The sequence below is a fragment of the Dasypus novemcinctus genome, chromosome 3 (assembly GCF_030445035.2).
Source record: "Dasypus novemcinctus isolate mDasNov1 chromosome 3, mDasNov1.1.hap2, whole genome shotgun sequence".
Taxonomy (NCBI): domain Eukaryota; kingdom Metazoa; phylum Chordata; class Mammalia; order Cingulata; family Dasypodidae; genus Dasypus; species Dasypus novemcinctus.
In genome coordinates this window covers 31,187,384-31,472,600 of record NC_080675.1, presented here as the reverse complement: position 1 = coordinate 31,472,600, position 285,217 = coordinate 31,187,384, and the positions used below count along the sequence as shown (strand labels likewise).

At 46.7% G+C, this 285,217-nt stretch overlaps 8 protein-coding genes and 1 pseudogene across 46 annotated transcripts in view; 4 read left to right on the top strand and 5 right to left on the bottom strand.

Annotated features, from left to right (window-relative positions):
- Positions 1-6,107, bottom strand: part of ZDHHC22 (zinc finger DHHC-type palmitoyltransferase 22) — a 14,526-nt gene extending 8,419 nt beyond the window's left edge. Inside the window, exons 1-3 of one of the 2 annotated variants that reach the window (XM_004453562.4) lie at positions 5,544-6,107; positions 3,887-3,970; positions 3,141-3,680 (exon numbers count right to left, since the gene is read on the bottom strand). In XM_004453562.4, coding sequence (XP_004453619.3) covers positions 3,141-3,666 — 526 coding nt within the window. In that variant the 5' untranslated portion in view covers positions 3,667-3,680; positions 3,887-3,970; positions 5,544-6,107. The remainder of the gene's footprint in view (positions 1-3,140; positions 3,681-3,886; positions 3,971-5,543) is intronic. The other variant, XM_023587416.2, reaches the window with a different exon arrangement.
- A 37,166-nt stretch (positions 6,108-43,273) lies between these two features.
- Positions 43,274-122,309, top strand: TMEM63C (transmembrane protein 63C). 30 transcript variants are annotated; one of them, XM_071213763.1, is made up of 25 exons: positions 43,453-43,647; positions 70,999-71,085; positions 72,094-72,156; positions 76,819-76,980; positions 77,513-77,592; positions 78,054-78,135; positions 82,972-83,009; positions 96,926-97,068; positions 98,517-98,569; positions 100,374-100,485; positions 103,713-103,786; positions 104,396-104,476; positions 104,573-104,696; positions 105,404-105,537; positions 106,860-106,982; positions 107,426-107,579; positions 109,176-109,282; positions 110,267-110,353; positions 110,897-110,962; positions 112,610-112,772; positions 113,015-113,120; positions 113,543-113,710; positions 115,462-115,571; positions 116,929-116,997; positions 119,586-122,309. In XM_071213763.1, exons 8-25 carry the CDS (start codon positions 97,051-97,053, stop codon positions 119,784-119,786), a joined length of 1,950 nt encoding a protein of 649 aa, XP_071069864.1. In that variant the 5' UTR covers positions 43,453-43,647; positions 70,999-71,085; positions 72,094-72,156; positions 76,819-76,980; positions 77,513-77,592; positions 78,054-78,135; positions 82,972-83,009; positions 96,926-97,050; the 3' UTR covers positions 119,787-122,309. The 30 variants fall into 30 exon arrangements, 29 of the variants coding, with proteins under 29 accessions (XP_071069862.1, XP_071069864.1, XP_071069869.1 ...); XR_011648299.1 differs by lacking the exon at positions 70,999-71,085 and adding an exon at positions 117,168-117,393 and having other exon boundaries at positions 43,465-43,647; positions 76,800-76,980; positions 98,517-98,565; positions 119,586-120,439; XM_071213758.1 differs by having other exon boundaries at positions 43,467-43,647; positions 77,547-77,592; positions 98,517-98,565.
- Positions 122,310-127,700: 5,391 nt separating this feature from the next.
- NGB (neuroglobin) lies at positions 127,701-132,409 on the bottom strand. Its single transcript, XM_058294922.1, has 4 exons — positions 132,208-132,409; positions 130,757-130,868; positions 130,054-130,173; positions 127,701-128,671 (listed from the first exon to the last, which is right to left on the bottom strand). Exons 1-4 carry the CDS (start codon positions 132,294-132,296, stop codon positions 128,537-128,539), a joined length of 456 nt encoding a protein of 151 aa, XP_058150905.1. The 5' UTR covers positions 132,297-132,409; the 3' UTR covers positions 127,701-128,536.
- A 3,377-nt stretch (positions 132,410-135,786) lies between these two features.
- POMT2 (protein O-mannosyltransferase 2) lies at positions 135,787-186,945 on the bottom strand. 2 transcript variants are annotated; one of them, XM_058292973.1, is made up of 21 exons: positions 186,358-186,882; positions 178,832-178,916; positions 173,653-173,757; positions 171,729-171,837; positions 169,886-169,994; positions 168,965-169,124; positions 167,563-167,669; positions 166,771-166,853; positions 164,139-164,248; positions 155,653-155,719; positions 151,073-151,142; positions 148,361-148,439; positions 147,068-147,219; positions 146,529-146,620; positions 145,003-145,079; positions 141,214-141,285; positions 140,886-140,945; positions 140,684-140,789; positions 139,628-139,768; positions 139,323-139,437; positions 135,787-138,429 (listed from the first exon to the last, which is right to left on the bottom strand). In XM_058292973.1, the coding sequence occupies exons 1-21, from the start codon at positions 186,813-186,815 to the stop codon at positions 138,324-138,326; spliced, it is 2,463 nt and encodes an 820-aa protein (XP_058148956.1). In that variant the 5' UTR covers positions 186,816-186,882; the 3' UTR covers positions 135,787-138,323. The 2 variants fall into 2 exon arrangements, with proteins under 2 accessions (XP_058148956.1, XP_058148957.1); XM_058292974.2 differs by lacking the exon at positions 173,653-173,757 and having other exon boundaries at positions 186,358-186,945.
- LOC111762974 (U6 spliceosomal RNA) lies at positions 184,746-184,846 on the top strand (annotated as a pseudogene).
- A 25-nt stretch (positions 186,946-186,970) lies between the features above and the next one.
- GSTZ1 (glutathione S-transferase zeta 1) lies at positions 186,971-199,160 on the top strand. Of its 3 annotated transcripts, XM_023587409.3 has the most exons (11): positions 187,007-187,104; positions 187,659-187,702; positions 190,827-190,893; positions 191,176-191,227; positions 193,314-193,381; positions 193,921-194,001; positions 194,331-194,456; positions 195,881-195,959; positions 196,457-196,509; positions 197,213-197,262; positions 197,987-199,160. In XM_023587409.3, the coding sequence occupies exons 1-11, from the start codon at positions 187,090-187,092 to the stop codon at positions 198,111-198,113; spliced, it is 762 nt and encodes a 253-aa protein (XP_023443177.1). In that variant the 5' UTR covers positions 187,007-187,089; the 3' UTR covers positions 198,114-199,160. The 3 variants fall into 3 exon arrangements, with proteins under 3 accessions (XP_004453610.1, XP_023443178.1, XP_023443177.1); XM_023587410.3 differs by lacking the exon at positions 187,659-187,702 and having other exon boundaries at positions 186,987-187,104; XM_004453553.5 differs by lacking the exons at positions 187,659-187,702; positions 190,827-190,893 and having other exon boundaries at positions 186,971-187,104.
- Positions 199,161-204,628: 5,468 nt separating this feature from the next.
- TMED8 (transmembrane p24 trafficking protein family member 8) lies at positions 204,629-257,336 on the bottom strand. Of its 2 annotated transcripts, none has more exons than XM_004453551.4 (6): positions 256,932-257,336; positions 242,132-242,210; positions 215,564-215,693; positions 213,637-213,763; positions 213,115-213,420; positions 204,629-212,017 (listed from the first exon to the last, which is right to left on the bottom strand). In XM_004453551.4, the coding sequence occupies exons 1-6, from the start codon at positions 257,047-257,049 to the stop codon at positions 211,800-211,802; spliced, it is 978 nt and encodes a 325-aa protein (XP_004453608.1). In that variant the 5' UTR covers positions 257,050-257,336; the 3' UTR covers positions 204,629-211,799. The 2 variants fall into 2 exon arrangements, with proteins under 2 accessions (XP_004453608.1, XP_058148963.1); XM_058292980.1 differs by having other exon boundaries at positions 213,637-213,778; positions 256,932-257,096.
- Positions 257,318-272,075, top strand: SAMD15 (sterile alpha motif domain containing 15). 5 transcript variants are annotated; one of them, XR_001118311.3, is made up of 4 exons: positions 257,318-259,400; positions 260,987-261,085; positions 267,827-268,021; positions 268,180-268,673. XR_001118311.3 is itself a non-coding variant. In XM_058292975.1 (4 exons), exons 1-4 carry the CDS (start codon positions 257,421-257,423, stop codon positions 270,770-270,772), a joined length of 2,184 nt encoding a protein of 727 aa, XP_058148958.1. In that variant the 5' UTR covers positions 257,318-257,420; the 3' UTR covers positions 270,773-270,849. The 5 variants fall into 5 exon arrangements, 4 of the variants coding, with proteins under 4 accessions (XP_058148958.1, XP_004453605.1, XP_004453607.1 ...); XM_058292975.1 differs by lacking the exons at positions 267,827-268,021; positions 268,180-268,673 and adding exons at positions 270,455-270,521; positions 270,735-270,849; XM_004453548.3 differs by lacking the exons at positions 267,827-268,021; positions 268,180-268,673 and adding an exon at positions 270,735-272,075.
- On the bottom strand, positions 271,666-283,615 carry NOXRED1 (NADP dependent oxidoreductase domain containing 1). The gene is made up of 7 exons (XM_058292978.1): positions 283,538-283,615; positions 282,846-283,017; positions 280,945-281,144; positions 276,982-277,162; positions 276,218-276,369; positions 275,336-275,558; positions 271,666-272,044 (listed from the first exon to the last, which is right to left on the bottom strand). Exons 2-7 carry the CDS (start codon positions 282,998-283,000, stop codon positions 271,819-271,821), a joined length of 1,137 nt encoding a protein of 378 aa, XP_058148961.1. The 5' UTR covers positions 283,001-283,017; positions 283,538-283,615; the 3' UTR covers positions 271,666-271,818.
- Positions 283,616-285,217: the final 1,602 nt, after the last annotated feature.

The following is a 285,217-nucleotide window of genomic DNA, read 5'->3' as shown; positions in this document are numbered from 1 at the left end:
AGTCATAGAATCTTCCTAAGGGCATGGAAGGTCTCTCCATCCAGTCTCCCCTGACTTCCAGCAGGCATCTAGAGCACCTTATTTTAAAAAAAATACAAGAATATGCATAGCTGTTTCTAGAGCACTTTTGAAAGATCATCTCCTGGCATCTTCTTCTTTAATATATCCAGGGACAGGAAGCTCCCTCCCTCCCAAGGTGGGTCATTCATCAAGAAGCATTCCTAGGGAGTGAGTGTGCATAGCAGAAAGAGTGTGAGCTTTGGAGACTAGCAACCTGAGTCCAAATTATTGGTCGAGTCATACTGGCTGTTTGTTTTTGAAGCAACTTAACCTTGCTGAACCTCTGATTCCTCATCTTTAAAAAGGGTATGATAAGACCTACCTCATAGACATGTAAGGATTGGATGAAATGAGACATACAAAATGGGTGGCATATAATAGGTGCTCAATAAACATTAGTACCCTTCCCTCCTACCAAGCTCTCCAATGGCACCCACCATGCTACTCAGGCTAACTTAGCCCACTGCCAAGATACAGGTAAGTTGGTGTCACCACCATTTTCCAAACAAAAAGTGTGAGGTTCGGAGAGGTGATACAACCTGTACTGGTCACAAAAGCCAAAAGAGGGGAAGCAGATTTGGCTCAATTGATAGAGCATCCATCTACCATATGGGAGGTCCAGGATTCAAACCCAGGGCCTCCTGTCCCATGTGGTGAGCTGGCCCACACGCAGTTCTGATACACGCAAGGAGTGCCATGCCATGCAGGGGTGTCTCCCACATAGGGGAGCCCCATGCACCAGGAGTGCACCCTGCAGGGAGAGCTGCCCCACACGAAAAAAGCGCAGCCTGCCCAGGGGTGGCACCGTACACACAGAGAGCTGACGCAGCAAGATGACGCAACAGAAAGAGAGACAGATTCCTGGTGCCGCTGATAAGAATGCAAGCGGACACAGACTAACACACAGCGAATGGACACAGAAAGCAGACAACTCGGGGTGAAGATGTAAGGGGTGAGAAATAAATAAATAATAAATCTTTAAAAAAAGAAAAAGCCGAAAGAGAAGACAACTTCTAAAACGTAACTGGCCAGCCCCCTGCTTCTTTGGCATAAGCTGAGCGCCTGTGGCAAGGAGCTATCTTCATTAGAAGACCCTTTCCCACTTCTAGCTCACAGGGTCTTCACCTGTGCTGGTGGCAAAGCTGACTCAGGGATAGGGACCTGGGTTGGAGACAGATCAATTTCTATTTTTAAAAACTTGTGCCTTCTTTCTCCCTTCTGTCTCTCTGTCCTCCTGGGCAGATGAGAGAGTGTAAGCTCTCCTCCACTGGGATTGAGAATCAGGGAAGAATAGATGGGAAGGGAGAGGTTGAACCCATGGGGTGTATGGGTGGGGGAGGAGAGAGATGAAGGGTTGGCAAGGGAGGAAGATGAGATGGGAGAGCTGAGGATTTGAAATCTTGGCCTCCTTTTCCTCGTGGATATAGTAGGGAAGTAAAAGATGGACTTCTTCATCCTTCTGCTGGGACAGAGGTCTAGCTCCCAGGTAGGCACTGATTGCCTTTGTTGTCCCATTAGATCAAAGCAAGAAGCACTTCTTCCTTTTGCTGTACCCCAAACCTAGCACATATGGACAGGCCTCAAGCCCAGGCTTACAACAAATCAAACCATTGCAAGATCCTCCCCTCGCAACCATCCATTTTTTATGTGAAGAAACTACTTGGAACGGGAATTCTCACCAGACTCTCTGGCTCTCCTCGTGCCTCCACCTGCCTGTGCTCACACCCCACCCCCCAGCCCGCCCACCTACCCTCCCCCGTCCTGGTTATTTTGGTCCCAGCAGCCTCTTATGCCAGTGCTGGGATCCAGAAGGCCCGAGAGCTCCGAGTTCTGGGCCCAGCTTAGCCATCAGGCCTCAAGGCAACCCCCAGAGCTGGGTCCTCCCTGGGCCTCTGAGTTCTCATTGCCAAACAGCTCAGCCGTTCATGGCCGGGAAGAACTGGGCTGCAGAAAGTCATGCCAGTCCCAACAAAGACCAAAGCAGTGGTTTCCCCTAGAGTGGAGCAGAGTTTTCGTGAATGTCCAGTCCAGAACATCAAGATGATCCTGGGCTCGCAGTGCAATTGGCCACACCCTGTTTGCTTTGACCCTGAAAGGTCAATGGATGAGGGAACAAGCCCTATGCCATGCACATTGAGGGAGAGCATTAGACTGTGGTCTAAAGGTCGGGTGGGGGGGGGGGGGCTGGACAGATGCTGCTATTCAGTATCAGAATAATACTGGGCAAGCCATTTAATTCCATCCAGGTCTCAGGTTCCACATCCAAGAAATGGTGTGTGCACACACATACACACATGCTACCTATTGTGAAAACCAAGTCAGTCAGAGTCAAAGGCCAGAGGGGTTGGGAGTGGCAAGAAATGAGGTAGGGGCAAATTTCAAGGCCAGGTAAAGTGGCAAGAACTGTCACCAGCAGTTATCAGGAAGTGCTTGGAGCACTCTAGAAAGTGAGGTCCTCAGCAGGGCACCCAGCTGAACTCATGCAAGCATGAGAACCTCCTGGAGGGTCAGATCCCACTCTAATCCCACAGCTCTCCAGTGTGGAAATGGAGCCATTAAATGTGGCTGCAGCTCCAACCAGCATGTGCCCTGCTCTGAACCATCTGCAGCCTGGTGGGGTCGTCATAGTGTGTGTTTGGGGGGGTGAACCTCCTTCTTGGGCTGACCTGGTGCTAGGTTTACCCTTCCTGGGGTTGCTTGTCAAGAATATGGGGGCAGGATGGGGGTCCAGGCAGAGGAGGGTGCATGGAGAGATGGCCAGCACACAGCCCCACTTGGCACAGAGTCATCACAATTCTACGGGCAAATAGACACTGGAGAGCAAGGAGGAGATGATGGAAGGGGAGGTGCTAGATAAACAGCACTCCTGGTTAAATCTGAATGTCAGAGAGGCAACAAATATTTGTTTTTAGTGTAAGTATGTCCCAACTATTGCACGGGGCATCCTTAGGCTAAAGTTATGCATGATCTGGAAGTCGGCTTTCATTGGGCATCATGTATTTTGATATGCTAAATCTGGCAACCCTTCGGGTGGGGAGGGCTTTGAGCGGGACCCAACCTGCCTGCGGAGGCCCACTCACCGGAGAAGAACTGGCTGATGGAGGTGGGCAGGAGCGTGAGGAAGGCCAGGGGGTGGGCGAAGGAGATGGAGAGGACAGCCGAGATGTAGGCCACGCCCGCCACCATGGAGTAGAGGCAGGCCAGGGAGGTGTAGAGGCAGAACAGCACGAAGTTGCGCATGTTCCTGCTGCCGATGCAGTTGCCGGTGAAGAAACAGTGGTGGTCATGCCTCAGTGTCACCCTGGCGCACACTCGGCAGAAGTGGGTGCTGGGCGGGGGGCACGGGGCCCTCCGCGTCGAGGTCCCCTGGCAGGCGCCCAGGTCGTCCGGGGAGTTCTGGATGACCAGGACGTAATTTCCCAGGGCGTTGGCAGAGAGGAAGAGGAAGAGCGCGCCGTGGAGCAGGGCGGGCGAGAAGAGCGGGGCGGCCGCGGGGTCCTCGCGCATGCTGGGCAGGAAGAGGAAGAGCTGCAGCGCCAAGGTCACCAGGGAGATGCACAAGAAGTAGGCGGGGGCCACCACGTTGAGGAGCCGCAGGGCCAGCATCCTCGATTACATTCCTGCAGGGCCCGGGGCGACAGGGAGACGCACGGCCGCGTCCGGGGCGTGCCCTCGCGCGCTCCTCCGCCGCGGCCTGTCTGTCCCGCGGGGCGCAAATTCACGACCCGCCACCCCCGCCCCAATCATCCCCTCTCCCCACTTCCCTAACCCAGGAGCCAGGCGTGGAAGCCCAAGACCACAGCGGCCTCCAGGGACCAGAGCCTACCTTGGGGTGGCGGCTCCCTCGGTTTGGGGGCGGGCTGGGCGCCCTGGCACCCGGGAGCCAGGCACAAAGCTGCTTGTTCGCGTTCTGCGGGGTTTGAGGAACCAGGGGTTAGTGCTCGGCTCCTCTATGGCACCGGAAGCGAGCTTGGGTTTGGGATTTCTCTTTAGGTACTCCAAGGAGAAGGTTGGGAGTTGGGATTTGGTTGGGATTTGGGATTTGGGGTGTGAGAGGCAGACAGAAATGCACCACTTGACCTACTCGAAGTCCTGATCCACGCCCCCCCCCCCCCCCACACACACACACATCTTCGGCAAAGCACAGAGACCTCACCGGTAACGTCTTTGGAGATATGTGTGTGTGTACCGGTGTGATGTGTGTGTGTGTGTCCTTACACATGACTCTCTGTGTAATCTGTGTGTGCTTGGGTACCTGTCTGTGTTGTGTGTGTTTGTATCTTCATGTGTAAACTCATGCACACATGCAGCCAATGCCACTTGGCCTTTTTTTTTTTTAAATCCAATTAAAACAATCCATTCATTCACACACTCGCTCAGGCACCGGGTGGGGTAGGGGACATAGTCCTGATACCTGTGTCAGCCGGTGCTTCTCAACCCATTCCTCCGACGCACGTTGCTCTCTTTTTTGGCAAAGAGCGTTTTCATTTGAAGAAATGATATTAAAATCCCCCCTTCGCACCCGCCTCCCACCATCCTGGCTCAAGAACCCCAAACAACCCTCATGGCGCTGAAATCCTTTCGGTGCCACCAGCCTGCCTTAGGCGCACGAATGCATGCCCCGCCAGCCTCTCCGGGGCTAGAGCCGACGCCTCTTCGCATTCTCCAGCTCCCCCACCCCTGCCGAGAGCGGCCCCTTCGCATCCTCATCCCTTCTCGCCCTACACCTGGCTTCAGAAGCCAGCAGGTATAGGATTCCCGGCGCCTAGGATAAGTTTTCCGGGGGCTAAGGAGTCAGCCAGCCGGAGGTGCGAGAAAAGTTCTAGAGAGGTGGCTGCGCCCAGGGTGGGTGAATGCCACGGGGCCGCCGTCTGAACTGTCCCGTCTGGACCGGGCGGCTTATCACCTTGGAGTCCCCTTTGCAGGAGCCAGTGCCCCCGGGCGCCCGCGGCCGCCGTGGGAAGCGCAGGCCCCACTCCGCTGCGGGGGCGCAGTGCAGGGCAGGCCGGGGGGTGTCGCTGGGGCTCGGCCCCGCCCTTAGCCGTGCGCCCCCGAGGGCAGCGGGGCGGCGCTGCACCCCGGGGAGCCCTCGGCCACCGGCTCTAGCACAGCAAGTGTCTTCTCCGCGCTGGTCGCCAGGGGGGCGCGGGAGCTGCCTCCAGATGCGCCGGGGCGCCGGGAAGGCGAAGGACGAGCGGTTGGGGGAGTGAGGGGCGCTCAGCCGGCGCCTGCTGCCGGGGCCCTGCGCGGGGGCTGGGGCGGGGAAGGCCGCGGGGGCGGCGGGGGGCGCGGGGAGCTGTTCGTTCAGCACCAGCGCCCGCCCAGCCCGCGGCGCAGGGCGGCACAGCGAGAGCCCCAGCGAGGCCGGCGGCGCGGGCGGCCGCGGCTCCCCGACCACCGCCTCCCGGACGCCCGGGCAGCTGCCCCCGCGCCGCCGCCGCCGCCGCCACTGCCGCTGCAGAGGGGTGGGGACGTGAACTCACCCAGCTCTGGTCCCCGACACTGGGAGCCCTGGACGCCGGCGCTCGCCCTCTCCGAGGCTGCAAAGTTGTGGGCTCGGCCCGGCTGGCTCGCGGCTTCCTCACGCCTCGCCTCGGGAACTGGGCAGGTAGCGGGGGTGTGGGGAGGAGGGCGCGGGCAGCCGCCGTCCTCCCATCGGGCGCCAGCGAGCGGGGGCCAGCAGGCGGCGGGGATGGCAGCTGGGCACCCCCCAGCCCCTCCGCCCCTCCTCTCCTGCTGGGGGCGGCGCTCTGGCCACCCCTCTCAGCACCGTGGACTTGCGAGCCCCCACCGCCCCGCCCCTTCCCGTTCGGTCTGGGGGATCCGGATTCAGCCGTTAAGGGGAGTCTCCAGCCATCCTTCTCTCCTTCCCTCCACGCCACTGCCCGACAAGCCTTCCTGTTCTTGACTCTGAGGGAGGGAAACCTGGGGGCTTGAGAGCGCAGCTCGCCAGGGGCAGCACCCGTAAAAATGTTCTCCATCTCCTCAGAGACGTGCACAGAGGGGCTGAGGAGGGGGCTCCCGAGCCGGTTTGCCTGGGCTTGACTATTTAACCCCTCACTGCTGGTGGTCTTGGTGCACCGTCCTCACCTGTAAAATAAGAGATAGGAGGATTAAATGACAGTATATGTCAAGCCCCTACCAAGACCTGCGGGGGTAAGCAGATGCAGGTCCTGATGTGAGGCTTTGTGTGTTAGTTTACAATTACTGGCACTACGTATTGGGCCCTTACTATGTACCAGGCACTGTTCTAAGCTTTTAGAATAAATTCGCTTTGTTAATCCTCCCGAAATGATCTGGGAAGCTCGATGGTTTCCATTCTACAGATGAGGAAGTTGAGGCTCAGAGAAGCTAAGTCACCTGTCCAAGGTCATGGAGTGGGTCAATGTCCCGGTCTGGATTTGAAACTGGTCATAGCTCTAAGGGTCCTGCTCTCAGCCTCCAGACATCCGAGCATCACTGTGGGACCTGGGGGGGCGGGGGAGGAGTGTGGGGGGGAGAGCTCTGATTTGGGAGAAGGGAGGATCACAGAGGGGTTTGTCTAGACCCAGAGCTTCTGTCTTGAGCCCCCATCCCTGCTCCTAGTTCCTTCCCCTTCCCCCTCCCCAGCACGCCACCAGTCTGAGGGAGGGGCCAAGAGACACCAAGAAGGTGGTGACACCCAACCAGTGTCAAATGGGGGGGCCGTGGCAGCTTTAGCAGCACTGCCGGAATATTGTTGCCATCACTCTCCTCAGTTTCTTGGGCTGGCATGGTCACCCACCTGCCCCATTCCACCGCTCTTGATAAAGGCAAATATAACAACTAAATAATTGTTTGTTGCTTTCTCAACTAGTTGATTAAAACAAGAGCCCCATGCATATCAGTTCCGCCTCTATTTTTGACTCACCAGACATTGTTTTCTTTGTTTTTGTTTTTTATTAGCATATATCAAAAAAAAAAGGGGGGGCCAGGAAACCTTCTCATGTTCTGAAAGGGTCTCACAACTAAGCAAAAGAACGGGGTGCTAGGTGTTCACCCCTGAGAATCTGGCAGCCCTGTGAGTTCTGCGCAGGTACAGGGAAGCACGAATGGCATTTTCCCCTCCAAAGCAGCTTTGTGTGAAGATCACGGCTGTCCGGGCCCTTTTTGGCAAGCCCTGCCTGCCCCTGGCCTTGGCTTGGGAAGGAGTGCTTGGTCTGGGCTATATTGATTGGAGATCTCCACTCCCTCAGTGCGTTGGGAGCTGGGTGCTATTTCTAATTTTACTTTGCATATGGGTGTATGGTGGGAAGGTGTGTGTCTGATTTGTGTGTGTGAGGGGAGGGAAGGAGAGAAAGAAGCTGCGTGAACGTGGGAAGATGTCGGTGGGGGAAGGGCGTGTTCAGGCAGGAAGGAGATCTGGCCAGGGAAACTAAAATGGACAAGAGCAATTATTTATTTAGAAATATAGTTTAATGGCAGAAAAGGACATTAAAACTTCGGATCTAGAGCAAGTTCCTTACCCCACAACCCTTAAGTGAATTGAGTGAAAAGAAGTACAGTCAAACATTGTTTTTCTAAGATTTGTGTTTATCACTGACAAAATCAATAGGGAGGCCAATTAGAATCTAAGTCCACTTACATTCTGGCCCTACAGAGTTAAGCAGACTAATAACTAATACGTTATTACCACGTACCAGCTGAGTGACCTTGAGCAGGTCATTTATCCTCTCTGCTCCCAGTGTTCTCATCCATAAAATGGAAATAATGATAATACCTTATGGTGATACTGATCAAACAGGATGATGGAATCTAAGAGCCTGGCAGGAGCCAGGACAGATTTAGCTTCTCCCACCTCCTGACTCTCTTCTGGACCCTAGTCTTTATCCACAAGAGTGTCTCATCTTTCCACCTAACATGAGAGGACGTAGCCCAGGTCAGAGCTATTTTGGGGTCCCCTCCATAGCACCTAACAGGATGATTTGCCCAGAGTGGACACTGAGTAAAAGTGCATTGACTGATAAGTTGATACTGGTGTCTCTCTCAGAGGAAAAGCTGTTTCAGGTCTGAAATGTCTGGTGAGGACACATTTGCCATTGATCTTGTATCCTGCCGCCACCTAACCCAATTCTATTCTCATCCTCCATGAGTAGCATCAGAAAAATAACTTATAAACCACACTCTGCATTGCCCCGGTCATATATTCTTACAGTTAAGCGATGACTGTACTTGCAGGCGGTCCCACGGGAGCAGGAACACAGCACATACTCGATTGCCGCCGCGCACTTTCCCAGAGACACGTGCTATAAATCTTGCTATTTGGTGGTGTCATTTGAGTAGAATGAATTTCCTTCCAAGTAGCAATCATTCCACTAAATGCTGTGTACAAAGAGAGGAACTCTCCGAAGTAGACATCTTCTCTCTTGGGTGGGGAACCCACGTACATGTCCGCCTGGCTCTACAAGTCTCCAGGTGTTTGGGATGGAGAACATTCCAAGATGCAAGGAGCCACACCTGAGGAGGTTGGCGGGACTTTCTTATGCTCCTATGTTAGATTAATCAGGTGAACTTAGTCTGGAGTCTCAAGTTTATCCAGTGTCCTGAAATTAAGATTTTAATGGCCATGATCAGACATTATACTCCTCACTGCCAACAGCAAGTCATAGCCAGGGGCAGCCACAGAGTGTTCCCCAAGCCTAGAAGGCTGAGGGAGATGACAGCCCTGCCCGCCAGATTCAGAAAACATCTAAGCGTAATCTTCATTTTAGCCAACTAATATATGAAAATTCGGATGATCACAGAATTTCCATTTAGAGGTGGCAATTTACTTTGTCAGCCATTTCTTCATTTTAGCAACAACATTACTTTGAGGTAGTAAAGTGCTTTATAGATTGCAAAGTACATTCACAAAATTCCAATTGCATTCCGCAAGTCTCTCTCTCACAACCCTGTAAGCTTTCCGAAGCAAGAATTATTAAACCCATTTTTTCTTAGAAGGAAAGTGAGGTTCAGGGATTTGCTGCAGGCTAACTTGCAAGACTTGCCCTTGTTTGATTTACAATGTGGCTTAATATGCAAACATACCATTGATGCTTAACTTTTCTGAAACTTGTCGCTTGCATAAAGGAAGCAGGTGTGTCACTAGATTCCCTCTGAGTTAAACAATCTGCATGATCTCACTTTGAATAAAACTGACCCCCCACACCTGTATCTCATCTACTCTGCCTTGTTTGTCCTCACCGTCACTCATTGCCACTGGACACAGTGTATATTTACCTGTTTACTTCCTGTCTCTCCCTTCTTGAATGTTGACGCCGCACGAGCAGGATTTGGCCTGTCTTGTTTATTGCTGTTGACACCAGGGCCTATTACAGTGCCCAACAAACATTTCTTGAATGAACAAATATGTTAGGTTTAGATGTAAATAAGCATGGACGCTCACGGCATGTTCATCAGATGCTCTCGAAGCTTCTGTCGGCGGCGCTGGGGCTGGGGGCAGCGATGCCCACCTCTCAAGCGCACGCGTCCAGGTAGAAGCAGCAGGTCTGAATGTCGCCCTCTGGGCGACAGGTAACCCCAGCCGCCCCCCGGGAGGTTGATGCATCAGTGTGGAAACCCTGGCTCATCCTGGAAGAGCCCCCTGGGGGAGTGTTCAGGCCGAGAAGGAATGAGCGCGATCTTTTCCCAATCAGCTACGGTTTCCAGGGGCCAGGCAGCCCTGGGAGGATGCCCCTGCCGAGGTGGCAGAGGTAATTGGCACTTTCAGTCTTCAGCGCCTGCGGGAGGCAGAGTGAGGGAGAAAGAGGGGGAGTAAGGAGGGAAATGGGGAGTGGAGGAGAGGGCGGAGGGGAAAAGAAGGAGATGGCAGAGGGGAGGGCGGGGAAAGGAAAGGGGAGCAGAGGGAGCGCTTCCACAAGCTCTCCTCCGGCAGATACAAGCTCGGTTGTGTCTGCCTATGGAGGTGAGGCTTCGGTTGGAGGAGGTTCGGGCCATGGCAGTGAAGCCACCTCGGAGCCCGTGGCTGTTTGGAGGCCTCTTGGATATGCTGCTGTGGTCCCAGAAGAGCCAGCATTCCAGACCTCACAGACCCTGACACTCCCGCCTCCTTCCCTCCCTCTCCCAGAGGCCCAGAGCCCAGAGAGAGGCAGTGTGATGTGATGAAAAGAGCACGAGCTTTTGGTGTCTGCTAGCCTGGGCTTGAATTCCTGCTTTCCCTGTCACTAGCTGTGTGACCTGGAGTAAGTGCCTTAACCTCTCTGAGCCTCAACTTAATTCTCAAAAGATGGGCATTTTTAGCTAATTTGAAGAGTTTGTCATGAATTTTAAATAACAAAGAGGTCAGCTAGACAGCTCCTGTCCCTTCCACCTGAAATAGCTCCCCAGCTACCAGCTACCAAATAACCCTGCTTACTATTTAACACTTACTGCCTCTATGATTAGTTTGTTTATTGACTTACTTGTTTATTGCCTCTTTCCATCTGATAGTCTATAAACCCCATGAGGGTGGGGACTTACCTGTCCGCTTTGTTTCCTTAGCCCAGCACCCCAGCACAGGTGAGTGCCCAAAAAGTATTTGAATAAATAAAAAATAATTCTGGGTGGGGGTGGACAAAGGAACCAGAGGCAAATTTTTAGGATGATGAAAATCTATACCTGGATTGTAGTGGTAGTTAAGTGATTGCATACATTTATCAAAACCTATAGAACTATATACTTCAAAAAGATGACTGGGCAGCGGACTTGGCCCAGTGGTTAGGGCGTCCGTCTACCACATGGGAGGTCCGCGGTTCAAACCCCGGGCCTCCTTGACCCACGTGGAGCTGGCCCATGCGCAGTGCTGATGCGCGCAAGGAGTGCCCTGCCACGCAGGGGTGTCCCCCGCATAGGGGAGCCCCACGAGCAAGGAGTGCGCCCCAGAAGGAGAGTCTGCCCAGCACGAAAGAAAGTGCAGCCTGCCCAGGAATGGCGCGCACACATGGAGAGCTGACACAGCAAGATAATGCAGCAAAAGAAACACATATTCCTGTGCCACTGACAACAACAGAAGCCGACAAAGAAGATGCAGCAAATAGACACAGAGAACACACAACTGGGGTGGGGGGGGAAGGGGAGAGAAATAAATAAATAAATCTTAAAAAAAAAAATAAAAGCAAATTGTTAAAAAATAAAATGTGTGTTTTTTTTTTAAAGACGACTATTGCTGTATGCAAATACCTCAGAACCTGATCTTTAAAAAAATAGTGTGGGGGAGTAATGGATATGAGTGGGCGTCAACTAGACCCAACAGTATGTCTGTGCCCGGCTGACGGAGGGGCAGCTGCCCGCACTCCGGCTGTTCTGTTTAATCCTTACAGCACTGCCTAATGAAGGTCTGATTCTACGTATTTTAACCAGGGGGACATGGAGGTTCAGCCTGGTTGAGAGATTTGCCAAAGCATCACAGAGTGTGGCTCCGTATCTCTCACCCAGCATTCCTCACAATGACAGAAACAGCCTTTTCTCCTCACGGAGAAGTGACGTGTTATGCTACTGTTGCTCTCTTATACTTTAGTATGAATTATCCACTCAGAAAATTTTCCCTTTGAAACAGGCTATAGAGAAATAATGGGCCTTTTGTCAGATAAGGGAGAGGGCAGGAGTAGAGTTGTCATAAAGGGGTCTGCGGTGGCGGATGGAGGTCTCAGATGGGCCAGAGGATGAAAGAGAGGGCCCAGCAGAACAGTCCGAGGACAGGCTCTGGGGCAGATTTCAGCTCCACCAGTCACTGTGACTTCAAGCAAGTCATTCAATCTCTCTGTCTCAATTTTCTAAAATAAAACAGGGTTAATTGTAGTTCCCATATCATAGGGTTATAAAATTGGTTAAACAAGATAACACTTCTAAAGCACTTAGAATAGCGGGTGGCATAGTAAGCACGAAATAAATGTTAGCGACTATAATGAACTGAGATTCAATTCCATGGCATATGACAGAAACCCCAAGAAAACACAGTTTAAACCAAGGTGGAAGTTAATTTCGCTCTCCCATAAATGAAGTTCCGAGGAGCCAACCCAGGGCTAGTATGGAGGCGCCATGATTATCTGGGACTCCCACTCTACCTGATTGCTCCCTCATCCTGAGCATGTTTCCTCACGGTCCCAAATGGTTCCTCTCGTCCCAGGCATCATGTTCATATTCCAGCCAGCAAGAAAGAGAAGAGGAGAAAGAACATGATTCGCTCTTTAAGAACATTTTCTGGACATTGCATGCCACACATTCACTCACTTTTCATTAGCCAGAACTTAGCCACTTGGCTGCATGTACCTGCAAGGGAGGCTGGGAAATGTGGTCCTAATCCCAGGTATCTAGTAATCAGCTAAAATGTGTGAGTCATATGGGTAGAGAGGAAATGGGAAATAGATTAGAGGAATAACCCTGCAGCTCTTTCTCTTCTCCTCTGGAAGAGCTTAGACACATTCAATGCCTCAGGACGGAAGCAGGATTTTACTGGCACTTCCAGCCTCTCTGAGATTCTGTTTCCTCTTTGAGCGAATGAAGCTGCTACCCTCTGCCCTTTTCCACCCTCCTACTGATTTTTGCCTTCCTCTTGGCACTTTTCCCCTCAGAAACAGGCTCAGGAACGGCAGCCCCAGCTCCCCAAAGACTTGACCATCAAATGAGCCCGAGCAGTGAAGACTGGAGGCAGCTCTGCTCCGAGAATCCCACACCATCTGGGCAGCTCAGAGTGCTTGAAATCTAGTAGAAAGGGGACACATAAAGGGCCCCCTTATTTTTGTTTTTAATTTTAAAAACCATAGGAGTAATTAATATGTTTTGTAAGAAAATACAAAATTTTTTTAAAATTAAAAACCAACCAGAAACCCTTTAATCCCATACACAGAGATAATCGTTAACATTTTCTACACGTCTTTCAATGTTGTATCTGTTCAGATTTCTCCCCTTCTTATTTGGGCTCATACTTTCAGCCTCTTTTATAACCAGGTTTTAAAATTCAGCAATAGGAAGACAATGCTTCCATGCTGTCAAATGAATTTCCCCAACATCCATCTGAATGGACACGAGTAAGACCTCCTCACAGAAGTGACGCAGTTTAGTAGGGAGGTGCCCAAAGTTGGCTCTGACATTGTTCACCAGCCAAAATATGGTGTTCAGCCCCATTTCCACCCTCAGCCTTCAAAGGCTGATTAGCCACGTTCCGACTTCAGCGTCATTTCTGGCTTCCCTGAGCTCGTGCTTGACCCCTCATCCTCCAAACATGCTTCATCCCCTCCACATCCGATCAGAACAGCAGCCTCAGTAATAATCACTTCCAGAAAAGGTAACCTACTCCATGAAACTTGGAGTAGAAATCTCCTCTCATGCTCTATCTGTTGAAATTCTATTAATCAAAGTATAAATGTATATTTATTACTGAAAGATAAAATGGTGTAGATCATTCATGATGACTTAAACACTGTCCCTTTTCTGTATAGAAATAATTATTAACAACTCAAGTTTTTAAATAGAGAAAAAACATATTGACAGCTCATAGAAATACTGGGAAAGTATGTCAGCTAGGTATTTTAGAAGACACCTTTGAGGCAACAATAAAACATTAAAATAATATAAAGGAGAATAGTAGAAATTAGTCTACAGGATAGTTCTAATCTTTGTAGATTTATTGGGGGTACTAACATTTGTAACACTAAAAAAATTTCTTTAAAATCTATATTCAATATTGAGTTAATTTATTCCATTGTGACCACAAGTTCTTTTTGTTGTTGTTTTGTTTTGTTTTTCCACTCGAATTCATATTTTGGTCCTCCATCCTGTGGACCCTGGCAATGTCCACTCCACCTCTAAATCGAAAGGGGGCTTAGATCCCACATGGTTGATGGATGGGATTCTCCTGCTTGCAGTTGTAGACCCTCAGTTCCCTGGTGTGGTGGTTGACCGTCCTCACCTCCCTGTTAGCTGACCTGGGTAAGTACAACTAACCAGAGAGTAGGTGTTGCAACTCTGCTGAGGCTCAGGGTCCAGCTGGCACATGGACAGTCCACAGATTCAAGCCTCCTTAGCATACATCATCCCCAGCATCAACCACAGGTTCAGTAAAAGTGACAGAAGAGGCATGTGTAGAGAGGTCATATCTGAGTCCAACTCCATCACTCTCAGGAGCACAAATTCCAAAGGAGTGCTCACTGGCAAGGCACCGAACTCCAGAGCCATCTGCCATGACCACAGAACCTGTGTGTCTCCATAGTCCTCAGGAGCACCACTACCTGGGGTTGTATCTACTTTGGCGGTCTCTGAGATCCTGCTGAGATGTGCATAAGTGCCACCCCTGTAATGACTTCCCAACTCATTTTGAAGTCTCTCAGCCATATAAATTCATTTGTCTTTACCATTTCCCCCTTTTATTCAAGTTTTTTTTCTAGTTGCATCACCATCTGGTGATTGGCAGTAATCCCTCGGCACCAGGGAGGCTCATCCCTGCAAGTCATGTCCCATGCTGGGGGGAAGGTAATGCATTTACATGCTGAGTTTGGCTTAGAGATTGGCTACATTTGAGCAATATGGAGGCTCTCAGGGGGTAACTCTTGGGCACCCTGCAGTTCTGGACCTAGCAAGATGACACAACAAAAAAGAGATGCAACACAAAAGAGACCTCCAGATAACGTAAGCAGATGCAGAAAAAACACACAGTGAATGGACACAGAGAGCAGACAACAGGGGGGAAGAGGAAAGAAAGAAATAAAATAAATTGTAAAAAAAAAAAGGATCCTTATTGCCAAACTACCTTCCAAAGAGTTTGCACCAGCTGCCCTCCCATGAGCAGAGTGGGGTAGGCTGTGGTGGGGTTGGAGCTTGTATCCTGCCTCTGCACTAGCTCTAGGGCCTGCGTCTTCAATGCCCCCATGGTAGTTGGCAGTTGGCCGGTCAAGAGTGACATCCTCTAGGCAGCTCCAGACCACCCCTGGGTCCCCTCATTGTGAATGTTAGTTACACCTAATTTTGTGTTTACCTTGTTCCTAGCACTGTGATAGACCCTTTAGATGACTCAGTGCCTTTTTATCCTCACAATGATGGTGCGAAGTAGATATTACAGAGGACACAGAAACTCAAAGTGTCAGTGGCCCCGCTCCTAGCCCTAACGGAAGCCTGCAGAAGCCTGGCCAAACAACTGTCTGCAAACCTTTTCCCTTAGGCAAATGAAACCGGTAAGGTCCAGTCCCCCCGACCTCCCTCCCTGTTCAGCCCCCTTTTGTCCCTGTGGATTAAAGAGGTCCCTGAGTCCTCCTGGCCTGCGTGGGTTTCCAGAAAGGGCTTGAAGGCAAAAGCCTCAGCTCTGGGCATGGCACTTATGTACTGGCCTGTCCATAGCTTCCTGGTTGTTTCTGAAGGAAAATATGCCAGGGACCCTGTCTTCCCCAAATGAACTGCCCTCCACTTGGTGAGTGTGTGTATTAGTCAGCCAAAGGGATGCTGATGAAAAGTACCAGAAAGCTGTTGCCTTTTATAAAGGGTATTTATTTGGGGTAGAAGCTTATAGTCACAAGGACTTAAAGAGTCAAACTCAAGGCACCATAAGAGGTGTTTCCTCACCCAAAGTCTGTTGCCATGTGTTGAAGCAAGATGGCGGGTGATGTCTTCGAGGGTTCAGCCTTCCTCTTTCCTCTTAAGACTCCGTGGTCCCAGCTTCTTCCAGTCTCAGCTGTAGGCTAGCACAGGGCTTGTTTCTTTCCAGGCTCAGCTGCTCTGGTCAATTCACAAAGTCAACTGTAAACCGTCAGGCTCATCTCTCATCCTGAAGCTGCAGGATCCTCTGTGTGTCTACTTCCATAGGAGTTGGTTTTATCAGCCCACCAAGGGGGTGGGGACTCAATCCTGGATCCCCTAATCAAAGCCCTAATCTTAACCTAATTTAATCAACGACATCTCAACTGAATCTAATATAATTGAAGGGTATCACACCCAGAGAAACAGACCCGTTTACAATATAGTATCTCTTTTGGAATTCATAAATAATATCAACCTGCCACACTGTGTGTGACAGACTCTATTGGCAATGCCAAAGGCAGGTCAAGGTTGAGTCCCCGCCACAGCAAGTCAACGGTTCACCAGCTGTTTTGGGGGGGGGGGGTGAGGTAGTACTGGCCATGTGTCAGGGGCTTTTTAGACTTCACCCATGTGTACCCCAAACTGCCAGGTGCCATATTCTCCCCCATCCTACAGCGGAGGAGCCAGAGGCTTGGGAAAGTGCCCAAGAGCTCACCTAGGGGATGGCGGAAGACCGAAACAGTCCAGGATAGATGCACTGGCTCTCCAGGTCTGGGCAGGGCATGTGCCTTACTGCAGTTCTACAACACTGGTGAGAGACTTAAGGCCTGAGAGGGGAACGAGAGCCTTCAGAAGCCCGGGGGAATGGAAGGCTGAGGTTCTGAGGCCTTGCAGAGGAAGAACGTCCCCTGAGCAGAGGGGACATACCAGGGTGGGTGCCGGGGGAGGGTGCTGCACCCTGACCGTCCAGCCTGAGACAGAGCTACCTGGATGGGGGGGTAGCTGTGGGGGCATCGTCCTCCCACGTGGGGACCTGCTCCCTTCCTTCCCTTTTCCAGGTTTGGGCCTCAGCAGCTTACTTAACCTCCCTGAGCCTCAATTTAAACCATAAAATGTGGGCACAGTAATAGTTCCTCTTCATCAGTGGCTGTGAGGATTAGGTGGGATGATGCTCCAACCCACTACTGCCGCTGTCAGGAAGCCAGCCCTCCTGACTCACTGGGCCTGGGGTTTGCCCTGGGCGGAGGCCTGGGACCTCTGGGGCCCCAAGGACTCATCCGGGACCCTCCAGAGCCCTACCCAAACCACGCTGGTTGTCAAGCTCTTGCTGTACCCACAGTGCCCAGCACGGACCTGGTCCAGACTAGATGCTCAGGACACGTGCATAGAGTAGATGGAAGGATGAGTGACCCCTGCAGGGCCCAGGGTGAAGGAACTTCAGGAGACAGACCCTGCCTGAGCCACAGACTCCCGGGCAGGAAAGAAGAGGTCAGGCCCCGTGCTACCACAGAGGCAGTTACCTTGTCTTCTTTCATTCTGTCAGGCAAGAGAAGGGGCATCTAGATCTGCACTGTACAATTCCAGGGGGCTTCATTTTCTTATGTCATCACAGATTTGTACAGTTAGTATGACAATTTTCCAGCAGATGGCAGTAAAGCATCTTGAGGGAGAGGCACCTTTTCCCTGTTGGAAGCAAAAGCATTTGGGCGGTCTGAAGAGCTGCGTATATCTGTCTACAAATCCTTCAAGTTTCTGGGAAGTTGTCTGACATCCCTTCCTTCCCTTGTCCCACTTTACCCTCAAGGCTACAAGATCTCAGTGTTGGGCTGGGCGGCTCAGGGGGAGACTGCCCTTAGAGCCAGAAATTCCCTACTGCATCGCTTGTTCCAAAGAAGGCGAGGTTTGCCATCAGAAGCCTTGGGTTCAAGTGTCAGCTCCTGTATTTTCTAGTGAGCAGTCTTGGGCAAATGACTTCGCAGCTCTGGGCCTTGGATTTCTCTTCGGAAAAAGAGTCCAGTACTAATCCCTGGCCCTTGGAGTTGTGAGCAATAAAGAGCCCAGCACATAGTAGGCGCTCAATAAATACTTGTTGACTGGCAGCTGACTGCTGTACTTTCTTGAGGATTTTGGACCAGAGGCCAAAAGGGGCTGCAGCAACCCTTGGGAAGAGAGTGGTGATGATGGTGGTGGGTGAGACTGGGAGAAAGCTCCCCGAGGAGAAGAGGGCACTTGCGAGGACAAGGCTGGACCCCCGTGGTCTGCAGCACAGCCCTGGCAGCGTATCTTCCCCGGGCCCAGTGGGAAGAGGCGCTCTACAGCTAATGATGCACGGTCATGGTCAGGGCCATATTGGTTTCTCACAACTGCAAGGGCCAGGATTAGTACTGGACTCTTTTCCAAGGCTTCTCTAGACATTACTTTTAACACGTCCATCTGCCCACGCATTGATTAGCATTTAGCCGCATGACCATATCTAAATGCAAAAAAGGTTGGAAGATAAGTCTTTGTTCTAGGAGGCCCTGTGGTGATTGAAAAATTGTGGCTAGTGAAAAACCCACAATTTTTTCTTTCCTAGGGAAGAAGAGAATGGTTATTAAGGGACCATGAGAATTCCCTGCCACATCTTGCCTGTGAGGTACCATCCCCGGCCTACAGAGAATGTCTTTACCTGGCAGGCTCCTTGGCATAGATTAATCAGAACAATAACCCTAACAACCCAGCACAAGAATTATATAGAGAGAGCAACAGGATCATTTCCTCTCTGCAGAAATGTGTTCTACTGCAATCATTGTCACCGCCAACACTCAGTACTGTAAAGCCTGTCCCCCTGCACACCCCCAGCTGCCTACAATCCTGTTTCTACACATCCAGCTACAGCCTCCCCTTCTCCACCCCAGAGACAAACCCCGCTATGCACCCAGCACTGCCCCTGCCCACTCTGGAGTGGAATCTGGCTGAAGCGAAGGCGAGGGAAGGAAGGAGGGGGCGGCCAGCAGCAGGGGCTGCTGCGCAGCAGGCACCAGGCAGCGGTTGCCTTGGTGAGTTGGGCAAAGAGATTTCTTTCTACGATGCTGCTAAATGTCTTTTCCTGACCTGCCACCCACTTTCTCTTTCTTGCTTAGGAGACACCCTTGGGGGCTGAGACCCCTTGGTCCCATCATGTTCTCTCCTCCTTCCCACTCTTTTAAATCACTCATTTCCCTGCTCATCCCCTCTTCCTGTGAGAAGGGATGGGGCCCTTGTCGATATCAGCCTGAGACTGGAACCAGTGACCCAAAGGCCCACGCGCCACCTGCGGGAGTGACCCATCGCAGGTAGGGGCCTGGTGGCAGAACTTTGAGTGGGCGCAGGTTGCAGGGGAGACATTTGAGGGAGAGAGCATTTCCCCAGCACTGACTGTCCCTGCCAGCTTTCCAGGAATACGTTTACAGCAGGGAGAGAAGATGAGCCTGCGGGAGACGTTAGCAACACCTCAGACCTTGGTCCATGGTTTGGACAGTCGTGTGAGACAAGGGGTTCCACCTGCCGGTGCTCCCCTCCCCCTCCCCCCTGCTCTGACCCCATCCTCCCACCCCTGTTCCTCAGGCCCAGGGCTGCGAGCCCAGGCAGGTGCCAGGAGCCTCCTAGAAGCCCCTAAGGCAGGCCTCCCCTCCCCTCAGGCCGGGCTGGCTCCGGGGAAGAGAGAGGGCCTGCGCCTGGAGGGATGTCGAGGCAGCTGCTCACATTCCCCCAGGAGCTGCTCCCCCAGCTCCACTGGACACTCCAGCAAGGAGAGAGGGGAAGCAGGCCGGGAAGACAGGGTCCAGGCACCACAGCCCACCTCCTGGAGAAGGGACCTGGGAGTCAAGAGCTGGAGGCTTTGAAAGTTTATATGTGTACACCCACGCATCCACATACACGCTCACACAAACATGCTCAGACTCAAACACCTAACCCCCGTGCATCCACGGATACGCAGACACACACACAAACACACGCACACACTCATCTACACACCGTAGCCCAAACTCTTCTAGAACAGTATCATCTTGGGGCTGAGTCTGAGCTCTGAAGACGGAGGAATTTTCTTTTACACACAGCGTGGCAGTTTTTGAACAACGCTTTTCTGTTTCCAGAGGGCAGTATGTGACATCGGAACCAGGCCCAGTGCATTAGTCAGAGAAGGTCTCTTCCTGACCCCTGCTCCCCAGCCGCTTGTCCTCTCCCCAGGGACAGCCGCTGTCACCACTTCCTTGGGTCCTTCCAGAGCCTGTCTGCAGGTGAGCGCCTCTAGGGGGACATCCGCAGAGGCTTTGCTGATGGGTGTGCCTTGAAGATGGCGCCACATCCAGACTTTCCCAGGGGGGGTCTGGTGTGACCCGGGACGGGGGTTTCCATCTCGTTTCGCTCTGCTTGCGCCTGTCCTTTCAGTTTCCTGAGCCTCGGGGCCGCCCGCTTGGCTCTGGCAGGACCAGGGGTGAATGAGTGGCCGGGCGGACAGCGGTGAGACTCCGCCCTCGTGGCCCCTGGAACCTCCAGCGAGCCCCGAGAGGGCAGGAGGGAGGAGTGGGGGGGGGGCGCCTGCCTCCTGAGAGGAGGCTGACACGCCCCCAGCTTGAGGCCACCGAGGCTAGATGGCAGGGACTTCAGCCGCAAAGTCCCCCGCCCTCCTGACCCGGGTCAGAGGGATGCGCACCTCTGGCCAGCGTGGGGGCCCCAGGGAGCAGGACCAGGGGCAGGGAGTGGGGACAGGGGCGCCTGGCTGCAGCACCCCAGCCGGAGCAGGGAGCAGGCCCGGCTTTCCCGCTGAGTCATTCCCAGTGGAGCTGGGGTGGGCGGGAGGGGAGGGAACAGGCCCGCGGAGGGAGGGAGAGGGAGGAGGGGAAGCCCGAGCGCCGGGGCGAGCTCCCGCACCCGCGCGCTCCCGCACCCGCGCGCTCCCGCACCCGCGCGCTCCCGCACCCGCGCGCTCCCGCACGCGCACCTCCCCGCCTAGGGAGGAGCCCCTCCCGGCAGAGAGAGGCTCCGTTCCCGCGGTAGAAGGGCGTGAGAAAGCAGGGGGACAAAGGAAGGGCAGCGCCCAGTGCCCCTCCCCTCAGCTGCCGTCCCCGCTTCCCTGTCCCCGGCCCATTTTCACCAGCTTTTGCCTCCATCCAGCCCCAATTCCAGCCGCCTGCCTGGGGGGCGGGGGACCGAGGGGGTTTCTGAGAGGAGGGACTTTTCAGCGTTAAAACAGACAGTCTCAGGCAAGCAGGACAAACCAGAACAAGCCGGTCACCCTCCTGCCTCTCTTCAGTCTCTTTCTCAGCCTGCCCCCACCCCGCGGCCCCTGTCCCCGCTAAGGGGGTGTAGATGTTTGCCTGGCTATGAGGGGGTGGCAGTGTCTAAGGGGGTGTAGATATTTGCCTGGCTATGAGGGGGTGGCGGTGTTTTCGCTGTAACAGACTTTTCCGAGTCTCCTCCCTGGTGCGGTGGAGGCTGGGTCCCTGTGCCCAGAGGGCCTCGCATATATGTGGGGGTGGGGGCTGCGGGTGGAGGTCATTCACCCGGGAGGGCAGGTGCGGGGCCACGGTGGAAGAGCTGCTTGCAGACAGCAGCGGTCTTCAAAGGCCAGAGGCTCGGGGGCTGGGTAGAGCCTTTGAAAACTTGTTCTTTACATTAAAAAATCACTTGTTTAGTGAGTACAAAATCTCAGCACTCACCCGTTGTCTGCCACCCTGCTCTGTACCCTTCCAAACCTGCGTCTCTCCATACGCAACTGGTTGATAGAACAATCCAGATTGGTGAGGATTCAAACAGGAAGCGTTGTTGCTTTGTCTCTAATTGCAGCCTAAACCATGTCTAGTCAATCTCCCCTCTTCTGGCCCTAATAATATTACTGGCAGATTCTGTTATTAGAAATCCAGTCTAGTCTGGTCCAATAGAAAAGTTAAATCTCATATGCAAATAGAGGGTGATTGCCCCTCCTCCCCAGTGCCGGCCAGGTTAGGAATGGGGGTGGGGGGGGAGGGGTGGGGTGCAATTGGGATGAGAGGGGGAGGAGAGCAGCCACAGGTCTGTGCTCTTGGCCAACGCTGCCTGGGGTCATAGCCTTCTGGGAGGTAGGCCTCTAAGCGGGGTGTGTGGGTGGGTTCTCTGGAGAGCCGGCTACTCAGACAGATTTTTTTTTCCCAACACCCTCTCAGCTCTAGCCCCAGGCAACCCACTGATGGAATTCCCCAGCTACTCCCCAGGGCTTACTTGACCCTCAAGAAACTCCTGCACCCTTGCCCTGCCCTCCCACCCCACCCCTACTACCCATTGCCTCTGTCCTGTTCTCCCTCCCGCCCCCCTCCTATAGGAAGTCCAGCTGAGGAGCGGGATGCCAGACTCCCCCCCACTTCCAGAGAGGGGAGGGGGGAAGCCAGAGCACTCCTGCCCAAGCCTGGGACCAGGGCTGGCTTCGCGGGGGTGGGACCTGCAGTCACACAGGGACCCGTGCCCAGAAGGGCCCACTCTTGGTCTGCTGCTCTGCTGCACCGTATTGAAATTCTTAATAATTTTTTTAACAAAGGCCCATTCCCCGCCCGCCCCCCCCCCCCCCACCTTTTCATTTTGTACTGGGTCCTGCAGATTTTGTAGCTGGTCCTGCCTGGGACTGACCACTCTACTCATTCTCATATGCTCACAGAAAGGAGGGGAGGGGTTGTTGGGGATGGGTGGATGGAGGATTCCAGAGCCGGTCAATGTCCCGGGAGGTGCCGCACTCCTCAGTGGTTTTCACCTCTCTTTAGAGGGCTGAAGCTCAACACTGCACGGTTTTCACTTTGGGTTCCAATCATCAACTTCCAGGCAATAGGATCTGAACTATTCAGCCTCTTGTTATAACTCCAAGCATCCCTCAATATCTAAACACTCAATATCTAAACTGAGAATCAGATAGATCCAGATCATGTGTTTTCTTAAAACGGTGAAATCATGTTGCACATACTGTTTTGCAACCGGCTTTTTCACTTAATACATCATACACTTATTTTCATGTCAAAGGATTCATCTGTAACCTAATTTCCAGCATCCATTTCAGTAATATATTGCTGTGTAACAAAACCACCCTAAACCCCAGTGGCTTAAATCAGCCATGATTTCTTACGCTGCTCACTGTTCTGTGGGTTGACCAGGCAGTTCTTCTGACCATCCACAAGAAACACAGGGCCTTGAGGGAGAAAGGCTGGGTTCCTGTCTTAGCTGGGCCAACTTCCTGCTTATGTAACTGCAACCGCATTATTGAATCTCAGTTTCCTCACCTGTAAAGTGTTACTTACAGATGATGACAGTGATGCCGCCCTCACGTGAGCTACTTTGAAATTAAACAATGACTATGATAATAGTATCTTACCTTATAGGATAGTCATAAGATCAAATGAGTTATTACAGGCGGAGTATAACAAATGTTAGCTATTATTATTTTCAGTGTTGTTGTTATTGGAAATGTCTTGGCAAGGGGCTAGGCTAGTGAGGGAATTGCAGGGAGGGAGCTGACTCTCCAGATCAGCACACTTCAATAATATGCTGATAGTAAAGTCAGGGGTAAAATATGCTAGAAAGCAGGTAGTGTCAGCTGAGAGCCACCAGACTTAACAAATGGCCCATGGGCATCTGTAGCCTCCTTCCCTGCTCGTCCCACCACAGAAGGCCCTTTGGCTGTTCTAGGAAATGGAGGAAGGAGGTAGGGAATCAAGGAAGCCCCTCTGAGGGACAGGAGAAACAGTACTGGGGAGCCAAAATCTAGACCCTGATGGAGCTCTGTGCCCCGAATATTCTCATTTCAATTCTTTTGTTACACTTGCAGAGATTCTAACATGTAGAGATTTGTCTTTGTGTTTTATTAAGTAACATAATAGTTAAAACAGATAATATGCCACCATGATGGAAGAGGTTGTTGATGTGGGAGGAGTGGGGTGAGGGGGGTGGGGGGTATATGGGGACCTCATATTTTTTTAATGTAACATTTAAAAGAAAATAAAGAAGAAGAAAAATAAAAAATAAAGTAAGGAAGTCAGAGTCCTCCAAACTTGTTCTTCTTTTTAAAGACATTTTTGGCTATTCAGAGCCTCTTACCTTTCCAAATAAATTTGGTTATTGGCTTTTCAATTTCTGCAAAAAAATAAATAAAATAAAACAGATATAAAGAAGAACTCAACAAAACCCATATTCTTGCCACTGGCTTAGGATATAAAACGTTGCCAAAAATTTTACATTCACCCTGGTGTCCTTCCTGAAGTCACCTCTTCCTGCCTTCCCATCAGAGGTGACCCATCTCCTGAACCCAGGAGTTGGTTATGCTCATGCATACTTTTTCATTTTTCAAATGCATAAATAAACTAATTAGAAAAGGTGGGCTGCTTTATAGAGATTTGAGTTCTCAGTGAAGGGCTTTGGAATTCTCCTGAAAATTTTAGATGCCTTCTAAAGAGGTCACAGGGGAACCCAAGGCAGAATACTTGGCAGCAGCTCCACGTCAGAGCCCCCTCCGCTTAGGAGGTAGTTGGTTGCACCGAGTTAAAGATTGGACACTCTGTTAAGGTGGTGCAACCAGCATAAAGGCATGTCCAGCCAGCTCTCTGCACCTGCCTGAGATGTCCAGGATGTTAGGACTGTGGGCTGGATAGTGGCCAGGGAAGTGGAAGGGTTAAGGACGAGCAGAGCCAGGAGGCCCAAGGGAAGTCAGAGATCAGGTGGTCAAGAGGAGAGGCCACGCTAAGAGCACTTTAGAAAGATCAAAGGGAGATTCAGCCAAAAAACATCTTGCTTCTCTGGAGTCCGAAAACAGAAAATGCACCTAATCCAGGATTGGGAATTGAATGAATTAACACAGAAGGATGAAAGGATGGTAACAACTTCTGCAGCTGTCCTAAGCTGTTGGGCTCACCCTCTTTTTGATCTCCCAAAGACTTTGTCTATACTTATTATGCTGTGTTGTCAATACCTATTTTCCCATTGGACTGTGAACTCTTTTTTTTTTTGAAGATTTATTTTTTATTTATTTCTCTCCCCTTCCCCGCCCTCCCCCCCAGTTGTCTGCTCTCTCTGTCCATTCACTGTGTATTCTTCTGTGTCCACTTATGTTCTTGTCAGTGGCACTGGGAATCTGTGTATCTTTTTGTTGCATCATCCTGCTGTGTCAGCTCTCCATGTGTGCAGCACCACTCCTGGGCAGGTTGCACTTTTATTGCGCTGAGCGACTCTCCTTACGGAGTGGACTCCTTGCACGTGAGGCTCCCCTACGTGGGGGACACCCCTGACTGGCAGGGCACTCCTTGCGCACATCAGCACTTTGTGTGGGCCATCTCATCACATGGGTCACGAGGCCCTGGGTTTGAACCCTGGACCTCCCACGTGGTAGGCAGATGCTCTATCTGTTGAGCCAAATCTGCTTCCCGAGGACTGTGAACTCTTGAAGTCAGGGATCACATTGTACATCGTAGCCCCAGAACTTGGGACAGTGTTGATCATATAGTTGGTGTTCACTAAATTTTGTTCATTGAATACATGGATGCAGACTCAGGCTGAGCTGACTGAAAGCCACGAGACTGAGTAGCTGGTAGTGTTTGAGTGTGGCACTTGAAGCAACCAGTCTGAGTGTTTGGATTACAGCTGGATTACAGATGATCCTGGTGACCAGTTAACCGTGCAGATGTTTTGTCAGCAGGCAGGGTGGAGAAGTTCTTGGCCATAGGGTGGGGTAGATAGTCTCCAAAGATGGCCATCCAGGTCCTCCCGTCTAACAGAGCAGCATAGTACTATGTCAGGAAGTATCTGTTGTCAGTAAGCTCAAGGGGCTTTTCCTAGTCCCCAGATCTTGAGATTTTATCGCCATCAAAGACCTTGCCAAGGGAAGCGGATTTGACTCAACTGATAGAGTGTCCATCTACCATATGGGAGGTCCAGGGTTCAAAGCCAGGGCCTCCAGACCCGTGTGGAGCTGGCCCACTTGCAGTGCTGCTGCATGCAAAGAGTGCCGTGCCACACGGGGTGTCCCCCGCGTAGAGGAGCACCACACGGAAAGAGCGCACCCCACATGAAAAAAGTGCAGCCTGCCCAGGAGTGGTGCCGCACACACAGAAAGCTGATGTAGCAAGATGATGCAACAAAAAGAGACAGAGATTCCCAGTGCCACCTGAGAAGAATGCAAGTGGACACAGAAGTACTCACAGCAAATGGACACAGAGAGCAGACAACGGGGGGAATGGGGGTGGGAAGGAGAGAGAAATAAATAAAAATAAATCTTTAAAAAAAAAAAAGACCTTGCCAATATCAACAACTGCCACAAACAGGCTAGGTTAGTTTCCACAAGGCAAGCAGACCCATCCAATACTGCCCTCACCTCGAAAGGAGTTTTATGTCTGGACTAGTCTGGATCACCCTCTGAGATGTGGTTTGGAGGGAAGTAAAGTAGAGGTGGGTGGAAGAACAGTGTTAGGCAACAGGACCAAGTTTCTAAATGCTAGCTTTTGTTATTCTAATTCCCAAAGAGGAGAGGGGGGAAGTTGGAGGGATGAGGGGGTAAACTCTCTGCAAGAGCAAGTTGACCAACCTCCTCCTCCTGTAACAGAAGATTAGATAATTAGGAGTAACCACTCACTGGACAATGAAAAAAAAAGCTGGGTGAGAAAACCTTATTTCAAAAAGCATTAAATAGGACTTCTATATTTAGCCATGGAAGAGTAATCAGTATTAGAATAGTCCTTTCATAGTTATAGAACTATAAAACTGGATATATTATATAAAATAAGTGCTTTCAGATATTGGACAACAAGCAGTATAGAAAGGCGATTCTTAAAAGAAGGGAAACAAATGAGATGAGCCCCAAAATCACCCCCCAGATATCTGCTTAAAGGTACTTTCAAACTATGATACTGGGAGGGGGTCTCAAACAGAGACGGTGGTCTCACTGAGTGGAGGAGACAAAGATAGGAGTTCAGGACTATTGAGGAAGCTGGAATTTGCAAGGCAGCATCCAGAAAGAAGGGAGGTTTGCTAAGTTCCATGAATTTACATAAGAATCCCCTTGAGTCTAGTGACAAAAATAAGCTATGCCTGCCCACAAGGGCAGGCAAAGTACAACTACTAGGGAAAGAAAAACAACCAAGGAGCAGTGAACTGATGTTCAGTTCTGACCAGTCTGAATGGGAAAACCTCCTTAATGTCCTCATTAACACCCAATGCATTCTGAGTGGCCCTAGAAAGTTCATACCTAGGAATAAGGTTAATACTGTAGACCCATCCTAACTAAGCTGATAGCAAGTCTCAAAGAATGAAGCTTATTCATAAGTAACTTATCTAGTTTCTAGGGAAAAAATCAACACTCCAAGAAGGAAAACAACAAAATCCAGAGATTCAACAACATAGCATCTATAAAGTATAGCAGTCAATAAAAAGTTACTAAACATTCAAAGAAGCAGAAAAATGTGATCAGTAACCAATTGAGGGAAGTGAATGTGGCTCAACCAGTTTGGTGCCTGCCTACCACATGGGAGGTCCTGGGTTCGGGTCCCAGTGTTACTTAAAAGAAGATGAGCAGATGCTGCTTCCTGCTGCAATGAGCTAGATACTGCCTCCTACCACAATGAGGTAGATGCTGCCTCCTGCCACAACAAGCAGATACCACAAGCCAGCAGACACTGCAGCCTGCAGGGAGTGGATATGTGTGGCCCAGGCTGTTGGGTACTTGCCTGTCATATGGAAGGTCCCAGGTTCAGGTCCTGGTGCCTCCTGGAGAAGGTGAGCAAATAATGAGCACACAGATGAGAGAATCATCTTGGGAAAGGGGGGATGAATAAAGAAAATAAAGTAAATAAATAAATCTTGTAAGGAAATAAACAATAGAAAGTCAGTCAGTAGAAACTGACCCAGAAATTACAAAGATAAAATATTTAAAAAACAAGGCCTTTAAAATAAACATAACACAATGAGGGAACAAATAAAGACTCTCTATAGAGGAATGGAAGCTATGGAGAAATACAGAATTGCAAAACCTATGCCTAAAACAACAAGTTTACTGGGTGTGATAAAAATAATTTAGACACCATCCAAACTTAAGTCATAGAGGAAAACATCTAAAAAAAAAAAAAAAAAGAAACAGAGCCTCATTAACTTGTGGGACAATATCAATATCAATTTGAATAATATAGCTGCGGAGTCATGGGGAAGATCAGAAAAATATTTGAAAACATTGTCTGAATATCTTCCAAATACGATGAAAAAATAAGCTCACAAATTCTGCTGTTGTTGGGTGGAGTGTTCTATATACTTCTGCTATGTCTAGTTATATGTTCAAGTCTTCTATTTCCTTGGTGATCTTCTGTATAATTGTTCTATCCATTACAGTCTATTTCTCCTTTAATTCTGCCAAGTTCTGCTTCATATATTTTGGGAATTTGTTGTTAGGTGCCTAAATGTCTATAATAGTTAGATCTTCTTGATGGGTGATCCTTTCCTTGTTATATAATGTCCTTCTTTCTCTCTTTTAACAATTTTTGTCTTAAAGTCTATTTTGTCCGATATTGGTACAGTCTCTCCAGCTCACTTTTGGTTACTGTTTGCCTGGAATATCTTTTTTTTTAAAATATCAATGTTAAAAGGTACTCTGTTAACACAAGATAACTACGATAACAATAAACCTTCTTTATTCAGTGGTTACATTCACCACTTATTATTGTTTATTCCTCAGATCTGGGATGATGTCCACTCTGCTTCAGTCTGAGAGGGGTCACATTTATTATGGGGTACAGGAATGGAATTTTTTTGCTCACAGTTGAAGACAGTCCTCAGTTTGGGGATGGGGCTGTCCAAAGACCTGAAGAGTAGAAGTTGACCATGTATCTGCTGGGTTTCAGGGCCCAACCAGCACTGGATGAATATGAGGCCTTTAAGTCCCTGTGACATAGACTTAACAAGTACATTGAAAATTAAAGGTTCAAATAAAAGAAGTAAAAGAATCATGATTAGGTGACCTACAAATGAGCGCAACTATGTTTTATTAGGTAAATAGCTTTTCATATATTCCCAGATATGGCACTCCAAGGGGGTGTTCGTTTCATGTGGCTCTGTGCCTTGCTATGGTGTCCAGACATCCCTAAGGCCCTCAAGAGCATTTTTGTTTGTGTCTTTGTTTTCTGTGGCATTTTGTGAAATCTGGCAGAGTCCTGCATAAGTGTTACCTCTGAAATGACCTCCTGATTCACTTTGAAATATTTTAGCCATAAAAAGTCTATTATTTAAATATTTCCCCCTTTTGATCAAGGTCTTTCTTCAAATGCATCATTGATTAATGCTTGGTAATAATCCATCAGTGCCAGGGATGCTCATCCTTGGGAGCCATGTCCCACATCAGGGGGAAGATAATAAGTTTATTTGCAGTTTGGCTTAGAGAGAGGCTGCATTTGGGTAACAATTAGGTTTTCAGGAGGCAACTCTTTTAGGCATTAATTATAGTTAGGCTTAGTTTCATTATTACAGGAATAAGGTTTTTAAGTACATTCATTAAGATTGAGAGCTTGGCTTTATTAGGCAAGGCTTATATATTCCAAAGTTTTGGCCATCTTATTTAATAAAGTAGCAGGAATTTCACAGGAGGGAAGTTTAATATTTTGTTAGCTACCATGAAGACATCTATCTATCCAGAGAACATATCTATGGCTACAAGGATATATTTATATCACATAGAAGTATGTAGCTATATAATGGTCTGTCTAGACACCTGACCTGTAACTATAACTTACAGGGAAATTTGGTTGCTTCTGTGACATAAAATATTTTTCTAAGAATTGAATATGCAACATTCCTATAATCCCCCTAGTGGTGATACTTAACATTGATATGGGGAATACCTTTTTCAGTTCTTTCACTTTAAACCTGTTTGTGTCTTTGAAGCTGATAGATAGCATACAGTTGGACCACATCTTTTTTTAATCCATTCTGCCAATCTCTGCCATTAAATAGGAGAGTTTAGTCCACTTACATTTAATGTACTTATAAGGACAGACTTGGTGCTGTCATATTCCTATTTGTTGTCTATATGCCTTATATCTCTTTTTTGTTTGTTTGTTTCACAATCCCTCTATTACTGCCTTCTTTTGTGTTAGATATTTTCTAGTGAGTCATTTTAATTTCCTTTTCATTTCCTTTACTATCTATTTTTAGTTATTTTCTTAGTGACTGTCCTGGAGGTTACAATTAACATCTTAGTTTATAGCAATCTAGTTCTGATTACTACCAACTTAATTTCAGTAGTATACCAAAACTTTGTCCCTATACAGTTCTTCCCCTTTATGTTGTTATCAGAAATTAAATCTTTATACATTTTGTGCCCATCAACATAGATTTATAATTATTGTTTTATGCAATTGTCTTTTGAATCATACTTGGAAAAGAGGAATTACAAACCAAAAATACATTAATATTGACTTTTGTATTTTTCCAGGCTACCATTACTGATATTCTTTATTTCTTCATGTGGATTCAATTTACTGTCTAGAGTCCTTTTATTTTAGCCTTTAATATTTCTTATAGGCCAGGTCTACTAGCAATGAACTATCTCAGTTTTTGTTTTTCTGGGAAATCTTAATTTGTCCTTCATTTTTGAAGGATTGTTTTTTTCAGATATAGAATATTTGGTAGACAGTTATTTTATTTCCACACTTTGTTTTTTTTTTAAAGATTTATTTTATTTTATTTAATTCCTCCCCCCCCCCCCCCCCCCGTCTGTTCTCTGTGTCTATTTGCTGCGTCTTGTTTCTTTGTCCGCTTCTGTTGTCGTCAGCGGCATGGGAAGTGTGGGCGGCGCCATTCCTGGGCAGGCTGCACTTTCTTTCGCGCTGGGCGGCTCTCCTTATGGGGCGCACTCCTTGCATGCGGGGCTCCCCTACGCGGGGGACACCCCTGCGTGGCGCGGCACTCCTTGCGCGCATCAGCACTGTGCATGGGCCAGCTCCACATGGGTCAAGGAGGCCCGGGGTTTGAACGGCGGACCTCCCATGTGGTAGACGGACGCCCTAACCACTGGGCCAACTCCGTTTCCCTATTTCAGCACTTTGAATTGTAACTCATTGCCTTCTGACTTCTATGATTTCTGAGGAGAAATCAAGTGTAAATCTTATTGAGGGCCCTTTATACATGATGAGTTACTTCTTTGTGCTTTGAAAATTCTCTCTTTAACAGTTTTATTATAATATGCCTTGGGGTGGTTTTCTTTGAATTCAACCTACCTGGAGTTCTTTTTTTTTTTTTTTGTATTGTTTAAGTTTATTTTTACACACAGTCTAGATATTTTTCTCTGTAAATATAGGCATACTTTATGTCTCAGTGTGTACATTTGCAATAAAACATGAATTAATTCCATATTGGATTACTTCTTTTTTTTTTTTTTAGCATTTTAAAAATATTTTTTCTTCTTTATTTTCTTTTAAATGTTACATTCAAAAAATATGAGGTCCCCGTATACTCCCCACCCCACCCACACCACCCCTCCCACATCAACAACCTCTTCCATCATTGTGGCATATCCACTGCACTCAGTGAATACATTCTGGAGAACCACTGTAGCACATGGACAGTGGTCCACATTGTAGTTCACACTGTCTCCCAGTCTACCCAGTGGGCCATGACAGGACACAACATCCAGCATCCATCCCTGCAGCACCACCTAGGACAACTCCAAATCCTGAAAATGCCCCCACCCCATACCTCTTCTTCCCTCCCCGACCATCAGCAGCCACCGTGGCCACCTGTCCACATCACTACTACAATTTCTTCCCTTACTAATCACAATAATTCCCCAGCAGAACACCAGTAAGTCCACTCTAATCCATACTCTATTCCTCCATCTTGTGGACCTGGGATGGCTATGTCCAGTCCCTGAGGGAATTTAGATTCTACATGGATGATGGATGCAATTCTACCTGGAGTTCTTAAGGATCTTGAATATGTAGTTGATGTTTTTCAAAAAATTTGGGGAGTTTTGGGCCTCTGTTTTTTCAAATACTTTTTTCCATTTTCTCTCTCTCCTCTCCTTTGGGGACTCCCATTATGCATATGTTAGTAGGCTTGATGGTGACCCACAGGTCTCTTAGGCTCTGTTCATTTTTATTAATTCTTTTTCTTCCTATTCCTCAAACTGGATCATCTCAATTGGCCTACTTTCAAGATTGCTGATTCTTTCTGCTATCTGCTCAAATGTGCTGTTGAGCTCTTCTGGAGAATTTTTCATTTCAGTTATTGTACCTTTCAATCCCAGAATTTCTACTTGGTTCTTTTAAAATAATATCTATATCTTTATTTTTTATTTGGTGAGACATTGTTCTCATGGTTTCCTTTAGTTCTTTGTATGTGGTTTCCTTTAGCATATTTAAAATAGTTGATTTAAATTCTTTGTGAAGTAACTCCAATGCCTGGGCTTCCTTAGGGGTAATTTCTATTGTTTGTTTTTTCCCTATGTATGGACTATGCCTTCTTGTTTCTTTGCATGTTACATAATTATTTACTGAAAACTGGATGTTTTGAATATTATAATAGGGGAACTCTAGAAATCAGGTTCTCTCCCATCCCCAGGGCTTGTCGTTGTTGCTGCTTGTCATAGTTGTTGTTGTTTGCTTATTGCCTTTTCTGAACTAATTTTTCCAAATCTGTATTCTTGATTGAGGGTGGCTACTGAAGTCCCTGTTCCATTAGCTTAGTGGTCACTTAATGATTGGTCAGAGATTTCCTTAAACACTTGGAATGTGCACCCACTCCCAACACAAAAAAAAATCTCCCAGTATTTGCAGAGAGGCTCTGTGTATGTGTCTGGGTATGCTTTTAAGACTCAGTCAGAGAATTTACAACTCTGACTTGGCCTTTATTTCCTGCTTGCACAGAGCCTGAAGATCAACCGGAGGTGAGAGCTTAGGGCGTTCTCAGGTCTTTCCTAAGCATGTGCCCATCCCTGGACATGCACTTAACCCCAGGTATATGAAAAGTCCAAGCTTTTCAAAGCCCTTATTCTTCAAAGCATTTCATTCCCCAGCCTTTCCTCCATGCTTTTTTTGTTAGACTAATGTTTGCCCCAATTGTTATACATTGCCCCAGGAAGCAGGGATGAATACATTTGTCTTTAAAAGTTTGTGATCAGTGTCTCCTGAGTCAGCACTGGGAGAGTTCTGAGTTAGGTAAGATAAAGGCAAGTCTTTCAGCCAGTCCTCCATGATCAAAACGGTAAATATAGTTATTTAAGAATGAGGTCCATTGTGCTCTTTCCCGGTTCTGGTGCCTGTACAGGAATTTCAGGCTTTGTCTTCAAGGCCACCCCAAGCTAGGGAGCACGGAATGGCACCAGGGTAAGTTAAAATGTCACAAATCTTTCTTACCAAGATTCAGCTGTGGTTTTTTTTGTTAATCTTTCCCCTAGTTGCTGCATGATTTCCATTAGTTTCCAAAGTTCCAAAAAGTTGTTTCTGACCATTTTTTTCTAGGTTATTCATTGCTTTTGTGGAGGGACATATGTTTGGAGTTCCCTATTCTGTCATTTTCACTGAATCCCTTCCAGGTGAATTTTAGGCTTAAATGTAAAATGCAAAATCCATATAACTTTTTAAAGTAAAAATTTGAAGTATATCATTCATATATATCCATACATAATAAATGTGCAGTAAAATTTGTGAATTTACAAAACAAATGTGTATCATCATACAAGGTTCCCATACATCTCCCCATGTACCTTGCATTGTTGTGAAACATTTGTTATGAACTATGAGAGAGCATTGTCAAAATACTTATAGTAATATTTAGCCCATATCTTACATTTGATGTATTTTCCCACAACCCACCCAATTAGTAGCACCCAGAAATAGTATTATATATTTGATATCATTCAGGAGAAAAGGTTCTCATATTTGTTCTGTTAACCACAGTCCATCATCTACCACTGGATTCCCTGTTTATACAGTCCCATGATTTGTACAATCCATTCAAAATGTACACTGAGTGGCTCTCACTTTCATCACAGAGTTGTGCTGTCATCACCTCAGTCAATTTTAAAACGTTTTTATTACTCCAAAAGGAAAACTACCATATCCATTATACTCCCTTATTATTGTCCCTTAATATTGAAAAAATATCTTCTTGTCATTTTTGCAAAATATTACAGTATTTCCATTAACTCTCATCCTTAAGTTACATTAGTTGTAATTTTCCCTTGTAGCACCATATTTTTAGCACTTTGTAAAAGGAGACTGTTCTTATATCTATACTATTAACCACAATCTTCGTCTACCACTGAAATTACTTCTTATACATACCCTAGATGATTCTCTAGTTTCCTTTCAATTGACATTTACCTCCTTGGACTACCCCCTTTCAGCCAGAATCATATTTATAAATCAGTAGTTTTAGTTATATTCATTATAATGTGTTATTCTTAGCTCTATTCATTTCCACACTTGTACAGTTAACCTTGTTAATATTGCTACATACACTAAGCATCATCTCCCATTCTCAACTCACCTTCTATTTCCTAGAAACATATACTCTAGAGTTTACTTCCGTGGGTTTACTCATCGTATTTAGTTCATTTTAATGAGACCATACAATATTTGTCCTTTTGTGTCTGGCTTATTTCCCTCAACAGAACATCCTCTAGGTTCGTCCATGTTTTCATACACATCCTTATTTCATTTTTTCTTACAGCTGGATAGTATTCTATTGTGTGTATATACCACATTTTGTTTATCCATTCATCTGTTAATGGACACTTGGGCTGTCTCCATATTTTAGCAATTGTGAATAATGCTGTTATAAACATGGGTGTGCAAATGTCAGTTCACATCCTTGCTGTCAGTCCTTCTGGATATATCCCTAGTAACAGGATTGCTGGATCATATGGCAGGTCTGTATTTAGCTTCCCAGGGAACTGCCAAACTGTCTTCCACAGAGGCTGCATCATTCTACATGCCCACCAACAGTGAAGGAATGTTCTTGTTTCTCCACACGCTTTACAGCAAACTTTCCAGAAAACTCATAGTTTTCTGTTTCTGTTTTTTGTTTTTAGTAATGGCCATTCTATAAAGTGTGAAATGGTATCTCGTTGTAGGTATGATCTGCATTTCCCTAATAGCTAGTGATATTGAGCACTTTCTTGTGTGCTTTTTTGGCCATTTGTTTTCCTCTTCTGAGAAATGTCTATTCAAGGGTTTTGCCCATTTTTTAATTGGGTTTCTTGTCTTTTTATTGTTGAGTTGTATGACTTCTTTATATAACAAGGATATCAAACCCTTATTGGACATGTGGTTTCCAAATATTTTCTCCCGTTGAGTAGGCTGCCTTTTTACTTTCTTGACAAAGTCTTTCAAAGAACAGAGTGTTTTGAGGAGGTCCCATTTATCTATATTTTTCTTTTGTTGCTCATGCTTTGGGTCTAAAGTTTAAGAAATTACCACCTACCACAAGATTTTGAAGATCTTTTCCTACATTTTCTTTTAGGAGTTTTATGGTTTTAGTTCTTATATTTAAGTCCTTGATCCATTTTGAGTTAACTTTTGTATAAAGTATGAGATAGGGGTCCTCTTTCTTTCTTTTGGATATGGATATCCAGTTCTCCCAGCACCATTGGTTGAACAGATTTTTCTGGCCCAGCTGGGCAGATTTAACAGCCTTCTCAAAAATCACTAGACCATAGATGTGAGGGTCTATTTCTGAGTTCTGGATTTAGTTCCATTGGTCAATCTATCTTTATGCCACTATCATGCTGGGTTTTTTGTTTGTTTTATCACTGTAGCTAAGTGATATGCTTTAAAGTCAGGAGTGAGAGTCTTCCAACTTTGTTCTTCTATTTAAAAACATTTTTGGCTTTTCAGGCCCCTTACCCTTCCAAATAAATTTGATAATTGGCTTTTCCATTTCCACAAAAAAGAAGGCTGCTGGGATTTTTATTGGGATTGCATTGAATCTGTAAATCAGTTTGAATAGAATCAATCTTAAGGATATTTAGTCTTTCAGTCCATGAACATGGAATGATTTATTTCCACTTATTTAAGTCTTCTTCAGTTTCTTTTAGCAATGTTTTATAGTTTTCTGAATACAGGTTCTTTATGTCCTTCGTTAAGTTTATTCCTAAATATTTGACTCTTAATCACTTTTATAAATGGAATTTTTTTTTTCTGGTTTCCTCTTCAGATAGATCATCAGTAGAGTACAGAAACACTACTGATTTTTTGTGTATTTATCTTGTACATGCCTCTTTGCTGAACTGGTCTGTTAGTTCTAGTTGCTCTGTTGTGTATTTTTTCAGGACAAAATCCATATAACATTTAGAAGATAATGCAGGAGAATATCTTCAAAACCTCAGGATAGGGAAGGTTTGCTTAAACATGACACAAAGAATGCTAAATTTCAACAATGATATAGATAATTTTTACTAGGTTAAAATTAAGAATTCTTGTTCATCCAGAAACACCATAAAGAAACAGAAAAAGTAAGCCACAAAATAGGGGTAGGTAGTTACAACAACTAACAAAAATTTTATTCCTAATATTCTTCAGATAATTAGAAAAAGACAGATAGTCCAACAGAAAAATGGGTAAAATAATTGAACGGGGGAAGCGGACTTGGCCCAGTGGTTAGGGCGTCTGTCTACCACATGGGAGGTCCGCGGTTCAAACCCCAGGCCTCCTTTACCTGTGTGGAGCTGGCCCATTCACAGTGCTGATGCACGCAAGGAGTGCCCTGCCACGCAGGAGTGTCCCCCGCGTAGGGGAGCCTCACGTGCAAGGCGTGTGCCCTGGAAGGAGAGCCATACAGTGCGAAAGAAAGTGCAGCCTGCCCAAGAATGGTGCACACACGGAGAGCTGACACAACAAGATGATGCAGCAAAAAGAAACACAGATTCCCATGCCACTGATAGCAGAAGTGGACAAAGAAGATGCAGCAAATAGACACAGAGAACAGGGGAGGGGGAAGGGGAGAGAAATAAATAAATAAATAAATCTTTAAAAAAAAAATCGAACAGGCACATTTGAAAAAAAGAACTCTAAATTGTTGGTAAACATAAGGCATGTGTCTCATCTCATTAGTTATCCAGGACGTGCATATACTACCACAACAAGACATCACTACCAACTCACCTGAATGGTAACAATTAAAGTCCACCAAGGCCAAAAATTGAAAAGGAAAATCTGGAACTGTCATCCACTGCTGGTGGGGGTGTATACTGATACAACCCTACTTTAGAAAACATCATAGCATTATCTAGTAGAGCTGAAGATACTCTTAACCGTTGACCTCACAATTTCACCCCTGGTCTACAGAAACTGGAGTTCATATGTATTAAACATAGCCTCGTTGTTTGGGAAAACATGCACACACACACAACACTGGAAATAATCCAAATGCCCACCAACGAGGATAAATTAATTATGGCATAGTCAATCAGTGGAGCACCATACAACAATGACAATGAATAGATTACAACTGTATGCCACAACATGGATGACTCTTTAAAATGGAATATTGAATAAAAGAAGCCAGACACAAGAGTGTACATGCACTCTGTTTCCACTTATGTACACTTAAAAACAGAACAAGCCACTCTATATTGTTTAGGGATGCATAATCAGGTGTTAAAAGTATAAAGAAAAGCAATGCAGGGTGGCCATTAAAGTCAAGTATGTTCACCTCTGGGGGCTGTGGTGTGATGGGGAAGAGACACTGAGGAACCTTCTGGTGAGCTCAAAATGCTCTACTTTTTGTGTAGTGATCACACAAGTGTTTGCTTTATGATTATTCATTATAGTGTTCATTTATGTTTTATATACTTTTCTACATTTGTATTATATTTCACAAATAAAAGTTTTAAAATAAATAATGGGCTCGTTTCTGAAAACACATACCAACAGCCAGTGGAATGAGTAAAATGGAACTTGATTTCAAGAGCCTAGGCCATGGAGAAGGGATCTTGCTTTGTAGCCCAGAAGAAACCTAATAGGAAAACTGTATTTCTGCCCCACGAGTGTCTGCTTGGAGGGTCTTTAGCTGAGTAACCTCAATAAAATATCAACACAAGGACCTCTGTCTTCTTTGGTGGCCTAATCCTGCAGGGCATCAGCCAGACTCAAGACAGTGGGGGGAAGGCTATGCAGGCTTCAAACCCCCGGATCTGTCTAAAGATGCCCAGTTTAGCTTAACTGAGGGTGGGCAGACCCTCCCTCTTAGGTGTCTCCAGAGTTCCAGCAAAACAGAAATGCTTCCTTTGTGATGTCATCAGCACCTGCGTTCTGATCTGGCCCCAGTAGTTTCCAATATTGATAATTAGCAGTGACTGTTGATGGTGGAGGACAGGGACCTCCCACCAACTGTGACTTTCTTCTCTTCCGGGAGAGAAGTACCAGTAAAGAGGCTGCTTCTGGCTGAGAGGACCAGGGGGAGCCTGGTGAGTGGGGACCTGGCCTGAGGCCATGGACAAGGCGGGCAGGATGCAAAGGGAGGATAGGGCTGCCCCAGGAGAAGGGAAGCCTGGACTGTGCTTGTGGGACAGCCAGGAGATCACAGGGCCCTGCCTTCCCCCCCTGAGGCCCCACCAGCTAGGGAATGCCAGCCTCCAGGGAGGGGGCACTGCTGCATTTCTGGACCTAAGCCTGAGGTCTTCTCTAGAAATCCACAACTCCGTATCTGGTTAGGCCGAGGACACTGGAAAAATGTTTCTCCATCCAAATACGTGGTACTCATACCCTCTGCATAGGAAATTAAATTCCTTTCTGTCCAGAAAGGTAAATCAGAGGGTGCAACAGAAGTCTGAGCTCCCCAAATGGACCTCCTTTCCAAGAGAGTCTTGATTTGGCTCTTGGAGATAGGGAATGCCCTGGAATGGCTGGATTGTCATTTAAAATGTGAATAGTATCTTGGTTTTGCCTTGAAAATATTGTCCCTGTCAGTGACATACGTTTACATTCTGGATCCTGTAGCAAAATCTGCAGAATCTGACTCCCAGCACCTCTGAGCCCACTGCCCCCCACTTACCCCCTACCTAGTAGTCTCACCCAGAAGCAGGCCGTGGGGTGACAGAGACGCAGGTGTGTGGCTCCCCTGCCTCATGACCTAAAATAGTCAAACTGATGAGAAATAGGCAGGGAGCTCAACTAGCTCTTTCCTGGGTCTCCCACCTTTGCCCTAGACATCTCATCTGGGCAGCAGAGAAAGGCCATGTACAATTGCACAGGTTGCATACTGTTGTGTTTGTTTCGGACAATTACAAGCAATTCTGCAATGAATATCCTTGTGCATGTAGATCTTTGTGAAATTGGTATTTCTGATAAAATGACTTTTTTTTAAGATTTTTTATTTATTTCTCTCCCCTTCTCCACCCCTCCCCCCCAGTTGTCTGCTCTCTGTGTCCATTCGCTGTGTGTTCTTTTGTGTCCGCTTGTATTCTTGTCAGTGGCACCTGGAATCTGTGTCTCATTTTGTTGCATCATCTTCCGTCAGCTCTCCGTGTGTGCAGCACCACTCCTGGGCAGGCTGCACTTTCTTTCACGCTGGGTGGCTCTGCTTATGGGGTGCACTCCTTGCGTGTGGGGCTCCCCTACACGGGGACACCCCTGCTTGGCACTGCACTCCTTGCGTGCAGCAGCACACGGGCCAGCTCATCACATGGGTCAGGAGGCCCTGGGTTTGAACCTTGGACCTCCCATGTAGTAGGCGGACACCCTATCCGTTGGGCCAGATCCGCTTTTCAATGGATTTGGGCTCAAGAACACCCTTGACTATGAGAACTGTGCCCCTGTAGCTCTTCACTGGGCTGGTCTACAGCCTCAGGCAAGTTCACCGATCAATATGCCAAGAGCTAATGGAACCCTGCTAAGCTCTGGCATCTAAGGTAACACAGACTTCACACTCAAAACCAGTAATAAGTATTTATTGAGTCAGGGGCACTGTGCTAGATACCAGGAATTAAAAGAAAAAGGAGACACAATCAAACAAAAAAAGGTTTTATAATCTGGTGGAGGAGAAGGTACATATCAATGAATCAAAATTTTAGCTCTCTGACCCTTGAGGAAAGACATCATTCTGAATGGTTAATTTTTCTGGAGGCTGAAGGTTTCTCTCTTAAGCGTACAGTTTTATTTTATTGTGTCCATTTTGATTGGAATGCTTTCTAAATGTATTATATAATTGTTTTGCTTTTAAAATAAAATACTTGGTCAAAAACTCCACCTTTTCTTAAAGATCCAGGATCACTGTTCTGAGCATATTTCCAATACCCCTTCCCCTCCCAATGATACCCAGATGCCCCCGAGGCTCTGGCAATGACTTCTGAGTTTGATTCACGTTTTTTCTGTCTCCTCTCTTGCTCTTGGCTCTTGCTGATTTCACGGTGCTTGCTTTTTAGAAATCCTTTCTCTTTCCAATATGCTCCTGCACATCTGCTGTGGGCTTGAAAATCAGGACACTGGGCTTATCTGTCAGGCTGTCAGTTCAGTTGCTGTACAGAAACCACATCATCGTGGCTTTACCAGGTTTGTTGTCCCACATAAAAGTCCCAGGCAGTCAAGAGCCCAGGGCTCTTCTCCTCCGGGTCATCAAGGCACCCCGGTTTTTTCTGCCTTGTTGCTTGGCCAATCCCAGCGTGTCGTCCTTGTTGGCATCACCAAAGCTGCCTCCCCACCCCCCACACCCACATCCCAGTCGGCACAAAGGGGGAAAGAGGAAGTGAAGAGCCGGCAGCTTCCTCTGTAGGAAGAGACCCGGAAGTTAAAGCTGCTACTTCCACTCACATCCTGTTAGCTGTGAGGGAGTCTGGGCTGTGTAGTCTCCAGGAGGGTAACTGCAATCCAGGTTTCAACCTGGGGAGTTCCACTGCTGAGGTCGAGGGAAAGCCATCGCGGGGTCCGCCGCACCCTGTCCATTGAAATTGAGCGTGGAGTGGACGAAGGGTGCTGTCGTGGAGGGAACAAGGTGCTCTTCTGCAGAGAGAGCTCCCGAGTTGTGGACAGTCCCACCTGCTGTGTTTTGGTGACTCAGAGGTCTTCTGTTCCTTTTTTTTTTTTTAAAGATTTATTTTATTATTTTATTTCTTTCCCCTCCCCCTCCCCAGTTGTCTGCTCTCTTTGTCCATCGCTGTGTCTTCTTCTGTGTCCACTTGCATTCTTGTCAACGGCACTGAGAATCTGTGTCTCTTTTAGTTGCACCATCTTGCTGCGTCAGCTCTCCGTGCGTGCGGCGCCACTTGTGGGCAGGCTGCGCTTTTTTCGCACAGGGCGACTCTCCTTATGGGGCGCACTCCTTGCACGTGGGACTCCACTACGCAGGGGATACCCTTGCGTGGCACGGCACTCCTTGAGCGCATCAGCACTGTGCGTGGGCCAGCTCACCACATGGGTCAGGAGGCCCTGGGTTTGAACCCTGGACCTCCCATGTGGTAGGTGGACACTCTATCAGTTGAGACAAGTCCACTTCCCATGTTCCTTTTTCATTGTTATGGATTATGCTCCTAGACAAGACACCAAAGTTTAACAAAGTCACCGTGGAGACAGAGATGATAAGCCAGCCCAGGGCACTTCCACCCCAATCTACACAGATGAAGAGCATGAAAAATATTCCCAGCTCCCACAGTCCAGAAGGCTAGTTTCCTTCGAGTTCTCCGAAGGCCACAAAGCTTCCATTATTCATCCCACGCACCTTTACTGAGCGCCGTCTACAAGGGTGAGGCAGACCTAGGTGGTGGGTGCTCAGCTGGCTGCGACCCTGGGGTCCTCCCTTTCGCCACCGGCCAGCCCACCTGGGGTCGCCGTGGGTTCTCCTTCCTCCTTTCCTGTGCTGCCCTCTGTTGCATGCCCCTGGCGCCTCTCAGGTTGCTCCTCCGGGAGCTAGAGTGGGCTGGGTGTCGCCTCACCCATCTTGTCGCTGGCTCCCATTGGCCTACTGAGTAAAGCTCAGACTCCTGAGCCTGGCATCGGAGGCCTTTCAAGACCTGCTTCCGGCCTCCTTCTCTGGCCTCGGCTCCCACCACAGGGGGTTCTCGGGATCAGGGGTCGCCCGGGGAGGCTGGGCCACAGGCTCTGTGGGCGTGGCACCTTGGCCAAGGGGGTTGGAGAGCTGCTGAAGCCAGCTCAGGGTCTAAGCAAAAACATGCACAACCTTCTCCTCATGGAACACTCCGTCATGCCTGGGAATGTCAGTCCTAGGGTCTCCCATCCCTTCTGCCTGGGTCCTCCCAGGAAGGGAGAAGGGAACATAGGCCCGGCGTCCTCTGCGTGTGAAGAACCAACCTGAGCACTTTGCGTTTCATCTCATAGGTAATGAAACCCTATGAGATGGGTACTATTACTAGACTTGTTTTATCTGTACCAGGATACCTGTTTTCAAGATGTTGACCTCAGAGAGGTTAAGTAACTGTCCAAGGTCACACAGCTAGTAAAACCCTTAGTCTGTGCTTAGTCTTTCAGCCCTGGGGTCTTAGAGTAGTTCTGTCATAAGAAATACAGAAAGAGGGGATAAGCTGCCTTTGTCCCTGATTTGATCTCTCCCACCAGACCATGAATGCCATAGCAACAGAAACAACTAAGATTTAAAGAGTATTTACCTTGTAGATGATATCTTATTTAATCCTCACGACCACCCTTTAATTATTATTTTCCCCATTTTACATATGTAAAAATGAAGCCCAGAGAGGTTAAGTGCCATATTTAGGTGGCCCAGCTGGGATTTTAATCTCTTAAGTGCTCCTCTTGTATTTATCTGCTTTATCTTTGTATCCACCAGGCCAGGAAGGGGCATTAGAGTACTAGGGCTAGAGGGACCTTGGACCCCCAACTAGCCCAGCCCTCACCTATTACAGAAGCCAGAGAGATCAGGTAAACTACCCAATATTGCACAGCATGTTAATAGCCAAGCCAGGGCAAGAACCCAGGCGTCTGATGCCCTCTTGCCACTGAGCAGCAGATGTTCAAAGGACTTGGACCATGAATGAATGAATGAACGAATGGGTGAGTGAATGAATGAATGGAACTTGGCAGAATCTGCTGAGTGGCTCACAATGGTTTTCGTGGGGCCACCGGGTCAGAAGAGCCAGGCTGGGGGAGGTGGGGTAGAGCGCCGCAGGGGAGACCTAACTGGGGTGCACCAGCCTGGGGGAGGCTGTGATGTCAGTTCTGGATCTAACCCATGAAGATGTAACTACCCTTTGCCCCTCCTCCAGCATCTCAGGATAGAGTTCACACTGCTTCCTCTATCACCTTATACGGCTAATTCTAACAATATCTTTTCATTATAAAATTGTTAAGGGAGACACTTTCAGTGTTCAGTCTCCACCAGCTACAGCTGCAAGGGCAGGATAATGTCTACTGAATAAACACACCATGCCCAGGCCCCGCGGCCTATAAGAGAGGGCAGCTGTTGCCCACTGTCCCTTACTTTGCAAACCAATCTTTGGGGGTGCAAAACATCCCCAGGGCCACAACCAGTTACCTAGCAAGGTAGTCTGGACTCTGACAAAACTCCAGGCCCACAGGAGGAGTGCGGACCCCTGGCAAACTGGAAACAGCCAGCCCACTCCCTCTGGCCTCCAGGGCGGGTCTGCGGCCAGTCTGTAGCTCTGTCCTTTGCAGGGGAAACAGGAGCCCTAACAGGGGATCTATCAGCCACAGGGATGGTGTCTGGAGCTGGTCCCTGGATAAGCTCAGCAGTACCGTTGTGGGGTCGTGTGGCTCCTCTGCTTCTGGCTAGCGTGGGCGGGGTGGGGTGGGGGCTGGGGGTGGAGGGGCGGGAGTAGCGGGAAAGCTGCGGAGGCCTCCCTGAGGCCCAGGTGCTGGAACTTCGAAGCAAGGGACCCACAGCCCTGCGCTTTTGCGATGATAATTTGCAGATGGTTCCTGGTAGCTACAGGATCTCGAAGGCGGAGCCTGGACCTTCGCCTCTGATAATCCAGTCTGGGTTTCCGGTCGGGTGGGAGCAGCCTCGGGGCGGGCCCAAGGTGGCTCCTGCCGGGGAGGGGCCGGCAGCCGCTCCCCCCAGAGAAGCGGAGGGGAATTTGCTGCCAGCCCCTCGCCAGGTGGTGCTGGCTTCACCAGGCCACCGAAGGAGGAGGACCCGCTGGCCGTCTCCCAGGTAGGGGCGTGTGGCCCGTCCCCCGCACCCCGGCGGCCCGAGCATCTTTCCCGGGGCGAGGACCGTGGCGCGGAGGGTGAGAGCCGGCACTGATGCGGCGCGGAGAAGGGGCGTAGGGGGGGGAGGCGCTGGGGGGACGCTGGACGGGCTCGCCGGCTCCTGGGCTTTCCGGGACCTCGGGCCGCGGGGCTGGGGGCGGCGGAGACTGCGCCACAGCACTCTGCCACGCCGGCTGCCCCCCAGCCGCTGCCGCCCGGCGGAGGCAGAGCCCACCCATCTGGGGGGCGGCGGGCGGAGGCCGAGGAGGGGGCGGTCCCTGGCTGGCCGAGGGGTCCGCGGCTGCCCGTCTGAAAGCCGGGTGGGAGTTACCTCCCGGGACTGCCCCCACCCAGGGAATCCCCGCGCGGGGTCGGGAGGGGAATGCTCTCTCTCCGCAGTCTGACGACGACACCGCCGCGCTGCTGCCGGGCGGGGGTCCCTTTTTGTGCTTTTAGGTGGGCTGCGCTCCTGGGACCTCAGGGGGCAAAGAATGACACCCTTCCCCCATGTGCTTCCAAAAAAAAAAAGGCTTTTGCCTCCCTCCTCACCTTGGCTTTGGGAAGGGGACTTAGGGTTCCAGGGATGCCCCCGGGTGCTGTGGCTTGGCCCCAGGCTCTCTGGAGGGGCAGCGGCCGTGCTTGCTCTCCAGCCCGCTGGATCCCCACCGCAGGCCCCAGTGTCCTCATCCCTGACGCTCAAGGGAGCTACAGCTTCCGCGGGGGCTCCAGAGTGTCATGGGGGGGAGCACTGTAGGGACCCGAGTGGTCTGGTGACAGGAGAAAAGCACTCATGAGGCATGAGGGTCGAAGCAGAGGGGCCCAGGGGCGCCTGCTCCAGCCGGGAGCCGGGAGAGGAGAGGCAAGGCGAGGCGGCGCCCGCCCCGGAAGCCGGGTTTCCTTCTCAAGTCCTGTGCACCAGCCTCAGCGCAGCCTGGGTGCTGGTTCCCAGACTGCTGGGGGAAGGATGGTGCTGAGGGGGACACAGGCGTGGGCTTTCGCCTTTAATGGCCTGTGAAACTCCAGAAAGGCCGGGATTCGCTGAGGAAGGGGCCACGGACCCGGGACGAGGTGTTGGCCCTTCAGCCGCCTCTGTGGTATCATCGTATCCTTGTTCTCACGTCGACTCCTGTCCCCAGGACAAATGGATGACATCAGAAGCAGCCTGGAACTGCTGCCCCTGGGGCTGAGCTTTTCCTCAGCGCACCTTGTCCTCCTCTCTGAGGCAGAGGCCTTTCTCTGGAGGGAAACTGAGGCAGGGAGTGAGCTGTAGTATTTTAGAGCTAGGGCCAGCCATCCTCATTGTGCAGATGAGGAAACTGAGGTGCAGAGGGGGCAGTGGATTGCTCCTGGTGAGTTGCTACCTCACGTGGTAGCAGGGGTCGGCGCTTCAGACAGGGCTTCTGGCCGGGCCCCCCAGCGCCGTCTAGGTGTGGCCTTCTCTTTCCTCTCTCTTCCTCTTCTCTCCCCGCAGCCCCCAGCCTTGGCTAGGCGAGGCAGTCAGTGCCTCCTGATGGGTGGAGGGTCAGTCACAGGAGGCAGCCCCAGCATTTTCTCCCCCTTGAAGAGAAATTTTCTAGTTGCTTGGGAAGGAGGCAGCTTGAAGAGGGGCGCCAAACTCCCTTGGTTACCTCCCCATCACGCCGCCCCGTACACCGACTTCCGTGGTCCTGTCAGGGCCAAAGGTCGGATCTACCTCCTGCTGTGGTGACAGCAGCTGTGAACACAGCTGGGAAGAAGGGACCCATGGGCAGAGGGACTTGAGTGACTTCTCTGGCAGCATCACAGGATGGGAGGCTCTGGCCACCCGTCATCCTGAATGAAAGGGAGGTACCATGTGCCCGGCTTTTCAGGGACACCCTCTGGAGCACAGAGCCCCTAAAGCTGGCCCCTGGGTGTTCCGCAGCAAGCGCAGTGTGGCATGACGAGCGCCAGTTATCACTGGTCTAACCTGTGGAAGGGGATGCAGTGTCCAGTAAGCCGGATGGGAACCAGTTGGCTGTGGGGTGCCAGAGAGAGGAGGGGACCCACTCTACTAGAGGAGACTGTGGCAGCTCCTCCTCTGGGACCGCCTCCTAGCCCCTCTCTAGGAGGAAGGCTGGTGTCCCCCCATCCTAGGTGTGCCCCACCCTGGCCTGCAGAGGCAGGCTCGGGTCTTGGAGAGATGCCCCAGCACTTGGAAGGAGAACCAGACTTGTAGAGCAGAGAGCTGGTTCTGAACCAAGAGCCCCTATTGGCTGGCACTCTGCCCTCAGTTTCCCTACCTGACAGCTGGGGATGAAAACGCCTTCCCCAGATGGGTAGGAGGGCTTTGGAAACGTGTCAAGTGTTTATTTCAGATGGGAAGTGTTATTCCTGGAGACACGGGTCTAGATTGAAGCCATCTGTTTCCTGCCACGAGGGGGGCAACGTGGTTGTGCCCTCTGCAGAGGAGGCGCTTGGCCTCTGGCCAGTCCAGGGCACCCTCTGGGCTCGGAAGGCAGGCTGTCGCTCCTCGACCCACGACAAGTTGCACGTTGATCCGTGAGGACTTTCCTCAGCTGCCTGCGTTCATTATGCTGATGGGGTTGCCACCTCCTACAGTGTGGGGTATCTAGTGGCACAGTGGACTTCACTGCAGGCCTGTATCTTCTCTACCAGCACAGGAATTCCATGGCCTCTGTCCTCTGCTTTTTCCTGGGAAGCAGCAGGTGGAAGGAGTGTAGAGATAATGGACATAAAACGCCGGGTGCTCTTTGCACAGTGCCGGGAGTGGGGGGACGCCGGGCCCTGGGCAGATGACACTGGGAAGGGCTGTAATGAAAGTGCTTGGGGGAAGTGCCCAGCCTCAGTGAGCTCAGCAGCTTTGAGTGCACTGTTCTTCCTGAGGCAGGGCCCTGCGCTCTCTCCACTCCCCTCTCCTGGGAGAGCGCACAGCTGGACAATTAGTTCTTGAGTTGGTTGGCACAGTTCATGTGAGGTGGGGTTAAAGGGCGAGCTGGGATGAGAACATGGGCTGCTCATGAAGTATGATGCATCCTTTTTCTAAATCGGTCAGGATTGCTCAGGCCAACCAAGGGCAGCTCTTTAGAAGAGCACCCTGTGGCCAGAACTCTGTGTCCTGTGTTTCTAGGGCAGGGTGTGCACCCAAGCTGCCATGTTCCTTCCCTACACCCCTGAGGCTGGTACCAAGGCTTGCAGGGGCCAGGTGGGTCGGGCGGGGGCATTGTCATCTCCTCATAAGGGCCTCTCTAGTCATTAGCAACATTCTTCAAAGGGAAGCTGAGGCCTAGACCCACTTAGAAAACCAGGACTAGGATGCAAGTGTCCTGGACTCCCACCTTCCGAGGCTCCCACCCTCCGCTCTGCTCGTCTACAGGAATCCCCTCCGGATGAGATTGGAGGGGCGGGGCTGGACTTGCTGCAGCACAGCTGCGTGCCTGCTGGCTCTTGCTCCCAGCGAGGCAGGGCCTCTGGAGCCCTGAATTAATCAGAGGGGCCAGGCCAGCTTCCAGCGGGAGGCCAAGCACCCCTCCTCCCCATCACCGAGCAGCCTCGCCAAGGAAGGTGGCCCTGGAGACGGGAGACTTCTCCTCGCCCAGGCTGCATCTTCAGAGGATCAGGCCAAGCCAGAGGGACACTGGCCTCAGGCCATGTGGTTCTGGCCAAAGAGCAAGGGCTCCTGAGGTCTTTGGAATGACTGGTGGGCAAGATGGACCTGTGGTCAACCGGCTGGGGATGGCAGGGCTGTTTGTTGGCGTTTTGATGTTGAGGCCTCATCACCTTGGGGTGTCTGAGCAGCTGCAATTGGGCCTGAGGCTAGAAATGCTGGGGAGAGCGACTGGACATTCACCCCAGGCCCTATGAGGCAGCCCTCTGTGCCTTGCCCAGGGGCCTGGAGGCCTGGAGGACCCGGAACGCCTGGGCCCTCTGCCTGGAGGGCATTAGCCTTGGAATCTGGGTTCCCAACCTGCTTCCTTAGCTGCTCGTGCCACCCCCGGGCGTCCTCCGGGTGTACCCTGGTAAGATAGGGCCCCCTGCGTAGGGCCGCTGGGGGGTGACTGGGAGGACGCAGAAAGGTGCCCAGCCCGCCTCTTCAGGACCGCAGGTCCCTTCTTTGCCCTCCCCTGCCCTTCCCTGCTGAGTGGCCACCTGTCTGGAGATCCCTGGGATGGCCCGACACGCTCGAGTGGCGCTGGCTGACCAGCCGTGTTGACTTGCTGGAGGCACGGGTAGAACGTTCAGTTCTCTCCAGAAGAGCTTCCAGCCGCTGAGGGCCGGGCGGAGGGGGAGGTCGTCTCAGAAAGGGCAGCCCTGTGTGTCTGTGTCAGGTGTGGGGGTTCGGCCAAAGAGCAAGGACCCCTTCTGGAGTGGGGCCTCATGTGAGCCGGCGCCAGAGGAACGAGAGCCTGAGCCGGGCCCTTCAGTCCTCTCCACCCCCAAGAGAGAGGTGGGAGAGGTGGGAGAGGCGGGAGCACGCGTGCACGCACACGCACACACACACGTGCGCGCGCACGCACACGCACGCACACGCTGCTGGTTCCCCAGCGCCGGACACACCCTCTGCTGCTGCTGGTTTTGCTGAAGCTGCTTGAGACAGACCTCCTGGGATTTGAAGGTCGTGTCTGCCCGGCAGGGCGCCCAGAGCTGGCTGGGTCCTGCTCAAGGACAGCACCTGCCCCAGAGCAGGGAAACGGAGGGTAGGATTCCCGCCCCGGCCCACCTGCAGCTGGTGAACGCAGACAGAGGGGCTGCGGGAGATGGGAACGGAGGGGCTGGGAAGCAGGGCGCAGGCCCCTGGCCCGCTGCAGAGTGGAGGAGCTGGGGGAGCCCAAGTCCCAGCGTGCTCCTGTGAGTCTGGGGAGGAAAAAGCCCTGCCCCTCCCCACTCCCTGCCCCAGCCAGAGCAGAGAAGGGAAGGAGGCCGAGAGCAGGCCCTCTGGCTGGTATCCTAGCTATCCTGCCTACCTGTCAGGTGACTCGTCCTTGTCACTCCTTACCTCAAAGACCTTCACTGGCTCCCCAGAACCTGCCTTTGGTTTAAGCCCAAACCTGTTCCAGTTTGCCCCCCTACTCCCCATTTTCTGCACACTGCTCTCTCAGAGGTTCTCCAAGTGTGGGGAGCAGTCATGATCCCCTGGATGCTTTTACAAAATTCACACATCCGACTTTTCTACCACTCTCTTACCCTAGCTCAGCCAAGTACTGTTACTCTGGCAATTGAAACGTGCTCTGGACTGGCCAGCCTCCTCTTCCCCTCCCATCCCAGTCCTTGTCCTCATCCCCACCCTCAACTGTTCAAGGTCTCCCTGTCCTTCCAAGTTCAACCCAAAAGCCACTGCCTCCATGCAGCCTTCCTGGGATTGCACCAGAAGAGGCCTCTAAGGCCTTCATGCGCTTATCACCTTGAGTCTGTCTCTGTGGCTAGATGATGAGCTCATCCTTTCATTTATCAAACATCCATTGAGTGCCAGTCACACACGTGGCTTCCAGTAACCATGTGGGAGGGGGCAGGTAGGCAGATAAGGGGAGAATTACAGTGGCCCTGGAGATGCTGTTGCAGGGACAAGTACAAATTGCCAGGAGATGTTTTGGCAATGGCTAGCTTAAAGCTGAGATGTGCATACTTTATGACCAACAGTTTGATGTCTGGGTGTATAGTTACCTAGAGAAACTCCTACACGTGCACAAGGAGACACTTCCAAGGTTACCTAGGCGATACGCACAGCAGTGAAAAATAGGTGTAACTGGGAGCTTTTATGTTAATTATGCCTCAGTAAAGCTGATGTAGATATAATATATTCTGTATTGTTAACATGGATAAATTCAGGCACAATGTGGCAGAAAAGAAAAAAATTGCATAATAATACCGTTAGTGAAATCTTAATTGTTATAAAAATCTATGATTTTTGTCTGTGATTTACGGATACAAACATGTTGCTATACCTTTCAAGTTTTCTTTGGAGAGGGAGGGGAGATGGGACTGAAAGGAGGAAAAGGAAGGCCTTCTAATTTTCCAGTAACACTTCTTTTATTTAACAACAAAAAACAAGAATGGCATAATATTAACTTCCATTAATTCAGTTGGTTTTATTCTTTTAACATTTTTATGTTTAAAATTTAACAGAAATTTAAAAAAATAATAATGTAGGATGACAGGCTCTGTCCTCTCCCTGGGGGGGCTGGGGAGGGTTCTGGGAGGAGGGGGTGTTGAAGGAAGGGTGAAAGTGGGGTGGGCTGGTCCAGCTGGGGAAGGGGCTTAGGAAAAGGAGGGGACAGGTGTTCAAAGCCAGAGATTAGGGGCAGGCCCTTTACAAGTCCCAGATGCCTAGCACTTTTTAAATGCTTGTTGAATGACTTGTATTAATCAGGCTGCTCCTCCCCTGCCAACTTCCCCATCCTGCACCCCAATTTCAGCTCCCTTATTCCTGGACTGTGTACACAGTAACTAGGAACCTAAAAAAAAAAGAGTGTATGCAAATCGATTATTTTTTAGGAGTCTGCATCACCAATGGGCAGTGGGGGGGAATGAAAATTAAAATGGGGAAAATAGCTACCAATGCAGAGAAAATAGACTTCTGGAGGATACTGTGCTTAACCAGATGCACGTTCATTTGAAAAGTGGCTGAGATTGGTAGTTCTCTGGAAAAATATAAATCATCAGTTTGACCCCAGAAGAAATGGAAAATCCCAACAGACCAATGATGGTTGAAACTGAATTTTTGTGAATGTATAACCCTCCCCTCCAAAAAATCTCTGTTTGCACAACTTCTAATTTCTATCAAACCTTCAAGAAACAGATAATTCCAATGTTATTTAATTCCTACTGTCTATATCCTATCATAGAGAAGGAAAGAGTCCAAATTATTCTCTGAAACCATCATGATACTGATACCAGCTTGACTAACATAGAACAAAAAGAAAAACTATTGAAAAACCTTATATCTGAATATTGATGCAAAAATGGTAAATTGAGGGGAGCAGATGTGCCTCAAGAGGTTGAGCACCTGCTTCCCATATTATGAGGTCCTGGGTTCATTCCCTGGTACCTCCTGAAAAAAAATAAAAATTGAATGAAATAAGTAGATTCATGAAGGATTATGTTAAAAATTAAGGGAAGCGAACTTGGCCCAGTGGTTAGGGCGTCCGTCTACCACATGGGAGGTCCGCAGTTCAAACCCCGGGCCTCCTTGACCCATGTGGAGCTGGCCCATGCGCAGTGCTGATGCGCGCAAGGAGCCCCATGTGCAAGGAGTGAGCCCCATAAGGAGAGCCGCCCAGTGCGAAAGAAAGTGCAGCCTGCCCAGGAATGGCACCGCCCACACGGAGAGCTGACACAATAAGATGACGCAATAAAAAGAAACACAGATTCCCGTGCTGCTGACAACAGAAGTGGACAAAGAAGAACACACAGCGAATAGACACAGAGAACAGACAACCAGGACGGGGAGCTGGGGAGAGAGATAAATAAATAAATAAATCTTTAAAAAATAAAATTAATGTAACACCAGTAAGTGGAGTGATATTCCAGAAATAATATTAGGAAAACTGTTAAGATAATTGAACAAACTAATAGTTTAAAATAGACCAAAAAAAATCATATGAACAACTCCATAAATACTAGAAATGCCTCAAAGGCTTTTTGATAAACTTCAACATATATCCCTGATTTTTAACTCTTATTTTTATCTTTTTTAAAGAATTTTAAATTGTGGGACCATATATATAACATGAGCTCTCCCATCTCAACACTCTAAGCATAACATTCAGTGGGATTAATCACATTCACCATGCCGTGCCCTCACCACCATCCATTACTAAAACTTTCCCATGTCTCCAAACAGAAACTCTATACCTAACATGCATTAACTCCCCATTGCCCCTGCCCCCTACCCCTGGCAACCTGTGCTCTAATATCTGTCTCTATGAGCTTGGGTATTCTCTGATATTTTCTTTGTAGTTACCATGGGGCTTAAAACTAAACTAAACATAAAACTAAAATGGAAACCACCATCCCCCATCTTTCTGTAGTTTTTTCACAAATTACATGTTTATACATAGTGGGTCCCAAACCACTGATTTATAATTACTTTTTTGTGCATTTGTCTTTTACATCCTGTGGGAAATAAACAGTGGAGTAACAAACCAAAAATACAATAGTACTGGTATTTATATTTACCCGTGTCGTTACTCTCACAGGAGGTCAGCAATCTTTATTTCTTCATGTGGCTTCCATCTATTGTCTACTGTCTTTTGCTTTCAACCCGCAGAACTCTCTAGCATTTCTTGTAGGGCCGGTCTAGTGGTCACAAACTCCCTCAGCTTTTGTCTAAGAATTCTCGGTAGGCAATTTTTTCCTTTTAACTCTTCAAATATGTCTTCCTGCTGCCTTCTTGCCTCCTTGGTATCTAGTGAGAAATCGGTACTTAATCTTATTGAGGCTTCCTTATACGTGACATGTTGCTTCTCTTACAGCTTTCAGAATTCTGTCTGATTCTAATATGCTGAGGCATGGGCCTCTGTGTGTTTATTTATCCTGTTTGGAGTTTTTGAGGATCTTGGATGTGTGTATTCATGCCTTTCATTAAATTTGGGAAGTTGTCAGCCCTTATTATTTGAATATTGCTTCTGCCTCTTTCTCTCTCTCCTCCATCTGGGACCCTCACTGTGCATGTGTTGGTATGTCTGATGGTGCCCCACAGGTTCCTCAGGCTCGGATCTCTTTTCTTCATTCTTTCTTCCCCTTGCTCCTCGGAATGGATGATTTCACTTGCTTTATCATCAAGTTCTGTGCTGCTTTTTCTTGCCAGCGCCAGTCTGCTGTCGAACCACTTGTTCAACCCAACTCCTGAAGGGCACAGGTTGAGACCAAAGAACACTCCTTGCACTGAGTCAGACATAAGCTTTATTTGGACTTAGGGACAGGAGAGAGTCTCCGGTGGCAGCAGTCCAGAGAATGAAAGTAGCACTCTGCAGAGGGGTGGGAAATGAGGGGTGATATAAGGGTGTCAGAACAGACGTTCCCTAGGGTATGAGAACAGCGTTGCTGCTGGGTCCCGTGATGTAGGCCATGGGGTCTGGTGATGTCATCACTGTGTGTGCGGAAATGAAGTTTCACTCCTCTGAGGAGATTATGGTCTACGAGACTGTCTGTATATCTTTCCCCTCCGGGGAGGGTTGTTAACCTTTCACTTATGTCCTGGTCATGTAGGCGGCTCCATGCTGTGGGCTTGGGGTCCCCTGGGCCCTGGATCCCCACACCCCTCTAGGGAATCTTAATAGTCTGCAGCTCTGTTTGGTTCCTTTTCATAATTTCCATCTCTCTATTGATATTCTCCTGATTCCTTTAATTCTCTGTCCATGTTTTTCTTCAGCTTTTTGAGCATATTTAGGACCATTTTCTAAGACTTTGGTATGCTGCAGGTCTGGTCCTCCTCACTAATGGTTTAATCTTCTCCTTTAATCTTCTCCTTTCGGCTTTCTATTTCTTTGCATGTTTTGTAACCTTTGTTGAAACCTGGATAATTTGATATTTTGATGTGTTATTGCTGGAATTTAGATTCTGAGGCATCTCTTCATAAGCCTATTTCCAGCTAGTGTTTGATAGAGCTTTCCTTGAATGCCAGGAACAAGGAAAAAAAAAAAAAAACGAAGAAAAGAAAACACTTTCCCAGTCTTTGCAGATTGTTCTGTGCCAGCACTTTCCTTCAAGGTCTATCCATACAACGAGTTTAGAGAAGAGCTCTAAGCCAAAGCATGTGGGGCCCCCTGATCCTTTCTGCTCATGCATCTTGTCTTGGGCATGTGTGTGGCCCTAGGAATTTTCCGTTGATGTTGACGTGAGCATTCTCTCTTCCTTAGGAAATGTTTCCTCTCTTTCCCATGTGTGTACTACAACCATCCAGCCCCTTGCAATGCAGCACAACTTGATTGCTCCCCCACGGCGCTCTATATAAGCGCTTGGTGAACTGCGTTCTACACACAGGGCAGATTCTGGGACAGTGAGTCCCTCAGGCCACCGCCAGACAGATTGGGCCAGACACCCATGTTCCCAGTATGGACATGATAGTTACTCTGCTCCTTCTGGAAACGGGACCAGGCAGCCATACTGGGAGGGTGAGCTGACTCCACGCTGAGGGCTGGGGTGCCATAAAAACCTGCTCTTTTACGGGGTCTTTTTCTTGATTTTCTTGGTTTGCACTATCCCTCTTGCTACAGCTTTTTCACTATTTTCTGCAGATTTGAGGAAGCTCTTTCTGCCAGTTCTTGCTGGCTGTTTAAGATTTCTGTGGGGGAGGGAGCCCTGCAGCATCTCACGCCACCATTTTGATTGGGCTTTAATTCCTGTTTAATAGGAATAGATGGGTGCTGCCTTGTATGATTTTATGTGTTTATGTGTACACACGGGCACACATATGCAAGAAAGGAATGGCCAGCATTACCAGAATTCTTTAACACCATTCCATAAGTATAAGCTGAAACAAGTTTTCAAAGATTGAAAAGAGACAAATTTATCACTAATTGTAAATGATAAGATTGAAAGCCTGGAGGAAAAAAGAACAAGATAGTTCACTAGGAAAAAAAACAGCTATTGGAAATAACAAAAGTGTAAACTGATGACTGGTTATAAATATTAAAAGCAAAATGTATAGCTTTTTTCTATATAAACATTAACCCCTCTTAAAATGTAATGGAAGAAAACACAATATCAGCAAAAATGCCCAAAATGACTAGAAATAAATCTAGCCAGAAATGGCAGGAACAGCTCTTATTCTTGTTCTACACGCCTGGATCCCCAGCACTTAGAACTTAGGGTCTACACATAGTTACTTGATAGTTGTCAAATGTTGGAACTGCTTACAGATCAATGGAACAGAAAAGTACGTCTAGACAAAGACGTGAGCACATTTAATTCACTGAAATGGTAATCTTGATCACCAACATGAAGTAGCTCCCATGTGCCAGGCACTGTTCAATACCCTTTACCTATAAGAACTCATCATCCTCACAATAAACCTATGCAGAAGGTGATATTATTACGCCCCTTTTTAGATGAAGAAACTGAGGCACTGGAAAGTTAGGTGATTTATCTAGCTCGCCTGGCCAGTAACATGGAGCTGAAATGTGAACAAGGCACTTAACTTAGAGTATGAACTATGTAGCGAAGTTAAAAGTTTAAATCTAGAGGGATTGTGGTGGTTGGGGGTGGGGGAAGAAGTGGATTATTCCAAAATGATCTGGGGACAACTAGCTAGCTACTTGAGGGAAGGAAAAAAGCTGGACCCTACCATGCTCCTTACCAAGATAAATTCTAGATGCAGCGAAGATTGAAAAGGAAAGAAGGGAGAGAGGGAGGGAGAGAAGGAGAAAGAAAGAGGGAGGAAGGAAGGGAGGGAGAGAGGGAAAGAGGGAGGGAGGGAGGGGAAGAAAAGAGAGAAAGAAAACACTAACAATTCTAGTAGAAAACATGGGCAAATATTTTTATGCTCCTAGAGTAGGGAAGCCTTTTTAAGCAAGTACAAAAGTCCAAAAACCATATAGAAGACTGATACTTTGACTACAGAAAAATCTGAAACCTCTGTGAGCAAAAAATACCATTAAAAAGTAAAAAAAAAAAGAGAGAAATGACAATTTGCAATACATAAGATAAAAAGTTAATTGCTGGGAAGTGGCTGTGGCTCAATCAGTTGGGCTCCCGTCTACCATACGGGAGGCCCTGGGTTCGCATTCCGGGGCCTCCTTGTGAAGGCAGGCTCGCCCGCACGTGGAGGACTGCTGACTGGCCCGTGTGCCGCCAAGAGCCGATGGCCAGTGTGCCACGGAAAGCTGACGCAGCAAGATGATGCAACAAAGGGAGACGAGCAGACACAGAAAAAATGCACAGCTAATGGACACAGAGAACAGACAGCAAAAAACAAGCCGAAGGAGGGGGAGAAATCAATCAATCTTTTTTAAAAAGTTAATTGCTTTACTTTAGAAAACTTCTTAAAATCATCGGATCAATTAGAAAGACCATGTATCAGGGTACTTTTGGGAAACAGAATCAACAGAGATATCTGTAAATAGTGTGAGGTTTATAAGAGTCTCTCATGTGACCGTGGGGATCCACAAGTCCAAGTTCTGCAGGCAGGCTGCAAACCAGGGGCTCTCATGCAAGTCCAATGAAGGTCCTTGATGAGTTACCAGGAGACACTGGCTGTCCAGAGATGAGCTGGGAAATTCTCCCTGAATGCTGAAATTACTTCCCCTTTTAGGCATTCAACAGGATAAAGTGTCATTCATTGCTGACAGCAATCTCCCTGGTCCATGTAGATGTAATCAGCCATCTGTGCAGTAAACTGACTGATGACTAAAGCCCATAATTTGTCCTTGTATTACAGTTAGCCCAGTATATGCTTGACCAAACAACTGGGCATGATTACCTGGCCGAATTGACACATTAGCCTAACCATCACAGGCCATACATAGTCAGTTCACAGAAAAGTAAATAGCAAAGCCAATCAATCAATAAACATGAAAAAAAAATGCCTGTCTTTTTTGATACTCATTGGCATGAGATACCATTTTCAAATCTCATATTGGCAGAGTTTACAAATTTGGTAACGCACAGTGTCGTGAAGAGTGGAGGGAAATAGGCATCCAGGTATGGCTTGGAGAGGGGAGGGGAAGAGTGAACTGCTCACCCTCTTTGGAGGACAATTTGGCAATAAATGTCAGCATTTTAAGTCCACGTACCCTTGGACCCATCACTCCTAGGGATTTATCCTATAGCTAATCTCAGACATGTGCATGAAGATATGTAATCAATGGTCATCACAGTTCCGTCCATCAACAAGGATAGAGCCACATAATTGACAGTCCATCTATGCAATAAAAAATTCCAGGTTATTAAAAGAATGGGGGGATCGGCCTGTGTTGGTATGCTTACACTAGTGGTGGAGACTTTAACAAAACAAAGATGCTATACCCAGAATATGTTCCTAGTTGGGTTTAGAGCAAAGATCCTGGCCTAGATATTCGTATTTGTCCATATTTACAGAAAAATTCTTGAAAAAAAACTTAAACAGGAAACTATCGGCACTGTTGATGTTTGGGTGGTGGGATGGCAATCTGAGATGGCCACTGTCTTTTCATAGGTATTATTTTAGATTTGATTTTTTTCCCTAAGCAGATTGTTTTCAGAATTTAAGAAGAATATTTAAGAAAAAAAAGGCAAGTGAAAAAGGGACAATGCTATTTGAATTCCTCACCCTGAGCTTTCTTTTTCAATTCATTTCTCAGTGGGTTCACTTCTCACATTCACAATTTCAATCTGGGAAGACTCACACCTCTAATCTCTTCATTTTGTTCACAAGAAAAATGAGATCTAAAGAGGTTTCTGCAGGCTGCCTGGGGGCCTCTGGCTAGTCTGTTTGCAGAGGCCAAGCTCCAAGACGCTGCTTTCGGGAAAAGGCCCAATGAGCCCTCTATACCTACTACAAAAGCACCCATCGTTGGGCTTGTCTCCCTTTTCCCTGCACAAATACCAGTGAGTCCTACTTCGTGCGTGAGGAACTTGTTAAAATGCAGATTCCCAGGCACAGCCCTGGAGATTTGGATTCGGCGAACTAGGATTGCGCCCTTAAACTTGCAGTTTGCCCCAGATGATTCTTAAGCAAGTGATGACCTCTTCTCACCTCTGCTCAGCTCAGCCCCTCTAGCACTGACTGTGTGTCTAGGCTGAGGCCCCCCCACCCCAACGAGGGTAGGTGGGGTACCCCCGCTCACCAGGGGGAGAGTGATGGAACTGGACCTAGGTGCTTGGATCCTCAGGGCAGGGTCCGAGAACCCCTCCTCCCCAGCACCTCTCTCAGCTGGGATGAAGAGCAGCTCGCCTGCTCACCCACATCTGGGGTGGGCGGCTGGCTGGCCTGGATTTGGAGGGGGAAGCCTCAGGGGTTCCCCTCACCCCAGCAGAGCTCCGTGCTGAAGCAGACCTGGCTGAAAGAGGTGGACTGGCAGCTAGGTCCTGGGCAGGACAGTCCTGGCCTGCCTGGGCTGGGGGAGGAGCCACGAGGAGGCCGGGAGCACCAGGATCCTGCCCGCCTGAACTGAGAGTGCCCCATCGTCCCTGTGCCGCAGAGCCTCTGAGGAGCCGCCTTCGTGGCCGGGATGCGGCTGGGCCCCCCACCTTCTCCTGAGTCCTGGTCGAGAGGAGGAAGCCAGGGACAGCCCGTCTGCCTGGGCCCCAAACCTAGGCACTAACCGCCGCTCTCGGTAGGCGCGCCCACCCCACGCCACCCCCTGGGACCAAGCCCCAGCGCCCCGCTCCTCTGCCACACCTGGGAAGAGCGGCCGTCCCTGCCCCTCTGGCCTGGGCTCTCTGCTTGGTGCTGGGGTGAAGGGCCTCCCTCTTGAACCCACAGCCTGACTGAGGGGGCCGGCTGGGCTTGGGGACCTCGGCTCCTGGGACCTGGGAAGGGGGCTAGGGACTCTCTGGCTTTGGTCAGGAGGCTCTTCTGCCCTTTAGAAACGCCCCAGGCTGGGGTTTGAGGGAAGTCCCCTGAGAGATGCTGGCCCAGCTGGCCTTGGTTTGGGACAGGCCCAGAACCCGGCCAGATGGGCTCTTCTGAGGGCGCGCAGCCCCTTGACACTTCCTGCTAGGCAAATGGTGAGGACAGGTGGTATCTCCGTAGAAGGTGGAGCCGAAGGGGTCTTAGTGACGTAATCCAACCTCAACCCTCTCTCCTTACTTCTCAAGCATTACTAAACCAACGGTGCAGCTGAAAATGCTGCATTCGAGCACACCAGAGGACTAGGTGTAACCTCGTCGAGGTCGGCAGGTAGCCCCTGGGCTCCGGGTCGCCCTTCTTGGGTGCCTCCCCCCTGCCCTGTCCCAGGTGCCCCTTCCTCCCATCTGCCTTGTAACTCCCAGCACCCAACCTCCTCCGTGAAAGGGCCGTTGGCAGTGACCAAACATCAAAGCCAGAAGGCGTAAAAGCCAGGTTAGCCCCTCAGAGAGGCTTCCTTCCCTATCTAAGTGAGACCGAGCAAGGGTAGGAAAGGGGGACCGCTTTCGAGAGATGACTATTGTATTAATCAGCCGAAGGGGTGCTGATGCAAAATACCAGAAATCGGTTGGTTTTTATAAAGGGTATTGATTTGGGGTAGGAGCTTACAGATACCAGGCCATAAAGCCTAAGTTACTTCCCTCACCAAAATCTAATTTCACGTGTTGGAGCAAGATGGCTGCCGACGTCTGCGAGGGCTCAGGCTTCCTGGGTTCCTCTGGGCTCAGCGCCTCTCTTTTCTCCACAAGGTCAGCTGTAGACTATCAGGTGAACAGCTCTGTCTCCCTCCCTGGGGTTTCTGCGGTGTCTACGGAGCCGTCTGCTTTCTTCTCCTGGCTCAGGTCCTCTCTTCCCGGGGCTTCTTTCCTCTGTGTACTTACTTCCCAGGGCCCCAGCTTAAGGCTTCAGCATCAAACGCCAGCAACAGAAACCCTCAACTCTGTTCTTTGCCATGCCTGTTATCCTTGAGTCCCCACCCATGCCCTAATGACGTGGCCCAGTCGGAGCCCTAATCATAACTCAGTCATGCCCAGGTACAGATCAGATTACAAACATAATCCAATATCCATTTTTGGAATTTATAACCGTATCAAACTGCTATAACTGTGATAGCATTTCTCTATTTCTGAGTGCCTCTAAAATCTCCTTTTCCTAAAAGAAAAAGTTATTCTGTATGGGCTATTGGCCAAGAATACTTTGGTGATTGTTCTGACCAATGAAAGTGCCCTTAGAGCTAGTTCTTTTCTGTGCAAAGTGCTCAGTGGTCACACCTCAGGTATATCCACCTGGTCCATTCTTGGGAGAGCCCTCCAGGGCAAGGAGACTTGGCGGCAGGTATCGGCATCGCTGAGCTCTTGCCCCTGGCCGGGCCGCTGCCCCAGCCCCTCCCTCCTCCAGGCCTTGCTGTAGTGAGGCTACATCGGGCATGGGTAAGAGCCCAGTTCTGAGCTGATGGGTTCGAATCCCAGCTTGTACTCTCTAGGTACCTCAGTCTTTTCATCTGTAAAAAGGGGGTAACAATAGTACCCCAGGGCTACTATGAAGATTAAATGAGTTAATGCATGTAAAGTGCTCAGAACAGTATCTAGCAGTGTCTCATATCAGCTCTGATCATGCTGAAAGCCTGTTCTCTCTCAGCCACACTCTGCTGCCCGATTCGCCTTCCTAAAGCACAGAGCAGCCATCTCACTACCCTGCTCTGAAATCATCCGTGGCTCCCCATGGCCTGTTTAAAGACTATGCTCTAACCTGCCCTTTAAAGGCCCTGAAGCAGAAATAATGTCTCCTTGACCTTACATAGAATTAGGTGTCAGTAATATTCCTTAAGGTGGGTGAGCTTAGGTGCCAGTACCTGAAGAACGGCAGTGCAGCCATCTCCAGCCCCAGGTGGTTTTTTTGTTTTTTGTGTTTTTTTTACAGATGTATTTTTTATTTATTTCTCTCCCCTTCCCTGCCCCCCCTGCCCCCAGTTGTCTGCTCTCTGTGTCCATTCGCTGTGTGTTCTTCTGTGTCCGCCTCTATCCTTATCAGCGGCTCCGGGAATCTGTGTTTCTTTTTGTTGCATTATCTTGCTGCGTCAGCTCTCCGTGTGTGCGGCGCCATTCTTGGGCAGGCTGCGCTTTTTTTGCACTGGGCGACTCTCTTTACGGGCCGCACTCCTTGCGCATGGGGCTCCCCTACACGGGGGACACCCCGTATGGCACGGCACTTGTTGCGCACAGCAGCACTGCTCGGGGCCAGCTCCACACGGGTCAGGAGGCCCTGGGTTTGAACCCTGGACCTCCCATGTGGTAGGCGGATGCCCTGTCTGTTGGGCTAAATCCGCTTCCACCAGTTGGGGGTTTGATCCAAGCTCTTCTGCCTCCCGGGCTGCAGCTCAGCCATGAGCTGACCTGGATATGGGGTGCTGGATCTGCACCCCGGAGAAGGGTAGGCTTCCCTCTGACCTGCTGGGGCGCACACACGGCGAGCCCTCCTTTGGGCCCCAGCCCTGGCCCACGTCAGGTCAAGAGGGGACTCTCAGCCAGCGCCCAGGACCGGGCAGTGACTGCAGATAGGATGCGCACCCTCCTCGGAGCTCTGGCCAGGAGACAGATGCGACGTCGTCGTCCTCCTCCTCCATCACCGTTCCCAGGAGGCGGTCAGCACCGCGGCTCCCCTAGCTCAGGCGGGAGGCCTGAGGCCAGCAGAGGCCTCCAGGACCCAGCACCTTGAACAGCACCCACAGCAAGAAGAAAGGCTGTGTCCAGGGAGGAGCGAGCACGGGCTGGAGAAGGCAGCCGCGTGTTCAAAACCAGGCGCCTTGGCTGGTGCAGGGGCCGTGGGCTCGCCCGCTGATGCTCCATCTGTAGCATGGGGAGGGTCAGATTCGTTTCACAGGATTGGTGTGAGGCCAGTGGGGCCTGCAGGGGGTGGGCGCCCATCTGTCACCTCTGCCTGTCCCCACGGGTTTCTGCCAGCACTGAAATCTCACCTTCTCTCCAAATGCCACCTCCCCTGGTCTCCCCGACAGCCGCCGTCTCGGAGCCCCAGCCTTGGCTTGTCCCTTTGTCACGCCTGGACCTTGCTCTTCCTTGAGCTTGGGCATTGGCTGAACCCCCTGGCCCCTCCCCGGGGTTGGGGGTGTCCTGAGGCATGCTCTCAGGCTCCTTCACCTCCGGGGTTGAGTGTGTCCAAGCCTGAAGGCCCCTGGGGATACTGGGACAAGCCAGGAGGAGCCTTTGGCCTGCTTGGGGAATGCAGATGTGGGGGTAGGCAGGAAGGAGGAGAAAACAAAAATGAAGGTGAGATACAATGGAAGAGCTAGTGAAGGAAGGGGAGAGAGAACACGCCTCCATGTTTTTTCCGAGACTAACACAGAGGGTCTCTTCTTCCCCGGAACTGTCTACCCCCTCCAGCATCCCAGGCCAGTGCTTCCTTGTATCTAACTGGCACACCTCTTGCTGCAGCTCATTTGGGTTGCTCTTCTCATTCAGCCTGGATCAGAGTGCCTTTAGACCCCCACCGCAGGTGCTCGTTCAAGGTCAGAATGAGGCTAGCCCTCGGTCTCCCTGGCCTCACGGATACTATAGGGGGGGCCGAGATGTGGGGCCAGCCCCTCGGCTCGGCCTCCACTGCTCCCCGTCATCGCAAGCAGATCCATAAATAGACAGCCCACCCTGGGGCACTCTGGCCCTCAGCCCCTTGCCTTCTGGCTCCACAAGGCCACGTGAAACGGACGCCCGCCTCTGCCATCTGACTCCCACGTGCTGCCGAGCAGCTGCGCCCCGAGAGCCCCCTGCCTCGGCCTTGCTCTCCAGACCCTGGCCAAGGCGGCCAGCATGGCTTTGCTTTGTTTAACAGAAGGGACGAGAGCCCAGGGCTCCCTCCCAGCTCTGCTTCTGGGGGGAGGTGCGTTTCCATCCTGGAGACTCAGGATCCCCCAGGGCCCCCCATCCTCTCCCCACCTCCCTCTCCACCTTTGTGCCTGTGTGGTCCCGCCTGGAGCCCCCGCCCCCGCCCCAGGCCTCCACCTGGCGACTCCCCTTCCTCTCTCGAAAGGGGCTGTGGCTGGGAACCTGCTGCTCAAGTCTGGGCTCCGATCCACTTCAAGGGGGGTAGTTCCTGCCTGGAGGTTGTCGTGAGGATTCAGTGGGCTGGAGCTGGCGTCTTAGCTCTGTGCCCGGCAGGTGGTAAGCCCCCGGGTGAGTGAGCAGCTTCGCTCTCCATGTGGCAGGGTCTGCCCTGGCTGGCACCTCTTCTGTGCAGCTTTGCTGGAGTCCCCAAAGCTGGGGCAGGAACTCCTCCCCTGTGCTCCCGGCACCCTGGAACCGGCCTTAGGTGCACTCGTCTGTGGTCCTGTGGGTACACGCCTGGGTACCCGCTAGAATCGCGGGCCCAGCCCGTGAGCTCCCTGAGCGCAGGGAACAGAGCCTGGAACATAATTTGCTGAATGAATGACTTTGGGAGTGAGAGATGGGGGCTGGAGCGGGGGCACAGGGGGACCGAGGGACGAGGATTGAGCCGCCCAGGCCTGGCTTTTCCAGGGCCTGTCCTAAAAGACCAGGCAGCCCACACTGAGGTCTGTGGTGGGGTGAGATGGCTGGAAAGGACCCTCAGCCCCCACCACGTGGTCCAGGGCGGTGATTCTCCACCTGTGGTCCTGTTGTGGAAGTCAAGAGAGCTTCAGTTATTTGCACAGGAATAATTTTGGGAAGGAAAAAAAGATTTATTTATGACCAGTCAGGCTCGGAGCTTCTCATCCCAAAACCCAAGCCCTGAACAAGATTTTCGAGTTCTCTTTATACGGAGGAAGGGCCAAATGGCTCTTTGTTTCAGTGTTCAATAAGCTTGAATTAATATATATCTTCCACATCCTAGGTAAGCTTTTAGCATGGACTTCATACGTTCTAGATAAGCTTTTAGCACATTTGGTTTGCTTTTTCCCTGAATATTTAAAGTTCATAGAGTTTGCATTGCTAAGCTGTTTCTCCGGAACTGGAGTTGTTGCCATGGTTACCAGGGGCAGGGCTGCAGTTCTCACTGTCCCACACGCACAGCTCAGGACACATACAGCTCAGGTTACCTACGAAGAGATGAACAGCCCCCACCCATAGCCTACATCAGTCCCTGCACCCACACCATGGGAGGAGTGGTTCAAAGGAGCTCGGATGATTCATGTTCCCCTCAACTAACCTCAAAGAGTAGCAGCAACAGAACCTCTCTTGGAGGGCTCTGCTCTGCCGAGAGCTTCCTAGAAGTCCAGTGGGCTGGGCGCCCGGGGTACTCCTGGCTGGACCTGCGGTCCTGAACCTGAGACCCTTTTACTGACAGGGCAGGTATAGGGACAACACCCCTGCAGGACTGTCATCTCCCCTTTCCCAAGTGGACCTGGACCAGGAGGGGTGCTGCTCCGAGCTTGGTCCAAGCCCTTCTGCGCAGCCATTGGCCGGCAGCCCCTCAAGGACACCCCTGCAGCAGGGGGTCCCGGGGCAGACTCCAGGAATGTTAGGAAGATCTTTGGCTATGTAAATATACACACACACACCAGCACATACAAAGACATGCACACGTACAAATGCATGGACAGACACAGCCCGACCTGCACAGGTATGAACACCTAAACACACGTGTACCCCCAAACACATGCATGCACCCCAAACCCAAATTATAGGCACACATTCCTAAGCCCACCCAGATACCCGCCAAAGCATTCGTAGGCACCCACACATACAGGAGACATGTGGACACACACACACTCCAAAGCCCACAAATGCATAGATCCACCTGTCTGCAAACACACTGGTACCCGCAAGGCAGAAGTACACACACACACTCACACCTTGCAAACGAGACCCTCGAGGTCCTGAGAGCAGTGGTGAGCTTTCAGCGTCAAAGCTCTCCACCCCTCTCCTCTGGGTCCCCCGAGCTGCGTTCACACCCTCATTGTAGCCTTTGTCACATGGCATTTATTGCTCTTTGCCTTCGTTTTGTTTTGCTTAGATTGGATCTGTTAGGTATGTGTAGCAGCTCAAAATTTTTAAAGTACGAAAGACTATAATGAAAAGTAAGCCTTCCTCACCCTGTGTCAGCCTCCACCTTGTGCTCTTTCCAGAAAGCAACCACTGTCAGCTTTTGTTGGGGTCTTTTTCCAGAGAGCACCTCGCCACGGGCAGGCACACACAGGAACGGGCTTTCTCCACGCGCGGCCTGGGGTTTGCTTTGTCCTCTTCGCAGTGCTCACGAGGGCGGCCCTGGCTTGTCTTTGCCCCCCAGTTCCCAGCCCAGCGCCCGGTCAGTCAAGGCTGTTCTGACTGTCGGTGAGTGAGTCATCAGCAGCTGGCAGAGCCTGAGCAGAAGAGGGCTCAGCCCCTGGCGTCAGAGCTTGGGCCTCTGTCTCCTCCCCCGTGGGCCCTTTCTGTGCGGCACGTCGATGAAGAGCCATCCCGGTGGCAGGGGCTGAGAGAGGGCGGCACCCAGCAGCACCCTGTGTCTGCACCCCTGCGGCTGGCTGCCTGCTGCCCGCCGCCCGCCTCGAGTGGCCTGGCCCTGGGGTGGGGGGCTCTGCCGCTGCTGCCTTCTGCCCCTCCTCGCCTCTCCTCGCCTCTCCTCCCCTCTCATCTCTGCCCACTCGGGACTCCCACGGAGAAGTCACGCAGAGGGGAGCCTGGGGAGCTGGCAACACTGTCGGCATCTTAGCCATGGGGCTCTCTAACGACGAGCCCCTTGCCCAGTCTCTGCTGGTGGGAGGCTGACCCGGGACCTGTTACCGTGGAGACGGGAATTACAGAGTAACCCAGGGTGGCCCTGAAGCCTGCAGCTGCACCCCAGCTATTGCGGGAATACATCTGCCCCACAACACTGAGCTGCATGGCGTGCCGTCATTTTTTTCTAAATCGAGACAGAATTGCATGCCTCTGCCCGAGATTTCCCCGTGCCCTCGATGGGCAGGCTGTGAGCAGAGGCGGGCAGGGGCTGCCCAGTCCTTGAGGCTCGGAAGCCCAGGGCAAGGCCAGCCAGCAGCTCCCTTTGCTCAGCTGTGGGAGAAGCCACCCTGGACCCTCCAGATGGGTGGGGCGCCCTGTGCTGCCATGACCCCTCAGCCAAGGCCTGCTCACTCCCCTGCAGAATGAGCCTGGTGAAGGCAGGGCACCCTCATGCCCTTTAGCACCCCCCCACCCAATCGAGAATTCAGAAAAGAGTAAGTGAGGGCCACAGGAGCTGAGGGGCGCATGCGCTCGCTGAGGCTGGGGAAGCTCCAGAAAGGCTGCCTGGAAGAAGCAGAGCTGGGCCCGGCCTTGGCAGTGGCAGCTCTCATTCGGGGAACTCGGGAGGCCCTTCCACAGGAGCAGGAGAGAGAGCCGAGCCCTGTGAGAGTGCCGAGGCTTCGGGTAGGGAGATCGCGGGCAGGGTGAGTGTGGCTCGGGCACGCTGCCCAACCCCTCCCGGGCCCCTGCCCCTGGTCTGGATGCTGAGGTCAGCACCCCGGCTGGTGGCCGGGAGGAGTCATTGATCTGGGGAGAGGCGGAGGCTTCCGGTCAGACCTACAGGGACCTGGTGGCCACCCTGGCCTGGCTGGTGCAAGGTCAAGCCTTGATCTTCTTGCCTGTGGCCCAGCCAGGCCCTCCTGGGGAGGGAGAGGAGGCAGCCTCAGATTTGGGCCTGGCCTCTGAGCATCTTTCCCGGCAGCCCCTGTGGGCAACTGTTGGGACCCAGAACCCCACCCCTCCACCCCATGGACAAGTGTGTGTGGGTGGGAGCTGGTCAGAATGAGGGCACTTGAGGACAGGAGAGGACTGGGTAGAGAAAGAAGGGAAGCTGATTGTCTGTAGGCCTGAAATTACCAAGCCTTCCCGTTTCAGTAGGAGTTTACTAATTATAAAAAATAATGCATGCTCATATTAAATAGTTTCTTAAGGTCAGAAAAAAATTTTTTTTAAAAAGAACATGGTCCCACCATCCAGAAATAACTGTAGCTGGTCTTTTTTCTACAGGTATAGTTTTCTTTTCTTCTTCTTTCTTTCCTGATTTTCTTTTTTAGAATTGAGATCATCTGGTTTAACAGCTTTATAGCCTGCTGACGTTCACGTACCATTTTGTCTTTTTAGCACAAACAGGGAGTCGCCCTTCCTCCTCCCTGTGTCTTCCTGAGTTGCTGCCCGGCTCCCAGGGGCTGGGCCATCTGTGACAGCCCCCACTTGCCTCCGCCTCCTGCCCCTGGCCCAGTCTGGGCACTCTCAGGGCTGCTCGCTGACTCAAGGCCATGGCCGAAAGGCATGGTGGGGTGGGGTGCAGGGGAAGGAAACTTTCCAGTAAGGAGAGGGGTCCCAGGAGAGGCCCCAGAGCTGAGACAGGGGACAGGGAAGCCGATACATGGCCACCTTCTCCCTCCCTGCACTCTAGCTCCCGCTGCCACCTGCAGGCTGTCCTCTCCTCTAGTTGAACGTCCCTTAAATGTGGTGTAGATCTGAGAGCCCCATCGCTCTGCATCCTACAGCCCTCCTAGGGTGGGCAAAGCGGCTCTCGTCCTGGTTGGCCCTTCCAAGGCCACACGATGTAGGGGAGCCACATACTTCAATTCCAATCTTGTCTGTCTCTCTCCAGCTGTGTGACTTCAGACCAGTTACTTAACCTCTTTGAGCCTCAGTTATTACACTTGTGAAATGGGATACAGGCACCTTCCTCTTGGGTTGCTACCTCTTAGGTTACTTGTGAGCAATCAATGGCGTTCAGTGGGGTAGCTAATCAGAAGGTGCCGGAACAATGCCTGGCATTTCACGAGCCAGTGTCCCTCCCCTTCCCCTTCCTTCCGAAGCTTGCTCAGGGGTTGCACCCCCTGGAGTTGTAAATGTGCTCCCAGGATTCTCTGGGATCCCCTGCATTGAATTTTCTCCATCTGGCTTCTGCCTCCAGCCTCGGGGCCTTATTCCTTGTCTGAATCAGTGTTCTCCTCTTGGGGTTGGCACAAGGAGTAGGAGTGGGGCTGGGGTGCCAGGCGTCCTGGGTTCAAGTCTCAGCTCTACTGGTTACCAGCTGCCCCGTGTGGGGCAAGTCACTTGACCTCTCTGTGCCTCAGCTTCCTCCTGTGTAAATTGGCATTGGGAATAGAACCTACCTGCTCTGTGTACAGGATACAAAAACCACCCTAAGAATTCTAAGAAAGTGGTATTTAATACCCAGGAATTAGATGCTTACAAAGTCATTGGAAGGCTTAGAATCTGGGCTGCCGTACAGCAGAACTGACCCGCTGGAGAAACCACTCCTTTGCCACTGCCAGGGATGCCACTGCTAGAGCCACTGAGCTCAAACCACACCCCTTCTTCCTTGAAGTCACACAGTCAAAATGCCATTGCTGCCTATGCCACAACTGCCTCTCTCCACCACCTCCTAGCTGGCAGCCCGAGACTGGGCGCTCAAATCTGCTTCAGAGAACTCCTTCCTCTCTGCAACGCTGCTTATCAGCAGAACATAGTGAAAGCACGGGAAGATGGTCTCCTCCTCCTCTTTCCTCCCACCTTATAAATCCATCTCAAGTGCATCTAATAGGCGAAGCCTATTTTGCATCCAGAACCCCAGCTGCAAAATACACTTGGAAATGTATTTTTTAGCATTCTAGCTTCTGCAACTATATCCAACATGCAACCTAATAGATTTGTTAACCCAGGTGATACATTAACAGAATCAACCATTGTCTCATTATTGAGCCAGAGGCAGCAGTACGCATTGCCCTACTCTACCTTGTCCGCAGAGACACAGCAGAAATTCTCTTCTCTGCATGCCGCTATCCATGGTGCTGAGAGCCCTTGGTTGCCTTATTCTCAATACCCAACTTGAATAGGGGACCGGTTACAAGGGTGGATCCCAATCCACTCACGTCATGCTGGGGCTTCAGGGTGACTGAGGGGAGGCCAGCAAAACTTTGGGGCTTCGGAGGGAAGGCTGGCCTTATCCCCAGGAAAGGGATAGCTAAGGCAGCAACCAGCATCTGTGGCACTCGATAGTTGACCAAAAAGTCTCCATGCACTATCTGCATTAACATCCCTGGGGCAGGTAAGACACACGTGATCATATCCATTCTGTAGAAGAGAAAAGAAAGCACCAAGAGATACGTAACAGCTAATAAATAATAGAACCAGATTCATGCTCTGTCTCCTGACACAAAATCCCTCCACCCCACCATGCTGAGACCTGGGGAAGGAGACTTGGTGTGGCCAAGGATGTGCTATGGGGAGGCAAAAATGATGGACTTGGGTGCCCTCTTCACACTATGCAAATATGTGCAAAACGCCCACATTTTGTTCTTTTCCTACTCTGAGTGTGACCCTGGGTAAAGGATCATCTAACCTTCACTGAAGCTGTCTGTATGCTGGTCATTGTGGGGAAACGATGGAAAATAGAAGAAAAAGACATAGTTCCCCCACCAGGAAGCCCACAGAACTTGTTGGGAAAATGAGAGGATAGTGCTGGCCATGGTAACAAAGGCGGCTGTGATCCGAACGCTTCCCTCCCCTTCCCACCCCACCCTGGCTGAAAAGGCACTGATCCAAGAACACTGAACTGGGAGCTGGAAAACCCAAGTTCTGATTCCAAATCCACTACTTTCCCCAGCCTTAGGTAAATCTCTTAGCCTGTAGGTGACCCGGGCTTCTCGTATGTAAGGTTGGGCAAGTCATCCTTTGTTGTGATGATATGAGGAGACCAAGGACAAGAGAGCAGTTAGGACAAGAGAGCAGTTTAGGACAAGAGAGCAGTTTAGGACTAGGAGGGGCTTACTGGTACTTAGGGGAAGATTTATGGTCAGTTGACATGGGGCAGAGGGCTTAACCAGGACCCCTCATTCTAGTAGCAGTACTCCTTCCAAAATGTACCTACCCCAGGCAGCCACTTAGTGCCCAAGTGGCTACTTGGTATTTACTTAGGCCCAAGTAAGCCACTTAACTAACAGCCTGGAAAGCAGGGGAGATCTGAGGACTTAGAGCATGGGAGGGACGTGTGACTAGAGACCCAGAGAGGAAGGGAGGGGGCCATGCCCGTGGTTGGTCTGTTTAAGGTCTGGAACCATGGAAGATAATTTTTCCTGTTGTTGACAAAATGGTGATGAATTATTGAAGAAACTGCAAAGACCAGATGGCAGAAGGGGGGCGGGGCAGGAGCTGTAGCTTTCTATACACTGTGGGAAAGGAGGCTGAGGGGAGGAGGCAGGGGTGGCTCCCCATCCAAAGCCTCTTTTCCTAGGATGTGGCCCATTCCTCTGCCCACTGTCCAGCATTACCAGCCCACCTGGCTCAAAGGACCCAGGAGGCAGCAGAGCAGATGCTTCTGAACTGTCTGTGTTAAAAGCCAGTTCTGAAAAAAAAAAAAAAAACAACAACACTTCTGGTTCTTATTAGCACTGTGGCCTTGGGCAAGTTATTAAACTTCTCTGGGCCTTAGTTTTCTCTTATTAAAATGGGGACTTTTCTAGTACCCACCTCTTAGCCGAGTGAGGATTAATCCTGGGAGAATTAAATGAGCTAGTACTTAAATGGTAAGTACTTAGCCTATAGTAAGTGCTCAGTAAATGTTAACTATAGATAAGATAGACTCCGCTCCAGCACCTCCTGGCCAGTCTTAGCTATGGCATTATTCCTAAGATTTGGGATCTCCCCACAAAGGCCTTGGCCTGTATGTGTTCAGCTCAGCTGCAAGGAAAAGTGGAGAACAAAGTGCTGGCCCGGGTGGTAAGGGCAGCAATAGATGAAACCAGGCCAGGTCTGAAAGCCTGGGGGGTGGGGAGGCCTGGGGAGGATGGAGAAGTAGAAAAGATGAAAACAGTCCTTTCTGAAGCCTTTGCCCAGTTGTTGAGGAATGTTTTGCCCAGTCCTAGTGCTGAGCCTCTGGCTTTTGCCCCAGGAAGCCAGGATGGGAGAGAAATGGGAGGAGAGGAAGACCATATACAGTCCCATTAGAGAAGATGAGCAGGACCCAGGCATCTCCCCAGCCAGCATTAGCAGCATCTCCCACTGCCCCTTCTTGGCCATCAAAGCACAGCTATTTGCTTTTTCCGCACAGGAAGAAGCAGAGGCAGCAGCTACCTACAAGCTGCAGGTTGAGGGGCACTGGGCAGTCCTTCACATCCCCCAAATCTTCCTCTTGCCTGTCCCAGGACAGAATGGGTAGAAGGAGCAGGTCCAGGCTTCTCACCATGATTTCTCAAATAAGTTGATGATAAACAATGGCAATCTTGGCTAATAATGAGCAGTAACTGCTTACTTAGCACTGTGTGGTGCTATACGCGAATTATCTTTTCATCATCACAATACCCTGGAAGGCAGGGCTATAATTATCCCCATTTCGCAGATCTGGTAACTGAGGTTCAGAGAGTGAAGTCACTGTCCATGGTCAGTAGGAAGGGTAGACACGGGATTCAAGCCCAGGTCTGGCTCCAGAGTGCCCGCTCTTCACCACTGCCCTGAACAATATCTCTTTGCTCTCCTGTGAAAATTGGTGCCCAAAGAGATGAATTCCCTGATGCCCTCTGCTCCAGGCCAGGCGGTGCCTCTGTCGGGTGTGCCTTTCATATCCCTGTGTTATTCTTTCCAGGGCTTATGCTTTGGTCTCCCAAAAGTCTCTCTCCTTCACAACCAAGAGCTAGCTTTCCAGAAAGAAGGGAGGGCTAGGCATGGTTACGGTTAAGGAGGGAAAGCATGGCGTTGTTCTCAGTTTCCACAGCAACAGCCTCCCTTATTTCTGCTGGTTGAAAAACCTGAGGTGGGTACAAAGGTGGGAGGGGGTAAGGACATCTCTTCTTTTCCTTCCTCACCTCTGCAGGTGGGTCAGCCCCATGGACGCACAGGGCTTGGCAAGAGTAGATACTCAGTGAATTCTTGCTGAGAGAATGAATGAATGAACAAAACAGTAAGCCACCTTGCATTCTAGCCATGCCTATTCATTCTCACTTCCCCAGAAAGCTCTGCTTGTCTCCCCTCTGGGTCTTTGCCAATAGGGATCCCTCTGCCCAAGTACACTTCCCCACTGCATGTGCTAAGCCCTCCACCTCCTTCAAGTGTCAGCCTGGAGCTCACTTCTTCACAGAAGACTTTCCTGACTGCTCAGGTCTGCACACAGGCCTTCCCATGGCTCCCTTATTCCAGGCTACTGTGGTGTGCGGCATGTGCCTTGTGCACTTGCATATCTCCCCAACAAGGCTGGGAGCTTCGTGCAGGTGGAAAAAGAGTGAAAAGGAACGGTGGAAAAGAACAGGATCCAGGACCCAAGCTAGATAGCAGCCCAGAGGCCTGCACACCCAGGAGTGCCCTTTCCCTCATCGTGTATAGTATTAACTCAACAATAACAACAATCACAAGTTCTTATGGTTGTGTAACATTTTACCAAACCCTTTGACATCCTTGGTCTGGTCTGAGTCCCCACACAGCCTTGAGAGGGGTCTCGAAATGTTCTCCTCCTTTTAAAGATGAGAATTCAACAAATGTTGCTGGGACAACTCAGTATCCACAAGCAGAGATGAACTGAGATCCTTACCTCACACCGTACACAAAACAACTCAAAATGGATCATAGATTTAAATTTAAGAGCTAAAACTATAATTTTAAAGAAGAAAACACAGGAGAAATATTGAAGACTTTGAGTTAGGCAAAGATTTTGTAGATACAACACCAACAGCAAAATTCATTTAGAAAAAATCAGTTGGAACTTTATAAAAATTCAAACTTCTGGGCTGCAAAAGACACCATTAGGAAAATGAAAAGACAAACAACAGGCCGGGAAAAACTGTTTGAAAACCACATGGCTGATAAAGAAAGTGCATCCTGAATATATGAGAAAGAAAATGAGCCCTGATATATTAGTGAAGAGGGTCTTTTGTCCCTAAGTCTTGTGGTCCTTACTGCGTTTGATCTTTTTTAGCAGCCGCAGAGCTGAGAGGAGCCTCCAAGCCTGACTTGGACACTCGTTGGAAGACTGGCTCAGGTAGGGAACCTCCCTAAGGCCTGCAGTCCCTGGGGATTCACCTTCCCACTGTTCCCTCCCCCACCTGCTTCCTTAGCACTCACTGTCTCCCCCAGTGGCCATCAGCAGAACTGCAGCTTCCTGCCATAGCTGACCTGGAGAGCAAAGTGGCTATCCACTAAGAGACAGAAATGCCATCGCTACTCTGATCCTCGAGCAGAAGGCCTACTGTTAAAATACACCATGTGAAGTTAAACTATTGCATGTTAGTGTAAATGAGTTAACTAGCAACTTGGGGTAGATGGACTAAAACCTTGGGTGTCTAGGCGTACAGGTGAACAGAAAATAAGGAAATGGTAGGCAAGAGGCTCCCTGCTCAGGTTAGAAGCCAGTCCAGAGGGCTGGAGTGTGAGAAGTGTTTGTGTCCTTTCTATTGCACGACTAATCTCACTATGCCCTTTAGTCCTATTTTCATCAAGTGAGCACAAGATGCCCCAGATTCCCAGGTCACCTGCCACCCGCATTCCAACCCCTTTACCTTTATTCCCTTCTCCATCCCTATCTCCCAACTCTCCCCAACTCCTGAGATTCCACTGTGCCTCTGGACTCCTGGTCCATTTTTCATTATACAAACTACTCTGTGATACTTCTGTGTTCCAGGTCTTGTTCTATGTGTTTAACACGTATTAACTCACTCACCCCTCTTAGCAGCCTTAGGAAGTGAATACTAAATATCATTTACCATTCTTCTCTTGGAGAAACTGAAACCTCAGACTCAGAGGACCCGGCTTCCCTTACTACGCTCTCAGGGAGTGACTTCTGATTTTCTTCCTACTCCATTGGCCTGGCGGTGGGAGAGAGGTCTTTCTTGCTCCTCTTTGCAACTTCCAGACTCTTCTTCCTCCCTCCCTGCTAAAGCCCTTGACTTTGGTTCATGGGTATCAGCAGACACCCTGCTACTTGTTTTGGTTACAATCACTTACTACCCCCACCCCACTCTCTCCCCCTCCTTCCTAGAAGATTTTGGTTCTTGGCTCCCTGTCACTCCAGCACTATTCCTCTCTTCATTCTTGTTAATTTCAATAGCCACATATCTACAAAGGTGATCCTTGCAACATTCTGGCCTCTTAGTTCCTTGACATCCTCTACTGTACCTACTCAGCTGCTCACTCCCTTGGCCATGCCCTACGCCTTGTCACTACCAATGACTGCAGCCCTTCCTTAATCCCAAAGTCAAACATCTCACTGCCTGACCACCACCTCATATCCATCCAGCTCATATGTTTATTATTCCTAATTTTAAAACTTTGTTGATACATATTAATGAAGCATAAGTCCATCTAGAGTGTACAATCAATGGTGTTTGGTACAATCACATAGTTATACTCCGCTGTGCTCATCACTTCAGTCAGTTTTAGGAGCTCACTTCTAGGCTCAGCAAGTCTTCCCCCCCACTTGGAGCTCCAGCACCTTTCCACTGGTCCTCACCCACCTTATGTCTCATTTTTCTCCATGCCTATTTCAGATTTCTTGACCAGTCTTTAAAATGATTCCCTTGCATACACCCCTAACACTCTTGCCTCATTCTTACACTTGGGAAAACCTCTACCCTAAATAAATCTAGCTCCCTGCGTCCTCCACATCTGCAGCCGTATAGGTGAATCTAGCTGGGGGAAGATAGGCAATGGGTCTGACTACTCCTGTAGTAAATTCAAGACCATGAAACCTCAAAAGAACCTTAACATTTCCCAGCAATCCTACTAAATCCCTTAATCCATTCACTTTTTCACTCCCTAGACTTTTTTCCCTGTCCTCAAACTTGCAACATCTCTCTACAACCACCAGTATCCTCCTACTCAGCTGAGATCTTGTTCCCTCTTTTATGAGAAAACAGAAGCAATGAGATGAGAACATTCCCAAACTCCCACCACGTCTAGTAACCTGCTGGCACATGTACATGTATACTGCCTTCTCTCCTCTGACCATGGAGCAGCTATCCAGCTTTCATCTACATCTCCATTTGTGCACTAGTCCCAACCCCTCTCACAGTCTTAAAAACACTGCTTAGCAGTTCCCTCCTTTCTCCTATATCACCACATTTTTTTTCCTACTGGATCATTCCCATCTGCACACAATGTGCCATTAGTTCTTCCATCTTAGCCACTTTCACTTCTAATTACTCTTTGAAAGAGTCATTTTTTCCCCGCTATCTCCAATTCCTCTCCTCTCATTCTCTCTCTCTTTTTTAATCTAATATTTATTTATTTATTTGTCTTTATTTTTTTAATGTTACATTCAAAAAACATGAGGTCCCAATATACCCCCTACCCACCTCACCCCACTCCTCCCCCCATAACAACAACCTCCTCCATCATCATGAGACAGTCATTGCACTTGGTGAATACATCTCTGAGCACCACTGCACCTCATGGTCAATGGTCCACATCACAGCCCACACTCTCCCACAGTCCACCCAGTGGGCCATGGGAGGACATACAATGTCCGGTAACTGTCCCTGCAACACCACCCAGGACAACTCCAACCCCCGAAAATGCCCCCACATCACATCTCTTCCTCCCACTCCCTACCCCCAGCAGCCACCATGGCCACTTTCTCCACACCAACGCCACATTTTCTTTGATTACTAATCACAATAGTTCATGAATAGAATATCAGTAAGTCCACTTACTGATCCATACTCTATTCCTCCATCCTGTGGACCCTAGAATGGTTGTGTCCCTCTCATTCTCTCTTGAGCCTGTTCTTTGCAGGACACCAGTGGCCTCCACATTGCTTAAACCTTGGCCAATTCTTGGTTGTCATCTTACTTGACCACATTAACACAAGGGATCCTTCCCTTCCCCTCAAAACATTTTCTGTATTTGGCCCCCAGGGCACTACACTATCCTTATTTTTCTCCTTCTTCACTGATTGCTCCTACTCAGCTCCTCTATTTCCTCTTCGTCTGTTCAATCTATCTATCAGAGTGCTCTAAGGCTCAGACCTTGAACTCTCTATTCATTCCCTTGGCGATCCAGATATATGCTGGTGATTTCCCCCCTTTATGTCTCCAGTGTCTCTTCTGAACTGCAATGCACATGTTCAACATCTCCACTTTGATGTCCTAATTCGCATATCTAAAACTGAACTCCTGACCTTACCCTCCTCCACAACCTGCACTTCCCATCCAATTAACAGCAACTCCATTTTTCCAGTTGCTCATGCCAGAAATCTTAGAGTCATCCTTGACACCTTTCTTCTCTCACTCTCTTCAAAATATTTCTAAAATCCAATGAATTCTCACCACCTCCATTCCTTCCACCCTGGTTCAGGCTATCATTACCTCTTGCCTAGACTACTGCAGTTTCCTCCTAACTGACCTCTCTGCTTCTATTCTCTGCTTCTCTGCTTACCCACCCCCCATCTATTCTCAGTACAAGAGCCAAAGTGATCCCTTAAAGCATAAGTCATTTCATGTCACTCTTTAGTTCAACTTTCCACACCACCACCCCCATCTTGCCCTTGACTCTCCGCTTCAGACTCACTGACCTTTATGCTGTGCCTCAAATGGCTCTAGGCAGGCTTCCACCTCAGGGCCTTTTTCTCTGCTCGATGTGCTCTATATGGTTTGTTTCTTCTCTTCAAGCCTTTGTGCAAACGTCACCTTCTTGGGGAGGTCTTCCCTAATGGCTTATTTACAGTTCTAACCTGACCTTCATCTCAGCATTTTTTCTTCCCACAAGGATGGAAGCTTCATGAGGGAGAGATTTTTTAAATTGGCCTTGTTTATTGATATATCACCAGCATCTGTCTGGCACAAAGTAGTTGCTCACCAAATATTTGTTGAATGAATGAATGAGCCTACTTTGTAAAAGTGGGACTGAAGAGTTTCTAGGGTGAGGTGATGTTTAGGGACAAAAACAAATGATCTTTTGGCACCAGGGCAACTTTGCAGAGAAGAGTAAAGCAGCTACCAATTCCCTGCAGTTTTCACCCACACTTTCCACTCTTACCCATACCTGAAGAATACTGATAGCAGTGACCATGAGTTCTGCTTTTGAGTCTCACCAAGATGCTCTGTCTCAGTGGATTGGTAATTGGCTCAGACCCCTGGGCAGGTGCTGATCTCCCTGGTTCCCATGTGCGGTAAGACAGGAATGCTTACTGAGTCACTGCTGTGTGCTAGGCTCTCTACATCCTTTCCTAATTTAATCTTAGGAGCTATTGCCTTTGTTGGGAACTGGGTCAGAGAACTGAGCCCTGTCTGCATGGGCATGAATACATTGGTTCTGTCTTCCGACAGGAATATTTCCACTCCATGGTCTGACCTCCCTTTATGAGGTTTATAAATTTATAAGAAAAGCTTCACAAAGGTAGAAATAGGAAGACCCATCTAGATGTGCATTTTTTAAATCTTTTTTTTTTTTTAAGGGATCACACAGTACAAAATAAGAACTGTCCCAGGGAATCAGCTGTACTGTCATCACGCCCTTGGGCTGTGGGGTAGGGCTGCATGCCATCTCATGAGCTACCGCCTCCCTGCATGGACCAAGCCCATCATGGTGACCCAGACCCAGCCTGGTTGTGACATTTAAGTGCCCTTTCCCCCAATTCCCTGACTTCTGTGTTTTGCAAAGTGAGATGAGCCTTCATATCTAACCCAGAGACCCATCTGTTCACAAGGAGCCTCCCAGGGTGCCTGCCTCACCAGATAACCTGATTGGGATAGAAAAGATGCCGAACTTGACGGCAAGTGATTGTTTCCCTAATCGGAACACCGTCCTCCAGGGGCAGCCTTTTGGGGGTATCCCCACTGTGCTGGTCATCAACGTCGTCTTGTGGGTGGTGAGTCCTTGACACTGCGGGGGGCAGACAATAAGGTCTCAGCCAGGGTGGGGGGTTGGATTTCACAAATGACACAACAGGGTCCCCAAGGTCCAAATGGACTCCAGCCATAGTGCTGCAGCGAGCTGAATGTCAGTCCTGCTCAACGTTACCTGGCTGGTGAGCCCCAGGGGGCGCTGTTCTGTCGGTATTGTCCAAATGTCCATCTGGCGAATGCCCCTGGCCTTCCCTTCTCTCTCCCTTTGCTGATACCTTCAAGGGGATTTCTTGTCCAAGAGCTCTAAACATACCACTGGCTCCTTCATTCGCCACACTGTGAGCATCCTCTCTGTGCCAGGCAGCTGCTGGGCTGAGAATCTGGAGTGGAAAACAGCATGGCCCCTTCCCTGACAGAGCTCACCATCTAGTGGGGGAGCCCCAGAGAGTCCCAAGGAGCTTCGGAGATAGGTCTTCCCATCGGGGGTGCAGGGACCTGGCTGAGGGAAAGGGAGCCATACACTCTCCAGCCTGCATCCCTTTTCCTGGCCCGTAGATCGTCATTTTGCTCTACTCCTTCCTCCGGAAAGCTGCGTGGAACTATGGGCGCTTGGCTCTGCTGATGCACAATGACAGGTGAGGAGGGGCTGGGAGGCCAGGATAGGTGAGCTGCTCCCTGGATGGGTGTGCTGCTGTGGCCATACCCAGGACATGGCCCTGACACCAGTTGGGCCCTAACTGGTGCCCAAACTGCAGCAGGCATCTCACCGGCAGGTGCCGTCCATCTATCATCCAGCTCCTGCCCTTGCTCTGGCCCTCCCTGCAGGAAGGGGACTTGGAGGGCTGTCGTCTCTGGGCTCAAGGCCACTTTCTGCTCAAGTCTCAGACTTTCTGGATCCCAGGACCTGACTCCCAAGATGCCTTATGCACCTAACAACAGGAGGGATTGCCATCTGTACCCAGAGCTATGTGCTTAGCTACTGGGCAGGAGGCCACTGCAGCCCTTAGCTTGGGGAGCCAAAGCTAGGGAGCAAGCAGGCATCTGAGACCTCCTCTCTCCTTTTCCACCTCCCACCACCGCCTTTCCTGGCTGGCAGCCTGACCTCGTTGGTCTTTGGGGAGCAGAGCGAGAAGACATCTCCCTCGGAGATTTCTCTGGAGATGGATCACGTGGACAAGGTGAGTGCTGGGAGTAAGCCTGGGTCAGGTGGGAGTCCTGGCTGTGGGCAGGCAATACTGGTGTGTGCTGGAGAGAACATCGCCCATAAGCAGGGTCTTGGCAGGAAGACTCAACCATTTCCAGCAAGGCCACCTTGCCCAGTTTACTCAGCCTCGCAAGCCTCAGTTCCACCATCTAAAAGATGGAGATATTATTGGTACTTACCTTACCACTCAGCATGCCAAGGAAGTGTTAGCTAATTATAACACCTTAGAGGGATTTTTAAATTAATTTTTCTGTTCTTCTCAAATCTCCATCCTTCCTCCCAGTCCTACCTCCCCCTCACTTTGAGCCAAAGACTCACCCCCCATCTCACAAGGGAGCCTCAAGTCACTGGAAGCAGATTCCTTCACTCTCCTGCTACCCAGATCTGCCCGACGGAGCCCAGTCTTTTCCACTTTCTTCTCTTTCCTCTTAAAGACCAATCCCTCCCACCCCAGCTTGTTCATCTACTCACCCGTTTACCATGAAGCACCTGCTCACTGGTCTGCAGATTGGGCAGTGACCAAAAAGGACCACATCCTGCCTCATGTCGCCTTCCTCCAGAGAGGGGAGACAGACAGATGCAAGGAGAATGGTGATAAGTGCAAGAAGGAAAAGGGGGCAAGGAAGGTACTCAGTCCCAATGGCAGCGAGCGCTTGATAGGTGGGGGTCAGGGGTGGTCTTGGGCACACGGGGATGTTTGAGTGGGGAGGTGGGGACCTGCACGCAGTGAGAGAGGGGACTGTGGGAAACTCCCTTCCCCCACCGCATCCCCGGCAACTGCCTGTCTCCCTCTGCCCCGTCACAGCCAAGCTCCTGAAGAAGTTGTCTGTGCTTGCCGTTTCCATTTTCTCCCCTCAGCCCATCCCAGTGTGGCTTCTACCCCATCACTCCACCCAGATAGTCCCCCCAAGGTCATCGTTAGTTCCATGCCACTAAAACCAATGGGAAATTAAATAAATTAAATAAATAATAAATACATAAATCCAATGGACATTCTTCAGTTCTCATCGTACTTGATCTCTCAGAAATGTGTGACTGTAGCTCATCTCTCCTTGAACAGGCCTTCTCAATTGCTTCTGGGACATCACACTCTCTGGGTTTTCCTTTACCTCTCTGTCTGCCCCTCCTCGGTCTCCCTTGCAGGCTTCTCCATACCTGGAGTTTCCCACAGCTCAGTTCCAAACCCTCCTCCCCTCCCTTTCTGTACTCTTTCTCCTTGGCAATGTCATCCACACTCATGGCTTCAGTTACCATCCCTACACGGATACCTCCTAATTTATATCTCTAACTAAGCCTTCCTCTGGGCTCCAGCCCTATTTATCCAATTATTCAAAATGTCTCTACATAGATATTGTAAAGGCATTTCAGACTTAATATGTCCAAAACACGCCATGATGCTCCTTCACCCCAATCTGTTCCTAGATCCCTGGTCTCCGAATTTCCCCACCATCCACCCAGATGTACCTCCCTTGCTCTTGATCAGGCCCTGAGCATGGCCAGTCCATGACCAAGATCTGCTGCATTTACCATCCCAGTTTTGTGTCTCTCCATCTCTCACAACATCCCCCACTCCAGATCTCCATCAGCCTCTTGCTTGAATGACTGTAATATCCTCTAGATGATCTCTATGTCCACACCTACCCCCTTCCTACTTGCATGCACAGTAATCCTTGTGAATGGAAACACCTCATTCCATTAGACCCTCTAATGCTCTTGGAATAGATCTCAGATCCCTTGGCAAGGCTACTGGTTTCTTACCCACCTGGCCAGCCTCACCTCTCTCCTCCCAACCCCGACCAGCCAAATACCGGCCATTTTTAGATCCTCAAAAGTGCCACCTCCTTCACTCAATGGGACCTTTCACATGCTTCTCCATCTTTTTCTCCAAGGACCCTTCCCCCAGTTAGTACATCCATCTTTTCTTAGTATTTCACTTCAAACACTCCTTCCCAGGAAGCCCTGACCACCTCACCTGGGTCTAGATCTTTTATTATATGTCCATGGAAAACTCATTCCTTCTCTTCAAAGAGATTTATTTTATTTATTTCTCTTCCCCCCCGCCCCCCATTGTCTGCTCTCTGTGCCCATTCACTGTGTGTTCTTCTGAGTCCGTTTGCATTCTTGTCATGCGGCACCAGGAAACTGTGTCACTTTTTTGTTGCGCCATCTTGCTGCATCAGCTGTCCGTGTGTGCAGCGCCACTCCTGGGCAGGCTGCGCTTTTTTCACATGAGGCAGCTCTCCTTGCAGGGCGCGCTCCTTGTGCATGGGGCACCCCTACGTGGGGGACACTCCTGCGTGGCACGGCACTCCATGGGCACAGTAGCACTGCACGTGGGCCAGCTCACCACATGGGTCAGGAAGCCCAGAGTATCGAACCCTGGACCCCCCATATGATAGGCAGACACTCTATCAGTTGAGCCACACCGCTTCCCCTTAACTCAGTCTTTAATGATCTCTCATCTGCATAGTTGGTCTACTAATGTCTGCTTCTCCCAGTGAGAGCAGGAACTGACCTTGGTTTTGTTCATCACTGTATTCCAACACCTAGTTTAGCCTGGTACACATTTAGCATTTGATAAATATTCATTGGGTGCATTGAGTGAGTAGAGCCAATCCTTCCCTCACCATCCCTCCAAGAGGCTGGGTCTCTTTACTTACTGTCCCTTACAAAGTATGGAGCCTCAGATAAGTCGCTGAGTCTCTTAGAGGCTTCATTAGAAGAATGAGGGCAGTAACACCTACCTTGCAAGGTTGTTCTCAGCTTTAGTTTTAGAAACATCACCTTGTTGGGTTTTTGGTTTTGTTTTTTGTTTTTTTTTTTACAATGACTAAAAGATCATTTTATTTTTAAAATGTTTAAGAAGAAAAATTACTCTGGCAACAGTATGGAGGCCAAACTGACGAGGGTAAAGAATACTGTGATGTAGACCCTGCACTGGTGCTGCCAGGGTGGTGAGGCCTCAACCAGGGCTAGGTATTGCTCACCCCAAGAGCAAGTCAGGGCATGTACCATGACCCCCATTTGGTGGGGATGAGGGAGATGGGGAGAGAGAGGCAGGTTCATTGAATTGGCCTCCATCCCACAGCTCCTGGGAACTTGTGGCCATTTCCTGCATGTGCAGGGAGAAGAGAGAAGAAATGGTACATGTCTCTTGGGCATGTTGGTCAGCTGCTTAGTTTTTTGAATGGCCCCTTCAGAGCTATGATATCTGTGCAGGGAATAGTGTGTGCAAGAGAGAGACGGATGGATCCAAGCAAGTTTGCTTGCACATCTCTGCTATGCAGTTTTCATGGGTACATAGGCCACAATTCTACTTTGTCCTTTCATGGATTCAACCTATATTCAAAGAGATGTGCCCTTGGAATCCTGTGTGGTGTATGTTCCAGTGTGTGGATGTGCATATGTGTTGTAGACACCTGTGCACCTACCGGTGGAAGGGGGCAGAAGTGCATTCCCATGAAGCTGTGTCCTCCACAAGGGGCCATCAAGAAACCTACTTGCTCCCTTAAGAAATGGCACCCCTGTTTGTTCAAAGGTGGGCAGTGGAGAAGGACTCTCCTCGCAGGGAGGGCTGGCTGGACTGCTCAGCCTACCTCTCATATAGAGACTTGCCCCCTTCCTAGGCACTTCCGTGGTGGCACAGGATGCTGCCACCACCATACCCTTCCCCTTCATTGCTCTGGCTCCCACCTGGGTGCCTATCCTTCTTTTAGCTCCCTGAAGGGAGTGGACATTCCCACAGTCGGTCAACCCAGCCCAAGGAAGGGGACTTAGAAAGTGGCCCTTGAGCTGAAGGGAGTAAGGGAATTCCTGCTGTTCCTTTTCACCTGCTCCCCATTGCTTCTTTTTGGGAAATCCTCTTGCTCTAATCCTTGCATTTCTGGGAGACTCAGTCAAGAGGCCTGTCTCTGGTTCACTGATGTGCACGGGACCCAGATGGAGCCAATCAAGAGCTGCAAGGTTTTGCTGAACTCTCTGGGGTCCCACAAGGAAGCAAGTGCCAGATCTGGCAGCTTTAGAGCCCACCATGCCCAAGCCAACTCTCGCAGAGGCCACCTTTCCTCTCTACCCAGAGACTCCAGACAGCAAGACCCCAAGAGAAAGGCCTGCTCGAAAGGGCTCTCAGATGGAAGAGCAGAAATCCAGCTCAAAATAGCTCAAACTAGTTTTGCAACAAAAGAGCAATTTGCAGCTCAGTAGTACAGAATGCAAGAAAAGGGGTTGCTTCGGGCGTAGCTAGATCTAGGAAATCCAGCAGTGCCATCAGGAGCCCCTCTCTCTTGTTCTTGCTCAGCTGGCTTTTTTCTCAGACAAGCTCTCTACACGTGGGACACGGATGGCTCCTCTCCACTCCAGGCCTTACTGACCCCATACCAGTTGTCCGGTTGAACACACAGGGTCATGGTTAAACATTGGCCGGAGGCAGATCCCACGTGAGGCACAGCCCACCAGTGCATCGGGGGAGAGGCATCTCCCAAAAGCAAGGAGTGAGGGGCAAACTGAAAAGCAACAAGCACCCACCTTAGAAGGAGTCCCACCTCTTCCTCCAGTCCCAGGCCCACCCTCTGACCACCATTTCCTGTAGCAGGATGGGCTATTTGTGGGAATGTCTTCAGGAGAGACACTTCCTCAACAACTGCTGCTGGTACCAGACTGAGCAGGCCAGCCCGAGACCGGCTTCCGGGACCCACACTCTTTCCCACCGTCTCTCCCCTGGAAAGGAGGCGCCTGCTTCATGCTACCTGAGATGACCCGTGGGCAGCCTGAGGCCTGGCTCTTCTCACCATCTCTCTTCTTTTCTTCCCAGGGCTTTCATTCCTGGTTTTTCAACAGCCTCTCCATGAGGTAAGTACCTGAGCTTGGTGAGCTTGTGATGCGCTGCCCTTGAGGTGACAGTGGGGGATCTCCTGCCAGAATTGGCAGCTCCCAGCCCTGGATGACCGGGCTGTGTCTGAGCTCGGACACCTGCCCCTTGGGCCTGACCCGGGCAGAGGATGCTTTCCTGGGTGGTAGGGAGATCTCAGATCGGCCCCAGCTGGTGAAGTGGGAACTCGACATAGATACGGTCTGCAGCCCGTCTTGTCTCTGCCACAGCCCCCAGGAAAGGACCACTCTTAACAACTGAATCATTATGTGATTCTAAAAACACATTCGTGAACTCCACGCCAGGAAAGAAAGTTCCTCCTGCAGTGCTCTTTGCTTTATTAATGCGAGCATCATTAATCCCGTTTGTTGATATGGAACAACAGGGGAGCGGATGTAGCTCAGTGGTTGGGCACCTGCTCCGCATATACGAGGTCCTGGGTTCAGTCCCTGGAGCCACCTGAAAAAAAAAAAAATGGAACAATAACACCAGACAGAAGGGCGGGCTTTCCCTCTCGGCTTCAGTCTCTGGATTAGAGAGGGCCAGGCCCCTTGCCCCCCGCACCTGCAGGATCTCTTTAGTGCCCAGACCCTGCCTGGAGTGGAAAGTGACCCCTGGTCATCTGTTTTCCTGACCCCCCCCCCCACACACACACACACTAGCCAGACACTTCAGCCAAACAGGCACTTGCCAGCTCTATTCCCTCACTATGTGTGCAGTCTCACATGCACACGTGCACACACATGCACACGCAGGCATGCACACGTGGCCCTGCCTCCACGTCCGAGCTCGTGGGCGCTCCTGAATCCCCCCAGTCATCCTGCCTTTCCAACCACTCCTCCAGGGTCCTTGCCTCTCTTGGGGGCTTCCTCATTGCTCCTCTGAGGCCGAATGCCTGGGGGCCTAGTTGGCCTGCTAATCTGCTTGTTTGAAAGGCTCACAGGACTCCTTCCTTCCCATGCCTCCATGCGCGCCATGCCAGGGTTAGCATTCATGGCAAGACCCCAGCCCTTTCCTGTGAGTCCTCTTCGGGAACCTCTGGTCCTCTAGGCCTGGTGAAGGGCCCTGGGACACATGGGGACCCATGGGGCCTTGGGAATTATGAGCTGAGCTTAGGACAGATGGCCTCTGGTGTTTAGCTGCATGGCAAGAGGGTGGTGAAAGATTGGGCTGGAAGCAGCAGCTGAGATCTTGGCTGTTAGACTGATGATTTGGGGCTTTGATACAGAAGCAGTAGAAAGCCAATGACTGTTTTTGAGCAGGAAACTCAGAATGCCTGTAAGTAGGGGTATGAGGGTGAAAGAATGTTGAGAAAGACCAGGGTCAAGCTGAACAGTTCAAGTGAGGCAGAGGTTACCTGAACCAACCGGGGGCAGCGACCAGGGAAACAATGGGGAGGGGACACACAAGAGGTGAGTCATGAGGCTACAGTCAATGGGTTGTGGGTTCTACCTGGCTTCCTCCTAAACTAAGAAGGAGGAAGAAAATTGGTAGATCTGGGTATCTGGGAATGTAGAGGTATGTTGGAGTTCTCTATGTGAGGCTTATGTTATTTTTGCAGCTGTCCTGCAAGTTTGAAAGTATTTCAAAATAAGGTTAAAAAAGAAGATCAGGAAGCAGATTTGGCTCAACGGTTAGAGCGTCCACCTACCACATGGGAGGTCCAGGATTCAAACCCAGGGCCTCCTGACCCGTGTGGTGAGCTGGCTCCCAAGCAGCACTGCTGCGTGTAAGGAGTGCTGTGCCACGCAGGGGTGTCCTCCACTTCGGGGAGCCCCACGTGCAAAGAGTATGCCCCACACGAGAAAAGTGCAGCCCACCCAGGAATGGCACCACACCCACGGAGAGCTGATGCAGCAAGATGACGCAACAAAAAGAGACACAGGGAAGTGGGTTTGGCTAAATGGGTAGAGCATCCACCTACCACATGAGAGGTCTAGAGTTCAAACCCAGGGCCTCCTGACCCATGTGGCGAGCTAGGAGTGCTGTGCCATGCGGAGGTGTCCCCCGCATACGGGAGCCCCACTCGCAAGGAGTGCACCCCTCAGGGAGAGCCACCCCATGCGAAAAAAGTGCAACCTGCCCAGGAGTGGCACCGCACACACAGAGAGCTGGCACAGCAAGGTGACGCAACGAAAAGAGACACAGATTCCCAGTGCCGCTAACAAGAATACAAGTGGACACAGAAGAACACACAGTGAATGGACACAGAGCACAGACGACTGGGGGAGGGGGGAAGGGGAGACAAATAAATAAAAAATAAATCTTAAAAAAAAGACACAGATTCCCAGTGCCACCAAGAATGCAAGTGGACACGGAAGAACATACAGCAAATGGACACAGAGAGCAGACAACTGGTGGGCGGGGAGAAATAAATAAAAAATAAATCTTAAAAAAATAAAAACAATTAAGTCAAAGGTGGCCTGGGGCAAAGGATTATCAGCTTTAAGACACACAAGAGAGCATCTGGGTGGGCTATTCACAAGAGTCTTTCATAGGAAGTAGAGGGAACATTCAGATTCCTATAAATGGGGGAATTCCTAAGACCATTGCCAGCAGAAGTCCTTGACAAAATACAGGCTCAGAAAAGATGAAGAGAAACCTGCACTTTACTTTAGCCTCAGGCTGATCTTCCTGATAGGAGGGTTAAATTCTGAAGGAAATCACCAGCCAACACTGAGCCAATTTGTTTTAGGTGTTTTTTTGCCTTAGGTTGTTTTTTTTTGTTTTTGTTGTTTTAAATGCACTTTTTTTTTTAGATTTGTTTTTTTTAAATTTTTATTTCTCTCCCCTTCCCCCCCACCCCGTTGTCTGCTCTCTGTGTCCATTTGCTATGGGTGTTCTTCTGTGTCCGCTTGGATTCTTGTCAGTGGTACCAGGAATCTGTGTCTCTTTTTGTTGCGTCATCTTGCTGCGTCAGCTCTCTGTGTGTGCGGCACCACTCCTGGGCAGGCTGCACTTTTTTTGCACAGGGCGGCTCTCCTTAAGGGATGCACTCCTTGTGAGTGGGGCTTCCCTACAGGGGGGACACCCCTGCGTGGCAGGGCACTCCTTGTGCCCATCAGCACTGCGTGTGGGCCAGCTCACCACATGGGTCAGGAGACCCTGGGTTTAAACCCTGGACCTCCCACATGGTAGGCAGACCCTCTATCAGTTGAGCCAAATCCACTTCCCAGGTTGTTTGTTTTTATTAGCTCTTAGCACTCAAGGAAATCTCTGTCATATCCCTATCTGGATACAAACTTAAGGAACAGACAACTCAGGGACCAAATTCCAGTTTTAAAACAGTAAAATATTAAAATGTACAGTGTGCAGTAATAGATTACAAGACAAACTGGAAATGATGACCCATCCAAAGGAATGAAGTAAAAATTCAGACAAAAATCAATGAAGACTATCCTTTGGGCATACTGGACAAGATTTAATGCTCAAAGGATTCAATATGCTCAAAGAGGTAAAGCAAAATATGGAAAAAGAACTGAAGAGTACCAGGAAAAGGTGACTGAACAATATGAGAATCTCAATAATGGGAAAATTTTTAAAAGAAACAGAGAGGGAAATGATTGTGACTCAACCAATTGGACTCCCATCTACCATATAGGAGGTCCAGGGTTCGATGCCCAGGGCTTCCTGGTGAGAGCAAGAGGACCACATGGCAAGCTGGCCCAGGCAGAGTGCCAGCCCATGCAGGGATGTGGCCCCGTGCAGGAGTGCTGCACTGCATGGGAATGCTGCCTCATGCAGGAAAGCTGCCTTGCACAGGAGTGCTGGCTGACAGAGAGCTGGCACAGCAAGATGACGCCACAAGAGATGCAGAGGAGAGAAAATAAGAAAACATAGCAAAACAAGGGACCTGAGGAGGCGCAAGAGAGTAATCACCTCTCTCCCACTCTGGAAAGTCCCAGGATCTGTTCATGGAGTCACCTAATGAGAATACAAGCAGACACAGAAGAACACACAGCAAATGGACACAGAGAGCAGACAATGGGGGAATGGGGGGGGGCAATAAATAAAATAAATCTTTGGAAAAAAAGAAAAAGAAAGAAAAACCAAAGAGAAATACTGGAGTTGAAGACCACAATAATGGAAATAAAAAATTCCCTGGAGAGTTTCAATAGCAGATTGGAGCTGGCAGAAGCCAGCAGATTTAAGCTAAACTTGATGATAAGACAATAAATGATTCAGGCTGAGAAGCAGAAAGAAAAAAGAATGAAAAAAATATAAACAAAGACTAAGAGACCTGTGGGACACCATCAAGTATGATTAAATATGCAGGGAGTCCCAGAAGGAGTAGAAACAGAAAGGGGTAGAAGGAAGAGTAAAAGAAATAATGGCCAAAAACTTCCCAAAGTTAATGAAAGACATGAATATGCACATCCAACAAGCCCAAGTTGCATACAACCTATAAGATAAACTCTAAGAGAACCACACCCAGACACAGAGTTATCTGTCAAATGCCAATGACAAGGACAGTTCTGAAAGCTGAAACAGTAAAACAGTGTACCACATGGATGAGAGTCCCAATAAGATTAAGTACTGATTTCTCATCAGAAACTATGGAAAAGAGAAGGCAGTGGGACAAAATATTTAAAGTGCTGAAAAAAACAATTGTCAACCAAGAATTTAATATCTGACAAGACTGTCTTTTAAAAATGAGGATGTGATTAAAACATTCCTAGACAAACAAAAGCTGAGGGAGTTCATCACCACTAGACCTGCCCTACAAGCAATGCTTAAAAGGAGTTCTTCAGAGTAAAAGGAGAGGAAACCAGACAGTGGGGCAAAGTGGCATAAAGAAATACAAGATCTCTGGCAAGATCTCTGGTAAAGGTAATCATATGGGTAATTATAAATGCAAATACTATTTGTATTGTATGTTTTGGTATGTAGTTCCACATTCTTACAGGTCCTAAAACGCAACTGCCTAAAAAGTAATGATAGGAAAGTGAATGTGGCTCAAGCAATTGGGCTGCCACCTACCATATGGGAAGCCCCAGGTCCAGTTCCCAGTAGGCACAACAGACATACATAGAACACTTCTCCCAAGAGCAGTGGAATACACATTCTTCTCTGGTGCACATGGGTCATTCTCCAGGATAAAGCATATAATGGTTACAAAACAAATCCCTACAAATTAAAAAATATTTAAGTTGTACTATATATCTTTGCTGACCACAATTAATGAAGCTAAAAATCATTAAGTGGGAGAACTGGAAAGTTCATAAATGTTTAGAAATTAAACAACACACTCTTAAACAACTAAACAGTCAAAGACGAAATTAGGAAGTACTTTGAGACATATGAAAATGAAATGGGATGCAGCAAAGGCAGTGCTGAGAGGGAAATTGGTAGCTGTAACTGCTTACATTACAAAAGAAGAAAGATCTTGAATCACAGAACTAACTTTATAAGATGGCTTAGAAAAATAAAAGCAAACTAAGCCCAAAGTGAGGAGAAAGAAGGAAATAACAAAGATTAGAGTGGAGATAAATGAAACAGAATAAAAAAACAATAGAGAGGAAAGTGGATTTGGCCCAATGGATAAGGTGTCTGCCTACCACATGGGAGGTCCAAGATTCAAACCCAGGGCCTCCTGACCTGTGTGATGAGCTGGCCCATGCGCAGTGCTGATGCACACAAGGAGTGCTGTGCCACACAGGGATATCCCCCACATAGGGGAGCCCCACGCACAAGGAGTGCACCCCGTAAGGAAAGCCACCCAGCACGAGAAAAGTGAAGCCTGCCCAGGAGTGGTGCTGCACACATGGAGAGCTGATGCAGCAAGATGACACAACAAAAATGAGACAGATTCCAGGTGCCACTGACAAGAATACAAGCAGACACAGAAGAACATACAGTGAATGGACACAGAGAGCAGAAAACTGGGGTGGGGGGGTGAAGAAGGGGAGAGAAATAAATAAATAAATCTTAAAAAAACAATAGAATCAACAAAACCAAGTTTGCTTTGTGAAGATATCAATAAAATTGACCAACCTTTAGCTAGACTGACCAAAATAAAGAGAGAGGGGGCATAAATAACTAAAATCAGAAAATGAAAGGGGTGAGGCATTACTACCAACCCCACAGAAATAAAAAGGATTACAAGAGGACACCATGAACAACTGTACACCAACAAATTAGGTAACTTAGATAAAATGGTCAAATTCTTAGAAACACACAAACTACCTACATTGACTCAAGAAGAAATTGAAGATCTCAACAGACTAATAACAATGAGATTAAATCAACAATGAAAACTTCACAACAAAGAAAAGAGTTTTGGGCCAGAAGGCCACTGTGCTCCACTGCTTGCACAACCAATAAAACTCTCTCTGAAAAAAAAGAAAAGAACAGAAAAGAAAAGCCCAGGACCAGATGGTTTCACTAGTGAATTTTACCAAACATTCCAAGATTTAACACCAATCATGCTCAAACTCTCCCAAAATAATTGAAGAGGGAATACTGCCTAATTCATTCTATAAGGTCAACATTACCCTCATACTAAAGCCAGATAAAGATACTACTAGAAAGGACATTACAGACCAATATACCTAATGAGTATAGATGCAAAACCCCTCAACAAAATACTAGTAAATCAAATCCAACAGCATGTTAAAATAATTATACATCATTATCAAGTGGGATTTGTCTCACTTGATATCTTCATGGTTCTTATATGAGATAAGATTCACCTTCATTCTTTTGCATCTGAATATCCTGTATACCCAGCACCATTTTTGAAGAGACTGTTCTTTACCCATTGAGTGGACTTAGAATGCTTGTCAAAAAAAATTGCAAGAAGCAGATGTAGCTCAAGCAATTGAGCTCCTGCCCACCACATGGGAGGTCCCTGATTTGGTTCCCAGTGCCTCTTGAAGAAGAGAACGAGCTGGCATGATGGGCAGGCATGGCAAGTTGACACAAGATGACCCAAGAAGAGACATAAGAAAAAAACATGATGAGAGTTATAACAAAGCAGGGAGCAGAGGTTCCCAGTACCACCTAAAGAAGACAGCAAGCTGATGTGATGGGCAGGCATGGTGAGCTGATGCAACAAGATGACGCAATAAGAGATATGGGGAGGAAAAGCATGAGAGACACAATAAAGCAGGGAGTAGAGGTGGCTTAAGCTATTAGGAGCCTTCCTCTCTTATCAGAGGTCCCAGGTTCAGCCTCCGGTGCCTCCTGAAGAAACAAGGAAGACAACAGACACACCAAGTGCTAACAAGGGAGTAGGGAGAATTAAATAATTAAAATAAATATGTATTTTTAAAAATTGCTACAAGAATAGAAAATTACAGACGAATTTATCTTAAGGATATAGATGCAAAAACCCTCATCAACTACTTGCAAATTGAATCCAACAGCAGTTAAAGAATTATACACCATGTATATATAAGAATTATACATCTTACATATGGTATACTTTCCCCAACCCACCCAATCATTAATATATATTTGCTATCATTCAGGAGAAAACATTCTCATATTTGTCCTATTAACCACAGTGGGTTTTACCTAAGGTATGCAAAGCTGGTTCAAAATAAGAAAATCAACTAATGTAATATACCACAATAAAATACCAAATGGTATTTTATTGGTGATAAGTCATTTGACAAAATCTGGCACTCCTTCTTGATAAAAATACTTAGAAAATTAGGTATAGGAAAATATTCCTTAACATGATAAGGGCATATATAAATACCCATAGCTTATGTCTATGGTGAAAGACTGAAAACTTACTAAGATCAGAAACAAGACAAGGATGCCCACTGTTGCCACTGTAATTCAACATTTTACTGGGATTTCTAGCCAGAGCAATTAGGCAAGAAAAAAAAAAGCGAAAGACATCTAAATTGGAAAGGAAGAAGTAAAACTTTCCTGTTTGTAGGTGACATGATTCTATATATAGAAAGACCCCAAAAATCCACAATAAAGCTTCTAATAAATGAATTCAGCAAAGTGGCAGGAGTTTTAGTTTGCTAGGCTGCCAATATGCAATATACCAGAAATGCGCTGGTTTTTACAATGTTGATTTATTAGGTTGTAAGCTTACAGTTTTGAGGCTGAGAAAAAATGTCTGAGTCAAAGCCTCACAGGTGATGCTTTTCCCTGGAGACTGGCTGCTGGTGATCCTAGACTTCTGTCTCATATGGCAAGGCACACGGCGGTGACTGCTGGCTTTCCCTTCTCATCCAAATTTTGTTGATTTCAGCTTCTGGCTTCCTGTGGCTTTTCTTTCTGTCTCTCTCTGTACTCATCCCATTTATAAAGGACTCCAGATAAAGAATTAAGACCTACCCTGGCTATGCCTTAATTAAAGTAACCTAATCAAAAGTTCCCACCGAGTTGCTAAGGGCAGGGAGAGGGAGGAAGAGGTGTGATATGGGGCATTTTCGGGACTTGGAGTTGTCCTGAATGATTGTGCAGGGACACATGCCAGGACATTGGATATCCTGCCATAACCCACTGGATGGACTGGGGGAGAGTGTGAACTACAGTGTAAACTATGGTCCATGTGGTGTGGCAGTGCTCCAGGGTGCATTCACAAAATGCAATGAATGTGCCTTACTGGTGAAAGAGAATGTTGATGTGGGAGGAGCAGGGGTGAGGTGGGGGTGGGGTATATGGGATCCTCTTATGTTTTTTAATGTAAAGTTTTATGTGATCTATTTATCTTTAAAAAAAAAATAATAACATTGGGGAAAAAAAATTTCCCACCTACAATAGGTTTACAGCCACAGGAATGGATCACCTCTAAGGACATGATTTTCTAGGGTCCATAAAAGTCTCAAACTACCACAGCAGAGGACAAGGTCAACATGCAAAAGCCAGCAGTGTTTCCATACACAAGTAATGAGCAATCTGAGGATGAAATCAAGAAAAAAATTCATTTACAATAGCAACTAAATCAAATACCTAGGAATATATTTAACCAAGGCTGTAAAAGACTTGTATACAGAAAACTACAAACCATTGCTTAAAAAAATCAAAGAAGACCTAAATAAAGGGAAGGACATTCCATGTTCACAGATTTGAAGACTAAATATTGCTAAGATGTCAATTCTACCAAAAGCAAATTATAGATTCAGTACAAACCCAATCAAAATTCCAAACAGCCAACTTTGCAGAAATGGAAAAGCCAATGATCAACTTTATATGGATGGATAAGTGGCCCCAAATAGCCAAAGCCATCTTGAAAAAGAACAAAGTTGGAATTCTTCTATGTAAATTCCTGACAATTTATATTAAAAACGGTGAAAAACCATCACCACCAACTACTACTTATGACCCTTGATGGAATACTGAATGCCCCCACGAAATCTATAAATAATATTTTGGGAAAATTATAGAGATATAAATATAGACTGTATAATGGGTAATAATATTGTATCAATGTTAAATTTCTGACATATGACAATGGTATGAATAATGCTCTTTTTCTTAGGAACACATGTTAAAGTATTCAGGAGTGAAGTGCCATGATGTCTGCAACTATTTTCAAATGGCACAGTAAAAACAAAACAGAAAAACAGTGATATAAATATGTACAGATAAAGCATATGTTACAAAAGATTAACCATTAGGAGTCTAAGTATGGGAAATACAGGTGTTCACCCTTCTATTCACTCAACTTGTAAGTTTGAAAGTTTTCAAAATAAAAAGTTGGGGGAAAAAAAGACAGAAGGCAATGACCAAAAATAACAATAATAATGTGTAATTAATGAATTCACAACAAAATGACTTAATGTGGTATTTAAATTATACTTAATTCTTAATGTATCATTTGAGGTGTAGAATGTTTTCCATTGGAAAACTCGGTCTCTTCAGTCTCTTTTGTTCTAATTGACTTTCTTTTTTTTTTTTTGTCTTTATTTATTTTTTTAATGTTACATTAAAAAAATATGAGGTCCCCATATACTCCCCACCCCCCTTACCCCACTCCTCCCCCCATAACAACATCCTCCTCCATCATCACGAGATAGTCATTGCACTTGGTGAATACATCTCTGAGCACCTGCACCTCATGGTCAATGGTCCACACCAAAGCCCACACTCTCCCACAGTCCACCCAGTGGGCCATGGGAGGACATACAATGTCCGGTAACTGTCCCTGCAGCACCACCCAGGACAACTCCAACCCCCCAAAATGCCCCCACATCACATCTCATCCTCCCACTCCCTACCCCCAGCAGCCACCATGGCCACTTTCTCCACAGCAATGCCACATTTTCTTCAATTACTAATCACAATAGTTCATGTATAGAATATCAGTAAGTCCACTCTAATCCATTCTCTATTCCTCCATCCTGTGAACCTTAGAATGGTTGTGTCCACTCCACTTTCTAACTAACTTATAAATAGAATCAACTTGATCTAAGGCTTTATCAACATCTGCCATAGGATGAAGCTCCTCTATCCTGTAAGATCTAATCCAAACATCTTCAGATCATAATGCCTCTTAAGAAAGGTTTTCAAAATTACTCATTTTTATGTTAAATCGTCAACTAGAAATTGCAATTAAAATAACCACTGCTCAAATATGTGGTTCCCTTTCCAGAAAGAACTAATCCACATGTACAATTCAGAGAGCCAGGCCCAAAGATAGATATACAGAACAATGGAAATGCATCGAGAATTCAGAAATAGACTCTCACATTTATAGCCAATTGATATTTGACAAGAATGCCAAGCCCACTCAATGAGAAAGAATAGTCTCTTCAACAAATGGTGCTGGGAGAACTGGATATTCATATGCAAAAGAATGAAGGACCACTATCTCACACTATATTAAAAAATTAACTCCAAAGGGATCAAAGATCTAAGTATAAGAACCAGGATTCTAAAGCTCCTAGAAGAAAATGTCGGCCAGCATATTCAGGATCTTGTGTTAAGCAATGGTTCCTTAGACTTTACACCCAAAGCACAAGTGACAAAAGAAAAAATAGATAAATTAAAAGTTTTTGTGCATCAAAGGACCTTATCATGAAAAGACAACCTACTCAATGGGAGAAAATATTTGGAAACCATATCTCTAATAAGGTTTTAATATCCAGAATATATAAAGAAATCCTACAACTCAACAATAAAAAGACAACCCAATTTAAAAATGGGCAAAAGAACATACACATCTCCAAAGAAAATATACAAATGGCTAAAAAGTGCATGAAAAGATGTTCAGCATCACCAGCTATTAGGGAAATGCCAGCAAACCCACTATGAGATATCAATTCACACCCACTAGAATGACTATTATTGAAAAATAGAATAGAAATGTTAATAGAAAAAAATAATAGAAATGGATGTGTCTCAGCAGTTGGGCTCCCATCTACCATATAGGAGGTCCAGGTTCCATGCCGAGGGCCTCCTGGTGAGGGCAAGCTGGCCCATGAGGCAGGCTGGCCCACGTGGAGTGCTGGCTCCTGCTGGAATGCCATCTGAGCAGGAGTGCCCCCCTACATGGGAATGCTGCCCAGCGCAGGAAAGCCACCCCATGCAGGAAGTGCCGGCTGATGCTGAGAGCTGGCACATCAAGGTGATGCAACAAGAGACACAGAGGAGAGAAAATAAGAAGGTGTAGCAGAGCAGGGAGTTGAGGTGGCACAAGAGAGTAATCACCTCTCTCCTACTCCAGAAGGTCCTAGGATCGGTTCCCAGAGCCGCCTAATGAGAATACAGGCAGACACAGAAGAACACACAGCAAATGGACACAGAGAGCAGACAATGGGGGGAACAGGGGAAATGGAGGAGGGGGAGGAGTAATTAAAAAAAAAAATTTTTTTTAACCCAGAAAATTACAAGTGTTGGAGAAGATGTGGAGAAATAGGAACCCTAGTGTATTGTTGGTAGGTTGTAAAATAGTGCAGCCACTGTGGAAAACAATTTAGTGGTTCCTCAGAAAGTTAAGTATAGAATTACCATTAGACCCTTTTTCTAGGTATATACCCAAAAGAATTGAAAGCGGGACTCCAACAGAGATTTGCACACCAATGTTCATAGCAGCATAATCACAGTTGCCAAAAGACAGAAGCAATCCACATGTGTATCAACCAATGAATTGATAAGCAAAATGTAGCAGATACATACTGTGGAACTTATTCAGCTGTAAACAGGAATGATATTCTGATACTTGCAACAAAATGGTGAACGTTGAAGTCATCATGTTGAATGAAATAATTCAGATATGAAAGGACAAACACTGTATGATCTCACTGATATGAAATAATTAGAATGAGCAAATTCGTAAAGTCAGAAACTAGAATATAGGTTGCCAGGGGCTGGGGTAAATGTGGAGAATGGGAAGCTAATGCTTAATGAGTGCAGAGTACTTGTTTGGGATGATGGAAAAGTTTTGGTAAGAGATGGTGGTTATCGTAGCACAACATTGTGAATGTAATTAACTATCAATGTATTGTCTCATCAATTATAAAGTGCTAATAATAGGAGGGGTATATGGAAATGCATTTCTTGCATGATTTTTCTGTAAAGCTACAACTTCTCTAATAAAAAATAAATTAGATAATAAAAGGAAAGAACTGTACATTTGCTGTCACTAAGTAAAATCAGAAAGAAAATTAACCAAAACATACAATACTCATTGCCTTAGGTTTGATGAGAATTGTAGGTGAATTGTTTTCTATTCTATTGTATTTTCCAATGTAGCTATAACAAGCATGTGTTGATTTTGAGCTTCATATTTATTTCTTATCAGATTGTCTGTATGTATACTTTCCTTCGATAAAATATTTTAAATCAACACATGCTTATCACAAAGAAAACTCTTGCAGCCACCATTCATATCAAGAAATAGAACATTGTCAATACCCTGTAAGTCCTCCTCTGGCTCCTTCCAAATCCCTATCCCTTCTTCTGTCCCCAAAGGTAACCAGTATTCTGACTTATAACTCTATAGTTTGGTATTGCGTATTTTTGGATTTTATATATGGAATCATGCAATATGTATTGTTTTTCACCTGGCATCTTTCATTCAACATTGTGTTTGTACCATTCATCTATGGGTCATTCGTTATTATCACTGTATAATATTCTATCGTCTATGTCTATATCCATCTACATAGAGCATGAGAGAGATGAATGATAGATATGTAGATGATTGATAGATAGATGATAGATACATAGATAGATGATAGATAATCTAGATACCAATTTATTTGTCCATTCTACTGTGGCTAGATATTTAGTTTCTAGTTTGAAGTTGTCAAATAATGCATCTATGTACATATCTCTTGATGCACATGTGCATGTACTACTATTGAGTAAAGCCCAGGAGTAGAATTGCTAGGTCACAGGCTGTACATATATCCAACTTCAGTAGATAAAGCCAGTTGTTACCTGAAGTGCTGTGCAGTTGTACTCACGAAGGAGTATAGGAGAACTCCCAATGCCCCATACCCTCGCCAGCACTTGGTATGGAACAACTTTTTCACTTTAGCCGATCTGGCATTGTGGCGTGATAGTTCATTGTGGTTTTCAGATATTCTTTTTTATTTTAAGGACTTTAAAGAAAAATTTTGGGGGGGACTAGGATGAATCTTGATATCACTAGTGCTTTGTCTATGCCTGCACCATCGCAAGTACTCAAAATGTTTGAAGAAGTAATAAAAGAAAGAAGGCATGCTTGACTGCAAGAGGGTGAAGCCTTGCTAAGTGTTTACTTTGTAACATGGCCTCTGCCACTGATATGCCTTTGAAAGTTTAATTGGAATATGTTTCAGAAGAAGAGTGGTAATCCTAAACTCTAAAAATTAATCCTAATTAAAAAACTAAAAACTTGGGGAACAAAGGTGATCTTCCTTCTCTTTCTTGTACCTCCCTCCAACTCACCGTGTAGCCACACTGCCTGCAGAGACGTGGCTTCCTTATGTGTCTCTTCCAGGAATGAGGAGCTGATAGACAAGTGTGGAGACGATGCCCGCATCTACATGACGTTCCAGTACCACCTCATGGTCTTCATACTCATCCTCTGCATCCCCTCCTTGGGCATCATCTTGCCCATCAACTATGCAGGAACTGTTCTGGGTAAGTAGAGCTCAGCGGGACACTGGGGCCTAGACCACTCCACCTGAGAGGCAGCGTGGTAGGCCAGGCAGAGCTTGAATCTTGAGAATCTAGAAACCTGGATTTTAATCCATCTTTGTCAGTTCTCAGTCGTGTGTCCTTAGGCCAGCCAGGCTTCATTTCTCTCGCTCAAGATGACACCTATCTGAATCACAGTTGAAGGTGCTTGAACCAGGGCCTGGCGCGTGGCAGGCATATGGTATTCATTCAGTGTGAGGCTGAATGATTACTCAGGCCCACACCTGTACCTGGCCAGGTGTTCATGGAAGCCCTTTTATGACATGTGACCCCCAGCACAAATCTCTGCCCCTCAGTTCTCTCCATACACGCTGATGGACACAGTGCAGACATCATCTCATAGGACTTCTACCCGCACTCAGTACATGGGATAAATTCTTTTGACAAAATAACATCCTGGGTGAGGGCTTGGGCTTCGAAGACAGAAAAACTAGGCTTTAAATCTTGGTTCCACAACTTTTTTCCATGTCTGCTCCCCAGTAAACACTTTTGCCCCATCTTGCAAGTGATTTAATCTTATCCTCTGCAAGTCGATCTCACAAAGCCTCGGTTTCCTCGGCTGTCATGGGGATTGGGAGATGATGAGTGTGAAGTGCCTAGCACAGTGCCTGACATTGCAAGTGCCCCATGAATTGCACCCAGCATTTCAAATGGAATTATGAAGACAGACAGAGCTGTATGAAGCCTGGGCAATACGTCTGTGTAGGCGAGCACCTGAATCGCCCAGGTGGCAACCCGCTTTACCAAGATACCTGTTTCCTTACTGTTCCTGCTAGGCCAGAAGGAGACCTTACTTAATTCAGCATAGCATATTGAATGTCTGTGCCACCAAATTCCACTACCAGAGTCAATAACTTCTGAGACCTGTCTTTCCAGAGTCTCATCCCAAGAGCTAGAGTATTGGCAATGAAAATATAGTGCAAGAGTTTTAGACGCATTTCTGAAAACCTGGAGAGGTTGAACCAACAAACTGAAATGCTCAGCCAGAAGGATTTACAGGGCACGAGTGAACCAGCATCACTTATCTGGAGTTTTTGAGTTCTTGTGATCTTTGCCAGTGGTAACAGCATTGCTGATTTCATCATTTCCCTGCTGGTGAGACAGCCGAGTTCCTCACGAGCTTTCCCTGGGGGTCTCCTCTGTGCCAGGCACACACTGAGGGTGCCCGTGAAGTCTTGCTTACAGCCAAGGACCCCAAGCAGCAGTAGCAGGGAGAAGAAGAGGCCTCTGCTCTTTGGTTGTAAATTGGGGATAAGTCCTGAGGAACTAGAAGGAAGAGCAGGATGTAGGCAAGCATCTCTAGACCCCAAGAATTCATTCTGTAACCTGGAATTCTGGTGCCCCACCAGAACTGAGCCAGGGTCAAGGTCATCAACTCTCTTCTCTTTCAGACCGGAACAGTCACTTTGGTCGGACCACCATTGCCAATGTCTCCACAGAGTAGGTACCTGATCCTCTTACCTCCCTCTGTATGGCTGGGGGTGTGGGTGTGGGGAGAAGGACCAATGTGCCTGTCCCTAACGTGTCAGTCCATAGTTCTTTCCTGATAAGAAAGGCCTGGTGTTCCCAGGAACCCAAGCCCTGAGCGGGACGCCAGGAGTCACATCTTCCTGGTGGGACAGGACTCCTGGTGCCTCGGTGTGCCCAGCTCTGTAATGGGCAGAGCTACCCAAACTGGCCAGTCCTGAAGACTTGGAGAGATGGTCCTAGTTGCTTAGTATATCCAGCTCCTAGGAGACCAAGAGCCTGGACCTAGTAGTAATACCTAGTGCAAGGTATTGTTTCTCTACACATTAATAGGTCAAGTCACCCCTCATTAAGAATTTAGGGAAACATGGACCTCACCGTTCACCCCTTCTGATTCCCACAGCAGAAGGAATGAGGAATCACAGGACTTGGTTCATGTCCCACCCCTGCCATTAACTGGCCTTGGATCGGGGGCAATATACTGTCCCTCTCTGAGCTTCAATCCCTATCCATTTCAGAGGATGGGGGGAGGAATTGCTGGACATGATCCCTAAGCCCCTTCCTGCCCTCCTGTCCAGGTGCATCAATCAACCAACTTGATTGGTGGCCAAATCAATTTGTACTGAGCAAAATGTGGTCCTACTGTGAGAAATAGACCCACTAAGTGTCTTGGCTAGGGTTGGCCAATTTCCTGAAAAAGCAGAGGTGGTTCCAGTAGGTGGGGGCTCACACACTCCTGCTCCACCTCTCCTCTCCCCACCCCCAGCCCTTCTGCACCCTGCCTTGCTTGGGGCATGCCGGCCTTAGCCCAAACTCTAGAATCAGCAGAATGGGTCCATGGCATCCTCTTGGCCCCCCGCCCTCTCTCAGCCATCCTCCCCCTCTCCTGCCAGTACCAGAGCAGAGCTCCCAAACTTCTCCCCAGGCTGGTCTCGAGTTTAAGGTGCCAACGAGAAGCAAATTCTAATACAGCAGCAAACAAGCCTTCAAGATCCATAAATCCAAACTAGCAGAAGCTGGAAAGTTCTTTAGGGACTACCATGAAATCTTGCGCCCTCTAAGGAAACTGAGGATCAAAGCATCTTGCTAGATGGGAAATGTATGTGAAATGTCAGGCACTGGGACAAGGGGTGGAAGAGACATTTTGAAGCAAGGTAGCCTTTCTCCCCTCAAACCACACCAGGTAATGTGGAAGCTCTATTTCTGAACCAAAATCCTAGCCGGATTCCTTCCGGCCGCATCATGTGAGTCAAAAGCAGGGATAGTTTGAGTGCAACCACACTTCCCACCCCAGTAGAGGCAGAGCCCATCAGCCGGGCTCCCCTTCCTTCTGGGACTGCATGTGACCCCAGACCCTGTCCACAGTCTGGCTCCTCCCAGCAGCTGTGGGGGTCCCGAGCTGCAGCAGCTGGGGGTGAGACCCAGCGAAGAATCTAAGTGCTTTGGCAGCCCTGCCTTCACCTCCCAGCCCTGCCACTGCTACGAGTGACCTTGGACAGGTCACTTTCCCACTCTGGCCCTCAGTTTCCTTGTGGGTAAAAAGAAGATAATCACAGTACCACCCCTACACAGTTCTGAAAATGCATGTAAAGCACTTAGTTCCATGCTGGGTGTCTGGCACGGAGTAAGCATTCGATCAGTGTTAGCCTTTTTGAGCCAGAGCTGGACACCCCTTCCCACCACTGCCACCTCCTTCCAAGGTGCCTGAGTGGCTGGGCTCCCAGAGGGTGGCCTGTCGCCCACAGCAGAGGCCGACTCAGCCCCCTGCTTTTCTTCCCCAGGAGGAGCAAGATCCTGTGGCTGCACAGCTTCCTGTCTTTCCTCTACTTCATCACCAACTTCCTCTTCATGGCTCATCACTGCCTGGGGTTTGTGCCCAGGCCAAGCAAAAAGGTGAGTGAGTGAGAAGAGCTATCAGAGCTGCTTCTCCCAGCGGGAGCCCCCTCCCTGGACTCCATCCTTCAGGGACATCCAGATGGGCACGTCCTGTACACCTGAGCCGGGGAGGTCTCACCTGAGCAGGTGCCAGCCTCCTTCCCTCAGCCCTGGTGAGTCCCCACCTGGCACACCCTGGCACAGCTCTCCCAGTTGCTTCACTGTCAAAACACTTCCAAACTGGTAGGTAAGTGGTTGCTGCTGCCGAGGACCCCTGGATCTCCCCACTGTCCAGAAACTAAAGAGTTAACCAAGACCTGGCCCCGCAGAGTCCTCCAGGCTTTGGCCCCAGCCGGCCAGCGCCCCTGCTCAACTGCTGAGTAGAGATCTGTTTTTTCTTTCTTTTAATTTAGAGAAAGCCTGAGTTTATAAAACAATCATGTATACCCGACAGAATTCCCATATTGCCCCAGCACCAACCCCTAGCATTGTTGTGGAATATTTGTTACAAACTGTGAAAGAACGTCATCAAAATACTACTGCCAGCTCTACTCCATATCTTACATTTGGTGTATTTTTCCTACAAACCACCTTGTTAACACCATGTACTAGTCTTGTATATTTGTGATAGTTCACGAGAGCATCCTCATATTTACCGTTCACCGCGGTCCGGCTTCCGCCACAGGGCTCCCTGTGTTATGCAGTCCCGTGCTTTCACCGTCCATCCCAAGTGTGTGCTCAGCGGCGCTCACTGGCATCAGAGTTGGGCTGCCATCGCCTCAATCAATTTTAGAACATTTTCATTACTCCAAAAGGAAAATTCCCATGTCCCCTTATATGCCCCTTTTGTTGACCCTTAGAACTGATAAATTATCTTCTTTGCCAGTGCTGCCAAAGTATTACAATATTACTGTTAACTAAAGTCCATAAGTTACATTAGTTGCATTTTCCCTTATTTCACCATATTCTTAACACCTTGTAATAGAAGAACGTTCTTGTACTTGTACCACTAACCACAATCCTCATCCACCACTGAAACCACTATGTTGTACCGTCCCTACATTATCCTCTAGCTTCCTTTCAATTGACGTTTACCTCCTTGGGCTACCCCCTTTCAGCCACAATCACAATCGTAAACCAGCAGTGTTAGTTATACTCACTACAATGTATTACTGTCATCTCTGTCCATTTTCACACATTTATAATCAAGCTTATTAAAAATTCTACATGCATTAAACATCAACTCCCCCTTCTCAACCCACATTCTGTCTCCTAATCACCTATACTCTAAAGTTTGTCTCCATGAGTTTATTCATCATGTTTGGTTCCTATTAGTGATGCCATACGATAACTGTCCCTTTGTGTCTGGCTTATTTCACTCAACATCATGTCCTCAAGTTTTATCCATGTTGTCATATGCAATCCGACTTCTTACAGCTGAATAGTGTTCCATTGTGTATACATACCACATTTTATTTATCCACTCATCAGATGATGGACACTTGCTTGTTTCCATCTTTTAGCAATTGTGAATAATGCCATTTTGTACATGGGTGTGCAAATGTCTGTTCTCTCCTTGCTTTCAGTTCTTCTGAATATATTCCTAGTTGCAAGATTGCCAGACCATACGGCAGATCCATGTTTAGTTTCCTGAGAACCACCAAACTGTCTTCCCCAGAGGCTGTGCCATTCTGCCTTCTGGGTAGAGATCTTAGCTGGCCTGTGTCTTAGTCCTGCCCACCCCACTGTGCCCGTGTCCCCTGCCCTTTGTAGCACCCAAGCCACTCTCCCACAGTCTTTCTAGGGCAGAGACCCCTTGTCTTGTCCCTCACATATCCTACTGTCTTAATTTGGGTTCCCCCCAAAACAGACACTGAGTCAAGACTTTGAGTAGAATTCAGTTTATTAGGGAGCTGATCCCAGAAAAGGCCTTTAGAGAAGTGAGATGGGGAAGAGAAAACATCCAATAGAGGGGAGATTTAACGAGCTGCTTTCTGCAGTGGACGTCTGGAGCTGCATCCCCCAGGGAACTCTCCGAGTTGGTGTAGAATATGCACCTAGAGTTTTGGGAGATATTCTCCCACAACCTCCCTATCCCCTATTGATGAAGGCTGGTTTTAGGGGCATTAACTCTTTGCCACTTATGGCTTGCTCTGCCCAGGGGCTGAGTTTGCTCCCAAGGCCAAGAAAAAGTGCTCAGGAAGAGTCCCAGAGGCCGGAAGTGAGCAGCAGCCCTGGTGTGGGGAGGCGGGGCCAGGGGACCATGGGTGGGCACCCGTAGCCTGCCACCTGCCCCGGACCATGCAGGGCATAGGGGAAGGGGCTCGCAGGCTGCCTGTGCTCTGGGGGGAGCAGGGGAAAGAGTGAAGAGTGTCTTTGGCCCAGTCCTCTGCTTCTCAAAGTGTCCATGAGTTGTGCCCAGCTTCCTCGGAGGCTGTCCTTCCTAAAGGACAGACTCATTTTAACCCACCCCAGGATGCAAATCCACACACCCTGAAAAGTTACCCCAAATGCTTCGGGCTTCCTGACATGGTAGCTTGGGTCCTTCTAGTCAGTCTGGGCTCGACTACTTCAGCCTTCCTTATTGTCACCGAAGCTTCTGCCAGGGTCTCCTGCAGCAGTTTACCCACCTGTCACCCTGAGCGTGATGGCTCGGGCAGGCATTTCCCACTTGCAGAATAAAATATGACATTTGGGGGAGACTTCCCTGTCCCCTCCCCAGAGTTCCAATCACCTTTGAAACCGCCCCCCCCCTTCAAATCTGAGGGATTTCTACTGGAACGGGGCTTTACCCTGGAACAGAGGAAGCAGCTCTTAAAAGTTGCAGGGAGACCTGGAATGATTTGTGGAGCTGAGTGGGCAGCAAGGGAGCAGCTTCTTGCAGCCACGGAGCTCTGATGCCCCAGCCTGGCCCTGTCTGCAGCCTTCTGGCTCTTTCTCCCTTGCCCAGAGCCACCCATGGCAGTGGGCCCACGGCTGGAGAGAATGCACAGGCCAGCTTGCCCGCCTGTAGCTCCCCACAGCCTGCCAGCCTCAGGGCTGCCCGGCTCAGCCAAGACACCACAGTCCAGAAAAGCGTGCGCTCAGGGGACCCAGCAAGGAGACACCGGGCGCCAGGCGGCCTGGTGTGTGCAGAAGGCCTGCTGCCGGGGGGCTCTGGGCCACAGCCGCCTCCGCCCCAGCCATCCTGCTCAATCGACCCAACCTGGCCCAGCCTTCTTTCTCCGTTTGCCCACCCCACCTAGGTTACGCGGACGCTAATGGTCACCTATGTCCCCAAGGATATCCAAGATCCAGAGATCATCAGTAAACATTTCCAGTAAGTGGGGGCCAGGTGGACTATGGCATGTATCATTATTCCTTGGTTTCTTGGGTCATGAGTTGGCCCAAGATGGTGGGACTAGAGAGACCCCAAGGGGTGGGTCTCCCTGGACTTGCCTCAGGAGCGGCAGCCTTCCAGAGCGGGGAAGAACGCTGGGAGTGGGCAGGGCTTCGAAGTCGGGGGCTTTCTGGATGGCATGGGTGTGATGTGGGTGACGCTAGCTCTCCTCTCATTGCTCCAGCTACTCATCGGGGAGCCCCTGGACCACAGCTATCCCTAGAGCAGGTCGTCTCCGGGTGTCTGTTCTGACCCCAGGTTCCTAGCTCCAGGGGCCCCCTGCACTGAGCAAGTTGTCTCTCCGCGAGCAGCTCTTAGCTCAGTCCCCAGTGGTTTGCACGCTCTTCCCCGGGTCCTGGGCCATCTGGGAAGGATGTGACAACTCTCTGACCGTCAGGAACCAAACCCTGAAATTAAGCCTTGGAATATGGGGTGGATCCTCCCATCCCAAGACCCGAGAACTACCAGCAGCTGAGCCGCCTAGCTGGGGGGGTGCTGCAGGGCTCTGCGGCCTGCAGGCCGGCTCAGCATCCGTGTTTGTGGCTGCAGCGAGGCCTACCCAGGGTGCGTGGTGACCAGAGTCCACTTCTGCTACGACGTCAGGACGCTGATCGAATTGGACGACCAGAGGTGAGGCTGTGGCGGGGCCCGGGGTCGGGGGAGAGGGGAGGGGAGGTCTCTGCCGGCCCCTGACCAGAAGGAAGGCCCTTCACTCCGCCCCGACAGGCGCCACGCGATGCGGGGCCGACTCTACTACACCGCCAAGGCCAAGAAGAGCGGGAAGGTGATGATCAAGGTTCACCCCTGCTCGCGCCTGTGCTTCTGCAAGTGCTGGACCTGCTTCAAGCAGGTAACTGGCCCTGGCGTGGGGGGAGGCGGCAAAGCAGGGGCAGGGTCCCGGGTCTCCAGGCTGTCCAGGGCTCTGGGGGGTGCCCCAGGCCTGTCCAGCTCTGCTGTGGCACCCAGCTCCTCTTTTCCACTCCACCGTGTCCTGCCTCCAGGTGGGGGGCATAGAGGAGCTCCAGCCTTGCTTGGGCGCCCCTCCAGATCAGTGCAGGGAAGCACTTGCTCTTGCCCCCTCCTGGTCCTGAATGAGAGGACCAGAGAGAGCACAACTGTCTGCACCAGTCCGCCAGGTTTCAGGCTTTCAACGACATGAGTTCTGAAGCAACGGCTCCATCTTGTCACCCGACCAGCCACCATGGCTAGAAGGGCCTCCAGGCCTGAGCTCCTTCCAGAGCAGAATAAGCATCATCTCCCTTCACTGAAAATGCTGCAAACCCATTCGCTCATCTCTCCGGGGTCTCCCCCAAGTCTGAAAGCGCCCTCTTCCCCCAGGCCCAACAGCGGGGAGTTAGTTGCAGAGCCACAGCCTTTTCCTGCTTCAGAGTTGGGAGCCGGGCGCCCCCCTGGGACCGTCAGCTCTCTGCCAGGGGTTCGAGGGGCCTGGGGCCGGACAAGAGGCCGCCTGGCTGCTGAGTGGGAGGGGCCTCGTGTCCAGGCGAGGCCTTCGGAGGGTCTGTTCTCTGCAGCTCCGAGGGCCTTGTCTCGCCCCAGGTAGACGCAGAGCAGTATTACAGCGAGCTGGAGGAGCAGCTCACGGACGAGTTCAACGCCGAGCTCAACCGCGTGCGGCTGAAGCGTCTTGACCTGATGTTTGTCACCTTCCAGGACGTCAGGATGGCAAAGCAGTGAGTGCCGAGGCCGGCAGGGAGGGGGCCTCTGCTTCTCTGCCCCCGTGCTCTTTCACCCCCGATCCAGCCAAGGGAGGAGGACACAGAGGCTCCTCCACTCAGACCCCTCCGTGCCAGTCCCCGGCGGCCGTCCTCGCTTTCTACGGCGTCAGCCGTTTCTGTTACCCCCAACGGTTGGGACTCAGCTCAGCTCCAGCAGCGCCCAGGCCTGGGCTCCTCGGTCCCCTCTGCCCTTGCCTCAGCACAGGGGTGGTCAGTGGAGCCTTCGGCCTCTTGGCTGCTCCCCGGGAACTCGACGAGAACAATATCCGTCTCCTCCCTCGGTGCACACCCACGCTCGCGCTCCTCACCACCAGTGACACGGGGAGAAGCCCTGTTGGCCCTTTCTTCTCTCCCACCGCAGGTCTCCCCGAATTCATAGCCTTGCAGCCTCCTCTCCCTTCGGGCAGTGCCACCTTGGGAGGCAGTCAGGTCCACTCTGGAATGTTCTGGAAGTTCTTTAGGATTGGATCAAAGAGAGGGGAGCACCAGCCTCAGTCCCTTGGGGATGGCGAGGGTCCTGTCCCTCTGGGACCCTGACCCTTTGTGGCATTCCATCCTTGCTCACCCCACTTCTGCAGAGGAAGAGGGGGCGGCCTAGATTTTAGTCACAGTTGTGTGCAGTTCTGCAAGTCACTCAAACTCTCAGACTTCTTATTTGTCCTGTGGTTACCGACATCTGCCCTGTCCACCTCCCGGAGGATTAAAAAGTGCCGTGCGATCTCTTTAGTGGGTTACCTCCAGCCACACGCCCGCATGAAACAGTGTTCATTTTCCGAGACACTGTCATTTGGTAAAGAGAAACTGAGCCTGGACTCTAGCAGAAGGATGAGTTAGAAGGCACGGATGGGGCTCCAGTGCCAGCACCTTGGCCCTCTTTGGTTGTGTCATCTGTGCCATTGGGATTTTCTTAATCACCAATTAGCACAGTGTCAGGCTCTCAGAAAGAATGCAATAATTGGAAGCTATTGATATCAAGAAGAAGCTAAAATGAGGTCCTCCCTCAAAGGGTCATTACAGGGCACGTCCACTTGTTATCACTGCTGGTTAAGGGAAAAGGCGCTGGCTGGGAGCCTTGTGGGACCCCTTCCCCTTCCCGGGCCTTCTGGGCACCCTCCAATGCCGCCTTTCCTCAAGCTGCGCCCCGTCAGGTCCTGGGAGACATGCCCAAGCTTTCAGGAGTCCCCGGGAAGCTGACGAGCGCTGACCTGTGGGATGGCCATCGTCGCCCTCACGGTCCTCACCCCAGGCCGCTGAGTCCTCCTGTCCCGTTCCTGCAGCATCCTGGAGGACTACAAGTACATCCGGTGTGGCATCCATCCCCATCAGTCCTCGGTGACCACCATCGTCAAATCCTACCGCTGGAGGGTCACCCGGGCCCCACATCCCAAAGACATTATTTGGTAAGTCCCCTCTGTCCCTCTGCTCTCTTTTGAGCACCTCTGAGCCTGAAGAAGGGGCAGGAGTGGGGGCCTTCACTGCTCACGTCATCGCCCCGCGCAGGCTCCGCGGGCACCAAGCCCAGTGCCACCCCAATGCCACCCCCTCTGGGCCCCACGAGGGCTGTGTGCCCAAGCGCCACGCCGCTGCCTACCTCCAGCCCTTGTCTTTCCTGCAGAAGGAACTGAGACCCGCTCGTTCCTGCCTATGGAGTATACTCACACCCTTGCACAGGTTGTCCCTTGGGAAAGGCCCAGGGCCCTTTGCCCCTGTGCCGGGGCCCAGAATCAGACCAGGGTAGCCTGGGGTGGCGGCTGGCATGCAAGAGATGGGCATGCCCATGGGCCCTCTCTAAGGGCTGGGGGCAAGGCTACTAAGTGTGCCTCCCTCTTCCATCCCTCCCCAGGCAACACCTGTCTGTCCGCCGCGTCTTTTGGTGGGCCCGCTTTATCTCAATCAACACCTTCCTCTTCATCCTCTTCTTCTTCCTCACCACGCCTGCCATCATCATCAACACCATCGACATGTACAACGTCACCCGCCCCATCGAGAAGCTGCAGGTGACGCTTCTGCTCAGGACGGGAGGGGAGCCCCTCAGGATGAGGCTGCAGAGGCCCCTGCACGCTAACAGTTCGGCCCTGCTGTGCTGTCAACTGTGGAGTAGCAGTTCCTGTGCTCTGGAGGGGACCGAGCTGGGTCATTCCCCATCTTGGGGACTTGAGCTGGAGAGGAAAGGGAAAGTGGGGAGCTGTCGCTGGTTCTAGGGAGAGGGGGAAGTGTAGGTGGGTCTAGAGTGAATGGGGAGCTATTGATGGGTCTAGGGAGAGGGGGAGCTGTCGGTGGTTCTAGAATGAGTGGGAAGCTGTAGGTGGTTCTAAGGTGAGTGGGGAGCTATAGGTGGTTCTATGGAGAGTGGGGAGCTATAGATGGTTCTAGGGAGAGGGGGAGCTGTCGGTGGTTCTAGGGAGAGGGGAAGCTATAGATGGTTCTAGGGAGAGGGGGAGCTGTCGATGGTTCTAGGGAGAGGGGGAGCTATAGGTGGTTCTAGGGAGAGAGGGGGGCTGTGGGTGGTTCTAGGGAGGGGGGGAGCTGTGGGTGGTTCTAGGGAGAGTGTGGGGGCATGGGGTCTAGGATCACCGTAGCCCACAGAGGCAGGGGTCCCAGGCTGGGCAGAGGGTGCAGGAGTGAGGCCAGCGTGAATTGCTTCCTCCCCACGTCCTCTGGGCAGCGTCTCTGTCTGCATGGTAGGTGGAGGGTGGGAGGAGGAGGTCAGCCATCCGAGGGAGGCGGGGCCCCTTCCCTCATCACCCAGTGCCTCCACTCCTGCTTGGGGGCCCTCGGCCCCGTTGAAACACCTCTGAGTTTAAAGGGCATCTTCGACCATTTCCAAATACTGTAGCCTCCAGGGCTTCTTTTGGGGATGATGAGAGGGTGGGGGCAATGGATGGTGGTGACGGCAGCAGAACGAGGTAAGTGTAATTAATATCACCAAACTGCACATTCAAGATGGTTAAAATGGCGAATTTTATGCTCTATATGTTACCACAGTATTTTTTTCAAAAATATCCCCATCCCTATTCCCAACGCAACACACTCACGACATATGCACATGCCATGCACACGCCGCACATATACAACACACACGACACAGACACACAAGCACAATACACATCACCTGCCGCACAGTCATCCCACACCCCACGCATATGCACCCAGCCTCACCCACACACCACACACGTTACACAGCACTCCTACACCACGCATCACACACACACACACACACACACACACACCCAGCTCGAGCCACACCCCTTCCCTCTTTACTTTGCTCCCCTCTGTCCGCTTCCCCATGGCCGCGGGCAGCGGGCCTACCGGGAACCCACTGCCCCCGCCCTGGCCTTCTTCGCCTCCCTGAGGATGACGTCCCGTAGGGTCTGAGGTGGGAGCCCCGGGGCGCAGCAGGTGGCTCTGGACTGTGCCCGGAGTCCTGTGCCCTCCCGGAAGGACTCGATCAGGAAGGCCCCCGAGAAAGGCCAGGCCTGCTCTGGGCTTGGCTGGAGGAGCAGAGGCCTGGGGAAGGGGCCGCAGGGCCCCTGGAAGGGGAGGGTCTCTTCTTGCACTGATGTCTCTCCTGTCTCCCCCCTTCTCCCCTACAGAGCCCGATTGTGACCCAGTTCTTCCCCTCCCTGTTGCTGTGGTTCTTTACAGTGATCCTGCCCCTGATCGTCTACTTCTCTGCCTTCCTCGAGGCCCACTGGACCAGGTGAGCTGGGGCCTCCACTCCCAGCCTGCCCTTTTCCCCAGCCCAGCCCAGGGCTTGGTCCTCCCCCCTGGCCGTAGGAATAGCACTGATGCTTTTATTACCTGCAGTCATCCCCAGAGACCCTTGGAGTGTTTTCTCTTTGGAAGGAGGAGCTGGGCTGGCTCCAAGCCTCTTGGCCTCAGATAGGTGCTGAGATAGGACCTGGACCATATATGGGGCAAGGGGCCAAAAGCAAGAGCTCTGGGGGCGACACCGCAGCCTGAGCCTCTGCCCTCACAGCCCCCACCATACACTGAGGGGTGAAGCTGGAAGGACGAGCTGTGGGTGACGGAAGTCCAGGCGGGGGCACAGGAGGAGGAAGCTCAACGTGTTTGGGAATGTAGGCTGGGATGGCCGTGGCAGAGGGGCCATGAGTTCGCCCTGACTGCAGATGCATTCAGCCCCCACAGAGCCCAACATTTTAAACAGTCAGATTTCCTTTTCGTTAGCCCTAATAGTCTTATGGTGCTAGCTAATTGGGTAGGAAGTGTCTGCCATGTCTTGGCAGCAGGCGGGGTTCCTTTGGCCTGAAAGCCACATGGGTCTCAAAGTTATCTCCTGCGCCAAAAGTTCCTCCCATCTTACCAGGCAGTGAGCCTGAAGGTTTGTCCCTAACAAATCTCTACTGGTCTTTCCTCTAAGAACAAGGCGTATGTTGATTATTGAAAAAGATTCTGCATCATGTACATAATAATGAATCAACCTCATAATGATTGATCCCACTGGTAATTTGTGTGCCCTCCTTCCTCTTCCTGTGTCCAGAGCAGACATCACTAGTCGAGCATACTCTATTTCCCTATGCTCCAACAACGTCAAGTTGGCCTGCATAGTGAAACCAATTTTCTAGCACAAGATAGCTCACTTGCTCTCTTCATTATGTGTTTGGGCCTTTGGATCTTGTCATACCTCTCTCGCTGATCAGCATCTCTCTTTGTTGCCTTCTAGATCGGCTCAGAATCTGGTCATAGTGCACAAGTGTTACATCTTTCTGGTGTTTATGGTGGTCATTCTGCCCTCTATGGGACTGACCAGGTACTGCACCTCCAACTCTCCTCTCTCAGCCAGGGGAACTCACCCTTGAGTTGGAACCTCCTCTTTCATAAGCTATAGGCCTCTAGTGTCTGTGGTTGCTGCAAATCCATTGCGGTAATGACAATGCAGGGCCTGTCGTAGGCCTAGCATGAGCCACGTGTAACTAATGTGTCAGCCATGAGCTCTCCCCTCAAAGAGCTTATTATCCAGCCGGGGAGGTGAGGCATGCCTGCCAGCTAGCTGACAGCCCCAAGTGAGAAGAACGCAGCAATTCACAAGAGGCAGAGCACTGTGGGGAAACGGCTGGTGAAGGTTTGCTGTGGGAGATGGCCTTGAGCTGAAAGTTCTACGTGTTAGGAACATGGCTCAGCACTGACAGGGGTGTGGGGTAATGTGGACTGGCCAGCTGGAAGATGAGGACATCAGCATCTTTGGAGATTGGGTGGGAGAAGAGGGAGGAAGGGAAGCCGCCAAAGAGGAATAGAAATTCCAGGCCTTTCTCTCTGCGCCAATTTAACTAAAGAACCTTGTTCTTGCTTCCAGCTTGGATGTATTTTTGCGTTGGCTGTTTGATATCTACTACCTGGACGTGGGGTCCATCAGGTTCCAGTGAGTCTGGGGGCCCTGTTTGGGTATGCCCCCACACGTGTCCCTGTGCTCTGTGGGCTCATGCCGGGGTGGACAGGCAAACCCTTCCTGCAGCCCAACACTTGTAATTTGCTCACAGATATATAGATGAATGGGGCGAACACCCACCTTAGGCAGTCCTCTTAGCTTTCCTGTGCTATGGACCCCTTTTGGCAATCTGGTAAAGCCAAGAAACACCCTTCTCTGAATAAATGTTTTAGAAATAATTGTAGATTCACAGGAAGTTGCCAAAAAGTGAACAAGAGGGCCTGAGTACCTTTCTCCCAGTTTCTCCCAGTGCTGACATCTTTCATAGCTGTAGCACGATATCACAGCCAGAAATGGACATTGGAACGATCCACACACCCTGTTCAGGTTTTACGTGCACTCCAGTGTCTTTAAATGCTCACAGTATGTGGCTTACCAAGAGAGCCAGTTACACTGAAACATAGTTATCAAAATGTTTGACAAAGCAAATTTGTGACGTAACCTTCACACATTTAATTACAACACAGATCATTTTAAATATAGGTAAATTCATTACCTGTTATTATCTTTAAAGCTACGGTTTGAGCACTGGTGTTCCTTAGCTTGAACAAGAACATTCCGTCGGGGGGGTGGGGGCACGTCTTTGAGAAGGCATCGTGTGGAGCTGGCTCTGGGAAGGCAAGACCAGCATTCCGCAAGGTAACTTGATTACAGTTACACTGCCCTTGTAGTAAGTTCTTTTCTGCTCTCAGATCGACAAGTTCATCTTTGGGTTAGGCCAGTATCTTTAATATAGTTTCTATCAGAAAGGAAAGAATTATGAATTCCTGACTCAACCTTGATACCATCAAAGAAGGACTAATTTTCGCTGGCGTTCTGAAATATGGCCAGGTGCTCACAGAACTCTCTTGTATAGCCGGGGACATTGGGACACAACGGAGAGGCCTGTGTCACCAGGGCAAGAGCAGGCAGCTAGGCCAGTTGGTGGCTGAGTGAACGACTCCTAGTTGAGGCCGCCTTGCGCCGTCAAAGAGGCAGCTGAGAAAACCAATCGAAGTTGAAAACTTTAATCATGTTTAATCTAGCAGCAAGTCTCCTAACTACCCATAATTTTGAAGTAGTGATGGGCACAAGTGGTATTGTAAGATACTGGCAACAATGGGAACGTGGATTAATATCTGATTTCTACGGGTGATGTAGGGACAGCTATGGCTAGACTTACTGTGGTTTTTACCCACGTTCTTAGTCAAAGGAAATGCAAAATTTTGGTTAGAAATTGGGGGAAATAAAGGTGTAATATTTTTTCCCATCTAAAGGCATGGTCCCCCAGAATTCTACCAATGGACATTCCAGGGTCTGTGGACCCAGGTCAACCACCCGTTCCTTAGATACAGCCTGGGCATGGATTTTCTGACACACTGACACCTTAGGGAGACTTGTGCTCAAAAGAGATGCTGGTTCACTTAAACTGGGTTGAGGGCACATAAAATGATCCTCCTCATCCCGGCCTCCCTCCACTTCCATGCCTGCTCCCACCTGTCCTTTCCTCTTTTCCTCTCCTCTCCCTTCCAACATTGCTCTCTTTCCCCATCCCTTCCTTCTGTCGCCGCCTTCCACTCTCCCCCCGGCCCCACCGCCCAGGTGCGTGTTCCTGCCAGACAACGGCGCCTTCTTCGTCAACTACGTGATCACGGCGGCTCTGCTGGGCACAAGCATGGAGCTGATGCGAACAGGGTCTCTCTTCGTGTACTGCACCCGCCTATTCTTCTCCAGGTCGGAGCCAGAGCGAGTCCACATCAGAAAGGTGAGGACTGGGCCCTTCCCTGGTTACAGCATTTGGGATTCCTCTTGGGAGGGCATTGGACCTGGGGCAGAGCTTGCTGGAAGCACCAAGGCATCTGAGATTGGCAGCATGGTGGGGCTAGACGGGTGCCTCTCAGGCTCCAGGCTTGGGAGGGAGGCTGCCTCCAGCTCCCAGGGGCCTACAGGGAGCCACAGAAGCAGTCAGGTAACCGCAGGATGATGACTTCCTGCCTTCTGCCCCAGAGGCAGGCCATAGACTTCCAGTACGGGCGAGAGTACGCTTGGATGATGAATGTCTTCAGCGTGGTGATGGCGTACAGCATCACGTGCCCTATCATTGTCCCTTTTGGTGAGTCATCCCCAAGACATACCCAGTTAGGTTGCTCAACCTCGGATTGGGAGGGAGAATCGAGCCCCGACTCATGAGGCCCCCTCCTGGAGCACAAGGAGACTGGGAACAACCTACATGGCCGGGCGGGGAGGTGTCAAGTCCAAGGCCAGGTGGGAGGGGGGTGCTGGGGTTGGGTGGCTGCTTGCATAAAATGTTTGTTGAAGGAATGCGTGAGTGAATGACTCTTCACCCAGGTAGCAGAATAGGTTCTGGGGCCTCCAAGGCAGCTGCCGGGCCCAGAGGTCACCTCCACAGGGTTCCCACAGCCTGCCCTTGGCTCTTGTTATTCTGGCAGCCTTGAATCTTGTTGACCTTGGGGTAGCACCCATCCCAACTGCTGAAGCAGCCGTTAAGTGTGCCTCTGTCTTCCGGCTTCCCAGGGCTGCTCTACCTGTGCATGAAGCACTTGACAGACCGTTATAACATGTACTACTCCTACGCACCCACCAAGCTCAACGAGCAGATCCACATGGCCGCCATCTACCAGGCCATCTTTGCACCTCTCTTGGGGCTGTTCTGGATGCTCTTTTTCTCCATCCTACGACTAGGTAGGTCCCAAGCTGCCCCGTGGACCCACTGCCACCTCCCCCCCACTACTTTGTGAATCTCTCAACACCAACTCCATTAGGGTAGATAAAGCCCAGAAAAAAGATGATGTTGCCCATCGGAGCTTCTCCAGGCCCAGGGACCTCTCTAGACCTCAAGGACAAATATTTGAGTCCCTGCAGGGCATCGAGGCTAGGGGAGAGCAGGGACCAACGTGGTCCAAATGGTATGGACTTTGGCTTCTAATATCCCAGCCATGAGCAATCATCTTCCTTCATTCTAACTCAAGGCTGACAGGAAATAAAATATTAGCCATGTGGGGGCTCAGTTCCCATGACATTCTCTCTGGGAGCCTATAAGATTCCTGGTCATATGGGTTGCCAATCACCTGGAGGAGGAGTCTTGAGTCTGCCTTGGCAACCAGCTCTGCCCTCACTCTCGGGCTACAGGAAGCTGCTGTCCCTGCCATCGTTTGCTCAGCCCAGGCCAACTCAGACACCTCACAGAGGTGGTTCCCACTGGCCACAGACCGGGCGCCCCTCAGCTCCCTCCTCTCGGAGGCACCCATGTGCGCCATGCCAGCCCCTCCCCAGTCTCAGAAACTCATGCTTCCGAAGCCCCCCCACCTTCCCCTCCCCCACTGCCCTTCCCTCAGTGACTTAACCTTGAACTTCGTAGGGGAGCAGAGAAGGGAAAGTTGGTGTTTTTTTTTTCCTTGGCAACTCTCCCTCTCACATTGGTATCTGTAAACAGCTCTGGTTTTTGTGTGAATTATCCACTTACAATTTCTTACCCCACTAGCTTTTCCTTGCCACTTAGCAGATTTTTTCATCATGCTTTTTTCTAAGTATAAAGGACTAACTAAATGTTGATCAAAAATAGAAAAATATAAAGACCACAATTTCCGTTGCCCACAGTCCCATCCTATGCAGATGTTTGGGGGAGCAGGAAAGCAGGAGTGTAGTAGGTTGGTTAATTGTTACTTTGCAAACTTGTGAGCATCCACTTTATGACATCCAGTCTTATGTTCTGAGTTTTTCACTACACCTTATGTTCTGGCAGTCTCCCATGTTAGTAAAATATGGTTTGAGCACATGCCTTTTAAAGGCTGCATTAAATCCTAACAGTTTTAGTCACTTCTCTGCTGTTGGGTTTTGAGAGGTCTGCTATTATAAAAATGTTGCAATAAGCTTCATTACACAGTAATCTTTGATTGAAAAGACTGATTTTAATATTTTCTGAGGTACAAAACTGCTGCCATAAAAAAATGACCAAATATCCCCAAATGAAATGCAAATGACTTCTAATTCTGGATGGCTTTGCAGTGCCATTAGCACTCTCACACTTCGAAACGGTTTGCTGGGGAAGGTGTGAGTCACAGATTGTGTTTGAGGGCAGTGGCATTACATGGACTAACTCAAAAGAACTTCCCAGGGACCGTGGTATCAGAGGTAACTGACAGGCTGTGAAGGACAGGTTCAGTGGGCACGTGAGTCCATTTAAAGTCTCTTTTCATGGAACCCACAAGATTCCAAATTCTAAACTGGTCCAAGAGAACAGAGGGGTGAAGTCATCGTGTCAGTGCGTTGATGTTCTAGAGCTGGGAGGAGAATTGAGCAAGGGCTCTGCCCAGGCTCAGACTCCCCCCAACCCCGAGATACTGAGGGGGCCCCTGGGCCCCTGCGAGCTGGGCTGGCCTCCCAGCTGTTACCCCTCGAGCACCAGGCCCACGGCCTTTTCTTCTCCTCGGCAGGTTCACTCCACACCATCACGTTGTTTTCCTTTTCCGTCCTGGTCCTCTCTGTGGTAATAGCCTTTTTGGGCACTTTTCTGGGGAAGTTTCGGAGGGTGTCTGCCTATGAGGTGAGTCGCAGGCCTGCCTCTCCTCTCCTGGTTCTCACTGGCCGCACAGGCACCATTCCAGGAGCCCCCACCCCGACCTGAGCACCCGTAGTACCCGAGAGGAAAGGACCTCTCTCCAGTGACGGGCGTGGGAGCCCAATGCACATGTGCGTGCAGGTGTGCAGCCTTGCACTAGCGGGGCCTCCAGCCCCAGAACCACACCTCATGGAGTGGAGAAGTCCAAAGGCAGTTCCCCTTCCCTCCCCTTCCCTTCCCTTCCCTCCCCTCCCTCCTTCAAACAACAGCCTGGCCCCAGCGCTCCAGCAGTGTGGTGCTGTCCAGCCACTGAGCTGCGAGCACCCAGCCAAGGAGCAGAGGGTTGAGAGAGCCGGGAGCAAAGGACAAGAAAGGATGGTGCTGACCTGGGGAGGGGGGCGGGGTGGGAGCCGTTTTCTGACCTGTAGGAATCCCAGGCTGTTGCTGACACTGTCTGGAAGCGGCGCCTGCCCGGGGCCCAGGCTAAGCTTAGGTGCCCTGGAGAAGGGAGCCCGTCCTCGCCCGCTCAGTCAGCAGCACTGTGTGCTCTAGAGCATTTCCCCAGGTGGGCTTTCTGTCCAGAATAATCTCCAGTGAGCCAAAATATCTTTTTTAAAAAATGTTTTATGGTCATATATTTGCTTTTCTAGTTAACCTTCTGCTTAAGGCAACCGGCACAGGTTTTCAGTTGATGGTAGTGAATTGTTTGCTTTTTAAAGGAATTTATATAAAGAAAAGGAAGCCGGTTGGTTTATAGACCGGCATTCCACAGGTGGGGCGCAGATGGGTGGGAGTCCTCATTCCTGGTGTCTCCACGTCCGGGCCCCTGGGCACCTCCGCCCGCCGCCCTCGCGGCCTGGCCCTCCTCCTCCATCCCCTGGCCTGAGTGCCACGCTGGTGAAGGGACTGCAGTGCATGGCCCCTCTGGCTCGGTCTGCCTAACGTGACAGCATCTTGTGATCTGGTTGCTCAAGGGCCCACCCCAGAGCAGGAAGATGGCAGGGGCCTAGCTAGAGAGGGGGAATCCCAGGAGAAAAGACTGGGCTGGAGGCAAGGCTTTTCTGGAGTCCAAGCAGGCCCGTCTGTGAACCCCAGCCCTAATCTGCTTGCCTCCCCCCACTGTGGGGATGGGACGTGGGAAGGGACCCCTGGCATTGCCCCCCTCCCCCTCTGAGCCTCAGCCCTGCCCACTGGGCGGAAGGTCTGGGAAGACAGAAGATGAGTTGAGTCCCAGGTGGTGAGAGGTCCAGGGGAAGGGCCCAGGCTCCTCGGGACGTGGGGCAGGGGCAGAGGGCGGACAGCCCCCTCGCTCTGTGACCTGCCACCCCTCTCCCCACTGCAGCCTGAGGAGGACGCCCGGACGGTGTTTGACATGGAGCCAAGCAGCTCTTCCTCCACACCCACCTCCCTTGTGAGTCGCCGCCTTCACCTTGGGGCACAGGGCAGGAGGGGGTGGCCTAGAGGGCTGGGCTGCTCCGGTGGCACTGCGGGGGCACCGGGACTTAGTGTCCTCCCCAGGTACTGGGGAGGAGACGGGGCTCCCCTGGGCTCCCTCCTCTGATGCAGCAGGACTTGACCCAGGTCCAAATGTTGCCGTGGATCTGGCTGAAGGGCCCGTCCAGAAGATCCACCTTTTACACGGCATACTCTAAAAGGAAATCAGAGAGGAAAAGGTCGCTCAGGGTGAGAAAGGCCGCAACGACCTCAGTCGTGTAGACGCAGGGTCGAGCTGGGGCTTGGCCTCGGGACCGAAGGCTGCCTCCCTGGGCAGAACGGCGCAGACAAGAGCAGCAGGGAGCTGTCGGAGGTGCGTGCGGGAGCGCTGCCCGCATCCCTGCTTCCCGAATCCAAGCCACCAGTGAGGATGGCTGCAGGGCCGCCAGAGCTGTGCCCTGAGTAGGGGCCCGGGGATCTGTGCCCACACCCAGTGCCTTGGAGGAGCCCCAAAGAAGGGCACTGGTCAGCCTGGGCACTCAGGGAAGGCTCCGGAGCAGGGGGGCAGCTGCTCCCAGTCTAGGAATAGGAGGGGGTGGCCCAGATGAAACTGGGTGTGGGGGAAGAGCCCCCAAGGAGGAGGACCAGCTACACAAAGGCCCGGAAGAGAGGATCTGGAGCGTTTAGGGAAACCAAGGCAGTTTTCCGCGGGGTGGAAACGCAGGGTGGGCAGAGCTGGATAAAAGTGTCAAAAGCATCCTCACGGCAGTTGCCCACGTGGTGCCCTGACACGGGTGCGATCAGAACCACAAGCCTGGCTCGCTTTGAAGAGTCCTGACAGACAGGGGCAGGTGTCTCTGGGAGGCTGCGGGGGAGAGGCAGCTTGGGTGACAGAGAGGCCGCCAAGGTCCCAGAGCAGCTCCCCGGGGACACTTCCAGCCTGACCGGCCTGGAATATTGGGAGCAGTGGCCGAAATCTTCCAATGACCCCCCTCTTGATCTTTATGATAAACCCACAGAGGTGGCGTTTTGTCATTTCCATGTTTACGGAGAAGGAAACTGAGGCTCAAAAAAGGTTAATTAATTTAGCCCCTAGGGCACTAAGCAAGCGAGAGGCAGAACAAAGTTTGAACCAGGTCTTTCTGAGCCTAATGCCTGTGTTTAAAAAAAAAATTACTAGGATTGTTTAACTCTTTCCTGATTATAAAAGTGGCACTATGAACACTGCAGAAAATTATGGAAGAAAGAGATAAACAAGAATATGAAAATAATATGTCCATATTCCTATCACCCAAAGATGACCACTGATATCTTAGTGGCTCTTCTTCCACATATGTTTTTTATATATATAATTTGAAAATTATTTTTATTTTATATTATATTCAATTTTTATATTTTATATGTAATTTTTGCTAAAGTGAAATAATACCATACCTACTGTTTTATAACTTACTTTTTTAGTTGACATATATAAATTATCATTTCTTCTAATACCCAACACACATTTAAATTCCCCTGATTGTTCTAGCACTCTCTTTTACAGCTTGTCCAAATAAGGCCAATCCCGTAACACGTGCTGGATTAATCCAGTACCTCTGGCTCTTAGGTCCCTTTTCTAAGACTCGATGCAAAGATCAAACCTATATTCCTGCAGAATGTCCCACCTTCTGGATTTTTCTGGCTGTTTCCTCCTGATGACTTGTAGCAGGTCCCACTGTCTCTCCTGTATTTCCTGAAAAACAGAAGTTAGACCCAAAGGCTTGATAGAGTCAAGTTCAACACGGGCTAGAACACATTCCAGGGGGTGCTACGCATGGTGCCAGGAGAGACGTCGTACCCCATTAACGATGCCAGAGCCAGACCCCGGCCAGTACCATCCGGCAGCTGGACACTTCCATTGTTCCATTGCCATTTTTCTTCTTAGGACCAAAAGTCTAGTTACTTGGCATTCATCTGTAGCAAAAATAATTCCCTCTTCAACTGGCGAGGCTGGTTGCACCGAAATAAATTCATACAGGAAATGTTAAATTTTCTCTTACTGACATTTTCAGGGGAAGGAGTTGGCTTCATAGTCACTTCCAAGGGTCACAGTTTGCTTCTTAGAAATTCCCGTGTTTTTCCCACCTTGGTGCTCACCCGGCATCCCCAAGGTTGACAGGTCTGTGACCGAGACCTCAGATAAGTCTTGCGTTGCAAATCCTGATTCATAGGCCAACGAATGCCACCCCCAGAGGGAGTTCTGGACGCGCCTCTGGAGCTATAGTAGAAAGTGTAGGAGCCCAGGGATGGGGTCGCTGAGACCCCAGCTGAGCAGACTCTCATGTCGCCCCCTTCTTGGGGTCAGCCTGACGTTGAAACAAGAATAACTAGAGCAGTGGGCTGGGTGTCAGGAGACCTGCCACCAGCCCCGGAGCCGGCAGATGCTCCGCAAATGACCCCGAGCGACCAGCGGGTGGGATGGACGGGAGCAGGCTGCCGGGGGTGGACGGCTCCCGGCTTGGCGGGGGCAGAGGGGCGGGGAATGGGCGAGTGACTTTGCCTCCATCTCCCTTCTGTCCTGAGCAGCTGTATGTGGCCACTGTGCTGCAAGAGCCGGAGATGACCCTGAGCCCAGCCACCTCCCCGGGCCGGCACACCTACGGCACCATGAACAGCCAGCCGGAGGACGGAGAGGAGGAGAGCGGCCTGAGGGGTCTTGCGCAGGAGCTGAACTCGGCCCAGTTCCAGGAGGGGCTGGAGCTGGAGGGCCAGAGCCAGTACCACTGACCGGCACCCGAGGCCTCCACCTGGCGACTCCCGGCAGGACAGCGGCCAGGGGAGAGCCTGGCGGGGAGAGCAGGAGGGCGGCCCGGGTCTCCCCACTCTGGCCTGCCGACTTGGGGTCCCCCCAGTGGAGACATCCGCCGTCCTGGCCGCATAGAAGCTAGAATGGGAGACACCGGGCGGTGCAGCCAGACCCTGGGGTGGAGAGAGGACGCGGGCCGCCGCCACATCCTGGGAGCGGCGGCACAAGCCCTGGGTGCAGACTGAATCCTGGGTGCCCTTCTTGGGGTCGAGATGGAGAAGGTGTGTGTAAGGGAGCAGCTGGAAAGAAGGTGCCTGCATCTGCCCCGCTGCTCTCTCCCCGCCTTCCACCCGCCCCACGGCGGTCCGAGGAGGCTGCAGAGGTAGGTACGCGGCCTCCTCTCCAGAGAGCGAGAAGACAGACCGCCGCCGCATCACTCGTTTCCCTGCATGAGGATCTGCGAGGAAAAAGCTCCCCCGGCCACCCGGAGCAAGGGGCAGCGGAGACCGTGGGCCCCAGGAGAGCACGGAGCCCCTGCCTCCGCCCCCGTCAGAGTTTTAGTCTTGGGAGAGTAGCTGGGCCACGGTCGCTGGGGGTCTCATTAAAAGAGGCCTGTGCGTTTCGATGAAGGAAACCTGTGCTAGCCCTGGCTGCTTAATACCAGGTGGGGAGAAGCAGAGGCGGAATCCGTGGCGGGGCTCTGCGCCCCAGACTCTGGGTGGGGGGAAACCAGATGTGCTTCCCCAAGGCCCAGCCGTCCTGCCTGACGTGCGGACGCCCAGGCCCCGAGCTTCCCCCGCCGCACCCACCCGAGTGCCTTGACTCCCGGCTCGGCCGAGGTGGGCGGCAGCGTAGGGTAGGAAATCTGTGCTTCTAACCATTCCGTGCCCCTCACGGAGGACCTGCCCTTCCCTTTCGGGGCCGCCCTGCACCCAGGACGGAAGGCAGCTTGAGGGGCCTGCAGTGAGGCCGGGGCTCGGACGCTTGGCCGCCCCATCCCCCCGGGGGGGGCAGAGCTGCGTCCTCCCTGGAGAAACCCTTTCTGGCAGAGTGAGGGGCCCTCCCAGCCTGGAAGAGCCAAATCCTGGGCAGGAACAATCCTGGACCTTTGCCGCAGCGGGTGGGGTATAGGCCTCTGCCTCGGCGCAGGCACCCAGCACACCTTGTGCAGCCCACCAGGAGGTGGACTGGGATGTGTGTTCTCCTGCCTCCGAAGGTCTGGGTCCCTGCAGCCCCCTGCTAAAGGCGCCCCACCCCCTCGGCCCAACTCTGCCCCAGCTCACCTCACCTGGGCATTTCTCTCCCAGGTCCCAGGCACACAGGTGCCCTGAACTCAGATTGCCTGGGTCCCATCCCTGCTCTACGTTTTGTCCACATTGTGACCCCAGAAGCTTCTAGCTCCACCTCAGCTAGAAATAGTGCTCAAGGGACAGACATGGTACCCTGGGGCTTAGCCTAAGCCTCTGGCAAGGAAGGTCTTTCCGGAAAGCTTGGGTTGGCTGGGGAAGGGGCCCCTTCCCCACACCTTGTCTGGCTGACCCTTACAGACCCAGGGCCCAGTTTCACCAACCAGCAGTGGGGACAGGATCCTTTCTGAAGCAGCGTGGTCAGGCCTCGGCGGGGAGCTCTGCTCGCTGCAGGCAGAGGGCCAGCTCCAGGCTTTGCCTGCGCACCAGAGTGTACTTGGGGCAGGGGGCAGGGGGCTGCTGGGAGCTCGCCTGGGGGCTCTCCTTGCCTGGACACCGCCTGCCCTGCCTGCCCCCAGGCCCCACAGCCCCTGCTGGACTAAGGTGGGCTGCTCGGGCAGCTGCTCCTCCCCCTGCCCGCCCTCCAGCCCTCGGAAGCGTCTGCGCAGTCAACAGGGCAGGGCGGCTGCAGCTTCCCCCTCTGGATTTGGGTCCAGTGCAATCGGATTCCAACCGAAGGTGGTGTGAATGTTGGGAAAGTTCCAGAGTCCACTCACTTCTCCACCCTTCCTGGAGACCCAGAGCGACTGGCCATGCTTAACTTTCCCCGGCCATCCCCCACCCGTTAGCTCCTCGCGCACTCACACCTCCACCCACGTCCAGGCCCTCCCAGGCACCCTTCCCCTCTGACCTGCCCTCACTGGCTTCCCCCTACCACCATCCACCCGCATCTCTGGACCCCGGCCCCAGCAGCCCCCTTCCCAGCTCATTGCCCCGTTCCAACCAGCTCACTGAAGACACCCCTCATCAGCCGACTTGACCCTCTGGAGGGAGCTGCCTCCTGGCCTGGAGAGCACCCGCTCCCCCGAGGTCTGCCTGCCCAGCACCCCTCCACAGGCCTGGAGCCGCCCCACGCCCGCCCGCCTGTCCCTCAGCCGCCGCTGGAAGCAAAGTGCCTATCAGCAGTGTTGCATCCTCTGGGGGCCCCGCTGCGGGGTTGGGACTTCCCTTTGCCGTCACCACTAAAGGAATGTGCCAGAATGCTGAAGCCTGTTATCAAAGCTATGACCGTGCCTTGAATAAACAAGTCCCTCAGCCTCTCTGGCCTGTGCCTCTGCGACAGGGCTTCCCCTCTGCCCGGAAGGGGCCAGAGCGGGAGGAGCTGCTGAGGAGTGAGCCTCCGGGCAGCCACTGGCCTGAAGGGCCACCTCACTCCACAGCTCCCACCTCCCCGGGCCAGAGCTGCCCCTCCCCGAATCCACCCGCAAGGCCTGGATGACCAGAGGGAGGGAAGCGAATCTGGGTCTCGTTCTCTGCGGGAGCTCTGGGAGCCCCCCGAGCAGCAGGTGGGAGCTTTCGGGTCTTTGGTGACCCTGAAGATCATCAGGGCAGCCCCCGAGGGTGGCAGAGGCCGTGTGCGGGCAGTGCGTGCAGGCATCAGTGAAGGCTCCAGGGAGGGGGGCCACCTCGGGCCGCACAGGGCCTCGGCCAGCAGCGCTGGGGGACGGGGGAGGTGTGGCCTCGGCCAGGTCTGGAAGGCTCTGCTGACCCAGGGGTGCGAGGTTCTACCAGGTAAGAACTCCGTGCCCTGGGGAACACGAGTCCTGGGTCAGGGGCTGGTTCCAGCCCATCCTTGTGCCACCTAATTGACCCTGCCCTCCGGCCCCTCATCCAGAAAGTCAGGGTAGGAGACGTGAGCCCCCCTGCCATGTGTCATCGCTGAATAGAGGGAGCGCAGCTGGGGGTGGGGTGGGCGCTGGTGGAGGGGACGCAGCCTTCTCCGGGCCTCCCTGTGGGAACACTGGGACCCTCTCCTCCAGCGTCTGCAGCCCGTTGGCGGGCGTGTTTTTAATGCCAATGCCTGGGGCATCTTCGTCCATGCTGGGGGTCACAGCTGACCCTCTGCGTGAGGAAACGACCCCCAAGCAGCTGAGGCAGCAGGGCGGCGCCCTGCGGGGGCAAGGTGGGTGGGGAGGGCCAGGCCAGGTGTCTGAGTAAGGTGACCGCAGAAGCCCAAGCCTCGGTCTCAGAGCTGAACCTGCGCACAGCCGGGGCTCCCCAGGGGCGAGAAGGGCCGTCTGCACACCTCATCGGTTCCCAGCAGCCCGGGGCGCACTTGGGCCCCGGGCGCGTCTCAGCCTCTGGGCGAGCATCGCGGGGCCTGGGTCAGGAGTTTGGACTTGGCCCCAAGAGTGGAGCACCCCTGGAAGGGGGAGGCTGGGGGATGGCTTGAGCACGTGTGCAGGTTAGGCCCCGCACCGGCGCCGTGGGAAGAAGGGGCGAGAGTGAAGTCAGGATGGCCGGGTGAGGACGGGGCGGCCCGAACTCTGGGAAGGGCTGGTGGGACCCAGACACGGGCAGATTCAAGAGACATCGGTCAAGCCCTCTGCTACCGCGCAGCACGCCCCGCGCCGCCCCCTCCCTGAAGCCAGGGGCCCTCGGCTGTACAGCCGGAGGGGCCAGGAGGGGCCAGGTCCTCCCGGGACACGCAGGGTCTGAGCGTGAACAGAGCCCCCTACACCCTTTACCACCCCCCTGCCCCTGCTCCAAACCGCACCCCCTCTCCTTGCCACCCCTCCCAGGGATGGGCGCAGAGGCTTGGCCCTCTCTAGGCCTGGCCTTGGGTCAAAAGCCTCCCTGGCATGCCAGGGGCTGCCCCAGAAACGGGGCTCCCTAGCCCTGGCCGGTTGGTTAGGACTAAGGGTGGGAAAGAAAACGACCCAATCCCCGGGCAGCACAGCACCTCACCCTCCCTGCTCCTCGCCCACCCTCCCCTACTCAGCTGGGGTCAGGCCTAGAAGTCAGCCGCCAGGCCACAGGCTGCCTCCGCCCCAGGCCCGCTGCCCGCTCCCCAGACCCCCGCCAGTCCCAGGTGAAACTCGCCTCAACTCCGAGGGCAAGTTTCCCTCTCCAGATGGAGAAACTGAGGCACCAATGGTCTTCCTATGGCCCTTCTGGAGAGGGCCATGGAGTTGAAGGGACGAGGCCCCGAGTGTGCGCAGGGACGCCTGGAGAGCACGCGCCTGGGCGTGGCCAGGGCCCGTCCTCTGGACCCCTCTGCCCTCCCAACAACAGTTTTACCAATAAAGGCCCAGGAAAGCCACAAAGGCTGCTCCGGGGGAGAGAAATAATGGAGACCCCCTTGGCTGAGCTGGAGGGGCTGCGGCCCTGCCTGGGAACGGGGTGGGCTACTGGCTGCTGTAGGAAAGTGTCCCCGAGGATCTGGGAATGCCTGCCAGCACTCTCAGGGTCTCCTCCTGCCCCTCGGGGACCCTGCCTCGCACCCTGGGCAAGCCCGTGGCTCAGCACCTTTCAGGGGAGCTTGCTGAGCAGGAGCAAAGCTAGAGCGAGCAGCCAGGGGACGGCAGCCCCAAGCTGAGGCCACGGGGGTGGGGGGGGGAGGCATCTCTTTGTACTCAGCAGGCCAGGAGCACTGCAGGGAGGGCTGGGGTGGGACGGGGGCAGGCCTTGGTGTCCAGGTGGGCCAAGGCACCAGCTTAGCTGGCTCTCCCCAAAAGGGCAGAGGAGCATCTGACGTCCGGGCACTGCAGGGCTGGGGACGGAGCAGGAGACCCTGGCTCCCAGGAGGTGGGCGGCTAGGGGCACCTAAGGACACCTCCAGGGCAGGCTCCCTGCCACCTCCAAAGCTGCTGGGGGCACCTCGGGTGTCTCCTGGGGAGTGCAGGCCGGACTCCAGGTTTCTAAGTCCCCTCTGGGAAGGCCCTGGGGCGGGAACTGGTTTACTGAACAGAGCTCACAGGTTTCCTCAACAGAAGCTGTTTTGTTTTTGTGAACACTGACACCAGCAACCGAGCATCTTTCAAGCCTGGAATGCTGAGGTTTGGATCCCGCCTCTGAACAGGAAGCTTCTGGAAGCTTTTAAACAATCCCATATCCAGGTCCCATCCCTGAACAATTCAACCAAAACTTCTGGAATGGGGCTGGGCACCTCTTTTACTAAAAAAAAAAAAAAAAGTCCCCCGGTTGATTCTAGTGTGGATGGGTGTGCAAAACAGTCGAACCTTCAGGCAGCCCCTGCCCTGGGAATGGGTGAGAGCTGATCCCTCACACAGCGGGCCTGACGCCTGTAAATAACTGCAGATCTGCAGGCCAGTAAACCTCTGCCCCCTTCGCCAACCCAAAGAGATGGGGAGGGGAGTCCACAGGAGAGATGAGGAGGGGCCAGAGCAGAACCCGGAACAGGGAGTCGGGAGAAGAATGGGACTCCCAGGAAACACAGGGCGTGAGAGAGTAAGTTAAAAGATGCCATGAGGAAGTGTCAGCCAAGTCCCCAAGGCAGGACATGCCTTAGACCAATGACCCGGTTCCCCCATAGATGAGTGGCATGGGGGAAAGGGAGGGGTGGGGGCTGGTGCAGAATGAAAGATTAACAAATGCAACCAAATGCAATATATGGACCTCACTGGCAGCCTGATTTGAGCACACCAGCTGTAGAAAGACATCTTTGAGACATCAGGGAAATTTGAACATGGACCCGGCCTCAAGTGATGTTGAGGAGATGTTAATCTTGTTGAATGATGGCCTGGTTTAATACATCAGGGAGAGAAAAGGTCTTTATCAGCTAGACATGCATGCAGAGGCAGTTAAAAGTGAAAGGACATGAAGTCTTAGGTTTGCTTTAAAATTCTCCAGCCGCAGAAAGGGGCGGGGAGGCCTTGAGTTGCTAATTGTTGATGTGGGACAGGGGGTACCAGGAGAGTCACTATCCTTTCTTGATTTTGTGTGTTAAAGTTTTTCCACACTAAGGAGTTTAAAAATAAAGGAAGGCATGATCCACTACTTCGCATGCTGCTGAGCGGAAGAGTAAGATGAGGACTAAGTGATTCTTGCATTTGGCAAGATGGAAGTTGCTGGCAATGACAACAGATTAGGGGTGGGGACCAGACTTCCCGAGGAAATGAAAACGAGTAAAGAACGCTCTTTTGAAGAGTTTTGCTATCAAGGGAAGTGAAGAATTGGGGGTAGCTGGAGAGGGAAGGGGGGTTGAGGGAAGGGCTGCTCTGTGTAAGACAGGCTGAAGCGGCAGGTTTGTGGGCGGAGAACCAGGAGGGGAGCAGGAGAGAGAGCGGGAGACTACAGGCCGCGCCCTTGAATAGAGAGGGAGCTGGACTAGGACTCCCCTATGTACACATACACACACTGTGCTCGAGGGGAAGGGAGGCAACCCCCACCCCGTGCTTGGGATGGTCCAAGACAGAAGAGGTGACCTTTCACCCCATCACTGGAGTTGGAGTCAACCCCTGGGGGGCAGTGGCAGGGCATGGACTCTGAGTCACAGCTGCAGGGGAGAGCCTGTGGCCCTGGAGAAAATGCTTCTGATGCCACAGTGGAAAAGGCATGCCTCAAGTGCTCTAGGCCCAAGGCCCGCCACCTCACAGCCTGCCAGGCCTGGCCTCCCAGCTTCACCAACGAGAGGCCCTGGCTGGGAGCCAAGCAAGGCCCTGTTGGCACTAGCTTACATCTTCTCAGCCGAGAAAACCTCCACGCACAGCACAGTTCCAGCGCCCCCACCTCGGAGGCCAGGAGCGTGTGAAACGTTAGCCACAAGGCTGCTCAGATGAAGCCACCTTGTAACGCTTCTCCACCGCCCCATTCCTCTGGCTGTTTCTTTGCCTGGGTTGACCCACTCCTCTTGACCACACACACACACTCACATACGTTCTTCAGCTCCAGGCACACTATGGATTAACCCATTGAATTTATCCCTAAAATGCACACCCGGGGATTGGTGTCTGCCCCTCCGAGGAGGATCTAGAAGCTTTCCTGGGTGATACAAACCATTGGCATCCTTTACTGCCATCCTGGCAGCTGACTCATCCCTGATTCCTGGACTCTTGTCCCACCAGCTCGTGGGCTCCCAGACCCCTCATCAATGAACTGCTTTAGACTCTGGATTAATGTGGCTGAAACTAGCTGTCATAACAAGCACAGCCCAAAACATAATGGCACAGATGTGAGTGAAGTTCATCGTAAAGTTCAAAATGAACAATCCTGATTAGTGCCCACTTCCCTCCAAGCAGCAATTTGGGACCCAGACTCCGTCTACTCTGTGGCTCTGTCACATTCAATACATGTCCCCAAGGCCACTGTGAGGTCTGCTCAAGCAGGGATGGGTGGCAGAGCATGGAGGAACAGGTCGAGAGTCGATGACCCAGAAGCAGAAGCAGCACCCACATCCCATTGGCCAGAACTCAGTCACACGTTCCACCCAGCTGCAAGGGAAGCTGGGAACTGTAGTCCAGCGGTGCACCTGGAGGCGCAGTAGCTGGGTTTAGTGACCTGCAGCCAATTTCCACCACAGAGCCCTAGCTCTTTCTTCACGACTGGCTTCCGGCCTTCCCCAGGCCTCCCCCTTCTATCCCACCCACCCTAGCCTTGGTCCTCCTGCCCCCGTATGTCTCCCCTCCCCTGCCCAGCCCCGCAGCTTCTTCTGGCACAAGCCGATACCCTAGAAATCAGTCCTGGAGGTTCAGAGAGGCACACAGAACAGGTTTATTCCTCATGAGTTTATACAGCCACAGCACAGAGCAAAAGAGAGAAGTGCAGGCGGCCCAGGGGACGCAGAGGGCATTTCCTGCTGCTTTCTCTCCTTACTGTGCCTAAGTACAAGCACATGCTGATATTAACATGGTGGGGGGGGGCTGACAGTCAGGGTGGGAAGAGGCAGAAAGGAGGGGTGGGGGGGGAGGAGAAGCCATGGGGTCTCGGGTCTCTGTGGAATGACAGTCGCCCCTTTCCGCCCCTCCAGTCCCGCCACCCCCTTGCTGGCTAGCAGGGGCCTACAGAGCAACGATGAGGGAGCTTCCACCAGCCGTGCCCAAGGAGGGAAAGGGAAACAGTGCAAAAGGGAAAAAAGGCATAACCACACCCCAGCACCTAAACAAATAAATAGGTAAGTCAATAAATCAATAAAGGGCAGGGACAAGCAAGATGAGGGAGGGGCCTGATGCTCAGCCACCCACTTCCCACCAGGCCCAAGCTCACCTGAGATGGTGAGCAGAGAGCCCCACACCTTCTCGGAGCCACCTGTCCCACCAAAACTCCTGAGGAAGAGGGACTGCCAGAGGGGAAGGCAGGCAGGGAAGAGGCCGGGGGTGAGGGGAAATCCAGAAGTCTCTCTGTCTGCAGTCGCCAGAGCGTGGGGGGTGAGGACCGAGGCCCCCAGCCCTGCTCCATCCTCTCTCCAGATGGCCAAGGGGACAAGGACTGAGGCGCAGGGAGGCCGGGGGGAGCCCAGGCCAAAGCGGACACACCGACAGACAGACAGACTGACGGGTGGGGGGCCGCAGGGCAGGGGCCGCCTCTTACACGCTGTCCCAGCCTCGACTCATGGCCTGCGCCACGGCCGCGTAGAGCTGGCTCCAGGCGGCCCGCACGGCGGGAGTGAAGGCAGGACCCAGACTCTTCTCCAGCATGTACAGCAGGGACTCGCCCACCGTCTGCGGAGGCAGAGGGCACCTCGTCATTCCCGAAGGCAGGGAACGAGGCCTGGGGCTGGAGCCTTGCTCCAGTCCCACACGGGGTCCATGCTTCCCTGGACCCTGCCCCAATCCTTGGGTACCTGACTGTGCCCACCCACCCTCCCCGCTAAGGGTGAGAATTTACAGTGAACAAAGCATTTCTCTCCACTCCTAGGTTCACAACCACCGCAGGAGCGGGGCCAAGGCTTTGCCAGCTCAGGCCAAGGCAGGTGATTGCCCCAGGCCTCAGTTTCCTGACCCTGCAGTCATGGTGGTTAAGAGCCAGGACCTGGAGCCAGATGGGTCTGAGTTCAAATTCTGACTCAATCATTTATGAGCTGTGTGGCCCCGAGCAAATGAGTTAAACTCTCTGATCCTCAGGTGCTTCATCAGTAAAATAAGGAAAGTAAAAGTTAACTCATAGCCTGTTGGGGTGATGAAATGGAATAATCCATAGAAACTCTCAGCAGAGGATCTGCACACAGTAAGTTTTCCAGAATAATTCCTCTCATTTGGTATTGTTAAGCAAAATGAGATAAGGTTCGTTTATTCCACAAATATTTACCGAATACCATTAAGGGCCAGGTGCTGTGCTGGTGCTAGAGAGAAGAACACATTTCCTTAAGGAACTTACTGTCTAGCAAAGTGACAGGACCATATGGTAGGCTGCCATGTCGGTGGCCTCAGTGAACCAAGCTGTCGGGATGTAGGGTCCTCCCACCCTCCTAGCCTGGACACTGGATTCCCCATGTGCCTGGCTCTGGCCAGTGGGACTTTAGCAAGAATGACACAAGTAGAAGCTTGATAAGCACTTGCATCCTGGAGCTCGTCTTCTGGGAATTCAGCTGCCATCTCCGCCAAGGTCAGCTAGAATACTGACAGGTAAGAGACCACAAGGAGAGAGACCCTGGGTGTGACAGGCCATCTTGGACATTCCACCCAGCTGAGCTCCCAGCTGAAGGCAGTGCAGGAATGATGCCAGCTGTACTGCATCGGGCAGAAGAAACACTCAGCTGAGTCCAGCCGTAAGAAACCAGAAATTATTGTTTTAAGGTCGTACATTTCCTGGAGGGGTGGGGGGGGGTTACACAGCAATAGAAAACTGCTCAGCCCAGCTAATCCCACAGGTTCCTTAGGTTTCTATGATTCTAAGGGAAGTTATCCCAGAGAAGGAAAAACAGAGGCTTCGAGAGGGCAAGCCAGTGCCAGGGACACACAGCAGGTAAGTAACAAATGCAGGCCCCAAGCCCTGGTGAGCAGAGCGTATGGGACCAGAAGAGAGAACAGGTGGATGGGGTGAGCCAGGAGAGAGGTGGCCTCAGGCCGGAAGCTCTGGAGGGGAGAAAAGCCCCTTGACCCACCGAGAAGGAGCTGAGCTTGACGCCCACCGCCCGATGCTTCCTGCCCAGACCAGCGAGGTACTCCTCCAGCGAGGACAGGTCCTCCACGTTGGTCACTGCAGTGTCAATCACGACCATGACCTGCCAAGGCCAAGGTGGAGTCGGAACAGAGAGGGCCCGGGCAAGCCCACCCACCCGCCACCACGCCCCAGGACCTGGGGGTCCCAACCAGAGGCCAGCGAGTTCACCAGGATTGTGGTTTTCCAGGATCCAAGGTGAGAGGCAACCTGTGCTTGCATACAGCAGGCACTCAACATGTGGTGGCCTAACTTCTCCATGTTACACGTAGGGAAGAAACCTCTCACCACTGAGGATCTCAAATTCCCCACTAAGCCTATCGGACAGTGTTGTCTGCCTGGAACAAGGGGAAACCGAGGCCCTGTGAGAGCCACAAGCCTCTAAGAACACCCCAGCCCAGCCCCTAACGAGGTGGCTGGACCCTAACAGTCAGGAGCCAGGGGACAAGGCCAGAGGCAATGGCAGGGGCTGAGGCCAGCTGGCCACACAGCAAGGGAAGTCCAGCCTGGAGGGGAAGGAGCAGACACGGAGGGCTTTGGGGCTGAAAGTGGAAGTAACTTTCCTCCTCCCCAGTCCCTCCCGCTCTCCCGGAGGGCACCCAGCTAGACCCCAGGACCACCCGGCGGCAGCACCCGTCTTCCCTCACCTTCCTGATGTGGTCCAGGAACTCGGGGGAGGAGAGGCAGGCCTCCACGCTGGAGAACTGGCGGCAGTTGTACTGGAAGAGGGACAGCAGGTCAGGCTCCAGGTCAAACAGCCTGTTGGGGGAGGCGCAGGCATCAGCCCAGGAGAGGCCTGGCTGTCCAGCAGCGGGCGTCCCGGCAGAGCCAGAGTGTCAGCGACAAACCAGGCCGCACCCCTTTGCCAGCGCCCCCCTCCTCGCCCCTTCTGCCGGCTCTGAGGGGTGTCCCCAGACCTCTCAGGGCACATGGCTTATAGCAGGTCTCCATGCATAGCTCAGGGGTGTGTCCTGGGACAGGAAATCTGGAGTTAGATTGTGGAAGGGGAAAGTCCTTCTCTTGCTTTCTCCCTTTTTCTCTCTCTAGGCCTCCCCCTTTTGGGTTAAAACTTCTCGTTCTCCAGAGTCCAGGCATGTCTGAAGGGCTCTGCTCAGTGATAATAACACAAAAAACAAACTCTTCGCACGTGCTGAGCACTGCGTACGGTGCACACGGTTACCTCCTGTGCTCCTCACAGTGCTAAGCGGTGGGGACAGCTGGTACCCTGTGAGGAAGCGCAGGTTAATAAACTGCCCGCGGCCACACGGCTTGGGAGTGTAGACGCTGCGGTGGGTGTCTTGGGGGAAAACAGGCTTGGGGAGAACACAGAGGCACAGGCTGAAGCTGTCAGCCGCGTTTGGGAGGGCGCGTTGTGATGTGGTGTAACTCTGTGAATTTATCCCCCTTCTGTCTCGGGGGAGGCTTTACAAAAACCTCCTCAGAATTTCCGGGCTGGCTTAAGGAGGTTCCCGAAAAAAAACCTCGTGAAGGGCGCGTTGTCCCGTTAGCGACGAAAGAAGGGCTGGCGCGGGCCTCCTCGCTAAGGAGACCGACACCTGCCGCCCCTTCTGAGGGTCCGCGCCTCCTGCGCCCCACCCCCGCGGGGGCGACCCAGGGCGCCCGTCGCCCCTTCCCTGGAGGTTCTCTGGTCCTCCTTTCCCCCAGAGGGTCTAGCCTGCCGTTGGTCGCTCGCAGTTCATAGTCCCCGGCCCGGACGGGGTGCGCCACGGTCCCCGCCTGCCAGGTGCGCCCGGCACTGCCTCCCCGCAGGAGCCCTCGGGGCGCCCCCGTACCTGGCAGCGGTCGGCTCCCGGCGGTCGCCACCAGGGAACACGCAGAGGCGGGGAGGGGGCGCAGCTTGAGTGTCAGGGGATCCGCCGGAAAGGGCCCTCGGCCGCCCCCGGCGAGCTCAGGTGGGTTCGGGGCGCGCGGGCCGGCTCCCCCGACGCACGCAAAGGCCGGGGAAGGGCCGAAGGGGCCGCGCCGCCCGCCGCCCGCCCGGCTCCTCTGGCGCGCACCTGGTGGGCGCCAATCGCGCAGCCTCGAGCCCACTGCCGGCGAGGCACCCCCTGCCCCGGGGCGCTCGGGCCGCCCTCACCTGGCGAACAGGATGGTGCCGTGCTCCAGAGGGCTGCGGCTCACGACCCGCCAGCTCTGCCTGATCAGCTCGGGCTCCGGGGACTCCATGCTCGCCCCGGGACGCGAGGCGCAGGGCGGGGACCCTCGGGGCGCGGGCGCCGTCAACGCACGTGCCGCGCCATCTCCGCGGGGACGCTGGCCACTCGGCGCCCTTACGGCGCCCACGCTCTTGCCCCGGCCGGGGCGGAGAAAGAAGCGCGCGGCCCGCCCGCACCCGCCCCGCGGGCGCTGCCGGGGACCCCGCTCCGTCCCGCCCGCGCCCCGCGGCTCCGAGAGCGGCCCCGCCCCGCGCCGCCCCAGCTGGGGCTTTAAAGAGACCGCGGCCCCCGCCCCCTCCCGTCCATCAGCGCCCGCTCTCTCTCTGCAATTGGCTCTGCCCGGGGACGGCCTGGTGGCGTGGGAAATGCCCGGACTTCGGAGCTTACCTGAAAGCGTCGAGCTTCTCTGGGCCTCAGTTTCTGGGGAGAACACTCCCACTTGCTGCTTAGGGCTTGGAGCCCTGCGGCCACTGCGCTGAATTTGACCACCCTCGGTGGGACTGACCACCTCTCCACAAGGCTCACCCAAATACTGCCCCGAGGCTTTTGAGCTTGCAATCCCTTGACACAGTCTCTGCTTAAATCATATGGACTGCTTTGTCCTTCCAGCCCGAGGTCGGGCAGGGGTGGGCCAGCAGCCCAGGCAAGGGTGCCCTGTGCCCTAGCTCTGGATCCGACTGGTGCACCGGCACAGATCAGGGGCCACCAGGGTTCTCAGCCTTGAAGATAGGCCAAGACTGCAGCTCTTTCCCCCAGGCCTTGGTTTGCCTGAGACTCCATCGCTGGAAACCTGAGGGTCTAGTTCTAGTCCCAGCCCTGCTTGACTAGGTTGGGGTCTTGGGTGCAGTAGCTGTGAACCTGTGTCCTTACCTGGACATAGACGAAGTAACTCTACTATTCCATGATTTTTCATTCATGCTTTTTTTTTTTTTAAATAGCATTACCACTTCAAGAAGTAACAGTCTCATCCTTGCCACCCAGATGTGCAACTGGTCACCTATTAGACAAACTTTTCTCTTTCAAGCATGAAAGTTCTTTGGGCCCCAGCCGAGTTCTAGTGGCCCAGGTTTTGGAGAGCAAGCCCATTTTCACCCTCACTTATCTTCTATTATTTCTGAGTCACTGAGCCAATCTCCCCTTGTTCTGTTTACTTCACTCTCTAGTCCTCAGTTTCCTCAGCTGTATGGATGGGGGGTGGGTAGCAAGGTCTCTGGGGAACTCTAGAGTCAAGTTCCCTTGGTTCCATGGATACAAGGTGGGTATTCTTGGTTCTGAGCAGGCGGCGCTCCTTGCCCAGTCCTCTGCTAGACATAGAATGTCGAGTCCTCATCTTCTGAAACTACTCCTTTGGGCTCTGAATCAGGACTGTGGACCTCAGCAGAATTTTTCTTTCCTACTCCCAGCCAAGCACAGTGAAAACATCTGGCTGCTCTCGCTGTCCCAAAGGCTCAGGAGTTCGAGGTGGGCCCTACTTCTCTTTTGCCCATCTCCAGGGGTCACTAGGCTGGGGCTGGGGCAGGAGAGTAAGGCTGTGAGTCTGTGTCCTAAAGAATTCAAGAGATGCCCAAGCAGGAACACAATTGGCTGGGGGCTGAGGGCAGAAGACAAGTATCCTTGGAGACTAAACTTCCAGATTGGTAGCCTGTGACCCTGGAGACCAGGGAAAACCACGTCTGGTCTCCAGTGCCCTCTCCCTCTCAGTGACCAGTTGTCCGATGCTTCGTGCTGGGTACCCAGCTAGTCTCCACCTCCCACATCACCCAGCTTGTTCTTCCTGGCAACAGTCCTCCCTGGGGACCCTTCTTGCCTCCTTTCTCCTTTGGATGGGGGTCCAACCAAATAATGGGAGCTAATGGCCCTACCTTACAAAGGATCAGCACTCAAGTCCCTGTCCTTGCTCTTTGCCTTTCCAGGGCCAGGAAGAGGCAGGAGAAGGCGGCCAGGCACACCTTAATATCTGCTCCCCTTGGAGAAAAGCCTGAGAGTGTGACTGGGCTAAGCAGCCTGGGGACTGCACTCCAACAAATAGTTTTTGAGAGCAGAAGGTCTGAATCCACATTTGAGGGGCAGAGGTCAGTCACAGGAGCTCCCCTCCCTGCCTAGCATATAGAAGAGAGAGTTCAAGTACTGCCCCAGAGTCAGTGCTGCCATTGAGACTGAATTTATCAGGGATAATATTACTGAGCATCCATGTACCAGATACTAGGCAAGGCTCTTTACATTCTTTTCATCCTCACAGCTCTATGAAGTGGATACTATTTATTATATCCCCATTTTACAGAGGAGGAAACAGAGGAGATTAAGTAAGTAGCCCAAGATCACACCAGGTGGGGCCAGGATTAACCTCAGGTCTGACTCTCCTGCCCATGCTGTAGGCCTCCACGTGCCACTGCTTCCCTCACTTTAATGGACTGTACTCAAGAGCTGTGTCCATAGTTCAGGCCAAGCCCAGGCCACTGGTTTTGGTCCAGGGGTGTGCTGGAGCTGCTCTTAGATGGCTTGCAAAAGTCAGTTGTGCACATCTCTTTCCAACACCTCCTTCAGTGGCATCGAGTTGGTAGTTTGAAGTAAGCAATGGTGGGAATATTTACACCATGGAAATTGGCGAGCACTAAAATCAGGGCTTTTTTTCTTCCCAGAAAATGTGTTACACATACCACCAGCACACCACTGGTGTGGGTGTACCTGGCAGACCAGAAAAACTGGGTCCTAAAAAAAACTGGGTCTTAGCTGAGCTGCTGGTACATTAAGGAGAATGTTATAAAGGAAGATGTTGAATCTGGGATACCTCTGGGCTGAGAGTTCAAATCTTCTCCCCAGAGCTGCCAGATTCTTCTGGGAAAGTGCCTCCAGCCCCAGGACTAAGCTGGAGAAGCAGGAAATACTCAGCTTGGCATTGAGTCCTGGCTCTACTATTTACTAATTGTGTGACTTTAGGCAAATAATGTAATGTCTACTGGATAAAATGGGGACCAAAACATTATTGACTTCACTGGGCCTTTAGGAGGATGAAAGGTCTCATAAAGGAGGAAACTTCCTCCACTCCCACCTCCTGCCCAACACTCAAGTCAACCCTTAGCTCCTAGGACTCTTCCCAAGGTGGGGGCCTCTGTTAGCAGAATGGCAAGCTGCTGCAATGCTGGGCCACTTATCTTCTCATTCCTTTTTATATTGTTTAGAGAAGTTAGAAAAAAAAGGGGGGGATCTGGCTGCCTTCTCATTTTGGACTATCCAATTCCTTATTATTTTGGAATATGCTTAAATCAATAAAATAGTGACCAATGTTACTTGGGTAACTGTGTACATGGGAGGGCCCAAGTGACCTGTGGGGTGATCAGGCTACCTGCCCAGCCCAGGGCTCTGCTGGAATTAGCCTGGCCTCAGACAGGACACACAATGGAATGGTTCTTGCACTCAAAACATTCTTTTCTTCTCAGGAAGGCCTTCCTGGGAGCCAGAGGCAAGTCAGATTCAATTAAGTACAATAAGAACAACAGACATTCAAAACAAGAGCTATTTATTACAAAACTAAAAGGCCTCTGATTATCTCTGGAAACTTTTTTTTTTTAATGTGGCTGAAGAAACTGGCTGGTGACTGGGTTGACTGATGGACAAATGTCTTCTTCCTCCATCAGCAAGTCTGAGGGATGTGTCACATTTTTCTGACTCCTGGGAACCGTAGCCCATATTCAGAGAAGCACCCGGATAGTCCTCTCTTCCCAGCATCTTCCGAGCAACAGAACCTGAGCACCCAAAGCTACATCAACCCACGTAGGCCTGTCCCCAGAGAAGTGTCTGCCAGCCTGGGTATGGAGGAAGAGGAGGGAGTGGGCAGAGAATTCTCCTTCTCCCATCCTTGGAAAGTAGAAGAGACAGAGGAATCCACTGTACCCAGTGTGGCACATTAGGAGGGAATGGCTGAGCTTTCTCCTTGCCTCACCCTCACTCAAGAGTGACTACCCCCTCCCTGGTTCCTCTCAGAGCTCCCCTCTTCCAACGAGTTCCTATAGGGAAATAAGAAAGGCACAAGGGAATATCAGCCACCTCACTGTGGGCCCCCATTTTTGCTGAGAGCCAAGCACAGATTCCTGCATTTCACCTCTAGGAAAGCCCACCCACATGGCTGCCCCCATCCATCTCAGAAGCAACCAACTCTGTGGGGAGGAGGGGGAGGGGAAGGGAAGGCTGAAAGGGGTGAGCAGGGGTTTTCTATCCCTGCTCTCCTTCCCTCCCACAAATGCAATTAAGCAAGCTGCCCAGACTCAGCACACAGGCAGGTCTTCCTGCTGGGGGAAGTCAAAAGGGCTGTAGGCCTTGGAAGAGGGAGGTCATCAGGCCCCAGATCTAATTAACCAACCTGCCTTGCTTTTGACATTGCTGCATTTCCTCTATTAACATTAATGACGGTTGGTCTGAACATTCAAGCGTGGCCAGAAGCTTCCTCCCCACCACCCGTAGGTAGCACAGCCAGTCCCTGGGACCAATTTCCAGTCTCCGTGGCAACCACCTCCTGAAGCTGCTCTAAAGAGCTCTGACCCTGTCACAGTTAGTGGGAGCTACAGGGGAAGGAAGATGGAGTGTGGCAGAGATTCATCTTTAAACCCTGAAGCATCACAATCCTCTGAGACAAAATATTTTGCCCTGAAACTGGAGGGAGGCAGGCTAACAGGCTAGCCTTGGCTTGGTCTGGCTCTGATCCAAGGATTTTCTTAATCTCTTTCATTTGAGGAGGAAGTTGAGGGACTAGCTCTGAGCTTCTTGCTTAGGTTTCAAAGTGGTAGAAAGAAGATGCGGTGATGAATTTTTAGGTGTTCTGGGTCTTTTGGGGGAAAAGGGATTGGTGCAATGGTGTCACACAGAGGGGAAAATACCAGTGGAAGTGAGGGAGAGGGGGATGGTCAGCAGGGGAGGACCAGAGACAGAAAAAGGAAAAGCCCAGGAAGTGACGGGAACACGATCCACGACAGGCCTAACAACCCACAGCCCAGTGTCCCACCGGGGTCCCAGCCCAGCGCCACACAGATTCCCTGCTCTGCTGCTCATCTACTTCAGTTGCTAAGAAAGGGCCCTGCCCCCCAAAAAAGATAGGGTCTCCCAAACACACCCCAGCATTCGGGAGAATGCACCCGTGCCGGCCCTCACAGCCAGGCTGGATGCAGAGGGCAAGAGGTGGGCAGGGAGCAGCTGGCAGACAGGGCCCAGGATCACAGACAGGATGCCACTTCCCCTGCCAATCTGATGGTGCCTGACATTCCCAAGAAGGCCAACGGTGAGTTCTCGGCTGCCTCGCTCCCTGGAGCCGTCCTCTGTGCAGTCGCAGGCAGGAAGACGGCCACCAGCTGCCACAAGGGACTTCCCAGCAGCAGGCACTCAGGAAAGCAGCGGGGAGACCTGGCTCTCCAGCTCAGGACTGCCTTGCTCTCCTGCTCAGCTGTATTTGTTTGCAGGAATCAGGGCAGCACAGCTTTGGTGGTCCCATCTGCTTTGCCCTTGGTGATATCCCAAGGAGAGGTCAGTACTCTCAGCCCTTGGACCACCATCGAAGTCAGAGAATTTTTGATGGGTCTTACTTACCAAACCAAATGCAATGTGAAAAAAAAATGCCAAGAAAATCTTACCGTAGCCCTGGACTATTTCTTAGGGTTTATGACATGCAGCTGTCCATCGTCACATGGTCTATATCCCACAGGTGTATGGACACATGCACTCACTTGCACACACTTCCACACATTCCCACCCACCTACTTTCACCCTCAGTCTCCCTCATATTGCACACTTGGGGAAACGGGCCTGAGAGATGTTGTCCTCTGTTGCTGAGCTCCACTTGGTTGTGAAAGCTCTGCAGACAGAGTGGTGGTCTCTAGTGTTAGGCTAAATCCATTCTGGGTTCGCTCCCAAAGGTTGGTCCTGGCAGGCAGCAGAGTTCCTCAGGCTCCTCGGGCAGCTTTCTCCACAGCCAGGAGGACCCAGGGACTGGCTCCACAGCTGGCTGACCCCAGGCAGTTCCTGGACCCAGACTGGAATCCTTGCAGTGGCCTCAAAAGTCCCATGATTCCAGCCACCTTAGTCCTGCCATGGGACTTTGGGGGCTCTGGGCTGAGGGACCAACCATCCCATAAGCCAGCGGGTGGAAGAGGTAGAAGCTATGAAGAGAATACAGAAGGAGGCTGTTGGCATCCCAGTGCCTCAGCTGAGGCCAGGAGCCTGACAGAGCTTTAAAATTCAGCTCCTCCCACTGAGCTTATCAGACCTTCACAACCTACAAAACCCCATTCCCTTTTACCACATCTGTCCACATTTGCCATATGGGCACATCGTAGCCAGACAGCTTAGTAGATCCTAACTTAATGATGACAAAGGAAAGGACTCTTACCCAAGAAGGACCAGGTAAGAGGACCTGTCCAGGGGTCTGATCATGGGTATTTGGCCCAGAGTGTTTGTTAAAATGTGAATTTAACCCTTGTATACACACTGTGCACTCTCAGGCCATAGGACCCACCATGCCCTGTCCATGCTTTGCCTGCCTGACTCCTAAAGGCACAGGAGTTTGTGCCAACTGGTGCTCAGTGATTCTCAGCAGCAGGATCTGTGAGACACTCAGGGAGTGGGGAGAAGAAGAGTGGCTTTCCAAACAACACCCTCCTTACAGTGCCTCTCAGGTGCACTGCAGACCCCACTCCCACTCTAACCAAGCCTACTCCTCACCCCACTAAGAGCTGTTCCTGTAGGGAACCACAGTGACTAAAGAGGGGTGCTTTCAGGTGTGCTGGGGTGGCATGAGAGCTGGGAACCACTGGCAGAAGGAAAGAATGCAGAATTAGCCCTGTGGGTCTCATGTCTGGCTGCACATTACGGTCACCTGGGGACCTTTTAAAACTGTGGATGACTGGGCCCTACCTGAGCTCACCTTAATCAGAATCTCTGGGGATAGGGCTCAGGGAGTGGTCTGTTTTAAAAGCACCCCCGGTGATTCTAAAATGCATCCAGGGCTGACATACCACTGAGTCTGCATGGGGTGTGTGTATGCTATACTCACCTGTAGGCGGTGCCCAGGAGCAGGCTCAGGATTCCCACCGCATGGATGCCCCTGGCCAGGGAAGAGGAGGCCAGGCACCAGGCGCACAGCCGCAGGAGGGTATCCCACAGAATACCTAGCAGAGAAAAGAGAAACCCAAGACCAGCTGTCAGAGAATGACTTATGGGGATGCAGTAGAAAGAAGCTCCCCCAAGTCAGGGAAGCGGAGAGATTTGTTCTCAGCTGTCAGCACTGCTACTCCATGGTGGCCTCTCCCTCCTCCCCACCCCCACCTTAGCATCCAAATCCAGGTGGGCAGCACTGACCTGTCAACATGCACGAAAAGAGCATGGCCGGGAAGTAGTGGTGGAAGTAGAGGATCCGGCCCATCAAGAAGAACGGGAAGTAATGGAGCATCCAACCAAGCAGGACCTGGCCACCTCCTCGCAGCAGGACCTGGGACAGCCCTGGGCCCCAAGCAGCAGAGACCCGGTCAGAAGATAGGGAGAGGGCAGAGGTCCTGGGTTCTGCTCCAGCTTTGCCCCTTCCTTTTGAGGTGACCTTGAATGAGTCACATTGCCTCCCTGGGCCTGCCTTCCCTCATCTGGTCCAACCTGAATAACCCTAGGGCAACTGGAAGAAGAGTGAGCTATTGGGTCTCAAGAGCCCTGGCCAGTATCTGGCCTGTGGAGGTCTTGGCACCCTTATCCTATACACCTTGCTGAGAGCTTCCCTCCCTACCTCCAACTCCACTTTGCTGCCACACAGGCTTGCTGTGGCAGACAGGGGTAGAGGTGGGGGAGAGATGAGCATGGAGGTGAGGACAAAGATGAGGATGGAGGTGGGAGTGAGGGGTTGTCTGGGACTGTGGCTGTTTAGACAGAACCGTGGAGTCAAAAGGAACCTGTGTGAATGCCTCAGATGCTAGGGTCCACAGCCTGGCAGCTAAAGCTACCAGAAGCAGCACTAAAATAGGAGGCCACAGACTGCCCAGCGGCTCCTCTTTACCCCACCAGAGGACAGGGCCATGGAATAAGGGGGATGTGGTTAATAGTGAAGGCTCTAAAGTCAGGCTGCTTGGGTTTGAATCTCAGCATTACCACTTACTAGAAGTATAGCAACTAGATGTATAATCCTGGGACAGTTTCTTAATCTTTTTGGGCCTTGGGAGTAATATACCCTACCCTATAGGGTTGTTGGGAGGATGTAAAGTGTTTAACACAGCACTTGGGCATTTAGTGACTGTTGACTTTAAAAAGCAAAGAAGAAGGGAAAGAGGAGGGTGGTGAAAGGCAAAGTGTGCTCCAGCAGGATGCAGGCCCTCCCCTCCTCACCCCCGCAGGTACTGCTAGGTCAGGGGAGGGAAAGCCCAGGGACCTGACCTTCAACCTCCGCTGGCAGGTGCACGCCTCTCTGCAGAGCAAAGGTAATGATGCCCCCTAAGAGCAGGTAGAGGACAATGCTCAACAGATTCAACCACCAAACAACCTGCATGGAAATGAGAGCAGGAGGATGAGAGGAAAGCAGCAGCTCTCCACAGGCAAATGCTCGAGGGCCAAAACTGTGAATGTGCAGGGCACTCACCGGGTTGCCAAGCAGGTAGACTCGGAAGTCAGTATCATTGATCCCCGAGAAGCGCAGGCCCTGTGAGCAGAGGACAGCCTGCTGAGCCAAGGCCCAGCCCACCCCCACACATGCCAATTGGTCAGGGGGAGGAAGGCCAGATACCTTTTACAGACAGGGAGGCTGGGGCAGGGGCTCAGAAGTACAAACTCTACAGGAGCTCTCTGGGAAGACTGGGTCAGTCCCATCTCTGGCCACCCATTCCAGGCCACCCTGTCGACCCCAGCACACCACACCCCCAATCTCAATGGTCTCCTTCTTGGATTCACTTCCTGGCCTCAGGCCTTACCTGATAGTTGATAGGCCAGTGCCAAGGTTTGGAGGTGAAGTCACTGTCCTTGGGTTTGAGGCCATTGTTCCCCTGCAAGAAGATGGCAAAGAGCAGGTAGTCAGGACGGAGATCTACAGAGCTGGTAGAAATGAGAGGAACAGGTATCTCTGATATATGGCCAAGTGTCAAGAAAAACCCTTTCCCTTCCCTCCCTTGTAGGGAAGAATCAGATACTCATTCTCAGCTACTGCCCACCTGTCTGCAACAACTGCCTTACTTCTCCCAAACAAAAGAGCCTCCATCTCCCATCAGAGATAGTCCAGTTGGACCCTCTATGATTGAGAGAAAGGAAAGACAGGAGGAATGAGGAACTTTCCCATGGGTAAAAAAATACATGTCCATCTTCAAGGTCAAAGATAAGGTGTCAAGACCAAGGTGGGGAACGGCATGGGGATATAAAACCGGAGCTTATTTATTCAATTTTTGGGGGAGGCTAATTCCAAACAGGAAACTAGAAACTCTGTGAGTGCCTTCATTTGGAAAACACCCAGTATTTCTCAACCTTGTCCCCCACAAAGAACATTTAAAAATATTTTTCCTAAAATCCCCCTATGAAATTTTTTTTTATATCCCCACTTGTGCTTTTTTTGTGTACTGTCTGCTCTGTGTCCACTCGCTGTATGTTCTTCTGTGTCTGTATTTATTTTATTTCCCCTCCCCCGCCCCCTTGTGGCTTGCTTGCTATCTGCTCTCTGTGTCCATTCACTGTGGGCCCTTCTGTGTTCTCACTTGTCTCCCTTCTTTTTGTTGTGTCACCTTGCTAAGTTGGCTCTCCGGGGCATCTGTGGGTCAGGTGGCACTCTGCAGGGCCTGCTGGTGAGTCTGCCTTCACAAGGAGGCCCCAGGACACAAACCGAGGGCCTCCCATATGGTAGACGGGAGCTCATCTGATTGAGCCACAACTGCTTCTCCCCCTATGAAATTTTAATACCAAATATATACAATATATCTGTGTGCTGTATGTACACCTATGCTTTATATATTAAAAACGTTTAAGGGGAGCAGATGTGGCTCAAACGGTTGAGCATCTGCTTCCCACATGGGAGGTCCCGGGTTCAGTCCCCAGTGCCTCCTGAAGAAAGTGAGCTCAAGCAACAAGATGATGCAACAAAGAAGACACAAAGAGGAAAGACAACAAGAGACACAACAAACAGGGAACTGAGGTGGCTCAGGTGATTGAGTGCCTCTCTTCCACATGGGAGGTCCCGGGTTTAGTTCCCAGTGCCTCCTAAAGAGAAGACAAACAGACAGAGAACACATAGCAAATGGACACAGAGAGCAGACAGAACAACTGCAAACAACAAGGTGAGGGGCATAAATAAAATCAATCTTTAAAAATAAACAAACAAGCAAACAAATGAAAAAACGAACTCAGGGGAGCCGATGTGGCTCAGCACTGGCTTCCCACCTATGAGGTCCCGGTTCCAATACCATGAAAGAAAAAAAAGGTTCCAATTTTTTGCCCTCCAAGAAGACATATTCACCCATTAGGTGGATGCACCACTAGGTGAATGTTGAGAACACACACTTTAGCCTGAAGGACCCAGACACAGTCCTCTAATATCCAAGAATATCCAACATGTCTGCATAGCAAAATCAGATCTTTACCAAAATGGGAATGAATAGGGTCCAGACCCAGGACACCTGCCACCAGAATTGATTTCAGTCTAATTATCAGGACACACTGAGAAGGCATTTCTCCAGACAAAGAGGAAGGTACTAAGTTAGGTCAGGGTTTCTTAACCTTGGCACTATTGACATTTTGAGCTGGATGAGTCTCTGTCATGGGGGCCGTGCTGTCCCACCCATCCAGTTGTGACAATGAAAAATGTCTCCAGACATTGCCAAAAGTCTCTTGAGAGGCAAAATTGCCAAGAAAGATCCAGAAGGTCTGCTTCAGTGAACCACCACTCAGAGACTTACTAATCCAACTCCTTAAGGGTCAAGTCTAGTTGGCAGGCCTCCTCATGGTGGCTTCTCTACGGTCCAAAGTACCATGAGGTGTCAGAGCCAGCGCTCCTGAACCACTACGGCACCTAAAGGATCTCAGAAGGAAGGAGGGCAGCTGCTAGGAGAAATTAATTCTTTCAAACCAGTACAGTTCAGTCCCCAACTCAGGGACTCCAGCCAGAGCTACAGCAAGCTGAGGGTACCCTATTCACATGAAATTATGAGAAGCCCAGCTCCTTTACTAAACTAAGAGGTAGAAGAAGGAAACTATCTGTATTACAGGCTTATGCACTTTTGTAAGTTGTTCTCTAAGCTTAAAATCTGGAATGAGCTCATTCTAAGTAATCTCACCAGGCAAGCCAGCCTTCTCTGCCCAGGCTTCAGGCCCACCACTCAGCTGGCAGGAGAGCCTTCCCCTTGTAGTTTCTGGAGTCTGGATTCACTATTTTGACCTTTCACCCTTTTCAGACTCTACATAAGCCCCTTATGTCCCTTTTCTTCTCTGACTCTATCTCCTACATAATGAAAGAATAAAGAAATGAAACTCTTTAGACTTAGCCTTAAAATTCTACCCAGAGCCAGAATGTATTCTGACTGACAGGCACATATTCTAATGAGCCATGTCATCAGGCCACAGTGACAGCTACAAACAGAGAGTCAGAGAAGAAGTGACCCAGAGATTGCTTAATGTCAACTCATCACCTCCCAAAGTGCAGAACTGACAAAATTTGAAATTTTGATTGAATCTGGTGAGCTAAGCCAACTGTATTTACTGAGCATTACTTACATAATCACTTCCAGGAAAGTCCACCTGATAATGCCCACTGGAAAAAACTATTAACAGCTACATCTCCCTGCAACTCCATGGGTAGAGGGACCATCGTGCATCTGGCCTAAACATTGTTCTTACAGAACACCAGCTTTCTAGAAGCCAGAGAAAGGGAGTTCCTGCTAATATCACATTGTAGCAGGTTTTCCTAATTCACAGAAATTAAACTTCCTGTGGGTAGAATTTTCTCCATTTAAACTCTTTCCTCTCTCAATTGTTCTTAGATCTGTAATGCTACGCCTTCTTATCAGCTACTGAGAAATAGGATACAAAATGGTAGAGAAAGTGCAAACAATGAATCTAAGAAGAACTTTAAAGAATCAACCATGCCCTCTAAACAGTTTGTTTCAGTCTGAGAACATGAGTGGGATCATGGTTAGAATTTTATGCTACATATAAACAACACATTCAGATCAGCTATTAATAAAATTGATACTAATTTCATATGCTGGAATGAACTACCAGTGTTTTGTGATCTTCAACCAAGATTTTCATGGGCTCCGTCATCTGAACAAATTTGAAAATCACTTAGAGCAGAAGAGCGCAGTGGTAACTAGCACTGATTCTGAAAGCCTGCCACCTTGGCTTTGAAGCCTGGATCTACCTCTTACAATTAGCTTTGTGACCATGGCCAAGTTCCTTAATCTTCGTGCTTCAGTTCTCTCATTTATAGCCTGGGGATGATGACAATCTTTATAGGATTGTAGAAGTATTAAATGAGTTCATATACATACAGTGCTTAGGGTTGTGCCTGTCACATAGAAGGTGTATAAGTGTTCATTGGTATCATCATCATCATCACCCTTTTGGGATAATGGAAAGGCCTTTGAAGATCAAGTAAACCAGTAAATGAAGACATGCTCAAAGTCCTCCACAAGGGAGCAGTAGATCTATATCATGGTGCCTGATTTGTGATCCAAATTTGTGAGTGCCCAAGAGCTCTTAGAGAAGGGGAAGGGCCACAGTACCCGGATCATGACCATGTGGGACTCCAGCAAGATCTCAGGAAAACTGGGCTTCAGCACATCCAGGCTGATGTTTGGCACTAGGAAAAAAAAATGAGAGGGGAATCTTTGTCAGACATTCTTGCCTCATCTGCCCAAGGTTCCATATTTCCTCAGAGACCAAATGTAGCCTTCCTGTCAAATGACTAGCAAGTGTGTGAGAGTGATGAGGAAACTGATGAAAGCTTGGCCCAATCCTTAATCATTATTCAGCTCATACTAAGCACTCATCTGGCATTCTGAAAAATACAAAGGGAAGAGAAAACACCCTCTCCCACACCCATGCTCCCCCAACCCTCGCCCTTTCACCCTTCATTGTGTACTAGCTCAAATATACTATCTCCTGTGAGGGCAGGGACCAAGTCTATCTCATTGACCAATACATTCCTAGGACCCCATATGGTTCCTGGAACACTCAAGAAAGAGTTGTTTAATAAGTTAATTACTTAGTTGACTTGGCTAGATCAGGTGGTAAGAAGAATGAAGTAGGAAGCATGGAGAGGACAAATCAAGCATAAACTTGATGGGAGGACAAATGATGACTCCAAAGACTTATTGAGTTTAAGATAACACTGAGGGAAGTGGATTTGGCTCAATGGATAGAGCGTCCACCTACTACATGGGAGGTCCAAGGTTCGAACCCAGGGCCTCCTGACCTGTGTGATAAGCTGGCCCATGCGCGGTGCTAATGCGCACATGGAGTGCCGTGCCACACAGGGATGTCCCCGCATAGGGGAACCCATGCACAAGGAGTGTGCCCTGTAAGGAGAGCCGCCCAGCGCAAAAAAAGTGTAGACTGTAGTGGCACCACACACACGGAGAGCTGACGCAGCAAGATGACGCAACAAAAAGAGACACAGATTCCCAGTGCCACTGACAAGAATACAAGCGGACACAGAAGAACACACAGTGAATGGACACTGAGAACAGACAACAGAGCAGGGAAGGGGAGATAAATAAATAAATCTTAAAAAAAAAAAAAAAAGATAACAGAGGTAGTAATGCCAAATTGGAGCCTGGGAGCAGAGATGAGTAGATCAGAGCAGGGCTATGGATGTCACTTTCTGTAAAAGTGTTGACTGGATGTGGGAAGAGGAGTAACTTCACACAGTGACATAAAGGGAAAGTGCCAGCTTGCTCTGTAGGGTGCCCACGGTACAGGGGACAGAAGAGCCCAGAGGGAAATGGAACAGATGAACCTGCATTATAGTCAGCAAGAGGAAAAGTATCAAATGCAGTAAGAGCCCAGGAAAATGAGAAGAGGCAACCAGCTCTTGTCCCGAGCAAGGTCACTGGTCACTTAAGGGAGAAGAATCTAAGGAGGAAGTGAATGGGAAGAAAAGGAGCCAGCTTATTTAGGTGCAGACAATTCAGAAGAAAAGGGCAAAGGTAAGAGGACATGGCAGCAAAGACCATGAAAGTTTCTTTTTCTAAGAGTTACTTATTAAATGCTTCCCATCAGAGCCAGCCCAGGAAGTGACCTCACTCACATTTGGGATTGAAATGGTCTTCCACGTTCCAGATGGAGTTGAGTGTTTCCTTTAGGAATGGAGTACAAGTAACTTCTAACTGCTCCCAGCCCCTGTGAAAGGCAGTCACAAATGTCTCTCAGAAGGCCTGAAATCTACTAAGAGAGTAGCATTGGCTACTGCCCTTGAATCTGTAGAATCCCTTTCTTTTCAACCCAGTGATCATTGTTTATTCAACCTCACACTTTTATAGTCCATGACTATCTTAAGCGTAGTCTAGTATACTGTATTCCCATTTTTAAAAGAGACAGTCCAGAGGTATTTCCATAAGCCAGTTACACAAATGCTCAACTATCAGAACACACAAAACACCAAAGCTACCCAGGAGCTCTGTACTCCATTACCTACCTGATGTCTTTCTCCCTCCACCTACCACTAAGAAAAAACAAACAGGTGGTAAACATTGATCACCGGGAAAAAGACGCTTCTGGTACACTCTTCATAGTGTAGAAAGGAAATGCATGAGCCTTGATTGGGATACCACAACCCTAGAGACTCACCACTTAGGCAGGGACTTTCCTGAGGAGCCCAGGACACAACCTGTGACCAGATGGATGAGGCGAATTCGACTTCTCAGCACTTTGATCCGGTTTCCAAATTTTCTGTTTACAACTTCGATCCGCCAAAAATCATTTGAGTCCCCTGTCCCATTCTGCCACATAAACCAAGAAAAACATACAAAACAAGTGAGATTACTTCAGAGAAAAGGTGTCAGAAAAGGGAGATGGTCACAACACAGGTATTCTTTAGATGCCACCGTGTTATAAAGGTCAAAAAACAAAGAAACTTCCATCAACTTCAATGAATAAGGTAGAATGGGAAGAGGAGGGGCATATAATATCCCAAGTGACTGACACTTCTCCTGCACTCATCATTACAATCAAGAAAAAGAGTATAACTCCTGGAACCAGAAGTCCAGGTCTTCATTTCATAGGACTAGAGATTAAGTTCTAAATACATATTTTTGCCTTATTTAAACCATCCAACTTAAGATACCATCCTAAGCCAAGACACATAAATTTGGCCACTTACATTCATTACTTGGCCATCTGGATATTCACCTGTCTAAGCCAGAAAGGTCTGACCTAGATTTTGAACTTTGGCTATTAAGAGAGTTGTATCTAATTCTCCTCAGGGGATGCCCCACAAGAAAAAGATAAGCAAGTTCAGAGTTTTGGTTCTAGCACAATGTGGCATGAGCAAATAGAAAAAGGGTTAGAAAATCCACCTTAAGGAATCCAGAATCTTTATTGAAACACCAAAGCTTGTGGAAGAGAATGTACCTGATAATCATAAATCCTGTTCCCACTAGTGGTCTTTGTCTTCATACTCCCTAAATATCTAAATAACTATATCTCCCCAAAGTAGTACAAAATCCAAAAGTGAAGTGGTTAGCATACTTCTGTAGATTAGGGAAATGATGCTTAAAAATAAACTCAATGAGAATCTGAGATCTGGCAAAGGATAAACTTACAGATTCATTTGGGGTCATATTGTGGGCCCTTGGCTTTTATGACCAATGACTTTAAAAGGGATAAAAATAATATTCATATTTGATATTAAGTGTTAGAATATATAAATGGTATGATTATTATGGGAAGAGTGGATGGGAACAAATAGATTTCATAGGCTGCTCTTCTCATAGCAAGCCTAGCCAAAAAGCTCCCAAATGTTAAGAGTCTCTGTGCAGACTTTATTCCTTAGGAACATTCCAGAATTCTGAGGAGGATGTGTCCCACCACATGACCCTGAGGCAGAACCCACAGATTTTTACATCCTAGTTGTTCACTTACTATGCCATAACCAGTGACCTGATAGTGCTTTCGGGTCAATGGGGCCTCATGATAGTGACTGTGCAAGTTCCGAGAAGTCCTGGAAGTTAAAAGAAAGAAGTGATTCTCTTGTATTATCCTGAGGAAAGAATGAGATGTGCAGTTTCTTCTTTTACCAAAGTTATTCAGAATCAGCTCTCTGGATGAGAAAAATTAGAATTTGAATTATTAAGTCCAGCATATCAGGAACTTCTTCCCTAGTTACTCACAAGCAATATCCAGAGAACTGGAGGAAAGCCCAAACCAGGAAAGAGAAATCACAGGAGTACCGGATTACATTCCAAGAAAGGGCTAACTTCAGATGGCAGAATGGTGGTTTGGTTGGGGGCAGGGTGGTGGCTTTCACACATTTGGATTACTTAACGGGTAAGGCAAGTGTGGGGAGAAGAAAATTAAACCTTGTAACTTAAACCTCCCCACTCTCACTTACTACTTTCATCACCAGTTTTTCAGAGTGGGGATCTGTGAGGGGGAAAGGAGGTTTAATTTAGCTTTTATTTTTTAAAAAATAATAACTCATTTTTATCTTTATTATATAAGCAATAAATGTTCATTGTATAAATTTTAGAAATTTGCAGATGAATTTAATAATAAAGAATAGTAATAAAATGTATTTAATAATAAAACAAAATTTTAAAGTATCCATAATCGAACTGCCTAGAGAAAACCACTGCTAATTGCTTTTCTATCTTTCTGCGTCTGGTAATTCCAGTATAAGAAATCTTTGTGAGGCTGCTTCTGCTGTCTGTTGTTTATGCTGGTTCTTGGGCATGATGCCCTATTTTCTTGTGTGGTTAGTTATTTTTGACTATATACTTTTCATTGTTGCTGAAAAAAAAATATTTGGTAATGGATGACAATGTCATCTCCAAAAGAGGATTTGCATTTGCTTTTAGCCAGGTACCTAGGAGACATTACAAGTCTAGGATCATGGCTTGAGAATCTTGAGACCACTGAGGCGATATGAATTTGAGCTGCAAGTCCACATAAGGATCAACAGGTAGTAACATCTTCTTAGGAACTAGGGTTAGGTTCCCTCCTCTCTCCTGCTCTGCTCAGTACCCAACTAAAGTAAACTTTCCCAGGGAATAGGTGGTTGTGATATAATAAAAACAAACAAACAAACCTGGTGGGTCTTTGTCCCTAGTTCCCGGGGAAGCAACCTCTGAATCTTTGGAATTTCCTGTGGTGAGTGTCTTTTGTTCTTTGTGGTAGGCCCAGAAGCATACCTGATAGTTGAAGGGAGGGGCTAACCAAACCTGCAGCCTTAGGGTGGGGCCTGGCCACAGAAGAAAGACCAACCATATGATTAGGGGCTTTGAGCCACATCATATCAACCCATCTCCCTGACTAATGGGAAGAGAGGGGGTTTGCAGATTGAGTTCAACCACTTGGACACTGATTCCATTAATTATGCCTACTTAATGAAACCTCATAAAGAAACTCAGGACATCTGAAGCTGCAATGAGCTTCCAGAAATGAGCAAATACATTCTATGGAGGAAAAGTGATGCATTCTGACTCCACATGAAGAAGACACAGAAGCTTGCATTGAAGACCATCTCAGACCTCACCCTATATATTTATTCTTTTGGCTTCTTCTTATTTGTATCTTTTTATTATAATGAAACCATCATCATAAGTATAGCATTTTCAGTGAGTTCTGTGAGTTATTCTAAAGAATTATCAAACCTGAGGTGGGGAGAGGCAACCTCCAAATTTGTAGCCAGTTGGTCAAAAGTGTGGGCAGCCTGTGTCCCCAAACTTGTGACTGGTGTCTGAAGGAAAATCTTGTAGAGAAGTGCCCTTATGTGGTGGGACCTGGCTGAACTCTGGGTAGTTAAAGGCAGATTTGAACTAATTGACTTACTGCAATATTTGCAGTTGGTATAAGAAGCTATGCTGTTGGAAGAAGTGAATGAACTTTTGATAAACTTTACAGTGGTAGACAGGACAGATTTACTTCCAATTCATCTTATGCTAAGGATGTAGCCTTTGAGGTTCCAGCTGTTTAAAGCACCATCTCTGGGATATCCTTTCTATGATGAGGAAAGATCACTTAATAAATTTACCACTTAGGGTGTGCCTAGAACTTTCACTTTGAAATCCTTCTCTCAAGAAACAGTTTCAAAACTAAAGTTGGCTCAAAACTCAAGATTGTGGAATTGAGACAAAAATATTTATTTCTTATTTCTCTGTATTCCCCCTTTCACTTATATCTTGGCCAAGTAAGTCCTTACTATGTTATCTGCTCTTTCTTGTTTTTAAGATGCTTTTATATTATTCCAGGATTTTTAGTCATATTCAGTGAGAACACTGTTAAATGTAACAAGTTTGCCATTTTCTCAGAAAAAGATTACGAGATCTCTCTAAAAGGCACCCACTTAAGAAGATTTGGGCAACTCAATTTCCTCCTTTTTCCTCATGGAAAGGGAAAATTGAAAGGTACCTTCAAAATTCAAAGCTCCCCAACCAAAGGCAAAATAGGCAGGCAAAGGCTGGTTTGCTCCCTTCATCAACTTTCATAAGATGGTTCTCCCATTCTAGTACAGTAGCCTTTTTCTATTTACTAGATCTTCATCCACATTTTACTTCTGTTTATCTTCAGCTTAAAAGAACTCCCTACTTTTGGTGCCCATTCCACTCATTTATCCCAAACAGCAAGATTACTTACTCTTTGTGTTCTAGTCGAATGATGTCTCCATGTCTCACAAACTCTACTGGTAATGACGGGTCTAGGGGATCTGCCAAGAAGGAACAAGCATTGATATCTGTGGTGGTTTGGAGCTGTATGTACTCCAGAAAATCATGTTCTTAAACTCAATCCATTCCTGTAGTGGGGAACCCTTTGTAAGTAGGATCTTTTGATGAGGTTACTAGGATGGGTCTTAATCCTATTACTGGATTCTTTATAAGCAGAATGAAATTCACATAGAAAGCAAGCCTCAGAGGGAGCAGCCAGAAGTTGAACATCAGTGGAACCCAAAAGAGAAGGAAGAGGCCAGAAGACACCACCATGTACCTTGCCATGTGAGAAACTAAGGACCAAGGATCATCAGCAGCTAGCCCCAGAACACCACAGTTTTTGGAGAGAAAGCATCACCTTAACGATGCCTTGATTTGGACTTTTCCCTGGCCTCAAAATCATGAACCATTAAATTCCCATTGTTTAAGCCATCCTTTGCATGGTATTTGCTTGAGCAGCCTAGGAAATTAAAACAGTATCTAGAATCATTCATTCATGAGGCTAGTATTAATTGAGGGCCTGCTGGTAAATGAACATTTACAGTCCAATGTGGTATGTACTAGAGATGCTAAGAGAGGCTGTGGGAACAAAGAGAAAGAACCCCTAAGTGCCTCAGAGGATTAGAGAAGGGTGTCCAGAGATGGGACTAGAAATGGCTTTTAAAAGAAGGGGTGACTTTGTCAGATGGAAAAGGCACAAAGGTAGTATGGAAAAACAAAATTCATTTGATCCATGGTAAGTGGTTTCACATAGCTAGGCTGGATGGGGCAAGCAGGAGAGCAGGAATAGGAGGTAAGGGCATTGAACAAGGCGTGACTGTGCGTCCCAGGCTAGTGAATGTGGCCTTTACGTGACAGGCTTTAAAACCCCCACTGGAGGATTTTTAAGCTGGGAAGTTAAGTAAAACTTTCATTAGTAAAAAGTCTTCTAAAAATTAATTTCATGCAAATGATCATTTGCCCACCTCTACCCAAAATCAAATGTTAAACCCCTCCAAATTTTGCCAGTGATTATCTTGTCTCTGGTTAGACTTGCTAAAAGTGTAAGGCAAAGAAAATGATAAAATGATGAAAGAAAGGGACTTCTTCGTATCATCTGGAAATCAAGACCAATCAGGATATAGGAAAGTAATGCCATGAAAAATGAACTGGCAGTAATCAGAGCAACACAGAATGGATCTTTGCAAATGTCTGTCTCAAACAGTAAGACACTAACACTCTAAAAATAGATCAAGGTCAGGAAGGATAAATTTGCCAGTGCAAATCATTAGCTCTCAGGAGAATGAGAACTCAGCCGCAGAAATGCCCAGTCCTGTGCTGCCTTTAAAGAGCTCTTAAAAAGCATTAGTAAGATGACCAATCAAGTAAGTCAATGGGGAGGAAAGTTTTATTTCATATGGATTGGTGGAGGTGTGGGGGGGTGTCTTTTAGCCATTAAGACACAAAGACCTAAGTCTACACAGTTCCCACATCCCGAAGTGGTTGTAGCTATCATCTGCCTTCACACAAATCCTTAGTCCTTTGGATAAAATGCAACTATCTAAACCTAGAAGCCACAATGGAATAACGGACCAAGGATGGTCAAAGATTTGACTCATGCCCACATGACTTTAGAAGTTAAGCTGTGTTTCCTCATATCCCCTCATTATGATAGAGCACTTATGTATTTGCCCTGTAGGATCTAAACACAACCAAAAACACAACCAAAAAATATAAAGACATAGAAACAGGCCCTGCCCAATGGTGTCATAATTTATATTACCGAGGAGCAGGAACATAAAGACTGTGGTTGCATATGCCACCTTTCTAGCGTAAAAACCATGGCAGTAAGAGGAGATAGTGAAAGGAAAGGAAGGTGAATTTAGATGAACAGCTGCCAAGGTTTCCACACATGTGGTGTGCCCTGAGGAGTCACAGAGAATACTCGTAGCATAGGAAAATTGGCAAGGGCCCGGAAAATGAGCAGGAGATGCCCTCTGTTCTCTTCTCAGTTGCAGCAGAAGGCACAGCCTAACTGTTCAACCAAAGAAAAGAACATCCAGATACTGCCCATGTCATAAAGTCCTGAGAACCCAACAGGTGTGTTTCAGAGCAGCTTTGCACAGGCTAGTTAGGGGCAGGTCTGTAGACATCCTAGTGAGGTCCCTAGCACCAGTCTAGCTAGAGTCCAGCCACAGGACTGGTACACTCTCAGATCACCCACTGATTGGCTCAGTCCAGAGATGACCAGTGAGCAGCACTCTACCTTATCAAGACAATTTGAGCTGCACCACTTGCTGGGATCTGCAGGGCTTCTCTTAGAAATGAGAGCAGTCACTAACTGCCCTCAGTTGGGGCTACATAGCAGCCCCTGGCAGCATGCCAGGGTAATGTGTCCCTGCTGTTTGACTTTAAGATGACAATTCGAAGACTGAGATCTTAACTGTCTTGTTCACTGCTTATCCCCTGTGTCTACAACAGTGCTTGGGATATAGTAGGTGTACAAAAAATAAATTATTGCCCTGAATAGCAAAAAATATTTTAAAAAATAAGAAAAGTTAGAGGACTCTCACTTTTTTACTTTAAAGCCTATTACTTAGCTACAGTGGTAAAAACAACATGGTACTGGCATAATGACAGACAGATTGACCACTGGAACTAATTGAGAACTCAGAAACTGACCCTCACATCTACAGTCAAGTGATTTTTGACAAGGCTATTAAGCCCACTCGGCGGGGCCAGAACAGTCTATTCAATAAATGGTGCTGGGCAAACTGGATAGCCATATCCAAAAGAAAGAAAGAAGTCCCCTATCTCACACCTTATACAAAAATTCACTCAAATTGGATCAAGGATTAAAATATAAAAACAGGAACCATAAAACTCCTAGAAGAAAATGTAGGAGAATATCTTCAAGATTTTGTGATAGGTGGTAGTTTCTTAAACCTTATGACCAAAGCACAGGCAACAAAAGAAAAAAAAAGATAAATGGGACCTCCTCAAAATTCAATACTTTTGCACCTCGAAGGACTTTGTTAAAAGGGTGAAAAGGCAGCTGACTCAATGAGAGAAAATATTTGGCAATCACATATTGGATAAGGGTTTAATATCCATGATATATAAGGATCATACAATTCAACAATAAAAAGACAAAATATCTGATTAAAAAATGGGCAGAAGACAACTGTCCAAAGAATAAATACAAATGGCGAACAAATATATGGAAAAATGTTCAACATCACTAGTGACTAGGGAAATGCAAATCAAAACTACAGTGAGATACCATTTCACACCTATTAGACTGGCAGCTATAAAAAGTTGGAAAAGTATGAATGTTTTGGAGAGGATGTGGAGTGATAGGAGTGCTTATTCACTGTTGGTGGGAATGTAGAATGGTAAAGCCACTGCGGAGGACTTGCAGTTCCTAAGGAAGCTGAATATAAACTTGCCATGGGACCCAGAATACCATTGCTAGGTATATACCTAGAACTAACAGCAGTGACACAAATAGACATCTGTACACTGATGTTAATAGCAGTGTTATTCAAAATAGCCAAAAGTTGGAAACAACCCAGATTTCCATCAACTGATGAATGGATAAACACATCGTGGAGTATACACACAATGGAATATTATGCAGTGGTAAGAAGAAATGAAGTCATGAAACATACAACAACATGGATGAACCTGGAGGACATTATTTTGAGTAGAGTAAGCCAGACACAAAAGGACAAATACTGTATGGCTGCCCTATTATGAACTAAATATATTATGTGAAATATAAATATATAAAGTATGAATATGGGTAGAATTACATATATAAGAACATTTTTCTTTGAAGCTGAACAAATATAAGTCAATAGCACAAAATCAGACAAAAAAATAGACCCTAAACTAAGTGAAGGAGACCTGACACAGAGTACTACATACTATATGATTCCATTTATATAAAATGTAAATATAAATTAATTTATGAAGATGAAAGAAGATTAGTGGTTATGTAAGTCTGAGGAAGTAATGCTAAAGGGTGTGGAGTCTTTCTTTTTGGAGTAATGAAATTTTTCTAAAATTTCTGAGATGATGAATGTACAACATTGTGATTATACTAAAAGCCATTGACTATACACTCTGGATAGAAAAGCCAGAAATAGCAGCTATGTACAGTGGGCAGAGAGGGATTGAGAGGTGAGGAATTTTCTTGTTTGTTTGCTTGCCTTTTCTGTATTTATTATCATTATTGAAATAATGAAAATGCTCTAATGATTGTAGTGATGAACGCACAAGTATGTGATTATGGCAAATACCACTAATTGTACACTCTGGATGAATTTTATGTTTATTAATATGTATCAATAAAATTGATATTATAAAAAATAATAATTATTGAAAGGATAATTTAGATTAGTAAAGATGTTGCTAAAGAATACTCAGAAATCCCATCTCAGTATCATCCATTTGAAGGCAGGAGAAATGTTAAGAAGGACTCAGAGTAAGTAATAACACAAGAAGCATCATTCCCTAACACATTACCTGAGTTTGTATTATGTTTCTTGATAATCCACAGGTTGTTGTAGTCCTTGTGCAAATAGGTCGTGACCTGAGGGTGGGGGGAGGTAGAGTACCATCACTATTAGCACAGACGGTGGCCACAGGACAATCAACAACAAACCAACAGTGCTTAAGTCTCTTTCAGAATCCCCAGCCACCAGCCCTAAATGGGGCCCAGAAGCAGCATTGGTGAGCGAGAGTCTCTCCTCCTTCCTTCTGCATTCTGAGGTCTTTTCCCACAAGAGGTGTTGTGGTTTGTCTCTTTGTATAGCTGCATCTTGTCCTTAAAGTTCCAGCTCCTAGAGGGAGGAACCAGGGACCAAAGATTCAGTGCCCTTTTAAAAGTAATTAAAGGGAAGCGGATGTGGCTCAAGCGATAGGGGCCCTCTACCACCTGGGAGGACCCAGGTTTGATCTCTGGGGCCTCCTAGTGAAAAAGAAAAAGAGAAAACGTGCATGCATGGTGAGCAAGTGCCCGCATGGCAAGCCGAGTGCCTGCACGGTGACCCAGGTGCCCAAGTGGTGAGATGACTGCCCATGTGGGTGCCCGCGCAGCAAGCCGAGTGCCCGTGTGGCAAGCCAAGTGCCCATGCGAGTGCCCACGTGGTGAGCTAGTGCCCGTGCAAGTGAGTCACGCAACAAGATGATGATGAAACAAAAGAGAGATGAAGGGGAGAATCATGGTGAAGCACAGCAGAGACCAGGAACTGAGGTGGCGCAATTGACAGAGAACCTCGCTCCACATTAGAGGTCCCCAGGATCAAATCCTAGCAAAACCTAGAGGAGAAAGACGAGAAGGCAAAAAGAGAAACAGAGACAGAAGATTACACAGCAAATGGACACAGATAGCAAAAAACCCCAGCAGGGTGGGGGTGGGAGAGTAGAAGAAGAAAAGGAAAAAAGTAATTAAAAACAAGTAAATAAATTAAATTAAAATTAATTAAGGGGAGTGAATGTGGCTCGAGCAGTTAAGCACCTGCCTCCCACATAGGAGGCCCCAGGTTCAGATCCTGGTGCCTGTTGATAAACAAAAATAAACAACAAGCAGAACAAACAAAAAACCAACTAGGGAAGCTGAGGTGTCTCAGTGGTTGAGTGCCGGCTTCCCACACACAAGGTCCTGGGTTTAGGCCCCGGCCTTAGTACTTCAAAAAAAAAAAGTAATTAAGACCATGCCTCAAACTTTCTAAATGAAAAATTCATGCTATCATATTTTGTATAATGTGGCCAAATGAAACTAAACAGCTCTAAAAATACCTTGCCCTAGAGGCCTTAAGTTTAAGCTCATAACCATTTTCTACATATTCATTTAACAAATAAACAAGTAAATAAGTAACATATAAATTTTATATAAGTATTTAATAATATATATTATATAATCATATATACTTAAATATATATTTAAGAAACTATATGTGTGTGTGTATATATAGCACACACAGTATAAAAGTCCAATAACAGAGGATCTAACCAATTAAAATGATAGTGTATCCATGAGATAGAATATTATACAACCGCATAAAATGTTTTTAAAATTTTTTAACAAAATGGGAAAAGGTTCATGAAATGCTGCTGCTGGTAATGGCTACCATTTATTGTCAGACAATGTTCTAAGCACTGGGCAAATCTTACCTCACTGAATCATTATTACAACTCTATGATGTGGATACTATGGTTATCCTCATTTTACTTGTAAGGTGACTGAGATTAAGTATTTACCCAAGGTCATACAGCTTATGAGCTGGGCAGCCAGAATTCAAACCAAGGCAGCTAACTCCAATGCTCTCAGGATAGAGACTATATACAAACAATTCTTCCAATGATGTAGACAAGTACATTTGGAAATGACTGCTCTATAGGCATTTCTCTTAAACTGAGTTTTTATAACTCCAATTGGACAAAGCACACTGTTACACTTGTAAAGATATTTGGAATTAATATTTCGGGGGAAAAAACTATTTTGCATGTACTGTGGCTGCTTTGAAAAAGCAGTTTTGCTTTATTTCTCAGGAAAAGGAAAAAGAGTGATAATGGTATTAAGAATATATGAGATAATGGTAATGAGAATGGTATTAAGAATGTAAAAGTTTTGGCAGTGATAGAGAAATTAACTCCACCCTCTTGAACAAAAGCTAAATACAATCCCTCTACCTTGGATTTGCTCAAAGATGTTAAGGTTTGTGGTATTCATGTGCACACTGTATGTGTGTGTGTTTTCTTTTTACAAAAACCATCATTATTAAAATTCCTACAGGAATATAGACTTAGAAGCAGGGATTCAAACAAATACTTGCATGTCAGTGTTCATGACAGCATTATTCACAAAACAGCCAAAAGGTGGAAATAATCCAAGTGTCTGTCTACAGAAGAATGGATAAACAAAATGTGGTATATCCATAAAATGGAATATCAATCGGCAAAAAAAAGGAATGAACTGCTGATACATGCTACAACATGGATGAACCCTGAAAACGTTATGTTAGGTGAAACAGACACAAAAGGACAAATATCGTATGATTAAATTTTTATGAATTGTCTAGAGTAAGTAAATTCAAAAAGAGAGAAAATAAATTAGAGGTTACCATGGGCTGGAGGGAGGGAGAATGAGGAGTTACTGCTTAATGGGTACATGTTTCTGTTTGGGGTGATGAAAAAGTTTTGGTAATGTATGGTGGTAATGGTAACACAATATTATAAATGTAATTAATGCTACCGAACTATACACTTAAAAATGGTTAAAATGGCAAATTTGATGATTACATATAAATTTTAACCATTTTAAATCTACTTAAAATACATTACATAGGTATTTTATTTATATTATATATGTATTTGTATATACACATTTTGTTTATTTGTATATATAAATATAAATTAAAAAATTTTTTTAAAAATCCTACAAGAAAAACCAATTCATTATTTTGAGTATGCTCCATGGTCCTGTTTTCCCACTGAAAAATATGTTTTTTTCAATGGAGCTTTTTGTTTGTTTGTTTTTTAGTAACATAAGCTTTATTAGGAACATAGGAATCTTATTACAACAGAATGCTAGACATCAAATATGAGAATAAACACTGATCTTCTGGGATTACATTGTAGTTTTTGTTTTCTTTATTATACTTTTCTACATTTTCCTATTTTATTTTATAAATGTTAAGCTTTAAAAATATTTGAACATAGAGACCTAGAGACATTGACAAGACATTAAATTTCAAGACATGGAGGGCTTCTATAGATTATTTAAGTCCAACCCCTAATTTTACAGATGAGGAAACAGGCTGAAAAAAGCTAAGTGATTCAGCCAATGACAATACCAGATGCTTCTGTCCCTTGACCCAGTCTGCTCTCTACAATCCCATCACAGTTTCAGGTTGCCACACATAAGCTGAAAAGTATAATACTAAGACCAGCTTATTAGAGCCCTTCATCCTCCCTCTAAGCCAAACTCAGCATATAAATGCCTTACCTTCCCCCCAGTGTGGGACATGGCTTCCAGAGATGAGCCTCCCTGGCACAGAGAGATTATTACCAAGAACCAACTAGCAATGCAACTGGAAAAAAGCCTTGACCGAAACGGGGAAAAGGTAAAGACAAATCAGTTTATATGGCTAAGAGACTTCAAAGTGAGTCAGGAGGTCATTCCAGAGGTTACATTTATGCACGTCTCAGCAGGGAATCACTGACTGCCACAGTTAATAGTGGGGCTCCTGAGGGCTCTGGAGACATCCAGACTCTATAGGCAAGGCAGACAGTTCAGGAGTTTGGCACCCTGCCAGTGGTCCCTACTTTGGAAGTTATGCTCCCCAATATGACAGAGTCGGACTCAGTTCTGGTTTCACTACACATGGCTCTTCTGCTCTTCATTTGAACCTATAGTTAGTACTAGAGTTGTTAGGCATATGCCCAAGAGACTTAAATCTTTGGGCTGTCCATGTGCCAGTTGGGCCCTGAATCTCAACAGAATTGCAACACCTGTTCTCCAATTCATTGGACTCACCCAGAACAACTAACAAGGAGATGATGATGGACAATGACCATCCCAAGGAACAGAGAGTCTGCTACTGCAAGCAAGATAGTCCTATCCATCTGCCCAATGGGATCTAAGTGCCCCCCTCAATTAGAGGTGAAGCGGGCATCAACATTCCAGAAACCACAGGATTGGGGAATGAATGATGGACTAGAGTAGACTTACTGTTATTCTACTATAGACTTATTGTTATTCTAGCAATGGAAGAACTTTTATCATTGATGTAGAGGAAGTGGCCACTGGAGGTTCTGAGAGGAGGGAGAGGGAAAAATAGGTGTAATATGGGAGCATTTTTGGGACACTGGAATTGTCCTGAATGGCATGGCCAATATATATATCTTGTCATAACTTACAAAATTGTGCAGGAGAGAGGGCATACTATAATGTAAACTATAATCCATGCTTAGTGGCAATTCTCCAATATGTGTTCATCAATTGTAACAAACGTACCACACTAACGAAGGATGCTGTTATTGTGGGAAAGTGTGGCAGGTGTAGGGAGTGGCGCATATAGGAATCCCCTATATTTTTTATGTAACATTTACGTAATCTAAGTACCTTTAAAATTTTTTTAAGTATGTTAAAAAAAAAATAGAATCCTTCAGAATTTGGCCTTCCTCTCACTTTGCACAAGACAGACAGATGTTCCTAGTTACCACATCTGTATCTCTATTATCTCCTACATGACACCTGTTGCAAGGTATTATCACAAAATGATAAGAGATTTTTCTGCCCTGGCTGTGTATTAGAATAATTTGGAGAGCTTAAAACCAAAACAGAAATGTACAATGAAGCCAGATACAAAAGGACAAATATTGTATGATCTCACTGATATGAAATAATTAGAATTAGCAAACTCATAGAGTCAGAATCTAGAATATAACTTACCAGGAGGAACAGAGTTGGGGTAGAGAACAGGGTTTTAATGTTTACATTGTACAGAATTTCTATTTGGGTTGATCGTAAAGTTTCTGTAATTGATGGCATGATGGTAGCATAATACTGTGAACATAATTAACAGTATTGAATTATATATTTAATGTGGTAAAAGGGGTAATTTTCATTTATATATATGTTACTAGAGTAAAAATTAAAAGAAAAAACAGGACTGTATAACAAACAGTGAATCCTATTGTAAAGGATGGACTATAATTAATAGTACAATTATAAAAATGTTCTTTCATGAACTGTAATAAATGTAGCACACTAATTGAAGGTATTAATTAGAAGGTGGTATATGAGAACTCTGTATTTTATGCATAATTTTTCTATTAATTTACAGCTCTTCTTATTAAAAAAAAAAAATACACATAATGCATCGCCCCCAGCCAAGATCAATTAAATCAGAAGCTCTAGGGTAGAGCCCAAGCTTCAGAAATTTTGAAAGCTCTCCACAGGCTTCTAAAATGCAGCCAGGGCTGTTATTGACTGGGCTAGAGATTAGTGGAGAATCAAGGATGAGAAACTGATACTAATACCTAATATTCTGGGTTAACTTTCTAGTAACTAAAAACAAAATAATAAATAAAACATTTTGAGAAGCCAAAACTTTTTTGCAAAGTGAAGATTTTGGTCATTTTGCAAGAGAAACTTTACTTCTATGCTTCCCTGAATAACAGCCTACCCTTGAGACTCCACTTCTTCACCTCCTATTGACTTAAGTCACTGCATCGGAGACAACTGCTCTTACTATGCCACTGAAACTATCCTTGTCAGAGCTACCAGGCTTCCTATTCTGCCAAGGTTCAAGGGCTTTTTTTCCATCCTTGCCTTCTCTTAAGTCTTTACATCATTTGTCCCTGTGGAACTTCTCCTCCTGGAGAAGTCTGCCCGCATTCTTCTCCAGTTCGTCTTCAACCTCTCTGACCTCTCTTTCCTTCTCAGCTCTTCTCCTGGCTCCACTTTGAGTGTGTTTAAACATTGTCTTAAATGCTGGTGTTCTCCAGGGTTCCTTCACTGACCCTTCTTCCTCTACACTCTTTCTGGGCAATGCCACCCAACCCTCTGTGTCATTAACACCCATATGAACTCCTACCCTCTGGTTCGTTGGACTTACCCAGGTCAGCTAACAGGGAGGTGAAGATGGTCAACCACCACACCAGGGAACCAACAGTGCCTACAACTGCAAGCAGGAGAATTGCATCCATCACCCATGTGGAATCTAAGCCCCCTCTCAATACAGAGGTGGAGTGGACATCACCATCCCAGGGTCCACAGGATGGAGGAATAAAATATGGATTAGAGTAGACTTACTGATATTCTACTATGGAAATACTGTGACTAGTAATGGAAGAAACTGTAGCACTGATGTGGAGAAAGTGGCCATGGTAGTTGCTGAGGGCAGGGAGAAGGAAGAAGAGATGTGATATGGGACATTTTTGGGACTTGGAGTTGTCCTAAATGATACTGCAGAGACAGATGCTGGACATTATATATCCTGCCATAAGCCACTGAATGCACTGGGGGAGAGTGTAAACTACAATGTAAACTATTATCCATGTGGTGCAGCAGTGCTCCAAAAGATATTCACCAAATGCAACGAATGTGCCACAATGATGAAAGAGGTTGTTGATGTGGGAGGAGTGGGGTGAGGGGGGATAGAGGGTATATGGGAACCTCTTATATTTTTTGAATGTAACATTTTTTGTGATCTATGTATCTTCAAAAAAATACAATTAAAAAAATTGATGGGGGTGGGGGAGTGGGGAGTGAGGTATATTGGAACTTCTTATGCTTTTTAATGTAACGTCTTATGTGATCTATTAACTTAAAAAAAGATAATTAAAAAATAAAATAAAATAAATAAAAAAATAGACAAAAGACAACATAACAAATTAAAAAAAACAAACAAAACAAAACAAAAACACCGTACGCTACACTCTATTCTCTCCTGAGATGAGCCTTAGACCTAAAATACACAAAGAAAAACTCTTCCGTCCCATCTCCAAAGCCATTCTTCCTCCTCAATTTCCAATGAAAGAGCATTATGGCATATTACCATGACATACAAATGGCAGGCCAGAACATAGGTCATCCTTGACCAAGTTACTAGGTTCTGACATTCAAACCGGGAAGTGTTCCCTGAATCGACTGCCACCTCTAGCCCCATGGTCTTTGTCTTTGTTCAGGTCTCCTCCATCTTTTGTCATGATTATTATTTTTTTTTTTAAGATTTATTTATTTATTTAATTTCCCCCCCTCCCCTGGTTGTCTGTTCTTGGTGTCTATTTGCTGCGTCTTGTTTCTTTGTCCGCTTCTGTTGTCGTCAGCGGCACGGGAAGTGCGGGCGGCGCCATTCCTTGGCAGGCTGCTCTTTCTTTTCACACTGGGCGGCTTTCCTCACGGGCACACTCCTTGCGCGTGGGGCTCCCCCACGCAGGGGACACCCTTGCGTGGCACGGCACTCCTTGCGCACATCAGCACTGCGCATGGGCAGCTCCACACGGGTCAAGGAGGCCTGGGGTTTGAACCGCGGACCTCCCATATGGTAGACAGACGCCCTAACCACTGGGCCAAAGTCCGTTTCCCTTTTGTCATGATTATGACAACAACCTAACTGATTCTTGCCTCCATTCTGCCCTTCATTCAACCCATCCCCATGCTTCTGTTGGAGTTATCTTTCTAAAACAGAGAACTAATCACATCTTGTTATTACTTAATAATTTTCATTGGCTCCCCAATGTCTACCAAACAAAGTCAAATCTATGTATCAAGTAAGGCCTCTCCATAATCCAATTCCACCAACCTCTCCAACATCCTGCTTCTCCTTCTCAGGCACCCTCGACCACAGTCACTTCTAACACTCCTTCACATGGACACAGTGCCATTCACTCATTCAGATAATATTTGTATACTTGACACATCTCATGTGATCCTCACAATAACCCTGTGATAGAGAGAGGTAGTATTTATTTTCCCCAAATTAAAGATGAGGAAATTGAAGCAGAGAAAGGTTAAGAAACTTGACCATCATACTCATGTAGAACCACAATTCAAACCCAGATAATAAAGTCTGGATTTTAGGTTTGTACTGAGAACGACTCCACTTTACTGACCATCCACTGTGTGCCAGGCACTGTGTTGGGCAATTGAGCCTTTCTGGAACTGACAGTCAAGTAGTAAAGAGACAGGTTCACAATTCAATGTGGAAAGGGTTACCACATAGGCATGCAGAGGGTGCCTCATAAGCCTCTCATAAAAGGGACCCCTAACCCAGTACCAGGTAGGGGAGTGACTATGGTGGTCAGAGAGGAACGACTCAGCTGAAGCCTAAAGAAGCTGGAATTAGCCAGAGGGAAGGAGAAGGGAGCAGGAAGAGGAAGAATGCTCCATGCAGGGGAAACAATGTGAGCGAAGGATCAGGGGCCAGATAGAGATGAAGCATTCATCATGGCAATCAGTTTAATATTGCTCCAAAGCAAGTGTGCGTAGGCTCACTGACCTGCTGCTGGCGGGCACCAATGCCCTCGGGGTAGAGGTGCCTGTGGGAATGGAGATAGCCGCTGGCCATCCGGAGATTCTTCACTGTGATCACAGAGCCGTAGGCCAGGTCTGAGAGGAAGGAGGGCAGTGGAAGGGGTAAGCTGGCATGGGGCTAGAGACCGCCCCAGTTGGGGAGGTCTCTGAAGCCACAGGACTCACTAACCCTCTAACAGACTCTTCACTGGGTCCAGCCCTGCCTAAAGGAGGACAAACAGTTGTCTTCTCACCCCAGTAGTGCAAGAGGAAGTTCCGACAGGGTCTCACTTGTGCCTTCCCCTCCCCTACCTCCAGAGGACTTCAGAAGAAGCTGAATGTTAACATTATTAGCGAAGAACTGTTTGAAACAACTTGTCCTTTAGTCAAGGTCTGTACATCCATTCCATGGAATTAAGGAATTTTTTCATCGGCCATCTTCTCCAAGACACACCATTATGATCTCCAAGACACATCATTATGATAGACTGTTATGCACACTTTTCACTATCCTTTTGTGCCTATTGAATCTAGTACCATATGAAAGTAACTGTTCAATAGTGTTGGGATTTTTTATTGTATTTTTTTTTCTTAACTCTAAATTTTTAAAATGAAGGAAAAAACCACACAAAGTAAATGGCTTCCCCAGGAGCATCCCTCCTCCTAAAGGCCCTGGGTTATTGAGAAGCCTCTTTTTCTTATTACTGTCCCTCTTCTCAGTCCCCTATACCCTTCCTTCCCCCTTCTCCCCACCGCCCATTCTCTGCTCTAGGAAACAGGTCTCTCATTCCACCGGTGATGGCCCACTCCTGTCCTCCTTTGTTCATTCATTCAATCAGTAGGGTATCTCAATCACACGGTGGATCCAAAGGTGGAGGAGGCCTCGAACAGCTCTATCTAAGGGAAGATGGTTTCACATACTGATGCATACAAGACAATAAGCAAGTACTGCAGCAGAGGTGTGACAATGGGTGACATGATGGGAGCCCAGAGCAGGGTAGGATGATTTCATCCCAGGGTATCAGAATGACTTGATGGGATAGATCATAGCTGAGCTGGGCCTTTTAAATAACAAGTAGGAATTTGCTAAATCTCAAAGCTCCACTTTCCTATCTTCTCCTATGAGTCAACATCTGCAGTCCTGGATACTGTTGACCACCCTTGCTTCTTAAAACTCTCTGTTCTCCCTTCTCTGGTCCTATACAGCTTCATGGACTACCCCTCCAAAGCCTCCTTCCCAAGTCCCTCTTCCTCCACATTTCCTAAAGATCTGACCTCAGCCCTGGTCCCCTTAGAGATCATAGCCACTGCCACATCATCAATTATCCCTTTATTTAGCAGATTCCTCGTTTGAAAACATCAGCCTCAAGCCCACTGGCTCCACTGCATGGATTTCTCCAAGCATCACAAAGATGACCTCTTAATGTGGAACATTTCAATAGCTGCCTTTCCTATTCCCTTTCAAACCAGCTTTTTTCCTCCTGCCTTTCCTGTTTCTATCCAGGTTAGGAGTTCTAAATACTGTACAAGACATGGAGAGACTAAATTGAGTAAGACATAGTTTTTGTCTCAAGGAAACAATTCCTAAGCTCAAATCCTCAGTGACATCTCTCTTCCTCTCCTTTAATGTTGTTTCTCTTGTGTATGCTCAGTTGCCTTACACCTGCTGGTTGTCACCATGCCCAGCTCAAGTACCTGCAGTAGCTTCCCAAAGGATGCCTCTGCCTCCAATTCTGTTCCCTCCAGAGCCATCTGTACTCTACCACCAGAGTCAACTCCCTGCTAAACAGCTTTCCTAGCATACTCTCTGCTCAAAAACCTCACTGTTTAATGAAGTCAAACATCTCATCCAGATGTTTCAAACCCTCATAATCTGGGCCAAACCTTTTCAACCTTATCTTCCAGTACTTTTCTGTATATAACCTGGGATTTGAGTTTTGCCCCATCCTCAATTTTGATCATGCTGTTCCATCTGCCGTGTATGTTCTCTCTTTCCTTTCCACATGTTCCAATCTACCCATTTTTCCAGGTCCTGATTCCAAGGCAGCTTACTCTATATACCTCTGGCCCCCACCAGCTCCCAGGTGAAGTGATCTCTCACACCCTTCAATCACCATAGCTGTGTCCCCTCTTTATGGACCTAGTACACATGGTTGTGTCATACGGAGATCCTCTATACCAGACTATGCTTTGGAGGGCTTCTATTTCTACAGCCTCCAATGTAGCTAATACTTGCTAACTGCTGTCTGTGAATACAGGAATGGATATGAGTCACAGAGTGCCATGGTGGAAACCAGCCACTGGACCTGGAGTGCCTTGTTCTGTAATCAGACTCTCTCTAGTCATCCTTCCCATAGAACTGGCTTTGCTGTTTCCACAGCTGCAGTGGAGAAGTTATTCTTCAGGCGCAAAGAACCTGCTGCTCCAGGTGCATCCCTCTGCACTTCCTTTGTCCTGATGCCCTCTCTTGAATGATCCTTACCAGACCTAACTGGATCTTCCTCCCACTCTGTCATTTACAGGCTAAAATAACTTAAGCTATCATATTTGTCCTTTCTAATACAATTCCCAGGATTCCTTCTGCCCTTCCACCTTTGTAAAGGCCCAGGGACACTCACGTTCAGGGAAAGAAGCATTGTGAAGGTTGTTCCCTGAAAGCCGGGCCTGGAAGGCAGAACTGAAGAATCCATCACCAGGACCACTGTGGAAAAAGGAAGTGTGGAAGAGAGCCAAGTTAATGGAATGAAAACTGCAATTTCCTAGGAGCCCTGGGAATAATTCTGCTTAGTCAGTTTAAAGAAGTAGTCAGAGTGGCAGTGTGGTATAGCGGGACAGACATGGGTGACAGAGTCAGAGAAACTAAGATCCAAATCCTAACTCAAAGGAAAAAAAGAAAAACAATAAAAGAAAAAAAAAAAGCAAATCTTAATTCAGTCACCTGCTAGCTGGGTGACTTTTGGCAAGACAGCTAACCTTATTTATTAAGCTTCAGTTCCTGGTTTATACATTGGGAATTTTTAAAAATTAAAACAACTCACAAATGATTATGATTAAATGAGATAATGTACACACAATGTTGACCATAGCTCCTGACACTTGGGAGATACTTGTTCAATGGGAGCTGCGACTGCTGCCGTTACTATTACTATCATCATCACACCTATAGCACATGATTATGGGTGCCCAGTCCTGCTAAGCAAGGGACTTTGCCGAGGGATAAAGGGAAGTTTGGCTACTAGGAAATTATCTTCCTTCAGGTCAGTATGCTGGCCTTTCTGAGCCTGTGAGCTATCCAGAGGATAGAAAACAGGAAGAAAGAAATAAGAAAAACACCTTGCAACCCCCAGGAAATCAAAGAGTCCATCTGTGGGCTTAGAGCCAAGGTGAGCAGTGGGAAAGGCTGGCTGTACCTTTTATTCAGCACCATGAAGTGAACAGCAAATGTGGCTGTGTAGAGTGCCAGGGGCAGCGCTATGAGGCATAGAACACGAGCAGTCAGGTGTTTCCCCACAGTCACCTGCAAACAGAAACCAGCACACAGCGGAGGGTATATGGGGCTTTATTAGTCCTTATCCTCTATGTGTGCATTATATATATATTTTTATGTATACAAGATAATGATAAAAAAAATTTTAAAGTAATGGCCAGCAGAAAGAAGAATAAATGGAAACCCTAAGTTCTTTGGCAACACCCTATCACAATGGGCTAGCCTACTGCTGCCTCTCCAGGACCTGCACCAGGGACCCCAATGTGCCACTTGCATCTGCAGCATCATTGCTCACCAGTCCCCTTAACATTCCAATCACCCTAACTCTGCACTTTCCCTGATGCTTCCTATACTGTACCAGCCCCACCTATCACATGGCCTTATCTTAAGTCAGACTGCACCTTCCTCCTAGAAGCCTTCCTGGGTTGCCACAACTAGGCAAGTGTCCCTCCTCTATGCTTTCAAAGCATTTATCAGCTGGACTTCAAATGCCTGTTTACTTATTTCTCTCTCTCCACTTTCTCTAAAGGCAGAAATCATATCTTATTCATCTATGTAATCCCAGTGTCTCACATTTAACAGATGTTCTCTATAGAATTCTGCATTAATAATCAAATTTGTTGAGTTTAGTTTAATGGTGACAGAGAAGCATTTAGTAAAATAGTTCAGGCCTAGAGTCAGCCTAACTTAGGTTTAGATCTTAAGGCTACCTCTTATTATCTGTATGACCTTGGGAAAGTTATTATCTCTTTAGGCTCCAGTTTTCTCATTGTAAAATGAGGGTAATAACGACCTACCTCATTGGGTTGTTATGGGAAGTAAATGAGATACTGAAGATAAGGCACTTCGCCTAGTGCCTGGCCCAGAATCGGCCCTGAATAGATAATTACTGGTAACAAATTTTAAAGGCGCTTACCGGCCTCCAGATACAGAGACCCTGGGTCAGGAAAGGGAAACCGGGAGGCGAGTAAGTCCTTTCACCCATTTTACATATGATTCCATGCGGTCGGTGTCTAGAACTAGCCAGCCAGGGGATTCTGTCCAGCTGGCTAGTTCTAGACCATTTAAAAGACATCACAGAAACAAAAGCCAGAAGAGAATTCCAAGGATGTCAGCTCATCCTTGGAATCCCTTTATACCTCTCCAGCTTCTCAGCATGGCCCACTCAATGCTGTGCTTCCTCACAGAGGGCGGCTGGACCCAGCCAGCCTCTGGCCGAGAACACAACCGCTCCACCACCTGCAGCAGGGGCAAAGAAAAGCCCCTGGCTCCCGCTGAGCAATTCCAAGGAGCAAAGACTTTTCTGAAAGCACTTGGATTCTCACCAATGAAAGACTGAGGTCTCCAAACAGGTGCCAAAGTTCTGAAATGGTGTTCAACCCCACTTGCAAGATGATAAAGAGGCCAACAAACTTGACCCCTATAGCAGCAGCAAGACTAATACCAGTCAGGCTGAGCCAGAACCACCAGGGGGCAGAGAAGGGCCTGAAAACCAATAAGACACAGTTGAGTTTGGCAGCTGGAACTGAAAGGCAAGAGCAGCAGTGGGGAAGGGCAGAGGCTTCCTGATTCAGAGAGCTGTGCTGTGCCCTCTACATGAGGGTTCTAACCTTGGGGCACTGTGTAAAATGGTTGCAAGGAAGGCGTGCTCTATGAACTCTAGAATGATATGGAAAAAACTATTCTGGAAGAAGACCAAGCCCTCCTGACAGCCTTAGAGGGATCCTGCTGACAGGTATGGCCCTTCCAAGCCAGACTTCATCTACATTATCCCCATCACTACGTTAGGACTGGATGCAACCACTGAGGGCAAGGAGACAACTAGCTCCCAGGCGGTATCCACCCTGGTACCTTCCCCTCTAGGAAAAGAATGTGAAAAATAAAGTTGTCTTGGCATCTCTTACCCAGCAGCAGTGCTGAGGGGTGGTGAAATGTGGGGAGGGCATTCAGACCCCTCTATAATATTCATAAACCCCTCCCCAAATCTATTCCCCATTTAAAAAATATTCTTTTAAAAAGATAAATTATATTTTCTGTCTTATGTAAAACAACAACATTTATAAAAAACTTTTGTTATTTTTATGATTTAAAATGGAAAATCTATGATAAAACAAACAAACATATACTTGCCTATAAACTCATCTTTATAAAAAGTCCTCTAAGCACCCACCCTGGCCCTGGCCATGACAGAAATTCTGGAGCTGTCACAGCTTCTGACCCTCCCCTCCCAAGATAGTATTTCTGACCTGTCCGCACAGGAGTTGTACTTGACCATGCTCAGCATGGCTGCCATGATGAAGAACATCAGGATGGGATCAAGGAGAATGTACTGGGACAGGGTAAGGCATCCTGTGTCTGAAAAACATGGCCTCACATGTTAAAAAGCAGAGTCAGAGATGGAGTCCCCTGAAAACCAAACACCCAGCTATAGGAAACAGTTTCCCTTGTGCTTAATTGCATGTGAGCCTTTGGGCCATGAAGACTAGATAGGCTACTGAGTCACTAGGGGCAAAAGGTCACAGCTTTAAGGTACACCAAAGCCCAGTGATGAGAAACAGTGTTTCACACCAGCTCCAAGTCCTTGAGAGGAGCTGGAGAGGACCACATTATACACTCAGAGCAGTCCTGAGATGGGCTCCTCCTCATTTCCACTATCAAAAAGGGAGTTCTGCAACCCTGCTGATGTAGCCCCAAACTACCTATCCTGATAGAGTCTTACCATTTTACATGAAGTGTCTGTTGGTGGCTTAGTCTCCACATTGCTGTCAGAGTGATTTTTTTTTTTTTTCAGCTTAAACCTCCTTACATCAGAGCCCTGCTAGAACCCTCCAATGTCTTCCCATCTCACTCAGAGTAACAAACTTCTCATGGCATCTGCAATGCCTGCATGGTCTTTCCCTTGCCTATGTATCTAATCTCATCACCCAGTTTCCCCTGCCTGCCTCACTCCACCTTAGCCACACCAGCCTTCTTGCTGTTCCTTGAATTCACTGAGCACTGCCCTATACCAGGGCCACTAAACTTGCTGTCCCTCTGCCTAGAACACTCTTCCCCTAGATCTCTGGATGGCTTGATCCTTTGCCTCACTCAGATCTCTGCTCAAGGCCACTTCCTCAGGGGGATCTTCACTGACCACCTTCCTCAAGCAGTATCACTCCACATGGCTCTACCCCTTACCCTGCTTTATTTTTGACATTGCACTTATTGTGTAAGACATTACATTATAGACTTATTAATTTTCTTGCTTATTCATTTTCTGCTTCACTAGCAGGTAAGCTCCATGATAGAGTATCTCATCAGTGTGCTCTCTGAGGCCAAGGGAAGTGCCCTGGCACAGAATAGGTGCTCAATAAATAACTGTTGAATTTAAAATGAATAAATGAATAACTGAAGTGGGAAAGATACAAGGAAAAACCCACCAGTCCTCTACAGGGAGGCCCTATAGTCTTGAAACATTTCTGTCAAAACAAAACCACCGCTAAAATACCCACTAAATTGGTCTGAACTTTAATTGTTAAGCTCCTTGAGGTCATGAATGCACTTTCATAAGAACAAAGTCAACAACAGGATTAACTTCTATCATCAACTCTCATTTATTCATGTAAGGATTATCCACAACAAATATTTAAGTTCCCATTTTGCTATCCCCTGCCACCCAGCTACTTTGGGGGCATTTGCCCTTGCGTTTAGTTAATTAGTTTAGGGGATACAAACTGATCTTAACATTAGCCTAAGAGAGGCAGAATAAGAATTGTAAACCTTCAAATACACACACACACACATGCATAAATAGATCTTATTATACATTCTAAACTCAAATGTGGATAATTTGGAGATTATTCTTTGGGATTACCCAGGCCAAATCTCCCCACTAATAATATGAAGACTTGCTGTACACAAGTATTTATATATGAAAGTAATATCAGTGAACAAAATGAGATCTGTAGTATATTTTACCTGATTCTAAAGTTAAGAACTGATTCCACAGACAGAATTTTTTTTCATAGATAGACTTTCGAGTACACTGATTTCCAGGGACATTTAGAGTACGGCAGTCAGTTTCCTAGGAAACATGGTAGAAGAACTTACCAAAGATGAGGAGGGCAGCAGTAACCAGGGCTGCTGGGAAGGACTTGGACAGCTCCCATACAGTGAGGTAGGCAAAGGGGATCAGCCAGGAACCCAGGAATGCACAGAACTGGAGGAGGAAAAGAGAAACCATCAGAATAATACTTGATTTGGTACAAAGTAATGCTTAAGCTAGAGGACCCTGATGAAGGTATAACTTTGGCTACTTAAAATCACCTGGAATAAAATAACAAAGAGGGGGCAGAGCAGTGAAGAGGTAAATCGGGCAGCATATATTTTTCCACTTGTGCACTGACATAAAATCAATAAAGTTCAACAGGCATTGTCAATGTATAATGCCAGAAGATGTGGGCAGGACAGCAAGTGGTTTTAAGTGGGAGACTCTGGGGTCAGCCTACCCCATTATGCTAGAAGTGACCTGCGAAAGTCATATCTCTATAACTCAGTCTCCCCATGTGTTCAATGTGAAAAATAGTTCCTACCTAACTGGGTTTACTCCAAAGATTAAATGTGACAAAGCTTTATTAGCACATAGAAAGTATTCAATAAAGGTTAGCTTCTATTACAAAACTCTGGGTATAGTTGAGAAAGATCTCTCTGAAGGTGTCTCAATACTTCAGAGAATTTAATCTTATTTCTGCAGTTTCTCTCTTGACACTCTTCTTCAGTCACATCAGAAAGTTACCCTTTAACCTATTGGAAATATTTTGATCTTGGAAAAACTATTGCTTGACACTTTAGTATCTGGAAGGTTATCTGTGTTTGTTTTGTTTTGTTTTAATCACCAGCCCTTTCTCCATCCACCCCCACACTGCCCATGAAAAGAAATAGACAAGGCCAGGGAAATGGTAAATTCTCACATTTGGCTGCCATTTCTTGTTAAACAGAAAACAATGTGCCCTACTATGAAAGTGAATGAGGCTTTATATTTGGCCTTTTGATATCCATAACAAGTCCACAGTGAGTCCAGCCTATATCCAATTATGTATGCTATGAGGTGTTCAACAGTAATTAGGAAGACAAAGAATCATTTAAGAACGTGAACTTGAGATTACAGGATACTCTATTTAATATGGCATGATATGACTATGTAAATCATCAAATGATTAGCCCAAATAAGCACAAAATCATTTATCTAAAATGCTTTGACTTCTTTTTTTTTTTTAAAGGAGGTACTGGGTATCAAACCTGAGATTTCTTACATGGGAAGCAGGCATTCAACCACTTGAGATACATCCACTCCCCCTGGACATTGTTAAGGAAAGGCGCGGCGCTTTGCGAATGTAAACTGCTTGAGAGTTTCATCTTCTGCAGAGATCAGTTTCTGCAGGTTTCATTTATCTACAGGAATGGGCTCCCAGAGAATTAGGAGTTTGGGCCCTGCCATGCTCCATCAAGCCTGGAGGCCGGGAATCAGACACACAGTCTCCCTTAAAGAAAGTTAGAAAACTCCCTGAAGCCTTGATGGGGAAAAAAGTAAGAACCTGTGGCAGAGATGTAAGGGAGGTTTACTCTTAAGAAAGGGCCCTCAGAGAAGGCAACACTTCAGTACTGTGGCCACAGAGAAGAATGTGTAGTTTGCCAGTGTGAGGTCAGCATCGTGGCTGCAGAAGACTCCTTGCTGCCTGGTCCCAGGTTCCTCTCCAGTCTGAGGTCTCATGCCTTATGTGGCAGAGTAACAGGTGATAGTATGTGCTTGCTCCTATTTGTTTAATGTCTGTATTATCTATGACCTCCTCTTCTCCTCTGCCCAACCCCAGTTCTGAACCTCTACACCACAGGGTGTGGGTCCCATCAATCTAACCCCATCACCAAAAAGTCCCATTTCCTACACCTGCCACCACTTCAGGGCTTCTAACAGTAAACTTCTGACTGAGTGTGGCCCCAGGGTTCAGTCAGTCTATATCAAGCCAGAGAGTCTTACTCCTCTCATTCCAATGTATCTGTGATGCTCATATTTGTCCCCAGGCTTCTGGAACAAAAATGTACCATCATATCCACTCAGGTAGCCAGCAAGACCTATCAGCATCTGGGGAGAGAAGAACAAACCAAAAAATGAGAGACTTTTGAGAGAAGATTTTTTTTGTCCCCTGAACTTCCCTCCAGTTATTTCCACAGACTTTGGCTCCCCTTAAGAATATTCCATAAAAGGAGTTGCCAATGGGACATTTTCTCCTGCAGCTGCTGGAAAGCAAAGAATCTTTTGTCTACAGAGCTCATTGCTTGAAACAAATCCTCTCTTGTGCTATGGCCAAGTTCTTGGAAACAGTATCAATTGAATACTTAGAGGGAAAAAAAAAAACAACCAATTCGAAGGGCAGGGCCAATGAGGGGCTCCCTCGTTTGGCTGTCTTTCATTTGTTGTGAATTAAAATATGATAATTTTGAGGGGAGAACATGGGTAAAGGCTGATGCAGGCTCCAACCCATGGTCCTCACCAGGTCCATTCCTGGGAGATTGATCCATTGAAAGGAAAAAGAGGTTCCAAGTTAGAATGGGATGGGAAAAAAGTGGTCAAGGAGCTGCGCATCAGGAATAGAGAGAAGGGAAGAAAAGAAGAAAGAGGAATGCAAAGACGCATGCATTTCTCCAGAGGGGAAAAAGAAGAAAAGCCCCAATGAAAAAAGTACCAAAACACTGGAAGAGACAGGCATAGAAATATTAGAATATATTTTATATTTCTATATTCTAATATATTAGAAATCCATGAAATACTTCTAATATTTCAAAAGAAGGCAATCTTGGCAATTCCCAAACCAGAACAAATCAACTATAAACTGACACTGTTTAAAACTTTCGAAGGATCAGCCTCTCCACTTTGTTTTCATTAGCCATCATCATCATAAAATTCTCTCTTCCACACAGGTAATCAGAAGTAGCATAAAATCTGTCAGCAAATATCAACAATCTGTGACAGCCCCAGGCTGCTTCAGTCTGACCCCCAGGCTCCAGTCAAGCTGTATAGAAGGACAGAATACACTGGCTGTGTGTGAAAAAGCCCCTCCTGACAGCACTGCCTGAGGGAACTTGGATTTGGACCACCAGCCATCTTACTTTTTTTTCTAAGTAGTTCTAGAGCCACTCTCTATGGCAAGGTCCAGAAGTATTACAAAATCTTATATTTAAAAAAAAAAAAGGAATCCTAAGATACACAAGTCAACTTAATTTAATGTAATAAAGTAATGTAAGGTATTGGAAAGACAAGGCCATCCAAATACCTAAATGAAGGGTAACAGTCAAACTGCCCCTGCCCACCTGGGAACTCGGAGGACAGGCTCACCTAGCGCTGATCATGAACCACAAGGCTGCTTGGCTAGCTGGTAGACGGTCTGAATCGAAGCACCCCACATATCAGCTATCTGATCCTGAACAATACTTAATATCTCTGACCCACAGGTAATAAAGCCTTCCAGCAGGGGGTTGTAAGGATTAGAGGTGAGCTATAAGTAAAACACTTATGCCAAATGCTTAGCAGTTACTCAACTTCACTTCCCTCTAAATTCCCTTAAGATTACAAGTAGCCCTGAGCTAATTTCCTAACTAAACTCATTCAAATCGATGAGAAAGACAGGCACTCCACTAGAAAAATGAGCAAATTCAAAGAAAACAAAATACAAATGGCAAATAAACATCCAAAAAAATGTTCAACCTAACTCATAAAGACATGCAAATGAAAACAGCGATATATCATTTTTCACTCTCAAACTGGCAAAATTTTTAAAGTATGAGCATACCAGTTTGAGGTTATAAGCACCCTCATACACTGTGGGTGTGAGTATATATTATTACAAAACTTTTGTAGGAAAATTTGGCAATACTTAACACAATTTTAAATGTACATAGCCTTTGACTTTTTCATTTCAGCTGCTGGAAATCTGTCAGATATACCTGCACAACTTGTAAGGATACATGTCCAAAGATATTAACTACAATATTTTTATAATGGCTAAAAACTGAAAATAACGTAAATGCCCACCAATTGAAGAGGAGTATAATTTATGGCACATCTGTATAATGGAATCACATATAGCTGTTAAAAAGAATGAAGTACATCTAAATGTGCTGATGCAAAGATGTTAAGGTATATCGCGTTTAAAATACAAGTTACTGAGCAATTTCATTGTGATCCCATTTGTGTTTTTAAAAAGGACTGTGTGTGTATATACACATGGGTATGTGTTCATGTGTATTTATATAAAACAAACACATATATATGCATAAATAATTTCTGAGAGGGTAAATTAGAAACTGTTACCAAAGGTGACCATGCTAACCTCTGGAGAATAGAAATGCTGGGAAAGGAGGTTTTAGACCTTTTAAATCCTTCTGTGCTGATCAGTTTTCACTGTCCGCAGGCATTTTTATTTAAAAAATAATAATACCTACTTGACTGATGTTCAGGTGCCCAGGGCTGGGGGTCAGTGTGAAGTCACAGATAAAAGCCCAGTAGAGGAAGAGGGCACTTCTTCCATGTCACCTCAAGGGCATATTGATTCTTTGACTGGCCTGGCCTCAGAATTTATGGAAGCTACTTTGCTCTCTCACAGGTTTCCAACTTGCTCATCACTCTTTCTACCAGGTAGAGCACAGGACCATCAGGAGATAAATTATGGGCACAGGTAGACCTCACTCTCTGGGGACAGTCTTAGAAGAAGCTTCACATTTCTCTCTTCACTCAGGGGGCCAGATGTAAGAAAGGAAGACTTAGGTAAATTAAACAAATCAATCAGTATTTTGCACAGGTTCACACTATGTTGAGCAATGGGGAATCCAAAAAAGTACAGACACTCCCCCAGCTGAAAGACTGGGCTGAGTTCCCAGACTAGCCCACTGTAGTTTGACATGTTCTGTTGCTTAGTTCTACGGTTGTAACAGATCTAGTCTGAGTATTAAAACAAGGCAAGTTCATGAGACAGTGTGAGGCTAATTGTTAAAAAAGAAGGCTCTAAGCCAGTCTGAACCTTGAATCTGCCACTGACTAGCTTTGTGCTCTACAGTAAACTACTTGTCCTCTCTGTGCCCAGAGTTTCCACATCTCTAAAATGGAGATACAACAGTGCCCATTTCATAGGGCTGTTCCAAGGATTGCATGACACAGTGAATGTCAAATGATGAGAACAGAGTAAATGTTCCATTGTTCTTATTTGTATTTTTGTTGCATTGTAAAGGAGACAGGAAGAGGCATAACATCTACTCCATTCCTGGGCTCAGAGACAATTTTACATTAGGCCACCTGTCCCAGCTCCCCCTCCATACCTCCTATCTGCAAGGGCCTTCTTCCTGGTTCCCACCCTAGGCCCTTGTGCTTCCCTAAGCCTACCTGTCATAGCTCTCCCACACATGCCTAGCTCCTACCTTCACCGCCCCCCCCCCAAGTGCTCCATCCCAGGTGAATCCTTGTCCCCTTGGTGTCTAAAATCTCAGTCTCTAGTTAGGAAGAAAGGACTGGGTGAATGCCTGAGCTAATCCACTGGCCTTCTCAGAGATGTTTGTTTTTACAAGAGTAAAATCAATTCTGATTGGTGGAATTTCTAACTGAAAAACACGTGAGAAAAATCAAACCATGTGTACACAGAGACTAGGGAGGAGCAAAAGGAGTGTAGCTCCACTGTAGGCAATCAGCTCCCCAAGTTACTTCTGCTTTATGTGATACATTCCCTCCCTCCATTTCTTTTCTCTTTATTTAATTGAGATATAATTCACATACCATAAATTTCACCATTTTAAAGTGTACAATTCAATGGTTTTTGGTATATTCACCAGGTTATGCAATAACACCACTAATTCTAGACCATTTTCATCACCCCTAAAAGAAACCCCACTCCCACTGGCAGTTGCTTCTCATTCCTCCCTTCCAGCTACTAATCTACTTTATGTCTATGGATTTCCCTATTTTGGATAATTCCTATAGGTGGAATCATATAATGTGCAGCCTTTTGAATATGGTTTATTTCTCTTAGCATAATGTTTTTAAGGTTCATTCATGTTGCAAAATGTTATACTTCTTTATGGTTGCAGTAGTAGGAAAAACTTGGCCGGTCTTTGTCCACAGTTCCAGGGGTAAGCAACCTCTGAATCTCTGGAATATCCTGTAATGGGAATATCTTTTGCTGTTCCAGGTATGCCCAAGACCATACCTGATGGTCCATATGCTAATGAGTAGACAGAGAGGGGCTAACCACACCTGCAGTCTTAGGGTGGGGCTGGTCCCACCAAAAGACCAACCACAGGATTAGGGGTTGGGGCTTAGAGCCATGTCATTTCAGCCCGTCTTCCAGATCTCTAGGAGGGGAGAGGGGCTGCAGATTGAGCACAACCCCACAGGCACTGATTCTATCAATAATGCCTGTATGAGACCCCATATAAACTTGGAACACTTGAAGCTTCTCTGATATCATGCTGGGAGGGTGGCACATTCTGACTCCACATGGAGACCCTCTCAGATCTTGCCCTATTTGTCTCTATTTTTGGCTTCTTCTTATTTTTATTCTTTTACTGTGATAAATCTATAATCATTTAAGTACAGTGCTTTCAGTAAGTTCTGTGAGGTGTTCTAGAGAATTATAGAACCTGAAGAAGTGATGGGAACCCCCAAATTTGTAGCCAGTTGGTCAGAAGTGTGAGTGGCCTATGCCCCTGAACTTATGACTGGTGCCTGCAGGACAATCTTATAGAATACTGCCCTTACTTACCCTGGGGGTCTGGCCTAAGTCTGGGTAATTGGAGGCAGAACTGAACTGACTGAGTGACTTGGCAGTCATTTGCAATTGCTGATTGAAGTTTCTGATACCAATATAGTTGGTGTTAAAAGCTTCTGTGGAAGGTGTAGACGTTTTTTGATACCTGTGCTATGGCTGAATAATATTCCATTATTTGGATACATCACATTTTGTTTATCCAATTATCGGTCGATGGACCCTCTCCATTTCTGAACAGAGAAGACCCCCAAAATATGAAAGATTTTTCATAAACGCAGCTGATACAGAATGTTAGGGAATTCTTTCTACAAGCCCAAGAATTAAATAAAAAACTGAGACTTGGTGCTAACCCTTAGGAGCCATCCTCACAGATTATAGAGAGCTGCTGTTCCCCACACTGCTCACCTTTCCCAAAGGAGGGTGCACATCAAAGAAAAAGGTGCGGTTGATATAGTAACTTCCCATTTTTCCAAAGTGAGTCTCATCCCAACTAAAAGAAAAACAAAGAAAAAGAGAATTTTTAAATTATCAAAACCCAAATAGTATTCATTAAAAGTTACAGCTGGGAAGTGAATGTGGCTTGAGTGAATGAGCTCCCGCCTACCACACGGGAAGTCCTAGGTTCGGTTCCTGTTGCCTCCAGGAGAAGGTGAGCTGGTGCAACAGGCAGGCACAATGAGCTGACACAGAAAGATGACTCAACAAAGAGACGCAAAGAGGAATGACAGTGAAGAGACACAACAAACCATGTGATGTCCTGGGTTTCGTTCTGGAGCCTCCTAAAGAGAATATTAGCAGCCACAAAAAAGCACACAGCAAATGGAAAGAGAGAGCAGACAGCTACCTCAAACAATGGGGGAAGGGAATAAATAAATCTTTAAAAAAAAATTTACAGCTAAAACCAAAAGCTATGAGTTTCAAGCAATTAATAAGAAAGTTTGGAATTTTAAAAAAAGTTTTTAACACAAGTGACTTAAAGAAGCAAGACATCAAGCTGGTCATTAACCTTCATTTAGAGAGATGAGAAAGATTAGAAAATATTAATATTTACCAAGAGTTACCAAAAAGTTAAGTTAAATCTATCCTTATTCTGTGTCTTGTATTTCTGTCTATTTTCAGAGGGCAAAGAGCTATCCTATAAAATGGAAAGGTTTGTATTAAGAGTTATCTTACAAGTCAGTTAGCTCCTAAATCCCAGTCATGAAGAGATGGTGCACCTGGCTATCGTAGAAGTCTGGCTTTGCTTATCTACCTTGTGATAATTTGCTAACTGAACTTATCACTGAACTTATTACAACTACAGTACATAAAAATTGAGGGTTTTCTTACTAAGTTAGGAGCACATCCAAATGATTCCTCATTGAATGTTATTTTGCAAATGATTCTGATAGGCTAGCTTTTAAATACAAAGTAAATCTTTTCCTTCCGCACAATAACATCTTACATGAAGGCCTTAAGAAGACAGCAAAGTTCTCCAGCAGAGCCTGGTCATGGCTGTTTTTCAGTCCTCTACAGCTCAGGAGAGGGGCTGATTGCTCCTGACTGTCCATGCAGGTCAGCATCCATGAGCAGTCATCACCCACCCACTACCTAAGTAGGGATTTCCTAGGAATCCTGCATTTACCCCATGGATCTAATAGTCAGGAAGAAGGGCAAATCTACTACTGCACCTGCTTAACACACTGCTTAACATCAGAAGACAGGTGAGGACATTTGCAGAGGGAAGCGGATATGGCTCAAGCCTACCACTTGGGAGGTCCTGGGTTTGGTTCCCAGTGCCTCCTGGAGAAGACAAGCAAGACAGCAAGCTGGAGTGATGGGCTGGCGCGGTGAGCTGATACAACAAGATGATGCAACAGGGAGACACAAAGAGGAAACACAATGAGAGAGACAACAAAGCAGGGAACAGAGGTGGCTCAAACAATTGAGGGCCTCTCTCCCACATGGGAGTTCCCAGGTTTAGTTTCCAGTGCCTCTTAAAAGAGAAGACCAGCAGACACAAAGAGCACACAGTGAATGGACACAGAGTGCAGAAAGCAAGCATAAACAATGAAGGAAGGAATTAAAAAAAAAAAAAAGATTTACAGAAAGAAGAGACTCGGCCCCAGCTCAACCACTTACTAACTGCATGATCTGAGAAAATCACTCCCCCTCTCTGAACCTCTTTTCTCATCTACGTGATGAAGACAATAATAATATCTGCCATGCCCTGCTCCCAAGAAGGTAGATAGCACATGTGAAAGAACGCTGTAGACTGTAAAGTATACATGCTGGGCATTAAACTGTTTCAACATTTGTGGTCAGTTTTAAAGTCTACTTAGAAACATACTGACAAGGGGGCACACTTTTTTTTTTGAGGTACCAGGGCCAGGGATTGAACCCAGGACCTCATACATGAGAAGCCAGGGCTCAACCACTGAGCCACATCAGCTCCCAAGTTGGCTTTTTTGCTTGCTTGTTATTTGTCTTTGTTTTTAGGAGAAACTGAACCCAGGACCTCCCATGTGGGAAGAAGGCACTCAATCACTTGAGCCACATTTGCTCCCTGAAGGGGGCATACAATTTTTTTTTTTTAAGATTTATTTATTTCTCTCCCGCCCCCCCCCATTGTCTGTTCTCTGTGTCTGTTTGCTGAGTCTTCTTCTTTGTCTGCTTCTGTTGTTGTCAGCGACATGGGAATCTGTGTTTCTTTTTGTTGCATCATCTTGTTGTGTCAGCTCTCCGTGTGTGGCGCCATTCTTAGGCAGGCTGCACTTTCTTTCGCACTGGGCGGCTCTCCTTACGGGGCAAACTCCTTGCGCGTGGGGCTCCCCTATGCGGGGACACCCCTGCGTGGCACGCACTCCTTGTGCGCATCAGCACTGCGCATGGGCCAGCTGCACACGGGTCAAGGAGGCCCAGGGTTTGAACTGCAGACCTCCCATGTGGTAGACGGACGCCCTAACCACTGGGCCAAGTCCGCTTCCCAAGGGGGCATACAATTTTTACTTCAAAAGTTCCCCAAGTGAGAGCTGGTGTAGTCAGTGCCAGCATACCACAAGTAGATCCCAGGTTCGATCCCGTTTTTTAAGTTTTCAAAAAACTTAAAAACATTATTTTTTAAGTTTCCCAAGTAAAACTAGGCATATCACCCACATTCCCCCTTGGCTTTTATGTGTTGGGAAAGAGAGTCCTTCCTAGGTCTCTTGCACCTCTACCTGTCTTGAAAGGCATGCCAAGAATGCAAGGACCTGACTACTTTTAACCTGGGCTATTTCTCGGAGTTTTGTTTGCAGTAAGCAACCTCCAGGGAAGAAGCAATGTCTTCCTCTGGGACAAAGAGCAGGCTCACTTACTGCTTGCTTTAAAACAGTCCTCATCTGCAACACAACCCACTGTGTGTGACCCACGGCATCTCGTGGGGCTTTGGGGTCAAGAAGAACCAATGATGCCAACATGCTGATGTTCATCCCACTCACTGTACTGTGACAAATAAAGTCCTTTGTCTCTGATCCATCACTCAAACTGACAGGCTAGTTTGCAAGTAGCATAAAATAAAATTCTACACCTTGACAGTTTTGGTGACAAGTATAAACAAAGCTTCTCTAAGAAAAAGGACAAGGGACTCCACAGGCTGGATTAGGGGATACAAGAAGACTCCCTGGAATCCAGTAGCGAAAGACCTTGTCCAAGTAGTGGTAGTGGTGGTAGTGGGGTAGTAAGAGTGCCCTACTGCCCTACCTGTTAATGAGGTTAAGCAGAAAGAGGAAAGATTGAAAAAGCCATCTGGGCTGCTTTGGTTATTAGGCAAAAGGGGGAAGGTATATAATTGTAACAATGGTACAGCAAGCCTTGCCGTCCCAGACAAAAGGTAATCTGGATGTGGCTGCTGAATAAAAGGGTCTTGAATGCTTAAATAGTGTCAGCAATAAGGACCTTGCTATTCAATATAGAACTTCGAGCAAAATGAAAACACTGAAAGATTATTTGGATGAGCTGTGTGCAGCTGCCCATTTGGCTGCAGCCAAAAGTCAATGTGCCTTGCTTACTGGCACAACGCCAGTCTCTCCCTAAATGCCTCCTGATCCCTCCCCCACTACCACAACCTCAGCTGCTTCGGAGTAAGATGATTAAAGCTGAGGTCAACATCTCTCTGTCCCCCAAGGGAACTCCAGGGAGGAGAGGGACTCAAACTCTTATGGCTCTGTTAGATACAGGTGCTCATATCGCCACCTTATCCAGTTCCTTGGTGGGGAGAACTTGCTAGGCATAGGGGTGACTGAAGGTGCTAAGACTGTAAGAGGAGCTGCAGCAGCATGTGCAGGGGCAGGAAGAAAAGAGCCTCTGAGTCCAGACACTCACTGAACACCAGGAAGTACACTGGGGAAGAGAAGTGGTGCCAAGCCTAGCAAGGCACTACAGGAGAAAAAAAGCCTTCCCAGCACTCCCACAGCTAGCCTCCTCTCCCCATTCCCTACCCCCCTCCTAGCTGGGGAATGATGTAATCTGTGTGGTCACTGCAGCCCCTGATGCATGCCTATTAAGACTCCTTAGTTCAAGTCTCCATGGAGGGGGGTGCAGATGTGGATCAACTGATAAGGCCTCTGCCTACCATATGGGAAGACCCAGGTTCGATCCTTGGGACCTCCTGGTGAAAAAGAAAAGAAAGCATGCCTGCATAGTAAGCCAGTGCTCATGCAGTGAGCCAAGTGCCTGCACGGCGAGCCAGTGTCTGTGCAAGTGAGCCACATAGCAAGATGATGACACAACCAAAGAGAGAGGAAGGGGACAGTCAAAGTGAAGGGTAGCAGAGACCAGGAACTAAGGTGGCACAATTGACAGGGAACTTCTCTCCACATCCGAGGCCCTCAGGATCCAATCCCTCTGAATCCTAAAGGAAAAAGATGAGAAGACAAAAAAGAGAAATAGATAGAGAAGATCACACAGTAAATGGACACAGACAGCAAAAAACAATAGGGTGGTGGCAGAGGTGAGGAAAAATTAATAAATCTTTTTTTAAAAAAAAGTCTCCATGGGGGGGAAAGCACCCAAATTCAACTGAATGAGACTTATCAAAGTTCTTAGTGGGGAAGGGAAGCTGAAATGACCTTGTGGGTAGGGCCTTTAGGGCCACTTCAGTGTACTATAGTTGTGGCTTCCACTGCTGAATGTATGGTAATGATCCCTTAAGTATCAAAAAGAATTATCCTATCCAGGGACTGCCGTAGAGAGGTGATTCCTGTCCCTTCTGGAGTGGTCCAGGAGAAACTATAAAATGGTAGGAAGAGAAAGGGAAATCACAGTTTTAATGACTTAATGGCCATTAGAATACCAAGGCCATGCCCCAGGATTATAGCACCACCTGCTGGACATATGCTTCAAGTACACCCTTAAAAAAAAAAGCTATTAATTTACACTTGTATCTTGTGTTATAATTAAGCACCTGACACATGAAGGCCTTAGGACTCTCTGGCCTGATATTCCCACTTGGGGTGGGTCAATTTGGACTCTACCGCTAAGAAGGGAAGGACTCAACAAGTCTGGCTTGTCAAGTGGAAATGGTATATTTAAGAGTGCCGCTGGCCTGGCCATAGAGCAGGGGTTCTTAACCTTTTTTGTTCCACGGACCCCTTTGCCAGTAAAGTAAAAACCACAGACCCCTTACTAAGTCCACACTATACTGTGTATTATTTAGTAAATATATCACACCCACACCAACACTTCTCCACAAGAATAATGTTGTTTTTTTTAAAATTTCAATTCAAGTTCACAGACCTCTTGTTAAGAACCCCTGCCCTAGAGGTATCTCAGTTTTATGCCTGAATGGCAGTTTCCTCTTTTAAGGGAAACTATCTCCCACTCCACTACCTGAAACAAAGTTGCTGGCTCAATGGACTCTGAATTCACAGAGGTTCCTCTAAATCACAGCTTCTTAACCAGGGGTCCATGGACCCTTTGATTTCAGGGGGTGCATGAGCCGGAATTGAAAAAAAAATCAACTTATTATCTTTATTTTCTCTGACCTCTAACTGAAACCTAGCATTTCCTTCACTTACAAATGTATGTAGTAAAATAAAGTAATATTCATTTCACATCACATTATAGTTGTTGCATACCTTGAAAAATCACTTACACTCACCCATACTATGAAATTACAGTACTTGTTAGACCTGACACTAGTTAAGTCCCATAAAACCATCTGCCGCTACACTATGAGAAGGGGTCCGTGGTTTTCACCTGACTGGCAAAGGGTTCTGTGGAACAAATAAAGTTAAGGACCCCTACTCTAAATGCTGGTTCACTGATGGCTAGACTAAATTAAAAGCTGACGGTGTCATGTTTGCTTCAGTAGCACATGCACTAAAATTAGAACAATATAGAGAGATTAGCTTGCCCCTGTGCAAGGATGATGCACAAATTCATGAAAATCTGATGGTGTCCATTGGGCAGTAGCAGCTATCTAGCCCCAATGACAACTCCAGAGGGCTGACTACAATAAGAGTTGATCAGAACAATGGACTGCATTGAAAATCATCACCTTTGCCCACACCCTCTTTGGAGCTAAGGACCTTGGAGGATATGAATGAGGTAAATATTGCTGTTCAGTCTCATCCTGCTGCTTAGAGTCCCAATGATAGTAGCCTTCATTAAATGCTGTATGAGACAAAAGTGAATGAATTTGATCCCAGCCTTTGTCAGCCAGATTAACCAATAGCTAACAGAGCTGCACACTCATGTGAAAATTAGCTAGAAGCCAAGACAGTGTAGGATGGGGGGGTGAGACTTTAGAACAGGTCTCTCGTGCTCCTACACATCTTTCTGATATGCCAAGAATGCAAGACTCCTATTGCATTTTACCTGTGCCATTTCTCAGGGTAATGTTTGCAGAAAACAACTTTGGGGGGAAAAGTAATATCTCCCTCTCTATCTATACTTGCCGACTACTTGCTAAAAAATGGTAGATTCTTCAAGCTCATTATTCATTAACAGTGATACAACCCACTGTTTTGCAGTAATAATATATCCCAGCCCATGGGATCACCCTGTGGGATGTGAGGAAGGGGCAAGGGAAACTAACTCCAACATGCTGATGTTCATCCTGCTGACCGTGCAGGACCCAGAAGTCTTGTTTCTCCTGCCAACACTCACAAAACAGTAACAGGCAAATTAATTAACTTTCAAGTAGAATAACTCTGACATGACGTTTGTTTGTTTGCTTGCTTTGTGGTCAAGGAGTTTCATTTCTGACATCTACACTTTTTCCTCAGTGATACCAAGAAAATACGGTGTCACCTGTTGGCCAAACAAAGTAACCATTTTCAGCTTGCATAAAACTTTTCTTCCTTCCAGGTAGAGACCAAATCACTTTTTACATTTGGTTAATGAAATCTGACCATGTCCCTGTTCTGCAGCTGAGACCTACAGAATAAAAACCTTTAAGGAAAAAACTCTTCTCACAGGACAACCCTGGACCTGCTTCCTGGAACCTTTGCCCTCATCCCTAGACACCCCAACTGTCCCTGTTCCCAAGGATGAAGGCACCCAGTTAGGAATTTTCCTTTCCACTGACGCCTAAAAGTTCTGCGGCTTAAGAATTTAGGCCTTGGGAAATTCTGTCCTACGAATTTCCAGTTCTCCTTGGACAGTTCAACACAGCTTTAAAAGCCACCACTTAAGAGCCAGGTGAGGCACTCCAGCAGAACCTGGAAGACATGAAGCCGGCTTCCCCGAATCCGCAGAATCCCACCGCCACCCACCAGCGCAAAACCAGTCCTCTCACAGGGGCTGCCCCCGCCAGAGGCAACCACCAGAGACCCGACCCCCAGCACGGCAGCCCCTCCCCTCCAACTGCCAATTCCGTCCCGCCCGGTCCGAGCCCTGGGGCCAATCAGAGGGCGGCGTCCCTCCCTCTCGGTTGCCATGGTGCCCGCCGAGTCCCTCCCGTCACTCACCAGATGTGCGGCGGCTGGTCCAGACGGTAGAAGCGGGTGGCGAAGGACAGCAGCGTCACCAGGGCCAGCAGGGCCCACCCACCGGCCACCTCGAAGCGCCGCGAGCCCCCAGCAGGCCGTTTGGGGCTTCGCGCTGCATCCTCAGCGGCCGCGGCCCGGCCCGCGGCCCTAGCAGCCGGGGGTACACAGCGGCCCCGCCGGGGGCGCAGCTCAGACCCTGCCAGGCCTCCGCCCACCACCGGCGGCATCCTTCCCCTCCTCAGGGTCGCCCTCCGGCCCGGAGGCACGCTTGGTCGTGTCAGCCGCCACGCCAAGAAGTCACAAAAGGGCAGCTCAGGGTCGCCTGGGAAATGTAGTTCCCTCCGCCGACAGCGGAGCGCGGAGCCCCGGACTCTGGGCTGGGCGGGCAGCGTGGTCTCCGCCCCGGTCGCTAAGAGGGGGCCAGTGGCGCAGAGCATGACGGGACTGGAAGGACCAGGGAGGACAGGGCAGGAGAGACAACGGGCTCAAGGGACTGCAACTCCCGACAGTGCCAGGAGTGGGGGCGCGGCGGGGGGGCGGAGCGAACTAGAAGAGAAATAAAAACTCATCCTAGTCCAACCCCTCGCTTTACCGAGAGGATAGCCACGGTTCTGGCTTGTCGTTGTCTCACTGGGCCTTAATCCTCGACAAGTCGGCCAATCCCAGGCGCGAAGCTTCTCGGCCTGGAAGAGGGGTTGCCCGAAGTGCCAGATGCAAGCAGGGAAGGTCTGTGCCCGGCACCCGGGGAGAGGGGCCCTAGTTAGAAACGCCGAGCAGTCCTAGGGGGCGGGGCCAAAGGTGAGCCGCTCGCTCAGGCAACGACTCCCAGCATGCAGTTCGCTGAGCACGCTCTGCGCCTGCGTAGTGCTCCCTGGTGTCTGGCGGGGGAGGAAAGGGCCAAGGGAGGCACCTTGTGGTGGAGCGTGCCAGGTGTTGTCGTGTCCTTTGTACCATCTGTCGGGTTTCATTTCTTGTAGGGCTTCTGAACGTCGCCCCTCGCTTCCCATTTCACACAGCCCTGCATTCTTTTGTCTTCACCGGACGGCCAGATAGCCCCCAACGGTTAAGGGATGGCCGTCCAGTGATTTTTTGCATTTTAAGAGAGCACCTGAGGCGAGAGGAGCCAATGGCACCTTAAGCCTTCACAATCACCAGGGAAGCTTCCCGGGTTAAACATGCATGTCCCGGGGCCCGCCCCAGAACCACTGTATCAGGCTCTAGTGGAACGGGCCCGGGAATCTGCATATTTAATGAGCGCTTCAGATGATTCTTGCATTAAGGTTGGAGAACCGCTGTTGCAGCTCGAAGGGAGGTGGAACATCAGGTGAGATATGGCATAACTTTAGTAATATATAAATCTCCCTGCCCCCCTTCCAAGTGAGCTTTTAGGAGTCTTTCTAAAATCATGTGTAAGAGATTAAAAATAAAATCTGGTAATCAGAATTCAGATTTGGATTGGAAACAAAATTCTTCCGGGAGATGGATACTTTACTTGAGCTTAAAATTTAGCTCTACACCGTGCAAAAGGGAACATGCCATGGTTTATATAGTTATTTTAAGAGAAAGAGCAGAAATTAAGAGATTTCAGGTTCCTACTTATGGGCCAAGGAGCAGTGGAAGCATAGTGGCATTTACCGTGACTCTGTAATCACCATCAATATGAGGCAAACGTGTAATATTAATTTGGTAAAGCATTTCTTCAGGAAGTTAAGCTAATGTCTGACCCTGTAGAGGCCTCCCTGCCTATTGGCCTGGGAAGGAAGAGGCTGCACCTCCAGCAGAGAGCATCCAATTATGGCTGCCTGACTCCTCCCCTTCAAAGGACATATGCTGCCTACACCTGCCCTGCACGCTAGGACCAACTTTACTTTCTCCACAAAGGGTGCCTTAAGGTTCAGGTTGGATCTTCCAGATTCAGAAACCACCTTAGTGATGCCAAGCAAAAGCAAATTATCTCCTGATACATCTTTAAAGCCAAATCCTGAGACACTAGGATTTCAAAGAGAGTTTTATTGATTGCACAAGCAATGGAGCACAGTGGCCTTCTAGCCCAAAACTGATTCCTAGAGCTGAGAAGTTCTAATATTTTATAACATCGGGGTGCTAATGAATAAATGGAGTGAAGCTGAATACCAGTTCCTTTATTAATAAGCATTAAGGGGCTGAACAGGATGGACTGGGGTGGGGTAGCACACCAGGGTCAGTTGCAGGGATTTGGGATGGGGTGTACAGAGCAAAGGTCAGTTACAGGTCTTTCATATGGATATTAAACAGAGGTGAGTGGAGTGGTTACTGTCGCAGTAGTAGGACCACTCTTGCCAGTTTCAGTAATAACTTTTGCTATTGTATAATATAAAGGCATCTATATAATGATATAGTAATCATAATTATTTGTTAATTCTTAACCCTCGGTTAAACTGGAATGGCCTAGGTTCCTGCTTGTGCCCTGACCCATGTAAAAGACTGAGTTGTTGAGCAGGGATGGTAAAAGTAGGTTAAAATAGCAACTTAGTGTGCAGGGCAGAGGGGAGGGGGGAATTCCGTAAAACATGTGGTAAGAAGGGTAGATGGGGGATCTGAAAATTTCTGTTGAGTTCTCCATCCATATGGATAAACGTGTCTGCCTGAAGAGTCATGAGTGCTAATTACTGGTGACTGTGTCCAGGATCCTGCTTTGAAATGCTGGTGTGGGAATTTTGTAAATCCCAAAAGCAAAAGATTGTGTTTTAAACTAACTCATTTCTGTGGGTGTACCACCAATTTGACTGGATTACGTCAGTGGGGCATGATTCATGTTGAGTCTGCACCCCCATGCTGGATCTGATATAAAGGGAGACACAGAGGGATAGATAGACACAGGAAAAGGGAGCAAGCATATTTGATTCTGCAATGTGAGAGAAAAGACTGCAGAAAAACAGAAGCCCCCAAGAGGCTCAAAGAGGCCGTGCCCACAGAGCAGCTCAAGAGGAGACAGTGAGCCCAGAGAGGAAGGCTAAGGCCTCAGCAGAGATCGGCAAGCATCTTGCTTTGAGCTGACTTTGATGCGAAAGCACCTCTTATGGGTGCCCTGATTTGAACTTTTCATGGCCTTGGAACTGCAAGCTTTTACCCAGATAAATCGCCTTTATAAAAAGCCAACCTATTTCTGGTATTTTGCATTGGCAGCTCTTTGGCAAACTAAAACAGCTGGTTACCAATAAGCACCAAGGAAATCAAACCTAAGACCCTTAAAACTTCAGAAGAAAGGTCACCCACTCAGCTGCTTCCAGGGTCCCAGAGGTATCAAAAATGAGTGAAATCGGGAAGCAGAGTTGGCCCCGTGGATAGGGCATCTGCCTACCACAAACCCCGGGCCTCCTTGACCCATGTGGAGCTGGCCCATGCGCAGTGCTGATGTGCGCAAGGAATGCCCTGCCACGCAGGGGTGTCCCCCGCGTAGGGGAGCCCCATGCGCAGGGAGTGCACACCATAAGGAGAGCCGCCCAGCGCGAAAGAAAGCGCAGCCTGCCCAAGAATGGCACCACACACAGAGAGCTGACAGAGCAAGATGATGCAACAAAAAGAAACACAGATTCCCGGTGCCACTGATAAGGATAGACGCGGTCACAGAAGAACACACAGCGAATGGACACAGAGAGCAGACAACTGGGGGGTGGGTGGGCAGAGAGAAATTAAAAAAAAAAAAATGAGTGAAATAGGCAGGTAGGGGTCATGTAAGATCAGAAAGAGCGTTTCCTGATTGAGGGGGCCACTAATAGACTCCAGTCAGTTGTTGCTACTCAGGAACCTAAACCCACAGTCTCCAGATATTTTAAAAATTTGTATATGAAACATCCTGATTTTTAAATGTTGGCAACGAATTGAAACGTTTTCGAATACTGTATAGACCAAACAGAACACTTGTGAGGACTGGATGTAGCTGCCATGAGTTGCCCACTTGCAACCTCACCTTTGGAATGAATGGCATATCTGCCAACTATTTTTATGAGGCCAGCTGAGTGCCTGGAAGACTGATGGGTGGGGGAGAGATGGACACCAAAACACCAAAGAAATAGGATTCCTTCTTTTCTGCCACTGCTGAAAGGAATCTAAGCCAAAACTTTAGGGCAACTCCTCATTTTACAGACATTGCTGAAGACTAGAGAAGGGAAGAGATTTGGCCAGGGTCATGCAGAGCTGGTTCATGCACTGGGCCCAGTGCCCAGGCATGCCAGCTCCTAGCCCACTGCACCACACAAACTATTTGCTCAATACCAGGCCACGCTGTCTGCCCAGGACACCCTGATTGCACCAGGAAAATGAAAGTTATTTGCATGAGGAACTTCCCACAAGTTGAAAACAGTTGCCTTTGCTGACCAGAGTTCAAGTTCCCCTGGTGTCTTTTCTCAGCCAGCTTCTCCATTGGCTGGTGGGATCCTCCCCTTCAGAGTTCTTCCCTCGCCCCACAGTGCGGTGACAGGCAATATTCCCTGGGAATCCAAGGGTCCAATTGGCATCATGGCAGAATCTGCCAAGGTAAGGAAGGCATTTCCAGGGTGGCTGCCCCCTTGGATGCTGCTCCCACCTCCGGAACCCATGCCAGCACAGTTTGGAGGCAAGTGTTCCCACCTGGCCCCCAGGAGCCTCTGAGCCAGAGAGCTCTGAGTCTGAGCTGAGGAAGCAGGCCTGCTGGGATGGGAGGAAACAGCACTGGCTCAGAATCCCTGGGGTGGGAGCTGGTGCCTCCTCTCCAGTGGGCTCCTGGGGGCAGGAACCCATCAAGCACAAGCTAACATGCCCCTTGCCCTCTCTCCTCAGCCCATCCTCTATTCCTATTTCCGAAGCTCCTGCTCATGGAGAGTTCGAATCGGTAAGAGCTGCGCCTCCACCAAGCTGAGCACCTGGATCGGGTGGGGTAGGGTGGAGGGAGCCCTGGGTGCTCGGTCAGGGTTTCCTCGTCGCAGCCAACATCCCTGTCTCCTGACCCCACCTCCCAACCCTGAACAGCACCTTGTGCTCCAGAAGTCCAAGAAGAGGCGAGTCGTGGCGGGAGGAGAAGAGTTGTTTTATTCTCTTGGCACTGACCTCTCTCTGCACACTGCTCTCCAAAGCATCTTAGCAACAGTGCTGAAAGCAGCCTCACAAAATCCAAAGGTCCCTGGTGACTGGCAAGGAAGAGCTTATTATCTTGTTTGGTCTGACAAATTAAACAGACCTGGGCAGTGTCAATCCCACAGGCCTCAGGGAAGCAGAAAGGGGGCCTCTGGTCTATTCCTAGCTTGACCCTGCCCTCTCTCAGCTTAACGCAAAGGTCCTAACTATTCTGATTGTGGGGCAGCTCTGTGCTCAGTGCTTTTATGGCCATGATCACATTGGAACCCCAAGAGCTCTACGAGGGATACACTATCGTGCCCCCCACCCTGCCTTGAACAGATGAGGAAACGGAGGCATAGGGAAGTTAAGTAACTTGGCGAGCTCACGCGGCTAGTCAGAGGACTCGCTGGAATTTGAATCCAGGTGGTCTGGCTCCAAGTTCATGTTCTTACCTACCACACTATGCTGCTTGTCAGACAAGCAAAGTGAGGCGCAGAGGTTTATGAAGTTACTTTCCTGAGGCCACACAGCTAGCGAATGAATTGGGTGACATTTGGGGTCAGGCAGCCTGCGTCCATCGCAGGACCCTATCTGCTAAGCCATCCTGCCTGGTGCCTCCTCTGAGTCAGAGTCACTTGGCATTTGCTGGAGTCAGTAAGGCAGGAGCACTGGGTGCCAGAGGAAGCCTTTTCCCTGGACCTGGCCCAGAAGCCGAGCAATCTGAGGGGCACCTCTGCAGGGTCTGCAGGCCCCAGCCTCTCCTGCTTGGCCCCAGCCGCTTCCATCGCCACGTTTTTGTGTGGGTGTTTTTTAAAGATTTATTTATTTATCTTTCCCACCCTCATTGTTTTGTACTCGCTGTCTGCTCTCTGTGTCCATTCACTGTGTGTTCTTCTGTGTCTGCTTGTCTTCTCTTTAGGCGGCACTGGGAGCTGATCCTGAGACCTGCTGGAGTGGGAGAGAGGCACTCAATCTCCTGTGCCCCCTCATCTCCTTGGTCTGCTGTCTCTCTTATTGTCTGTCCTCTGTGTTTCTTTTTGTTGCGTCACCTTGCTGTGCCAGCTCTCTGCATGGGCCGGCACTCCTCCACGGGCCAGCATGCTGGTCAGCACTCTGCCATCACCACATTTTAATACACAGGTGTGCATGCACACACCCACACAGTCTTCTCCACTAGGGTTGACCCCAGCGTTTTTACCTTCCTCATTCCCTGGGAAAAATTATCTAAGGAGTTGGAGAGGAAATGCCGGCGCTGGGAGTCATAGCAAATGCTCTGAGACCACCAAAAAGCCCTGATGTCCCACTTGGAATTCATAGTAAACAGTGTTGAGAACAGAGCTTGCCAGGGAGGAATCCTCCAAACAGAAAAAGTATTGTCTCTCTGTGTGTGCTCTGGGGTCACTTGAGCAAAACACCTTCCCTTGGGACGTTGTCCCCTTAGATATCTTTAAGAGGGAATAATTGCATGTCTCCATCGTCTCCAACAAATAAGCCTGCTTGCCACTGTTTGAAGGGCTGGGGGTGGGAGGGGTGGGAGATGAACAGGACACATCCCTGCTGTCCTCCAGGAGCCCACAGTGTCCCAGGATGATGGGGCTGGGCACCCATCTTTATCGAGGGCCCTGTTGGTGCTGAGTGAGGCCTCTGAGAGGTCAGGGAGAGAGAAGCAGAGCCTCGTGGACCTGGGCTAGGGAAGTGGGTGGTGACCAAGAGAGTAGGAGGGAAGGGATAGGGCCAAGCTGGGCCGCAAACAGCGTGTGGGGACACCTCCCTCTGCAGCCTCTTCTCACCTTGGGAAGGGCTCTTGCCTTGGGAGGGTGGCTGAAGGCTGTGCCCTGACTGCTGTTTGTGGTCTGTCCCAGCTTTGGCCTTGAAAGGAATCGACTATGAGACAATACCCATCAACCTCATAAAGGATGGGGGGCAGCAGGTAAGGAGGCCATCCCAGAGCCCAAATGTGGGAGTGGGGCCTTAGAGAGGTAGCAGGCAGGGGGTGCAGACTTCTGTCGCCAGGAAGGTGAACCTGTGTTCTGTGGTCCCCACGGGCAGAGGAGGCTGCTGGCTCTCCTTGTGGGGCATGGCGGCAGGCTGTGCAGCCAGTGGAGCTGTTGGCAGCACCAGGTGCCAGGCTCCGCACCACAGCCCAGCCTCTCCAGTGCCCGCCCCCAGGTGGCAGGGAGTCCTTGCCCCATACCAGACCCTCCGGCTTGTGCAGGAACTGCCTTGGTGGCCGCACTGCAAAAAGCGCATTGTGGTGAAGCCTAAAGCTCAGCAGACACCAGGGTTCAGGATTCTGCCTGGATTCCCCAGGGACCACGAAGGCCTAGGAGCCAGGGCCTTCCCCGGGACAGGGAGGTGTGGACGTCAGGCCAGCCGCAGGTGTGGCTGTGGGAGGGCCTTCCGCCTGCCTGGTTTCTGCTCTGGCCTGCTCAGGCCAGGCACCTCGCCCTCAGGCCCCTATCGCCACAGTTCTCTGCAGAATTCCAGGCGCTGAATCCCATGAGGCAGGTGCCAGCCCTGAAGATTGATGGAATCACCATTGGCCAGTCGGTGAGTGCAGGATTTGGGGAGTGCCCACGTGAGAGTGGGGCCCTGGACCAGAGCACCTGGCAGGCTTCCTTGACGGTATGTGGCCCAGGTGCCTGGCACAGAGTAGGGGCTTAATAAGTATTCGTTGGATAGAGGGAGGGGAGACTCAAACATATGGGGAGCTGTGTTCTGCCAGACACCGGTCCAAAAAGATCTCTTCCCACCTGGAGAGCCTCTTGGCTTGTGGGGGCCCAACTGGAGGAGAGGGAGGGGTTTGCTGGCCCCCTACCCTGTGGCCCAGGGTTCCAAGGCCCCCTCCCTGCCTCACTACCCTCCCACCACCTGGACAGCTGGCCATCATTGAGTACCTGGAGGAGACTCGGCCCACTCCGCGCCTCCTGCCTCAGGACCCCAAGAAGAGGGCCAGCGTGCGCATGATTTCCGACCTCATCACTGGCGGCATCCAGCCCCTGCAGGTGTGGCACCTGGCCGCTCACACCCTTGCTCACCCTCTCACCCTCACCCTCTCTTACCTTCCCCTGCACCCACTGTGGCGAGCCCACAGTGAGGTGCCTGGCCTGGGGGGGGCGCCTGGCAGAGGGCAGGGAGGGAGCCTAGATATCACACCATCCAGGGGCCTCCTAAGTTTCCAAGGTCTCAGCCAGATGTGCTCGAGGCAGCAGGGGAGAGGCGGAGCAGACCCAGGTCCAGGCCTCCCTCCTTTGACCGGAGTAGGATCTCTTTGATCTGTTTTAGATCATATTTGGGGATTCTGACAAGAACTTGTTTGAAAAAAGTTTTCCCTGTGAAACAAACATACTAAAAAAAAAAAAGGTTAAAGCAGTTGATCTCTGCTAACCCCTGGCTTTTCAAATGAGGAAGTTAAGTCTGGAAAGGTGGAGTGCCTTTCCCAAGACTCTTAGCTGATTAGTGGCAGAGCAAAGGCCTCTTGGCTGCATGTTCATGCCCTCCCATCCTGTATGTCATGTTATATGTGTGTGTGTATGTGTGTGTGCTTTAAGATTTATTTCTCCCCCTTTCCCCCTTATTGGCTGCTCTCTGTGTCCATTTGCTGTGTGTTCTTCTGTGTCTGCTTATCTTCTCTTTAGGCGGCACCAGGAACTGATCCTGGGACCTTTCGGAGTAGGAGAGAGGTGCTCAATCTCTTGTGCCACCTCAGTTCCCTGGTCTGTTGCATCTCTTATTGTCTCTCCTCTGTATCTCTTTTTGTTGCACCATCTTGCTGCACCAGCTCTCTGCTCTGGCCAGCTTGCTGAGCTGGCCAGTACTCCGTGTGGGCCAGCTCTCTGCTTGCTGCGCGGGCCAGCTTGCCTTCACCAGGAGGCCCCAGGAATCAAACTCTGAACCTCCTATATGGTAGATGGGAGCCCAATCGCTTGAGCCACATCCACTTTCCCACAAAAGAGGGTGGATCAGACAGGCATCTCCATTTTACAGATGAGGAAACTGAAGCCCAGAAGAGAAATGGCTCCAGGGCGCACGAATGGAACCTGAGTTCCAGTGTCCTAAAAGCCAGCCCTATACACCTCCCCCATCCCACTTCGCCTCACCTTTTGTGGTGCGCTCTTTCCTCACGAGGAACCACCCAAAGGAGAAGCATTGGGTGCAAGGGTGGTGGGCTTCAGGTTTTAGCCACACCTGCTCCACTCTTGTGCAACCCTGCCAGACACTTGGCTTTCAGCTACAGGGGCAGCCTGACGGGGCCTGCTGGGATTGCCCCTCCCTCTAACCTCTAATCTCAGGGCCCTAATGGGGGATAGCAGGTGAGGGGGGAGAAACGGGTGCACAACCAGGGCCAGTGGAAACTGAGCTTCCTCCCGGGGGCGGAGAGGGGGGTTGGATCTCAAAACCAATCACAGATTTTCCTTGGGCTGCACAGAACCTGTCTGTCTTGAAGCAGTTGAGTCAGGAGAATCAGCTGACCTGGGCCCAGAATGCCATCTGTTCTGGCTTTAATGGTGAGTCTGTCCTCTCATAAGCTTCCCAGAGGTGTCCTGGAGAAATGACTTCTTGCACCCAGGGGCCCGTTGTCTGAAGCAGCCTCCCAGGATGCTTTGTTCCTCACAGTGGTGTGGGTGAGGGCCGGGCTGGGACAGGGCTGTGAAGGCTGGGTGGGCATCCAGACATGGCCTCCTGGAAACCTCAGTACCTTCAGATGGCCCAGCCTCTGCTTCACCGCCCATTCCACCCAGGAAACCAAGGCCAGCAGAATGCAATCCCATTGGTCTGTCCACTTTGGGGAGGGAATTGAGCCCAGGGAACATCATGTCCTCCCCATCGATTTTCTCCAGACCTGGCTGCTACATACCCCACCTCCACCCCCCAGCACTCATCTCCTCTGAGTGCCCATCCTGTAGATCACCACCCATTCCATAGCTGTGGAGCCCAAGGCCCAGAAAAGGTGGGGCTCTCGTTCTGTGCCCAGAGTAAGATTGTCCCTGTGGCCTTCTCACAGCTCTGGAGCAGATCCTGCAGAGCACAGCGGGGAAGTACTGTGTGGAAGATGAGGTAAGGGCTTCCCTGGCCTGCCTGCCAGGCCTGCAGCTCTTCCCCTTATATCAGCCAACTCCATCCACCACAGAGGAGGCAATCATGAGAGGCAGGAGGGGGTCAGGCACCCAAGAGCCTCCTTTCTGGGCCATTGGGCATCCCAGAGGGTAGCTCATGGGGAGCTCCTCATGGGGAGCTCCTCAGTTCATTCCTACTAAGTTGCCTCAAGAGGAAGTGAGTTTCTCTTTCCTGGAGGTATTCAAGCCAGAAGACCTTACTGAGCTGCTGAGGGGGCCCTGGCATGAGATGAGGGATTGGACTAGATGATGCCTCCATGCCCTCCCAATTGTGAGATGCTAGGATTCTTGTGCCCTGGACTCCCAATGCTAAGGTCCTGGTGTGGCATGTCCTCCCTGCTGGGAGGTTGATGGCAGCTTTTAACAAGTGCAGTAACATCCAACAAGGCTATGAAACCTCTGACCACCCACAGAGCTGGTTGTCAGGGCAGCTGCAGCATGACCAGGGAGAAGTGCCTCAGCCCCGGGCAGCAGATTCAGGCAGATCCTGGGGAGACCAGTGGAGAGGGTTGGGGGCAGTGGGGTGGAATAGCCAGGGGCAGATGGGAAGGTCAGGGGATATCACCAGCTCAGCAGGAGGGGTGGGGGTGGGGGTATGCCCTGACACAGACCACCTCCCCACCCCCACCCCGACTCTCTTTCAGGTTTCCATGGCTGATTTGTGTCTAGTCCCTCAGGTGGCAAATGCCGAAAGGTAGGTGAGAAGCCTGCCTTTCACCCTCTGCCTCAAAATACTCCAGCCCCTTACCACAGTCAGGCCTTCCACCTCAGCTAATGAGGGAACGTTTCATACAGAGATTTTCCCCAGCTGGCCGAAGAGCCCACCATGCTAGGCCACATAGCCACTTTGGCCTGGGAGGGGGAGGGAGGGAAGAAATCAGTGAAATGCCCTACCAGCCCTCTGCAGCCCCAGCTAACCCTTCACAGCCCCTGCTCCTTAGAGGAGGTGGCTCCCCAAAGCACCTGCCTGCTGCGTCCAGGTATGGTGTGCCCGGAAGTGAGCTCCTCCCCTGCCTTCCCTGCAGCAGCCCCTCAGTGTCTCTCTGTAGGAGGCATTGCACCGGGACCTGCTGGAAACATGGGAATGTGTGATACACACCTGCCCTCAAGAGCTTCTGCCTGGGCTCGGGGTGGAGAGAAGCTGTATATATATAAATGCCAGTGGTGCCTTACCCATGGTAGGTCCTCAACAGATAGCCATTGCTGCAATAGGAACAGTAGATGACAGCAATGCCAAATGATACTGCACAAGACCTGCGCATCCCCAAAGAGCAACATGGGAATAAGGCTTCCTAGTCTTTCCCTGGCCTGCCCCTTGGACCTCACGCAGCCCTGCCACTGTGTCCTTAGCTGTGCTACAGGGCAGTCTCCCTGTGCCCCCACAGGCCTTGGCTTAGGTGGGTTTCTCTCTGCCACAGGTTCAAGGTGGATCTCACTCCCTACCCCACCATCAGCCGCATCAACAAGACACTGCTGGCTTTGGAGGCCTTCCAGCTGTCTCACCCCTGCCGGCAGCCAGATACACCCCCCGAGCTGAGGGCCTAGCTCTCAAGCCCTGGCCCACTGGTTATGGATTAAGGGAGGGGCAGGAGCAGAAGCCAGGTAGGCTGAGCAGGTCTGGAACTGAGCACCCTAGCTGGAGATTTGAACTCTAGTCCTGGGCCTGCCTCCTTCTGAACCTCTTTCTGCCTTAGTCCCCTCATCCGTCAAATGTGGGCATGGGGGATGCCGGGAAGTGGGGGGAGTTGGCAAGAACAGTAGTCATGGGGCAGTCATGAAAATAAAATGAGAATGTAGATTAAAATACCTGGCTAGTTCAAAGCACCCAGAACCAGAAGGAAGCCTCGAGTCCTCTTTCTACTCCCTCTTTCTGTAACCTGACTCCAAAGAAAGCCCACACTGAAATTTGATGACTAAACTGACCTCCTGGTTGTTCGGCTAAGGCTTTGCTGGGTTCTAGAAGATGAACACACTGTTCTAGCTGGAATGCCCTTGTATCTGGACCGGGAGAGGAAGTCAGCCAGCCACTTGTCGACCTTATGGCAGGCCTGGCCCGTGAGACCTATGGACAAGGAAGAGAAATAAGCCCCAGCCTGCCTGAGAGAATCAGGAAGGATCCAGGAAGGGACCACAGCTGAGTTCCCAGGGCTAGGCCTGCTACCACGGGTAGGTGTTCCACCCATCCCTGAGAGGGAAGTTGGCCCTCTCGACCCAGCCCCCCATCTTCAGGGCCAGCATCCTCTAGATGAGCCCCAGGATTAGGTACTTGGTGTAAGGTCCATTCGTGAATGGCCCCAGGAGCTGGGGGGCGGGCTCCTCCATGGCCAGTGGAAGAAGCTACTGAACAGACCAATTCAGGAGAACAATCAGACAACAATTTACCATCAGCTGCCCTGGAGGGAGCAAGTTCCCATCCCTGACTGTGTGGAGCCATAATCAGGATCACCTCTTGGCAGAGATGTAGTAGGGAGATTGGGGTAGTTGCTGGGGTAAACCAAGATGACATTTTATATCCCCTATCTGCGATTTAATTTCCCTTGCATGGCTGAGGTTCAACAGGAATTAAGAATAAAGTGTCTGGTTGGAATGGAAGCCATCTTTCTTAGCCCTCAGTTCATTTGCCCTAGCCCCAATCCTAGGAATCCCTCTCATTGTGGGTCCCTTTGTGACTTCTCTTTTCTTAGATGACCTGGCTTCCAGGCTATAGAATGACCAAAGTGGATTACTCTTTTTTTTGCCCCAGATTGGTTTGCCCAGGGCAAAGCAGAATAGGGGAGGCACACAATGATGAGGAAGACTCAGTGGTATCTCCTGTCTTGCCCGGCCGCCATATTGACTTTTAAAAAAATTTTTTTTTTAAGATTTATTTCTCTCCCCTTCCCCACCATTGTCTGCTCTCTGTGTCCATTTGCTGTATGTTCTTCTGTGTCCATTTGCATTCTTGTCAATGGCACCAGGAATCTGTGTCTCTTTTTGTTGCATCATCTTGCTGTGTCAGCTCTCTGTGTGTACAGCCCTCCATGTGTACAACGCCACTCCAGGGCAGGCTGCACTTTCTTCATGTGGGGCAGCTCTCCTTGCGGGGCATACTCCTTTGTGTGGGGCACCCCTACACGGGGGACACCCCTGTGTGATACGGCACTCCTTGCATGCAGCAGCACTGAGCATGGGCATTTGCCGCCTGAGGGACTAGACACAAATCAGCCATGGAAACCTGAGAGTCGGGGTGGGGGTTGGGGAGGTGGTGTGTGTCAGGGACTCCCACCCCCCACTCCACCTCCTAAGCTGGCTATATCCCCTGACACACGGGTCAGGAGGCCCTGGGGATCAAACCCTGGACCTTCCATATGGTAGGTGGATGCTCTATCAGTTGCACCACAACCGTTTCCTCACATTGGCTCTTTTCTTCAAATCATGCCAGACTTGCTTGGTAAAATAAAGCTCACCTGGGCTGAATCCAAGAAACCTTTACTTGTGACAGGGATGAGAAATCTTTGCCAGCTGACTTGAATGTTTGAAATTGAAGGTGATTAAAAACTCCTGTGGTTTTTAGCGATAGGATGAGTTCATTGGAAAGGAGGGTGGCCCCCTACAATTCCCATTGTTTGGGCTTCTGTGGCTCTGGAGAGACAGTGGGATCACCCCACAGGAGCTGGGGATGGCCACAAGGACCGAGGAGGCTGCTGGCTCTGCCTCTCACCAGCAGGCTCCTGTGTGAGCCCATTAGATTTGAACCCATTTCCAATGCTGCTGAGGTTACCAGGGTTCCCCCACCCTCTTCCCAAACTCATCTCCAGGCAACAGAGAAGCCCAAGAGACTTCTGGGAAGTGAGGGAACTAGATAAAATCTATATCTAGGACAAGATACAGATAACCCAGACCACTTCCACTGCCTTGAACTATTCTAGAGAGAACTAGGTATAATGAGAGAGAGGAAGATTGAATTTTCTCTGAGAAGAAAACAATCTAGTGGTCGTCCCACTCCAGCTAGTAATAGACTTGCCACTTTCCTCCATTTGGTTCCCTACCAACAGGCAATGAGCCCTCCCAGGTGACCCCACTGAGCCAGGGCTGGGTTGGATGGATGTGTGACAGGGCACACAACTGACATGACCCCTGCTCTTACTGAGTTTTGGACTTTCCACTGATTCCAGAAAAAGATGACAATTTAATTGACCGGCTCTAACTCTACCACTCCGTGTTGTGTATATGTTGCCTCTCTGCTTGTCTGTCTGTCCCAAGATAAATTCTAAGAGTTGATGTATTTCAATTCAATTAGGCCTCCCCCTAGAGGGTATCATTATATTAGCCTGTTTAACCTGGGACTCCATCAGCCATCCTAAAACTGGTGGCAAAGGCTTAATGAATTTTAAAGAAATCTAAACCAAAGAATGAGTTGATGCAGGCTCCATTACCAAACATTATCAAAACCCATCCCTCATCTAAAGCACAAGAGTCGTCTTACATATTTTTCCTAAGCAGTTCCCATAGTTCAACAGGAGTTTTCTGGTATGTGTCAAGTGTAATGTGAATAGAATAATCAGAGCCCAGTTGATCACTGTTGGGTGGGGAAAGGTAGAGAATTGATGTTGTGGCTTTTCCTCTGGGCTCAGTATGGAAGCATCAGAGATGCTTGGAGTCCAGAACTTTCTATGAGGCCCTCCTTTCTCATCACATATTTCCCAAACCCTGGCAAACCTGATCTTCCCCGACAAAAACAGAAATGTGTTAAAGGCAAAGAAACTCACTCCAGGCTCCTTTGAGGTGACTCACTTGGAAAATGGTGGGTTTTTGGGAGAATCCCACCTGCCTATCAATTACCTGTACCTCCTAGAAGTTACTAAATTTGGTGCATCTTGGCTATGCTGGACTTCAGAGGACAAGTCTTTCTCTTTATTTCATGGTGTTTCGGTGAAGGAGATTTTTGAGTTTGAGAGCTAGATCCTAGGATGTGGAAGCATTCCACACATTCCATAACAACCTAGCTGGTTTCAAGGCCAGGGCTGAGAACCTTCCTGGCCTCCTTCATCTAGAACCAACGAGAGCACGTTGGGCCCTACGGGCCTGCAACATATTTTCTGGTATCTCCTGTGGCTTCTGGGGACTGGAGCTGTGAAGAAGTCAGGGAAACTGGGAAGATGGAATTGGGAGGGCTGTGGAGAGAAGGCAGGACAGGGGAGCCACCAGCTCAGGAGCAACTGAAGGAGAGAAAGGAGTTGGGGAGGGAGGAGAAAAGGGGATGAGTAAAGGATCTCTTCTCACTGAATGACCATAGCTCATGAAAAGAAGCAGTGTTTCCTCTGGCTTCTGGGCTGCAGCATCAAGAGTCAGAGTGGGGCTATCCATGCTGCAGTTCTCCCACGTCAGCTGCCCTGTTGCTCAGGGATGTAGAGACCTGAGGTTTTGCAGGCTTCGGCCCTTCCCCACAGAAAACTTTCCTCCAGGGACCTATGGCTGGCTATGTGGAGAGACGAGAACCCTCTTGTCTGTTCTCAGAGGAGCTTAACTTTGCTCTAGGGAGTAAGTGGATGTAACATTTCTAAACATCTTCCTGCATGAGAGCAGAGTTCCCTCCGCCTCCCCTAGAGCTGTACTCCTGACCTACCTCTGTTATGCCAACATCTAGCAATGTGACTAGCCTTGCTTCATAAATATATTAGATGGAAAGCTGCCCTTCTGGATAGCCATGGCTAGCTACCCCTCTGTCTCCTCCATGAGTGTTGCTCTTCTCCCGTTCCCCGGTAATTCCTCTCTTGGGGGCCCTGGAAGATTATAAAGGAACAATTATTTCCAACGGTGGATAGACTTTTCTCTAGAGGTTAGGCTTCAAGGCTTGGCAATAATTAAACTTCTCTAAAGGGCTTTGAAAACTACCTTCCCAGTGGCTCTCTCAAATCTGCCAATAAACTCTGATTTTGAGAGGTCAGCTGTATCTCTCCCATATCAAGACTATCAACTCCGCTCCCCCTTTTTTTTTTATTTTTTAAAAGACCCTTCGATTACATAAATGTTACAGAGAATATATAGGGGATCCCCATATGCCCCACTCCCCACACCTTCCACTTTTCCCCACATTAGCCACATCTTTCATCAGTGTGGTACACTCATTGCAACTGATAAACACATTTTGGAGTATTGCCAAAGATGGATTATAGTTTACATTGTAGTTTACACTCTCTCCCATTCGACTCTGTAGGTTATGGTCAGATATATAATGGCCTGTATAAGACTATCAACTTTTTAGTTTTCCAGTAGGGGCTTCTCCCTAGAAGAATGTGGTAATAGGCAAGTCCTTCATTTCTGTATCAGTTGTCAGAGCTGTGAACTATTGAGGACACAGGATCCAGCTATGCTGGAGGCCATGAAAGAGCTGATCTTCCTAAAATGGAATGTGAGTGTTGGAATAGCCTGACACTGTAAAATTAGATGTGGAGGGTCTTCCAACTCCATGGAAGAAATAAGCTCTGAAAAGTACTTTAGAAGAACAAAAGCAAGAGGGAGCTCCCTCCGGGAAACACTTGAGAACAAAACAAAAAAATCGAAGGTTTTCTTCCAAAGAAATTTTTACATATCCTTTAAGGAAAGTAATAAACTTATTGGACAAGCTAATGGATATGCACATTCATAAGTACTTGATTGAAACAGTTTCTTGGCTCCTCCTAACTTTTAAACTTAACTTTTTGAGTTCTTGATTCCAAGGACACAAGCTGCCATCATTCCACTTTGGGAGAATACTCTGAACTAAGATAGCTGCTGAGTTTAAACTAAAACAACATGGGTCAATAAACATCAAGGCTGACTATCAGGCTGTGGACTTGGCCCAGTGGTTAGGGCGTCCGTCTACCACATGGGAGGTCCATGGTTCAAACCCAGGGCCTCCTTCACCAGTGTGGAGCTGGCCCATGCGCAGTGCTGATGCGCGCAAGAAGTGCCTTGCCACGCCGGGGGTGTCCCGGCGTAAGGGAGCCCCACGCGCAAGGAGTGCGCCCTGTAAGGAGAGCTGCCCAGGGCGAAAGAAAGTGCAGCCTGCCCAGGAATGGCGCCGCACACACAGAGAGCTGACACAACAAGATGACGCAGCAAAAAGAAACACAGATTCCCGTGCAGCTGACAACAACAGAAGTGGACAAAGAAGACAACGCAAATTGACAACAGAGAACAAACAAGGGGGCGGGTAAGGGGAGAGAAATAAATAAGTAAATCTTTAAAAAAAAAAAAAAGGCTGTCAAGAGCTGCAGTTTGTGAGCTGCCTTATATAATCTTAACTGAGCTACATTAAGGTCAATGATATAACAGATGAGTAATTTTTAAATTTAAAAAATAATCTTAAATATGTAAGGTGTTAGCAGTGGTATGTTACATTCAGCATACCCAGATTTCAGTCATTAAAGATCCCTAGTTACATGGAATCTTCCTGGGATTTTTATTGTTGGTTGTGGTGTAGTTTGGTGGGTAGATTACATTCAACTCACGATTATTTCAGATTCCTTCCTCCTTTCCACCTAAGCCTTTCTTTTCTTTCTGCAAAAGAAAGTAGAGAAAGAACCATAGATATCACTGAATAATTTAAATGGCACCCCTCCATGCTCCAGGAATGTGAGTCCTTCTCATTCTGTAATTTACTCCAGGGATGTGCAGAGACAGAATATTTTAAAGGATGTCACATATGTTATGATGTTGTTTATGTAAATGAGAGGCTGAATTAATACCACCCAGACCGTGTTAATGATGTTCCAAATTTGAAGATAGTAAGTTTATTGGAAAACAAGCATCAGTAGGGACCAAATACTGACATAAAACTCAATATTCTATCTATGAATCATCATTATATATCCAACTTTTCTGCCTGTGGGCCAAACCCAGATTTTAGTTCATAATTTGAATTTCATGAATTCAAATGCAGATGAAAGATAATCTCCTTCTCAACTTTTTCTTAAAAATAGAGTATAAAAATAATTCCTGTCAATTTATAGAAAACCTTTCCTCTTAAGGTACAGAGGAGGGATGAAAGATGAAGAATTTAAAATGTAAACCAGGTTCACTAAGATATAACACAACTGTTTCAGGTGCATAGTGAAAAAGTTTATTTATGACATTTCAAAACTTGGAAGAAAAGACAAAATGCACAAAAGCATCACAAAACTGTTACATAATATAAAACACAAGAACAGAGCTATTTTAAAGAACCATAGTTCAGGATCATCTGTGTAATACAGCAACACATTCAGTGCCACAGGGTGATAAAATATGATATTTTAAAAGAAAAACCACTCAGCAGGACATAAGAATTAAGTAACAATTTGGTACAGAGCTCTTAACATGGAAATCACAGGAGCTGTGGCAATTCTCATGGTGAGGGACATGTAAAACAAGTTGACAATAATAAGTAATTAGTTAGGATACTTTCATATTTTAAAGAATAAAGATGGTGACACTGTTCCCTTTCCAGACCCCAGAACAATGTAGAACATATGGAAAGAATGTCTTTGTGGTTGCCAGTTGCTTAAATATTTACCGAGAAAACATGATGATCTTTCAATCGTTGACATATCTGAGTGCCTGGCACCAACAGTCCCTTGAGAAATATAAGCTTAGTGGCATAAAGTAGCTTAGAAAAATTTTAATCATGTCCCTCTATTCCAATTATCCTTACCCAAGTCTGACTTCCTTATATTCCATCATTTTGATTACAAAGCAGCTTTCTTCTGGGAATTTCAAAGCACTTCCCATATTAAGGGATACAGGATTGCTTTTTCCACTATAGTTGCTCTTTAACATGGCTAAATAGAAACCATTCAACCTGATTAAATGAAAACATTCATGTATGGGACAATAATCCCAGAAAGGCTTTTTTTTTTTTCTTTTTATTTGTCTTTTTATTTGTCCTATCCCAGAAAGATTTTAGTGGAGTTTCTAATATGGAATATGATGGTTGAGACGTACTGCTTAGAACATGAGAGAAGGATATGAAAATGTTTTCCAGATGATTCTTGTCTGTGAACCTAAGAATCAACAACAATAATAAGGAACATCACAGACTGGGCATTTCAAACCTAGAAGTTAAAGAGGCTTAAGGAAGAGACTGACTATAAATTCTAAAATACCAAAATATTTTAACCCAAGACTTGAAATATTCATTTCCTATACCAGAACTTTTAGAAAATACACTTTGTCCTCTGCAAGTCATTTCACATATTATTATCTTCTGCCCAGATAAGCCAAAACTACCTGCTGGAAGTGATATAACTGTGAAGTATAGTAAAGAAGCCTGTATCTCTAGACTTCTGAGGTCCCTTTTCATCATATCATGGAGAGTTAGGTAATATATTTCTAATTCTGAATACAATGAGAAAGACCCATGAAATTAACTCATGTACATACCTGAGGGCCCAAAAGAAATCAAGGTAAATATAATAGAAATCAGACTGTGAATTCAAACCAGTGACTAGGACTACAAATAATTTGAAAGCCAGTATCTTGCCTCTTGACTTGGATTTTGTGGGAATGCCTGTTTGTAAATGAACGCCATAATCACAGACTTTGGGAAATTAACTTTGTTTTTTTTTAGCTTGTGACAAGGGATTCAAACAGGAGGAGCTTGGGTAGCTTTCTTGGTTCTGGCAGGGACAGTGCCATACTTCCAGGAAGCAGCAATTTTTATAACCTGGCCACACCATGCTTTGAGTCCTAAATCCTGCCTTAACCTTACTATCTAAATAACTGGGTAGATGCCAAAGGAATGCTAACAATGCTGGCTGGGGTAGAGAAAGCAAAGAGGTGACACTGACCATCACCAGGTATAAACAGAGCCAAAGCAGTTCACCAAAGTGCTTCCCTACACTCTCAGGAAAGAGGCTACCATGAACCAACTCCCAGGGAATTCTCTTTTGCTGAGTGCCAGAATCACTGCCCAGAGAAGACTGGCCCCTTTAGTAGCCCTGCAGCCAGGCTCTAAGAACAAACTCACATTGCAACTGCTCTGACAGCCAAGGACAGACTAAATCCACATACACAACTCAATTAGCTTGTCATCCTCATCAGTCTAACACAGTCATCTCCTCTTCACTCACTCACTCGGTAAGGTTAAAAAGCAGTTCCAATTTCACAGTCATATATGAGTTGCCCAGCTATCCTCATATGGGACCATAAGCCATTTACCCCCCCAGCCCTACTCCCAACCAAGATTGATCACCTTATCTACTCAACTCACACTGTTATTTATCCTGATTAATTACGTGAACAAAGGCCTGGGATACCATGCTGCCCATGCAAACAATACTATCAGTAATCAAGACATCAGAAAGTGAGAGGTAATCTACAGAGAGTGGGATCCTGTTCCCTCTCGTCTCTGCTGTGGGAAGTGATGATCTCAAGCTAGGATCCCATGTGCATGAAGATCTCGACTTTGGCTATATGGATTCTTGCCATAGTCTGGAAAACGGATACTTGCCTTGTGATTGGTTTTAGACACCCATTTCCCACTTACTCCCCAATCCCAAAAGAATCAGGCACCATGGCTTCCTGAGCACCAAATACACAATGAATACAACAATTGCTCTCTGAAGAGCATAAATCCCTTAATAAACTATCACAAACAACAACAGCAATGACAAAAATGAAAGTGCCTCTCTTTTAGGCAGAAACTTGCTTTCTAATTCTTGTAAATTACTGTGATTCTATAGGAATTGTGTTCTTAAAACCTTTTCCCAGAAGATTCAGGTTTCCAGGAGTTCTACTCTTTTGGCCAGGTGGAAAGAAACTACTTAAAGAGGAGATGCTTTCCAAGTATTGGAATGAAAGGTCTAAAAGGGAGAAACTGTGTCTGTTTGTTCTGCTCCATTTATTGTCATGTGTCTGATCATCCCACATAGATTATAGAAGATGGTGATTCCTACACCTCACTGGGAGGTGAGCCTATAGGGAAGGCCGGGTTAAGAGAAACATACTCTTGTGGCTTGAGGCTCTTCTGTAATGTAGGTAAAAATTAACTGATCTTCTCTAATTCTTGGCCATAGTCAAAACAAACTGTGGCTATAGTACCACAACTGGAACTAACTTCTTTCAGTTCCCTTATAATCCCAATATCTTTATTCATGGCACTTGACTTTTAAGTTCCAGGGAATACAGAGATGAAATCAGTCCTCTGGTCAGGATTACACTAGGTAAGGAAACCTACTCAAAAATATTTCTAGAGTCAATCCTGTTGGAAAAGACAACAAAGTGGGTTTGGAATTTCTCCAAGCACAATGAGACCCAGCAAGGCTTATGGCTTATAGAACAATTCCAAGGAATGAAATGCAAACCAAAAAATTCAGTAAAATTAATATATGAGTAAAATTCCAGGATATACTCAAAAGCTTTGTTTGCTTCTCCCCATTTTATTCTGTTTTCACTCCTTGCTATTTAATTAAAAAGGCAGTTCTCAAGCTGCCCAAAACTAATTCATGCCTCTTTCTTGCCCTCCCCTAAATATATATATATATAAATATTTGGGTTACTGAACTCCATACTTTAGAACTACAGATTAAAAACCAACCTTTTAAAGATAAATGGTCTTAAAAAATAAATATAAGAACACAAACTTCAGGGTTTTGGTCTTAACTAGTTCTCTCAAAGAGGGACTGGGTAGGACTCATCCAAACATACAAACTCAGACATTTTCTGTGAATTATAAGTTTTACAATAATATCTAAATCCACTAATTAATATAAGATGTGAGCTTTCAGCTTTAAGTCTTCTGTATACATATTATAATAGGACAATACACTTTCTTTTAAAGTCTGAGACTTTCCTAAATAATAGATAAAATTATGTTTAAAGTGCATGAATCACTTAAGGAAAAAATAGCTAAGAATGTTTTAATTTCAAGTTGCTACCTACTTCCATTAGAAAGCTACATACTATCTGAAGATCGAGTTTTAATTTAAAAGTCCTGAGGACATGTCATAAAGCAGGAGAAATTAGAATGAAGCCCTCCCAGCAGCTTCAATCTGGCCCTTACACCATATATGCCAGTTAGAGGGGAAAACAGCAAAAATCATGGCCTGAGAGAAGGGGGAAAAGCAGCATGAGTTTTGAAACATGGAGACCAAGGAACATTTTTATGAGTACTACCTCCTAAGTGATACATGTTGAATGAAGTAAGTCTGCTGAAAATTATGAGCTCTCTAACATAGGAGAGCTGATGCCTGTATAGCAGGGAACAAACTCTAATGGACACTTGTCAAAAGGAACAGAATGTGAGGCTTATCTTTGTTTAAAAATTAGCAGTATATACTTTTAGAATCTATGGGGCAGGTATACGGATATTCACAGTATAATTCTTTTAACTTTTCATCTGATTGAAATTGTTTATAACAAAATGTTAGAAAATATTAACACTTTAAACAGTTCTTCCTTTTAAAAGCCCCAAATGTATTGTAAACAAACTGAAGAAGTTTAAGAACTCACTTACTCTGCTACTATGAAGCACTGTCTTTTGATTGTTTTCTAATATTTATTTGTGCCCTGGAGAACAGAGTGAGGATGAAAGTCAAGTTTACATTTCATAAACTCGGACAGAGAGACTAAGGAAATGATTACCTCTTAGGATTTGCTTGGGCTGTGAAATTCTCAGTAATGCTGTGCTTCAGTAAATAATCTTTTTCCCTGAAGTTCAATTATATCAGACGTTGAATGTGGGAACAGTGAGTGAATGAGAGAGAAAATATCTTCTCTCAGCTACTTTGAGCTAACAGAACAAAGAAACCCTGACTGTGAAACACCAGTATGGAACGAAATGTCACAATCCCCCGGGACTTCTGAAGTGACCAGACAGTAACAGGCACACAGAGGCGATGGGAACAAGTCCTTCAAGCATCCTTGATGTAAGAGAACTCGAATTCCAAGGAAAATAAGTACACAGAGTCTCATAGCAAAATCAAAAATAAAGAGTAGGTATGTTAGTCCAGGAAGTGGACTATGGCCTGAAAGCTCCATTTTGAGAGAAAGTCAGAAGTTAATAAGAACCAGGAAAAATAAGCAAGGCTTTAGCTGACTGGAAAATAGCTCAGTAGAAAATTATTTTATAAAGATTATATTCAATTAGCTAAGGCATGATTCGACTTTAGTGGTGAAAGAGTAGTCACTCAGCTAGCTATCTGACAGGATGATACACTCTAAGCTTGCTTTTCACTGCCCAGTCACTTAAATAATTTCTTACAAGGTATACAAATTTGGGCCTGTGTAATCCTCTACAAAATGTACTCACAAATATAAAATAATGGAGATATGTCACTCAGAAAATGGGGATGCTATGGGAATCCACAACATCCTATCCTACTTGGGGCTTTGCTTCCAGGGGAATAGTTGGTGCAGGATATACTGCCCTTTGTTCATGATGTGGATGCTACTACAGACCTACTGTGAGGAGTCCTATTCTTTGATTTCCAACTCCAGTCGGAAAGATAGGTTTGGTCGGAGGCACCCACATAAGAAAGGAATGAGTCAAAGTAAACGTCATGAAGAAGCTGACTCCTCAGAGGAGGTGAAGGACTTTGAAATCCTGGAATCACAGAAGCTCTCTGAGTGGCTACTCAAGTCCTCTGCAGTCAGTCCCCTGCAAACAGGAAGATTCCCTCACAACCTTGAATTACCTAGGGGGAGTACTGGGCAGAACCCTAATCACAGGGTAGGTTGGTGCTATCCATCTCTGAAGGGAAGATTCCTCCCAAAGCATCATATGACTGACCTGTAGAAACGGAACTTTACCAATTCCCAATGTCTCCTAAAATCATCCTCTTGAACTTCATAGAAGAGTGGCTCAGAACAAATGGGAAGCCTTCTGAGAAACAGATGAAAACTGTTCAAAGGCAAAATGAAATGTGCTAAAAAATAAATAAAGTAATAAATAAATCTAATTCTTCACAATTCTAAGAAAGTAAGAGACTTGACATAAGGAATAAGAAACAAGGAGGCACAAACACCAGCTGAGAACCCATCTTGTCCTGCTCGGGCCCTGGGGCTCTCTGGTAGCCCCTGAGGGCAGCACCACCTGCACCCCGTGGCACTCCTAGGCCTCAGGGCTAAGAGAGTGGGAAAGGCTGTCCCCAGAGAAATGTACGCTTTGGCAGGGTGAAAAACAAATACAATCAAAAGCAGCAGTGAAGCTTCATTTTCACCTTTCCTAAGAGACCGAAAACCAAAAGTTTTAAGTCCTTAATGCAAGAAACCTAAATCTAGAAACTATGGAAACCTGATTGAGTTTCACTGCATTTGGTTTCAAAGCAAAATTTCTAACAACACTCCTACTCTAGAGACAAAAGAAGTGGTGGGGAATCTTTTACCTTGCTCTCAGATTATACCCCTCCTTCTTTGATTATACAAAAAAGCAAACAAAAACCACACACACACACAACCACACAAATAAACCAAGTTTAGTAACACTTGACTGTTAAAGATGTGGATTCTGAGATCAATTCAGTGCCTAATTTCTACAGATCCCCTTCTACCACCAGTGCCCTTGGTAAGAGAAACTACTTCCTGAAATAGGAAGCAATGGAGGCTGTTTTTCTTCCCAGAAGATCTTAGAGTACACTGATTATCACTTTAGATTGCATGAAAGTTCTTGCTGCAGTAGCAAAAACACAGACTTAGGAGAGGGAAAGAGGAGGAGGCTAACCATTAGGAATAAGCCCTATCCCTCCAAAGGCAGTGAGGTCTCCCCAGCCTGTGCTAGACACCAAGAAACCAGCAAGCAGGAAAACGGCAGTGGTGAGAGACTGGACAGAGCTTTCTCCATCCAAGAGACTGGATTCCTTCATGGACAATGTGCTTTTCCCTCTTCCAGCACCTCAAAAAGGAGAGTGAGTGCCCCTAAATACGTTGTAATAAAGGCTCTGCCTGAGGAGAGAGCAGCAATTTGAATAATGAACCTTGTACCAAAACAAGCCTATTTTCAAAAGACCACACCCTACTTCCTTTTAGGCTTTTGCCTTCACAGAGTGATTTTGCTGGAGTCTGAAGCAAGAAGAGTGAGTGTCAGTGACATAGAATGGGGTTCTATATCACCACCTGCAGAAGCCAAGAAAGGGAAAAAGCTATGTGGGGTCAACAGTCAGGCATGCCAGAGAGGGCATGAGGGTCAGGAACCTCATGCTCATCTTTTAACTCTTGCCTGTCAAAAACAAGAGGCACCGTCTGGCAGCCTGCTTCAGCCAGCAAAAATCCACTTGCCCCTGTCCCATCAGTCCTTCAGCTAGTGTAGTAGATGTGGAAGTAGAGAGTCTTGTTGCGCAGCAGGGAATAGGAGTTGTCAAACTTGAGCAGGTAGATGCCTTCACCGGGGTAGTCGTGGCTGCCAGCCTGCACATCTCGGTGGCTGTCTCGCCGGTACACAGGCATGACCTCCCCATAGCGACCCCGCAGGGAACTCCTGGAGCCTCTCTCCACATCACCAGCTGGCACAGGGTCTGCATGAGCAAAATGGCAGAGTTGGGATGTGAGATCAGAGACAGATTATAGTCCTATCTGAAGGTGAGACATGGACCAGGTAGCCCAGCAGCCTTCATCCAGGGGATGCCACTGCCCTCTTACAGGCATTTGGAAATGTCTGCTGGCCTTTCTGGTCTTCACAGTGATGAGTGGGCACTATTGGCATTTAGTGCTCAAGGGTCCAGGAGTGTGCAGCATCAGGATGATGCCTGCACAACAAGGAAGTATTCCGCCAAATGTCAATAATGCCTCCATTGAGAAATAAAGATTTAGCCTTACAGGAGCCTTCCTTGCTCCAGAAACTTATAGAATTTTGGGGACATGGGAGAAAAAAGAGAAGGTCCTGACATCCTTTTCATTGAACCTTTGAAAGGACCAGCTAATGAGGTAGGAAATGCAGACAAAAGCATTGTAGTGACCCCTGAACTTCTACATGGCTCCTGGAAAGTAGCAAGTAAGATCCGGGGGGAGAGCGGGGGAGGCTCCTCCTCCTGAATACCTGCGTATCTCCCAGCAGACTTGCTTTTCCATGAAGTAGCAAGGGATCAGTTATAAGGTTGTATATGAGAACCAGAAGGAATAAGGCTAATTCTTAGACCCTATTCTTATATTACTCAAAAAAAATGCATCAGGGCCATCCTGAGTAAGGGCTGCAGGTAACAACTGGAATGGAGAACAGAGCCCATGGTCTGGGCATGAAGTAAAGAAGTAAACAGTAGCCAGCCAGCTGTGACAGTTTGGAGAGACACTTAGCACACTGTAATCCTGGCCAAGAATAAAGATCCCCAAAAGAGAGAAATGTAAAAATGATCTCAGTTTTTATGTGATCTGAAAAATCTGCCTCTATATAGCAGCACTGACTCGCCTCTATCCCTGTCCCTTAGGGGATGTTGGGAAAACACTAGATATTGATTCAAAGGAAAAGAAGCTTCCAACCAAGGAATTGATACTGACCCCACCAGGATGTTCTTTTGAGGGTCTGACCACCCAACTTAGCTTGTAATGCTGAAAGGGATTCCACAATGACTGCATTCTAAGGAAGAGGAGAACTGGCACAACAGTGAATTAAATTCACCTTCAATCTCTTCCTCTTCGTCATCATCTTCATCCTCATCCTCACTGGAATCACTGACCTGCACAGTTATGTCAGTGCTGGTTACAGGTGTCCAATCAAAATAAACTCCAAAGCCAATGTCATAGTCATCAGTTGCAAACTCCCAGCAGACACGCTTCCCCTCTGGGTGGGTAGGTACTCGGATGGTCACTACCTCACCTCGCTTCACTACCAGACGGCTGTTCTTCTCTTTACCCAGCTTACTTTTGAATTCCTTCATCTTGGTAAAGGTCCAGGTGCATGGAGGAGCCATAAGAGGTGGAGAGACTGAAAGGATAGGCAACTTAGTACCAAGAAAACATGGGGAAATGTTACTATATCTGGCATTTCACTTAGGGAGGCTGTGACAAAGTCATTCTTTCTACTTATTTCTTCGATTTTTTTTCACAAGTCATTTCTTTCCTTCCATCTGTCTGCTGCCTTCCTTAAGTACCCATTTGGGGGTAGTGGGGGAAAGCACCTCTGCACCCCCAAAGATCTCACCTTTCCTGTGGTCCCCCAGAAGATCTGCAGATTCCAAATCAGCTGAAAGAACATCTATAGCTCCTGTGTGCTCAGACTGGATCATAACGATGTCCCCAGATCTTTGTGGAACTTGGTACTTGGTCATCTGAACAACAGAATTCTGATTAAGGGACACATTAGAGCCTCTTTTCAAATGAAGGCTGCCCCACCGCTGCCCTATTACCTCTCCTATATTAACTCAAAGCTAAGGTGCTGTTCAATGTTCCTTCTCTTTCCTCCAGGTACAGGTTGCTAATAAAGTTTACTAATTTTTAATACCACAAAAAAGTGCCCTATTTTAAAGATTTTTCCTTTTTCCCTCCTATTTCTGGAACTTAACCACTCAAGATCCTTTATAAATTCCTTGCCCAAGAATATCCTCATAGCTCGCTACTAACTTTGCATATAATGGCATTTCTGGGTCCTGCCTTGGAGGCGCGTCACCCTGCACAGTACCTCCCTGTGCTCCTCTCACAACAGTTCTTCTCTCTGGGTTTTTGCTCTCTTTCCCGACTCTGTGCTCTGCTCCACATTCAAACGCTGTTGTTTGGCCGTATCATTGCACACCTTGGGCTACAAGTTGCCTTACCCTTGATGTCACTAACAGTGTTCTGGAAACAATCACAATCTCACTTTAGACCAGCCCTAGGATTTGCATTTAAACAGTGTATTTGCTGCCAGGTGTCTGACCTACATGGAGGAGAACAAATGCACCCTCTCTGTCATTTTATACTCAGAGCCTCAGCAACCATGGTAGGAGACTGCCTTCTCTCCCTGACGGCTTTCAAATCATTCAGCTTAGCGTACCCCGGTTTCAAGCAATTATACCTTAATTTCTTGTCCCTTCACCAGAGAGTCAGCAGGCAACTCAACAAGAAATCTAAACCTACTATCCACATCAGTGAGCACATCAGTGAGACAGCAGTCTAGTTAAGAGAAAGGAATTGTACTTGCAAGAAATAAATAAATTGTTTGTAATCCTGCCAGGATGCAACCTCATATCTGTTTCTGGAGAGTTAGCCCTGGAGTTCTTCTCAACTCCATTGCTAAATGAGATGAATCAGAGTTAGACTAGGGTGCTTAAATAAGTCCTTCCTTTTCTGAAAGGCTAAAGAAGGGATTTAGTATGCAACTTATTAGCTGCATAACATTAGTAAAGTCACCAGCAGCTCTCATCCTCAGTTTCCTCATCTGCAAAACGAGGACATAATAATATCTATTTCACAGGGTTGTTTTCAGGAGTAAAGTATTATAGATGAAAGTTCTTTATAAACTATAAAGTGCTTTGTAAACTATAAAGCATTATACAAATGTAATGGTAGTGCTTGGTATTGTAATTATTGACAGTAATACCAATCATTATTATTATACATGTTAATAATTATACAAATAGCCCATAACTCCATAGCAGGGGACCACTTCTATATATATATATTTTAGGATGTAACGGAGATTTAACCCAGAACCCTGCATATGTGAAGCAGGTACTCAACCACTGTGCTACACCCAATCTGGACCACTGCTATTAATTATATTTCTGCAGAATCTTTAATCTAAATACTAAATAGAGCTACTTTAAAAAAAAAAAAAGGGCAAAACTGAAACAGTGCAATGATTTAAAGCTTCTCACATCAAGCAGATTTTAGAGAGCACATAAACATTCAATTTAATACTTCACTTATTGAATAGATGCCTACTGGGTGCTAGTACAGTGATGGGCTCTAGGGTGGATACAAATAATTAAAAGTAAGATGCCCTAGTGGGAGTAAAGGGAGAATTCTATGAGCCACCCTCAAAATGCTTTCTAATTCTAACTCTTTCATTATGTTGCTAAATTCTGGCATCACAGACACCTCCTTGTATAAGAGGTGGGGGGTAGGGGTGGGGGTAGGAATGTGCTTCCTACCTCGTTTAGGATCTGGGTCTCGTCTGCAGGCAGCAATTCCTGTTCCACCAATGTCTGAGACTCCAAGGTACCAGATGCTTTCTGCAGATCTTCTGTGGCATCCTTACTCACCGGTGATATCATCCCTGGCCTCTCAAAAGAAGGTAACGTATAAACTGAAGGGCTCTTTTTAAAGATGCAATCATCCTGGAGAAACTTTGAGATAAAGCTACATTCAAGGGAAACAGTTGTGGCTCAACTCAAGAGCATCTGCCTACCATATGGAGGGTCGAGGGTTCGATCCCCACGGATCCCTGACCGTGTGGTGAGCTGGCCCTCGTGCAGTGCTGCCGCGCACAAGGAGTGCTGTGCCACGCAGGGGTGTCCCCCGTATAGGGGTGCCCCATGTGCAAGGAGTGTGCCCCACAAGGAGAGCCGCCCCGCATGAAAAAAGCACAGCCTGCCCAGGAATGGCACCGCACACACAGAGAGCTGACGCAGCAAGATGATGCAACAAAAAAAGAGGCGCGGTTTTCCAGTGCCGCTGACAAGAATGCAAGCAGACGCAGAAGAACACACAATGAATGGGCACAGAGAGCAGACAACAGGGGGAAGGGGAGAGAAAGAAATAAAATAAATCTTAAAAAAAAAAAGCGCTACATTCAAAGGGTCCTCTCCTACCCCCACCATTCAGCTGACATTTATGTCTACCGTCACTTCAGCCCATCATGGCACAGGGCTAACTGGCCCCCAGGGCAGCAGTGGCAGCATTTAAGGGCTAAGGACTGATGCAGCCAGGTCCTAGGCTCTGAGAACTATGGTAAATAAATTTCAGTCATCTGGGGTGGAACCCTGGGGCCAGTTTGATTCCTCATTCTGGGACCCACACCATTTGCTCCATACAGTATTTCAACAAAAGAAGAATTGAAATCCCAATTTTGTTCTATACACAAAGCTGCTAGATGGAAGCAAAAGGAGGCAGCTTCTCCTAAATCAGCGATTGATCACCAAAACAAGGAAGTACAAACTTATGAGCAAGGCAATCTCTTTCCAGTTATCCTAGGAGCAAAGTCTTTTGTACTTCCATTTCCTACCCTATCCCAGTTCCCTGATAAAGGGAATCACTTTCTTTCCTTTTTAAGCACAAAAATCAACTCTCCCAATGACTTGAAACAAAATTATTTGGGGTTTTTTGGTTTCTTTTTTGAAAAAAAACCTATTTGAATAGTTCATTTTAACGAGGCAAGGGAAGGATTTATGCTCCCTGCAATACCCCTCATTTTGGGAAGAAAGAAAATTAGTCAAGTGATGGGGCTGTAGGACAATCCCCCTAGGCCTTTTGGAAATCTTTCCAATAAAAGGCCTGGATTCTTTAGGGTGGCAGTTATCAAAGTATGGTCCAGAGACCTGGAATCTTTGAGGCCCTATCAGGTAGTCTGTGAAGTCGAAACTATTTTTGTATTAAGATATTATTTGCTTTTTTTCATTCTTTTTTTTTTTAAGATTGATTTTTTATTTATTTCTCTCCCCTTCCCCCGACCCTCACCAGTTGTCTGCTCTCATTTGCTGTGTGTTCTTCTGTGTCCACTTGTATTCTTGTCAGCAGCACTGGGAAACTGCATCTCTTTTTTTTTGTTGCGTCATCTTGCTGCATCAGCTCTCTGTGTGTGAGGTGCCACTCCTGGGCAGGATGCACTTTTTTAGCACTAGGTGGCTCTCCTTACGGGGTGCACTCCTCGTGCATGGGGCTCCCCTATGCGGGGACACCCCTGCGTGGCAGGACACTCCTTGTGTGCATCAGCACTACTCATGGGCCAGCTCCACACAGGTCAGGAGGCCTTGGGCTTGAACCCTGGACCTCCCAAATGGTAGGCAGCCACTCTATCAGGTGAGCCAAATCTGCTTCCCTCATTCTCTTTTTCTCAAGAGCATACAGTGAAGTTTTCCAGAGACTATCATAACATGATATAGCAACAGATTGAATACAGAAGCAGATATGAAAATCCTGCTCTTTTATTAAGTCATTAAAGAAATTTACAATGTCTCTCTTCTCACTAAATTATTTTCTACTTTAGCAAACAGTTTTCATTCAAAAACTTATTTATATTAATGCACAATGGATCCATTGTTATTTTTTAACGAATAAGCATTTTTTAAACTTCTGAGTTTTAATTTCTAATTTCTAATATAGTAAATATTGATAGATATAACCCACATACACAAAAATTGGGGAGGGAGGCATATGTGGCTCAAGCGATTGAGCTCCCACCTACCACATGGGAGGTCCCAGGTTTGGTTACCATTGCCTCCTGGAGAAGATGAGCAAGACAGCAAGCTGGCATGATGGGCAAGCTCAGTGAGCCGATGCAACAAGATGACACAACAAAGAGACACAAAGAGGAAAGACAATGAGAGACTCAATAAATCAGGGAGCTGAGGTGGCTCAGGTGATTGAGCGCCTCTCGCCCACATGGGCGGTCCCAGGTTCGGTTCCCAGTGCCTCCTAAAGAGAAGATGAGCAGACACAGAGATCACATGACAAATGGACACAGAGAGCAGACAGCAAGCACAAACAACAAGGGGGGGATAAATAAATCTTAAAAAAAAAAAAAATTCGGGAGCCTCAATAAATTTTAAGAGTGTAAAGGTTTGAGAACCACTGTCCCTCCCTCCCTTCCTTCCTCTCTCTCTCCCTCCCTCCCTCCTTTTATTCTCCCCTCCCTCCCTTCCTTCCTTCCTCCTTTTCTTCCTCTCTCCCTCCCTCCCCCTTTTGGGTAATAGATACCCAATAAATATTTTTTGAATTAATAAATTAATAGTTAATTTTAAAAATAAATCAATTTTATCGATACATACTAATAAAGCATACAATCCATCCAAAATGTACTATTCTGGAATGATCACATAGTTGTACATTCATCAATTCAATCATTATTAGAGCATTTTCATTACTCCAATAATAATAATAAACAAAAACCAGACAAACGAACAAAAAACTTATCACCTATCACTCTCTATATGTGTCCCTACCATATATTGCTGCTATTCTGTTTCCATCTCTCTAGTTTTTTTGTATTTATATTTTATAAAAAGTCTTACATATGCAATATTACCCATATTCATATTTCTCATAACATGAGATTTCACTTTGTTATACAGTCCCATGTTGGGTTTTTTAGCTTTCCTTCTAGAAATAAACATGTCCTTAGGCTTTTCCTTTCAACCACTGACATACCCATGTGCTTTCACCATTTCTACTCATTTCCAAAGATTTACAAAGAAACTTTTTACCAGCTCTGCACAGTTAAACCTGAGCTTTCTATTCTCTAAATCTCATTCTATTTTCTGGTGATCTATATTCTAATTATTAACTCCATGAGTTTACACAATATGTTTAGTTCATTAACAGTGTAATCATACATTATTTGTCCTTTTGTGTCTAGCTTGCTTTACTCAACATAATGTCCACCAGATTCATCCATGTTGTCAAATGCTTCATGGCTTCAGTTCTTTTTTTTTTTTTTAAAGACATATTTATTTCACCCCCCATCATTGTGTTCACTGTCTGCTTTCTATGTCTGTTCATTGTGTGCTTGTCTTCTTTTTAGGAGGCACTGGGAATCCAATCCAATGGTTTGAGCCACCTCCACTCCTGCTTCTTGTGTCTCTCGTTGTATTTCCTTGTTGGGTCTCTTTGTTGTATCATCTCAGTGCATCACCTTGTGTCAGCTCACTGCACCAGCCCATACATCAAGTCACTGTCTTGCTGGTCTTCTTTAGGAGGCACTAGGAACTGAATCTGGGACCTCCCATGAGGTCCCATGTGGCTTAAGCCACATCCACTTCCCCATTTCTTCTTACAACTGCATGGTATTACATTGTGTGTATATGCCACAAATTTGTTTATCCATTCATCGGGTGACAAAAACCTGGGTTGTTTCCATCTCTTGGCAAATGTGAATAACACTGCTACAAACATCAGTGTGCAGATGTCTATTTGAGTCACTGCTCTCAGTTCTTCTAGGTATATACCTAGTAGAAGGAATGCAGGATTACATGGCAAATCTATATTCAACTTCCTTAGGAATTGTCCAACAGTCCTCCACAGTGGCTGTACCATTCTAATTCCCACCAACAGTGAATAAGCATGCCTCTCTCTCCACATCCTCTCCATCACTTGTAGTTTTCTGACTTTTTAATAATGGCCATTCTAATAGCTGTGAAATTATCTCATTGCAGTTTTATATTTTTTAAATTTTTTTTTTAATATTTATTTATTATTATTATTATTTTTTAATTATATTAAAAAAAATATATGAGGTCCCATTCAACCCCACCGCCCCCACCCCCCACTCCCCCCACAGCAACACTCTCTCCCATCATCGTGATACATCCATTGCACCTGGTAAGTTCATCTCTGAACATCACTGCACCCCATAGTCAATGGTCCACATCATAGCCCAGACTCTCTCACGTTCCATCCAGTGGGCCCTGGGGGGATCTACAGTGTCCCGTAATTGTCCGTGAAGCACTATCCAGGACAACTCCACGTCCCGAAAACGCCTCCACATCTCATCTCTTCCTCCCGTTCCCCACACCCAGCAGCCCCCATGGCTACCGTTCCCACACCCATTCCACATTTCCTCTGTGGACATTGGATTGGTTGTGTCCATTGCACACCTATGTCAAGTGAGGGCTTAGATTCCACATGGGTACTGGATGCACTCTTCCCGCTTCTAGTTGTAGACACTCTAGGCTCCATGTTGTGGTGGTTGACCTTCTTCAACTCCATGTTAGCTGAGTGGAGTAAGTCCAATAAGTCAAAGTGTAGGAGCTGAAGTCTGTTGAGGCTCTGGGCCTGGGTGTCATATTATCAGTCCAGAGATTCAAATCCCCTACATATATCTTAAATCCAGCACCAACTACAATTCCAATAAAGTAGCATGCAAGTCTTGTGAAAAGAGATCCCCTCTGAGTCCATTTCCATCATGCAGAAACACCAGCTCCAAAGAAGGGCCATCTGTCATGGCAGTGAACCCCTTCTGCCATGACCATAGAACCCGTGGGTCTCTTTATCCCTCAAAAGAACCAATACCTGGGGTTGTATCTACCTTATCTGTCTCTTAGACTCTGTTCAGTTGTACATAGGGGTATTCCTTCTGACAACCTCCAGACTCTTTTTTAGAGACTCACAGCCTTATAATCTCATTTCTCTTTTCCATTTCCCCCTTACATTAGGTCAAACCGCTTCCCGAAGTCATGTTATTATATGTAGATAGGTATATTCTGCTGTTCCGCATTGAATCTTTAATTCAAGGTCATTTTCTAGTTGCTTCTTCAGCTGGTATGTGGTAGTGATCCCTCGGTGCCAGGGAGGCTCATCCCCGGGTGTCGTGTCCCACGCTGGGGGGAATGCATCACATCTACACGCTGAGTTTGGCTGTGAGAGTGGCCACATTTGAGTAACATGAAGGCTGTCAGGAGGAAACCCCCAGGCACAATGCTACTCTAGGCCTTGTTCTTATTGCAGGTGCATAGGCTCAAAAGTGTAGCCATTAGTATCAAGAGCCCACTGTTGGGCCCTCCTCCTTCCTGGTTCTTGCCGTTGCACCTGGAGGATTGCCGCTGCTCTCCCAGGGCCCACAACAGTGACCCCCCGGCCAGGAGCCCAGTACCCCCCCAGCTGTTGTTTTTAATTGTTTCCACTATGAGTATATATAGATATTACCATATACCCTGGGCATATGCCCTGTATAACTCCCTGTCAACCATATATATCCTGTCAATAACATCCCATATCAGTATTCCTCCGCTGCCATTGTTGAACCACTCTGTGATCCAAAACTTCCCGTAAAGTGAATCCCAACATAATGTCAGCTTCAGAAGAGTCTTAGATCACCAAAATTCATATATACAATATACAGTATTTCCCCAGATCCACCATAAAACCTTTTCCCTTCCACAGCAATAATCTTTTAACTTATTCATATCATATTTCCTGAAACTGATGTACAGATTCCGAAACTATAGTTTTCAAACAAGGTAACATTTGTGCTTACTATGTGGTCCATACTTTAGGTTGTACAGTTTTCTAAATTTTTTAGTTATCCTATGTTTTCTCTTATGGTTTTCATTATTAGTCTGTCATCCCCTATATGTTTTTGGTGTAATATTAGCTGTTTTATATTCATCCTCGTGTACTCTCACATAACTCCTCTTTTGCCCCCTTATTTACCTTTGTTCCATCCATTGCAAGTCCATTTTCCCCTCCCCTTAGGGCCCACAACGCCTGCCAATCTAATGCCCTGGGAGCCGTCCTTTCTCACGAGAGATACAGTTCTCTCTATTCGACGGCATTAGTCTTCCCCAGGATATGGGTCCACCCCACCCAATGGTAGAACCCACCTTGGCAAAATGAGCCTTCAGCTATTCCCTCCGGAGTCCTCCCGCATCAGACCATACCCCCTGAGCGTCCTAACCAGGTAACCCTCCTACTTATACTTTGATACGTTTTACTCAACATTTAGTTCTCAATGAACTTCTGGCACTCTCCCATGTTTGTATGTTGCCCCTCCCTCCCACCTATTTCTTGGACCATATTACCCCTCTTCCCATCCCCAGCCCCCCTCAAACCCAGAAAACCCCACCCGAAGGTAACCCCTTGCCCCCATTTTGTCCCTTCTTTGTGCTCATACTTACCCCCAGCTCATCACAGATTCCACCCCTACAGACATTAACTCACATCCTTCCTCCACCCCCCGATTTCCAGTAAGCCACTTTTCCAGACTCTAGCTCTCTGAGGCAGTTAACTTATTTCATATCATTGAGGTCATATAGTATTTGTCCTTCAATGCCTGGGTTGCTTCACTCAACATAAGATTCTCAAGGTTCATCCATGTTATCACGTGCGATTGTAGTGTATTGGTTCTTACAGCTGAGTAGTATTCCATTGTGTGTATATACCACATTTTATTGATCCACTCATCTGTTGATGGACTTTTGGATTGATTCCAACTTTTGGCGATGGTGAACAATGCTACTATGAACATTGGTGTACATATATCGGTTTGTGTCCTTGTTTTCAGATCTGATGGGTATATACCCAGCAGTGGTATTGCTGGGTCATATGGCAAATCTATGGATAATTTTTTGAGAAACTGCCAAACTGTCCTCCAGAATGGTTGGATCCTTCTGCATTCCCACCAGCAATGGATGAGTGTTCCCCTTTCTTCACATCCTCTCCAGCATTTGTATTCTACTGTTTTTTTCATGGCTGCCAATCTTATGGGAGTAAGATGGAATCTCATTGTAGTTTTGATTTGCATTTCCCTGATAGCTAGGGATTTGGAGCATTTTTTCATGTGCTTTTTAGCCATTTGTATTTCTTCTTTGGAGAAGTGTCTGTTTAAATCTTTTTCCCATTTTTTAAATGGGTTGTTTATCTTTTTGTTTTCGAGATCTATGAGTTCTTTATATATGCAAGTTATAAGTCTCTTATCAGATATATGGTTGCCAAATATTTTCTCCCATTGTGTGGGTTCCCTTTTTACTTTCTTGACAAACACCTTTGAGGTGCAGAAGGCTTTAATTTTGAGGTAGTCCCATTTATCTATTTGTTCTTTTGCTGCTCGTGCTTTTGGTGTGATATTCATGAAGCCATTTCCTATTACAAGGTCCTGTAGATGTTTCCCTACACTGCTTTCCAAGGTCTTTATGGTCTTGGCTCTTATATTTAGGTCTTTGATCCATCTTGAGTTGATCTTTGTATAAGGTGTGAGATGGTAATCCTCTTTCATTCTTCTACATATAGCTATCCAGTTCTCCAGGCACCATTTGTTGAATAGGCCATTCTCTCCCAGTTGAGAGGGTTTGGTGGCTTTATCGAATATTATATGGCTATATACATGAGGTTCTATATCTGAACTTTCAATTCGATTCCATTGGTCTGTGTGTCTCTCCTTATGCCAGTACCATGCTGTTTTCACTACTGTAGCTTTGTAGTATGTTTTGAAGTCAGGAAGTGTGATTCCTCCTATTTCGTTTTTCTTTTTCAATATGTCTTTGGCTATTCGGGGCCTCTTTTTATTCCAAATAAATTTCATAGTTAGTTTTTCTAGTTCCTTAAAGAAGGCTGTGTTGATTTTTATTGGGATTGCATTGAATGTGTAGATCAGTTTTGGTAGGATAGACATCTTAATAATATTCAGTCTTCCTATCCATGAACAGGGAATATTCTTCCATTTATTTAGGTCTTCTTTGATTTCCTTGAACAATCTTGTATAGTTCTCGATGTATAAGTTTTTTACCTCTTTAGTTAAATTTATTCCTAAGTATTTGATTTTTTTATTTACTATTGTGAATGGTATTTGTTTCTTGATTTCCTCCTGATCTTGCTCATTATTGGTGTATAGAAATGCTACTGATTTTTGCGCATTGATCTTATAACCTGCGACTTTGCTAAACTTATTTATGAGTTCTAGGAGCTTTGTTGTAGATCTCTCAGGGTTTTCTATATATAGGATCATGTCATCTGCAAATAATGAAATTTTGACTTCTTCCCTTCCAATTTGAATGCCTTTTATATCTGGTTCTTGTCTCAGTGCTCGAGCCAGTACTTCCAAGACAATGTTAAATAGGAGCGGAGACAATGGGCAACCTTGTCTTGTTCCTGATTTTAGAGGGAAGGATTTCAGGATTTCGCCATTGTAAACAATGTTGGCTTTAGGTTTTTCATATATACTCTTTATCATGTTCAAAAAGTTTCCTTGTATTCCGATCTTTTGGAGTGTTTTTATCAGGAAGGGGTGCTGTATTTTGTCAAATGCCTTTTCTGCATCTATAGATATAATCATGTGGTTTTTTTCTCTGAATCTGTTTATATGGTGTATTACATTGATTGATTTTCTTATGTTGAACCATCCTTGCATACCTGGAATAAATCCCACTTGGTCATGGTGTATAATTCGTTTAATGTGTTGTTGAATACGATTAGCAAGTATTTTGTTAAGTATTTTTGCGTCTAGGTTCATTAGAGAAATTGGTCTGTAATTTTCCTTTCTTGTGTTGTCTTTGTTTGGCTTTGGTACTAGGGTAATGTTGGCATCATAGAAGGAATTAGGCAGTGTTCCTTCTGTTTCGATTTTTTGGAATAGTTTCAACAGGATTGGTGTTAGTTCTTTCCGGAATGTTTTGTAGAATTCACCTGTGAAGCCGTCTGGCCCTGGGCTCTTCTTAGTTGGGAGATTTTTAATGACTGATTCTATCTCTTTGCTTGTGATTGGTTTGTTAAGATCATCAATTTCTTCTTTTGTCAGTATGGGCTGCTTATGTATTTCTAGGAATTTGTCCATTTCCTCTAAATTGTCATTTTTGTTGGAATATAGTTTTTCAAAGTATCCTCTTATGATAGTCTGTATTTCTGTGGGGTCAGTGGTGATTTCACCTTTCTCATTTCTTATTTTGTGTATTTGCATCTTTTCTCTTTTTTTCTTTGTTAGTCTCGCTAAAGGTTTGTCAATTTTGTTGATCTTCTCAAAAAACCAGCTCTTGGTCTTGTTTATTTTTTCAAGTGCTTTCTTATTTTCTATTTCATTTAGTTCTGCTCTTATCTTTGTTATTTCCTTCCTTCTTCTTCCTGTTGGGTTACTTTGTTGTTGTTTTTCTAATTCCTTCAAATGTGCAGTTAATTCTTCAATTTCTGCTCTTTCTTCTTTTTTGATATATGAATTTATGGCTATAAATTTCCCTCTCAGTACCGCTTTTGCTGCATCCCATAAATTTTGGTATGTTGTGTTATCATTATCATTTGTTTCAAGGTAGTCATTGATTTCTTTTGAGATTTCCTCTTTGACCCACTGTTTTTCTAAGAGTGTGCTGTTTAATTTCCAAATTGTCGTGTGAAGTCTGGGTCTCTGTCCCTTGCAAATTTCCAGCTTGACTCCACTGTGGTCAGAGATATTGTTTTGTATGATTTCGATCTTTCTGAATTCATTAAGCCTTTCTTTGTGGCCTAGCATATGGTCAATCTGGGAGAATGTTCCATGTGCGCTTGAGAAAAATGTATATCCTGCTGTGTTTGGGTGTAATGATCTATATATGTCTATTAGATCCAGCTCTTCTAATATACTGTTCAAATGTTTTGTTTCTTTAGTGATTCTCTTTTGAGATGTTCTGTCCAGAGTTGATAGTGGTGTATTAAAATCCCCCACTATAATTGTAGATGCATCTATTCTTTCACTTAGTTTTTCCAGCGTTTGCTTCACATATTTAGAGGCGCCCTTGTTAGGAGCATAAATATTTATGATTGTTCGATCTTCTTGACAAATTGTCCCTTTCACTAAAATATAGTATCCTTCTTTGTCTCTCACAATTGTTTCGCATTTAAAGTCTATTTTGTCTGATATTAATATAGCTACTCCTGCCTTTTTTTGGTTGTTGTTTGCTTGTATGATTGTTTTCCAGCCATTCACTTTCAACCTCCATGAGTCTCTGGGTCTAAGATGTGTCTCTTGTAGGCAGCATATAGATGGGTCGTATTTCCTTATCCAGTGTCCCAGTCTGAATCTTTTGATAGGTGAGTTTAATCCGTTGACATTCAGTGTTATTACGTTTAGAGAGTTATTTATGGTAGCCATATTTTGGTTGGATTTGTGTTTGTTATATTTTGTTTGTATTATTTTATTTTCCCCTTCTATTTTTGTCTTTCTTGTTGCTTTTACACTCTCCTCCATCTCTGACTGTCCTGTTTTTTCCTTTCTTCCTGCAGAATTCCCTTAAGAATTTCTTGAAGGGGAGGTTTCTTGTTGATATACTCTTTCAGTTTCTGTTTATCTGTGAATATTTTGAACTCTCCATCATTTTTGAATGCTAGTTTAGCTGGATAGAGTATTCTTGGTTGGAAATTTTTTTCCTTTAGTACCTTGACTATATCATACCACTGCCTTCTTGCCTCCATCGTTTCAGATGAGAAATCAGCACTTAATCTTATGGAGTTTCCCTTGTATGTGATGGTTTTCTTTTCTCTTGCTGCTTTTAGAATTTTTTCTTTGTCTTGAGCATTGGATAATTTGACAAGTATATGTCTTGGGGTGGGCCTGTTGGGGTTTATGACCAGTGGAGTGCGCTGTGCTTCTTGGATATGTACATCTGTCTCTTTCAGTAGATCTGGGAAGTTTTCATTCATTATTTCCTGCAACACTCCTTCTGACCCCTTTCCCTTCTCTTCTCCTTCTGGAATGCCTATAATACGTATGTTTGAGCGTTTTGCGTTATCATTCAGGTCCCTAAGTCCTATCTGGATTTTTTCTACCTTTTTATTGACCACTTCTACTATCTGTTTGATTTCCAATGCACTGTCTTCCACATCACTAATTCTCTGCTCTGCCTCTTCTAGTCTGCTGATATTTGCTGCAAGTGTATTTTTGATTTCTTGAATTGTGGTGTTCATTTCCATCATATCTGTTATTTTTTTGCGCATGTCTGCAATTTCCCCTCCGAGTGTTGTCTTCACGCTGTTAACCTCTTTCATTACTTCATCAAATTTGTCGGTGATAAATGTTCTGAGATCTTTCATTGCTTGTGCGAAGTCCTGCCCCCCTTCCTGATTTTCAGTTTGTTGATTGGATTCAGCCATGTTTTCCTGATTACTGGTTTGGTTTGTAGATTTTTGTTGCTGTCTTGTCAACATTTTTTCTTGACGGGTTTAATCAGTTCCTTAGCTTCTTTGTCTAGTCTTGGAGATTAATTAGCTGTTGTTTTTGCGTAAGTGTTATATCTTCTCTTTGTCACTTTGTTCTTCCTATTCCAATTTCTTATTGCTAGTTAAGCTCACTTTAAAGGAAAGTATTAGTGCTGGGGAAAGTCAATTGTGTAAGGAAGGAAAAAGTGTGAAGTAGTATTGGTGATATATGTTTACAAAGCAACAATATGAGTTCTGGGAGGATGGAGGTTAGATCATGTAAATTGTGTAGAGTTATAGTAGTAGGAAAGTACCTATAATGAGGTAGACGACTGAATATGGGAGGAATGTGGTACGTACTAAGAGGCTATTGTTTTCGTGAGAGAGGGAAAGAGAAAAGAAAGGTAATAGTTTCAGGGACGAATACCAGAGGGAAAACTAAACAAAGGTATTAGAAATTAAGAGTTAGACACTTTGTGGATCAAAGAAAGGGAGATGGAATATAGGAGAGATAGCAGATGGTGGAGGATATCAAGTTGTAGGGGAAAGGGGATAGTGTAGATAGGCTAAATCTATTCACAGAGAAATGAGGCAGTGGAGGGTGAGGAAACCCAGCAAATGTGAGGTATTTCCTGTAGGACCTATTGTATTGTTAAGGTAAAATAGTATAAGAAGAATATTGGGGACAAGAAAGAGAGGATTGAAAAAAAAAAAAAACAAGAACAACAACAACAACAAAAAATAAAAAATAAAAAAAAACCAAAGAACAGAAACCCCGCCGCCAGGCTCGGCTGGGCTCATCTGGGCTCCGGTCCCCCGCCTGCCGCCCGCCGCGGCTCGGCTGGGCTCGGCTGGGCTCGGCCGGGCTCGGCTTTCCCGCCCGCCGCCCGGCGCGGCGCAGCGCGGCTCGGCTCTCCCGCTCGCGGCGCGGCGCGGCTCTCCCGCTCGCCGCCCGGCGTGGCGCGGCTGGGCTCGGCCGAGCTCAGCCGGGCTCCGCCCCCCCGCCAGCCGCGGCTCAGCCGGGCTCGGCCGGAATCGGCTACCCTGGCCGCCGCCTGCCGGGGCTCCGCGCGGTGCTAGCTGCCTCGGCTCCGCCTACCCAAGGAGGGAATCCTCCACACGTAGCTGGGATCTCCGTGTATATTTCACAGATGGATCCTCTCTGTTACCTTCCCTCCAAATCGATGTCCAGACACCTCTGGACCAGGAAAAATCCCGAAACAGCCAGTCCCAAAGAGTCTCCGACGCCTCCCAACCAATTCCCCCCAGGAACTAGTAACCGGGAAGTTCACTCAGCCGCCATCTTGCCTCCCCCTCCTGAAAAGTCCCAATTTATATCTTATAGACCAGTCCTTTCCGTTACCTTCCCACCAAATCGATGTCCAGACACTTCCTGCCCTGAAAAAATCCTGAAAAAGCCTGGTCCCGGAGAACCTCCAGCGGTGCCCAGCTGCCTCTTCCCAGGAGAGACGGCAAGGCAAGCTCACTCAGCCACCATCTTGCCGGAAGTCTCCAAATTTTTTAAAATTATATTTTTTGAGGTACGAGGATTGGGGATTGAACCCAGGATCTCGTATATGGGAAGCTAGTGCTCAACCACTGATCCACACTGGCTCCCCCAAGTTGATTTTCCATTTGTTTGTTCTATTTTTAGGAGGTACTAGGGATTGAACCCGGGACCTTGTACATGGAAAGCAGGCACTCAACCACTTGAGCTACTCTCCCTCATTATAGTTTTGATTTGCATTTCCCCAATTGCTAGTGATGGTGAACATTTTTTTATGTGTTGTTTTTTGTTTTGTTTTGTTTTGTTTTTGCCATTTGTATTTCTTCTTTGGACAAATGTCTATTAAAGTCTTTTGCCTTTTTTTTTTAATTGGGTCATTTGTCTTTTTATTATTGAGTTGTAGCAGCTTTTTTTTTAAAACTCTTTTCCAGTCACTTACTTTTATTTTTTTTAAAGATTTATTTTTTATTTATTTCTCTCCCCTTCCCCCCCACCAGTTGTCTGCTCTCTGTGTCCGTTCGCTGTGTGTTCTTCTGTGACCACTTCTATCCTTACCAGCAGCACCTTTTTGTTGCATCATCTTGCTGTGTCAGCTCTCCATGTGTGTGGCGCCATTCTTGGGCAGGCTGCACTTTCTTTCGCACTGGGCAGCTCTCCTTTCGGGGTGCACTCCTTGCACGTGGGGTTCCCCTATGCAGGGGACACCCCTGCATGGCAGGGCACTCCTTGCACACATCAGCACTGCGCATGGGCCAGCTCCACACGGGTCAAGGAGGTCCGGGGTTTGAACCGTGGACCTCCCATGTGGTAGGCAGACACCCTATCCATTGGGCCAAGTCTGCTTCCCTGTAGCATCTTTTTATATATCCTGAATATTAAACCCTTATTGGAAATGTGATCTCCAAATATTTTCTCCCATTGAGTCACTGCCTTTTCACCCTTTTGACAAAGTCCTTTGAGGTACAAAGTCCGTTGCAGTACTTTTGAGGAGGTCCCTCTTATCTATTTTTTCTTTTGTTCCTTGTGCTTTGGTGTAAGAACTAAGAAACCACTACCTACCACAAGATCTTGAAGATGTTTCCCTCCATTTTCTTCCAGTAGTTTTATACTTAGGTCATTGATCCATTTTGAGTTGATTCTTGTAGATGGAATGAGGTAGGGGTCCTCTTTCATTCTTTCAGTTATGTTTATTCAGTTCTCTCAGTACCATTTATATTGGGAAGAACTTTTTGTCCCAGTAATGTAGACTTGGTAGGTTTGTCACAAACCAGTTGACCATAAAGGTGAGGGTTTATTTCTGGACTCTCAATTCTATTCAACTGATCAATGTGTCTATTTTTATATCAATAACATGCTGTTTTGGGAAACGGACTTGGCCCAGTGGTTAGGGCGTCCATCTACCACATGGGAGATCCACGGTTCAAACCCCGGGCCTCCTTGACCCGTGTGGAACTGGCCCATCCACAGTGCTGATGCATGCATGGAGTGCCGTGCCACGCAGGGGTGTCCCCACGTAGGGGAGCCCCACACACAAGGAGTGCACCCGTAAGGAGAGCTGCCCAGCGCGAAAGAAAGTGCAGCCTGCCCAGGAATGGCGCCACCCACACTTCCCGTGCCGCTGACGACAACAGAAGCGGACAAAGAAACAAGACGTAGCAAATAGACACAGAGAACAGACAACCGGGGGAGGGGGGGAGTTAAATAAATAAATAAATCTTAAAAAAAAAAATAACATGCTGTTTTGACTACTGTAGCTTTGTAATACATTTCAAGGTCAGGCAGTTAGAGTTCTCCCACATCACTCTTCTTTTAAAGGATGCTTTCAGCTATTTGGGGCCCTTTCCCTTCTAAATAAATTTGGTATTTGCCTTTTACATTTCTGTAAAATAGGCTGCTGGAATTTTTGGGGGGGTATTACAATGAATCTATAAATTGGTTTGGGAAGGACTAACATATTTAGTTTTCCAATCCATGAACAAAGAATGTCTTTCCATTTCATTAGTCTTCTTCGATTTCTTTTAGCATTGTTTTGTAGTTTTCTGAATATAGGTCCTGTGTATCTTGGTTAAATTGATCCCTAGGTATTTGAGTCTTTTTGTTGCTATTGTAAATGGAATTTTTTTCCTGATTTCCTCCCCAGATTGTTTATTATAAGTGTACAGAAACATTACTGATTTCTGTTTGTTGATCTTGTATTCTGCCACTTTATTGACCTTGTTTATTAGCTCAAGTAGCTTTGTTGTAAACAGTTCAGAATTTTCTAAATATAGGATCATGTCACCTGCAAGCAGTAAGAGTTTTACTTCCTGTTTGGATGCCTTTTTTTTTTTTTTCTTGTCTAATTGCTTGAGCTAGAACTTCTAGCACAATGTTGAATAACAGTGGTGACAGTGGGCATCCTTGTCTTGTTCCAGATATTAGAAGGAAAGTTTCAACCTTTCCCCATTGGGTACAATGTTGGCTGTGGTTTTTTTGTATATGCCTTTTATCATACTGAGAAATTTTTCTTCTATTCCTATCTTTCCAAGTGCTTTTATCAAGAAAGATGTTGGATTCTGTCAAATGATTTTTCTGCATCTATCAAGATGATCATGCGGTTTTATTCCTTCAATTTGTTAATGTGGTGTATTACATTAATTGATTTTATGTTGAACCAGCCTTGTATACCAGGAATAAATCCCACTTGGTCATGGCATATAATTCTTTTGATATGCTATTGATTTTATTTTCAAGTATTTTGTTGAGAATTTTTGGAACAATGTTCATTAGAGAGATTGGTCTGTAATTTTCTTTATTTGTCATATGTTTATCTGGCTTTGGTATTAGGGTGATGTTGGCTTCATAAAATGTGTTGAGTAATTTTCCCTCCTCTTCTATTTTTTGGAAGAGTTTAAGCTGGATTGGTGTTCATTATTCTTGCAGTGCTTTGTAGAATTCACCTGGAAAGCCATCTGGGCCTGGACTTTTCTTTATTGGGAGATTTTTCATGATTGATTCAATCTCTTTAAATATGATTGGTTTGTTGAGTTCTTGAACTTCTTGTAGACTCAATGTAGGTTATTTGTGCATTTCTAGAAATTAGTCCGTTTCATCTAGGTTGTCTAGTTTGTTGGTAGACAGTTTCTCAAAATATCCTCTTATGATCCTTTTTATTTCTGTGGAGTCAGTCATAACTTCACCCTTTTCATTTCTATTTATTTATTTACTTACTTACTTACTTAGAGGTATAGGGACCAGAGATTGAAACCAGGACCTCGTATGTGGGAAGCCAGTGCTCAACCACTGAGCTACACCAGCTCCCTCGAATTGTTTTGTTCATTTGTTTGTTTGCTTTTTTATTTTTAGGAGGTACTGGGGAGCAAACCTGGGACCCTGTATGTGGGAAGCCAGTGCTCAATCACTGAGCTATACCAGCTCCCCATTTCTTTTCTCTATTTGCATCTTTTCTTATTTTCTTTGCTAGTCGAGCTAGGTTTGTCAATTTTATTGATCTTCTCAAAGAACCAGCTTTTGGTTTTGTTGGATTTTCTCTATTTTTTTAAATCTCAACTTCATTTATTTTTGCTCTAATCTTTATTATTTCTTTCCTTCTGCTTGCTTGGGGAATGGTTGGCTGTTCTTTTTCTGTTTTCTCCAGGTGTTTATAATACAGGTGCTTAGAGCTATAATTTCACTCTCAGCACTGCCTTTGCTGTACCCCACAAGCTTTGCTAAGTTGTGTTCTCATTTTCATTCATCTCAATATATTTACTTCTTTCTCTTACAATTTCTTCTGACCCACTAATTGTTCAGGAGTGTGTTATATTGCCACCACACTTTCATGAATTTTCCAATTTTCCATCTATTATTGATTTCCAGCTTTATTTCCTTATGATCTCAGAAGGTGCTTTGCATAATTTCAATCTTTTTTATTTAATGAGACCAACTTTGTGACCCAACATGTGGTCTATCCTGGAGAAAGATCCATGAGCACTTGAGAAGAATGTAACACACTGATTTGGGATGCAACATTCTGTGTATGTCTGTTAGGTCAAATATGTTTATCATATTGTTCAAGTTCTCTGTCTCCTTGTTGAGCCTCTGTCTAGTTGTTCTATCTACAATGTGAGTGGTGTGTTGAAGTCTCCAACTATTATTGTAGAGATGTCTATTTCTCCCTTCAGTTTTGCCAGTGTTTGCCTCATATATTATGTACCCTGGTTGGGTACACAGATATTTATGACTGTCATTTCTTCCTAGTAGATTGTTCCTTTTATCAATAAATAATGGCCTTCTGTATCTCTTGTAACTTTTTTCATTTAAAGCCAGTCTTGTCCTATATTAGTATAGCTATCCCTGCTCTTTTCTTGTTACAATTTGCATGGAGTATCTCTTTCCAACCTTTCACTTTCAGCCAATTTGTATCCCTGGGCCTAAGGTGAGTCTCTTGTAAGCAGCATATGGATGGCTCATGTTTTTTAATCCATTCTGTGAGTCTTGGTATTTTGACTGGGGAGTTTAATCCATTCACATTCAATGATATTACTGTAAATGCATTATTTACTCCCACCATTTTATTCTTTGGTTTTCATATGCTATATCTTATTTTCATCTGTCTTTTTACTCTTTAGGTAATCCTTTTTGTTAGTTCTCTCTTCTATACTCTTCTCTAAGCCCCTCTCTTCTGGCTTATTCTTTTGGACTATAAGGCTCCCTTTAATACTTCCTGAAAAGGCAGATTCTTTTTTCTAAAATCTGTTTCTGTTTATTTGTTAATATTTTAAACTTACCTTCATATTTGAAGGAAAATTTTGCTGGATAAAGGATTCTTGGCTGGCAATTTTCTTTCAGTATCCTAATTATATTTATAGCACTGTCCTCTCACCTCCATGGTCTCTCTTTTTTTCAAAAAAATTATTTCTTTATTTCTTTCTCTCCCCTCCTGCCCCTCCCCCCAGTTGTCTGCTCTCTCTGTTCATTTGCTGTGTGTTCTTCTGTGTCCAATTGTATTCTTGTCAGCGGCACCAGGAATCTGTGTCTCTTTGTTGCATCATCTTGCTGCGTCAGCTCTCCGTGTGTGCAGCACCACTCCTGGGCAGGCTGCGCTTTTTTCGCATGGGGCAGCTCTCCTTGAGGGATGCACTCCTTGCACATGAGGCTCCCCCATGCAGGGGACATCTCTGCATGGCAGGGCACTCCTTGCACGCATCAGCACTGCACGTGGGCCAGCTCACCACATGGGTCAGGAGGCCCTGGGTTTGAACCCTGGACCTCCCATGTGGTAGGTGGATGCTCTATCCATTGAGCCAAATCAGCTTCCCTCCGTGGTTTCTGATGAGATAGCTGCACGAAGCCTTACTGGACATCCTTTTTATGTGATGGTTTGCTTCTCCCTTGCTGCTTTCAGAATTTTCTCTTTATCTTTGGTGTCTGACATTCTGAGTAGTATGTGTTTTGGAGTAGGGCTATTCAGATTCTGATTGGGGTATGCTGCACTTCTTGGACATATAAATTCATTTCTTTCATAAGAGTTAGGAAATTTTCAGCCATTATTCACACAAATACTCTTTCTGCCCCTTTTTCCTTATCTTCTCCTTCTGGAATTCCTATGACATGTACGTTGTTACCTTTCATGTTATTATTCAACTCCCTGAGCCTCTGCTCAATTTGTTCTGCTCTCTCTCTTCAATTTCAGCTGTTCTGTCTTCTGCATCACTTACTCTTTCTTCTATCATTTTGCCTCTGCTGTTGTATTACTCTAACGTGTTTTTTATCTCACTTATTGGGTCTTTCACTCCCATATGCTTCGCTATTTTTCTATTCAGGTTTTTAAATTCTTGTTTGTGCTTGTCCAGTGTCTTTTAAAAATTTTTTAATTTTAGTGCCTTTATTAGTTTAAAAAACTTTTTAAAAAAATGTATTTTGTATTACAGCAGTTGTAAGTTTACCAAAAAATCACACAGAAAGGTCTAGAGTTCTCAGATAGCACCACCCCAGTTTTCTTTATTAACATTTTGTATTAGTGATATCTTCATTACAACTGGTGAACCCATATTATTATACAAATAACTATTGCCCATCATTTACATTAGGGTTCACTTTGTATTTTACAGTTCTATGGGTTGGTCTTTTTTTTTTTTTTAATTGTGGTAACATATATAACCTGACATTTCCAATTTCAACCAATTTCAAATAGACATTTCCACGGTGTCAGTTATATTCACCACGTTGTGCTTCCATCACTACCATTCCCAAATCTGATGCCTTCTACATCCTTTATCAAGCTGAGGGGTTCTGGCAGTGAGGGGTATGGTGGGTGGTGGATTAGGTTCTAGAACATTCTTTTTGAAAATAGGCAAGGGCTGGTCTCTCCTGGCTTCCTGGTGGCTCTAATGACTAAGCTGAGTTTTTACTTCTAGTCCTAACCATGAGCTGCAGGCTGTCAGGACAAGAGTTAGATCCTACTCTATATCTTGGTGTCCCCACGGGTAACAGAGGCACCACTGAGAAGTTGGTAATGATTTTTTAGTCCATATGATTATTTCCTGCCCAGCTTCATAACCCCTTTCTGTTCAGTTTGGCTCCAAATGGCTTTTTTTCCCCCCATTTAAGTCTGGTGCTTTAGGGATCAGGGTGTAAGTCTACTGAAGATTCTCAAAGTATTGGAAGCACCAGAGGCACTCCCAAGAGAGGCACTGGAGATGTTTCCAGCAAGGGGCAGCCCGACAAACAGAGCCCACACTCATAGATGGGAGTTACAGGCAACTGTAAATAAATTGGCCATGTTATTTTCTAATCTGTGTTCTGACAATTAAAAAATTAACCTGGGGGCCAGCTACATCAGCAGACTCAGGCTCAAGAGTTAGGATTTGGGTGGGTTTTTTTTTCTTTGTTTCTTTAAATGTATTTATCAGCAGCTCATTTAGTGACACATTTGCTTTTCTGGCTCTGACCTTAGGGGAAATCATTTGGATGAAAGTTCAGGTTCACACATTTCATCAATGTGTGGAACCCAGTCCAGACTCCCCACATGGAGGGCTCTAACAAATGGGTACATGAATCCTCCTATCTGGGATGACTCTGCTCAGGATGTGCCAGGTATCTGTTCCTAGGAATCACCAGTACCCACACTCTTGGTGGCTCACCCAGGTAAGCTAATTCTGGGTAATTTCTCTGGCCTTCAAAGGGGCCCACAGGTACCTACAGGATGGGGTACTGGTACCCAGTGGTGCCCAAACCGAGGGAAGGAGCCCGCCTGGTCAAATGGAAAAAGTCACAAGAAGCCAAACAGCAATGAGCTGTTCTCACTCTTTCTTGACTCTTTGATTTAAAAATAGACATTTATTTTACGAGCAGTAGAGAAGGACAGGGCAGAAGTACATTCAGTTCCCTGCAGAGAGGAACTGCTTGGCTGCTCTCTGGCCTTGGCTTCTTCACTGTGCGCAGGCACTTGGCCTCACATGGAGAACAGCAGTCAGTCCTGGGCAGCCCAGCATGGGCACAGGGGAAGTTGCAGTAGGGCGGGTAGAAAGTGTAGAAGGGTATGTAGCAAGATCTGTGCCAGAACAGCTTCTCCTCAGGACGGTGACAGTGCGCAGGGACCAGCTTTGGGTGTTTGGGCAGGCTGTGCATGTTCAGGCCACTAGTGGGACCAGGTTGAAGGTCTTCTGCTCTGAGATGGTTGACACCACATTCTGTGGTATCTCCTTTTGCTTCAGGTCCATGAGGAGCACGGAGTCCCACCAGTGGCAGTAGTGGGCCAGCTTGAAGCTGAAGACTTTCAACCTGATCCTGGCAATTGGCGCACCCCCTGCCTTTCTACGGCCAGGCTTCTGGCCCCTTCCCTGCACCTTGGCTCTAGTCCTGGTCTTGGTATAGCTAATTCTTTTGAAAGTTTTCTGCCACTTGGTGACCGGGTGCAGGATATCCAGCCTGGGTGCCATGGTGAAGATTTTGGGGTGCACCTCGGCCAGAGGCGCATGCTCAAAGCCCCGCAGGGACTCTACCCAGGCCTGAGTGGGCACCAGGAACTGCAGCATTGGTGCCAGGGGACCTGTGCTCACCATGGACCCCAGCTCCTCCACGAGCTGTGCTGTCTCTTCAGCCAGCAAGTTCAGGCCCTGACAGCCCTCTAGCCAGACCCAAGCCCATGCCCTGGTACAGAAGAGCTGCAGCATTGCTGTGCAACTCCCAGCACTCTCAGTGTTTTCTTTTTTTTCTTTTTTTAAGATTTTTATTTCTCTCCCCTTCCCACTCTTCCCGGTTATCTGCTCTCTGTGTCCATTCACTGTGTGTTCTTCTGTGACTGCTTCAGCGGCACTGGGACCTTGTGTTTCTTTTTGTTGCGTCATCTTGTTGTGTCAGCTCTCCGTGTGTGCGGCACCATTCCTGGGCAGGCTGCACTTTCTTTCGCGCTGGGCAGCTCTCCTTACTAGGCACACTCCTTACACATGGGGCTCCCCTACGCGGGGGACACCCCTGCATGGCACGGCACTCCTTGAGCGCATCAGCACTGTGCATGGGCCAGCCCCACAAGGGTCAAGGAGACCCAGGGTTTGAACCGCAGACCTCCCATGTGGTAGGCGGATGCCCTATCCATTGGGCCAAGTCTGCTTCCCTCAGTGTTTTCTTAATGTCCTTTATCTCTTTAGTCATATTGTCTTTCAACTTGTTTATTTGCTTTAGGAGATTTGTATGAACCTTATTGTTTAGTTGTCTCAATCCTACATGTCATGTGGGGCTTTGATATATTTCTTTCCTTGGGCCATTTTTTCTATTTTCTTAGTATGTCTTGTAATTTTTTGGTGATTTCTGATTATGATGGTGAGTTTACTCTGATACTCAATTTCTTTTTCTTCCTAGAGTTTTAGTGGTGGGAGGCTACATGTTACTGCTGTTCTTTAATTCTTGTTTTAACCTGTTCTAGATTTTTAGGATTGTCCCTGTTTAGCTGCTCAAATCCAGGCCATGGACTCAATAATGGGTTGCAGACCCACTTCCAAGGGCCTTTGGGAGGGAGGCTAGAAAGGCTGGACAAAGCCTCTCTTACTTATTTACTTTAAATTTACTCAAATACACTTCCTTGTTCCGGTCAGCAGATAGTGCTCTTGGGCAGCCTGCTCAGTTGAAAAAGTGATCAGAGTGTGTTTGCTGCAAGACCAGCTGCAACAATGTGACAGAGGATCCTGCCTCAAGGCTTTTCAGAGCCTCACTAAGGCTGTTCTGCAATCTTTGTAGGCTTAGCCCCCCTCCCTTTTCTCAGGTAGGAAATAATTCCATACCCCTCTGCCTCTTCGACAACCAGTCCCACTCAGTAGGATCTATGAGAGCTGGATCTTTTTAGTACCCTCTGGTTCCCAGGGCAAAAAATGGTGCAGCCCCACCGGGCCAGTAAGGGCTCATAGGACACAGCAGAACTACTCCGAGGGTGGGGGATGGGTGCTGGCAGCTTTAACTGGTTGAGAGTTTTTTTCTTTGCACCTCCCTCTTCTGGGTGGTATTCAGCCTTCTCCTGGTGTCCTAAATCCTAGAACATTTTCTTCCAGGCCGTTTCTACTTGTCCTCTAGCTATTTTCTGGGAGAGAAGTGAGTACTGTGTCTCTAAGCGGCCATCTTTCCGGAAGTAATAAGTTAATTTTTGTTTGGGAAAAAAAGAGTAGTTTGGGTAGACTACCATTTATAACATCTGCCTGGTTATGAATACAACAGTTAATCTAATCATTAGCTTGACCTTACTGTCTATATATAGCATCTAAAATTTAGTCTCTTCAATTGCCTTTAGCATGCTATTTTGCATAAATATAGTTCTGCCGATTTAAAAAAACTTGTTTTAAACAGGACATGCAATAACCACATAAATTTAATATTTCTGTTGGCATTTTACTCTCTGAATATTTAGTGAAGGGTATTTGGGGAATGGTAAACTGCAAATCACTTGATTCTTGAGATAAGACACGGGAAGGAAAACCCCTACTTTAAGCTTTCTGGTTTGTGCTGACATGGAGCAGGGCAGTCACTCCACAGGGAGGGGAGAGCCTGATCAGCTGGCTAGCCTCATTTGAAAAGATAGATTTGTGCCATTTCCAGTTCCAATGTATACAAAGCACAAGCACTAAGCTTCAGGTGTCAAGCTGGCTGGATTTCCTTTACACACTAGATTTTAGAAACAAGACTTTAAAAATGAAATCCTCTTTCATCTAAGAATATACTATGCTCCTCAGTCAAAAAAATTTATTTACTCTTAGGAAGAAAAAACAATTCTGTGCCCAAGCCCATTTCCCAAAGATCCTTCAAATCAACATGCAGAGAAATGGGGTAGTGGTAGGAAGAGAGAAAGGAGTTCTCCTTGGGGACTGGATGAGACCATAAATTGTTTCAACTGTATCAGACTGGAATCCATTTAGTTTTCACATAAAGGTAATATAAAGCTGGGAGGAAAAAAACATATTAATTAATGTAACCTGGCAGCCTACTGCCTCAGTCTCCCACTTCCAGGTTAAGCAGGAACAAAGGAAACCAGCTTAAGCCTGTCCTCTAGCCAGTAAAAAGGATGCACAAGAAAGAGCTAAGTCTATACCAATTCAGCACTAAATCCCACTCTTTATTTGGCAAAAGGAACATGTAAAAGCCAAAACAGTTGGAATGTGATGGGGAAACTGTTAATCAAAAACTGGGGGACTTGCATGGGAAAGTTAGACCTCTTGGATAGACTCTAACCTCTGAAATATCCAGTCTATGGAGAAACAGAGGAAGGGCTTGCGTGCTAGGCTTAGGAATATAAATTGTGTCATTTTTCTTTGTTCGGAGCACCAGCCATGTTTTCTGGTTGTGCACCCCTTCTTGAAAGATAGAGAATTCTTTTCTTCTCCATAATCAAGTGGGCCTTATTTTCTCCCAGAAGCTTTCTTTCTTAAATTAACCAAGCCTTTAGGAGGATGTGTCTTCAAAAAGGATTGTTACATACAGTAACCTAGTAGCTCTAAGCATACAACTAATTATTGCTAGTTACAAGAATAAGCTTTAGAGTGAGACAGACTCAAAACTGTATGAATTTGGGCAATTTTCTGAACTCACTGTGTTTCATTTTCCTCATCTGTAAACCAGGTATACATATTTCATTAGGGTTAACATGAGGTTTAAATGAGATAATACTATACTATACTAATATAATATTTAGTAAATAGAAACATTCAATTAGAGAGAAAAAGTCAATAAAGTATGGTTATTATTTTATCACCAACCAGGTTATAACTATACTATTCATTATCTTCCATCTTCTGAATTTTGAGAAAAATAAGTTTTATTTCATATATAAAGGTAATAAGAAAGAACTTCTAAATAGGATTCAAAAAGTAACAGATTTTTAAAATACCTTGACACCATCTGCCCTAGTCATCAATTTTGAGGACTGGTATAAGATATGGATACCACAGGTTCTCCTGGGCAATATTACATAATACCCCAAGTCAGGGTTCTTTAAAATACAGCCTTTCACTAATTAATCCATTAATGTTTTCATTGTTTTCCATTCATTCTAGGGCTCAGCAAAACTTCCCTTTCTGCTATATCCTCTGATATCAGTGATGGTGGACAGATTCAAATGGAAACAAAGGCAAATTAAGGATGACAACCTCGGGAAGCGGACTTGGCCCAATGGATAGGGCGTCCGCCTACCACATGGGAGGTCCGCGGTTCAAACCCCGGGCCTCCATGACCCATGTGGAGCTGGCCCACGCACAGTGCTGATGTGTGCAAGGAGTGCCGTGCCATGCAGGGGTGTCCCCACGTAGGGGAGCCCCACACGCAAGGAGTGCACCCGTAAGGAGAGCCGCCCAGCGTGAAAGAAAGTGCAGCCTGCCCAGGAATGGCGCCGCACACACGAAGAGCTGACACACAAGAAGATGCAACAAAAAGAAACACAGATTCCCGTGCCGCTGACAACAACAGAAATGGACAAAGATGAACAAGCAGCAAATGGACACAGAGAGCAGACAACAGGGGGGTTGGGGAGGGAAGGGGAGAGAAATAAACAAATAAAATAAATCTTAAGGAAAAAAAAAAAAAAAAGAATGACAACCTCAAGGTCACCAATTGCGGTCACCCCTCGGGCTGAAGTGTGGTTTGCTGGCCTGGCGGGGGAGCGGCTGCGGTAGGCCTAATTCCGCTGCCCCCATAATAGGGTGGTTGGTCGGGCTCACTGCCACCCCTGAAGGGAGCTCAGCATGGGCGCAGAGTGCCCTCGGGTCTCCCCTTCTTGGCAGCCATGCTTCCGCGGCCGCCCCTCCTCCCGGATGGCGCCACACAATGCCTGTGGGGCAGCACCCTTCTTCTTCTTTCTCCCTGCGCAGGCGCAGGGCGGAAAATTCCAGTCTGCCCTTTTCCCCTCCCCCGACAGCAGCAACAGCCAGGCGTGGGCGGGAAACTCAAGTCTGCCCTCTACCCCAGCAACAGCAGCCACCAATCACTAAACCCTGCCACTTCCCCCAGCAACAGCAACAGCCAATCCCTAATCACCACCCCTCACCCGTCCAGTACCGCCCACTGACCTTTCTCCGGCAACCAATCAGAACAGGGCATGGCTTTGACCAATCAGCCTTCCCCAGCCCCTATAAAACTGTTGCCTCTCCCTCAATAAAGTGGACCTGCGTGTTTACCTCGTCTCCGCGGTAGTTCTTCTGCCGTGCGCCCTCCAGTCCTGAGAGCCCCCGACAAGGGCCTGGCCTCCCTTGTCCCCAGTTCGTCGCTGGCTTCGCCGGGCGACCCCGTCAACCGAACCGCGCAACCCCTGTGAGACCGACCCCTCGTCTGCTGCCGGACCGACCCCTCGTCCCAAGCGGGACCGATCCCTTGTCCCAAGCGGGACCGACCCCTCGTCCTGAGCTGGACCAACCCCTCGTCCGCAGCCAGACCCCACCTCTACCGACCGAGCAAGCCGCCGCAATCAATAATGGTTTAATACAAAAATCGCATAATAATTAAAAAAACACCTCCAGTAGTGTTTTTGTCTATATATACATATATGTATATATGTGTGTGTGTATATATATATATATGTATATGTATATACACATACACATATGTGTACTTTATGGGTAAAATCCAAACACATCCTCTTGCAAGTCCACCTGTGATCTAAGTTCAAGTGTTTTAATATTTGAACATGGTCTTCAAGAGAAGCTAAATGAAGACACTACACCAGACTATTTGTTAACATTTTATTCTCTGAAAGTAAGGAAAAATGTATAATCTGAAATAGACCTGACATTGCTCTTAAATGTACTTCAGGGTTAATTAATTGACAAAACTATACTCTTCACCTCAACTTACCTTTCCCCTTAAAAGTTGCTCTCCATTTCTTTCACCAATTCCTTATTCCAGAAGACAAAACCTCTAGAGGCTTTTTATCTAAAGCAGTTGCTTTTCCTACCTGTGGGGTGATGAATGGGGTGCTGGATCAGAGGCAGAAACCACTGAAGAGGTGACAGTGTTTTCTAGATCTTCATTCTCTAGAAAATCATGGAAAGAAAGAATTCAATGTCTGAGAAAAGACACAATCATAATTATCTTGTATCATCTTTTTTTTTTTAATATAGCAGTTTCAACCAACTTTGTCTTTCCAAAAACATTCTAGGTATAAATTTTATGATCTGGGAAAACCAATACTTAAATTATTCAAGCCATCACATTTGACAGATATAACCCACTCATAAAAATTAGCTCATTTTCCCCACACAATTAATCCTAACTCATGAGTCATATTTCTCAGAAAGCAGATGATCAAAGTAGGCAAAACAAGGAAGAAATGGACTAGAGTTCGGTAAATTGACCCCTCTACATTCAATAAGGTCAGATCATTGTACCCAACCCAGGGTCAGGTAAAGGGTTTTTGTAATTTCATTTATTCATCCACTCACTCATTCATCAGTAATTTATTGAACAAGTGTTTTGTGCCCTCAAGAAGTATACAGGTGAAATATTTAATGAAGGCAAACGGACTTGGCCCAGTGGTTAGGGCGTCCGTCTACCACATGGGAGGTCCACGGTTCAAACCCCGGGCCTCCTTGACCCATGTGGAGCTGGCCCATGTGCAGTGCTGATGTGCGCAAGGAGTGCCCTGCCACGCAGGGGTGTCCCCCGAGTAGGGGAGCCCCACGTGCAAGGAGTGCGCCTGTAAGGAGAGCAGAAAGAAAGTGCAGCCTGCCCAGGAATGGCGCCACCCACACTTCCCGTGACGCTGACAACAGAAGCGGACAAAGAAACAAGATGCAGCAAATAGACACAGAGAACAGACAACCGGGGAGGGGGGGAATTAAATAAATAAATAAATCTTTATTTAATGAAGTCCATGTTCCCAGGCTCACAACGAGCCTATTGCTGGTTATTATTATCATAGCCATTTTGCAGGTAAGGAAACTAAGGCATAGAGCCAGGATTCAAACCCAGTCAGAGGAGCTCTTAATCATTAGGTGCTACTTAAGTTTATTCATTTAGTCTTTCTTTGAGCACGCAAATGACAGCATATGACTCAGTGTATTTTGGTAGCCCCTAGTTTAATCCCCTGCTGTTAAGAGAGCCAAAAAAACAGAAGCCCACAGACTACATCTCAACACAAAATACAACCTAATGAAATAAACCACAAACATTGAAAGCTTCAGAGATTGGTAACAACGAAAAAGTAAAAATAACAGGCAAATATTTATGATCCAATCAATCTAGCCTCGTTTTCTATATGTGAGTAAGATCTATTTTTCTTTTTTCAGTTCACAGTCAAACAGGTCAAAAGACTTTGGCACTCACACCACCCACTTCTCCTCCCAGTGAAGGAACTGATTAGTCGATCAGTGATCAACTAATCAGATGATCCCCAGTCTCTGACACTCTATCAAAAGAGGCCCATTTCAAAGGGACAATGCTAATAGAAAGTTCTTTTCTATGCTGACCTAAATAAAATAGGCTTCCTGATGAATTTTACTCCTCCACACAATATCATTTCAAATAGTTACAGCCTGTCATCATGTTTCCTGCAAGTTCCTTCTCTCTAGGCTGGCGATCTCTAGTTGCCTCAACATTCCTTAGAGGCCCTCTGGCCATACTGACCTCTTTTAGTTGTTCCACTTAGTTTGTACCATTTAAAGCGAGGTGCTAAAAGGGACAACTTTTTTACGTGTGCTCTAATCCATGCAGAGTAAAGAGACAATAACCTCTTAATAAAGACATAATATTTCTTGACATAATACTCTAACCAGGCACTAGATGTTTTAACTACAAACTTACTGTTAGCCTAAATAAGTCCATCGAAATCTCCAGGGCTTAAAAAATAAACATTTTCTAAGGCCAACATTTCTTAAGCTCTTTTTTTTTTTTAGAGCAAACGTAGGTTTACAGAAAAATCACAAAGTACACAGAGTTTCCAAACCCTTCCCCCCCACATAGAGTTTTTCCTATTATTAACATTTTGCATTAGTGTGGAATATTTGTTACAATGGATGAATCGATATAATTATATTAACAAAATTCCATAGTTTACATTAGGGTTCACTCTTCGTGTTGTGCAAGTAATGGATTATTTTTTCCTATGCTTTATTTCTGAAATACACTTGGAAAATAATGTGCTTTTTAACTTAAATATGAGACTTTCCATATCCATATTATCTATTTCAAATTAACTTTTTGAAATTATACAAAATACATGTTTTGCTCATTACAAAATACAAATAAGAAAATATTTTGCAGAAAACCTTTGTTAGGGATTGAATCAAGTACTCCACAAAAGATATGCTCTCATCTTAATCCAAGTTCCTGTGAGTGTAAACTGACTTGTAAATAGGACCTTTGAAGATGATTATATTATATTATATTATTTATATTATATTATATTATATTATATTATATTATATTATATTATATTAAAGGTATAGACACATTTGTGGATGGGATCTTCAAAGATCCTATTCAGATGAGACCAAATTGAATCAGGATGAGCCTTAATCCATATGGCTGGTATCTTTATATGCAAAGGAAATTCAGATGCAGTCAGAAGCTAGAAGTCAGCAGAAACAAGAAGGCACAAGAAGATAGCAATCACCATGCAACAGAGGATTGCCAGAATGCTATAGACTCCAGGAGAAAGAAAGCCTGTTGACACACAGATTTAGTACATCTAATCTCCAAGACCATGAGGCAATTAATTCTTGTTGTTTAAGCCAACTCATTGCATGGCATTTGTTATAGTAACCCTGGCAAACTGGGACACTGTTTCAGAATTTATGTACTTTAAAAAAATATTTTATGACCAAAAAAAATCCGTTATTTATTTAGGATATTACTAAAATAAAAAATTACAAGATAAAATATAGGATTGTATAAAACAGTGAATTCTACTATAGACAACATACTATACTTAATAATACAAGTATAAGAATGTTCTTTCATGAATTATAACGAATGTATGATACTAATATAAGGTGGTAATAATAGAGTAGTGCCTGACCTTGAAACATATTACAAAGCTACAGTGGTCAAAACAGCATGGTACAGGCATAAAGACAGACATCTCGATCAGTGGAAAAGAATTGAGAATCCAAAATAAACTCTCAACTATACAGTTCATTGGGTTTTGTTTTGGTTTTTAAAGATTTATTTATGTATTTATTTTTCCCCCTTCCCCTCCTCCTGCCCTGCTGCTTTTGCTGTCTGTGTTGTCTTGTCTTCTCCTCTCTAGAAATTACCAGGATTCGATCCTAGAGACCGCTGATGTGGACAGAGGTTCCCTGTAAGTTGTGCCACCTCGAGTTCCTGGTTTCTGCTGCACTCCACCTTGACTCTGCCCTTGTCTCTCTTTTGATGCGTCATCATCTTGCTGCAGGACTCACTTGCACAGGCACTGGCTCTCCACACAGGCATGTTTCCTCTTCTTCTTTTTCACCAGGAGGCCCCAGGGATTGAACCCAGGTCCTCCCATATGGTAGGCAGAAGCTCTATCATTTGAGCCACATCTGCTTCCCTCAACTGGTTTTTGACAAAGCTACCAAGTCCATGTTAACAAGGAAAAACAGTCTTTTCAACAAATGGTGCTGGGAGAACTGGATATCTATAACCAAAAGAATGAAAGAAGACCCCAATCTCACTCCCTTTACAAGAATCAACTCAAAATGGATCAAAGACCTAAATATAAAACCCAGGACCATGAAAGTACTAGAAGATAATGTAGGGAAACATCTTAAAGACCTTGTGGTAGGTGGTGGTTTCTTGGACCTTACACCTAAAGTACACACAACAAAAATGGAACCTCCTCAAAATTAAACACTTTTTCACCTCCCAGGACTTTGCCAACTCAATGGGAGAAAATATTTGGAAATCACGTCTTAGATAAGGATTTAATATCTAGGATATATAAAGAGATGTTACACTCAACAATAAAAAGACAAATGGCCCAACTGAAAAATGGGCAAAAGACATGAATAAACATTTGTACAAAAAAGAAATGTAAATGGCAAATAAAGACATGAAAAAATGCTCAACATCACTAATGATCAGGGAAATGCAAATCAAAACTACAATGAGATATCATTTCACACCTATCAGAATGGCCACTATTAAAAAGACAGAAAACTACACGTGTTGAAGAGGATGTGGAGAGATAGGAATGCTTATTCACTGTTGATGGGAATGCAGAATGGTAGAACCACTGTGGAGGACTGTTTGGCAGTTCCTAAAGAAGCTTAATATAGACTTGCCATGTGACCCTGCAATACCACTATGGAGTATATACTCAGAAGAACTGAGAGCAGTGACACTAACAGACATCTGCACATTGATGTTCATAGCAGCATTATTCATGATCGCCAAAAGTTGGAAGCGACCCAGGTGTCCATCAACCGATGAATGGATAAACAAACTGTGGTTTATCACATGATAGAATATTATGCAGCTGTAAGAAATGAACTTGTAAAGCATATGACAACATGGATGAACCTGGAGGACATGCTGAGCAAAGCAAGCCAGACACAAAAGGACAAATACTGTATGACTGCATTGCTATGAACCAAATACATTGTGTAACATATTGTATGATTAAAAAAAAAATTTATATGTATCCAGTACATTTAATGTATTTGTTCAACTGTGTTTTCTTTTTCTTTTTAAAATATTATTTATATTTTCAATTATTAAATGTACAAAATAAAGTTTTTAAAAAAAAGCAGAAATAGGCAAATTGGAAAAATGAAAGTCAAGCTAGAAAATGGCTTTTTTGAAAGACTATCGAAGTTGATGTGATTTTTATATAAGTGCAAAGTATCTGTGGAAGACTCCAGAAATTGACAAAGAACCCCTAACCCTGATGAATTAATAAGTTTTTCAGACTTTCAAAAAAAAAAAAGAAGAAGAACACATTCACCTCTGGGAGTCATTAAAGGGATCAGCTATTCCACTGTAATAATAATAACAATCTTAATAATAATAGAGTGATATATGGGGATAAAAAACACTTAATATAAAGAATGGATGATACAACTATTTTAATAATCTTTTATCAATTGTAACAAAGGTGCCACACCAAAGAAAAGTGTTGTGGTGAGGTGGTATAAGGAAATTCTGTATTTTATACATGATTGTTTTGTAAATTTACAACTTCTCTAATTTAAAAAAAATCCATTATTCATCTTAGAAAAATCAGGAAATAGAGGTAAGCAAAAACACCAAAACAAAAGCAGAATATACTTTACGTACTTTCTTTTTTTTTAAAAGATTTTATTTTTTATTTATTTCTCTACCCTTCCCCGCCCCGCCCCCAGTTGTCTGCTCTCTGTGTCCATTCACTGTGTGTTTTCCTTTGTCCACTTGTATTCTCATCAGGCAGCACCGGGGATCTGTGTCTCTTTTTGTTGTCATCTTGCTGCATCAGCTCTCCGTGTATGTGGCACCACTCCTGGGCAGGCTGCACTTTTTTCGCGCTGGGTGGCTCTCCTTGCACAGGTGCCACTCCTCACATGGGGGCACCCTTACACGGGGCATCTCTGCATGGGCCAGCACTCCTTGAGCAGCAGCACTGCATGTGGACCAGCTCACCACACAAGCCAGGAGACCCTGGGTATTGAACCCTTGGACTTCCTATATGGGAGGTGGACGCTATATCTGTTGCGCTACATCTGCTTCCCTGAATCCTCTTTTTGATTGACAGAAAATATCTTTATTTTACCATATATTTCTACTGAAAATAGAAATCTACCCTGGCAGTTTTTCAAAAATTTCTCTTTATTATTTTTTAGGAGGTACTGGGAATTAAACTCAGAACCTGATACATGAGAAGCAGGCACTCAACCACTGAGCTATACCCACTCCCTATATTGGCAGTTATTTCCCTTTAGTACTCTAAAGACAGTCATTCCATCATCTTTTAGCTTTCATTGCTTCCATACAGAAGTCAGCTGTTGGCCTAATTACTCTTCCTTTGAAGGTAAACTATCATTTTTCTCTAGCTATTTTTAATATTTTATCTTTGCTGTTGTTTTGAGCAGTTTTACCTTAATTTGTAACCATATGTGGATTTTGTTGCATTTATCCTGCTTGAGGTTCATAGGAATTATTGAATCTTTGTATTCATTCATTTTGGGAAATTCTCAGCCGTTATCTCTTTAAACAGTGTTTCTGCATATTCTTGCTCTCTGCTTCTTCTGGAACTCCTATTATACAAATGTTAGCCCTTCTCACCATATCCTTTATGTCTCTTATCTGTCTCCTGAATTTTCCATTGTTGTGTTTCTATATGCTTCATTCTGGACATTTTCTTTTTTTTTTTTTTTATTTCTTTAGGAGGCACCAGAAACCAAATCCAGGACCTCCCATGTGAGAGATAGGTGCTCAACTGCTTGAGCCACATCAGCTCCTTGCTTGTTGTCTGCTCATTGTTTTTGCTGAATGTCTGCTTGTTGTTTTTTGCTTGATTTCTGCTCCTTGTTTGTCTTCTTTAAGAGGCACCAGGAACAAAACCTGATACCGCTCATGTGGAAGGCAGGCACTCAACTGTTTGAGCCACATCTGTTCCCTGGATATTTTTTTTACCTATTTTCCAGTTTACTACTCAGTTCCCTATTCAGTTTCAGCTTTAACAATTGCTAAACCCATCATCTAAGTTCTTAATTTTCATTTGTATTTTTTGGTTACAGAATTTCTATTTATTTTATAAAATTCAATTCTATGCCAAATTTCTCAGATTTTGCCTTTTATCACCTTGAACATAATACATTTACTTATTTTTCAAATCTGTGTTTGTTAACTTCAAAACCTAGTGCCCCTACAGATCCATTTTTACTACCTATTTCTTTTAATTTTGTTCATATTGTCTCTTCTTATGTGAGTGGTCTTTTTTTTTTTTGCCATAATTGTTCCCATAAAAGTGTTTATAGAAATAATTTGAAGCCTAGGACAATCCTTCAGAGAGGATTTTTGCTTTTACTTCTACCAGGAGACTAGGGGCACTAGCACCCTAGTCACTTTAATCCAATTTTAGGTACTTAGATGTTTCTGAAGCTGAGTTTCAGTACCTGCAATGGCAGGTACTTCCAATTTACATTTTCTTCTAGGGCACACTCGGAGGAAAGGGGTTTCACCAGGGTTCTCCCTACTTGATGGGTCCAAACATTAATCCCTGTTGCCTTAGTACAGAGAGGTACTTTTCATGGCCTAACTATTCAACCTCCCCAGTCAGGACCCAGCATGTGCCTACAGGGAGCCTGGGCTCCCATCCTTGGACCTCTATCTCGATACCTCTACCTTCACATGAGTCATAGCCTGATAACTCCTCACTATTTTGTTAGCTCCCCAGTGTCTTTAAGCAGATGTTAATATTTTGACTATATTTCCTACTTGTCCCCAGTGGAAGAAATGGTCCCCATAACTTAGTCTATTATTACTGGAAATAGAAACCTATATTGCCTCTTTACCTTTTTCAATTTGAAGATACCTTATTAATAAAATAGAAATAAAATAGAAGTTTAAAACATTGCTTTCTGTTTATCATTGCTTAATAGTATCACCTTTCTAAGTAGTAGTTCTATTCCTTTTTGGTTTTTCCAGTCACTCAGATCTTAATGAAGACCTCAATAAGTTTGAATTTTTAGAGAAAACTGAAATTAGCTTATTACAAAAAACAGTGCAAGACAGAAGCAGATTTAAAGGATAATGTAAAATTAATCCCCAAGGAAGTTTACAACCTTTATTTCATAAAAATTAATCTGAGAGAGAAAAGATCAGAAAAGATCAGTTCCTATTGACCAGAAAGGCAATAGATATGCACAGAAGGGCTCTAATTTAAGATATAAGCATAATGAAGAATCTCATAACATATATATGTATGTGTATATATATATATTTTCTGAATAAGTCAAACATCCACATTATTCAAAATTCAAGAGCAAAAATGTATATAGTGAAAACTTCTTCCCACCTCAGTCCCCAACTTCAAAAGCAATCAGTGTTATTAGGTTTTGTGTATTTTTCCAGAGGTATTTTATGCATATTTTTAAAAAGCATGTGTGTGTATTCTTTTTCAGCATACGAGACACTACTGTACACTTTATTTTTATCACTTATATCTCAGAGACCTTTATAAAGTTGTACATAAAAAGCTTCCTCATTCCTTTCTACAGCTGATTAATATTTCATTGGCTGGATACTCCATAATTTACTTAGCCAGTTCCCTACAGATGGAAATTTATATTCTTTCTAATCTTTTCCCATTACAAACAATGCTATAATAACCCTGTGTCTATGTCATTAAGCAGGTATGTGAATAAATCTATAGGATACAATCCTGGTAGAAACTGGTCATTGGGGACACATATAATTTTTAAAGAATATGGACAAATTAGCCTCCATAGCCTCTAGACTAGTTTACGCTCCCATTAGCAATTCATGAATGTGTTTCTGCACACCCTTAACAACAAAGTGAGTTATTGACTTTTGGGATCTTTGCCAATCCGAAAGGCAAAAATGTATCCCAGTGTTATTATGACTTTCATGTCCCTTATTATGACTTAGGTTGAACATTTTTCATATACTAAACACCACTTCTCATAGCATCTTAACAGCTTAATGGGTACAGAATACAAAGTCAAGAAAGATTGCTTGATTTTTTAAGTTTAAAGGAATCCCCTACATTATTTAAATTCAGTAGCTTATGTAAGAACTACTGGTAAAACAACTTAGAATCAGATTGTGAGAGGCAGGAACTAAGAAAAGGAGAAAGATATGGATATGTTTATTTCCAGAAGTATAACTTATAGAAGATGCGGTCCTGTTTCAGAGAGGAAACAATTATGAACACAACTTTTTAGGTTTCCTAAATTTATTTAGTGAAATTTAAACAAGTACAAAGAAGAAAACGCCAATTTTCTACAGTATAACTTTTAATATGCCAGCTAAATATAGACCAATTCTGAGAGTATTCCTAGAAGAGAACAGAGAAATCAGGACAGTTCTGCAAATTTAGATGACTTGTAGGAAAATGGCTTTTTTATTACTATTTTCATAGGTTTGTATGTTAATATGTATCAGGGGGAAAAATTATATATCAAGCCAGTAACATCATGGGTATTGTGTAGAATAAAGTAAAATTGGAAGTATCAATTTAAAGAAAAAAATAGCAACCAGATAAGAGTGGAATGGTATTCTCTAATGTGGCAAAAATTATTATGGTGGTACCTGAATGGCTGAAGTCTTGGAAGCAATGAACAGAGAAGGAAAAAATAAAAAAACAAGAATAATTCAGTTTATAACTGATGGCCTCTAAAGGTGGAGGGGAGGGAAGGAAAACTTTCATAAAATAGTATTATTTTATATTGACAATTCTTTAAATGTGAGTTTTCTTGCTGTGTTATGAGTATAGTTTCATATGTTCTGATCACACTACAGATTATAATTTAATGTGTATTTTGTACTTTCTCTACAAAGATAACCAAAAAACAGGTTATTTCTAAAGTATTTGAATACTAGGCCAGAGTTCTTTTGAACAGATTTCATAGGACTTCCCCTTAACTAAACAGGCTGCAAAGGGAATATTAGTCTGGTCTTTTAGATTCAAGGGCAGAGGAAACAAAAGCAGGCTATGTGGTTGTAGACTTAAGAGGCTTAAATGAAAACAATTTGGCTGAGTTTTATGTTCCAACTAAATCCAGAGACCCTGTGATCTAATTTCTCCTCACTTCTTCAGAGTGGCACAGGTTCCTGAGCAAGTCATTCAGATTACAAACGTTGGATTGTACTGTTATGGCTTAAATTGTGACAGGGGTCAACACTGTAAAACCATAACAACCACTGTAAGAAAAATGATAGTCATATGCAGACAAATTTATAATGTACAGGCATGAAACCACAATAGAAAACTAAAATACATAAGGGTCCTTTGGGATAGTCCTCCCAGTCTTCTGCACTGTCCAGTACAGAAGCCACTAGACACTAATGGCGATTGAGCACTTGGTACACGACTAATGTGACCAAGGAGCTGAATGCTTTATTTTGTTCAATTTTAATTAATTAATTAATTTTCATTTAAATAGCCACAGTTAGAGGACATTTCCATCACTGCAGACAGACTTCATTGCACTGTTCCAGGTCCTACATTTAGAACCACGACCCATTTCTAATCCTCAAGGTCTAAACGCATTGGTAGCACTCAGGGCATATACACTCAGCTAAGGTCTACTGCTGACTTTAGGATACCAGCAGACCTTTCCCTTTCTTTTCTCCAAAGTTCCCTAAGCTAAAAACAAACAAATACATAAATAATTATCTGCCCTTAAGTGATGCAACACATATGGCTCAGAGGGTTTCACTACATGAAGAGTGCTTTAACTCTCCTCTTGGGGACTGAAGAACCCAGGTGCCCCAAAGAAAAGACTACTAAAAACAATTACAGTTCGTAAAACAACAAGAACAGCCTGACCACTGGAGAGCCAGGTACAGAATATAAGTACTCTCCTTAATTTTCACCGAAACCTCAGCTAACAAATGTGAAGATTCTCAAAAGGTATTCTCTGCATAGAACATTTTTTAAAAAAGAAGTTATGGTTACTCTAGATAATTACACATCCCTGCTTTGAAGGAATAAGATACATTGAAAAATCAAAATCCTTAATTCAATAATAACTAAATGTTCAACCACGTTTCTTAGTGCTGTTTTCCCTCTAAGAGAGGGTGACAGAAACTTCTTTCAATTTCATTCTTTCTCAGCTCTATTGCTTAGTCATTGGATTGTTTTCCAGAGGGGATGGTAGAAGGAACCAATCACACAAACTCCTAGTCTAAAGTTGTTTTGGGGGTTCACTCCCAAGCCTAAATAGCTCTAGACCAAGCCAAATGCAGGGATGCCACATTTCTATGGAAACCCAGTTTAGCTCGAACCCACTGTTTCTGAACAGCAAAACTGCTAACATTTGAGGTAGTCAGATAATTCTTTGTTGTAGAGGCTGTGCTGTGTGTTCAGAATGTTTGGCAGCATCCCTACCTCTATCTATTTGAAGTCAGTAACAAGTCCCCAGTTGTGACAACCAAAAATGTCTCCAGACATTGCCAAATCACTCTAGATGCAAACCATTGGTCTAACTCAAGGAACAGTCTTAGTTATCTCAACCTTAATTAATTCCTCATATTCATTTAATACTCCTCCAAATCTTTGTGCATTGAGACTTTCTCTCACAATGTAAGTTGGCAAATATTTACAGACCCTGTAAGACAACATCAAGGTCTCCAGGAGATAAATAGAAAAGAGAGATTCTGTCCTTACTTTCCAGGAAGTGTTTTGTGGGGCGAGTACTTAAAGAACTGTAATAAAAGGCATCCAGTTATATCACACCCACACCAACACATCCCCACAAGAATAATGTTTTTTAAAATTTCAATTCAAGCTCATTGACCCTTCTTAAGAAATCCTGTTTTTGAAGCGGACGTGGCTCAACTGAGAGAGCGTCCACCTACAATATGGAGGGTCCAGGGTTCAATCCTCAGAGTCTCTGACCCATGTGGTAAGCTGGCCCACATGCAGCGCTGCTGTGCACAAGGAGTGCCATGCCATGCAGGGGCATCCCCGTGTGGGAGAGCCACATGTGCAAGGAGTGCACCCCGTAGGGACAGTCGCCCCGTGTGAAAAAAGCGCAGCCTACCCAGGAGTGGTGCTGCACACATGGAGAGCTGATGCAGCAAGACACAACAAAAAAGAGACACAGTTTCCCAGTGCCGCTGGATAATGCAAACAGACGCCGAAGAACACACAGCGAATGGACACAGAGAATGGAAAACGGGTGAAGGGGAGAGAAATAGGTAAAAAATAAATCTAAAAAAAAAAAGAACCCCTGTTTTTAAATTGTTGACTTTGTTCTATGCTACTTTCATTTCACTAAACTGAAAATACCTTGAAGACAAAAACCATAACCTGCTCTCGAGTACCTAATTAATGGCCAATAAATATAAACCACTCTAATGTCATCAAAACATGGTAACAATTTCATATAGACAGGAAAAACTCCAGAGCTAAAGTATTTACTTTTTTTTTTTTAGGTACTGGTGCTGGAGATTGAACCCAGGACCTTGTATGTGGGAAGCCGGAGCTCAACCACTCAGCCACATTGGCTTTCCTGAGTCAGTTTTACCTGTTTTGCTTGTTTGTTTTTGTTCTTTCAGAAAGCACCAGGAACCGAACCTGGGACCTCCCATGTAGGAGGCAGACACTCAACTGCTTGAGCCATATCAATACTTTCCTTCCTATGGAAAAAGATACACAACCTCAGCTGTAAACTTAACCTCTCTCAGAGGTAGTTTGCTCCTCTGTGAAATGGGGAGAAAATGATTGTTGACAGGATTAAATGAGATAATACAAGTAAATCCCCTACCCCCACCATGCATATTTAGGCACAGAGTTAGCATTCAATACTTGTAAACAATCATTAATACTATTATCTTATTAGCAACAACCCTACCTCAAGGAGAAAAACTTGCTCTGAGCTACAATACAAACTCCTTTATAACATAAAAAGAAACTGTCATCCTGCTTTCTGAGGACAAAAGAAAGGAAAATAACCATAATCATCTCTTCCAATATTCTTGGAGAAAGAAGTAAATGCAAGAACCAGTTAAAAGTAAGGGGAAAAGGTAAAACACAGTTAGAGACTAACCTCCAGTATATACCTGTAGTGGTCTTAAGACCTTCTATTTTAAATGCTAGGGTGTGTTTGCCAAGAAGCACACACAGGGATCTAGAAGGCAAGTAAAAACACGCTTAACTTTTAACAATGACAAACACAGAGGACAGATGCTTAATCGACTTAAATACATTTCTGAGGGTTTGCTTAATCTTTTAGAAATAACATTTAGAAATACTATTGCCATAATATAAAACATATGCCATCAATTTTGAACTCAATAAACATAAAAGAGTTTATAAGAAAAAAAACACAAAATTTGTTTTCAACTAACAAAGTCATGGGAAAGAGCAAGGTGATTCACAGGTGTGTATTGGTATGGGGGAGTGTGTGTGTTGAATAGTAACATTAAGGGGTGGGAGATATCTGGGAGAAAAGTAGAAGGTGGAAAAGGGGAAAGCCATAGTGCTGGAAGATACACATCCAGAATCACCTCCACTGGCAGCAGAGGGAGAATCTAGGTTATCACTAGTAATGTTAACCCTAGTATAGTGTGTACCATGGACTAGGCAGGAAATGCTTCATCCATAGTATCTTATGTAATTCTTCCAACTATTTGTATGAGGCAAGTTCTATTAGTATCCATATTTTACAGATGAAAAGATTGAGACACAGAGAATTAAGTGACTTGCCCTCAGTAATTCCAGGATCCAGAATCTAACTGAGGCTCTGCAGAAGCCAGAGACATTGGATCCATAGAAGTTGCTCAAATGCTATAATTTACGGTATCTATTTTAACTTCAGATCTGGAAAATCAATTTATATTTGCTACTTAGTAAGAACCGTTCTCTCCCTGCTGGCTTTTTTCAAAAGGCATCCCTCTGCCTTTCCAACCTGGTCCAGGTGGAACAGCTCCCACACAGAAGGGTGGCCAGAAGGGTGGTTCTGCCATCAAGGAAGTGATGACCATCAACACAGACAAGCGCTTCATGGAGAGTGGAAATTTGCCATGAAGGAGAAGGGAACATAAGATGTGCACACTGACCCCAGGTTCAGCAAAGCAGTCCAGGCTAAAGGACTAAAGAATGTCCCATACAATATTCATGAACGTTTGTCCAGGAAAGGTAATGAAGATGAAGATTTACTAAAGAAGAGCTATACATTGGTTACCTACGTATGTGTCACCACCTTCAAAACCTACCGTCAATGTGGATGAAAACTAACAGCTGATTGTCAAATAAAATTATAAAATAGACATCCCTTTACGTTTCATTGTGTGTGGTGATCGTACGGAGGCCTGAAAGGAAAAGCGTGGTAAATGCACTCTTTCTTTCATCTTTGGTCACTGAAGTAATCCACACGGAGTAACATATGGGGGTAAAAATGCAGGCGACGACCTGAACAAGAGGAGGGTCCTGAAGAGCCTGGGAGGTTTCCGAAGTTCCTATTTTAGCCTCTACTTCCTGCCTTTGCTCTGCTGTTGATCCAACTCTGTCTTTCATCCCATTCTAAGGGATGGAGAAGGAGGCGAGGTGAGGAGGCCTAGGTGCACGGAGCCTAGAGCGGAGCAGGTTCTGGACCGAGGAAGGGGAGGCCGCCGACCCGGCAGGGGGCAGAGACCTGCGCGGAGAGGCGGGGGCAGGGGGCCGCGGGGGAGATCCGCGGGGGGAGCCAGAACCGGTGGACGGCGAACCCAGTGGGGCTCGGGGGCCGCCAAGGGGTGATCGGCGGACGGAGGTGGGATCCGAACCCGGGCCGCGGGTGGAGAGCAGCCAGGGGCGGAGCAACCCTGGCACTGAGTCTGGCCAGATGTGAGAAAGGAAGCCGAGCAGAACCAGGACGTTTCGAAACAGGAGTAGAAAATAACTCGAGCGAAGCGCAGGCCCGAGTGGTGGCAGCGGCGGGGCCACGAGTGACGCTCCCTGGGGAGCGCGACCCCGGCAGGAGCTAAGACGAGGGCTCCGCGCGCGAAGGGGCTGCCGAGGGGGTCCGCTCCGCCGCGAAGCCGGGGGCAGAGCGCGGCCGAGCCTCGCACGGAGGTGAGGGGCACCGAGGCCGCCTGCGCCCACCTGCCCGCGAGCCGGCCTTGCGTACCTGAGGCGGCCGCTTGGCTCCCCTCCTCTCCTGGGCCGTCCCCGACGCCGCCCGCCGACGCTCGGAGGGCTGCGGGGCTCCAAGAGCCCGGCCTGTCAGCCGCCAGCTGGTCCGACATCTGCAGCCGGCGCCCGAGCTTCTCCGCCGCCAGCCGCGGGTGGCTCCGGAAACAGCCGAAGACCGAGCGAGCGCGGCCGGGGCGTGCCGGAAAAAGCCGAGCGGAGCCCGCCGGCCGAAAGGTGCGGCTGCGGGCAAAGCGGGCTGGCCGGTAGCTGTAGCTGGGGCTCCGGCCAGCGGAGATTGGCCAAGCGGACGTGAGAAGGGGTTACTGCGGCCTTCTGATCGCAGATTTTTAAAGGCAGGGCTTGAAAGAGCAAATAAAACCTAGGGCAGATTCAGGAAGACACTTCCGGAAATCGTGGTATCCATAGAGACGCTATCGGAAGTTGGAGTTGCTAGGAGGCCTGGGCGCGTCTGCTAACCAGCTTAATGGCGGATGTCCCAGATGATTACTATTCGGAACCGGATGAAGATGAGGACCGCCGGTCTGTAAGCCCTACACTGTCTGAACATCCTAAATTGGATGAAGATGCTGAACCAGACACCACTGCAGAGGCAGACCCGGAACTACTCGAAGTGACTGATCAAGAACCACAGCCAGAGACTGAGGAAGATTATTTCAAAGAGCGACCATCAGAGAATGCTGACTATGTGCAGCTAAAACCAGCCAGGTCGAACAAGGAAGACATTTTCAATGGGTCTGAAATAGACCTATCTAGGAGGACTGAGCCAGAGATTCTACAAGAGGTAAAGCAGGAGACATCCAGAGAAATGGGAGGAGAGCTTTTCGGGGATTTGGAAATCCCTATGGATGAAATACTTGAGAAGGAGCCAGAGTTATTGCCACCCGAGGAGGTCAAACGAGATGTTACAGAAGATTTACTTATAGAGTCAGCTAAAGAAACAGATCTAGAGCTACCAAAGGAAACCAAGCCTGAGGTTCCAGGGGACACGCTCAGTGAGACAAGGCTAGATTTAGAGGAGACTGAACCAGAGGCTCCAGTGGAATTACTTAGAGAGCAATATGAGGAGACAGATCTAGAGCCTCTAGAGCAGACCAAACCAGAATTTCCAAGTCAGAAATCAAAAAAATCAGTTGAAGAATCAGATTTACAGCCACCAGAGATAGAAGAGACTCGAAGAAAATTAACTGAGGAAAAAGGGATAGAGCCACCTGAGCAGACTAAACCAGAGTTTTCAGATCAGAAACCAAGAAAGTCTGCTGAGGAGACAGGTCTGGAAACTCCAGAAGAGACTAAACCAGAGGATCCAGAGGAGAGTGAAAGGAAGTTAATTGAGAAGAAAGGGGCAGAGTCACCTCAGCAGACTAAACTAGAGTTTTCAGACCAGAAATTAAGAAAGTCCATTGAAGAGTTAAGTCTAGAGCCTCCTGGAGACACTAAACCAGAAGTTCCAGAGGAGATACAAAAGAAGTCAACTGAAGAGATAGAGACAGAGCCACCCAAGCAGGCTAAATCAGAGTTTCCAGATCAGAAGCCAGGAAAGTCTGTTGAGCAGATGCGAAGAGAGTCAATTGAAGGAATTCCAGAGCCTCTAGAGGAGATCAGATCAGAGTTTCTTAAGGAAGAATCAAAAAAAACAATTGAGGAAACCAGTGTAGAGCCACAAGGAAATACCAAAACAGGAAGACCAAGAAGAAAGTCAAATGAGAAAGAAATTCAAGAGCTACCAGAGAACAAGAAACCAGTAGATCAAAAAGAGAAGTCAAGAAAATCATCTGGGGAGCCAGGACTAGTGTCACCACAGAAATACAAACTACAGGAAACACTAAGAGATTCAAATGAGGAGAAAAATCTAGAGCCACCAGAGCACACTAAACCAGAGTTTCCAACTGAGGAAGCAGGTCATATGCCACCACAGGAGATCAAACCAGAGGCTCAAGAGAAGATACTAAAAGAATCAACTGCAGAAGAAGGTCAAGAGTTTCCAGATAAAGCCAAACCACTATTTAGAAGAGAGACACATTTAGAATCTTCCAAGGAAGGTAGACGAGAGCCAATCAAATTTAAGTATTCTGAAAAAGTAGATGAACTAGAGCACCCCAAATACCAAACAATAAAAAAAACTAAAAGTAAAGACTCTCCTTTAGGGTCCTCCAAAGAAAGTGAAATCGAACTAACAAAAATAGATTATGAGTTTTCTGAAAAACTCCAAAAGCCAAATGTTATCTATGAAACCATCTCAAACTCACATTCCTCAGGGATCCAGAGGGATTTAAGGGAGTCCTTTGGTGGAGAGAAAATTGTAGATTTGTACCAAGAGGAGGAAGAACTGGTACCTGACATTAAAGAAACCCAGCCAAAAGAAACTGAACAATTTGCGTGTCTTAAATGGAGCCCAGAAGAGGTTGCGGACTGGATTAGCCAGCTAGGCTTCCCTCAGTACAAGGTATACAAAAATAACTTTTTTTGAAATTAACTTCTCATCTTCTTCTCCTTTTTTTTCAAGACTTATTTATTTATTTCTTTCCCCTCCCCCCCCACCAGTTGTCTGCTCTCTGTGTCCATTTGCTGTGTGTTCTTCTGTGTCTGCTTGCATTCTTGTCAGTGGCCCTGGGAATTTGTATCTTTTTGTTGCGTCATCTTGCTGCGTCAGCTCTCCGTGTGTGCAGTGCCACTCCTGGGCAGGCTGCACTTTTCTCACATGGGGCAGCTCTCCTTGCAGGGCACACTCCTTGCGCATGGGGCTCCCTTATGTGAGGGACACCACTGCATGTCAGGGCACTCCTTGCATGCCCTGTGCACGGGCCAGTTCACCACACGGGTCAGGAGGCCTTGGGTTTGAACCCTGGACCTCTCATATGGTAGGCAGACGCTCTATCAGTTGAGCCAAATCCACTTCCCTTCTTCCACCTCTTAATCCTCCACTGTGTCCTGAGCATGTTTGCCTTCTCTTTCACTAAGTACAGATAAGCCCTGAAATGTGGTAGGGGTAACTTGGATTTTTATTTTGGCCTTTTGTTTTGCACTGATGTATATTTGTACTGGGGGGGGTGGAGAGTCATGTTTGTTTTTCTTGTTCATCCCTGTGATCACACTTGTCTCTGCAATCTGACTTTCTGCTATCTTGTCAAGTTGTTTTAGTGGCAGCTCCCTTACCTTGAACTTGTACTATTTAGAGTGCCTACCTCAAATATGTCATGTGTCTCATGAGCACCTAAGAGTAGTAAAATTTAAGTAGCCAATTAACCTAAAATAATTTTTATTAAAAAGGTAGGGTTAATGTCTTATTTCATTGATGTCAACTCATTTTTAGGCAACTATATAGAACAACACAAGAATTGAAATATTTTATCCCTCATCTACTTTTTTTTTTTTAAGATTTATTTATTTATTTCTCTCCCCTTCACCCCCCTCCCCGGTTGTCTGTTCTCTGTGTTTATTTGCTGCATTTTCTTTGTCCACTTCTGTTGTTGTCACGGCATGGGAATCTGTGTTTTTTTTTGTTGCGTCATCTTGTTGTGTCAGGTCTCCGTTTGTGTGGCGCCATTCTTGGGCAGGCTACACTTTCTTTCATGCTGGGCAGCTCTCCTTACGGGGCACACTCCTTGTGCGTGGGGCTCCCCTATGCAGGGGACACCCCTGCATGGCATGGCACTCCTTGCGTGCAAGCACATCAGCACTGCGCATGGGCCAGCTGCACACGGGTCAAGGAGGCCCAGGGTTTGAACCGTGGACCTCCCATGTGGTAGACTGACACCCTAACCACTGGGCCAAGTCTGCTGCCCTCCCCCATCTACTTTAAAAGGTAATCGAGGCATGAAGAAGAACTGGTTGTAGACTGACAAAAAATTTAAAGAGCAGCATGAAATTTAATTAGGATCATAGATGGAAGAATGTGGTATTAGCGTGAAAAATAAAATTTTAAAAATTTCTCAGTTTAGAATTGAAAAGAAACGTGGTTTATTTTTTAAAAAACTTTTTTCCTGCTCTTTGCAGTACATCTTTCAAGTGACGTTCTTGTTCTATTGACAGGAGTGTTTTACCACAAATTTCATCAGTGGCCGGAAACTCATCCATGTAAACTGTGCCAACCTCCCTCAGATGGGGATAACAGATTTTGAGGACATGAAGGTGAGTTGTGTAGAGAGAACGCTAACAAACCCATCCTCCTTTTCTTCCAGCCTGGCTTCCTGTTTCTGTCAGTGGTGTCATCAGATTCCCAGTCGCCCAAGCTCACAGTGGTTGCTCCCACTTTCTCCTTTGATCCCCACAAAGATCCCAAGATCCTGTTGTGCTTAAACTACCGATTTTCTCCAGTCCCATTTTTTGCAGATCTTCATCACCTCAGACTGAGAACACTGCAGCAGCTTCTTGGCTTTAGTCTCTCACCATGGACCCTTTGGATTCAAGGCCTTTGCTTTTAATCTGTCACCTTCTTTTGTTTATTTCACAGCCCTACTCAGAAACCTTCACCACATCCCTCTTGCTCACAGGATAGCATCAACTCTTTAACTTAGCATCCATGGCCCTCCACAATTTCCCAACCAACATTCCCTCTCCTATCACTTCTCTACAAGAATTTTCTGTTCCAGCCTATCAGGTCTAAGTCACATTCCTCCCTCTGCATCTTTGCTCACTTCTGCCTTCCCCTATATTACTTACATGGATCTTAATCATCCTTCACGGCCTAGCTGAATTCTTACCTCCATATGAAATGTTTCCTGACTTTCCCAGCCAGCAGCTCAAGCTCTCATAACATTTTATATCTCTAACATCCATATGGCACTTGTATAACATCATACGTATTTTGCCTGCTGTTTTAGTTTCCCTGCTGCCAAAACAAATATTATGCATTGGGTTGTCTTAAAACAATGGGAATTTATTGCCTCTGGGGTTTTAGGTTAAGAGAAGTCCAACATCCAGGCATCAGCAGGGCAATGCTTTCTCCCCAAAGACTATAGCTTTCTGGGGCTGGCTGACCCACAATCTTTGGGGTTCCTCGATTTTTCTGTCACGTGGCAATGCACATGGGGGCATCTTCTCCTTTGTCTCCTAGGTTCTGTTGACTTCCAGCTTCTAGCTGCACCCATAGCTATTTCTTCTGTGCCCAGTTTCTTTTGCTTATAAGAACTTCAGCCATATTGAATTAAGGCCCACCCTTGTTCAGTTTGGGCGCACCTTAACTAATAAGATCTTCAAAGGTCCTAAGTACAAATGGGTTTACAACCACAAAACCAGGGGTTGGAACCGGATTATGCCTTTTTTCAATTACATGATTCAGTCCCCAACACCTGCTTTGCTACTTAACTTTGAAACAAGGCACATTAACCTCTCTGAGCCTTAGTTTCCTAAGATTTCTCCAGCACCAGTAGTCCATGATTATGCTTCTTTGCATAATTGTACCCTCCATTTGTAGTGTTTGACAATTTACAAAGCTTCAAATACATAATCTCATTTGTAACCTTTCCTTTAGCATCCCCACCCCAAGCATAGCAGTGGTTTCACTCATTACACTATGACCATAAATGCTCTACCTCTGTGGTTCCTAAGCTTGGATAGTCTTTGGAATCAGATGAGATTTTTAAAATAATACAATCCTGGGTCCTACCTTCCAGAGATTTTATTTATTTATTTATTTCTCTCCCCTTCCTCCTCCCCTGCCCAGTTGTCTGCTGTCTGTGTACATTCGCTATGTGTTCTTCTGTGTCCGCTTCTGTTCTCGTCAGTGGCACCGGGAATTTGTGTTTCTTTTTGTTGCATCATCTTGCTGTGTCAGCTCTCCATATGTGCGGCACCATTCCTGGGCAGGCTGCACTTTTTTGCGCTGGGTGGCTCTCCTTATGGGGCGCACTCCTTGCGTGTGGGGCTCCCCTTCGCGGGGGACACCCCTGTGTGGCACAGCACTCCTTGCACGCATCAGCTCTGCACATGGGCCAGCTCCACGAGTCAGGAGGCCCGGGGTTTGAACCTTGGGCCCCCCATGTGGTAGGCGGACACCCTATCCTTTGGGCCAAATCTACTTCCCCAGAGATTTTGATTCATTAGGTCTAGGGTAAGATCCTGGAATCTGTTCCCTAGGTAACTTTTCATCAGACCTTAGAACCATATAATCCCATAAATCATAAGTTTTTCTTTGTTATTGTTGCATCAGCTCATAACACAGGCCAGCTCACTGCGATGTGGGCCAGCTCACTGTGCTGCGGGTCAGCGAACCCAGGACCCTGCCCCTGTATGGTAGGTGGGAACCCAATTGCTTGAGCCACATCCACTTCCCTTACATGATTTTTTTTAAATTAGAAAACTACACTTTAAATAATACCCAAGTGCTTTTTTTTTTAGGAGGTACCAAAGATTGAACCCAGGACCTCGTACATGGGAAGCAGGCGCTCAACCACTGAGCTACATCTGCTCCCCAGTGAGAGCTGTTTTTTTGTTTGTTTCGTTTGTTTGTTTTTAGGAGGTACTGGGGATCAAACCCAGGACCTTGTACATGGGAAGCAGGTGCTCAATCAATTGAGCTACATCTGTTCCCTACCCAAGTACTTTTATTGCCAACAAGACATGGAAATTCTTTTTTCAAACACAGTCCTGACTGAACATTTAATCATTTGAATTCTAATAGCTATCCTCTGCTGAGGGGCTTACTATATGTTGGGCCTTGTACATGCATTATTTCACTTAGTCCCCATTTTACGAAAGAGAAGACCAAGGCTCAGAAAGGTCAAGCAACATACAGAGATCATCCAGCTAGTAAGTTTGAGAGCTAGGATTTTTTTAAAAATCCTATTCTCTGTGACTTCCCAATCCATGATCTTTTTAAACCACTATACTATACTGCTTATCTGAATGAATATTTTGTAACCATGAGCCCTCCACATATATAATGTGGTAAAAACAACTTATTACAAGTTGATATTTCCAAGCACACCCTTGCAAAGCTACCAAGTGCTGCCAGATAAATAACTTTCTTTTTTTATGTTCAAAGATGATACAACTGTGTTTATGAGCTCTAAGTTTTACTTATATATAGTGTACTGAATTTTCTACATAGAAATAAAGAACTGAATTAGCAAAATAGTAACTTGTAATCCAAATTCCTGAAACATTTAAGTGCTGGGAATTTTAATTTTTTCAACATGAGAAAGCTCATTATCAAGAGCCTGCAGACTCATTTTTCTTTCTTGACATTCTGATTCCAAAAGTACAATATCAGCATGTAATAATAAAAATTCTTCTTATGCTTTTCCTAATCTTGTAAGAAACAAGAGCCCTTAGAAATCTTCTAAAATCCTCAAGAGTAAACAATGAACCCTGGGGTCTATCCTTATAAGTTTGAATAAACAGACTTTGGAATACTTATTACCAGTGTCCTCAGACAAATGTGACCTCCTTGAGGTCACTAGAATAACATGAAGATATTTAAAGGTATGTTAGACCAGCTTTTCTTCATACAAAGGTCCACATCAGAAAGTTATATTAGACAAATAAATTTCAAGAGATCATACACAAGCATGTGGGTGCCATAGTTACCTTCCTTACTGATGTACTAAGCACTTTTAATCCCAATATTGTAATTAGTACTTCGTACATCACAATTAATCCCATAACACTTAAACATGTAGTTATTTATTTCATGTTTAACTCCCCTGTATCATCATTTATGAACTTTGGAAGAGCGGGAGGAATGGGGAAAGAACAGGTTGGTTGAGTACAGTATTCTGGACATTCTGCTAAGAATTTGAACCACATCTCCCTATGCACCTCCTTCACAAGCCTTGCAGTTAATTTATGACCAGTTTCTATTATCTTCAAATCTTCCGTTTACTTCCTTAATTGTAGAGTTACTCATACTTCACCTGCACAAATAACTAGCCTTCCTCTTTGCTCATACCGCAGCATACAAAGATGACCAAAGTAGAACTAAATGTGTTGGTGAGACTGATGCGTAGTGCAGGAGGAAAGCACTAATTCCTATTCTCATCTGGCAAAAGGAATTCTTAAAACCACTATCTCTATTTTCCCACTTTTTATCATTTCTCATAGTAAAAAGAGGGAGAAAAAGTTAGACCCTTATTCCAGAATAGCATTTGGCTTCAACTTTCTCTTTTAGAAAATTTTTCTCAAGATATTTTAATTTATTCCATTTATGCCAATTTTCAAGTGAAAAAAAAAAGCTTTGATAAATGCTTAGAGAAGAGCATGCTCCTCTTGTATGCATGACTTTATATTATAAAACATAGCCCTATCAGCTTTAAAATATCTCAGCAATTTTAAAGTTTACTATACTTACTTTATTGTAAGCTATTTAAATAGCACAAATTCACAATATGCCAGTAATTAAGCATTACTAGACAAAAATCTTTTTTCCATTTTTTTAAACTTTTAATTTTCAAATAATTTTAGCTCTACAGAAGAGTTGTAAAGATAATACAGAGTCCCCTTGTACTTTTTTTCCCCCCTTTTAGGAGGTACAGGGGATTGAACCCAGGCAGGACCTTTTACATGGGAAGCAGGCACTCAACCTCTGAGCTACATCCACTCCCGTCTTTTTTTATATATATAAATTTTATTGTGGTATTAAATATACAACTCAAAATTTCCTATTTTAACTGCTCTCAAGCGTACAGTTCTGTGCTTAAGTATATTCTTAATGTTGTGTTACCATAACCACTATCCATTACCAAAACTTCATCACCCCAATCTCATATACTCTTTTTTTTTTTAAGATTTTATTTCTCTCCCCTTCCGCCCACCCCCGCCAATTGTCTACTCTCTGTGTCCATTCACTGTGTGTTCTTCTGTGTCTGCTTGTATTCTTGTCAGTGGCACTAGGAAACTGGGTCTCTTTGTTGTGTCATCTTGCTGAATCAGTTCTCCATGTGTGTGGTGCCACTCCTGGGCAGGCTGCCCTTTTTTTTTGCACAGGGTGGCTCTCCTTATGGGGCACACTCCTTGCACATGGGGCTTTCTTACACAGGGAACACCCCTGCATGGCACGGCACTCCTTGCGTGCATCAGCACTCCACGTGGGCCAGCTACACACAGGTCAGGAGGCCCTGGGTTTGAACACTGGACATCCCATGTGGTAGGCAGATGCTCTGTCAAGTGAGCCAAATCTACTTCCCATCTCATGTACTCTTTTTTTTTTTAAAGATTTATTTTATTTTATTTATTTCTCTCCCCTTCCCCCTCCCCAGGTTGTCTGCTCTCTGTGTCCATTCGCTGTGTGTTCTTCTGTGACTGTGTCCATTCACTGTGTGTTCTTCTGTGACCACTTTTATCCTTATCAGCAGCACCAGAAATCTATGTTTCTTTTTGTTGCGTCATCTTGTTGTGTCAGCTCTCCATGTGTGTGGCACCGTTCTTGGGCAGGCTGCACTTTCTTTCACGCTGGGTGGCTCTCCTTACGGGGCACACTCCTTGCGCGTGGGGCTCCCCTACACGGGGGACACCCCTGCGTGGCACGGCACTCCTTGCGCGCATTAGCACTGCACTTGGGCCAGCTCCACATGGGTCAAGGAGGCCCTATCCATCAGGCCAAGTCTGCTTGCCACCATCTCATATACTCTTAACCTAGCTTCTCCTAATATAAACACTTATATAACCATGGTACGTTTATTTTTAACAAAGAAATTAACATGGATACATTATTAAATAAACTACAGACTTTATTAAGATTTACCCTCTTTTTCTACCAATGTTCTTTTTCATTCCAGTATCCAGTCCAGTATACTGCATTGCATTTAGCCGTTACGTTTTCTTGGTGTCCACCAATATGTGACAGTTTCTTACTTTTTCCTTCTCTTTCATGACCTTAACACTTTTAATGAGTAGTGCTCAGGCATTTTGTAGATTTCCCTCAATTTTAAGTTGTCTAGAGTTTTCCATGATTAGACTGAGGTTATAGATTTGGGGAAAGACAATCACAGAAATGATGAGTCCTTTTCATCACATCAAATGGGTTACATGATATCAACATGACTTCTTATTGCTGATGTTAACCTTGATCACTTAGTTGAGATGGTTCTTGCCACTTTGCCCATTTCTCCAGTGTAAAGTTATTGTGTTTCCTTTTTCATATGCTGTTCATTAGAAGTAAGCTATTGAAATATTTTAAAATTGAAAAGGGATTCTCTGTAATTTGTGGGGTTTGTGGCCTAGTTTACAACAGGTACCTGTTAGTATAGGTTTGTGTGTTTCCAAAGATGGGAGAGAAAAATTCCAAAATAAAGAGATTCTCTTCTGCACCAAAAAAAAAAAGAAGTAAACTATTAATTCCAGCACACATTCAAGGAGAGGGCAATTAAGCACCACCTCATGACAGAAGGAGTATCAAAAGAGTTCACAGATAGATGTTAAAATTACCACAATAGAGAAGCAGATGTAGCTCGGTGGTTTAGGGCCTGCCTCCCAAATACGAGGTCCTGGGTTCAATTTCTGGTACCTCCTAAAAAAAAAATAACCACAGGAATAAATATTTTGAGGGAGAAAGTTTGAGGCTATGCAAATATCCTGTTATTCCTTAAGGTTTTGCCCACTAATTTTAGCATTCATTAGTGGATCTTGCCTGTAGCAGTCATTACTATGTTCTTCTAAAGATTATTTTCTATTTCCCTCATTACTTCTATGTTTAACTGGAGCTCTTCCATAAGGAACTCTTTGGTTTAGTTCTTCCTTCTCCCCCATTTTTAATTTATTTAGTTATATGTTTATATCAGCATGGACTTATGGATATTTGTTTTATTCTTGGGCTTAAAACCCAGTATTATGTATTTATTTTGTTGCTCAAATTGTTCTGTCTGTGGCTGTTGGGAGCCCTTTCAGGTTGACTCCTGCATCCTTTTGACATGCTCCATTTTTTTTTTTTTTTAGCACCTCCTTTCTAGCAAGTTACTTCAAGCTCATCTTGTATTTTACTTGCAGCAACCCTAGAATCGACCCTTCCTCAAAGGAGCTGTGGTTTCATTTATTGGAGAACGGTATTTAGAAACCAAGTTGTGGGCACTATATATACTTGTTGCTACTGGGATATCACTGCTTCTAGGCACTCTCAGCAGAAAGAGCTAGGTAATATATGCATGTATACTGACTAATATGTACACAAATATCTATGCTTCTGTATATATATTAAAATATGAGTTCATATTGATAGCTAAGACTAATCTGGCACCACAGGTTCCATTCTAACCCTGTCCCCACTTATTTATAACTTCTTTCTCTGACAGTGAGAAACCTGACTCTACTTATCTAAAATATATGTAGGAAAGCGGACTTCGCCCAATGGATAGGGCATCCGTCTACCACATGGGAGGTCCGTAGTTCAAACCCCGGGCCTCCTTGACCTGTGTGGAACTGGCCCATGCGCAGTGCTGATGCGCGCAAGGAGTGCCCTGCCACTCAGGGGTGCCCCCACGTAGGGGAGCCCCATGCGCAAGGAGTGAGCCCTGTAAGGAGAGCCGCCCAGCACGAAAGAAAGTTCAGCCTGCCCAAGAATGGCGCCGCACACAAGGAGAGCTGACACAGCAAGATGACGCAACAAAAAGAAACACAGATTACTGTGCCGCTGACAACAACAGAAGCGGACAAAGAAGAACATGCAGCAAATGGACACAGAGAACAGACAACTGTGTGGGGGGGGAAGGGGAGAGAAATAAATAAAAATAAATCTTTTTAAAAAACAATAAAATAAAATATATGTATCCCTATGAGAAACAAATTTGCCACATACAGTACAGTGTTTTTGTACAGTTCTTTTTGTCTTTAGCCTTACAGTATCTGCACAAAACATTGTTTTCCAAGTTATTTTCCAAGTTATTCAGCTCCTTTCTTCCCCACCCCCTCCAGCAAGACTGTCTTACTTTGTAATACAGTTAGATTCCTCTGTCAACCAGCCTATATTCCATCTTGAGTTCACTAACATCTTTTTTTTTTTTCCAACAGTAAAAGTCATTCTTTGTGGTGTACAGTTCTGTGGGTTTTGACAAATGTATAGGGTTATGTATCCACTGCCACAATACTGTACAGAACATTCCATCACCCTAGAAATTCACTTTTGTGGCCTCTTTTTAATTACCCCTTCTCCCCAACCCCCAATCCCTGCCAACTACTGATCTGTTTTTCATCCCTATAGTTTTGCCTTTTCCAGAATGCCACAAAATGGAATCAAACAAAATGTAGCATTTTTGGTCTGGCTTCTTTCCCATAGTGAAATGCATTTAAGAGTAATCCATGGGGAAGCGGATGTAGCTCAAATGATTGGGCTTCTACCTACCACATTGGAAGTCCCAGGTTTGGTTCCCGGTGCCTCCTGGAGAAGACAAGCAAGACAATGAGCTGACACGACAGGCTGGTATAGCGAGCTGTTGCAACAAGGTGACACAAAGAGGAAACACAATGAGAGACATAACAAACCAGGGAATGGAGGTGGCTCAAGCGACTGAGTGCCTCTTTCTCACATGGGAGGTCCCAAGTTCAGTTCCCAGTGCCTCCTAAAGAAAAGATGAGCAGACACGGAGAGAGCACATGGCAAATAAACACGGAGAACAGACAGCAAGTAAAAACAACAAGGGGGGAATAAATTAATTAAAATCTTAAAAAAAAAAAAAAGAGTAATCCATGGTCCATGAACCAACAAGCAGATTTTAAGGAGACTATATATCTGCTTTAATAGTGGTGGCATGGGTGATTCATATTTGAACCACCATTAGGTCTTTAAGTTAATTGAAATTATAGGTTCCACTTAAGCAAATGTGCATAGTTATATACCATAAGTAAATCGATAATGATGAGATAAAACCATCAGTAATTTATACATAAAATAACAGCCTTTAAAACCATGATCAACACAAGACACAATGATACAGTAATAAGAGAATCTTCTTAAAAAGTAAATGCATTCCATATATCTATCTGAGGCCATGTGCAGTATGTTCTCTGCAGTGATGCAAAGCACTGAATATGGATCACCTTCTTAGAATGTGGAATTAAAAATCCTTTGTGCCTCTTGTGTCGTCTTGCTGTGTCAGCTTGCCACGCCTGCCTGTCACACCAGCTCCTTGTCTTGTTTATCTTCTTTAGATGCACCAGGAACCTCCCTGCTTTGTTGTGTCTCTCATGTTTTTCCTCTTGTGTCTCTTGTTGCATCATCTTGTTGCATCAGCTGCACCTGCCCATTGTGCCTGCTTGCTGTCTTTTTTAGGAGGCACCGGGAACTGAACTTGGGACCTTCCATGTGTGATAGGTGGGAGCCCAATTGCTTGACCTACATCTGCTTCACCAATTTATATTTCTTGATTCCAGTGTGACTCTTCCACATACAACCTGTAGTTTTATAGAACTTTTAATTTCTGCATTACAGTGTTATGTTAAATAGCACTGATTTTAGTTTTTTTTCGTAGTTGCAAATTAACTTAGCTCCTTAGAGACAAGTAATTATTAACTTTCCCAGGGATAGTCATGGCTCCTAATCTGAACATATTATCTTTTCTTATGGTTGGTCAGATCACTCGGCCAAAAGAAAGAAATGAAGCCGTCAATGGGAACCAGAAGCAAGGGTCTAGAAATATCTGTAAGTGGCACTTTAGGAAAATAATATCCTGACATTTTTTAAAGAATTTTGTTTTGATAAGGTCAGGAGAGTAAGCCTTTGAATGTGTTATTTCATTATTTTATTTTCCCATAGAAATAATTTGAGGTTAGAATTCAAGAGAAACAAATTAAAACTCCTTTGATTAGCTGCACTTTCAGATTAAACCCATTTAAAAATTATCTTGTGTTGCAGGTAATTTCTCGGCATACGCGGGAGCTACTGGGAATTGAAGAGCCATTATTTAAACGCAGCATCACCCTTCCCTACCGGGACAATATGGGTTTATTTTTTGAGCAAAAAGGTCATACTGGGGTAAAATCTGATGCCTTAACCTTATCTGGATTTGTTAAGGCAGCGGGATTACAGGATTATGCTCTACAAACCATTTCCCCTGGAGAAAATGAGGCATTACATTGCACTGAACCATAGAGGAAAGCCATTTTACTTAGCCTGAAAGATCAAACTAAACTACTTTGGAGAAGAAATGTAGTCTTTGGTGTTTCTTTTTCTCCTTTCCATTAAGGACTCCTAACTGTTGGCTTCATTCCTAGTTCTACCACTGACAGCATCTTCCCTTATTTGTGTTTCAATTTAGCCCTTCATTAGAACAAAGGTAGCAATACTTAGGGTAGTTGAAGAATTCCTGGACTGTGAGTTTGACTGGTAGTCAGTTATGGGAGGGAGGAAGGAACTGAGAATAGTTCCTTTTTTTTCTTTTAGGAAGTACTGGGGATTGAACCCAGGACCTCGTACATGGGAAGCAGGTGCTCAACCACTTGAGCTATGTCCACTCCCAGGAACATCGTTAAATCAGTTAGTACCAGACAGTCATATTAGCTGAAATAAACATGAAATGAGCAATAATTCAATTAAGTTTACCATACATTTTACTACTTCTTTATCAAAAATGTAGGTAAAATAAACTATTATTTTCCAGGTATGTATTGCTACAGGAAAAGAAGCTGCAGTATGTAATTGTCTAATGACAGAACTTCTTGAATTAACTTTAAAAAGAGAAATAATTTGTATTAAGCAGGTCTTCTTGAGGGAGCAACTTACTTAATGGGTTAGGTTGTTTAGTGTCATTTGGTTGCTCTCTAAAGCCAAACACACCCAAATGAACTGAAGTAAAGGACCTCTTGTTTTATTCCATGTTTTAAAGAGCCACTGTATAGTTTTCTAATTCCTTAGTGCTGAATTTGTAGCAAACATGTGGCAAACACAATACAGTCATGTGACTTCCACCACCAGTAGAGACAATCAGGGCATACCCATTTTAGAGGTAACCTGTGACAGAGAAAGCATCTGGTTCTTGGGGTCTCTTCTCTTGTTGGGATAGAGAGCCAATGGAAACCACCTGCTGTTCTTTGGTTTGAGAGACGCCGAATGTAGCACAGTATAGAAGGGAAAGTTGGTCCTGTAGAGCAGTGTTCTTTGAAAGATGTTGGCTAAAGGGAGTTTCCTTGAGTTGCACAGCAGTCAGATCAAACCAAGGGAAAGAACTGGGGTGAGAAAAATAAAAAATAAAAACTTTGATTTGGCTGTTAAACATCTCCTTTAAAAAAGTATTCCTCCTCTTGGAAATAAGATTCTTCATTTTCTTTACCCAAACTAATTAAAATTCATAGCTAAACTAGAAATCCAGCAGGAACTAATCAATATGTCACTTTTATTGTACTTGTGATCATTTTCACACTTATGTACCTTTCTCTGCGTGCATTTGGAGAGGAATTCATAATTCCAGAATGATTGTAATATTGATATCAACATCCCTTTTAGTATATTTCCCTGGAATTTAGTATAAGGATACATAAGGGAGATAATGGGCATTGGGGAAGGAAAAGATCTGATAAATTTGGTTTAAAATATCCTCTTCAGCTCTGTAGGGAAAGAAGTAGAAGTTTGTATACAAATAAAAATGGGCAATATTAGTCAACAGCAGAATTCAAGTCAAAAAGCATTGACAGGGAAGCGGCTGTGGCTCAGCTGGGCTCCCGTCTACCACGTGGGAGGCCCTGGGTTCGTGTCCCAGGCCTCCTTGTGAAGGCAGCCTCGCCCGCACGCTGCAGAACGCCACCCGCCCACAAGCGCCGTGGAGAGCCGACTCAGCAAGGTGATGCAACAAAAAGGGAGACAAGCAAGAACACAGAAGAGCTCAGAGCAAATGGACAGAGAGTAAACAACAGGCAAGCCGCGAGGGATGGGGCAGAATAAATAAAAATAAATACAGACAGAAGAGCGCACAGCGAATGGGCACCGAGAGCAGACAGCAAGCAAGCCACAAGGGGGGAATAAAAAAAAAGAGTATTGACAGAGGCTTTTCATATTGCTAAAAAGATCCAATATGGTACAAAATATAAATACAGTACAAAAAACCTTCCTGAAACCAATCAGTAAGTACAACAAGGCCACAACATAAACAAACAAAAAAAATCAATTCTATTTCTAAATACTAGCAATGAACAATGGATACTGAAATTTAAAATGCAATGCCATTTATAATCAGTTGGGTTTTTTTTTTTTAAGAAATACTTAAGTATAAACCTAACAAAACATACAGGGCTTGTATACTGAAAACCACAAGACATAAAACAAATCAAAGAAAATCTAAATAAATGGAAAGACATATTGTGTTCATGGTTGGGAAGACTCAGCCTAAGAAAGATATGAATTCTCCCAAAATTGATCTACTTCTTCAATGCTAAAGTAAAACAGTGACAGCACCAAATGATTGCAAGAATGTGGAGGAACTGGATCCCTCACACATCGCTAATGGAGATATAAAATGGCACATCCTATCTGGTTAACAGTTTGTGTCTTAGCAAACTAAACCTATAACGACCAAATGACTCCACAATTGTACTCCTAGGCATTTATCCAGAGAAATGAAAAGTTATATTCATACAAAAGCTGGCACATGGATTTTCATAGCACCTTTATTCATAATAGCCCCAAACTGTAAACAATCCAGATGTCCTTCAAGTGTTGAGTAAACTGGTACCTCCATGCCACAATACTACTAAGCAATAAAAAGGAGTGAACTACTGATAAAAACAACTTGGGTGAATCTCCAGAGAATTATACTGAATGAAAAAAAGCCAATCCCAAAAAATTACATAGTAGATGATTCCATCTATATAACATTCTTGAAGTGACAAAATTATAGAACTCGAGATCAAATTAATGATTGCCAGGCTGGGGGAAGGAAGCCAAGATAAGGGGCCTTGTGGATGGGAATGTTCTGTCTTGAATGGATCAATATTACTATCCTGGGTGTTTTGTACTAGCTTGCAAGATGTTACCAGTGGGTGAAACTGGGAAAGGGTAAGTGGAATCTCTTGTGTTATTTCTTAAAACTTTAAGTGGGGAAGCGGATTTGGCCCAACGTATAGGGCGTCGGCCTACCACGTGGGAGGTCCAAGGTTCAAACCCTGGGCCTCCTGACCCATGTGATGAGCTGGTCCATGCACAGTGCTGATGCGCGCAAGGAGTGCTGTGCCACGCAGGGGTGTCCCCCGCGTAGGGGAGCCCCATGTGCAAGGAGTGCACCCCGTAAGGAGAGCTGCCCAGCGCGAAAAAAGTGCAGCCTGCCCAGGAACGGCATCGCACACACGGAGAGCTGACACAGCAAGATGACGCAACAATGAGACACAGATTCTGGGTGCTGCTGACAAGAATACAAGTGGGCACAGAAGAACACACAGTGAATGGACACAGAGAACAGACAACTGGGGTGGGGAAGGGGAGAGAAATAAATTAAAAATCTTAAAAAAAAACTAAGTGAATCTACAATATACTCAAAATAAAGTTTACTTTAAAAAGGGGGCATGCCAATTAAAAAATATAATCCCCCAAGAAGACAGAACAACAGAACAATTATGAATTTATATTCATCAGATGATAGGGTTTAAACTATAAAGCAAATAATAGAAATATGAAGAGACTTCAGAAACTATCATTGTAGTAGAAATAGTAACATGACACACCTCTCTTTCTTTTTTTTTTTTTTTTAAAGATTTATTTATTTATTTAATTTCCCCCCTCCCCGGGTTGTCTGTTCTTGGTGTCTATTTGCTGCGTCTTGTTTCTTTGTCCGCTTCTGTTGTCGTCAGCGGCACGGGAAGTGTGGGCGGCGCCATTCCTTGGCAGGCTGCTCTTTCTTTTCACGCTGGGCGGCTCTCCTCACGGGCGCAAGGGGCTCCCCCACGCGGGGGACACCCTTGCGTGGCACGGCACTCCTTGCGCGCATCAGCACTGCCCATGGCCAGCTCCACACGGGTCAAGGAGGCCCGGGGCTTGAACCACGGACCTCCCATGTGGTAGACGGACGCCCTAACCACTGGGCCAAAGTCCGTTTCCCAACACACCTCTCTTTTGAACAGATCATTTGATGAAGAAGAATGTAGAACACCTTTCCTCAGACTTTAATATGGAATAACTATCACCTGGAATCTTGTAAGAATACAAATTCTGATACCACAGATCTGGGCTGGACCCCAGATTCTGAATTTCTCACAAGCATTTGGGTGATGTCTACAGATGCTGGTACTTTGAGTAGCAACAATGTAGCAGATTTGAGTAATAGAGTAACTTTGTGCCCAGCATGGTAATCAGTATTTCAAAGGTTAGCAATTCATAGTTGAATAGGTCAGATGAAAATTCATAACTCTTACTATTTTTATAATAAGATAATGTCATTCAAATTAAATGAGCCAATAAATATCATGAAAGGAAAAAGAAAACAATCCACTATTAGGAGAGAAATGGGAATGGCTAGGTGTCTGACATCTTACCTTTTCTGAGATAGGTTCTTGGCATAAGCTTTACTGACAAAATCTGTTAATTGAAATTTTGGGCAAGATGCTTTGTCTATCCCACAGTCTTTAAAGTGCTCAGAGAGAAACAGTTCACTTAAAACCTGCAGCGCATGTGAGTGGTACATGCTCTTTTCTGTACAGATGTTTAGGGCTGCATAGAAAATTCCCTCCAGCAACTTGATGTTGAGGGTTATTCCCCCTAAAAATCAATGAGAAGGTAAAAACCAGTTAACATCACCAAGGATGATTTGTGGGAAAGGTAAGACAAATCAGAGCAAGAGAATAACCACTTTTTTTCCAAGGCAGGTTGGTAATCTGAAACTCAAGGTAAGTAAACACTCTTCCTTCCTAGGCCAAGAGCCCTATTTCTGCTCTTTATACATACATATATATATATATATACACAATTTTATTTTATTTTTTAATTTATTTCATAATACTTAAGTGTTGACCATACCTCAGGAGAACAAACATGATTAATGCAGACATTGTTAATGGCAAAACTTCTCTAGAATGATCCTTGCCATAAGGAAAAGAGACCAGGGTAAACTGTGCAAGATTACAACAGGAAAAAGACTTTTTAGTCCCAGACACTGCATCCTCCTCAGGGAGGGATTAAAACACGTTATCCCTCTGGTTCTTTCCAGTTCATTCTTAAAGGGTCCAAACAGGCTTCTCAATGCTCTCTGAAAAAAAGGGTGTTTTTTACCCCAAAACACTGTTCTCATACAAAACCTACATAGCTGAGGATGTAGTCACCTTGCACTTTTTTGCCCCTTAACTGGATTTAATAGGATAGCAACAGTTGGAGGGGAAGGCAGTTTTCAAAAGAGTGCAAAAAATGTCGTGAGCCCTTACCAGCAGGGCTGTAGGGGCAGGTAGCCTGAAGAATCGCAGGGTCTCGGAGTGCAGCTGTGATTTCCTTATCGGTCCCCCAGATGTTGACAAAATCGTTAGCACACTGATACTGAGGCCGCAAGATATTGGTGTGGTTCAGCAGCAGTTTCAGTCTGGAAGCAAAACCAACAGAGGGAATGAAATTCCAGGACTGGAAGAGATGACAGCATAAACCGCTGTGCTCGCATCCAACCCCGGCAACAGTCTTTGTTGCACAGCACTGCTCAGCCGTAAACGCAGGTCTGTGCTGAGGGCGCTACGTGTTAGTTGAATTGTTCATCTATCCACCTAACAAACGCTTATGGAATGGTACCATACGCCAGGCACCGAGCTAGATACAAGGGGTACAAAAATAATATTTGCTGCCTGCTTTCAATAAGTTCATGCTGTTGTTGTTCTTTTCGATGCACAAGGGGAGTGCTATTCAGCTTCAGTTAGTGGGAGGCAATGTTCTATTACAGAGCTAAACATTTGCACATCAAAGGAAATGTCCTACCCACAAGTGCTGCTGCTGCTGCTTACTACCCTGCTTCCCTTACAGTTGGTGGAGAAGTGAGGAGATACAATTAGAAAAGCTGGCTGGGTCCTTCTGCAGATAAAGTTGCTTCCACCTTATTACTGGGAATGACAAACCCCAAGATGATAGGACTCAGGTGAAGGTGGGGTGCAGAAACCAGAGATGAGGAGACAATTCTGCCACTTCTGTCCTCACCCCAACAAGGTACCTGGCTATTGGGACGGCAGCTATAAAGCTGAACACAGTGCAGGTTTTCTTAAGGCTGGTTTGAATTTCTAAGCAGATGTTGGGCAGCTGAGAAGGCAGGCAGCAGAGGAAGATCACGTCCGCCCACTTCACCAGAGAAGTGTTATGGTAGAAGCACTGTACTCCTACTTTCTGGAACTCATCTGGGAGGAATAAAGAAAGAGAGAGCACAATGCAAAGAAGTTTGACCTGAACATCAGCTCTGAGGAGAGGACGATGATTATTTTATCTCATTAGATCAACCCAACTCTTATTCTCACATAAATCCTAAGACGTCCCCACAAGCCGCCTAAAAGTCACGAAGCAGCACCCCAGCCCTATAAGCTGCTTTCAGAAGCAGCTGGTGCCACTGCAGCAGTGCTTGAGATCCTAAAATAATTCATCCTTATTTTACCTTTAGAACCAACACTGGACTTTTGCAGATTTTTTTTCTTTCGAAAGAAAGAAATTTCAACGAAGCCTTCTCCAATTTACTGAATGTCGAGCATGAGCCAGATAATATATAAAAGACTTTCTCTACATTACCTAAGGTAATCCTCACTAGAAATTCATGAGGCAGAAACTAGTATTATTTTATATTAGAGATGAGGAAACTGGGGATTCAAGAAGTTCTGTGACTGGGGAAGCGGCTCGGGCTCAAGCATTTGAGCTCTCATTTGCCATGTGGAGGACCCAGTTTCAATCCCCGTGACCTCCTGGTAAAAAAGAAAAAAGGTGTCCCGGACCTGTGCGTAGAGGCGCAGGCCCCTGCAGACGCCACCCCCCATGCAGTGAAGTGTCACACCAAAAAGATGATGATGCAACCAGATAGGAAAAAAAGAAGTTATGTGACTGGAAGATGTGGCTCAAGTAGTTGAGTGCCCGCCTCCCACATGGAAGGTCCCAGGTTCGGTTCCCGGTGTTTCCTGAAAGAAAACAAAACCAAACAAGCAAAACAAATGAAAAAAACTAACTCAAAGAAGCCAATGTGCCTTAGTGGGTGAGTGCCGGTTTCCTACATACAAAGGTTCAATCTCTGGCCCCCTGGTACCTCAAAAAAAAAAAGTTATATGATTTGCTCAGAGTTACACAGCTAACTAGCTTGAGATGGTGGGAAAGTCTGAAGAGTATAAGGCAGAGGAGACTAGGAAGAATTTGCAAAGTTATACTTACCCAATTTAATGATAATTGGATTTTTATAAATGTAGAGAAAAATGTGATAATTCATAATTGCATAAAAACACTCATTGGTAGGTAATCATTTGCTTGCACTTATCGCAATATGAATTTTCAAAAGTAAATATTTAAAATGTAAACTCACATCTGGTAGTATGTTTTAAGAGTTATTGGAAAACAGAAAATATTACAGACATTGGAGAGGTGAATTCTTATCTTAACGACCAAGAGTACATGATAAATTTGATGTTGAGGTTATCTGGATACTCATAAACCTGGAAGATGGATAGGACAAAGAGGAAATTTAGAAAACATGCACATCCCTCATTCTTTAATGTGTTGTTATCAAAAGTGCATAGAAGCTGATCGTGAGCATTTTGAATTCTTACTTCCTTACACAAGTAATATTTTAACACTGTAATTTTTACTATGAGTAAATAAATTGCTTCCCAAAAATATATTCATTCTATTGAAATATATTTTTTAGTCCGATTGCTGGGATTAAGAAATTTGCATTGGGTAGTGAAATTTTTTAAGGCCTCTTAATATAGAAAAAAACATTTACAAATCAATAACAAAAATACTCCAATAGAAAAATTGGGCAAAGCAACTCAGAAAAGATGAACTAGCAATAAAACTATGAAAAAATAATCAAGTCTTCTAGTGATCAATGAAAGATATATTAAAACAAAATTCTAAAGGCATATTAAATGATTTTAAAAATTGATTCCCAGAATTAACAAGGATGTAGTGAAATGGTTGTTCTTATATAATGCTGGTGAAAATTTTTTACACCTGACCCACCTTTTTTGAAGGCCAATTTGAAAAAATATACTGGAAGTTTGTTTAAAAATTAAGCATCTACCTACTACATGACTCAGCCATGTTACTCCTAGGTATTTACGCAAAAGAAGTGAAAATATATGTCCACAAAAATACTTGTACACAAAAATAAAGGCAGCTTTATTTAAAATAGCCCCAAAATTGGGAAACGGACTTTGGCCCAGTGGTTAGGGCGACCGTCTACCATATGGGAGGTCCGCGGTTCAAGCCCCGGGCCTCCTTGACCCGTGTGGAGCTGGCCATGCGCAGTGCTGATGCGCGCAAAGGAGTGCCGTGCCACGCAAGGGTGTCCCCCGCGTGCGGGAGCCCCATGCGCAAGGAGTGCGCCGGTGAGGAGAGCCGCCCAGCGTGAAAAGAAAGAGCAGCCTGCCCAGGAATGGTGCCGCCCACACTTCCCGTGCCGCTGACGACAACAGAAGCGGACAAAGAAACAAGACGCAGCGAATAGACACCAAGAACAGACAACCAGGGGAGGGGGGGAAATTAAATAAATAAATAAATCTTTTTAAAAAATAAAATAAAATAAAATAAAATAGCCCCAAACTGGAAACAACGCAAATGTCCATCAATAGATGAATGGATAAACAAACTGGGATGTTCCTCACTGGAATACTACTCAGAAATTAAAAGAATATGATATATGAAACAACATGCATAAATCTCAAAATAATTCCTGCTAACTATAAGAAGTACATACCATATGATTCCATTTATATATAATTCTAGGAAATGCAAATTAACGTATGGTGACAGAAATCAGATGAGTAGTTTCCTGGGTGGGCAGCACTACAGGAGGTAGAGAGGAATTACCAAGGGGCACAAGGAAACCTTCCGGGGGTGATATATATGTTCATTACCTTGAATGTGGTGATGTTTTCACAGGTGTATATGTCCATGTATCAAAACATCTAATTGTATATTTTAATATGTGCAGCTCATTGCATACAAACTATATCTAAAAGATGTATTTTTGACCTAGTAATTGTATTTTGAAAATTATATATCAGGAAATCCAACTAAATAGGGCATAGTTAAATGAATTATGGTGCACCCATACTTTGGAATATTATACAGTCTTAAAATCATGATTTTGAAAACTGCTGGATTGTGTTGGAATATGTTCATGATACATTAAGTGCAAAAAGCAGGATATAAAGAACTATGTACAGTGAAAATTACTGACCTAATCACCAAAAAAAGTGAGAAAGAAAATGATAACCCTGGTGAGGGGATTATAGGTAGTCATTTTCTTCCTCAGAGAGTTTTCACTCCTGTATTTCCTAAATTTTCTACAATATGCATAATATTATTTTACATTCTTTTATTATTAAAGTATAATTTACATAAAGTGAGACACAAATCTGAAGAATAAAGTTTGACCAGCTTTGGCAAATATATACACCCACGTAACGCACACCTCTCAAGATACAGAACATTTTTATCTTCCCAGAAAGTTCCCTAGGGACCCCTTCTTAGTCAAGCTCTCCAGAAGCAGCCACTAATCTGATTTTTATCACGTAGATTAGTAAATGAAATCATTACAAAACATTTTTTTTTAAATTCAGTAAATGCTATTTTCAAAAGCAAGACCAACTATTTGGGACTATTTGACATTCAGCAAAACTATTCACTGGTCAAGGTGGAAGATCTGAACTCTGGAAAGCTTCCCTGGATCAAAGACTCAGAGAGAGATTACACCACCAAGGGCACAGGGAGGAGAGATGGAGATAAAACATTCAAGTGAAGAAGAAAACTGTTTGAAGAAACAAGCTAAAAAGCCATCTTTCCAGCTTTTCCAGGGATAGCAAGTCCCAAAGAACTCAGCATGATGCATGCAAGAAGTCCTTTCAAGGGACCTTTTCATATTGACTCTATCAAGACCTAAACGGCACAGCCAAGCCCCTCGCTAGCACAGACTGCTCCTTACCCAGGGCCTCTGGCCTCCGAGTAGAGATCCGCAGGCTTTCAGCAGGGAGGGGGACAAACCGGAGCAGCACTTGAGCCAGCTGCTTCCCGAGGTGGCCACCTCCAATGATGCCCACCTTCAGCGGCTCGCTGGCAGGGGTTGCCGAAAAAGACGACCCAGGTGAGAGACTTGCGGAGGTTTGGTTCTCATATAACGATTGTCTGAAGAGTGAGCAGACAGTGACATACATAGATACAGTTCAGACTGTGGCTCTTCTTGACTGTCAAACATTCTCTGCTTTAACTTCCTCACATGGAAACCCAGTGGCACCTTGAGTACTTCAGAGATAAGGCATTCCAGTTATGTGCTGCTAATCCAGCGTTATTAGAAAATGAAATGTTCCTCCTCAGTTAATTGTCCAGAAACTAAAGCATGCCCCTTCGAGGGACTAAAGCCTGGGTAAAACTTTAAAAGGAACATTTTTTTGTTACATGTAGTATGCATTTCACTGCCTTCTTAAACACAGGATTTGGATATTTATCATTTCTCTGGCTCAGACCATCATATATCATTCCATAATGTATAACACATTGTGGTCCAGTTCTCTCATTTTGGTTTGTGCAGACAGTTGTCAATTTTCATTTGCTACCAGAATGGGCTCACCCCTCTTCTGTCGTAGACCTACTCATTTTAATTTGTAGTTCAATTCTGCACAGACTTGCAAAACCAGATAAGTTAGTTTCTTAAGAACATTAGGATTTATAAAAGTAAATGGTTTATAAGGGAAAACAGATCAGAGAAATTGAGGGTAAAGGATCTAGGACCACTCTTTCCAGGAGTTCACATACTGTTGGTTCTGGCTGGATTTCCTTGGGACCAGATCAACAAAGGCTGAACTCTAAATACATGCGTTCTTAGTTTATGCTTACTTATAAAACAAACTTATGCTTGGTCTGTATTTCTGTAAAAACAGGAGTCTTAAAGACTTAAATGGAGTTTTCATATAACATCACAAGCCGCATTTAATTTAAGGCTTCTCTCCTGGTTGAAAAGAGTTTTCTCTCAGTGACTGATCCTTCCAAATATAAAATGCCTCCTGGGAGTTTTAAATATTGGCTTCTCACTGTTTGTCTTGGTTGCAGCCAATAGGTTTAGGCATCCTTATCAGTCAGGCAATCATCAAACGCATCGATCAGTTTGCCTCCCTGGGCAAATGCTGTTTCTATAACATGTTACATTCAGATCTGGTCCCACCATCCAGGAGCTAATCTAGTTTCAAAGTAAACTGAGAAATAGAGTGAAGAGGTGACTTATGCTCTGATGTAATAGTACAGAATCCAGGAGCCTAGCCCTAGGGATCTGACTCACAGATATTCCCTAGCGAAGTGTCTGGAGCTACAGTTTGTACAAAGCTATCAGAAGCCAGGACCAGAACTCTCTGCGTATCAGTATTCCTGGTTACAAACAAGTCATCTGGCCATGTGGCTCCACCAAGCCCTGGGTGGCTTTCTTGTGAAGGGAGCATTCCACTATTAGCTCAAGAGAAAGAGAAAGAGCCAACCCCACTTTCAGCCAATAATCAAGGAATGGCTTGATTGTTGCCTCATTAGCAGTTGTGGGAAACCAGGAGGTAGTCCCTATCAGTGAATGAATGAATGAATGAATCAATCAATCAATCAATCTACCCACTACAAGAAAATTATCCCTAATTCATGATTTGTTATGTAACCACAGCCAAGGAACCCTGGTGTGGAATTCTGTGGTCCTTTCAGACCAACAGTGATTGACTGGGTTGGAAGAAGTAGGAAGACACTCCCCCTGTCAAGAAGTAGGAAGACACTCCAATATAAGAAGATCGAGTCATTGGGATTCTCCACAGTCCAGTTCTTTTCCATTTGCCTGATCCTGGAAATCTAGCTTACCTCAAAACATAGAATAGCTTGCAGAAGAAGGTTGCATGGGCACAGGCCTTGATCATCAGTCCCCGAAAACGGCCCTGCAAAAACAGCCAGGTACGACTCTCCTCTGGAACCCCATATTCAAACTGCAGGGACTCAAGGTCCTTTAGCATGTCCATTTCCAAGAAACCATCTCCTGCAGAGACAGATACCAACCAATCGGTTCACTGTTCTGGAAGAAGGAGGGTGTAAGCATGTTGGTGTAGGCACCCAAGTCACAATACAGCCGAGATGGGGAGCTTCAAACACCTCTCCTTCCAGGTTCTGAACTTGAAGACCTACTTCTCTGTATGAGTGTGGGTCCTGGAAGATTTGAATCACTGACAGCCTATGAATCCAGGTATTCCGTAAAACCTGAACAGAAATGACAAGTAATGTTCACATACAGGCTGCAGGTGGTTTTTCCAATAGCTGAATTTCTATCGGCAGTGGGTTTCACATGGGCTCTTGGGCCAGGACCTTTCCCCTCTCCACTCCTTCCTAGGTTTTAAAAATAGGACTGACCAACTAAGACAACATTTCCAAAAAAAGTATTCTCTTTCACAGTTTAGAAAACAGCCCAAACTAATTATCATTGGTTCCCTGTCTATAGGGCAGCAACATCTAGATCTTGGAATGTAAACCCAGAGAAGTATAAATCTGTCTACATCACTTACCTCCCAAACTGAGAAGATCAGCTCTCTTTCTGGTCCTGGAGAGCAAGAACTACATTTCCAAGGAGAATTACCCAAGAAAGTTGTCATTGTGACTCCTTAACTACCAGATTACTTCAGTCTGAGTCTTAAAGGGGCCAGCCCCATTGACATCCTGCCCTGCAACATGAAGACATGAAATGCTTTCACTACTTCTGGGAGTACCACCAGGGGGATAGGGGATCCTCCTTTACTCAGGAGAATTCTGGATTTCTAGAGTTTTTGCAAACAGGAATATCATACAGATTTTAGCATTATTCAAGGAGTTATTTTTCCAGTGCCTTCTCTCTGTAGCCAAGAGAATAATGATATTCAAAATCCTAATCTATTTATTTTATAGCAATGGCCAGATTGAGATCAGAATTCAAAGTCACTCAAGCCTCCACTCCCTTTTATAGGAGGGCTATTATGCCACACCCTCGATCTCTTTAAAAGCAAAGTTTCTGGCATTTGAAGTGAAGAGCGTGGACAATCTCATCAAGTCTAAGAAACACTTTATAACACCAGAGCAGTAGGTAGATCATCCTAATGTTGCAAGTGATGTTTACTGCTCCAAAGGAGAGAGGAGCTCAAAACCAACCAGATCAGCATGCCCAACGCGGCACACTGTAACTTGCACAAATATGGGTTTTGGTCTTATCATTCACTTGTGCATTCTCAAAAATGGGATTCAGTTGTTGTAGCTTTGTAATATGTCAGGTTGGCTAGGCTGAACTATAATACATTTTCCAGAATCCCTTTTCAGTTAGGGTGGGCCACAAGAGCTATTTTTAAGACTTGGAAGGTAGAAGTGAAGCAGCAACCATTTTGTCCTTATGCTTGGAAAGTAGCTCATACACATTGTCGCTAATCTGCTGGCTACCTTGTTGTGTGAGGCAGCAGCTGGGCTTTCAAGTGCTACAACCTCCGCCTGTATCCTCCTTCAGCTTGCCATACTCTGGGGCCAGGCGTGTTTAGCTCCATGATGAAGAGCACCAGTTTCTCCAGTGGAACACTTATTTAATGCAAGTTGGAGGCAGTGAGAACTGATAAAGGATCCAGGCCATTCTCATGGGTTCCAGTTCACCCTGCTCTTTCTCTTTACATGCATATCTCCCCTTCCTGACTCTCTGCACTGTGGTTTCCAAGCTCCACCAACAGACATGAGGACACAGCTTAATCAAGTCCCATGAGTAAGGTCCAATCCTTGTAGCAAATCGTACATGTAGAAAAAAAAATACATGTATATATACTCCTAGTGGTACTGCTTCTCTGAATGAAGCTTATACACTAACAAAGTTACCACTGTTTGTTTGAAGATCAGCCAATAACTTTGGCACAATTTAGCACAGTAAATACCAGTTTCTCCAGCAGCAAGAGGAATGATCAGGAAAAAGACCAAATATGAGGTTACCTGGAATTGCAAAGTGTACTGCACAGCAGAGGAGCAAAAGATGGTGTCTGATCACCTCAAAGCAGGGTTTCTCAACCTGAGCATGATTGATTTTTTTTTTAAGGTACCAGGGCTAGAGTACCCAGAACCTTGTAGGGTGGGAAGCTGGCACTCAGCCACTGAGCCACATCAGCTTTCTCAAGTTGATGCCTTCATTTGTTTGCTACTGACTTTTTTTGTTTTTAGGAAGCACCGTGGATCAAGCCCAGGAC

Bases quoted from the DNA above. Each gene is read 5' to 3' on its own strand.
- TMEM63C (XM_004453555.4), top strand. From the start codon at position 76,870: ATGCCGAACTTGACGGCAAGTGATTGTTTCCCTAATCGGAACACCGTC. The intron at 78,136-82,971 runs GTGAGTGCTGGG...TTTTCTTCCCAG, and splicing joins AGATGGATCACGTGGACAAG to GGCTTTCATTCCTGGTTTTT. The intron at 104,477-104,572 runs GTGAGGCTGTGG...CCGCCCCGACAG, and splicing joins ATCGAATTGGACGACCAGAG to GCGCCACGCGATGCGGGGCC.
- NGB (XM_058294922.1), bottom strand. From the start codon at position 132,296: ATGGAGTCCCCGGAGCCCGAGCTGATCAGGCAGAGCTGGCGGGTCGTG. The intron at 130,174-130,756 runs GTGAGGGAAGAC...TGGCCTTGGCAG, and splicing joins TCCTGGACCACATCAGGAAG to GTCATGGTCGTGATTGACAC. The intron at 128,672-130,053 runs GTGGGTCAAGGG...CTGCCTCCGCAG, and splicing joins TCAAGCTCAGCTCCTTCTCG to ACGGTGGGCGAGTCCCTGCT.
- POMT2 (XM_058292973.1), bottom strand. From the start codon at position 186,815: ATGCTCTGCGCCACTGGCCCCCTCTTAGCGACCGGGGCGGAGACCACG. The intron at 167,670-168,964 runs GTGAGAATCCAA...TTCTGTTTGCAG, and splicing joins GAGACCTCAGTCTTTCATTG to GTGACTGTGGGGAAACACCT. The intron at 148,440-151,072 runs GTAAGTAATCTT...TTTAACTTCCAG, and splicing joins ATTCGACTAGAACACAAAGA to GACTTCTCGGAACTTGCACA.
- GSTZ1 (XM_023587409.3), top strand. The intron at 191,228-193,313 runs GTAAGAGCTGCG...GGTCTGTCCCAG, and splicing joins CTCATGGAGAGTTCGAATCG to CTTTGGCCTTGAAAGGAATC. The intron at 194,002-194,330 runs GTGAGTGCAGGA...CCACCTGGACAG, and splicing joins GAATCACCATTGGCCAGTCG to CTGGCCATCATTGAGTACCT.
- TMED8 (XM_058292980.1), bottom strand. From the start codon at position 257,049: ATGTCGGACCAGCTGGCGGCTGACAGGCCGGGCTCTTGGAGCCCCGCA. The intron at 242,211-256,931 runs GTACGCAAGGCC...ATGATTTTCTAG, and splicing joins GAGCCAAGCGGCCGCCTCAG to AGAATGAAGATCTAGAAAAC. The intron at 213,779-215,563 runs GTAGGAAGCACA...TCCCTTAATCAG, and splicing joins AGACCCAGATCCTAAACGAG to AATTCTGTTGTTCAGATGAC.
- SAMD15 (XM_004453548.3), top strand. From the start codon at position 257,421: ATGGCGGATGTCCCAGATGATTACTATTCGGAACCGGATGAAGATGAG. The intron at 259,401-260,986 runs GTATACAAAAAT...TTCTATTGACAG, and splicing joins TAGGCTTCCCTCAGTACAAG to GAGTGTTTTACCACAAATTT. The intron at 261,086-270,734 runs GTGAGTTGTGTA...CTTGTGTTGCAG, and splicing joins CAGATTTTGAGGACATGAAG to GTAATTTCTCGGCATACGCG.
- NOXRED1 (XM_058292978.1), bottom strand. From the start codon at position 283,000: ATGGACATGCTAAAGGACCTTGAGTCCCTGCAGTTTGAATATGGGGTT. The intron at 277,163-280,944 runs GTAAGGAGCAGT...TATTCCTCCCAG, and splicing joins TCGGAGGCCAGAGGCCCTGG to ATGAGTTCCAGAAAGTAGGA. The intron at 275,559-276,217 runs GTAAGGGCTCAC...ATTGATTTTTAG, and splicing joins CTGCCCCTACAGCCCTGCTG to GGGGAATAACCCTCAACATC.